This window comes from Sciurus carolinensis, chromosome 2 (genome assembly GCF_902686445.1).
Source record: "Sciurus carolinensis chromosome 2, mSciCar1.2, whole genome shotgun sequence".
Lineage (NCBI taxonomy): Eukaryota > Metazoa > Chordata > Mammalia > Rodentia > Sciuridae > Sciurus > Sciurus carolinensis.
Window position 1 is genome coordinate 60,867,682 of NC_062214.1, and position 288,358 is coordinate 61,156,039.

A 288,358-nucleotide genomic window follows, 5' to 3' on the forward strand; every position below is an offset into this window, starting at 1 on the left:
CTCAATAGACTTCAGCTTAGGTTATTAAACCAGCTTTGGGAATTTTCTGTTTTATACTGAGAATACTTTCTTAAACATTGAGCATTATTGGGAAATTTTAATGCATACCCCTTGGAGTGTTGGGTCTATCTGAAAACACACTGTCGTCTTCTTCCTATCTAGAGAACACTGAAAGTGGTGAACAGGTTGGGGAGATAGTGACTGCAAGGGCTGCTTAGAGGTGCCCCGGATAGCAGGGGAAAGAAAGAAGCAGTGGAGTAGTCTTTGCTCTCAACATTAGGAATGACCAAGATATGTAAGTTTCTCATGGGCCAATGTGCATTGAGAAAGGTAGGAATAGGGTCTAAGCCATCCTGCATTTTCTCTGTCCAAGAGAACTATCTGCTAGGAAAAGAAATCACAGCAGTAAGATTTGGGTGGTATATATTGCTAGAGTAGGTTTTCCTGGTAAAATATGTTTCCCAATGAGATTGGAATTTCAGGTAAATAACAATTTTTTTTAAAAATAAGTATGTCCCATGCAAATATGATTTATCTGAAATTCCAGTTTAAGTCCTGTACACTTTTAGGTATTTGTTTGTTGATTGGTTGGTTGGTTGATTAGCTGGTTCATTTTTTGCGTCTTTTTATTTTCTAAATCTTCAACCTCCCACTGGAAGCAAAAGTTGAAGTAAAGGTTGCTAGAGCTTGGCTGGAGGATGCACCATCACATCAAAGAAGTACAAAACCCTGAGCTTCATAATCCCTGCACCTGAGCCCAACAAAGTCTACCATAGAAAGGGCATCAGCAGCAGCCAAGAAAGATCTACAAAAGCAGCACCAGGGTCAATAATCAAGGCATGCCTGTTATCCTTCAAAAGGCAGCTCAAATGTCACATCATCTTTAAAGCTTCATTTACTCTGTCCCAAGCCAAACAAATAGTCCCTGGCTTATGTTCTCCAAAGCCCAGTGCCCATGCTGTGCAGGCCCTGGAAATCTAAAGAGTTAGGCGTTATGAATCAGTGAAGTGGTTGCTCTGCGCCTCTCAGTGTGCTCCCTCTCACTCTGTTCATCTTTACAACTAGTGTCCACCACAGTTCAAGACAGTTTCCAGAGACTCTAGAAATCTTTAAGGAGCAAGTGAATGAATGAATGGCTACTCCCATTTTAGAGATGCAACAACCAAGGTTCAGAGCAATTAAAAAATAGAAATAAATTTTTTATTTTTCTATTGTAATGAGTCTACTTTGAACAAGGAAAATAAATAATGCTTCAGAAGCCTCACATCATGGCAGGAGTCCATGAGGAAGCAAAATCACTTACCTCATGAGCCAGGGAGCAAATATAGAGACTGAAAAGGGCAGAGGTCCCAAAATCCCCTTCGGGGGAATGTCCTCAGTGAACTGAGGGCCCTCTCAAAGGTTGCATCACTTCCCAATAGCACCACCCTGGGGACCAAGTGTTTAACACATGGACCTCTGGGGGACATTTAAGATCCAAACTGCAGCACGAGTGGCAGGTCTCCCCTTCCACCCAGCAGCTTCCTTTTGAGTTGGTGTAAAGAACAATGAATGGATCAAAAGCTCTAGGTTCCATTCTGTGACCCTGGGCAAATCCCCATGCCTCAGTTTTTTCCTCCATAAACTGCCCAGGATGATGTAAACTAAGCGATGTCTCAAGTGCTGTGAACTTATTCACCTAGCATTTATTGAAGAAGCCCTTCTATGCAGATCAATGGAGATAAATATATATATATATATATAGTCCCTGAAACTTGTGGAACTCATAGCCTACTAGAAAGAAATGGACTGCAGTGTGACTGGTACCATGCTAATAAAGAAATAGATATCATTTATTTTTCATTTACACTTACCATGTGCAAGTCACAGTCCCAATTGCCACTACCACCTTGTGAGTAGGGGTCATTTTATTTCTCATTGAGAGAAGTAAAATGATTTGTACAAGGTTTTTTGGCTAATAAATGATAGGGCTGCAACTAAAACTCAAATAAGTCTGACTCAAAAACAATTTGTCATAACACAATATTCCTTCCCTAATAGAAGTATGTGAAAAGAATCATGGCAGCCAGGAATGGTGTTGCATGCTTATAATCCCAGAGGCTTGGGAGGCTGAGGCAGGCAGAGCTCAAGTTTGAGTTCAGCTTCAGCAACTTTAAGACTCTATCTCAAAATAAAAAATAAAAGGGACTAGGGATGTAGCTCAGTGGTAAAGCACCCCCTGGATTCAATACACACTACCTAAGGAAAAAGAAAAAAAAATCATGGTAGTACAAAGAAAGGTATAAAAAGTCTCTTCAAACTTTTTTAATATAATACAAAATTCAGAAGCCAAGAAAGTAAATCAAATAATAATAGGCTTCAATTATAGGGCTGTTATGGTTTCATATGAGATGTTCCCCAAAAGTTCATGTGTGAGGCAATACAAAAGTGCTTAGAGGTGAAATGATTAGATTACGAAAGCTAAAACCTAACCAGTTGGTGGGCTGACTGGGTAGGAACTATAGGAAGGTAGGGTGGGGCTGGAGTAAGTAGGTCACTGAGGAAGTGACTTAGGGGTTTATATTTTGTCCATGGTAAGTAGACCCCTCTCTGCTACCTAATCATCAAGTCCTGAACTGCCTTCCTCTGCCAGGTCCTTCCATGATCTTCTGCCTCAACTTGAACCCACAGCTATGGAGTCTGCCATGGTCTGAACCTCTGAAACCATGAGCAAAAATAAACCTTTCCTCCTCTAAGTTGTTCTTGAAAGGTCTTTTGGTCACAGCAACAAAAAGCTGACTAAAAACGAGGGTTTACCATGTTCTATGTAGAGTACTATTACAAACAATTTCAATGTAATCATAATTTGATCCTCACAAAATCTTATGAGGTTGGTACTGTATTCCCATTTTATAGGTGAGGAAATGAAACACATAAAAATAAATGTCCAACATCATATGGCTTCCTAGCTGATCTAGAATTTGAACCCAGGGGGGCTGGTTCCAGTGCCCCTGCTCCAATCCACTCTACTGTACTGTCTAAGTCAGAAGTAAATGACAAGTTTGAAAGGAAAAAAATTTTTTTGAAACTGATATTACAAAAAACTAATTTCCCTAATAAATTAAGAGTTTCTGCTGGGCATGGTGGAGCACACCTCTAGTTCCAGCAGCTCAGAAGGCTGAGGCAAGAGGATCTTGAGTTCAAAGCCAGCCTCAGCAACCTAGCCAGGCCCTAAGCAACTCTGTGAGACTCTGCCTCTAAATAAAATACAAAAAAGGGCTGGGGATGTGACTCAGTAGTTAGGTACCCCTGGGTTTAATCCCTGGTACAAAAATTAAAAAAAAAAAAAAAACCACTTCCCCCTAGGTTTAAAAAGGTCAACAACATAATAGAAAACTGGGGTAAAATATATGAGTAGATAGCCCATTAAAATTGGATGTGTGGGCTGGGGATATAGCTCAGTTGGTAGGGTTCTTGCCTTGCAAGCACAAGGCCCAGAGTTCAATCCCCAGCACCACAAAAAAAAAAAAAGAAAGAAAAAAGAATGTGTAACAAGAAAAATGAAGATTTAACCCAAGATACCATTTCTCACCTAACAGATTAGCAAAGACCCCAAAGTGTGACAAAACACTGTAAGGCTGTGGGGATGCAGTTTCACATACTTAACTGGTAGGAATCCAAATCACTGTAAGAGTTATGAAGGACAATTTAAAATCACAAATCAATATATCCATTGGCCCAGCCATTCTACATCACAAAATTCTTCTACAGAAAACTCACACATGCACAATGGCATTAATGCACGGCAGTCATTGCAGCCTTCTTTGTGACAGTAAAGTCCTGCAAACAACCTTAGATGTCCTTCCATAGGGATTAGTTGAATAAATTCAATGCATCCAAATAATGGAATATTATGCACTGTAAAAGGTTGAGGCAGCTCTTTATGGATTGATGTGATACAATTTCAAGATATAGTAAGAGAAGAAAACAATGTACACAACACTACATGATATATTATTCTTTTCATGTATTATATATTCTTTTGTGCAAAAAAAAAGATAAAAGGAATATTCTTGAATATACTTGTCTAGGTATATATTTTTTAAAAATCCCCTTGGTACAAGATAAGAAGTGGGCAGATGTGGCAACAAGGAAAGAAATAAGAGCTTTCCCATATACCTTTCACCTTTTCTGAGGCTTGAGCTACATATGTGTATTACTTTTTTTAAATATTTAAGCCAGTCCAGAGGTGCATGCCTGCAATCCCAGTTTCACAGGAGGTTGAGGCAGGAGGATCATAAATTCAAGGCCAGCTTGGGGAAGTTAGCAAGACATCATCTTAAAATAATAAGAGCCAGGAGCAAGAATGCACATCTATAATTTCAGCAACACAAATACTGACATTAGGAGGAGTTCAAGGTGAAGGTCATCCTCAGCAAATTAGTGACATCCTGTCTTAAAATAATAAAAAGTGCTGGGGATGTAGCTCAGTGTTAGAGAGTACCCCTGGATTCCATTTCCATTCCCAAAACCATAAATTTAAAAAAAAAAAAAAAAAAAAAAAAAAAAAAAACCACAGAGGTTGGGAATGCAAGTAGCATGTGTAATTCAGTGGTAGAGCACTCCTGGGTTCAATTCCCACTGCTGCAAAATAATTAATTAATTAATTAACAAATAATTTACAAAGAAAAGGAAAGGCTTTTTAGAAGATGTACCCTTTGAGACTCTCAGGTTCCATGATGATAGCTCAATGATCCTAAAATGAGACTGATTCTTCATGAAACTATCAGGGCTAAATAATAAAACAAAGGGGACATCAGAGATGCCAGTGAGCGCAAGGACATTCTCTCATACAGCCCCACTTAAAGAGTTCCTATTGCTTTTCCCTATTATACTCCTGAGACTCATTCAAAGCTAACACTGAAGCACCAGTGACATCTGGTAACATGGGTAACCGTGGGCAACCAGCTTCTCTCATGGTTGTCCTGGCAACGGTGATGTTCCTTCAGTTGGATTTTCATTGTGAAGTAATCATCAGGCTTTGTGGCAGGCTCCTTCTCATTTGCAGCTATTTACATCGATGACATTTATGAATGAGCCTCAATTAGATGCAATTTCAGTTGAACTGTTAAAAGGGGCTGTGAACTGAGTCAGATTTACATATCCTTCCATCAAGCCTGGAAAACCTGGTGAATTGTAAGCCTGCTGCCATTCAGGGATGGGGTGCCTCTTGCACTGCAGCTATCAAAAGCTGCTGGATTGCCAAAGACCTGCCACACTCCAATTTAAGATGGGCAGTCTCTCCTCCTCCCTTTTCACAGCCTCCCCCACCACAAGCAGTAGAAGCAAATTCAGCAGGTCCAACCCAATACAGTATATAAAATAAACTTCCTAATCAACCAAAACTCCATAAAACCCATAACCCTATATAATAAGCCCCCACTTTACCTTGGGGAAACCTCAAGTTTAGACAACTGTCTGTCTACAGGCAGGTGATGGAGCTAGGATTCAGAACCACATCTCAGAGCTTCTTCCACCAACTCAGGGACCAGGGATGAAATTTTTCTTTGTGCTGTTTGAAAGGTGATACTGAGTTTCATGAAGTCCATGTGTCTTAGTGAAAAGAATGTGTGTTCCTGCATCTATCAGCCAGAGGTAAGTAGGAAGTGGCATGGTCCTGGGGGTCAAGGAAGGACCAGTCAGTGGATGGCAAGCTCCCAATGACATGTGGACCCTAAACCCCTGATCTGAGTGACTACATTTGGTCCAATCACATTCAAATGTATTATTACCTCCTTCTCCCTCCCATTATTCCATTACTCTATGCTATGTTCCCTGTTAGAGGAGAATCCACCATTCCAATGTCATGTAAATAGAGTTACAGGAAGGAAGCAAAAGAAACAGGTGTTTAGGACAAACATTAACAGGTTCCCCAACCTACCCACACTCCTGCCCCAAGTTGGTAACTTATGGCTCTCTTTGAGGCTTCAATCTTGTAGGGTAACTTCAAATAGCTAGAGGTGAAGATGTTTAAGGGGGTTAAAGAAAGAGGGTGATCACCCACTTCTATTAGGCTTGGCAAACTCTACATGTGGAAGTCCCAGTAGCCAGGTTTTCCCTTCCTAAGGAAGAAGAATGGTATCAAAAAGTCACAGAAAAGCTTCATTACCTTCAGCCTCTTATTCTTTCCTTTAGGTCCACCAGTCTTCCACAGCAGGTAAAAAAAGTATGCCCTGAAGAAGTTGAACTCTGGCATCCTTGTCCTTATGGCAAAGATTCTTAACTTGGGATTCATGTATTTATCCTTGAGTGGACTTTCAGTCATTAGTAAACCCAATGAAGGTGAATGCAAATGGTTGCACACATAGCTGGGCGTGGTGGCACACACCTAGAATCTCAGCAACTCTGGAGGAGGATCACCAAGGTCAGCAACTTAGCAAGGTCCTAAGCAACTCAGAGAGACCCTGTCTCAAAATAAAAAATTAAAAAGGCCCGCGAAGAAAAAAGAAGAAAAATAAAACCACCAATTATCCACTGTCACAAGCAGTGAGTAAGAGAGGAATCAAGTTTGGTTCCAACAAGTGGATTTTATTCATGCAGTGCACACTCAACATTCTTAATAATAGCAAGTCGCATATACATTGAAGATTCACTCCCTTATTCACCTAGAGTCCAATCCCCATGGACTGACTCAATGCAACGTCTCTTAGCCAAGAAGTCAGTCAGAAAGACCAAGGGGATTCTTCTCAGCCATAGCCTCACTCAGCTCCTTGGATGTCTTTGGATGTCCTCAGGTGTCTGATAAACCTGAGGCTGGGTGGCAGTTGTCGCCGCGGGAGAGGTGTTCAGTATCTGGCCTCGGTGACAACGGTTGATTAGCAATCAGCGATAGAGCAGACAGTAGCCAGGGCAGTCAAGAGACAGAGCAATGTGGAGTCCTCTGGTCACGGTGCTGCTGACAGTTTGCTCCAAAAGTCCAGGGGTTTAAGTAGTGATTTTCAGCCCAGTCATACTCTGATCTTTGTTGATAAAGACCAGAACACGACTATACCAGGAGCCACCATTCAAATCATAGATAAAGGTTCATTTCGGCATTGTTCAGGAGTGTCATCCTGCCACACAGCAAGTTTGTCACCAGGCGCCTTTATTTTAGTCTTACAAGTCCAGGCAAATACCAAATACAGCTTATTATTACTACATAACACACAAGTATAGCAATTCCTATTATTTCCTTGTCTCATTACATCCACCCCCAAAAGAAAAGAAAAGGTAGATAGTGATGCCAGGGAGGAACAAAAAGAAAAATCAGGAGAAATACAAATAGACTATAATAAGGTGGTAAAAAATAAATCCAAGCAAATCAGTAATTACAATAAATCTAAAGGGTGAAATTTCCCAATTACAAGACACAGATTTTCCAGGTTGGATTTAAGTCAGTTATATCTGCTATTTTAAAGAGAGGCCACTCCCCTCAAAAAGAAAGAAAGAAGGAAAACACAGAGGAATCAAAAGTATAAAGATGGAAAATTGCCAGGTATGGTATGGGTATGTAATCCCAGCAGTTTGGGAGGCTGAGGCAGGAGGATTATGAATTTAAGGCCAGCCTCAGCAAAAAAAAAAAAAAAAAAAAAAAAAAAATATATATATATATATATATATATATATATATACACACACCAGGTCAAAACTGGAAGAAAGCTGAGGCTGGGGGTTGTTTTAGTCACCTGTTGTGACTAAAAGACCTAACCAGAACAATTATAGAGGAGAATTAAGGGCTCATGGTTTCAAAGGTCTCAATCCATAGACAACAGACTACATTCCTCAGAGACAAGATGGAAGAGCCTGGCAGAGCTGGGCACAGTGATGCATGCCTGTAATCCCAGCGGCTCAGGAGGCTGAGGCAGGAGGATCGCCAGTTCAAAGCCAGCCCCAGCAAGAGCAAGACACTAAGCAACTCAACGAGAACCTGTCTCTAAATAAAATACAGAATAGGACTGGGTATGTGGCTCAGTGGTCGAGTGCCCTAGGTTCAATCCCCAAGACCCCCCCGCCCCCGCCAAAAGATAAGAGTGTGGCAGAGGGAAGCAGCACACATGGTGCTCAGGATGCAGAGAGGCTCCATCCTCAGATACAAACTGTATACTCGATAGCCATGTCCCCAATGAACTACTTCCTCCAGCCACATCCCACCAGCCTCCAGTTACCACTCAGTTAATTAATTCACAGATTAGATTAGTGCTATAACTCACTCATTTCTCCCCCAAACCTTATTGCATTGTCTCACATGTGAGTTTTGGGGGGACACCACATCTAGACCATAATAGGGGTGTAACTTAGTGGTAGAGCACTCGTCTACCACACACGAGGCTCTGGGTTCATTCCCCAGTGCCACACACACACGCACACAGAAAAACAAAGAATAACATCATGCTGATCACCTGACCATAATGCAGTTAACTTAATTACAAAGATTAAAAAAAAAAACTGTGATTGAAATTTTAAGATGCTCATAAATAATTCATGGACTAAAGGAGAAATCACAATAGAAATTTCAAAACATTTAGAATTTTACCATAACAGAATAATTACATTTTTGAGATGAATGGGATATAGCAAAAGTATCCCCTGGAAAAAAGTTTACAGCCTTAAGAGGCTTACATTTAGAAATAAGAAAGTCACGGGCTGGGCTAGGCATAGACCACTTGCCTAGCACACGTGAGGCAATTCTCAGCACCACATAAAAATAAAACAAGGGTATTATTTCCACCTACAACTAAAAAAAAAATATATATATATATATAAATTATAAAAAGAAATAAAGTCACAATATTAAGATGCTAAGTTCCTTTTGCTAGGAAGGATTTACTTCTCGCCCTCTTGCCTCCTCCCATTTCTCTAAATCTCCCCACACCTTGCCAAACTCTTCCTCCTACTCCATGTACTTTCTGAGTTCTTCCCGTGTGCCAGACATCAGTTCCCTCTCCCACAAACTTTATCAATTTTCTGGAAGTATTCAGGTTTCCCTCTCAGTGTATTACTGGACTCCCAGTGTATTACTGGGCTGCCAGTGTATTCCAGGCTCTAATAAGACCCCAGGTGATTGCTGATGCTCACAGGAGGAGTGTGAGACTCACCTGGCAGAGGAGTTTGCAATCTAAAGTAAACAAGCAGTTTTAATGCAGTGAGAGGGTGCAGCCACCAGAAGGACCATCACAAGAAGCCATGAAAACCCTTAGAGAGGTGCCTGCCCTGACCTATAATGAAAGGAAGAACTCTGTCCAAGAAGGAATCACACTTAAGCTGGACTTTGGAAGAATAGTCAAGCAGACAATGGGAGGCAGGGAAGAACATTCCAGCCTCTGAGAAAGAAAAATGGTAAGATTAGAAGAGAAACTGGCCAGGTGCCATGGGGCAGGTGGCACACACCTATATAATCCCAGCAACTGGAAAATCGTAAATTCAAGGTCAGCCTCAGCAACTTAGCAAGGGCCTGTCCAAAAGATAAAAGGCCTGGGGATATAACTCAGTTGTAAAGTACCCCTGGGTTCAATGTTCAATACTACCAAAAAGAGAGAGAGAGAGAGAGAGAGAGAGAGAGAGAGAGAGAGAGAGAGAGAGAGAAGAAAACAAGGAAGAAGAAGAGAAATTACAACAGGTTCAGAAAATAGATTCATTAGGAACCTTAAGTCATTCCTATGAAGGTGTGGCTGTTGCAGAAATGAGAGCAGAGTGCTGGGATGGGGATCAGATCCTGAAAACCATCAGTGCCTAGTAAGATGTTTGAGAACAATGAGGAGTAATTGAGGAGTTACAGAAATGTCAGCCACTGCTAGTGACATCCAGAGTCATCGCTGCTCCATTGGTTATACAGTAGAATTCCCAAGCAGGATTTTTTTTTTTCAGGAAACAGGAACATAATGAGTATCGCCTTTTATATTAAATTGGAATAAATGAAACAAAAATTATGTGTCACAAATGTCCAGGATGCACATGATTCACTTACCCATCTGTCATGATGTTAGTATGCCAGCATGATTTTACAGTCGTCTGAGCGAGAGGAGGAAGGATAATTTGATCATTTCACACATTTTAATGGGGTGAACCCCACTCAAAAGATGAGCAGATATTGTTACACTACTCAGGTGCCAATAAGACTATCATACAAATGATGGTAATTAAGGGGCTGGGGCTGCAGCTCAGAGGTAGAGCCTTTCCCGAGCATGTGCAGGGCTCTAGGTTCAATCCCAGTAATGCAAAAAGTAAAACAAAAATAAATGATAATGATTAACTTCAATAGATACTTCAATAATCAACAAGTATTATTCATCCTATAGGAAGGATATCTGTCACCCCTGAGCTGGACACACTGACCCTTTTGGATCCAGACATAAGCATTTATTAGGAAAGCCTGTCACATTCATCTTGAGGTGGTTTGTTATTACTGCCTTGGCTTAGAACAGAACCTCAAAAGCCTGTGCTTAAACACCAGATGGGAGGAACGGTGTATAAAGTCTTTGACAAAATCATTTGAATGGAGCATTTTCAGGTAATTTCTGAACACTGGAATGATCTGATACTGTTAATAAGATTCAATTATTTAAACTCCCCGGGGAGAGGGCCTGGGCGTGTAGTTCAATGATAGAGCAATGTTCTATCATGTGTGAGGCCCTAGCAATTTAGATCCCATCTCAAAATTAAAAATTAAAAAAGAACTGGGAATCTAACCCAGTGCTGAACCACCCCTGGATGCAATCCCAGAACCAAAAACAAAAACAAAAGAAAAAAAATTTCTCAAGGTAGCTGATATACATGGATCTAAACAGCACTTTATTCTGTCTGTTAAAAATTTTAATCCATAGAAGATCTGGAACTTTGCAGGGACTTGAAGGCCAGAATTTTCCAGACCACAAATTCAAAAAGCCTACAAAGACAAAGAAACATAAACCAAGAAAGACCAGCCATGAACCCTGCACAGACACTGCACACCCAGTTTTTCTGGAGGCCTCAAGACAAGGGCACTCACTGGTCCCCTCTTGTAGTATAATTAAGAATGGACATCTTACTGAAAATCAAGGAGTCACAGATTACTCTCCTTGGGTAGGAAATACGTTTGCCACCAACAAGGAGAGTTTTGTTCTGACCCTCATCAATTCCAGTTTTCTAATAGGTACATTTCATGTAATAAATGGCAGATACAATTTGGAACAGTTAAAAAAAAAAAAAAAAAAAAAACTGTATTCTGGTGTCTCCTCCCTAGCTCATGTAACCCGGGGAAGGCTGATTGGCTTCCTTTGCTCCTGTAGTAGAGTGCTGTAAACTGCCTGTTACCTTATGTGAAGCAAGGTAAGGGCTCAACACACACCTATCATTCCATTCATGTACCAACTTCCTTTTCAGCCAGGAGTACTTCACATCTTGCAGTCATGGAGAATGGACCCGGTGTTATAACATCAAGTCACCACCAGATGGCAATGATAGTGTTAAGTACAGTAACTGGTTATTAAGACTGGGTCTTAGAAATAAGTAAGCATTATTTCTCTTACCAGCATTGATTCATTCATCAGCAAATATTTATTCAATGCCCACTATGTTCCAGGTACCAAACTATGCGTTGGGACACAGGGTCAGCAAAGGAAGACACAGTCCCTCCCACATGGGCCTCAGGCACTAGGCAGAGAAATAGACAAAGAATCTACAAATTAAGAACCTGGGCACAAAGAGAAACACACATCAACCTCCATACAAGTGTAAGACTGTCTTTATATTAATTTGAAATGATTGACTTGGGGTTACCATATGGGAGAACTAGGCTTTTCTGGTCTTTGCAGCTTTGGAGGATAGAACCAACCCCAGTGGAAATCACTCGTACTATTGCAAAGAGCTGCCTTCAGTCAAAAAATACATATGCCACATACCTGCAAACAAAACTGTATCAATCCCACATTGATGTTTGAACTTTTATGATTAAAAGCCAAATTATCATTGGGAAATTTAATGCTTTTTCAAGGAAACTTCTGGTCATTCTTTATCCCAGAGCACTAGAACGAACACAGTAGCAGATAGAGATCCAAAAATTGTTATGTGAGGTTTTGTTTTTCCTGAAAGATCCTGCTGGAAACTGTTTTAGTAGTTGCATGAGAACCTGGAAGAAGCTGTCTAATTGAGGCTAAAATAGCAGTGAAGAGTAGTGTGGTACTGAGGTTAGTGAAGACTTGACCTCAAGGTCAAGAATAATTTCTGGGACTGGGGTTGTCGCTCAGTGGTAAGGTGCTTGCCTAGCATGTGTGAGGCTCTGAATTCAATCCCTAGCACTGCAAAAAAAAAAAAAAAAAAAGTTTTGCTTCTCCCCTTCATGTTGTTTTTAAGGATCAGTTTTATACATTTCCTCCAGGTATTGAAATGGAATTTCTACTTTAGTCATTTCAGACTACAGGCAAAATGTACTGATAAAATGAACATAACCTGGTTAGTTCTAATAACACTTCCAAGTCTTTTCATATAAGTATTAAATTTGCCATTGGCTTTATTCTGGAAAATAAACCAGCTTCTCAAACCAGAGCACACAAACTCCCAGGATGTGCAATGGCATGACTGGTGGTATATGAAGCAATAATTAGTGCATCATGGATTATCAGGGGTTTTTTTGGATTTGGGCAAATGTTTGTTTTAACTTTTCTACTTGAGCCAAATTGTATAAAATTTTTACTAGGTTAAAAATAAGCAACTCTATATTCATTACTGTAAAAAAAAAAAGAAAGAAAAGAAAAAACCTGGGCACAAACTAAAAGAAAAAAAAAACTTGGGCACAGTGGTAATCCCAGTGACTCTGGAGGCTGAGGCAGAAGGGTCACAAGTTTGAGGCTAGCTGTGCAACTTAGCAAGACTCTCCACAACTTAGCAAGAGTTAACACAAAATAGGGCTGGAGATATGGCTCCAGTGGTCAAGTGCCTCTGGGTTCAATCCCCAGTACCAAAAAAAAAAAAAAAAAAGACAGAAATGAGTCACACAATAAGTGCTGTGAGACTCCTTAAAGGGACAACTAGCCTGGTCAGGTAGAAAGTGTCCCTGAGAAAAAGAGAAAAAGTTGAAGGAGTTGAGAGAGGAAGAACATGAGTTGGTAGGGAATGCCCAAGAAGAGCTGGAAGGCTGGAGCTGGGGAGCAAATGGACATTGCCATGGAGGTGGGCTTGATCTGAGGTGCATTCCTCAAGGTCTGATTTGCAAGGCATTGACCTATCTGGATTCGACTGAGGAGGGAGTCAAGTGGATGTAGGTAAACCAGTTAGGGAAGGATCACTGGAGGACAGGGGAAAAGCATGTGTCTCAGATTAAGGTAGGGGTAAAGGAAATGAAGGGATAGGCTTTACAAGTGTTAAAGAAAAATAGTTATTTGTGACACTTGTTAAAGATGGTAAGGCAGATTTTCTTCAAGGGGACTATGGAGTCAGGTGTAGGGACCAATACTGCAGGGTCCTGAAGTGGGAGAGTGGACTCACCTCCAACTTAGACAGGTGAGGATTTACAACCAAGGAGCAGGATAAGTGGCCACTGGAGGGGAAATTACTAAAAGAAAACATCAAAGATAAGAGGTTTCTAGCTAAACAGACTGATAGGATTACTACTGAAGGCAGGCCAGGTGATAAGGTGATAGGATATCTGGTGGAGGATTTTCACTAAACTGACTTGGCAGGATTCTTGCTGGAACTATAGAGGAAAGGAGGACAAAGACAGAAGCCCCAAATGAGGCACTATAGGGCAAAGGACTCAGAGGAACCTGCCAAAGGAATTTTTTGGTTGTTTGTGTTTTTGTTTTTGGTCTGTACCTTGTTTATTTATTTTGTGTGGGTGTGTACTGCTGATGAATTGAGAGCCTCATGCATGTTAGGTAAACACTCCACCACCAAATTATTTTCCCAGACATTTGTTTATTTATTTAATTCTTATTTTGAGACAGAGTCTCACTAAGTTGCCCAAGTTGGCCTCAAATTTGTGATCCTCCTGTCTCCACCTTTTGAGTAGCTGGGACTACAGGTATGTACCACTGTGCCCAGCCTAACTAAAGTTTTGATTAAAAAAAAAGGAGTCCATATCAAGAAATAGAGAAAGGCTAGGAATGCAGCTGAGTGGAAGAATGCCGAATGCGTTAAAGGCAGCTGGGGAGTCCCAGACCTTGATACCCAGTGGGTGGGGCAGGAGAGAGCCAGCAGTGGCTTCCAAAGTCTGACTCAGGGTGGAAAATGGAGGGAGGGCGTCTTCACTAGTGCCTGGATGGAGGCAAAGGAAAGTCACGAACTTATTTCAGACATGTTGATTTTGAGGGGTTTTGGAAATATCCAAATGGAAATGTCTAGAAGGCTAAGGAACATTTGAGTCTAGAGTTCCAAGATAAAACTATGTGAGGTAGGTCAGGATAAGTCCACCACAAGCAACTGAAAACAACGAAGCAAGACCACCGGGATAAAGACCTCCAGTTTGCACAGTGGGAGGCAGCAAATGATCACCGAAAGATATGCTAGAGCCGGGCATGGTGGCACATGCCTGTAATCTCAGCAACCAGGGAGGCTGGACAGGAGGATTCAAGTTCGAGGCTAGCCTCAGCAATTTAGTGAGTATCTGTCTCAAAATAAAAAATGAAAAGGGGGGGTTGGGGAGATAGCTCAGTTGGTAGAGTGCTTGCTTTGTAAGCACAAGGACCTGGGTTCGATCCCCAGCACCCAAAAAAAAATGAAAAGGGGTGGGGATGCAGCTAGGCAGTAAAGCACCCTGGATTAAATCCCTAGCACCAAAAAAGGAAGAAAAAGATATGCTAGAGACAAGAGTAGGGATCTAACAAGAGGAGCTGAGGGTGTACCCCAGTAGCAGAGCACACAATTAACAAGGCAAGGCCCTGGGTTCAATCCCAGCACCATAAGAAAAAGGAAAAAGAAAAAAAGAAAAAAAAAAAAAAAAGGCAGTAAAACCTAACAAGAGACAGAAGTCAGAATAGAAATAAAGGGGTTGAGTATGGTGGCAAAGCCTGTAATCCCAATGACTGGGAAGACTGAGGTAGGAGGATCACACTTTCAGCAATTTAGCAAGACCCTATCTCAAAATAAAGTAAGAAGGGCTGGGGCTGTTCCTCAGTGGTGGAGCACCTCTAAATCCAATCCCCAGTACCAAAAAGAGTTTCCAAAAAAAGAAAGAATAGAAAGAGAGGAAGGTTTCAGGAGAACTAAAGCACGCATACATACACACAAAAAGGAAGATGATGGGATTATAAAAAGCATATACCTCAATTTTCTTTCCAGCAAATTGCTCTCACTACCAAAATCACCCTTGGAGAAAGGATCACTCCATTCACTGTCCCCAGTCACTGCAGAACTATTTAAATGAACTGATCCAGAACCCTGAGTGCAGGGATTTATATGACTTTTTGTTGTTGTTTGTTTGTTTGTTTTGTGGTACTAAGGATTGAACCCAGGGGCACTTTACCACTGAGCTACACCCCCAGATCTTTTTTGAGACAGGGTCTCACTGAGTGGCTAGGCTGGCTTCAAACTTGTGATCCTCCAGTCTCAGCCTCCCAGTCACTGGGATTATAGGTGTGTGCCACAGCACCTGGCTGGGTTCTGGCATTTATGACATCACACACATACATTCTTCAATTTACATGCTGTGAGAGGAGACTGCTGCTCCAAAGCAGGGTGTTTAACATTTGAGAGACATTTCCTTTGTCTCTCCGGTTCAAAGCACAACTTGACCCTTGATTTTTCCCAGGAGAAGTACATACAGATCTGGGTTCAAATTCCAACTCCTTCCATTACAAACTGTGACAACCCTGGGTGATTATTTATCCCTCTAAACTCTGGTTTCTCTAACATTAAAATAGGGTTGGCTGAGGGTGAAACAGGTGGTAGAGCACCTGCCTAGCATGCTCAAGGATTTAGGTTCAATCCTCAGCTCTGCAAAATAACAAATAAGTAAAATTAAAGTTAAACAGGGCAGGGCATGGTGGCACATTCCTGCAATACCAGTGGCTCCAGAGGCGGAGGCAGGAGGATCTCAAGTTCAAAGCCAGTCTCAGCAAAAGCAAGGTGCTAAGCAACTCAGTGAGACCCTGTCTCTAAATAAAATACAAAATAGGACTGGGGATGTGTCTCAGTGGTCAAGGGCCCCTGAGTTCAATTCCCAGTACCAAAAAATAAATAATAATAAGAATGCTTTGCAACTCTCTCTCATATAAATTTAAAAAAGAGAGGAAAGTTAAAGCAACTGTGGCAAAAGGGGTGATATGGATGTTTGTGATGCTACTCTTGTAATTTTCCTGTAGATCTTACATTTTCCTAAATAAAATGTGTTGTTGGTGTATAGAAAAAAATATAACTGGTAGGGAAAGTGGGTGTGAGCATACATTAAATAAGATTGGTCAGCAGCTGAGAATCATTAAAATTGGATGATAGGTACATGGGGCTCACTGATATTATTTTCTACCTCCATACATTGTATATAATTTTTTTCATAAGAAGACATTTTTTAAAAAAGGGTTTCGCCGTGGAGTGAAAAATGTGTGACATGTCACCACACAGTTCTCATTTGTTTGGTCAAGTTTTTTTTTTTTTTTTTTCCCCTCAGTTTCTTCCCATATATTTTCATCAGCCCCTTTGCCCTAGGGGATAGAGAGTACAAAGTTGTTTCTCTCCAGATTTACAAGATATAAGCTTGATTTTTTTTTTTTTTTTTTTTTTTTTTTTTTTTTTTTTCCCTCTTAAAACAAAGCATGTCGCCCATGCCTGGAATCCTAGCAACCTAGGAGGCTGAGGCAGGAGGATAGCCTCAGCAATTCAGAAAGAACCTGTTTCAAAATAAATAAAAACGCTCAGGGGATGTAGCTTAGCTCAGTGATTGAATGCCCTTGGGTTCAATCCCTAGGAAAGTAGGAAAGGAAAGGAAGGGAGGGAAGGGGAGGTGAGGGGAGGGGAAGGGGAGGTGAGGGGAGAGGAGGGGAGGGGAGGGAAGGGGAGGGAAGGGAAGGGGAGGGGAGGGGAGGGAAGGGAAGGGGAGGGGAGGGGAGGGAGCTGATGACTAATTGGAGGATTTGCACCATTCCTTGGTTTGAGGAGCCGACAGCTAAGGACATCCCTTCCAAAGGGCATACCAACTCCAAGGTGTAGAAAACCACAAGGATGCTGGAGAGGAACACTGAGGCCACACTAGATTGCACACTTACCCTTCACTGCTCCACCCAAGGTTGCTGGGATGCTCCAGCTGCTGAGAAGGACCCTGGAGCACTATTCTGTCTGGAGGTTTTCTTATTTCAAAGATGGATATATTCTTTTTCTCCTGGAAGGTTTTGCATGAGGATGGGGAGAGATGGTGTCTGTGATCTACTTAGCATGAAGAAACAACTTGACCACCACTTATTATAACTAAACAACTTAGCAATCTCCACTAAATTATCTCATTCTTGCATCCTTTCCTTGTCAGATAGCAGCCTCCTTGAGAACAGGGCATATTTTTGTTTGTTTCTCCTTGGCATCTTCACTATCTATCATACCTGGCACATGGTTGAATTTACAAATGACCATATATCAGAATCATATACAGGCTTATTTGGTTTGGTTTGGCTTCTTGTTTTTCTCTCAAAATATAGATTCTTGGGGTCCAGACCTATTGGGGAAGGGTTCCTGGTTTGTGCACAGTAGTGACCAAGTCAAGGAATGACCCCTCTGTGATCTTTGTCAGTATCGCCCCTCATCTCTAACGTGGACAGCTGACATTTGCTAAATCACATATAAAGTGTTACTAAGACACTTCCAAACAAAATCCTCTTATTCCACCCTGTACTCATTTCCACAGGGTACAAAAACAAATTAGCCCCCATTGTCTGCAGAGGAAATTTTCCAAGACTCCTGTAGATACCTGAAACCACAGATAATTCTAAACCCTATATAATGCTTTTTCCTATACATATATATGATAAAGTTTTACTTATAAGTTAGGTACAGTAAGAGATCACAACAACTAATAAGAGTTATAACTATAATGTAATAAAAGTTACATGAATGTGCTCTCTCACTCTCAAAACATGCAATTTTTTCATGTTAATATTGTTGAACTACAGTTGATTTTGGGTGACTGAAATAGCAACAAGAGAAAACACAGATAAGAGGGGATTACGTTGTACCATAAACAGGGTGGCTTACATGTACTCTCTCACAGCTCTGGAGGCTGTAAGTCTGAAATCAAGGTGTCAGCAGCGACACGCTCTTTCTGAACCCTCTAGGAGAGAATCCATTCCATCCTTTCTCTTAATTTCTGATGTTGCCAGCAATCAGAGGTCTGTGACTTATAGACGCGTCACTCCAGTCTCTGCCTCTGAAGTTCCACGGTCTTCTCGTGTATAGTCAAACCTTCCGCCTTCTTCCTCTTATGAACGTACATGAGGACACTCAGGAGCCACTGATTATCCACAATTCTTAATCATATCTGTAAAGCCCCCCCCCATAAAGTAAAAGTAACATTCACAGTTCCCAGAGATTGAGTTGTCTCTGAGAGAGCATCATTCAGCCTAACACATACCGAACTCCATCATATTAAAGGGAAGTGGATTTTTAAGTTTTCCATGTGATTCTAGTGCAGCTATTAAAACTATTGTGATGAAGACTTACTATAGGTTTATTGACCGAATTATTGATAAATGGATGAATGAAAAAACAGCTTCCTCTGTTGTGGAAATCCCCATCTCCCATTTCCTTCACTATTGACTTGTAGTCATTCATGACCATCAAGAATACTAGAAGAAGAGGAATTATACAGAGTCCCTTTCTCACTTAACTCCCCAACCCACACCTTGGGTACTGGGGATTAAACCCAGGGGCACTCTACTCAGTGAGCTACATTCCTAGATCTTTTTAATTTTTTATTTTGAGACAGGGTCTCACTAAATTGCTGAGACTGGCCTGTAATTTGCAATTCTCCTGACTCAGCTTCCCAAGTAGCTAGGATTCCAAGCGTGCCCCAAAATTCCTGACAGAGTCCCTCTCACAATGACTCAATGCCTAAAAAGAACTTGAAATAAAACAAAAACAGATTTTGGAATTTCTGAAGCTCAAAAGACAATGCACCACAGACACCTCATACTCACCTCAGAGATGAGTATATTCTTCCCTTTTGCTTAGCATTCATCTTCACTGGAATTAGAAGTCTCCCCAGCCAGCCCAGTTTCCCCCACTGCTGCTGGAGATGCTTCTGTGGTATTCAACTGACTCAATCAGGAACAACTGGTAACTGACTCACTTCTTGTTTATAATTTTATTAAGAGACTAGGCTGTTGAAATTCTTCAGCCTGAGGCTACTGAGGGATTTGGCGGGTGGTCTTCTTGCAGTACTGGGAACTGAACCCAAGGCCTCTGGGAGGAACTCTTGAATCCAGGCACAATGAAACACTGAAAAACCTGAGAAACTGGGTACTTTTTCTGGCTTCTGCTGAGTAGGGCTCCTGCTCTAGAGTAACAGGCAGGAATATGCTGGTAATTGCTTAACAACATAATCTCCAAAGGGGAAAGGTTTAGATATGCAGTGTTTACCTATTGCTGTGGCATAAGTACTGCCACCAGAGCCAATTTCGAGCTACCAACATGATGTCACTGCCAGCAGACTTGGGAAGAGATGCAAATAATCATTCCTACCAGCTAACTGCAGCACACCACTGCAGCTCCACTGACCTAAAAAAACACCTATCAATCTTCACTCAGTAAGAATTTACAGGAAGAGTAGCTGGACAATGTAGCTTTTAAGGATCACTACATAGAATCAATTTCCTAATTTCGGAGACCAAGTACTACCACTGAGAACAAATGTCAAATATCTCCACAAATCCTTCCAGGAACATCGAACTGTTTCATCCTCCGAACAGTCATTAACCTTTTTTATTTTTACATCCCGTTTGATTTTTTTTTTAAAGGTAAGACTTAAGCACTGTTCCCAATACTCAAATTCCTCATGCCAAACGGTGTAGTATTTAAATATAAATAAGGCACATCTTCACATACACTTTCGAACATTTCTAGATTACTTATAATATCTAATACAATATAAATACTATGTAAATAACTTACTTTATAATGTTTGGGGAATAATGACAGGAAAAAAAGGTCTATACATGTTCAGTACACTTTTATTTTCAATTATCTTTGATCCACTGTTGACCAAATCCTCAGGTATATAACCTGTAGCTATAAATACAGAAGGCCAGCTATGCACACACTGACTCCACACATGATCTCTAAAGTACTTGCCTCTAAGGCAAGTACTTTTACAGATGAGAAAACTGAAGCATTGAGAGGTTAAGTAACATGCCCAAAGCACTACTTAAATATATTTATACATTATATATAAGATTTGTTTTATGGCTACTTTGCAGCTATTGCTAGTAATGAAAACAAGAACTTTATGGTTTCTGGGTCAGCCATGGCAATCAAAAAAAAAAAAAAAAATGTGAGAGAGGCAAAGCCATCAACATCCTGATTTTTTTATAGGCTCACTTGGAAGACACCAGCAAGGAACAGGCCCTTAAAAATTGCAACATGTGACCAGGCATGGAGGCCCATAACTGTGAACCCAGTGGTTTGGGAGGCTGAGGCAGGAGGATCACAGGTTCAAAACCAGTCTCAACAACTTAGGGAGGCTGTAAGCGACCTAGTAAGATCCTATCTCAAAATAAAAAGAGCTGGGGATGTGGCTCAGTGGTTAAGTGCCCTTGGGTTCAATCCTTGGTACCAAAAAAAAAAAAAAAAAAAAAAAAAGTGTCATGTGACAAGCACCAGGCATTCTCCAGCCTCTATTACCATCTGACATAGGAGCTGAGAGCTCTGTGTGGACTTGTGTGATGTTAATAAACCTGATTTTCTAAAAGAAAATGAATAATTTCATGCACCATACAATGTGCTATGTACAGACCACAATTAACATGGTCATTGTTGCAAAGTTTAAATCAGGAATTAAATGTCTAAGAAATATTTTTTCATTATTACTAACAATACCTTAAGTTTATAGAGCATTTATGTTTAAGATAGCTTTTGGTTTTGTTTCTTGTTTGGGAGGGGTGGTCCTGGGAATTGAACCCAGGTACACTCAACCACTGAGCCACATTCCCAGCCTTTTTATATTTTACTTAGAGACAGGGTCTTGCTGAGTTGCTTAGAGTTTCCCTAAATTGCTGAGGCTGGATCTGAACTTTATCCTCCTGCCTCAGCCTCTCAAGCTGCTGGGATTACAGGCATACACCACCACACTTGGCAAGATAGGTTTTTCACGTGTTGTCAACACAAGATAAGGAATCTGGAGCCAGTTGGACCTGTTTCTAGTTTTATTATAATTTTTAACTAATTTAATCTCATTTGAAATAAGTAATCGATTACGGTTCAATTCAAAAAGTATACACTTACAAAAAATAAAAATCTGGGCAGGTGCTGGCAGGTGGCCCACTCTAATAAGCCCCACTACTCAGCAGACTGAGGCAGGAGTACATCAAGTTCAACGTCAGCCTGGGTAACTCAGAGACAATGTCTCCAAATAAAAATTAAATTTGGGAATAGAGGTACACTCCTGTAATTCAGACATTCCAAAGGTTGAGGCAGGAAGACCACAAACTAAAGGTCAGCCTCAGCAATTTAGCCAGGCTAAGCCTTAAATTTAGTAAGCTCATGTCTCAAAATAAAAGATAAAAAGGGCTGAGGATATATCTCAATGGTAAAATGCCTCTGGGTTCAATCCCCAATGCCAAAAAAATAAGACAAAAATTAAAAAGAACTGGGGCTGTAACTTAGTATTACAGCACCAGAGGTTCAATCCCCAGCTCTGCAAGGGCCCTGTTCCTTGCTCATGTCTTCCAGAGTGATCCTATAAAATATAAAATCTATAAAAATAAGGATGCCTTTGTCTTCCCTCTCCCATACACACCCTTCCCAACTCAATCACTCTAGCAACTCTCTTCTCTCCCTAGAAATAGAACAATGCTAACACTTTCTTGATATTTGCAGAGGTATCTTGTGCACATACAGTACAAGCAAATGGCACAGATAACCTTGTACCATCCTACAACAATGTCAGCATTCAATACCCATGGGAAAGTTTGAACAAGTTTCCTTTCCGCTAAAAGAAAGCGGTAAAAGCCTGGTGGGGAGGATTACAGCCAAGAGTTGTGCAAACTGCCTAAATTAGATCCTGGCCCGGAGTTAGCGCTTCACAAAATTTCCCTTTCCTCCCCTTAAACAAGTATGAGGTAAGGGGTCTCAGGTGACTCAGGATCACCGGGGCGCTTGTTAAATCAGACTCTCCAGCGCACCCACCCGCACCCCTGGGTTTCCAACTCAGAAGGTGCAGGTAGGCCCCAGTATCTGCGTTCCCAACCAGCTTCCTCATGCTGCAGATGTCGCTGGGTACAGGGCCGCTTAACAACCCTTAAGTGTAAACTTAAGGTGCCCGAGATTCTCCAGCAGGCTGCACCACCTGAGCACCCTACTCAGCTCCCTGTGCGTAAAATAAGACAAGGCCCACGACGGGGAGCTGCGAAGATTTCTAAGGTAAAGCACAGGCATGGGCCTTGCCCCAGGCTAAGACTCCAGAAATGATACTGATCAGGAGCTCAATGTGAAAGGGAAGCAGACCAGCTAGGAATGCAGAGTGCAAGCCGAGCCCGAAAGCCGCCAATTCAACAGGGAGAGGATGTCACCGCCGCTGCATCCCTGTGACGCCGCCCACGCAGGTCGCCCCCTGCCACATCCGGCTTAATACACTGTACAGCTTATTTTTATTTATTTTTTATTTATTTATTTTTTGGGTGCTGGGGACTGAACCCAGGGCCTTGTGCTTGCAAGGCAAGCATTCTACCGACTGAGCTATCTCCCCAGCCCCTGTACAGCTTATTTTTAAACTTTAGTGTGGGTAATCTGCAGGTGCCCCTTGTCGCCTTGCTCGCACTGACAGAAAAAAGATGTTCACAGACGTGGCACACAGGCCACCCAGTTCGGGGAGGCGCTGTTATGCGCCGGGGTTGGCAGCGAAATGCGAACGTGCGGCTATCTGGAAAGGAAATGGCGGAAACGGCGGGCGGGGCAGGGTGCGGCCCTCACCCCGCGACCAACCACCAGGGGGCAGGCGCGCGTCTGCGTGCCTCGGCCGGCTGGAACCGGTCTGACCGGAAGTTGGGGCAGGGCCTTCGCTTCCGCAGCCATCCGCCACGTGGCTGGGAAGGACAGGAGAAAACAACAAGATGGCGGCAGGGGCGGGTCCGTTGGGAGGCCGTGAGGTAGCGAGCTCCTTAAAAGACGGCGTTCCGGGGGTAGAGCCGGATAAGATGAAGGGTGTATCGGGTGGAAGTTGCTCAGCCCCGCCTCGGAGGCTGCCTGTCCCAGCTTGTGCAGGAACAGCTGCGCGAGGCTATGTGCCCTCCGCCTGGTCCGAGCTCGGGGGCTGGCTCTGAGCACCTGCTGAGTCACCACTGCGCCGGCGCCTGCTTTTTTTGTTTGTTTTTTCTTTTTTTGGTCCATGAGACCATAGACGGCGGACATGTCTTCATTTGGGGCGGGGTTTTTTTTTTTTTTTTTTTTTTTTTTAAGAGGGAGGAATTAGATTGCCGTAAAATGCTCCTCATTGGAGCAAATCGAAATGCATTCGCCCCTCCTTGCAGCAGTTTTGATTACCGTTTCCTGCCTTTGTTCAAAGGGTTGGAACTGCCCTCCTCCAAACCAAGGGAGAGGCGTCAGTGTTACAGGCTTTAAAATAGCTCTTCCACCCTGTCCAAATATTACCGGAATTTTGTTTGACTTGTAGACAGTTGCTGTGACCACGAGTGTATCAGAGTTCAAAGTTCGTTATTTTATATCAGTCACTTGGACATTTTTGCCGAAAAGAAAAATTTAAATATCAGTTGCTGTGTGTGGTAAATTGCAGAAGAAAGCAAAATCGCCCAGTGTTCTAGGCGGTTCCATACAGGCACCCATCATGTTGCAGCCCTTCCTGGACGTTTGCTTGCGCTTCATATTCGTTCCTCCTCACCATTTTATATTATATGAGTTTAGAAACACAAAAGTATCAGTGTAGGCTTAGAGTAAAGCATTTTTGCTAATTTGTGAGGCCTGTCTCTGAAGTGATCTGACTTTAAAATTTGCCTCCCGAAGATTTGGAAGGTTTAATCAATACAAAATTTTGAATGTAATGAGGGCACACTACAGTGACAGCTCGCTAAAGACATTACAGTACTTATGGAGGATCTTTCAGGGTTTCCTCGGTCTCCAGGGATTATTAATACTTGTGCTAAGATCAAAACTGCATGGGGCTGGGTGTGGTGATGTATGCCTGTAATCCCAGCGACTAGGGAGGCTGAGGCATGAGGATCACAAATTTCAGGACAGCCTGACCAATTTTGGTAAGGGCCTAAAAAACTTAGACCTGTTTCGAGAAATAAAAAGACTGGAGATACGGTTCAGTGGTTAAGAGCCCCTGAGTACGATCCCGTTTAAAAAAAAAAAAAAAAAAAAAAAAAAAAAAAATCTGCATTGGTAGTATATGAGGAACTAAGAATGGTATAACGTGTTGGGTTGGGGTGGGGGGGTTGGGTCAAAGCTTTTTTTCCTCAAGGCTTAAATTTGTATTTTTCACCCAAGCAGAGGTTTGAGAGATTTGCAGCCACTCCTGTTTGGTTTGGGGGTTTTGTTTTCCTATTAAATTGTGGAGCCACTCCTTTGTGTACCATGCCCTATGAAGCTTCACTTCAACTGGCAAAGAGGACTAGAGGTTCTAAGAGATTTTGTAACCTAGAGGGGTTTGGAACCTTTCCTATCCTCATGCTGAGAAAAGAATGCAGCGTCTGCCAGGGGCAGTGGCACACTGTAATCCCAGCATCTGGGGAGGTTGAGGCAGGAAAACCGCAAGTTCAAAGCCATCCTCAGCAATTTATCGAGGCCCGAAGCAACTCAGACCTTGTCCCTAATAAAATATTAAAAAGGGCCGGGATGTGGCTCAGTGGTTAAGTGCCCCTGGGTTCAATCCCCAGTGCCAAAAAAAAAAAAAAAAAAAAAAATGCAGCTTCATAACTTTTTCCACCAAATGAGGCTGGCATTGGCTGGCGTTTTGAGTCACTGTATTTTCCAGTGATTACCTCTGGGAGTGGGGACTTTTGTACATAGGGCTCCGCTAGAATCTTGGACAACTTTTTCTGAAAATGCCAGTGACGTAAAGGCATTTTAGATGTTCACCTAAATGAACATTTTAGATGTTCATTTTAGATTCTGGCATCTAGATGTTCACCGCCAGAATTTCATTAGCACAGACTGTTAAAAGGAAAAAAAAAAAATTACAGTGTTGCACTCCTGTAATCCAATCAACTCTTAATTCCAGAGATTTGGGAAGCCTCGAGGCTGAGGCAGGAGGATCACAAGTTCCTGGTCAGCTGGGCAGTTTGAAAAAGGGTTTGGGTCATAGCTCAGTGGTAAATTATCCTTGGGTTCCATCCCCAGTACCAAAAACAAAAAAGATGAAAATGCACTTTAGATTCTCAAATAAAATATATTTTATCATAGAAAGTTTAGTTTAAAAAAATCAGATATTAAAACTAAAAGCACCCATATTCTAATAATTCAGAGATATTTGGCCTTCAGTGCAGGTTTAGTTTTGAGAGTTCATACTATATGTACAATTCAGTACCTCCTTTCCTTAACTTTTTAGAATATTTTGTGTCAAGGGCTGGGTTGTAGCTCTGTGAGTCTCAATTCAATCCTCAGCACAAAAAAAAAAAAAAAAAAAAAGTTTCTTTTCATATTACTAAAACAAATTTTACTCCAAACATGAAAAATACAAAGAAAAAAAAAAAAAAAGCCAAATGCCACTACTAGCAATTAACCACTACTATTAAAAAAATTATCAGCCCATCTATGTCTTAAAATACAGTACACATTTTAGAACCTAAATTTTGTGGTTAGTCATATATAATGTACATCTTGATATGTCAACCAGAATCTTCATGATTTTTAGAGACAGCACATTGATATATCATAATTAACCATTTATTCTCTTATTGAATACCAAATCTGCCATTTTTTCTCTTATAAAGTTCACATGAACACTTCAGTGCAGAAGTTTTTTTTAACATTTATATTAAAAAGTTTACAATAAATCTGAATTTTTATAGTTTCTTTGATACATATTTTGTTTTTTTCAATATTGTTTAGTTAATTGTATTGCATCTGGAGCCTTCTAATAATTGCAAATCAGCAGTCCCTCTTAGGTCAAATTGTATCTCTTCAACTTTGATTGCCTTAACTCTTTTAAATCAACATTTTTTATTTTTGAAAATTGTAAATTATGTATTCTTGTACTATTTTTTATGTGGATATGTGTGTCTAATAAGTACCAGACATAGATGTTAACTTCAAGTAAATATTTTTAAAAGACTCATTTAACTGTATTAACAATACAAAACCCCCTTTTCCTTTTACCTATTTCATTTCTACATGTAGATGTGATATAAAAGAAACTAATTGCTCAGTTTTCTGTCAGTGTTCATCATGTATATAAACTTAATAATTTCCAGAACTATGCATATGTAAATGAATGGTAAACATTATTATTCTACAATAGTTTTCCTTTTTGGACAAAACCCCAATGCAAAGATTTATCCCTTGGACTACAGTATTAGAGGCCAATTCAAAGTCTATAAGTAAATCTTTGCAAAGCTACTAAATAGTCTTAACTCTACAAACACACACCAATAAATATGAGGTTTTTTTTCTAGCTATACCAGCACTATACAGCACTCTTTAGATTGTCTCACATCTAAGATTAAAATCTATTACCAGAGATTTCACTGTCATCCTTTCAAAACAGCTCTGGGTTTGTCTTATCATTCAGAGCTGATTATCATTTCAGAGCTGATACCCAAGGCAGAAAATGGATGAATATTTTACATTTCAGGGTTTTTTGTTTTTGTTTTTGTTTTTTTAAGGGAAAATTGACTTTAAACAGCTTTTGGAAGCTAATAGCTCTTAGAAACCTAGGTGCTTAAGTTAAATATCTGCTACTAACATAAATGAAGATGTGGGAGAAGGAGAAGAAATGAAAGAGACGATCTTTAGGTTGTCTCACATCCTGCAATTCAGACCCGAGTCTTGGCTGGTAAATTGGCAAGTCTGGGGCACAAGCAGGGTCATGGCTCACTAGACCTCTGCATCACTGTTTTACCTCGAGTCTCCCCAGATCTCTTCTTCTTTGCCATACCAAATAGTCCTACAGCCTTGCCCCAGTTTCTTTGAAGGCCCTGTGGGGCTGTGATTAAGCACTGGGACAGGGCTGGAGGGGACTCAGTGGTAGAGTACTTGCCTGGCTTGCATTAAGCCCTAGGTTCTATCCTCGTCACCACAAAAACAAAATAAACAGAACAAAACAACAAAAACCCTGGTGCTTGAGAGTTGGAAAAAGCCAGAGCTGCGCTCTAGCTCTACCAGCTCTACCTTTAAACCATGTGACTTCTGGCAGGTTAGTATCTCTGGGCTTCAATTTCTTTCTTTGTAAATGGTGATATTTCTTTGTTATGAGGATTAGATGATGAACAGTATAGAGTGCTTAGCAAAATGCCCGACACAATAAGTTTTCAGTAGATAGTAATGATTGTTCTTTGTTTATTTGTTTGCAGAACTGGGGATTGAACCCAGGGCCGCCCCTTTGCTAGACACATGCTCTACCACTGGGCTACCAATCCTTTTTACTTTATTTTGAGACAGTGTTTCACTAAGTTGCCAGGCCAGCCTCAAATTGGAATTCTACTGTTTCAGCTTCCCAAGTAGCTGGGCTCACAGGTGTGCACCACCAAGGCTGGTTGATAGTAGTGATTATTACTCTTCTGCTTCCTTAATCCTTTGGCTTTAAGTGCCTCCTTTACCTTTGGTCAGTTGCTGGTTCCCAGCCTCTAGTTTAGTTCTCTGAACTGTTTTCTGTTCCTTCTGTCAGTCTCCCCTTTATACATGCTCCTTATTCTCATATCTGCTTGGTAAACTTCTACCTATTTCATCAAAACTCAACTCAAACCTTATTATCCTGATGATAAAAGTGTAAACTGATATAAAGTCTTTGAAGGGGAATTTTGCCACTATCAAAATTTTAAATGCAAGCCAGGCACAGTGGTGCATGCCTGTAATCCCAGCAGCTTGGGAGGCTGAGGCAGGAAGATCACAAGTTCAAAGCCAGCCTCAGCAATTTAGCAAGGCCAAAAACAACTTAAGGAGACCCTATCTCAAAATGAAATACAAAATAGGGCTGGGGATGTGGTTCAGGATGTTAAGCATCCCTGAATTCAATCCCTAGTACCATAAATAAGTAAGAGAAAGAATATAATCATATTAGTGAGATGATGGTAGTTGTTGTCTCCGATGGACAACCAATTGTTTAGGTGAGGAAAGATTTGCTTTTCACTGTATTATTTTCTATTGCTAGAAAAAATGTCTAATCATTTGCATAAAGTATTAATTATTTTTCATTTAAAAACAAACACATACAACTCAGGATACTGAGGCAGATCACAAGTTCAAGGCCAGCCTAGGCAACTCAGTGAGACCCAGTCTTAAAAAATATAAAGGACTGGGGGTGTAGCTCAGTAGTAGAACACCACTGGGGTATATCCCCTGTACCACCAAAACAAAACCCCCCAAAAAACTGCACACATCTGAATTCCAGCATCTCCTCCCGTGGGGGCCTTGACTGGTCCTCTCCTCCATTCCAGGGTGTTCCTCCCTCCTTGTACTCTCCAACTCCCCACAGCCTTTGCAGTGGTGCACGCCTATAATCCCAGCATCTCGGGAGGCTGAGGCAGGAGGATCATAAATTCAAAGCCAGCCTCAGCAACTTAGTGAGACCCTGTCTCAAAAAATAAAAGGGTTGGGGATGTAGCTCAATGGTACAGTGCCTTGGGTTCAATCCCCCATACCAAAAGAAAATTTAAAAAAAAAAAAGGTCTGTTGTTGGTCTCCCCATTGCTGCCTTTTCCCTATCCTTGTCTACAAGAGAATGTGGCTCTGTAGACTGGCCTTTATAATCTATCCCCATCCTATATTATCGGACATCTCCAGCAAACTTCCCACCCTTCATATTTTACTGTTTTTGCAGTTGATGGATGGTTTGTCTTGTTTTCTTTTTTCAAAATTTCCTCACACGCTTCTTGCCTTTGTATGTGCAATTTCCCCTGTGAATGTCCTTCCCAACTTCTCTGCCAGCTTAGTCTCCTTTGAGACTAGCTCATCAAAATCATTTCCTGTCCCCACTCCCAACCTTAGACAGATCAGGTCAACTTACTCTCCCCAGGGTTCTCTGAGAAAACTGTGTGATCATATCATTTATGACTATTTAATATTTTACATGTTAGTCCACCAGAAAAAAGTGAGGACTGTTCAAGGACAAGGATTTTTACTTTGTTTATCTTAACTTCTCAGAACTTATGCCTGGCACATAGCAGGCACTTAATAAATAATTGTTGCATGAATGGATGAATGAACAAGTTAATAGTAAGTGCTCATAATATTCTGCTGGGCTGCACTTGGAGGCCATCATTATTTATTGGGGGCAACTTACCTGTGTGCTACGTTTGTCATGTTCACTTTTCAGCTTGGCACCTTCAACTGGAAGCTTTTTGGTGTTAGCCACTCTAATGTAGGTGGACAAACATAATTACAGGTGCCTTCTCTAAGCCTTCAAAGTAGGATTACCAGATTTTGCAAATAAAAATACAAGTTGCCCAGTTAAATTTCCCAAATACTATGCTGAAAAATTCTCCGTTGTTTACCAGAAATTCAAATTTTACTAATGTAACAGTTTTATTTGCAATACTACCCGAAGGTTGAGTTTCAAAATCATGCCTTCCTGCGTTCAGACTCAGAAATTCTTCTTTTTTTTGTGGTGCTAGGGATTGAACCCAGGGCCTTGTGCTTGACAGGCAAGCACTCTACGAACTGAGCTATATCCCCAGTCTTGGAAAAATTTTGGAACAGTGCAATTTAGCATCTTTATTACATATATATCAATAAGTCTCCCAATTCTGCTTGCCAAAATTTTTTTTGCCTTACACTAGGGATTGAACCCAGAGGCTCTCTACAACTTAGCTATACCCGAACCCTATGGTTTTGCCTCATTTGTTTAGTTTTGAGACAGGGTCTCATGAAATTGCAGAGGCTGAGCTCAAATTTGTGATCTTCCTATCTCACAGATATTACAGCTATGCCCCACAACGCCCAGCTGCTTGCTAACTTTTTTTTAGTACCACAGATTGAACCCAGGGGCACTTAACCACTGAGCACATCCCTAGCCCTTTTTAAAATTTTTTTTATTTAGAGAGAGGGTCTCACTAAGTTGCTTAGGGCCTTACTAAGTTTCTGAGGCTGGATTTAAACTTGCAATCCGCCTGTTTCAGCCTCCTGAGTTGCTGAGATTACAGGTGTGCACCATCACACCTGGCTGCTTGCTAAAATTTTCAACATATATTTAAGCATTTTGCTTTCTTTGAAAACTCTTTTATATTTTAAGCATCAGAGTTAAATTCTAAATTATAGTAATTTGGCCTTTTAGTACTTTACAGAATTGGATTTGAGAGGGAGGATTCCAGTAAGTGCATCTGAATTCTCTGTTTATTTTTATTATTATTTTTTTCCATTTCTATTCTCCCAGGATGGGAAGCTATTCAGGGCCATTAGGAGCCCTACAGACTTGTCTGGGCTATAAAATGCCCCTTCCCTGCAGAGGAAAAATGATAAGAATACTTACTGTCTAATTGCAGCACCTACACTAACCTAGCTCAGCAGCCATTGTCTAATACTGGAGACTAAGCTTTGCACAATAAGACTGCTTAGAATTGAGAAACACCATCTTATCTGAAAGGAGGTATTTTCATCTTTTGGGGTATTTTTTTAGCACGGGTAGGCAAAAAAAAAAAAAAAAAAAAAATGCAGGCACCAACTGCTACTGCACATATTTTTGTTTCAAAGGCACAGTTAACATTAAGTCACATTCCCCTGAAGCTACAAACTGGATGATGGTTCTGCACACTTTTTGTTACCTGTAATTAATTTTCCCTAGGGTTCTAGAAAGTATTTTAAAAAAAAAAGTCATCCCTTTTTTAACATCCAAACTTGAAAAATGACAGGCTAGATACTGTTTAGGCACTGTCCTAGGTGTCTAAACACATGCAAAAGATTTGCTTAGTACTCAAAAAATTACGAAGCAAGTATCAGAATTTACTAAGTGGCAATTGTAATTTCAGAAAATTTTCTTCTGTGGGGGAAAAAAGGGGGCTTAGGGTAGAGGTGTAATGTGGTTTAATATGGCTGAGAAGCATGGGGGAATATGGCCCAATCCGGGAATGGAAAGTCAATTTGCCAGGGTCATGATAAGACTAGAACATCACCTCCAAATTCCGTGAGAATCCATTCTGAAACCCACGATTCAGAATACAGTAGGAGAGGATGAGTACGCCTGATGGCAATTTACAAGAGACATTTACCACCACCACCAAGCAAACCGAACGGAGTGAAGGACAGTCTTTCATCTTTGGAAATGTATCCAGATATTTACTTCAAGGAAACCGATATTTCTTTTTTATTTCGTTTCAAGGAGGGCTTCCAGTAAATATCCTTTGGTAAGAAGATTAATTCCAAAACAACGGAGTGGAGTAAAATACGTCCCTCATGCTCACATTGCAAAAATCCAGAGCACTGGGTTATTTGTTCTTTTCATGAAATTTTCCAACTTGAAGCTATTTTTTTTTAACTACTAAGAAGCAGAAAAAAAAAAAAAAAAAAAACTCAAATTTATCCTACTGTAAAAACTAATCCATTTGGAAAGAATAAGTTTTCTGATTCTGTCCTACTTGTTTATCCTTTTTTTTTTTAATTTTTAGTATGCTTTGTCAATCAATTCAACGGTCCAAATGATTTTTCTTTCTTCAAAATTCATTCACTCTCACCCTGTTGCAGTCAGTGTGACTTTTTTCGTGAAGTTGTTCCTTTTGTCTCCTTCCTGTGCTCAGCTGCTTTCTTTTTTTGCACTAGACTTGACATTTTGGGTTCGTTTGGCGTTTTTTTGTTTGTTTTTGTTTTGTTTGTTTGTTTTTGGTCTTGTTTTTTGTTGTTTTTATTTTTTGTTTTTCTTAACTTGGTTTTGAGGAAGCCTGTGCATTCCAACACTATCTGCCGTAATAGATTAGGGCTGCCCTGGAAACCGACTTCGAACTGAAATTTATTTCCTCTAGGAAGATAAATGGTTGACTCCGCTTCGCATTTTGGTTTCCCAGGAACTACACACAAGAGAGACTAGCACAGGGACCTTGCGCAGGAAACATTGGGGTGCCTTTAAGAGGAATCCGCGGTAATTTTCCACTGCCGCAGCCACCCTGGCCGACGCAGCAGGCGGTGGAGCGCGGCAGACTGCGGCTGCGCGGCGCGGCGCGCGCTTATGTTGCCTAGATACCACCTCCCCGCCCCCATCGCCCAGAGTTTTGTTTTCAAGATGGCCTCGAAGTTCTGTCTTAGTAGGCCAGGAACAAAGCCAGTTGCAGCCAATGAGCTTAGCAGAAAGCAAGAATTGTGTGGCTGGCCTTAAGTGTGTTCAATGTCAGTATTTACTTAGTATTATAATATTACAAAAGTCCTTTGAGATGTTATGCTTGGGAGAAAATTTAAGGGAGTGTCCCAAGGTGTATTAGCCATGATTTCAACCTTTACGTGGAAGGGCTTTGGGCTTCAATTTTTGTGATAACTTAGTTATTTCTTTTGATAAGAACTTTAGTTTTTCTTGTTAAACTAGCTCAAAAAGAGGTCTTGAGATTTAAGCTGGGTTATGATGCTTAATTATAGAAGTCATATAATTAACATGGAGTTCAGTTAGTGTAATAATGCTCCTAGTCATGTACACTCCTCTTTTAAAAATACCTGTTGATTTTTCTTTTTCCTGAAAGATAGTTTATACCCAGATATGATCTTATGGTACTATTATAATCGCTATTATGTTGCTTATTCTTTTGAAGATAGAAACTATAGGAGAGAAGGACAGACACTGCAGATTGAACCCAGGGACACTCTAACCCTGAGCTATATGTCCTCAGCCTTTTCTTCTTTCTTTTTAAAATTTTGAGGGCTGGGGATATAGCTCAGTTAGAGTGCTTGCCTCGGAAGCACAAGGCCCTGGGTTCAATCCCCAGCCCCGCAAAAAAATAAATAAATAAATAAAATTTTGAGACAGGGTCTCACTAATTTGCTGAGACTGGCTTCCATCTTGCATTCTCCTTGCCTTAGCCTCCCCAGTCACTGTATTGTGCTCAGTGGAGTGTGTTTTCATATTTGTATTCCAGAAGAGTTTCTGCTTGTAAGAAATAATGTTAATAAATATACTAATTAATATCTTTTGAGTTTTTTGACTCTGCTAAACACTGTGCTATAGAGACCTGTTTCCCCCCATTTTATAGATAGAAAACCAGGAGATAAAAATAATTGCCTTAAGTGCTACAGTTAGGAAGCAGTGGAACTGGCAGAATGAGGGTGTACATGTTAGGCTGCAATTGTGCTTTATTGTACTGCCTCTCTAAATATTGCAGGGAGTACATGATGTCTTAAGTGCAGCACTTTCAAAGAGGCATGTGAAAGTATGTTTACCTATGATATGCCCCTCTTTGCATACAGAATTTTGTTGAGAACAGACTTTTCAGGTATTGGTGGTCAGGGCATTTAGATGCTTACCTCTGAGCAGAAAGATCCAAACCTAGCTGACCTTGTTGCAGGTGTTGAAGAAATAAAAGTAGTTGAAAACATCTCCTGAGCTCAGTGCAGTGGTGCCCAACCTATAATCCCAGGTCTCAGGAGGCTGAGGCAGGAGGATCTCAAGTTCAAGACCAGTCTGGGCAACTTATCAGGACCCAGACTTAAAATAAAATGAAAAGGACTGGCAATGTAGCTCAGAGGTAGAGCTGCTTGCCTAGGAAGCCTTGAATCCCATCCCCAGTACCACAGAGGTACAGGTTGAATCTTACTGATGTAGCTCAGTGGTGCCCCTGAGTTCAATCACCAGTACAACCAAACAAAAGAAAAAACCACCTGAAACCTCCTGCCAACCCCAAAAGCCTCTTCACAAAGTAAAACATAACAGTTTTTTTTTTTTTGAGTGAACTTTAAAGTAAAATGTGATGCACACATGGGCAATCTGCCAGGAGATTGTAAAGACAGAAAGAAATCTCACACTTTCACATACCTAAGCAGATACATCTCATTGCCACAAACATTCTCCAGATGAACCATCTAATCCCCAAATAAGAGGACTTGACAGCACTATTTGTTCCCCACAGTTAATTCAAACTTCACCTGGTAGGGTGGGAGGGGGTGAATTTTGAAGGCTACGGGGTTGGGTAGAGTGCTTTCCTAGCATGCACAAAAGTCTGGGTTCAATCTGGAGTACTGGGGGGGGGGAGGGAATCACCTCGTAATTGGTAGCTAGTGATTTCTATTAGGTAATTAGCTTTATCCAAAGGAAACAAACTTTTTTATAACAGAAGTGAGGTTTGTAACTTAGTGCAAGGCACCATTCTAAGTTAGACTCCTACCCTCTCACAGGAACTAAGAAATAGGGAGAGCACCTTTCTGGTGATTACGTTTCAAAGAGGAAGCTTCTGGGTCACTAAGAAAGTCATTTCCAGATTGTAAAGCTGGCAGAGGAAATCTTTAGAAAGATTTGCAGACTTCTCAAAGGGGAAGAGAAAGAATTACCCTTAATTTTTTTTCTGAGATACTAAAATGAAGAGAGGTAAGTTTTCTTCCCTTTCTGTAGAAGGGATAGTTATTAGATTTATATTTACCCTACAGAATACAAAGACTAGCTTTTCCAAACTCAAATTTTCACCTTGATGACCTACCCTTTCCATGGATGTAATAATGAATTAAATATTAGGAAGCCAGGAGAAGTGTATAACCAAATGCTGAGGGTTAAATTCTCTATTTTGATTCACATTTTTACTTCTTGGTTTCTTTGAAATTAAACCTAATTTCTAGCAGATGCTGAAGTGAATTTGCATGCTGTACCAGACCACAAGAATGCATCTGAGAAATGCCAAACAGGGAAGGGGCTTTAAGATTCTTTTGAGTTCAATCTTCACTCTTTAGCCCTCCCCGCTTCACTTACAGCCTCGAGTATACCTGACAAGGGGACCTCTTTTCCCCATCACCTCCTGACCTTCAGATGCCTTTCCTTCTGACATCCATCTTACCATCTTTGCCAAAAGACTCAAGCCCTGTGTCTTAGCAAATGCTGATAATGCTGCCTGGACCACCTTCCTCCACAGTTTTTGCTTTCTTGGCTCAACTAGCAAGTCAGCTGTCTTATCTTCTGGATCTTTCCCTGACCCACCTCCCTGTCATCCACCTATAACTGATTTGGTATCTCCTGGGCTCTCAGATCACGTGGTAATTACTCCATTATAGCACACACATAGTTCTGTGTGTTTAGTCATTTTTAATTTTCTAGTTCATAAAAACTTTTTATTTCATAGTCAAAAATCTTGTATTGTTTAATCTTTGGGTTCCCAGTACTTCACAACAGGGTACCTATATGAGTAGATCTGAGACTCTCTCTCTCTTTCGCCTCCTTTGGTACTGAGGATTGAACCCAAGAGTACTTTACCACTGAGCTACATTCCCAGTCCTTTTTACTTTTTTATTTTGAGACAGGGTGTTGCTAACTTCCTAAAGATCTTGCTAAATTGCTAAGGCTACCCTTGAACTTGCAATCCTCCTGCCTCAGACTCCCAAGTTGCTGCGATTACAGCCATGTACCACCATACCTGTTAGATCTGAGATCTCTAACTGGTAACCCACAGGCCTAGTCCAGCTTGCCAACCTCTTTGATGTTTGATTTGGCTCTTAAAAAAAAAAAAAAAAGTAGTTTTTTTTTTTTTTTTAATTTGTTGCCAATTTCAGCAGATGATGGATTTTAAGTCAAGGACTTCAGCTTCTCTTGATGAATGAGATGTAGCCAGTCTAGGGCCTGACTCCACACGGCAACAGGCACCAGATACAGATATGTGGCTGCCACTTAAGATGGGACACGATCTCTCCTCTTTGTCACATCCTCTGCCATTCCCTACTGCTCCTGGATTGATACTTGGGAGGAAGTGTCATTTATATTGAGTCTGCACAATATTTTTCTCGGAGAAAAGTATCTCTCAGTACAAAATAAATAAATAAATAAATAAACTAAAGCATTTTTCAAGAATGATGGTTGGGAACCCAAATCTTACTGAAAATGAAGAACTGTCTCTGTGTATTAGGCATAAAAAATGTGTATTTTCATTTTTCTTAAATTCACCTGCTTTGCTTATTAACATTACCTTCCTGGACCCAACAGATATTTGAGGTTTTGGCTTTAGGGCAGATACTCCAAAAGTATTTGAGGAGCAGCAGTGGGAGGAAGGAGAAATAAGTTCAGCAAATGGTTGATTCCAAACCTTCTACTTAAATAAATTTCCCAAATTACCACCATTAGTCAGATCTTTCAATTTCACCCTGTCTTTTCTAAGGTTTGCTGCATTTTGGTTGGGTGTGCACACAATACTCAGATTCTTATTGCCACAAATTTAGGCAAAATCAGTGCAATAAGTTCATATGCATGCCTTTCGTCCTCGAGGACACCAAAGGAATAGAATGTACGCAGACAAAGCTCAGTTCACACGCAGATAGAACTCAGTTTTTCAGTGTTATTCACAGCAACTTATATGTGTTAGGCGTTTGTTGTGTAGAACTAAAAACTTTTTGCCAATTTTACAAGCCAGAAAATCATTGGTCCTGTTGCTATCAATGCTTGTCTACCAAAATTAGTATCTAAATAAATACTATCTTCTAAACATCAGTGAGATACATACCGATACACTGTGCAAAGCAGAATATTAATGTCCTGTCTCACATAAATCAACCAAAAAAACCATCCATGTCCAAAGTTATACTGTTTTTAATTTCAGAGATTTAATAAAGCTTTTGTTTTCTTTCACTTATTTATTATTAATTAATTTTTTGTTTCTGGGCATTGAACCCAGGCGTGCTCTACCACTAAGCTAATCCCTCCCACCCTCCCTACCTCCCATTTTTTTTGAGACTGGTTTTTGCTAAATTGCCCAGGTTGCCCTGGAACATGCAATTCTCCTGCCTCAGCTTCTTGAGTCCCTGGGATTTACAGGCAGGTGCCACTATGCCTGGCCAAGCTTTGTTTTCATTGAAGGATTTAAATTATGATTTCCCCCTAAATTCTCAGAGCTTAGATTTACATTGTTTGAACAAGAGCCCTGTTTGGTTCAAGAGAATGGAGAATTTTTTCTGAACACCTAAGTATTCACTGATCTTTGCAGAAAGGTAGAGAAATATCTTTGGAGTTATTGACTATGGAATGTGAAATCAAAGCAAAATGTTCCTCTTCATCCCAAACATGCTGTGACACCAGGAAATAAAATTCAAGTCATCTGTCCCCTTCTTTTTGCCTGAGAGTTAAAAGTCATTAAATTATTGTTTTGCTTGGCCGTATTAGACCCTTCCAAATCTGCAGAACTATGAGGACAGTGGTTGTGGGTGGGTCAGTCAGGAAAAGTCTGAGTTGATCCTACCATACTTTGCCTTTAAGAATTACTTTTATGGCCACTTAAAAACAACCCAGGGTATACAAGGAGGATTCTCAAGGAGAGGGATGCATCAGAGATTTAATGAACTCATGGTAAAGTAGTTCTAGGAACTTGGAGAAAGAACTTTCAGCCATGTAAACATGTAAATCGCCTTTACTCTCAACTTGAGAAAGCAGAATGAACCTGTCACAAGAAAAGGATATCAAGCCAAGTGAGAATCCTGAGAGCCTCCTTTCAATGAAAAGACAAGTAGGGAGGAAGGGAAAGGAGCTGAACTGACCAGAAGAAAATGGAAATAAGCATCTCTCTCAGAGCCTGGCAGCTGGCTAAAATTTAATTCGGTCTCTATTAGAAGAACTAGAACATTTTGCATATAGTAGGGTTGTGTTCATTCTATTTGGCTAATCACAATCTTACAGATATTTCAACCACTGTGCTTGGTTATGTTATTGGCACGAGGATTTTTTTTTGGCACTGGGATTTGAACCCAGGGGCACTTAACCACTGAGCCGCATCCCCAGCCCGTTTTATTTATTGTTTTATTTTGTGACAGAATCTCACTAAGTTGCTTAGGATCTTGATAAATTGCTGAAGTCGGCTTCAAACTTAAGATCCTCCTGCCTCAGCCTCCAGAGTCTCTAAGATTATAGACATGTGCTATTGTGCTGGGTGGAATAAGGACTCTTGGGCAAATAGATTTTTAAATTATTTATTTATTTATTTATTTATTTATTTATTTATTTATTTAATTTTGAACACTAGGGATTGAACCCAGGGTACTCTACCACTGAGCTACGTCCCCAGCCCCTTTTATGTTTTGAGACAGGGTCTTTCTAAATTGCCCAGGCTGTCCTCAAACTTGCGATCCTCCTGCATCAGCCTTCTGAGTTACTGGAATCACAAGCATGCACTACTGTGCCTGGCTGGCAAATAGATTTGTTGTATAGGATGGAAAAGAGAACTACACATTTACTGGTGGTTAGGTGTGAGAAATTGAAGTTTTGAGCGTTTGACACTTTTGTAGGCATGCTGCAATAATTGTGTCCTGTCTATTAAAACAGAGTCATGTTTGAGCTCTGCAGGTTTTCATTAGTTTCAAAAATAGTAATGTAAATATTTTGATACCTGATTTTATTTTAAGGATATTGGCAATCAAAGAAAGATATTCAATATGCTAAATTATAGCATGAATTTGAAAGACAGGGAAATGTTTTTTTGCTATTTTGATTCTTTCTAATTCAGAATCAGCATGAATTTCCACTCATGGGGTAGAGTAGATACCTCTATCATATGAAACCAGCCAAAGCCAAACCAGTCTTCTGTTATTGCAGAAATTTAAAGGCTGCATGAACTGACTAATATCAATTAAAATAAAGAAATCTGCTGCCATTTTATTAAACACCTTATTTAAACTCCATGCCTTATGTCCACTCTCTCTTTTTCAATATCACCTGTCCCTTATCCTTATTCGGAGTCAGAGTGATGTGGAATCTATTCAGGGCTATTCCTAGTTTGACGAAGACGGTACCCTGCTGCAAGCTAACCTCCCAGACTTGAGTAAAGAACCTAGGTCTTGAATCCACACAAAACTTTTTTTCCTTTTCTTTCTGTATTTCTTTTTTCCCCACGTTTTCCCTTTTGAATATTTTTTTCTTTAAACACCTAAAACTGGGCAAATCAAAGGAAGAGGTCAAAGAAACAAGCATTCAAAGTGAGTGGTATAAAACACCCTTGCAGGAAGGTAGTGAAATATCTTCTAGAGTTGTGGTTTTCGGGCTTTTGGACTGTGATGCACTTAAGCAAGGGCAAAGATCCCTTTGGGCAGCAGGGAGAGCTTTGGTTAAGCCAAGTGAGGCTCTAGGTTCCATGCCCAGCACCTAGGGGAATAAAAATATCCATAGTCCAGGAATATCCACCAGTCATTTCCCTTGGAGTATAAAAGCTGAAAAGAAGGAAGAGTGCCCTCCACCCCCAGTTGTGTTAGGGAATAATTTTTAATCCACTGCTTTAGAAATAGGGATATGGAAAATTCACTTATGGACTTTGATGCATACCTTACATTTAACTTTAGGAAAATTATCAGTCAAAATTTTTATTTACTCTAATGGTGAAACAGACCACAGCTTTGGACAGACCAGGTGTTTAAACTAAGTTTACTTCATTTTGTAGAATCGTGATACAAGCCATCAGTCAAAGGAGCTTTGGGTCCCATTCTGTTTGTAGACAGTAAATTTAAATCCTTTGTCCTCGCAGACCAACTCAAAGGCAGTAACCTTGGCTACGGTTGCCACACAAGAAAACACACTCTCCAGATTCCCACTTCTATATTCAGTTTTAGAAAATTGGTTATGTTGAAAGGGAAAAAACAATTTTACTTTGCCTCGGTTATTGACACCGAAAAGCACTGCTCAGTCTGTTCAGAGGGGAAACAATGAGTCATTCATGCCCTCGGCCCAGGTGGTGCACGAATTCCAGACAGAGGCGGCTGGGTTTAACCCCTGAAGGCCTCTCACAGCAGAGCCGCAGTGCGCCTGCCGCGGGCTTCCAGCAGCCTCTGGGGGAAGCGGGCGGTCCTGAGCAGGCCGGGGCTGGGGAAGGAGTGAGGAGCCCTGTAACCAAGGCGTACCTCTGCAGTGCCAGTCCCCGGGGGCCTCGGGGCTGTTTGTCACCGTGTGATTGGCTCAGGAGAGGGGTGGAGAAATGAAAACACTCTGTCCAGGATATATTTAGTTGAAGTGCAGCTGGCAAAGCGCTTAAACAAGGGAGCTTTTGTCCTTATGCTGAAGTGCTTTTCTTAACTCCGCAAGGGTGAGAAACTTAAGCCACGTACTGATTTTTTTTCCCCCTCCCAGTAGATTTCCTTATTCTGAAAATGTAGAATTTTCTGGGGTGTGTTGTATAAGAGGAAACTGAGCAATCTTCACACAGAACTGACGCAAAGATTTAAAGCACAAGCCTTTGCTGGGAGACACAGTTAAGAAAATTTCTTAACTCATCAGAAGTTTGCATTTCGGCAATTAATTTTCTGTCGGTTCAAACTGGAAATTGGGTATTTTTGAACGTCTTTACTTGAACTAATTTATGGAGTTAAAAACATAATTAAGTTTTATAAGCTGACAGAACCCCGTTTCACTTGAGTTGATTCACATTCTCCAGTAATGACAGATTTACTTCTGCACTGATGAGCCCAGCTTCTTTGCCACAGATTACTGATGAGCCATGTAATGGCTCCTGTTCACATCCTCCTGAGAAAACGGCTTGGAACTGCCACCTTGCTGCAAGGCTTTACGACCAACATGTAAATACTGTAGATTAGAGGCACATTGTCTATTATGAAGAAGTAATGTAGGAACTATTTTACATGAAAATCCCATTTGCAGTTATCAACCAAGGGCAGAAACTTCAAGACAAGAAACCCATGGTTTTGGTGATACTAGGAAACTAGACTATATTAGTATTCTCCAGAGAAAAAAAACCAATAGGATGTCTAAATTTCTATAAAGAGATTTATTTTCTGGAATTGACTTGTGATTATGAAAACTAACAAGTCCAAAATTTGTAGGGTGTGCTAGCAGTCTGGAGACCCAGTAAAGAGTCAGTGTTGTGGTTCAAGTCCAAAAGACACACTGGTGGAATGCCTGAATTTCTCTCTGACCTAGGGTGGGGGTTGGGGGTCTTGTTTTATTCAGGCCTTCAACTGATGGGATGAGGCTTACCCACATTATAGAGGGTAGTCTGCTTCACTCAGAGTTCAACAATTGAGTGTCGTCCAAAAACACCCTCACAGACACATCCAGGATAATGTTTGACCAAATATATGGACACTGTGGCCCACCCAAGTTGATACATAAAATTAATCACCACACAGGCTAACAAACCCATTTTGAAAAATGCACGTGCCAAAGCAATAAGATTGCTTATCAGGTTGAAGACATTGTGACAATTTAAAAATGGGCAAGATGTGATCTCTGCCTTCAGGGACCTCTGTCCTGCCCCCTCCCCGCATCTTTCCATTCCTCCTGCTCCTTTCTTTGGAATCTTGCCTGCTGAACCCAGGCACTGTGTTGTGAGGAAGCCCTGGTCACATGGAACATCCATATATGGGTATTTTAGATGATGGCCCCCAGCCAACACCAACATCAACTACTAGCCACGTGATGATTCCTCCAGCTTCAGAGTTTTCTAGCTGTGCCCAGACGTGGCAGAGACTACCCTCTACTGTGCCTTATCTCCACTTCTGACCCACAGAAACCATAAGAAATGATAGAAAGAAATCAGTTCTATTTTAAGTCATTAAATACTTAAATGCACAATTCATAACAAATGTAATACAATTATGGTTAACTTTATTAGAAACTATCAAACTATCATTCTGCACAGCAACCTGCAGTGTGTAAAGATTCTAGCTGCTTCACCCTACTAACACTTGGTACTGTCCAGTTGCTCACATTTTAGCTTTTCTAGTAGATGTGGATTTGGTTCTCATTGTCGTACTAATTTGTATTTTCCTGATGACACCACACCTAACCTTTGATCAGAAATGTCATTTCTCAACTTAGAAACCAGTCTTGATTACCACAATATTTCATAGCCACATATCATAAATCCCTGCTCCTAATATTAGTAAGTTTGTGTTTACACTTCCCACTTGTTATAAAATAATTACTATTCAAATGAGTCTGAAGATATTGTTGTTAATTATCCATGTCATGATTTGTCAAGTTAGTTTATGAGCCTCTGAAGGAGAGGAATAGAATCTGTCTATTCATGATGTAGGTATCTTATATGTGTGTGGTCCTGGGAATAGAACACAGGGTTTCACACGTTAGGTAAGTGCTCTACCACTTTTTATTTTAAGATACGGTCTTGATAAGTTGCCCAGACTGACCTTGAACTTGGGATCTTCCTACCTCAGCCTTCCAAATTGCTGTGATTAGTTGTGGGAATCTTGATTGTAACCACACCGTCACCTATTGTTAACTAGCATGACTGTTATTACTGTTTAGTGAGAAACTTTGTTTTCCTTGCAGTAAGGTTACTTAACACAACAGTACTACAAGGTACATTTTATTGTCCTCAACCTATTCCTAAGGAAGAGAAGGTTTAGAGTTTAGAAAACTTGAGTATGACCCGTGAACTGAATTTGAACTCAGAAGTACCATTTTATTTGATCCAAACCAGGTTTTTTTCTCACTTCCTTCTAATTTTGTGCCACAATGCAACACAGTAATTTTGTGTGAACTAAATAGTGGAAAATATTCTAGACTGTGACCTGGGAGACATACAAAGTTTTGTTTCTGACCTTGCCAATAGTCAATATTTCCCTTGTGAGCAAAACTTTCACAGAGATAGTGGACTGAGACAGACATCATTACCCTAATGTACATGTATGATTGCAGGAATGATGTGAATCTACATTGTGTACAACCATAGAAATGAAAAGTTGTACCCCATTTGTGTACAATGAATCAAAATGCAGTCTGTAAAAATAAAAAGACTGAGACATAGTACAGATCTCAGCCCTTATATAAAAATAAATTAATTAATTAAAGGTTGGGTTAAGGCCTTATCCCACTCAAAAGTTGCTATATACTCTGCACTATTCTAAGCATTTAACAAATATTAACTTGTCTACATTTCATTAAAGCCCTATGATATAGGGACTATTGCTTTTACAGATGAATAATCTGAAGCACAGACTAAGTAATTTTTCCAAAGTCACAAAACTAGTAAAATGGTAGAATCGTGAATTAAACCCAGGCAGAGTCCATGATGTTATTAAATTAGGCAACACTTATTGAAAGCTAAATTTTAACAATGATTGTATAACCTTAATCTCTTCTCATCCCTTCTACCTTCCTGACAGAGTCTTGCTAAATTACCAGGTTGGCCTTGAGCTTGCCGTTCTTGTGCCTCAACCTCCCTAGTCTCTGGAATTACAAGCTTGCTATTGCTCTCAGCTAGAAAATTTGTCTTGTCTCAACACCCACATATATATAGTCAGTGGTGGAGCCAGGATGGAAAGCCCAGGCAGCTTGTCATCAAAGTCTGCAGCCTAGTGTTCCCAGGAGCCGGAGTCCTGGGGAATGTGGGAGACCATAGCTCACTAACCCCCAGGGAAACTCCTGAAAACACCACATTATAAATGTGACCAGACTTTCTCCTGAAACTCCAAGTTGGCTGTATTTCATTCTTTCTTTTCCTCCCTTCTTACCAAACCAGTTGTCTGAAATTCCGAAATGAGAGCTACAACTGCCCAAGGGAAGCTGCTGCATGCACTGGTGGTAGTGGTGGTGGTTTAGGAGCAAGGGAGGGGAAGGTTCCCAGCATACACCTGTGCATGCTGGTGGGATGTCCCCAGCACACCTCACTGGTCTCCATCCTCCTTGCCCAATGTTGAATTAATTACTTGGGATCAAATCTCACACAGAACAGTGAGCTTGGGAGTCCTGAATACTACAGTTGTCATGCAGTAGCATTCAGAGTCTGATTTTGTTTCTACCTTTAAAAATTAAGTTATTTTTTAAAAGATAGAAAGCATACACTTGACAAAATGTTTAAAAAGCATAGAAAGTGAAAAATATGCAACCAATATGATTGCTCATCTCACCCCTGCCTCAGTCTCCTTCTCCTGAACTAATCTGTTTCTTTGTGCATTCAACCAAAGATAGTTTTGCATATATAACTGTGTGTGTGTGTTTATATAGTTTTTCATATATAACTGTGTATATATATACATATATATATATACATATTCAACCACACAAATAGGCACATACTATTAGTTACACACTGCTTTGATTTTCTGATTTTATTTCTAATTAACAATATAGTGTGGAGATTATTCCTCATCAATACTTAAAGCACCTTCTAGTTTCTTCTTCTTCCTTCTCCTCCTCCTCCTCTTTCTTGTTCTTATGCTGGAGATAAAACCCAAGGCCTTGAGTATACTAGACAAATACTCTACTACTGAGTTCTACCTCCAACCCTCTTCCTTTTCCTTTTTTTTAAGGGGGCTGCACAGTTTTCTGTTGTAGAAATTTGCCATAATTGAGCTTACCAGTCCCCTCTGATAGCCATTTGTGTGTTTCAATTCTGAAGCTCCAAAAAGCCACACGTGTCTTTATTGCAGGGCCCTATAGGCCCCTCTGAAATCTTTTATATCATGTGTGTTGGAGGAGGGAGGCTAGTTTATGGCATACCCTCCCCCCAGCCACCAAGGCACATGTTACTGCTGGTGTTTCCTCTTAGTGCTGTAGTCAGAAAGGAATTCATAAGCTTAGCGGAGATACAGCTCAGAAAAAGCATCCAGAAGGCAGCTTCATTGATTGACACCAGCAGCAATGACAGCACAGCGAGCTTTTCCAGCATCTCTGGTCAAAGATGCTACTATCATCTTTTCCAGGAAGACCTTCAGTCCGGAGGATGAGGCTGGTTCTGTGACTCTCACAGGTGGAGGCCCTGCTTTATGATCCAGGGCAGTGTTTGGGGATGGCTGGGGTGGAGTTCTCTGAATGCTATCTGCCTATGGCTGTTTCTTGTGTGCAAAAGCTGGAGCAACTTAATTCAGTTCAGTTCTCACATTCTCTTCACTGACATCAAAGCTTCGGTGGGTGTAGCCATTCCTCCCAGAAAAGCCTAGAGCATGCTTCTGCCTGGCTTTGTCTGAAGATGCCTCGCCTGACTGCCAGGCCTGGGTGAACCTCTCAGTGATTATTTTTCCTTCCTTTTCACCTTTTCTCAGTGAAAACACTGAAAACCCGCAACCCCCCTCTCCGACACACACACACACACACACACACACACACACACACACACATACACACACAAATGCTTTTGCCTTGATGGAGGAAAAAGCATTTTTATATTGAAGTCACTCAATATAAAAACTTGAAAATTACGATATAAAGCCATTGGTTCTCAGCACCCCAGCATCTAATTGTAACATACAGAAAAGTTGAAAGAATTATGCTGTTAACACCTATCCATCCACCACTTAGATTCCACAATGAAAATTTTGCTAGGTTTGCTTCCTTCATAACAAATCCTTCCATAGATCCGAGTCATTGATTTCTTTAGACTTTTTAAAAATCCTGGCTTACATATTCAATTCACTTGCTTTAAAGACTTCAGAACTTAACACCTGTTTAACAAACACAGAATGAAGCCTGATGTGGTGGCCATGCTGTAAATCCAGCAACTCAGGAGGCTGAGGCAGAAAGATTGCAAGTTCCAGGCCAAGCTTGGGCAATTTACTGAGACTCTGTCTCAAAATTAAATAAATAAATAAATAAATAAGAGGAGCTGGGGATGTAAGCTCAGTGGTAGAAAGTCCCTGGGTTTGATCTCTAGTACCAATGAATAAATAAATACTGAATGAGTAGTTGAATTCTATTCCAATTTAAGCAAGAGAGGAAAGAAAGGTTAGAGGTAAGTGGAGAAGGAGAATGTGGCTGTGTAGGAAAAGAGAGAATCAGAGGAGTGAAAGGGGCCAGAGAAAAGGGTGTGAAGACACAGGAAAAGAGTTTGCAAGTGAGTGTGGGTTGGGTCTGTGGTATGGGTTTCCTACCCAGGCAGCCACTACTGCACAGTTAAGGACACTGCAATGGCTCCACCTCCCAGCACAGCATGGCTCTTGTTGTCCCCCCCCAGCTGCATCTACTCTGGGGCTTCTGGAGGAACAAACTTTCACATGAAGGGTTCCTGACCAGGGCTCCAGTTCCACAAGCAACTTTGAAATGAAGGAGTTCTAGAATCAGAAACAATACCAGCTTTGAACCCTCCTTCTATTGTTTAATTTCTCTGAACTTCTGTATTCTCATTCATAAAATGGGCATATTAAAAATGTATTCTTCATAGAGTTATAAACTGAGACTGATGCATATATGTAATAATATGTGATGTGTATTGAATGCCAGCAGCTTGTCAGGCACTGGGCTAAATGGTATCCTCATAGCAAAGAGAGTTCCACCACACAAAGCAGAAGACAACTGTTCAAAGCAAGCCATGCAACCATCTGCCGAGAGACCTTGTCAAAGACCAGAAAGGGTGGAGAGGAAATACACATCATTACTGGCCTCATTTAAGAAATGTGGAGAGTGAAACTCAGGACATGAAGCCCATTTTTTTTTTTTTTTCACATAAGAGAGTTTATTAAGCAAACAGGAAGAGTGTCTCCCTGCAGGGTTAGAGAGAAAATGAGAGGAAAAGAAAGAGAGAGAGCTCGCACAAGAGAGAGAGAGTGAAAGCCAGGAGGAGAGAGCATGAAAGTGAGGAAGAGAGAGAGCTGAAGTCCCTTTTAAAAAAAAAAAAATTATTTATTTTTTGGTACCCAAGATTGAACCCAGAAGTGCTTAACCATTGAGCCACATCTTCAGACTTTTTAAAAAAATTTTTTTGGTACTGGGGGTTGGACTCAGGAGCACTCAACCACTTAAGCCACATCCCCAGCCCTATTTTTATTTCTTTTAGAAACAGGGTTTCACTGAGTTGCTTAGTGCCTCACTTTTGCTGTAACTGGCTTTGAACTTGCCATCCTCCTGCCTCTGTCCCCAAGCCACTGGCATTACAGGTGTGCACCACTGTGCCAGGCTCATGAAGTCCCTTTTGCAGGTGGCCCTGCAGGTACTGATGAAACCAGGCCAAGCCCTCCTGGCTGCAAAGCCCACACTCTACGTTCTGTTAGCACCATGCCTGCTACTAAACCGACAGGCCTACCTCATAGGGTTCTTATAAGAACAAAGTGAGACAACTTGTGAATGTGCAGCTACCTACCAGGCCCTTGAAAGTGTTCGTCAGTGAATGAGCTGATGTCAATGAACTCCTGAAATTCTTGCCATATTTCTCAATTGCTTTCTTTTTGGTGGGGTTGGGGGCACTAGGGATTGAACTCAGGGGTGCTTTACCACTGAGCTCCGTCTCCGTCTCCAGACTCTATCTGGGATTTCATTTAATTGCTTAGGGCCTTGGTAAATTGCTGAGGTTGGCCTCAAACTTGTGATCCTCCAGCCTCAGTCTCCGGAATCACTGGGATTGGGATTACAGGCATGTGTGACCCCACTCAGTTTTAGCTGATTTCATTCTGTGGAGGTCCTTTGGATGGGAAAATTTAATCCTGCACTATATCAATGTCAGATTTAACAAACAGATTATAAATGTGTTGGTCTTTGTGTTCTGACTTTGTTTATATTATAGCAACATTGAACCTATTACATTTTTGGCCTCTGGTCATACTGCAGGGTTGCAGATTATAAATACCAGACTTAGGGCAAGTCCTTCCTTTTCCTGCCTGTTCCAACCTAGCACTGGACTTCTCCAGTTTTGTAAGGACAACATAATGCCAGGACTGCCCCGGAAGACAGAACTGGAGCCTCTGCATCCTCCTGCCTTTGATAAAGCCTCTCTGCAGACCAGTGGCACAGCTTGCTTTGAGTACTTTGTTTTCTGCTTTGTGTGATGGAACTCCCTTTCCAAAGTTGAAAATAGTAGCCCTCTGGATTTATCCCTCCTGCAGTGAAGAGTTCAGGAGGCAGATGGTGGTGATGGTCACAGTATAGTGAGAATGTACTTTATGCCATGAGCTGTACACTTAAAAACTGTTAAAATGGTAAGTTTTATGTATATTTTATTGTGATTAAAATTAATTAATGAGTCTTAGAATCACTTCATTTGCATTATAGTAATGGTTTTGCCTCATTTCTCTCTTAGCTGGTTAAAGGGACACCATATTTTTCAGTTTTAATAAGATGCACAAAAGGGAGCTAGAAAAGAGGCTTACCGAGGCAATGAACAAAGCGCAGGGCTTCAAACCACTAGTTAAGGGCCTGTGGTTGCCACAGTGGTAAAAAGATGATTTCAGCAGAGTTCCCAACGGCCCTGCCCTGGAGTGAAATAACGAGATGACACAATAGTTTGGGAGACCAACTTATGATGCCTAATTGAGGAGTCTTAGGACTGAAGAGCATTTGGAATTGCAGTAGCACCTGGGAGAGTTTGGGCCCCTGGTACTCTTCAAAGAAAAACCAGAAGCTTGACACTGTATTGGGGTTCACCTCTTGGCTGCCTCTAGCTCCAACACCCTAATCAGAACCCAACAAAACAAAACAAAGCCTTCAACACATAAACTTCTGCTTTTAGGCAAGACCATATTAAGCCAATCCATCGATTCCAAGGGACATGTGATGTCTTGGGAGAAAGACTCAAAGCAGAAAATTACATGGTTTATAATTCACCTCTGGCTGTTAACACTCACACTGTGCTGGAAATTATTACCATTCCTCTCTTTCTTTTCCTTTCCTTCATTCTGCAATGATTTAAAATATCAGCAAGTCCTTATAGCCTAATTCTTTTGTTTGTAGGGTACTAGGGATGGAACTCATGGGTACTTTACCACTGAGCTACATCCTCAGACCTTTATATTTTTTGAGACAGTCTCCCTAAAGGTTGACCTGGTTGGCCTGGAACTTGCAATCCTTCTGCCTCGGTCTCCAGAGTTACTGGGATTATAGGCGTGAGCCACTGTGTCCAGCTCCTATGTCTTAATTTTTGTATCAGGGAATATTACATCTCTCTTCAGCTTCTCACTTCCAAGATAAACTCACCCCATTTATAAAAGGGCAGGAGCAAGAGTTTCAGCATGTCAATTACAACCAGATATGACTCCCATTCCTATGTGTTCAGGACTGATGTAAAGGAGTTAAAAGCTTTTCATGCCCTTCATTATCTCTTTCCCAGAGGTGAAATTTAACTTAATGTCACAGCAACAATTCTGCAAGTTATGTCCCACATGCTGACTTCTCTTCACACACTTACCTGGCCTTGGCTAACAGGCATCCTCTTTGTGGACTTCTGAACATTTGCACGGGCAACATGGTAGGGTGTCTATTGTGCTCAACTGGATAGGGTTCTAGTCTGACCCTATCGTTCGTAGCAATGTGACCTGTGCCTCCTTCATCTGTAAAATGGGGATAAAAATACCACTTTGGGGTTGCAGAAGGGAGCAGATGAGATAATATTTATAACTGGTAGCTCCTACCTATTAATGGAGTTGGATTTTTTTTTTTTTTCCAAATGTTTGCCAGTCATTTACTTAACCTGTTCTTGAGAATTTTCTAGTAGAAACCTTTGCATAATTATCAGTTGGGGGTTTTATTACTGAAATGTTATCTCTTTAGATATTAAGATGATTAATTCTGTTCCATATTGTTAATAAGTAGTTCCCCTAATCTAATGCATGCCTTTTGAGTTTTGATTTAATTAACTTATTTTTGGCCCAGAAGTTTTACATTTTTATGTGTTCAGTTCCCCCACCTATTGAGTCATCCATAATTCATTTCATTGCCTGTGAGGCTAGAATAACCTACTTATTACATCCTTTCAAGAACTGTGCATAGATGGAAGGGAAGTCCACCTTATGCTTACAGCTTGTTGACAGGACTTAAGTGTTTATTTGTAGAGATAGGTTGAGAATTTATTCCATTTTGAATCTGAGCTATGTAACTTTGAAAGGTGCTGGGGATTGAACCCCAGATATCATTCATCATAAGCACACACTCTACCACTAAGCTATACCACCAGCCCTGAACCTGGTAGCTTTAAGATACCTTCTTCATTCTTTACTTTCCTGGTACAATCTCTAAGAGGAACACAAACTGTTTAGAGTTGTCAAATGCCATTTTCTTTTTCTTTCTCTTTTCCCTGTATCCCAGAGTGGAAAATTGATTCTGTTTCTAACTTCTCAGTGGGTTCATTTCTAATCCCTTATTCAAACAACTAATCTTGTTCTCTTGATCACTGTTAAGAATGATCTGCTGGGTGTGGTGGCACATAACTGTAATCCCAGCTACCTGGGAGGCTGAGGCAGGAGGATCACAAGTTTGAGGCCAGCCTCAGCAACCTAGCAAGACTCTGTTTCCAAAAAAAAAAAAAAAAGCTGGGGATGTGGGAATGTAGCTCAGTGGTAGATGATCTCTGGGCTCAATACACAGTACCAAAGAAAGAAAGAAAAAGAGAGAGAGGGAGAAGAGACAAGAAGAGAAGAGAAGAGAGAAAGAAGGAAGGAAGGAAAGAGGGAAGAAAAGAGGGAAAGGGAAGAGAAGAGAATGAATCTGATTATATAAGTCAGGGTCCTTTAGATAAAAATAGACAATAGTTTATATTTCATATCTATCACTCTAAAGAGGAAAGGGGGAGAGATAGAAATATTTTAAGAGTTTGGCTCACATGATTGTGGGGGCTGGTTAGTTAGGCAGGCTGAAAGCTCAGGCAAGGTTTCCATATTAATACTGCAGCAGAATTCCTCCTTTTCCAGGAAACCTGCTTTTTGCTTTTAAGGTCTTCAACTCGTTCCATGAGGCAATACTGAGGGTAATCTTTACCTGAAGTCAACTGATCATAACTATTTTTTTTTTGTTTTGTTTTGTTTTTGTTTTTGTTTTTTTTTTTGATCATAACTATTAATAACACCAACCAAATGCCTTCACAGCAACATCTGAACTGGTGTTTGACCAAACAAGTGGGATCAGAGTCCAGCCATGTGGACATGAAATTAGCCTTTACACCGATTCCCCCAGTGGGCTGACATTCTTTCCTTGTATCATACGTTCAGGAGGCCACCTAGTCTTCTTTTCCTTTAAAGGTCCCTCTCATCCTGTGCTTCCATGACCCTGAGAGCTTGTCTGCATGCAGGCAGTCTACTGGGTTTTAGTAAATATGTTGTAATATGTTGATAGTATACATTTGTGAGCAGTCACTGCCAGAATGTTTCTGTGTCTGGTTTGCTGACTGTACAGATGCATTGCTCCAAAATTCTAAAATTCCGATCTAGGAATGATTAATACATTATATATGGCTTTGACAATATGGTTAGTGGAGAGTTTCAGATATGACAGGAGGAACTGCTGAGTGTGTGGTTAAGCAGCTGTTGCCTGGAGGTGGTGCAAAGGTCTGGGCTAAAACAGGCCCCTTGTTGATCTTGGGAGATCTAAGCAGGGCCTGGGAAAGGGAGGACTGGATGTGAAGTGGCCACCATGCTATTCAATCAGAGGAAGATGATGAAACCAGGTGTGAGAAACTGAAATGACAACCCGCCCAGGTACTGGGAGTGTGAGAGGTGGAGTCATGCCATGTTAGCCACGGGGAGGGGACCACTTGGGTTGCCACTGCCACACTGGCAATGAAGTGCTGCTCATATATAAGGGCTACAGTTGAGTTAAACAAAAAACTCCTTCATTGGCACTGGTGGTAGGTGAGGAGACAGCACTGCTTCACACATTTCTCTTGCCAGAGGTAAAGTAAAATCTTCTTCCCTTTCAGCATATTTAACAAGACAGGTCAGTCCTCAGGCTCCTGAAGACTCCCCGTCTTGAGAATAAGAGGAGTCACAATCATTTTTCCTAACTGAGGAATCTAAGGCCCAGAGAGTCTAGGTGTCCCCTTACACAATGCCTCATTGCTATCTGCTAAGATAAATGTATGCACACGTGTTTGCGGTTAAGTTATGGCCCCCATTCATATGTTGAAATCCTAACTCCTGGTACCTCAGGATGTGAACCTATTTGGAAATATTTGGAAATTGCAGATGTAGTTAAATGAGGCATACTTGAGTAGGGTGGGCTCCTGTCCAATATATAGTGTCCTTATAAAAAGGGGAAATATGGACACTGACCACACAGAGGACTCTATGTGAAGATGAAGGCAGAGATGGGGCGATGCTTGCACAAGTAGGAAACACCAAAGATTGCCAGCGTGCCACTAGAAGTGGAGGGAGAGGCTTGAAGTAGATTCATTTCACAGCTCTCAGAAGAAACAACTCCGCCAGCACCTTAATTTCAACCTGTAACCGCCCACCCCCAGGACTATGAGACATTAAATTTTTGTTTTTACACCACCTAGTTTGTGGTACATATGACACATAACCATGTTTCAGTCAATAAACCACTGCACATACATCAGGGGTCCCAAAAGATTACATAGTGAAGTTATAGAAACTGTAGTTTGTATGAGTACACTCTATGAGGTTCAAACAATGGCAAAATTTCCTAAAAAAGCATTTCTCGCAACTCGTCCCTGTCAAGTACCATATGACCATGTTTTGTTACAGTAGCACTAAAGAACTAATATAACATGGAAGCATATATTACTCCTTTTTTTGGACATTGATTCAACTTCTCAATTTAAAATAAGAATGATTCTTTGCTTAACAAATACATAAATAGAAGTTCTTATATACCTACCTTATTTTAAAAAAATAGTAAGTTCTTTTTTTTTTTTTTTTTTTTTTCCGGTATTGGATTGAACCCAGGGACACTTTACCACTTCACAATTGAGCTATATCTCCAGTCCTTTTTATTTATTTTGAGAGAGGGTCTCACTAAATTGTTGAGGCTGACCTTGAACTTGCGATCCTCCTGCCCCAGCCTCCTGAGTTGCTGGGGTTACAGACGTGTACCACTACACCCTGTTACCCATCTCAGTGAAGAAGATTTTTAAAGATTTATTATTTAAAGATATACATTATTTTTTGTTTATCTGTTCACCTACTGAAAATGATTACATTACCCACAGAAATGTTGACGATTTCTAATTTAAAAATCACAATCTAGGATTACTCAAGAGTTCTACAGAATTTCTCTGTAAAATAAGTAGTAATGCAACATTTAAATTTCTCCCTAAGCTACCCTCAAACTAAACTATGTTTCTTTAGTTTTTATTTTCTCAAGCATTTTCTCTATGAGAGCTGTTTTTAAAGTTACACTGCAATTACATTTGAAAGAACTGCAGAGTTTTCTTTTAATTAAGTTTTTAAGAAATATGCTGGAATTTGTTTTAACATATTGAAAGACTGTGCTTCCATATGTTCAGCATCACCATCAGCAGTTGCCCATGAAGACCTTTTCTCACAGATCTCTAGATAGGAAGCATTTTTAAAATTTTGCCAATCAACAGAATAATACAAAAGATAACTGACTTTCCCCAAGAGTCTCTTAGTAAATCTAATCATGCAGAGGTTAAAGTATAAAAGCAAAGATGGAAATCCTGTTTTGGAGCTTGTTTTGCTTTTGAAACAGAAAATGGTCAAACCATAGTCAATCATAAGCATAAAAATGCTTAAATTGAAGGTAATTTGAACCATTAAAAGAGACTTTGGAAATTTTAGTCTATTCTGTTATCCTCTAAAATCTGAGGAAAGAATTTTGTTGACTGCTTTGAACAGTGTTTGGGCATCAGAAACAGAACATCATTTGATTTGGATATTTATCATCTTGAAGTAAAATAACATCACTGACAATTTCACAGAAAAAGAGCAAGGAAAACTATTTGTGGGGTGATTTCAAAGCTAATGCATGACTTTAAGAATTATTACCTAATGAGAAATATTACAAACTTTTAGTGAATTTGTCATAAAAACAATTTCTATTACAAATATATTCTTTATATAATATTTGCATTTTGAACTCAAGATAATCTTAGTTGTTACCACTAAAGATGATCGCTGATGTTAAAATATTTAGATGATAAGAAAAAGTCTCCACCAAATTTATTTATGTTCCAGGCCTGAAAGGGAATGGCCACAGTTTAAAAGTGTTTTGAGTTTCAGAAGCAACTTAAGTTCTGGACCATGTGCTGTGGAGAAGGAAGCAAAGAAGAATAAGGGAAGATTCCAGGAATTTACAGTTTGAGAAGAGTAATTATTAGATAAGCCAGGTGGGGAGAAAATGCTACAGTATAGGCACAAAAATTCCACAGGAAGAATCCGTTAATTCCACCTGGGAAAAGAAGTGATCTGTGAACTCAGGGCTGAAGAGCTAAGGACTTTTCATAGGCAGCAAAGTGGGGGTTGGTGGGGGGAGTGTTTCCAGGAATCTGGAAAAAATTTCAGGGCAAGGGGCCAAGGAGGAGAAAACCGGTATGTACTGAGAGACCATTAACAGTTTGTAACTGTGCTGGGTGCAGCATATGCATGTTGTCACATTTAATCCCCTTCTGTATCGCTGCAGCTTCTAAAATCTGGGTGTTGTTTTCTTCATTCTACAGATGAGAAACTGAGACTCAAATATGAGTGACTTCCCCAAGGTCAAACAGTCAATAAACAGCCAAATGGCGGCTCAACTAGGCTGGATTGACTCCAGAGCCCATGCTCTCTCTGGTACGCAGGCTGCATCTCCCTCCAGCTGGAGCAGAAAGATGAGTAGGGATGAGAAATAGCATCAAACACTAGGCTATTTTCACAGAGAATGGAGTTAACTAATATTTTCTGAGAGGAGGAGTGATAGGATCTGGATTCTACTCTAAGAAGTAGAACAGCAGGCAGATTTCTAGCTATGACATTAGGGGCACGGAGGCCATGACTGGTCTTTGCAATTTCTACCTATCAGACAAGACAACCAGGTCCTCTTTCTAAGGCTGTTGCTTAGTGTGTTCAAGTTGCTATAAAAAGTACTGGGTGAAAAAAAAAAAAAAAAGTACTGGGTGGCTTGTATATAATAGATTTATTTCTTCAAGTTCAGGAGGTTAGAAAGTAGATCAATGTACCAGCAGATTCAGTGTCTAGGGGAGTCTTGCTTCCTGATAGATTGTCTCCTTCCTCTACCATCATGTGACAGAAGGGAATAAGACTCTCCTGAGTCTTTTTTTTTTTTTTTTTGAGATAGGGTGTCACTATGTTGCCCAGGATGACCTCAAACTCCTGGACTCAAGCAATCCTCCCACTTCAGCCTTCTAAGTGCTAAGACTATAGGTGTATATTGATGCACTGGGCTTCTTAGATCTCTCTCTCTTTTTTTTTTTTTTTCTTTAATAAGAACCATTCTATTCGTGAGAACTTCATCTCGTGACCTACCACCTCCCAAAGGCCCCACCTCCTAATACCATCACATTGGGTGGTAGGATTTTAATTTATGAATTTCAGGGAGACACAAACAGACATCAGATGTGTTTAAAAACAAACAAACAAACAACAACAACAACAACAACAAACAGTTGGCTGCACAGGCTGTCATGTCTCTACGTTGTTTCTTTTTTTTTTTTTTCAGGAATTTTAGAAACGAAATAACTGAAAATGCTTAATACAAAGCAAAATCTAACAATCTTATTTACTAAGAATTTCATGGAGCATGTGCAGAGACTGGTATCTTATTAGATTCATAGAATTTATTTATTCTGGGGATTTCTACAATTCAGTCTGGTGGCTAGGAGTTGACTTTGTTGTTGAGATAACTATAACGTGGTGTAATAAATATCAGGGCATAAACTGCTGAAGATGTTTTATTTTTAGAAGTTACCAAGGAGGCTTAGCCAAACATTCATGTTGATTTTGCAGATATTTTGGTGGAAACCTCTATTATAACAGTCTCAACTCAATACCACTTACTGTAACCATAGGACAACCAGATGCAGTTCTGATTATGTGCAAGTAGTTTAGGAATAGTAAGCTTTTTTTTTTTTTTTCCTATACTGGAGATTGAACCAAGGGGTGCTCTCCCATTGAGCTATAATTCCAGCGATTTTTATTTTTTATTTTGAGAAATGATCTCACCAAATTGCTGAGGCTGGCCTCAAATTTGTGGTCCTTTTGCCTCTGCCTCCCGAGATACTGGGATTATAGGCATGTGCCACCTGGTTTGTTTTTAATCTATAGAATTCTTTTTATTTAATTTTTAATAATGCCTATATAAAACATTAACTTGATTTCTAAGTTTAAAATGAAAAAAGTTCCTTCAAAGTTCATCCCTGTTGCTTTCTTGTGGTTTCTTGCGTCCCTTTACAGGGAACCATTTTTACTAATTTTGGGTTCATTGTCCATTGTTTCTTTTTGAAGATAGGAGCAAATGCATTTATTCTGTTCTTTACCTTTCATTTTTGTCTCCTGATAATATATCTTTGGACACTATATGGTATAATATTAATTTTAATAACTGCAAAGTGCTGTACTGTTTGGATGTCCCACAGTTTATTCAAGCAATGCTTATTGATGAACAGTTAGGTTGTTTCCAGTGTTTTGTTTGGTTTGGTTTATTCTTCCCCCCATACTGGGGATTAAACCCAGGGATGCATTACCACTGAGCTATATCCCCAGCCCTTTAATATTTTGTTTTGAGACAGGGTCTCCCTAAATTGCCTGACCTTGAACTTTTGACCCTCTTGCCTCAGTCTTCTGAGTAGCTGGGGTTACAAGTCTTTTGTTATTATAAATAGTGTGGCAAGCAATGATCCTGTACATAATGTCATTTCATATTGTTTTCTAGTATAAGTTTGAGATTGATTCCTAGTAAAGAGATCACTGGATCAAAAGGCAAATGTATATGTGTTTTTGCCTGGTCTTGCCAAATCCCTTTCCAAACAGGTTATGCCACTCTGCATTCCCACTAGCCATGCGTGCTGGTGCCTGCTTGCGCACAGCCTTGCCAATAGTGTATGTTGACAATCTTTGGAGTTTTTGACATTCTGTTAGATGAGAAAGATCTCTAAATTAGAGTTTTATTTTTCATCTGAGTTACTTCGATCATTTTTTCTTTTCTTTTTGGTACTGGGGATTGAATCCAGGAGCACATTATCACTGAGTTATATCGCTGGTCCTTTTCATGATTTTATTTTGAGACAGAATCTCTCTCAGTAGCCTCAAACTTGTAATCCTCCTGTTCCAGCCTCCCAAACTCCTGGGATTACAGGCGTGTGCCACCACACCCAGCTTGATCATCTTTTCGTGTGTATTAGGGCCATTGTCATTCTGTCATGTCTGTTAAGGGGACAGCTGGGTGCATTGTGCTGGAAACAGTGGCAAAGTACACTCAGGTGCAGAGTCGCAGTCCAACCTAGCTTTCTAGAAGTGGCAGTATAAGGTTGCTCCTACCTTACTCCTGGCTGTCCTAACATCACCTCGATAACCATTTCCTGCCACCCCTGAAGCAACTCACCCAGTGGGAGGCCCAGTGCTTCCCAGGAACACCCATGACTCTCCCCTTGTGTCTCTTGTGAGTCTCTAGCTTCAGAAACACAGGAACAACCTACTTCTGGGTGCCTCATCACAGCAGCGCCAGCGGGACGCCTATACTGGCTCTCCTCTGGGGACAGACCCAGCATCACAGACAGCTCCTCAACCGTGCATGGAATCTGCTCTGATTTGGCTTGGCTTTATTTTGACTCCACCTTTCCCTTGGCTCCATCTCTCTCAGGTCTAAATCACAGAAATATCACCATTGCTCCATAGTTCACCTCTCTTTTCTCCTTTCCCTTCCCCCTCATAATAATAAAGCTAACTTCTCTACAGCACTAAGACATGTCATGCACCATTGTAGGGAATTTATACATTTTCACAATTAATCCTCCCAAAACCCAATAAGGCAGTTCTGAGTACTTCCACTTTATTTATTCATTTGTAGTCTGGAGAAAACTGAGAAATGTGAAAGTCACTCAAGCTATGCAAGTGTTCTTCCATTATACCTACATCCTAGCCCTGTTACCTCCTTTTAAATAAGAGAAAATGGAGACTCTTCAAGGTCTGAGAGTTAGTAAGTGGCACAGCCTGAACTCAAAGTCCTGCAGTTTGGCTTTAGACTCATGCTCTCAACTCTTTGATAGTAATGCTTCTTGGACAAATGTGCACTGAGCTCCACATAATCATGTTCCCATGGCCCAACATGGGGCTGGTAAGAGACCCTACCAGTCTCAGTGAAGACTAGGATGCAGACTAGAACTCTCCACAAACAGGTACTTCTAAATCTCTGAACAACCATAATTAATGTTCTTAATAATGAGAAACACATGTAAATCACAACCCCCTGCAGTGCTTCATGAATTCTTTAAAAGTAGATCCATAAGGGAGCTGGAGGTAGAATGCATGCTTAGCATGTTATAAGGCTGTGGTTCAAACCCCAGAGCCAAAATAAATGAACAAAAAAGATATGTGGTAGCGCAACAATGTGAATGCACTTAATGTCTTTGAACTAACTGCACACTAAAAAAAAATGATTGCAATGATAAATTTTATGTTGTCTATTTTATTATAATTTATGTAAAAAAGGAGACATTCTCTCACAGAAAGCAGTTCTGGCATGTGTGTATTTTAGTGTGTTACAGAGGGCCCTTCCTCATGTGTCTAAGTCACTTTGGGAGGAAATGTTCTACTTCGGTTTCCTTAACTTGACCCTCTCTGCTAATCCTGGGAAACTTGTCTACCTACAGAGTGTGGGTACCACTTGAAGAGTGACCACAGGGATTAGTCAATATGTGTATAATTCTAGTTTATAAGCAGCATTATAAAATAGTACCACAAACGTTCAATTGTCAAGTTACACATGGGAGCCATGTTTCCCTCAATCTAAGCCTTTGGAATGACCCCATGTTTTTCCCAGTCACGAAAGTGTCTCTCCAGAGCCTGAGGTTCCACTTCTATTCTTAGCCATTTTGGGGTGTTTTTTTTTTCTTTTTCAATTTTACTGAGGTATAATTGACAGATACATTATATAAATTAAAAGTGTACAAAGTGATGATTTGATATACACATATATTGTGGAATGATTACCACAATCAAGTTCATTAACACACCCACACATCTTATTGCTATCTTTCTTCCTTTTTCTCTCTCAAAGACTTGGGATTTCCAGTCTCTTGAGTCTTCACTCCTCCTCCTTCTCTTTTTTTGGTGAATAAATGTTTTTATTAACATGTAATAATTGCACATATTTATGGGTTATAATAATGTGTAACAATCAAATCAGAGTCGTTTGCATTTTCATTTATTTAATATAGACTGCTTCTTCTAAAGACTTTATTTTATCCCTGAGGCTGTTCATTCAGTCATGTGGGAAGTTGCTCAACCCCTCACTGGGACTTCTTCTATTCTACTTCCTCTTCAGGTATTTGAAAACCTACCCTGGTTCTCAGAAACCAAGACCAAATAGGACTTTCTTGTCTCCAGGCCTTTCTTCCCCTTAGGGGCCAAGATGTTTTTATTTACCTGGGAAAGTTTGTGAGAATTGTTCTGAGGGTTGCTTTCTGCAATAGCTACAACTAAATGTTTGAACAAACCAAACATGAAGGTACCTTAGTTGTTCTGTAATGAGTCTGAGAAAAACGGGCTAATGAATGAGTTCTTCTAAACAGCTCTCTCTTCTCTGCTCTATTTGAAATAATAGTTGGATGTAAAGTTAACTCTGATAATAAAATTACTTTTTCCATTATCATTTATTTAAACAGACTGCACTGGAGAGTTTGGTGAAGAAGGGGTTAAGATTGCAGTCCTGTGGCATTTCAGTGTAGCAGTAAAACTACACCTGCTGGGAGCTATAATTCTTACCCAACATTGCAGCACTCTTTCCAAACTGCAGGTTTCCCCTTGCCTCTCAGAGTCTCCTCATTGAGCAGTTTCCCTGCAGCCCTACCCACCAAGTACTCTGGAAGATAATCATTCTAGCATTCTGTCTTCATTTTTCGTAGTTTGTAGTGTGTGTTTTTTGTTCGTTTGTTTGTTTGTTTTTGGTAACACAGATTGAATCCAGGAGCACTTAATCACTGTGCCACATCCCCAGCACCGCCCCCCTTTAAAATAGGATCTCACTAAGTTGCTTGACTTTGCTAAGTTGCTGAGGTTGGCTTTGAACTTGCAATTCTCCTGCCTTAGCCTCGTTAGCCCCTGGGATTACAGGCGTGCACCACCAGTAATTTGAGGATTACTACAGGGCACCTGTTTTCTTCTTTATGCCTTGGGCATTTTTCTTTTATTGATTGATTTTTCTTTTTGGGTACCAGGGATGGAACCTAGGGGAACTGAGCCATGGCCCCAGCACTTTTTATTTTTTATTTCAAGACAGGATGTTACTAAATTGCTTAGGGTCTCACTAAATGGCTGGGACTGGTTTTGAACTTGCAATCCTCCTGCCTCAGCATTCTGAGCCTCTGGGATTACAGATGTGCACCACCACACCTGGCACATTTTTCTTTTAATGGTGTGTGAAAAAGAAAGGGAAAAAAAGAAGTAAAACAAATCTGACAGTCACATCATCTGTGAGTCACATCATCTGCTGATGAAACACTTAAAGGGAGAGGTGGAACCATGAGTTTTTGGAGAACTCAAGATGAAGCATTAGAAACATGATGGGCAAGTGTGCAAGAAACATGGGAACCTGAGAGTAGAAAGTCAGGCCAGGTGGGAGATGTTCCTCTGCCTGCCCAGAGGTTGGCCAGGTTCTAACAGGAAAGAGGGAAATGGAATGAGTTCTGTGCCCCTGAACTCTTGGTGAACAGCCATTTCTCTACCTGTCTTAGACTAGGTTTGCAATGACACTGCTTTTTTCAGTCTGAATTTGCAAAGCTGCTCTGTCAACATATTAACTTTAGAAAGTGTGACTTTTCTCAGCATGCTGTGGAGGGATTGATTTCAACCCTGTTACTCCCCGAGAGCAACTGCTCCTCACCCAGGTTCCTCACAGTTTCTGTAAGAAACTTCCTCAGAGAATTCCCCAGGGATCTTACTCTGGGCTTTCCATTTTTGGGCCCCATAGAAACCAATTTAAGTACCTAATCAAACTCTGCTTTGTATCAACCACAATCATTTCATTAATGCCAATTTATTTTTCTTTCTTAGTATTGGCAATTGAACCCAGGAATGCTTTACAACTGAGTTACATCCTAAGTCCTTTTTATTTTTTTATTTTGAGGCAGGGTCTCATGAGTTGCTGAAGTTGGTCTCAAACTTGAGATCCTCCTGTCCTCAGACTCTCAAGTCATTATTAATGTCAATCTTGCCACCTTATCTAGTTGGCTGATTCTTCAGGGGGAGGTTATTTCACCTGCTTGTGTGTAATCTCAGCGGTCCTGCATAGATGGGGCTGCCTTTTGTCTTGGAAAGGAAAGTGCAGAGCTCAGGGGCCAGGACACCAGGGAAAAAGGATAGAATTCCTACCCTAAAAATGTGCAAAGTTTACTAGGAAGGATAAACATTATAGCATATTTTGGTTATAAGCTCTGGTTAGAAATCAGAAAAGAGATTTATTAGAAGAATATGAAGAAGTACAGGTGATCAAAGGGAAGTGAGAATGGTCAGACTCCAAAAAGATAAGAACAAGGAGGCTCTGGGAGTCTGATGTACCATCCCAGAACATTGTTCCTGGGATGAATTAGTTCTAGTTCTTTTCAATTCTGTAGATGTCTGCTCAAGAGTCAAATGGAGTGGGGTTATGGGAGTAAGGAGATTTGGGTTAAAAGATAAAAGATTTCAGTTAGACGGGAAAAATAAGTTCTGAAGATCTAATGTACAACATAGTGGTTATAATTAACAGCAATGTATTGTGTATCTGAAAATTGCTGACAATAGTTTTTTTTTCAGTTCTGGGATCAAACCCAGGACTACCTATGGGCTAGGCAAAGTCTCTATCCCTGAGCTACATACCTAATCCTGCTGACAATAGACACACACACACACACACACACACACACACACACACACACACGTGCGCCCCCCCCACAGTATGTGAGATAATGGATATGTTAATTAGCTTGATACAGTCATTCCACAATGTGTACATACATTAAAATATCATATTGTACAACACAAATATATACCATTTTTATTTGTTTATGAAAAAATTCAACTGGGAGGGAATTCCAGTTCCACTATGACAGAATAAAAGCTGAACAGACTGAATCTCCCTCAGATAACAACTATAAATAAATGATGGGCAAAATGCAAAAGATAACTACTCACTGTTTCTGGAGAATGAACCAAGTCAGGCAGTTTTTGGAGGGGAATTGAAACTTGAATTTGAGTTTTTGGAGGGGAATTTGAAACTGACAAAAGATGAATTTCTTTTTTTTTTGGGGGGGTGCCTGGGGATTTAACCCAGGGGTGCTTTACCACTGAACTACATTCCCAATCCATTTTTATTTTGGGACAAGGTCTCACTACGCTTTCTAGGCTAGACTCAAACTTGCAATTCTCCTGCCTCAGCCTCCAGAGTAGAGTAGCTTGGTTTGCAGGTGTGTGCTACCCCGCCCGGCTGAATTTTTGTGTGCATGTGTTATAGTTATTGTTCTGAGAAAGGACTATAGTCCTTGTGTATCAATATAGATACAGAATGACCTTAACTGCAGTAAGAAACCTGTTATTTATATTGGTTCACTGAGTCAAGGGACATATTCCAGGGCAATGAAGGGGGAATCTTAAGAGCAGAGAGAGCCAGCGGAGAGGAACTCCACAAATCTGTATATGAATCTAGCCCAAGTCTAAGACTGAATCCTAAATCATATACAAGTGGAACAGGAAGAAAAAACAACAACAACTCATGTCTAATGCCGAAATAATAAAACTAAAATTTGAACTGTTGCCCACTGTGAACAAGTCAGGATTTCCATTTTGATTCTACCCAAGTAATTGCCACTAACCAGAAAAAGTACTACAATTTCCAGGGAATATACAGAATCCAAAGTCTTTACAAAATAGCATTATAACTTCCAGGATACAATCCAAAATCACTCAATATAGGAAGAACTAGAAAAATGCAATCCATTCTCATGGGAAAAGTAATCAACAAAGAACAACTCTGAGGGAACCCAGATGTTGAAATGTTCAGATAAGGATTTTAAAAGAGTCAATATAACTATGTTCACTTAAATAAAGGTAACTATGCTTGCTTATTTATTTATTTATTTATTTATTTAGTGTTGGGGATTGAACCAGCAGTGCTTTGCCACTGAGTAACATCTGCAGCTCTTTCTATTTTTTATTTTGAGAGTGTCTTGCTAAGCTGCTGAGGCTGGCCTCAAACTTATGAATCTCCTACCTCAGACTGAGAGATTATAGGCATGAACCACCATGCCTAGGGTGTCCAGGTTTTTGTAGTGTATACCTTCCACCCAACTTGCAACTTGCCCTATGTTCTCTTTCTTTCCCTATGTTTCTTGGGTTGTGTCTTAAGTTGATTTTAATAAACTATGTGATTTAAGCATTTTAATTTGGCATAGGAGCCTTTCTGTTCTGTGACCCCTCGTATTATTTTCATGGTAGTGTACTTATAAGTCTACCATTACTTCAAGATAATTTCCAATAAGGCAATACATTCCAAGAAAAACAGAAACACTTTACAATGATAAAAGAATCAATCATCAGGAAGACATAAGAATCATAAATGTGTATGTGCCTAGTAACACATTCTCAAAACAAACAAAAAGTGACATGTAAGAATAGATAATTCCACAATTATATTTGGAGAATATTTTACTTTGTTTTTTGTGGTCCTGGGTATTGAACCCAGAGCTTCTCACATGTTAGGCAAGTACTCTGCCCAGTTCCATATTTGGAGAATATTTTAAATACTCTCAGCAACTGATCAGCAAAGACATAGTCTGAAATATTATTATCAACCTCCTTGAGCTAATTCAGACGTATAGAACACTATGTCTAATGATTATACAATACCCATTCCTTTCAGGTACACATAGTACACTCACCAAAGTAGACATATTTTGGGCTATACAATAGTCTCAATGACTTTGCAAATTATTTAAATAACACAAAATGCATTCTGTGATCAAAATGGAATTAAATCAGATACCAGTAAGGATATGTTTAGAAAAGTTACAAATGTTTGAAAATTAAACATGTTTCTAAATAATTAATAGATCAAAGAAGAAATCCAAAGTGAAGTTAATGATGTGCTGGGGGTGTAGTTCAGTGGCAGAATGTGTGCTTAGCATGTTCAAGACCCTCCCTGGATTCAATCTCCAGCACCAAAAAAATAAAAAATTTAAAAAATTAAAAATTAAATCAAACTGATGAAAATGAATATAGCACATAAAAATTACAAGATGCACCAGGCATGGTGGTGCATACCTATAATCCCATTGACTTGGGAGGCTGAGGCAGGAAGATCACAAGTTCAAAGTCAGCCTCAGCAATTTAGTGAGGCCCTAAGCAGCTTATTGAAACTCTTGTGTCAAACATAAATAAATAAATGAAAAGGGCTGGGGATGTGGCTCCGTAGTTAAGCAACCCTGGGTTCAACAGCGAGTACCATTAGAAAAAAAAAATCACAGATGCATTTAAGTAGTGTTTAGAGGAAAATTTGTAGCCTTAAATGATTATACTAAATCAATATAAAAAAGGACTAAAACTAATGACCGAAGACTCCACTTCAAGAGCAATGAAATTAAAGTAAGTAGAATGAAGGAAATAATAAGGATGACAGTAGTAGTGAAAACGAAATAGCAAGCCATAGAGAAAATTAGCAAGTTTGAACTTGGATCCTTGAAAAGATCAACATCAATATTTGCCTAGCTTGATTGATTCATTAAAAAGAATGAGAGAGCTGAGAGTGGTGGTGCATGCCTGTAATCCCATCTACTTGGGAGGCTGAGGCAGGAGGATCAAAAGTTTGAGGACATCCAGGACAATTTTTTTTTGGGGGGGGGGTAGGGGGGAGTCTGGAAATAAAGTAAAAACAAATAAATAAATAAAGACAGAGGTTGTAGCTCAGTACTTGCCTAGCATGTCTGAGGCGCTGGGTTTAATACACAGTCCCACCAGCAAAAAAAAAAAAAGTGAGAGAATAGAAACTAAGGTATCATTAGTACAGATCCTACATATTAAACACATAATAAGATTAAACTGAGAGAAGGGAGAGATGAATGAGAAGCTAAGTTTGACTAATAGGCTGGTGGGAGTGGGGAACTCAGACAATCTCCAATGAGGTAGAATGGTTTCTCCAAAGGAAAACCAGGAGAATGCGTGCTTGAGCGTCCAAAGAATAAAGGTCCACTATGGATTCCTAAATAACCAATGATAATACATGAGATAAAGTAAGAATAGAGGTATGTACAAAGTGCACATCGTCCTTCAATCGTAGCCCTTTTGCTCTTGTGCCAGAGGGTGAGAATAAAGCTGGCCTCATACTGGAAAAGGCAGTTTCCGTTTCAAAGGTGAATGTGGAGGAGGGACTGTCTGACACAGGAACTTTGAACCATAATCACTGATCCTTTTGTTTCCCAATGCATAGGGCATCAAAAGCAGGAATAACAAAACTCACAATTCTTGGATTGGAAAATATCATCTCTGAAGAGTTGCAAATAATTTTATTAAGTTATACAGAAATATGCAGTTTGAAATTTTCTCCAAATATTAAAGAGTGTTTGAACCAGGTGCAGTGGCTCACGCCTCTAATTCCAGTGACTCAAGAGGCTGAGACAGGAGGTTCCTAAATTTGAGGTCAGCCTTAGCAATTTAGTGAGGCCCTAAGCAATTTGGTGAGACACTGTTTCAAAATTAAAATTAAAAAAGCCTGGGGATGTAGATCAATGGTGAAAGCACCCTTTGGTTTAATCCCCAGTTTTAAAAAAAAGAAAATATTAGGGACTGTTTTGTAATCTTGGCTTATGAACTTTGAAAAAATTCCTTGAACACTTAAAATAAAGCAAGCAAGCAAAAACCAAACCTTCAAAAGTAAACTCTTTATCTTCATTAATTTTAATTGCTATAGTGAAAAAAAAAGACAACAAAGCCTAAAACACACAGCAAGAATAACATTGTTTTTAATGAAACAGCAGTAAAATATCATAAATAAATTTCCTAACTGCACAGGAAAAAAAATTAATACTACAAGGGAATGTTAAGAAAACACTTAACTACTAGTCCACAATCTATTCTTGAAGCTCACAATATAAAATAAATACAGGGATTATACAAAAATTTATGACATTGTAAAATCAAATGGCAAAGATGTTAGCCTATTCAAAGTTATTATTATTCCCTGTGTACACCAGTCTATAATCCAGAAATGAACCCAGCTTTATGTAAAGAATTCTTTATGTAAAGAATGTGGATAGAATAGGGGTTATACTCTTCTTCTGGGTCCCAGAGAGGTGGAAGTCTTGGTCAGGGACAGTTTGCCAACACAGACTTGCCTTAAGGCCAGTACCAAGTTGCTGGATAGATCTGGGTATTTTACTTGGTTTAGGGTTGCAGGAAGTTTCCACCCTGTCTGAGCTAGAAGTTCACAGATGAAGCTGAATTTGCTAATACCCAAAGAGCAAGTCCAAAGATAAGGTACTACTATTTATTATCACCTTTTGTGTGTGTAGAACAATGCTGTTTTAAAAGTGTCCTTTCCCTCAGTATGTCACTTGATTCTCATCATTAAGTGTCCAGAAATGAAAATGGGGCAGATAGAATCATACATATTTTATGACTGAGGAAGTTGTGAGGGTAAGTCTCTGAGAGCCCAAGTCTTGAAGCTTATAACCGGCACAGCTGAGGTCAGAACCAAAGCCTTTACATTACCAGACTTCTATTCTCAAATTCTGCATGTACTGCTGGGGCTAGGACAAGGATGAGGCAAGTGGGCAATTGCTTCAGGCTCAGAATTTAAGAGATGCCAAAAAGCTCAATAATCAAAACGAATAATGTTTTAAAAGTTAAAATGGATGTCAAACTATCCCTGATAAATATTGAAAATTTAAGTGAAGATTAGTGGTTTGCTTGTTTTAAGACCCTCTATTGGGGTATTTATAACTCAGTAGTAGAGCACTTTTGCCTAGTATGTGTGAGGCCCTGGGTTCAATCTCCAGCACTGCAAAAACAAACAAAACCCAAAAAAACAAACCAAACCAAAAAAAAAAACCCGACGATTCTTAAAGGGGGAAAAAAAGAAAAAAAGACCCTACGTTGGGGTTGGGGGTGTAGGTGTACAGCATATACTTAGCATGCATGAGGACCTGGGTTCAAATCCCCATCACCAAAACAAAACAAAAAACCCTGCATTACTGTATACCTGGAACAATCTTTCCAAATTTGTCCCCTAGACCATCTCTTCCCCTGCCACATGGGTTTATGAGGGTTGACAATGGTGTACAAACAGATTGTGCAATGTGGGGAGAGTCGTGTTTTTGGTTGTAGAGGAGGTTCAGAACCTGGACTGTGGTCTGACAGTCAAGAAATGGCCAAGTTAGTGTTGAATCCTTGAGCTGATGGTGCTAAGGACCCCGCGCTTTGCTTGCTGCTATACTGAATTTAACTACTCTCCCTCTCCCTTAAATCTGTACCTAATAAGAAGAAAACATTTGTGATAGATCACTACCGCATACTGAAAATGGTAAGCGCCCAAGTAAGGTTCTCAGGAGTTCTCAGGATGGAGCTGCTTCTAGTTGGCTCGTCAGGGCTATTGCATAACATGCCAGCATTCTGGAGATTCTATTAGAGTGCCAGGGGCAAGATCTATTTTTTGATCACTGACATACAGGGTGTGTCCTGCTTTTAAGAAACTATAATAAATGGAAACCTATGTTTACATAGTAAGTACATTAAATTGTGATGATTTAGTTTGGCTAAATCATGTCGAAGTTCTTTCAATATTAGTTTCTCCTAATCTATTTAATGATATTTGATTTACAGTTGGTGGGCATTTTGATGTCCTGTTGGGTAATTTTGATGTACCAAATGTTCAGTCAATTACTTGAGCATCTGCAACTATGCAAAGTAAACAAAACACAACCTAAGTCAAGCTCTCTTTCTCTAGAAAAGCCATGTAGACTTTACTTAGGGAGATATGATCCTTCTATCCATGTAGATGAATAATAACTTATGAGAAGAGTCACCTGAATACTAAACAGTATAGGCATCAACTCATGGAAAGTTTTTCGGAGGGAGGCGGGTACCAAGGATTGAACTCAGTGGCATTCAATCACTGAGCCCATCCCCAGCCCTATTTTGTATTTTATTTAGAGAAAGGGTCTCACTGAGTTGCTTAGTGCCTCGCTTTTTCTGAGGCTGGCTTTGAACTCACAATCCTCCTGCCTCAGGCTCCCGAGCCGCTAGGATTACAGGAGTGTGCCACTGTACCCGTCAACTCATGGAAATTCTAAAGAGAGAAAGTAATCACTTTAGAAAAGAGAAAACAGAATGGTTGGCATGAATTGATCTGGTAGGACAGGCACCAAACCGAAGATATGAACAGCACACATTTAAGGGCTGTGTGAATGACTGTAAAAATGTGGGGATGCTCAGATGCTAGATAAGATTTCAGGGGACTGACATCATTCAGTTTGACTGAGGCCAGAATAGCTGCTTATTTAAACTGGTAAAGCACTAGTCTTAGATCTGACTGGCCTTAGTGTGGATAGTCATAAATGAATGAGACTTGAGCCTTTCAGACAAAGTGCCTGGAGGCTATTTTCCATTAGAGAATTAGAGAACAGGAAGTTAACTTGGAAGATGACTGAAGAAAAAAATGGTCAGGGTGGTCTATGAAAAGCAAGGGTCATGCAATGACAGAAAGGCCCAAGTCCTGACAGCTACAAAAAGTGAGCGGTCAGTCAGGGGTGGTGTGTGCCTGTAATCCCAGTGGTTTAGGAGCTTGAGGTAGGAGAATTGCAAGTTCAAAGCCAGCCTCAGCAATTTAACAAGGCCCTATGCAACTTAGTGAGACCCTGTCTCTAAATAAAAAAATAAAAATAAAAAGGCTGGGGATGTGACTCAGTGGTTCAATCCCTGGGTTCAATCCTTGGTACTAAAAAAAAAAAAAAAAAAAAAAAAAAAAAAAAAAAAAAAAAAATGTGAGTGGTCAGTGTTAGGTGCAAGAGAAAGGTCAAGAAGAGCATGAAGAGAGACACCTAAAATTGATGGTTATATTTTTAGAGGGGAGTGGGACTGCCTGATAGCATGACTTTATGAGGAATGTACAGGTCTGAACATGCCCTTGATCTTGAAGTCTGAGCTAACAGATAAAATGCAACCACATTCTAATTAATCTTAGTAGTGTGTGACTTATAACAAAACCTGAAATACCTTTGTAAGGACACTTAGGAAACTAGTTTCATTGACTCTTTTCAGGGAGGAGTGCAGGATGGATGCAAACACGTGGGAGACTTTTCACAGTATACCATTTTTTATCTTTTGAATTTTAAACTAGATGCTATTTAGAAAATTTAAAAAATCAAAGAACAGAATACATGTGTGCTTAAAAAAAAATTACTCAGGAGTACTCAACCACTGAACCACATCCCTGGCCCTATTTTGTTTGTTTATTTTTTTATTTAGAGACAGGGTCTCACTGAGTTGCTTAGCACCTCACCCTTGCTGAGGCTGGCTTTGAAATCTCAATCCTCCTGTTCTCAGCTTCCAGAGCTGTTGGGATTACAGGCATGCGCCACCACACCAGGTGGAACAAATATTTTAAGAGTACAATCTTAGGCTGCTCCAGTAAATAATAAACAAATCAGCAAACCATTATGCAATTTCTTTAAAAACAACCTTTTTGAGGTATAATTGACACACAAGTTGCAAATGTTTAAAGTATATGGTTTCGTAAGTTTTGATATACACATCCATCAGAGAAACCATCACCACAATCAAGATAATGAATGTATTTATACCCTTCAGAGTTCTCTTTTGTCCCTGTAGAATCCTTCCCTCCTACTTCTTTTCACTACCCCTCATCCCCAGGTAACCCAACTACTGATCTGTTTTCTAAATGCATCTCGTACAATTTTATATAAATGGAATAATTTAGAATGTACTCTTTTGTCTCATTTCTTTCACTCCAAAAAATAGTTTTTGTGTTCATCCATGTTGTATAAATATCAATAGTTCACTCGTTTATACTATGAAGTAGTATTCCATTTTATGAATATACCACTTGGATAAATACCTAGGAGCAGAGTCATATGGGCAAATGCATTTAACTCTACCAAAAACTGCCAAATTTCCAATGTGGCTATGCCATTTTGCATTTTTATCAACAAATTGTGAAAAGTTTCATTCATTCTACCTTCTCATCAACATTTGGTATGTTCTTTTTAACCCTTTTAATTTAAAGTTTTCAATTCTGTGAACATAAGAATTATTTCAAAGTTACCATAAGCAGTATTTTAATTGCTCATTTTAAGTTTTTATAGGTGTTCTGCATTTGGGACATTTATTTTAATGGTTGGTTTTCTACTATGTGTATAGTGGTATCTCACTGTGATTTTAAGTTGGATTTCCCTAATGACTAACAATAATGATCTTTTTTTTTTTTTCTTTTTTCATATCAAAGATTGAACTCAGAGGCACTTGACCACTAAGCCACATTCCCAGCCCTTTTTAATTTTTTTACTTGAGGTAGGGCCTCACTAGGTTGCCCTAGAGTCTTGCTAAATTGTTGAGGCTGGTTTTAAACTTGTGATCCTCCTGATTCAGCCTCCCAAATTGCTGGGATTATAGGCGTGTACCACTGCCCTGGCTTTAGCATTCCTTCATGTGCTTATTTGCTATTTAAATATTTTCTCAGGTGAATTGTCTCTTCAAATGTTTTAACCACTTAAAAATGGTTATTGTTGAATGTTGAAAGTTTTTACATATTCATGATATAAATTACCTGTGACTTTGCATTCAGACATGCCTGGAAGCCTGTCCAATTCTGGGGCTTTTTCATTATGCAAACTGCTATGATTTGAATGTGTTCCCCAAAATTCATGTATTGAAAACTTAATCCCTAATATTCAATGTTAATCGCATTTCGAGGTGGAACCTTTGGGAGGTTCTTAGAATTAGATGAGGTCTTGAGGATGGGGACCCCCATGGTGCTGTTAGTGACTTTATAAGAAGAAGAAGAGAGTTTGCTATACATTTTCTCTGTCTTGTGATATCCTTTGCCATGTTATGAAGAAAGCCTTTGCCCAAAGCCAAGAGGATGCCAGGGTCATAGTCCTGGAATTTCCAGCCTCCAGAATCATGAGCCAACTTTGCCTTTATTCTTTATAAGTTACCCAGTTTGTGACATTCATTTAGAGCAGCAGAAAATAGTCTAGGACACAAACCAATTGTTCCCTGTAGTTCTAAAGGAATTTTGGAACTGGGTGCAGATTAGCTGTAATCTCTGAGACTTGGGAAGCTGAGGCAGGAGTATATCAAATTCATGACCAGCCTGGGCAACTTAGGGAGATCCTGTCTCAAAATAAAAACTAAAAAGGGCTGTGGGGTACCGCTCAGTGGTATAGTGTTCCTGGGTTCAATCCCTGATACTGAAAAAAAAAAAAAAGCATTCTGGGCTGATGAGGTAGCCATTCTTCAAGATGACACCAGTAGTGATGCTTCCTCTGGTATTCTGGAGCCTTTGCATGAGTCTTTGTGCATGGAATAGGGCTGATTTATGTAACTGATAAGATATTGAAGAAATTATGATGTGTTGCTTGTGTTTTCAGGTCCTAAAAGACATCATGGTTTCCAGCTTCCACTTTTTTTGTGCTTTTTTGGGATTGTTCACTCTGGGAAGAAGTCAATTTCCATGTCGTGAAGACATTCAAACAGACTGATGGACTGCCTGTGTGACGAGGAACTGAGGCCTCTGGCCAATAGCCTTTGTAGTTAGCCATCTTGTAGTTAGCCATCTGCTCATCACCTGGCAAGCCTTCAGATAATGGCAGCCCTGACTGACATCTTGACTGCAACCTCAAGTAAGACCTTGAGCCAGTATCACAGAGCTGAGCTGCTCCTGAACTTCTGACTCACAGAAATTGTGTGCCATAATGCACATAAATTATCATATTAAGCTATAAGTTTTGTGATTATTTTTTGCATAACATGGTGAAGTTTCTATCATTTGCAGTGGAAACACTGATTGTGAATGCCTACCTTTTTTTTTTTTTTTTTTTTTTTTGTGGTGCTGGGGATTGAACCCAGGGCCTTGTGCAAGCACTCTACCAACTGAACTGTATCCTCAGCCCCTACCTTCTGTTTTTCAATGGGAGACTCAAGATGGAATGCAGTCCTGGGATCCCTCACTTAAGGGTGCAACTTCAGTTCCCTAAAAACCTTAGTCCTTTATTTCTCATGGTGTTCTTTTTCTGTTGTTCCCTTGGTTCATTCCTTCCTTTAAATTCTCTCTTTAACACTGTATAGTCAACTGCTTTGGGCTAACATGATGGGAGCAGAATGTTGGACTAAAAATCACTTTGAGCAAAATCAGGGGTGTTGCTATTTACAATAAATCCCAGCTACCCACCTCACAGGACTGCTGTTCCTCAAACATTTGTTTTATACTAAAACAAGTCTGTACCTGCCTTAGGTCCCTTCTAATAGCTTTTCCCTCTTCCTTGGATTTTTTTGTTTTCCTTTGCTGTGCAGGGAATTGAATTCAGGGCCTCAAACATGCTAGGCAAGTGCTCTACCACTGAGCTCTACCCCTAGCTCCCTACCTTGGATTGTTATTATAAAACTTTTCATTAATCTTACATACATTTAAATTGCAATTACATTAATACAAAAAATATTCTTGCATACTGAGGAATGTATAACACACATTTATAGAAAGGATAATAGCAAAAGGCACAACTTGCATCAACAACACAGTTTAAGAAATAAACCGTTAACTGAGGCCCCTGGGGACTCCTTTCCTGAATTTTCAGGTTACTCACCAGAGGTTACCCACTTTCCTGAGCTCTGAGTTAATTTGAATTAATCACATCTCTTGATTTTTTAAAAAGTCACCTGTATAGGTATCCCTGAACAATTATCACTTAACTCTGAAAACCTGAGTAGAAAGCACAAACCTAGGGGTTTTATTATAATATTATCACAGAATAAAGTTCCCAGGAGAAGACAAATGGAATTGTCTTTGGGGTACGGCCTGACTTCAGTTCCCTGGGAATTTACCAGAACCTGTCCTGGGCACTGTCCTGAGGGAACCCTGGGGAAAAAAAAAGGTTCGGGCGCATTAGCACATTGGCAGGAGGACGGCAGGATGCAGGTGTTGGATGGGTGGCAGGAACTGGACAGGGGACTGGCTGCTTTGTTTTTATCTGCTTCTAAGCTCACCTTAGCTTAGGATGAGATCAGAGCAGAAAATCCCTGTGGGGAAGAAATAAGACTGTTCACCTGATCCAGGCAGCAAGTCTTAAGTGGAGAGAGGAAATTCTATCAATATATGGCCCAAGATAGGTTATAAACAGATTAGAATCTGATCCAGTTCACCTGGGTATTTAGCCCACAAGTAAAAGTAAAGGAAAAAATGGAAAGGGATACTTGGGCAGCTACATGCCTGCCTTGTGGATGGTACTGTTCCAGTTCTCACTGCAGCACAGGTGACAACTAGAATCTTCCTGCACCAGCCTCTCAGGGATTGTTTGCCTGCTTTCTGTTCTGGTTTCCCTTTTAATTCTGACTCCCTCTTTCTTTTCTTTTCTCTCTCTCTTTTTTTTTTTTTTTTTGTACCAGGGATTGAACTCAGGGGCACTCAACCACTGAGCCACATCTCCAGCCCTATTTTGTATTTTATTTAGAGACAGGGTCTTACTGAATTGCTTAGCACCTCACTTTTGCTGAAACTGGCTTTGAACTTGAGATCCTCCTGCCTCAGGCTCCTGAGCTGCTGGGATTACAGGCATACACCACCACTCCTGGCCTGACTCCCTCTTTCTTGGTTTACTCCCTTGTGGAATCCTTTCTCCAGTAGCTTCTTGGAAAAGCATGGAGGTAAAGTTTCTGAGATATGCCATGAAAAAGTCTTCATTCTGTCCTCATATTTACTAGATGACTTAGTTAACCATAGAACTCCATGTTCAAAGTTATCTTCCTTAGCATTTTTTTTTTTTTTTTTTCCCCTCCTGGTACTGGGGATCGAACTCAGGGCCTTAGATGCTTGCCAGGCAAGCACTCTACCAGCTGAGCTATCTCTTCAACCCTTCCTTAGCATTTTGAAGGAATTGCTTCTCTATATTCTTGATCACAGCAGTGCTGTTGAGAAGCCTGAAGTTATTGTCATTCTTGGTCCTGTGTAAGACTTTTCTTTTTCTCTCCAACTTGTAGAATCAAGAGAATGCTTGTCCTCTGTGTTTTGGAATTTCACAATGTTGAACCTTAGTATGTATCTATATCCATCTGCTGATCCTGTTTTTTTTTTTTTTTTTTTTTTTTTTGCGGTGCTGGGGATCAAATTCAGGGCCTTGTGCTTCCGAGGCTACCAACTGAATTATCTCCCCAGCCCTGATCCTGTTATTTGACCAGATTTTTCCTTGTGGAAATTATGTCCAATTCTCGGACATATTTGTGTTTTGTTTGAGAATTCTTTTCCATTTATTATCTTTGTTTTCTTTTTCTACAACCCTATTATTCAGATGTTGAGCCTTTATACCATGTCCCTAGTTTTCTGTCCTTTTGTCTGTCTCTGTATTTTTGTGTCTTCTGTGAATTTTCTCCAACTTTATCATTGTTTAAATTGTTTTCCATTTTACCATAATGGTTTTTATTTCTGGGAGTTCTTTTTGGTTCTTTGAACTATTTGTTTTTGTGGCATCATTTTCTTGATTCATGGGTGCAACATTGTCTCTTTTCTTTTTGAAAATACACCTAGGCCCGTTTGCTCATTTTAAAAATCAGGTTATTATGATTATTGAGTCGTAAGAATTCCTTGTACACTTTGGAACCCTACATATAGTTTGCAAATGTATAGTTTGTAAATATTAGGTCACATTATGCAGGTTGCCTTTTCATTTGTTTCCTTTGATACACAGAAGTTTTTAGTTTTATGCAGTTCCACTTGTTGATATTTTGGTGCTGGGGATTGAACTCAAGACCTCCTATACACCAAACATGTACTTATATACTTTATCATTGAGGTACATCCCAAGCCCACTACTTGATTGTTGCCAGGGCTTTTGGTGACATAATCAAGAAATCTTTGTCAAGACCAGTGTCTGGAAGCTTTCTCCCTGTTTTCTTCTTCCTGAGGAGTTTTACAATTTCAGGTCTTATGTGTATGTTTTTAATTTGAGGTTATTATTGTGTGTGGCATGTGCAGGGTCCAATTTCATTTTTCTTCATTACCAAGTTTTTTCCCACCATCTGTTGAAGAAACTATTCTTATTGTATATTCTTGACTCCTTCACCAAATATCACGACTGTATTTGGAGAAAGCTATGAATATACCTATGGGTAAGGTCTCATAAGGTGGAAGATGGTCTGTATGCAACTAATTTTGCTGCATTCCAAAACAGCACTAAATAGGTTTTCTATTTCTCCCTTCCTCCTTCATTCCTTCCTTTTTCTTTCTTGTGTGAAAAATAAAAAAGCCAGATGTGGTGGCGCATGCCTGTAATCCCAGTGGCTTAGGAAGCTGAGGCAGGAGAATCCCAAATTCAAAGCCAATCTCAGCAATTCAGTGAGGCCCTAAGCAACTTGGTGAGACCCTTTCTCTAAATAAAATCTAAAAAGGGCTGGGGATGTGGTTCAGTGGTCAGGCGCCCCTGGGTTCAATTTCTGGTACCAAAATAATAATAATAATAATAATAAAGAAAGAACAGGGAAAGAGAAAAGAGCTGCACAATTTAAAAAGCCTTAGAAATTTATTTCTGGGCTCTTTATTCTGTTCCATTAGTCTAAGGTGAGTAACCGTTTGGCTTTAATGGTTTGTTCATGATCAAAAGTATAGACTAGAATACTGTTTGGAAGTTCTGATTTGGACCTGTTGTGTATTACCTGGCATTTTCCCGAAAAAAGAGTCAAGACAGAATTCCATGAGAGTAGTTTACTTGGGAATTGATCCAGGAAGCAGAAATGAGAGATTGTGGGGATGAGAAAGGACAGAGGCAACAAATACAATGATGTGTTACCCAGTTGACCAGCAATATAGGTGACTGTTGTTCCATTCCATGGGATAGTATCAGTTTTATGAAACATGTCTCATACCTGTCTACTCAGGTAGTCTCCACAAACATTTTCCCCCTGAAGTTCTGGGCGGCACATACCTAAATGCTGATTCTAGTTGTTTTGCAGAACTACACAGATGTCAGAAAAGTTTTGGGAGACTAAGGCAGATTCGGGACTGAGGTGAGGCTTTGCCCTTCCACACCTGTATGGAACTTGACAGGTGATGGTAGTTGTGGGTAGAGTAAGAGGTGAGTCTGAGAGGATTTGAAGCAGTACACAAAAGGTGTTTTATACATTGATCCTGAGCTTCATTGAAGGTTGACCTTGTTATACCATCTGTTGGGAGCGCCTCCCATGTCAGATCCTGTGGATCGTTCCTATTAGACTGATTGGATTCCTCAGAGAATAGTCCTCCGTTCTACCTGGAAAGTAAAGGTCACTTTTCCAGTTGTCTGAGAGTCAAATAGGGCAGATAGATGGTTGTAGTCTGTGCATTCACTGTCTTCTGGTCTCTCTGGATCCTATATTTTCAGTGTAATACCTGCACCTTCATTGTGCCTGATCTTCTCTAGGTCTTTCTGGTAGGCAAAACTCCAGTCTTCTGCTGGAATCAGGCAGGGCAGTTAGAGGTCTAACTTCTTATTGCTTTCACTTGCTTCTAATTGCTTTCACTCATTTCTCCTTATTTTAGCTTTCTCCTTTATCTTCAGTCTGAATGGCCCCTAATTCGGGCAGTTTCTGAGACTTTTGAGGTTTTTCCAGTGTAAGTCAGGTTGGATACCACCTTTATCAGGTCTGCTAAATCATTTACTACTTATTAATCTATTTTCCAGCTTCAAAAACTGTGTTGCTCTTTTCATCTCCCCTGTTCTCTCTTATAATTTTTGTGACACAAGAAATAAAGAGAAAGAAAGAAACAAAGAAAGGATGGAAGGGAGGGAAGGAGAAAAAATAGAAATAGGAAAGAATATCTGTTCAGTGCAGTTTTGGGATGGAGCAAAATTAGTTCCATGCATATATCTGCTACCTTAGCCTGGACCCCACCCATAGGTATGTACATAGCTGCCTCCTTTGGGTCCTTCCTGTTTCAACTTAAATGCTGCCTCCTTAGACTGGCCTTCCCTGACCACTCAACTGAAATTAGGCCCCTATTTACACAGCACTCTCACTACTTGGTAATTTCTTATTTATTTATGGCCTTCTTATCTAGAATATAAGCTCCAAAAATAAATGAATAAATGAACGAATGAATAAACAAATAAAAATAAGCTTTAGAGCTGTATGCATTGATGCATGTCTGTAGTCCCAGCAACTCAGGAGGCTGAGGCAGGAGGATCACAAATTCAGGGTCAGCCTCAGCTATTTAGCAAAGCTCTAAGCAACTTAGTGAAACCCTGTCTCAAAGTGGGGGAAAAAAAAAATGCTGAGGATGAAGCTCAGTGATAAAGTATCCCTGGGCTCAATCCCCAGAACTGGCAAGGGTTGGGAGCGGGGGAGGTAACTGGCACATGGAGAAAGCTCAATAGTTGTGTTTGAAAATAACATTTTGAATATCAAATGAGCTTCAACCCTGTGTGCAACCTACCCGGAGCCACAGCAGACTGCCATGTGTAAAGGAGCAGGGGGTATACAGAGGATATGACAGAGTGCTTGCACGTCCCACAGAATATGAGGAGTAAGAGAAACTGCAGAGGAGGAGCAGAATATAAGAATCTGGAAAAGTCTGTCCTTGAAAACTATGTTCTTGACTTGAGTCAAGGTCATCCTGAATTTCCACTCAACCTCTTCCATAGCTGAGCTGACAATCTAGAAGGGATCCACCCCCTCCTCCAGAGCAAATGGGGGACATGAAAGACAGAAAGCAGGGAAAAAAGCAGAGCCTGCTGGTGCCTTGCCCTTCTTTATTTGCTAGTGGAGGAGTGGAGGGCAGAAGAGGGAAATAAACGTGTGAAGCGTCAGGGAAGTTGGAAGGATAGTGGCAAGCCCTGTTCTGCAGCAGAGTTGTGTACAGTCATGTTGCATTTGGAATGGAAGCTGCTACCTCCCATTTTATATAACAGGAATTCTTACAGTTATCAACCAAGGACATTTGAGGAGATGGACTTTCACATTGCTGGAGGTTCTGAGTTTTGTGTGACTTTTATTTCATTAAAAAACAAAAACCACCAGCACCACCACCAACAACAAAACAATTGCAGGTGGTTACTGTAACATATTTAGATTTTTATAAAGAATAGTTACCTTCCTTCCCAAGACTACTGACTTTCAGCTTAGCAGATTACTTGCAGTTATTATTTTTTCTTTTTTTAAAAAATTAAAGTTGGGCAGGGGTTGTGGCTCAGTGGTAGAGCACTTGCCTAGCACGTATGAAGCACTGGGTTAGAATCTCACCACCACATATAAATAAATAAAGTAAAGGTCCATCAACAACTAAAAATATATATGTAAAAATTTTTTTAAAAAGTTAAAGTTGGTAATATATTCACATGGTTCAAAATTCAAGTCATAAAAGTGTATAGAGTGAAAAGTGCCTTTTTCAGCTGCCTCTGATATCTCTGCCTTTAAGACCATCAGTATAAACAGGTCCTTATGTTCTAGAAAATTTCCCTGTGTTCCGGGTTTTTGTTTTTGTTTTTCTTGACACGATTAAATAAGAATAGGACTACTTAGGGCACGTGCATACATAGGGTCTTTCCTCTAGGTAAGCTGAGGTTAAGGTGTTGGTTCTCCAATTTCACCTGTAAAGAAGCAGCAGTAACAGAAGTCAGTGTGACTTGGGGAAGGTGGGCCTCCTTTTGGTTCTTTGGCAGATGTCATAGAGTGAAAAGGAACTGTGGAGGTGTTGGAACTTAGTCTGCCAGATGTCAGGAGCATTCTCCTCACTGTAAGGAGGGTTGACTAAACACATGGTATAGATATGCAGAAGAAATCATGGCTGTCATGTTTGATAGGAAACACAATTTCAATAAGTTAAATAAGGGTCTACTTAAAAGAGGATATTGTGTGGGATGTAAACTTGGGAGAAGAAAGTTGTTTTAATAAGTCACTCAAGCTATATCTTTATAAAAGGAAGTCATTCTCATGCTGAAATATAGGTGTCTTCAGTGAAAGAAGGAGCAGAAACAAAGAGAGCAGTTTATAGGAAGGATACTAGCAGATTAACAGCAATGGGGTGCGGGGAGGGGGGAATCCCGTTCTGGGAATTAAGTTATACTGGATCTGGCATCTCCTAACTGGAGGTATCCCTGATTTTGAAGGTGGAACACCTTTATGAGGCAAAAGAGGGAGAAATATCAATAATACTGAAGATTCCAGTGAAACTTTTCAGCAAAGGGATAGCTTTGGAAAGGAAACTGGGGTGGGTTGTAGCTATAGCTCAGTGGTAGAGCACTTGCACAAGGGTCTGGGTTCAATCCAGGCTCTAGTACTTCTTAGCAGTGTGAACCTGGGTGAGTTACTTAAACTCCTTGTTTCTTAGTTCCCTAAAAGGGATAGTACATAAGGACAATAATCATCTCTCAGTGGAGTGTTGAGTGATCAATAGAGTTAATCCACAATGAGGGTTTAGAATAATGCCTGGCCTCTAGTCAGCTAACTCAATGCTTTTCAGCCATTATTATTTTGAATAAAGGCCTGGGCAGACCCGTTTTACTGGCACAGAAGCACTTGGTGATGGATCTGGAAAGGCAGAATCATAGATGGATTTCAGGTAATGATAGAAGGGTAGAATGGGAAGAAAAAGAGAAAACAAAAGCATGGCAGGGACACACCAGGAATAGGGAGGAAAATAGGGTTCACAGTGGGACTATTTAGGAAAAAAAAAAAAAAAAACTTGTTGCAGGTTTCTGGTGTTGAAAGCTGGATAGTATAAGTGAATGTCTTGGAAATCAAATGGGAAAGCTTAAATTTCTATTGAAGAAGAATTTGTGTGTGTGTGTGTGTGTGTGTGTGTGTGTACCCACTTAGAGCTCAAAGTATATTGCCAAGGATGACCACGTGGCAGACCAGCCTGCAGAGTACCTGGGATGACAGAGTGTACCACAGATATGTTCCACCATATTTGTGCAACGACTGTGCCATTTTAAAAAGGGGCTAGAATAGTTTCTAGGTTTCATGTTTATGTAATATTCTTTGGTCTTAACCAGGGGCAGGGTCTCAAGAGAACTTGAATTGTTCTTCTTACTACTAAGTCTCCTCCCCTCAGGGAGAAAAAAAAAAAAAAAAAGGAAAAAAACAAACAAAAAACTGTTAAAAATCAAAGCATCTATCTGGCATTCCCTTTTCTCCCCTCATGTCCCTTGCCACAGGGACAAGATTTCCAAATACTGACATTGTGAAAGAGAGGCATCTTTTACTTTTCCTGTTTCAGGAAAATTTATTTTTTCACTTTTCCCCTCTGTGATCTGCTTAGTTGTTTCCATATTGAAATGGGAAGAAGTAATTTTAAAAAGTGAGACTTACTGAAAGGAAATGAAGCTTGTTTTGCCTAATTCTCTGGGAGGTTGAAGAGGTAGATTGTGATTGTTGGGGTTCAAACTAACCATTTTAGCAAATGCTGCCCTAGAGTGTGGAATTCAGCTAACTAGAATAATAAGAGACTGATTTGTTAAGGTCTCAGGGCACTGGACAAATAGGTCGTCACACGAATGAGCCACAGGAAGTGTATAAACCCTCAAGTAAATAGTATCTCAATCGGGACACTTGGCTCGGGGATGTACTAGCCATATAAAATCAGTGCTCCTGACTGTGACCCCGAAGAAAGATCTTGCTTAGAAGAAAAATCTTGAGGACATGGCTGCCTGCCAACGGGCTAGGGACCTGCATCTTGTTTGCTCATCATCCTGTCAGTCATTTTCTTTTCTCATTCTCTTTCTTTAAAGAACACAAAAATCTGAATTAAGAAACATCGAAACGTGAGCTTCTTTTCAAAGGTGAAATCGTTACATGTAGAGTTCTGTACTAATGATTGTGGCCTAGCCCTGCAGACACCAGGAATCCTCCGACTAAACCAGAGGGGTCCGCACTGCGGGGCGAAAAGCAACACCTCAGCTCCAAACCCTAAGGTTTTAACATCAGCCAATCGTGGTCCGGGACTTCTCGGGACAACCAGAAACGCCTACGGGCGGTGAGTGGCACTGAGAAGAACCTATCCGCGTGGAGGAGGGGGCAGGGGTGGTGTTAGAAGTAGCCAATAGATTGAAAGTAATTGCTGTTGGGCGGGAGGAAGACCCCAGCGAGCGTGCGTGGGGCCGCTCCCGGGAAGCGATGGCAGGAAGCTTTCAGAACCAATGGCCGCTGCGAGCGGGCGGTGGTGCGCGTGCGCATTGGGGCCCCGGGCTGCAGGCGGGAGGCGGGGAAGGTGGGGGAGGGGAGCGTGCTGGAGCTCCGTGGAGCTCCTGCCGCCGCGGCAGCCGCCGCTGCAGCGAAGAGGCCATGTTGTGTGGTGTGTGGGGCGGGGGGAGGAGGAGGAGGGAGTAAAGCCGAGAGAGGAGACGGGAGAGACACCACACACACGGCACAAGATGGCCGGAGAGGCAGCAGCACCCCGAGCTGTCAGACGTTTTGCCGCGGCCAAGGTGCCCGCTGGCTGGCGGGGAGCTGTACTCGGGCGGCCCGGAAGCCCGCAGGAGCTGGGTGGCGGTGACTGAGACGAGGCCTGCCTTGCACGGGTGCTGGAGCTCATGGCCGAGGCGCCCGGGACAGCCGGGCCCACGACGCCGAACGTCGGGCTGCCGCAGCGGCTGCGGAGGCGCCCGGGGTCGCAGCCACTTGGACCCGGCATGGGCGGGAGGCTCGTGCGGACGGTCAGTCCCGGGTCTCGAAGGTGGGAGACCAGAAGGTGCCAGTGGCCGTGCTCGTACCCGGTAAGTGGCTCCCCAGCTCCTTTTATTGTCCTTTGTCCTTGGGAGGAAAAGCAAAATGTCCTTGAGCGCGCCAGCAGGAGGGGGCGGCGGGCCTCTCCCGCCGGCTTTCCCCACAAAACCCTTCTGGGATCGCCGCTGCCTCTCCCGGGAGGGATGCGCCTCAGTGCCGCGGGCCGGGGTCGCGGGAGGAGGTGGGGGCACGCGGGGCCCTGCTGCAGACCCGCGGGTGGGCGGGGGTCGGCCTCGCTGCCCGGACCTGGACCCGGCGGCAGAGGGGCGGCGGCGGGTGACCGCAGGCGGGAGCCCGAAGGGGACCGCGCCGGGAGAGCCCCTGCCTGTCCCGGTGAGTTATTTTGTTATTTAGGGTAAAAAAAAAATCCCTTTCAGGTTCTTCAACGGTGGAGCTTTTAAATCTCTTTCCGGTGGTGAGGTGGGAACTCGTCTTAGAGGTCGAATTTAAAAGAACAATGGAACCCTGAGTACATTTAAAACAAAAATAAAACTTGTCTTTTTTTTTTTTTCCCCCATTGGGTGTTGGCTTTTAACTCTTTCAAAGCTGATTTTTTGAAAAGGGCTGCAGTGTTATAGATGTGAACAGTGTTGTTGCTTATTAAATCTTTATGACGTTAAGGTCGTCTTTTAAAAATGCAAGTTGAAGGAGTGCTTCTAGTGTTTCAAAAATTACGAAGACAAGTTTACCGTATCGTCAAGGCAGTTTAATGGGAATAGATTTGATAATCACGGTGCTAGATGATGACGTTTGACTAATACGGTTTATTTTACGGAGGAATTATGCCAAGATCATTTGACATCCTGATGTTTGAATATGGTTAAATATACTGTTTGGTACTTTTTAAAAAGGTCGTAAGGAGCCCTTATCTATAACTTATCCACACCTGAATGTTAAAACGTAGTTGGGTCAGTCCCTAGTCTTTAAAAGTTGAAGTTCATCATCTTTTAGTTTTTTTTAAAAATTGTATGTTGTTATAAACCATGATCGAAAAACTTTTACAAAGGAGTATTCTGACACCAAATCTCTTCGTGAAGTTACTTTCTCGTAGTGTAAATATTAAAGTAGGACTGCTCTCGGTAATGGACGATGAAGAGGAGCCATATTTGTTGCATTTGTTGCATGTATAAAAATCTAGATGTGCTTAAAAACGGAACAGTATTCTGAAAATACAGGTTTCAGAAAATTGTAACGTTCTGTATCGTCTCTAATGTTAAAAATCTTTGAAGGGTGAATTTAAATTTAATGGTTTGAGGAACAGACCAGGAATGTACAAACCTTTGTGTACTTTAGAATATATTTGTCTTCATTCTGCGGAGCTCTTGTGTTGAAAGGGTACAGGTCTGCGTAAAAATAGTGTTAGGAAGTCGTACGTAGTACCTCTGAAATCAAAGATCCTGGTTTATTTGACCATATTCTTAAAGGTATTTTTTACCAGTAAAATTGCTTTCAAAGCTTTGGTATAGTGGTACATTTTACATCAGTTGCGCATATCTTGATTTTGCAGAATATGTTATTTCAGATTCTAATTTTAAGAGCTGAGTTTAGCCCTTCAAATCAAGGTTTTTGAACACCGAATGTGGTTTGATTCTAGGCCTTTAGAATCTATCCAGTTCTTTAGAATCCTTTTTGAATCGTGAAATGAAAAAATAACTGCTAGCAGTTTAACATCATAAGATCTTTTTACATGATAAATGGGGGAGGAGAAAGACTGAAAATATCCAAGACCCTGGTTTATAATTTAGTAATGATCATACATACTACAAGTTTCAGACTTGTTTGAAAGACAAAGCTAATATCCCACTTGATGAGATCAAATAACTTGTAGTTTAAAATTTAAAGTAGCCAGTGGCCATTTTAAACTTCATTAATTTCTCCAGAAGGAGTTAATTTTTAATTACTCAAACTGTAAAAGGTATTTGTAGATGGTAAAGGAAATTTTGAAGTGATTGCATTCTTTAAAAATGGTAAACTTTTCCTTTGTTTTGTTTATTGCCAGGCATCAAAAGAGGAAAAATAAAAACAAGGTCATACTCTTAAATCTGTTCAAAGAGCCAAATTTTCTCTGTATTTTTTAATTTCAATGCCTTAATCCCTAGTATTTGTCAATACAACCAAAAGATGTGGAAAACAAAGACTGATAGACATTGAAGATAAGAAATATCTGCAGTCATAAATGTACAGGTTGTGTGCCCATGAACCATCTCTTAAATTTGCCCATAGATCATGTATTTGAAATATTTTCTTATTGTTTCATCACACTAAATCTTTGGCCAAGAAATGTTTAAAAATCAAAACACTGATATCATCTTCTTTTTTTTTTTTTTAAGGTGACTTACAAGTTTAAAATTAATTTGCTGATGGTTCTGAACAAATACAGTTCTTTTATCCCAGGTAAGATCTGGTAAATTTTTACTGCTTTGACATAAAAATTAGCTTATTAGGATATTGTGCTTTCTAATGATTACATTTCAAACAAGCAGTGAATGCTAATGTATGATTTTAAAAGAAGTGATTGTGAATATGAATAGGTATCTGAAATAATTAAAAAAAGCCTTTAAACCTTTTCACTGAATGAAAAATTAAGAGGATGCATGCATGGCCATTGTAATGTAATGTTCCCATGAATACTTTAAAATACTGAAAATCTATTAGGCCTTTGTTTAATTTTGGGAACAAGAAAGACTGATTTATTTGGAGGAAATCTATGTACCAAAGAAATGTTCTTTTCCTTTCATCTCTAATATATCATGTAAATGGTTTTAATCTTCTATTTGAAAAAGTAAATACATTGGAAAATTTGAATTGATTTGCTGTTTATACTTACCAACTTTAGGGGAGGAACATTTTAAAAATTAGTTTTGAGCATAGATTTTAGTTTTTGTTTCTTTTATATAATTAGAAAGTTGTATTTTATTTTTACTTCTTATTGATTGGTTCATCAGTAAGTTATTTAGAATTTTTTTTGTTGTTTTTTTCCCTAAAAGGTGTGTCATTTTGAAGACTGACATTGCACTTTTATCTTTGAGGATTAAGGAAATCTTTGCGAAAGTCTGTATTTTATCTAGTAAGTAAGTAAATGTTTTTAACCCAACATCTGTACTTGATTAGTTCATTAAAATTTGGATAGGTAGGAAAATATCACCAAAGTTTGTCAATGAAACATAAACTGAACTCTTATCTGTAAAAGAAAAAGAAAAAAAAAAAAGAAAAGGAAAAGATTGATTAAATTGCATCAGAAAACTTGTATTACTATTAAACAGTTGATACACACTAAAATGCATTTGATTTATGTTGATGAATGTAATTATATGGTACAGGAAGACATTTAATACCTCCCAATAAAATGGTTCTTTAGGATTATGGTTAAATTTGTAGTAGAGTCATTAGTATTATATCATTTCAGCGTAGAGTTACATTCCTTAGCCTTTTTTTTTTTTTTTTTTTTTTTTTTAATGCTACAGCTCAAATTTTAGGGATGACCTAGATTTTTGCATTTGCTGATCATTAGGTTCTTTAAACAGCTACCATTTCAAAAGCCAAATATGCATTTTCATATCCTGGTTTTTATTAAATGTATTGAAGAGAGTAATTTTCCCTTTTTTCATTAGTTTATTTTTAAACAGATACAAAAATTAGTTATTTTCCAGGAAACCAGAGTATTGTACATAAAGAGACTTTTGATTTATACCTTAGTAATTGTGTTTAAACCATAATGGGTAGAAATTATAAACCATAATACCATGGACCCAATACATTAACATCTTAAAACTGGATAAGTGGGTGAAGAAAATATGCACACTGGTACTTTTAAGGAAATGTTTTCATATAAAGGTAACATTGAATTTAGAAATTAATGTTGAGTTGTCATTAGTAAGTAATTAGGCAGAGGAATATGAAATACAATGAGAATTAGAGAAATTTTAAGAATTATTAAATAATTAATTAAAATAAGGGCAAGTTTACTTTTGTTTTTGGAATATATGTGCCAAATAAAGCATGGTCTTTTTATTGGTTGGTGTTGGCTTATTTCATTGATCCAAGTAGATGATAAGGGAAACTCTTACTGCTTTTGCTTTACTTCTCCTTTTCAGTTCTTTCAGCAGTTCAATTAAATTTGTGTTTATTATTTTATGCAGAAAGAAGTTAAAATGTACAACTTAACCGTAGTGTTTTAAAGATAGAACCTACCTAAAAAGTTGACTTTCTTCATTTGAAGGTTCTTTAGCACAAATGGCAAGATTAGATTTTTTTCTATGGAATTTGATAAAATATCAAATTGGCATTCATGAATTAGGCACTGTTAGAAAAATTGAGAATTAGGTTTTTTATATAAAGCATAAGTTTTAAGTACAAGTAGGCAACATATTTTATAATGGGCTACCAAAAGGATAATTTGATCCCATTGAAGGAAAAAAATGAATTTAAGGTGGGAATTTTAAATGAGGCTTCTTATCTTTACCTTTGTATTACTTTTTTAACAAAACTTCCAAGTGATATAGTAACCTAAATTAATCTCCAGTCTAAAGGAATATAACTTCGTTATAACACAAGATATAAAGGCTTAGAGTAAATTACATTCATGAAGATCTGCATGTGCTGGGATCCTTAATGATAATGCTTGTATTCTGTGTTTGAATATTTATTGCTTGAGCCAATCTCATAGGAACAAAATTGGCACATGAGGGCAAATGTAAATGTAGATATTCTTCTACATTGGTAAAATTATATTATCTATAAGATATGCATAGTAGATGATGTAGGTAGTATTTATTATATTGCTTGAAATTATTTAATAGGAAAGGTAAGTTACATACCAGTGTTTCCTGCTTAAGAACCAAAGTGAAAAATATTTATATCACTCATATTAAGTGATGAACATTTTAGCATTTTGGAATATTTGAATCATAAAAATCTGATCATGTGATTAGGTTGGATTGCATTTGATTTTCTGTTTAAAAAATTTCTTGACACTCCATAGGAAGGAAAATAGCTATGCTATAGCTAGATCACAGGTTTTATAAACTATGATCTGACATTTAGAGTCTAGATTATATGAAATAGGTAATTTTAAATGTACATTTTCTTTAAAGTTTAGTTTTTCTATTCATAGTTTCTTAACTATTTAAAAATTAAGGCTATGGACAACTAGTTAATTTGTTTTTTTCCTCTTGAAATTTTTATTGTTTGTGGAAAGGCATAAGTGAAAAAAATAATTTGAGGGCATTTCTATTCTGCTTTAATCAGAGGTGAGAAATAGAACCAAAATTCAGCTAAATTGGGAAACCCGGCTTCTAACGTAGACAAGCTCTGCGTTCTTGACATTTTATTTTATAGACTTTCGTCATCTAATTTGTATGAAGGCTTTAGAGTTTATAATCTCTTAAGATCCCTCTTCACTCTTAAATATCGATAAAAATAATCCTAAGGAATATCTAATTCTCATGCAGACTCATTTTTCATTACAAGTTGTGTTATTTTTGTGGTGAAACTGTTGGAATAACATAATTCCTGGGGTGATGGTATACTTGACTTTCTCGTTGATTTTTAGGCATTTCCAAATTTTAGTAGTAGAAATAAGCACACTGGAAAATTAAGGTGTAAAATTGTCTTTAAACAATAAGGATTTAGAATGCTGCAATGAAAGTTTTTTTATCTTTCTAATAATTACTTTAATAAAGACATCTAATCTGTTGAGTATATTTTCATAAAATACTTGTAGCCTACCAAGATTATAAACCATATGATTTGTAGTTTGCATGCCTTGTATAATCTGTTTAATTTCCTTTAAGAATTTTCTGCATTTCAAAGATAAATGTTCTCATTTTTACCAGCTACCTTCCCCTTCTAGACTGAATGCAAACTTTTCAAATTGGCTATTATTGAATAGAATTATATTCAGAAAGGCTAATTAGCCTTTTTAATTTAAATTGAAGGGTATTATGAGTATAAGTAAGATGTTACTTGATGTTTATGTACCAATTAAGTGGTATATTCTGTATAACAGTCTGGTAAAATTTTTGATTTATTGTGTAGTATTGACAGATTCATGTTTTAGAAAACATTCCTTTTCTATTTGAGACTAAGTCATTTACTTGAAATTGACTATTTCCTAAGCAAGCAATTAAGTCTTTAAAGTGTACTATATAGCAATCATAATTTTAAGTTCTCAAGCTAGTGGGATTTTTTTTTAAACTTTAATGGTTTTTGAGTTGTCTTAAAGAAAAGTTTTCTTAGGATTGCCAGTGATTTTGTTATAGCTATCATTACCCTATTTTTAAGATTTCTTATATTTCTCGTGGCTCTCAGATTTTAGACTTAAATTTTCAAAGTTTTTAAAGGAATTTAAGAAGTAACTAAAACATTTTATTCTGAAAGAACCAGTAACCAAATGTATTTATGTTAAACCTGTAATTTGTTATTAAATTGTAAATTATAATGAGAAATATTTAGGACAGAAATATAAGCAAAACATCAACTTTACTAGTCTGTTTAAGCTGAACTTGGCTCTTCCATCCTGTTTCAAAGGATGGCTAATAAGTATTACTTCAGACTTTTGCCAATGTTGAGAAAGGATACACTGATAGATGACATTGCTATCAGTAATTTTCCTGATGGTGCAGAGGAAGATCCAAGTTCTCTTGTTTTGGTCGTGTGAGAACTAACTCAAAGACACATATTTGTAGTACTATTAGCTCACATTAATAAGTAGATTATAGATCATTATGAGGAATTTACTTTAGAAATTTCTTTTACCAAGATTCTTTAGGTCAAGCTGGATGTGGTGGTGCACATGTGTAATCCCAGCGGCTTGGAATGCTGACGCAGGAGGATCCTGAGTTCAAAGTCAGCTGCAGCAACTTAATGAGACCCTGTCTCAAGAAAAGAAGAGGATTGGGAATGTGGCCCCGTGGTTTAAGTGCTCCTAGGTTCAATCCCTGGTACCAAAAAAAAAAAAAAAAAGTCAGCTCTACCCTTCTTTAAGGATTAAACCAGTTATTTTTGTTGGTTGACTTCAGCTTTGTCGTCACAAAATCTTCTCTTCCTCATAGGATCAGATTAAATTTAGAAGCTTTAAAGTGTGTTTCTTTTAAATTGCTTTAACCTTTTGGGAAGATGTCTTATTACCCATTCTTTTTTAAAAATTTTTGGTACAGGGGATTGAACCCAGAAGTGCTTTACCATTGAGCTACAGCCCCAGTCCTTTTTAAATTTTGAGACAGGATCTCTCTAGGTTATTTAGGGTCTCGCCAAGTTGCTGAAAATGGCCTTAAACTTGGGCTCCTCCTGCCTCAGCCTCCTGAGTGACTGGGATTACTGACATATGCTTCCGCTCCTGGCTAGCATCTACTGGTAACAGTAATTTTAAGTCAGATCTTTGGTATATTCTTTGATTATGATTTGTCAAAATGAAGAAATTTAGATTTGGTAAGATAAACTGGAATATAATTTTTAATTTGAAAGCTAGTCCCACGACAGCATTTTGGTACCTTAGTTTTAATTTAACTCTTAGAGGTACGCTGTGCTCTTTTACCTTCCAAAAACTTTATATTGTTCCATGTTTTTATTGAACTTTGAAACAGTATTATTGTATCTCTACTTTTTTTTTTTTTTTTTAATGTAATACTGGAGATAGAATTAGGGGTGCTCTACCCCTGAGCTGCATCCCTAGCCCTTTTTTTCTATTTTGAGGTAGGGTCTCACTAAGTTCCTGCTTTTGATTCTTTAGTGGGATTACAGGTATGTCCCACCAAACCCAGCTGCCCTTTTTTTCCCCCCTTAAACCCAGGACCTTTCAAATACTAGGCAAGCGCTGTACTATAGAACTAAATGCTTAGCCCTATCTCTACTTATCATTGTGATTATATAGTTAAATTTAGGAACAGAACTAACTAAAAAGTATATGCCTCCATTCAGAAGGTATTTGAGATATGGGAAACATTGTTTCTCATGTTATCAGACATTTTAAGTCTAACTAGTAAAAAGTATGGTAGTTTATTACCAAGTACATATTTTATAGAGGATTAGTGTTGTTTAGTTCAGAAGATGAGTAAATTAGTAGTTAGAAATGATGCTTTAGGTTTCCTAACACTTTATCTTTGTTGGTTATGTACATTTTGTTGATTATAGTACATGATAACATGAAATAATATGATAATATCGGTGGAAAAATAATCTTTCCTTTGAAAGTTTTGAAAGTAAATTAGATGAAAGACAGGAAGGTGAAATAATTGTGTATTGTTGAGAGTGATGTTGGTTTTATTTTCAATTCTGCCTGCCCATCAGATCCACGTAGGAAGCTCAAATATTTATTTAATCTATTGGAGTTCTTGGGGGCTGAGATTTAGGCTTTAATTTTAATGATGACTTATTCTAAAAGTGGACCAAATTTAAGATCCTTCAGAGCTTTTCTGTCTTCTGCATGAACTATTGTTCATGAATACATGTTTAGTTTACCTTGGTGTGTTGGTGAGTGATCCTTACAAGATGTCGAAATTTCAGTATAAATTATAGTGTACATTTTGGTATGAAGAAGTTATTTTTGCTGGGTGTGGTGGTGCATGCCTATAATCCCAACAACTCAGTGGGAGCTGAGGCAGGAGGATCACAAGTTCAGGCCAGCCTGGGCAACTAAGGGAGACACTGTTTCAAAATAAAAAGAGCAGGGGATATAGCTCATTGGTAGAGTGTTCCTTGGTTTTAGTCACCAGTAACTGCCCCCCTTACCCCCAATTCATTTTTGTAGTTTCCTATGCATAAAATTATATTATTTCTGTCTTCTACAGAAGTATGACTCCCCACACTGAAAAATCTAAAGGGCCCATACAACATAGTGGAAACATTTAGTAAGTATTATTTAATTTACATGTTTAATCTGTTTCTAGTTCTAAATATGAATATTTTGAGTTGGAATTACAAAAGTATAGAGGAATTTGGAAAAACTAAAAACAGTATAAGAGTATCAGTGGTAAGATGTGTGAAGTTTGTTAATCACATTTTTACTTGTTGATATTACTTATTTTCTGTTTTCATTACTTAAACTGAGGCAAAATTAAAATGTAAACAAACCCACAGTTGGACCTATTTCTAACATTGTCTTAGATCTGGGTTTGGAAACTCACCCTTGTTTTTGTAAATAAAGTCTTTTTTTGCAGCATACCTATACTCTTTTTTTATTCAGATGCTTCGTGGTTGCTTTCACACTACAGTGTGAGAGTTGAGTGTCTGTACCAAATAACCACATAACTTAAAATATTTACTATCTGGTCCTCTAAGGAAAGCTTGTTGACATTTGATTTATCTTTACTTGTTAACTTAATCTTGCCTTTGGATAATACAACATACTTTTTAATGATTTCCAGTGTTGTAACTGCTTTGAATAAATGAGGTAATTCTGAACTTCCTTAAACTTGAAAGCCCCAAACTGAGAAGTAGCAGTAGAGTATGGTGGGTGGTTTTATTTAAATGAATATGGATGAATCCTCAAAAGGATTTATTTGTCATCAAAAGGACTTTTAATGTAATTGTATACTAGCTACTTCATAAGAGTAATTATTTTGAAATATTTGGGAGTCTAGATTCTAGATAATTTTTCTTTCATTTCTACCATGGCTTCCATTGTGTAAATGACTACAAAGGCCTGTAAAATATTTGTTCCCTTTTTTTTTTTTTTTTTTTGTATTTTGATGAGGGAGAGAAAGCATAAAGCTGGAAACTTTCTTAATGTGGTACAGTATATGCTGAATAAACACTTGTCGATTTATTATATAATTTCTATGAAAAATTGTCAGCTTGCATTTAGAGTCTAATAAAAATCAAAATGAAATTTATTATCAAAACAAGCTTTAAATACTGATTTTTAGATATTTGTAGATATTAATTTTTTAGATATTATCAAGTGTTAAATATCAATTTTTAGATATGCCTGAAAGCCAAAATTTTGACTCAGTAAAAATTGAGACTGATTATCTTCATACTCCCCCACTTCCCCAAACTCTTAACCTTGGTTATGTAGTCAAGTTTAATAGGGACAATTGGGAAAATTTGATTTAGTTGTAAAACTTTTAAAATTATTATTTCTTTTCTTGGTCACTATAAATGACCTTGTTCTTCTAAGCTGATATATATATATATATATATATATATTTTTTTTTAAAGGTACTGGGGATTGAACTCAGGGACACTCAACCACTGAGCCACATCCCCAGCCTTATTTTGTATTTTATTTAAAGACAGGGTCTCACTGAGTTGCTTAGGGCCTTGCCCTTGCTGAGCCTAGCTTTAAACTGGAGATCCTCCTGCCTCAGCCTTCTGAGCTGCTGGATTATAGGCATGGTGCCATTGGGCCTGGCTTGATCTTTTTTATAGTTAGCTTTTATTCCTATCTCTCTCTTTTCTTTCTTTCTTCCTTTTTTTTTTTTTTTTTTTTTGGTGCTGGGGATTGAACCCAGGGCCTTGTGCATGCCAAGTAGGCATGCTAGCATGTGCACTATATCCCCAGCCCAATGCCTGTCTTTTTTTAAGACTCAAGATTGTAATATATGTGTGTATATTCAAATATATACTACTGAGGATTTAAGTAATTTATTTTTATTTTTAGCTGTAGATGGACACAGTATCTTTATTTTTTATGTGGTGCTGAGAATAAAACCCAGTGCCTCACACGTGCTAGGCGTGCATTCTACCACTGAGCCACAACTCCAGCTTGCAATTTTTTTTAATAGGACAGTAGAGTGCTTTTTCAGAGTTTTTTTTTTTTTTTTAAACATAAATTTTATCATGTTTAAAGATAAAGTACAGATAAGTTTGAAATCAGATTGGAAGCACCAAGAATCTCAGTTACATGGTGGGAAGGATAAATTTTTGCTCTCATTTGTAATTTTGTATCTGTTTGACTCTGATTTTGAAATAAGTGTTTAAATTTTAAAATAATATAAATTACATTAGTAACAGCTTTATTAGAGCCATCCATTTTATTTTTTGGTACCAGGGATTGAACCCAGGGGTGCATAACCACTGAGCCATATTCCCAGCCCTTTTTATTTTTTATTTTGAGACAGGGTCTCACTAAGTTGTTTAGGGCCTCACTAAATTGCCAAGGCTGACTTTGAAATTGTGATTCTCTTGCCTTAGCTGCCTAAGCCTCTGGGATTATAGGCATGCACCACCACTCCCAGCACAGTCACCTTTTTTAAAAATTAAAAATCATTAATTGTTTCCATGTACTCCTTTCTTTCCCCCATATTTTTATTTGCTTTTTTAAAAATGGCAAAGTTTAGTGAGAAGTAAAGTTAGTTAGTTTGGGGATCCCTCCTTAAAACCAGTCCAGATAAGCCATTTCTTGCATTAATTACAGTGCATTTTCTAATGGTCCAGTGTTTTTTGGAAGAAATTTAGTGAAGTACAAATGGAAGAGAAGACGTCTATGTTCAATTTCATGTTCTTATCTTCCATTAGTAGAAAATTTGAGGGGGTAGTAGTTATTAATTATCTTGTTGGCTACTGAAATTTTTACCTTTGCTGTGGAACTTGTTCTTGGAACAAGAATATATTCCTTGAAGTATAAACTGGTGGGAAAATTCTAACCATTTGTATTATGACCTTGAACCTTATATGTGAACACAGAAAAGAACTAGGTCTGGTCTGATTATGGGATTGTAGATGAAAGCATCATCTTAAGTATGTCTACAGTAATTCAAAAGTTACTTGATAGGGAAGTAGAGTAGGGCTTTGATAAGTAAGACCTATTCAGTATTTTTTTTTTGAAGGATACTGATTTTATTTTAATACAATACTAAACTGCCTTTTTAAATTGGAATGTGTTGTTTTTAAATAGTTGGTCCCATGATCCTGTGTGTTCCTCAGAGATAGACTTATTTTTGAATAGAAATTATTTTCATTTAGTAAGGTTCAAGGTGCTTTTGAGTACTTTGCTTATTGTGATAGATTGGGATGATATCCACCATTTGTTGAGATCTTTCTATATGCCAAATAATGTAAGTGTTACAAACATACTAACTCATTTAATCTTTACAATTGCCAGAATAGGTAGATACTACAATTATTTGTTTCCCAGATGATCTGTGGATTTTTGTTAGCAAGAAAATTTCTAGACTCACAGAACTCATGGCTGATTCCCTTCTCATATTTAAACAAAAGTTTGCTTATTTGCAAGTTTAGTTTTTATAAGAATTTGAAACTCGATGAATGTAAATGGATTACCTCTGATTCTTGACCTAGTCGTTTTGCTTATTAGCAAAATTCATTTTTGACTTTGTATTGACTTTTCAGGAGTCCAGATTGATCTTGGCTTTACAAGATCATGCTTTCCTGGTAGCATTTTTTCTTTACCATTCTTTTTTCTATTTTAAATATATGATTTTGTGATAGCATGACAAATAATGCTACTATTTTCTAATCTAATATTGTCACATAAACCAATGCATTTTTGGAATAATTTTGGAGTGATTTTAATCTCATTAGATTTTATTTTGGTATTTTTACTATATATAAAATTTTTTAAAAATAATTGTCTTGGAAAGAAATTTCATATGATTTTTCAGGATAAATTTCACCTCCTGTTCCATGGACAGATGGATATAAATAGTAAGTTTTTCATTTAATGTACCAAAATGAATAAATCACACCTGTAGCAGTTAGTGATTGTAACATGTTACTAATGAATTAGTGTCGTTTTACATCATAGTTAATTTATATCACCAACATCATTTAGACCTTGACCCTTCATTGTAACAATAGAGATTGAGGGGAATTTGGTTTATAATTAACTATGAATAAGAAATGATGGAGCCAGGTGCAGTGGTGCATGCCTGTATCCCAGCTACTTGGGAGGCTGAGGCAGGAGGATTGCAAATTGGAGACCAGTTTCCTCAATTCAGTGAGACCCTGTCTCAAAAAATAAAAAGGGCTGGGGATGTGGTTCAGTGATAGAGAGAGCCCCCGGGTTCAATCCCCAATACAGCCCTCCCGCACAAAGGATGGTATAGGTTTGTATAAAAAATAGTCATCATTTCTTAATTTTAAGAAATGAGTAAGGTAAATTGAAGATACTTTACTAGGGGAATGAATGAGTTCTCATTTTAAGACAAGTGAGAACTACAAAATCAATAGAAATATCTTAGTTTTGAGGTTTACTACTGATCAGTCATTATTTTTAATTAGGGGTGATAGGATCTTTTGGTTTTGTACATAATAAACAGCATATCCAAATTATAGTCAGAAAAGGATATTAACTTAATGAGCAAAAATGACCTTACATTTATTTTCTTCAAGTTACTCATTTTTCTGCAAATTGAGTTTGAGAGTTGCAAAATTTATAGAGAAGAAAGGGTTGAAACTTGTTTTTGCATTTATGTGTTATCAAGATGAATTCAGATCATTTTCTTAGTGATAAAATGACTTGATTTCTTGCTTTTCCTTCAGTCCAAATAGTTTAAATAATGTGTTTTTCTTTGAGGAACATTTGATATTTTGGCAATGAAAGTATTTAGTTGTATATTATTTGGAAAGTGGTATCATTTTGTAGCAAATACCCAAAAAGCAAGGTGGATATTTCACGTTTTTTTCTTGGTGGCTTCATATTTTCTGCATTTTCAGGTACATAAGTAAAAATTGTGCCATCTTTATAGGTCATTTGTATTTTTCTAAACAAAATTAACATGTTAGACTGAAAAAGTGTGCTATGATCCTCTTTCTTTTAATCCCTTAAGATTCTTTTCTATAATTAGTTTTCTTTGAAGGCACTTGGAAACTTTTCTGCATTGAAATTTAGAATCCACAGTGTTTCTGTAATTTTAGCTTTCCAGGAACTTTGAATTTGAATTTTTGTTTTACTTTTTGTATACCCAGTATGATGATGCTAGTGTGAAATATTAAAAAATTTGACTCTCCAGTGCCATTTTTTTTATTGGATACAAATGTAGCAGACAGAAGAACTTTGTTACTTGTGTGAGTTTTTCATTGATTCTGTTTTAGAAGTCATTGCATTTAATTTCAGTATAATAGTTTCATAATTGAAAACTGTTAATGGAATTAGAGGTTTGGGTATGGTAGGATATCTTCATGGTGGGTGGATGTTTTCTGTTTGAAGGAATAAGATTATTGGTATTCCAACAGCACTTTTTTCTTTTAATTTTTTTTTTTTTTATCAAGCACCCAGTCAGCTTGAAGAGTCTCAAATGGACCCTACCACTGAGAAATCAAGATGGCAGTCCAACTATGGGGAAATGAGGAAAATGGATTAATACAGGAGTGCTGTGCTAATATACAACCAAGACAGGGTTCTTTTAACATGGATTCCATGAAATGAATCAAAGAAGATATAGGTTTATTACCCAACACAAATGGACAGTGGATTTAATTTTCTAAAGACTTTTGTATTATTAAAACCAGTGCATTTTTGACCTTTGGAGAAGACAGCACGGTACTTTGTATGCTTGGAATTTTTTGCAGTTTGATTTGTTTTGAGTATAACTTCGTGGAATGTTAACTTTAATAAAATTTCTAACACTTAAAAATTTCTCAGTTTGGGCCTTTTTTTTTTTTCTTTTTTTTTCTTTTTTTATTTAAAGTAGAATTCTCATATGTTTAGTTACCACCTTATTAACACTTTGACCTTTACAGTTGCCCCGCAGTAAAGTATCCTGAATAAAACTGGTAAATAGAAAATGGTGTGCTGGAAAGTGTTTTACTTGACTGATTAATATTTAATGTTTTTGACCAAGCTGTGGAAATTTATCTGTTCTTTGGGATGATCATTTGATTAAAATGAGATTTTATTTTTTTTTTTTGTTTTGAATGAATTTTCTTGAGTTTCTATTTTTAAAAACACCTTGCAGAACAAGTTAATCAATGGATAATCATAGAATCTTTAGTGTGCCATGATATTTTACTAAGCTTTTAAAGTAATGTTTGTTGCCCGCAAACTCAGGATTAGAAATAATTTCTCTCTGAATTATCTTGTGTTGATTGAAATGGTCTCCTTTATCTTTGCTTATTAATATTACAAATAAAATGTCTTGCAATAGAATATCCATCTAAATATTTAAGTTAAACTGATGCCTTATTGTCTTAATATTGGGGAAAATGTGTTGGATTTATAGGGAAGTGTCTTTGGGTTATATTCAAAAAGTCTTAAATATTTTGTGGTAATATGTATAGTTTATGTGCATTTCAAACAGGATTGGTATCTTGTGTCTTATTACAATTGGGAATTTAGAATGAATCACCATGCTATATTGTTACCTATTTTTGAATTTCAAGTACCAGGTTTTCATGTATTGCTGATAACTAATACCAGTCTTAGTTACTGTAATATTATAAAGGTGATACGCTTTATTTTGCTGAACAAATGAATCATTAGTTATATTTGCTCATAACAATGAAGAATAGTTTGGGTTAATTTTTTGTTAGAAATAATGGGTTTGTGATTAATGTCAAATATAATAGTGGACACATCTATGGTCAATATGCGTGCAGCGTTTGTTCTCATTGATTGATGTGGGGCAGTTTGGTTGATCTTTGTGTATGTTCCAAAGTGGAATTGTGAATTTTGACTTTGACACTAAAGTTTTTGTAGAATTGAAACTTTTGATTGTGGATTTTATATTCACCTAGATTCAACTTTTTTGTTGGTTGTAAATCTAAAATGGATTTCTGTAGTAAGGGAAGGACATGTTTCTGACAGATTATAATTTTGAGTAAGGAAAGTTGAGTGGATTTTTTTGGGGGACATGAATGAATGTTTACTTGTCTGCATGGGTGCTTGAGATCATTGAGTAATAGTTTTTGACAACAAATTTTGTCTCATTAGATCTTATGGTTTTGATCTGTAGGAGACTTTGTGACATTTCCTTGATAACTTTGTCATCAGGTTTGACCTATTGTTAATCTCATTGTTGAAATGGGTGTACACTTAAAATTTGATTTGAAATAATGAGAAAATTGTTGGGAGATGTGTGTTGTTGGTTTTGGAAATGGAGTTTCTTGGGTTTCTCGTTTAAAGGAGACCACGGTTGGTCCTTATTTTTTTGAATTTGAAGTATTTTGTTTTGCCTAAATTAGTGTGGAAACTAAATATTATTCTGAGAATTTTTTGGTGGGTGAAGTTTCCAGGGTTATATAATGGGTTAATGATTTTTGTGTACAAAGAAATACTGAGATTTTTTGGGAAAAAACGATTGTTAACTTTTGCTCTACTGCAACTGAACACTAGGGAGGCGCTCTTGAGTTGTAAAAATTACCCTTTTATTCCAGTTGGGATTGAAAATCCCCCCTTAAACTTTGTCTTTAGATGATTTTAAAGCATCATGAAGAAAGCAAGAATTGAATTTAATTTATAAAATTGAGGTTTTGCTTTGATTTGGAAAACATTTTACCCATGGGGGGTTAATTTTTTGAAAAGATTGGTACTTAAGCTGAGCTTTAGATTCCCCAAGAATTATCCCTATTTCAAAATGGCTTGATAAAACACCACTTCCTGTCCAGGGAGGAAGTTATTTTAGCTCAAGGATTGAAATATTTAGCAGATCTTTAGACAAAAGGAACAAATTACATTTCTTTCTGGCTTAAAAAGGGTGCTTGAGCCAGAGGGGGTTAAGAAGCCCTTCCCCCTCCCCCTGATGGGGTGGTCTGGAGGGGCAGGGAGGTGTGGGGTTGGGGGTCTTCAGGCTCCCTGGGATGGAGGATCTTTTTTTTTCTTTTCTTTTCTTTTTTTTTTTTTTGGTGGAGATGAAGGGGTGGGTCTATGGTACATCACCTGAGTTGTGGGGTAAATGTAGAGAGTGTCAATCAAAGGCAGAGCTCTCAGAGCTGGGAAGGAGGCTCTAGATGGCGGCTGTGCCTTAGAGAGAGCGCGCTCTGCTCCCTGCCTTTGCCTCACTTTACGCAACTTTCCCTAACTTTCGGGCAGCCTCAGGGGGCCCCCGCAGCCCCCTGCCTCTCCTAGTGACTTACTGGGGTCGATTCGAACCTTTTTTAGGGAGAAAAGCAGTTTTTAGGAGCTTTCTTTTCGTGCCTTGTTGGAAAGAAGCAGCCGTACTGAGAGCCCAGGTCGTTGTTTTTTCCAGCTTAGAAGCCATGGCGCACCTCCATTTTTGTGCGCTCTCCTAATGAGGTTTTTTTTTCTTCCGGACCCGTTTTAGTATTAATTATTGCTTTATTTTTTGAACAGTTAACATATTTGAGGATTATTTTATTTATTTTTCGTTTTTAAAGGAGGATTTTGCCTTTATTTTTAATTATTTTGGACCTGATATTTTTCTACTACTAGATAGGACTCTTGCTTTGGACATACTACATGGATCAGGTAAGTTCACTATCATTAGTGATAATTTCTAAGATTTATGTGGTAAAGTTTGCTTTATTTTCTGTAAATATGAGAAATTCCTGGATGACGCAATAAGATACAGATTGTTATTTGTATCCAGTGTGTTACTTTGAGAAACTTTCCTTATTGATAGTGATGCTTTCAGTGTTCAGTTTATCCTGTTTCTTTTTTTAAGGAAAAAATGGAAATATTTCTATATTTTGGTGCTTACCATTGTTGCATTTTATCAATATCATTAACATCGTCAGGACTTTGTTCCTGATAATAAAAACCATCCATAGAAGCCAGGACCTTACCTTTCTTTCAACTTTTGACAGTAAATACCTGGGCACAGGACTTCAAAGCAAACAGATTCCCCCTCCCCCTTAATATTTAAGAATTAAAAGATGATGAGAAATAAGGACAAAAGCCAAGAGGAGGACAGTTCGCTACACAGCAATGCATCGAGGTATGAGCTATCAACTTTCTTCCTTTTTGTCTTTTTTGGGGGGGAACTTCAGCTTACAATTATTTACCTTGACAGACATGTATTGCTGTCTGTGTTATTATAAGTATTTTTCTGATTTAAATTGGTTTTTTAAAGCATGACCTTGAGATTGCTAATATGCCACACCCTAATTTTTTGGTCGCAATTTGCGAAAGTTGAGTTGTGACTTAAGGCCTCTTAGAGCAGTCAAAAGGTAAGGTACCTTTATTCAAAGGGGCCTTTCCTGTAAACTACAGTTTTTCTGTTAGTAAATTTCAGTTTTTAGGTTTTTGTGCTGCAGAAAAATGACCTTGTCGGTTTAGCCATTGCTGCATTGCACCATTTTACATACAAGGCAAATTTTTTCTTTGAAGAATCTCGGATATCCAAACTTGTAACTGAGGGCCATAGAGGAGCCTTGTAGTAGTAAATTATAGTAAATAGACATTTGAGAAAGTTATATGAATGAAAAAATGTACATTTAAAAGTGAAATTGTAAAAAGGACACTTTGACTGATGCCTCTCAGTTTATATTTTTATTTGACTCTTCATTTCTTTTGATACACTCGACAATTTAGGAATTTTTGATGATTTATCAAAACCTTTACTTGGTAGCAGTTTCTGAATTTATGAAATCAAACCTGTAATCACAGAAATCCTGGATTGCTGTTAATATACTTTTGCTTTGTGTTACTGATTTATTTATAATTGTATTTTACATTTAAAATAATTTAAGGTTTACATTTATATACTTATGAAGATTGTGCTTTCTATTTGGTAGATGTAGTATATTTTCCTCATATTTTAGTTGTTGCTGCTTTAAATTTATTGATTTATTTCGACAGAGTCGCTGGGAATGCTTTATCTTCTGAAGCTTACAAATGTACTGTTTGTTCAAATCATGATTTGTTTCACATTCCTTGGAGTAGCTTATTAGTGACTAGTAATAAACTCTAAGATGTTTTTGTTAAATGATCTGTGTATCTTAATTTCTAAAAGTACATGAATGCATTTGGGATATGTTCTTAAGAATTGTCATGTTGCAAATTTTAAATCATGTCGTTAACAAGGACATGATTAGTTATGTGAGTTTTCTTTACAATTTTGATTTTTACTTTTTTTCTGTAACTGTTTTCCTAACCACTAGGCTAATGAATTTGGAAGTTTTGAATATGATTTATTACAAGTGTTGAATTTGCTTTACACTAAAAATATTTTGAACCTTGTTTTTAAAACTATATTTGCAAACTTCTTTCGCAGATTCAGATAATTTTGGATGCCTTTCAAATTGAATTGTCCATGTAATTACTAGGTTTTATGTAGGTCAAAAATCAACTAATCCTACACTGATTTTTCTGGAAAGTAAAAACAGTTTGAAGAAATAGTTTCCCCAGGTATATTTGACAGATTGTTAAAGATTCAATTCTAAAATGTTACTCCCTTGAGTATGTGATTTGCATAGTCTCACATGGGTTTTGGCTTTATATGTAGGGTTTGTGGTTAACTTCATTGATCAATGCTTTCTAATGTAGAAAACAGCAGTGCTGCCATTCTTTCAGTATTTTTACTCTCATCTAGAAAACTACTTGGAAGTTGTCATGAATTTGACTACTTAGAGTTAACAGCTGAATAAGAAACCATGTATCTAATGTCTCTTGACAAGTATTCTATAAATCATACACCTGATGAATGTCCAAAAATATTTGAGACTCCTTGACAAGAAGATGGAGTTACTTTTAAATTACTGTTACTCAAAGTTGCATACATTATTAATACATGTACATAATTATGACATCATTTCCTTTTAAAATTGTAAAGCTTAAAGGATGTTAGTGTTGTTTCAGTGTAGTACATTGTTACTTCTAGTGAGCTGATATTGAGTTGTCCCTCTAACTAGTACTCCGATCCTGTGTCATTAATCTATAAGGGCCCATGTTTTTATAGCGCAAAGCCTAAATAGGGAATATTGTGAGAATCACCTTTGTAGCCCGAGTTACAAGAGAGTAATGGAGTTTGCAGGTTAAGTAAACTTTGGTCTCAGAACTAATTTAGGAACTCGAAGGAATGTGTGTGAGTTTAAGTAAACCTGGTGTTTTCTGTATTTGGAACTCCTGTAATACTTCATGATTATGTAAGCTTGTATTCTTTTGACATTAATGCTTAATATGTTATACTTTGTGTACCACTATTTTTAAGATTAAAAAAGTTTACTTTCAAAAATGTGATTTTAAAAACATTTAATATTTGTAAAAATTTCTAAATATTTAAAAGTGTTAGCGATGGACATAAAAAGTGTAATGTACACTTTTTATCTAAATAATTTGCAGCCTGGGGAATAACTTCAGCAATATCAAAGAATGGAAAACTGGGGAGAAGAAAATGTGGATGGAACTGTGTGCACACAGTTCTATATTCTAAGACGCTACGCTTTGCAATTTTAAAACGTTTATTAAATATATGTCCAAATTGTCTGCCTTTGATCCAGATTTGTTTTTATAACCCCAGGTGCGAATAAAATCTTACCTTTCATAAGCCTTTTCGCCCTTACTCTAAAAGGTTAGGGATGATTAGGAATGGCATAATGCAGTGCTTGTGGACTGGAACAGGCAGTTTAAGTGGCAGCCATTTTATGACGCTGATAATACTTTAAAAATCGGGATTTTTTGAGAGGGCTGAAAATAAAGGAATTGGAAATCTCAAATACACAAACATTTTTTCCCCCCCATTCTCTGTCTTTGGTGCTCTGATGCTGAAATAAAAGACAGCTCGATTGTCAGCGCAGGCAGCAGCTCTAAGCCCCTGGCTTCTTGGTGCAGGTCCAGCTCTGTCACAAAATGGCTGTTCCTTTGTGCCGCAGCGCTGACAGACATACTGCATTGCACTGTGTACTCGCCAAACAGCAGGAAGTTGCCGTGCTGAGTTCAAAGGCCGCCCGGCGCTGGCGCCGGGTGCTGATTGGCTATGCGCGCGCTTAGTAACAGCGGGGTCAACGGCGGCGCCTTCAGGCTGGCCCCGCCCCGTGACGACAGCGGCTCGCCGCCGGGAGGAGAGAACGCCGTGACGTCTATCCGCATGCGTGTTTTGGGCGCTTCCTTCTTGCCTTAGCCAGTCGTCTGCCTGGGGGAGGGGTAAAGGACCCGGTGGGGCTTTCCGGTGAGCCGCTGCTTGCTTCAGTGATTTTGCTCCTGGCAACCCTCAGCCCTTGCCTCTACCGGTCCACACCCCAAAGTGTTTTCCTTTGCTGGTTTCTGGGAATAGTTTTTCTCTCTTGGAAGCGGCTTCTATTTTTGGAGAGAAAAGGGACTAATCGAAAATCTTCAAATAGAAAAGTCTGCCAGTGTGTTTTTTTTTTTTGAAGTTTTTACTTCTCATACCCCAGTTTTTTCTTGAAATCTCTGTTCATTTCCTTGTCCACTGAAGACATTACTTGAATTTAATTTTGTTACCACTGACCAAAAGCGAAACTTTTAAAGGGGGGGGGGGGGATATTTTTATTTTAATTGAAACGTTAATGAGTGCTAAAGCTGCTGTTGATACATGGCTCATAAACCAAGGGACGATTGTTTGAACTTGAACCCTTGCGATTTTACTTGGTACCGTACATTTTCTCAGTTGGCATTTGATGGAGAAAAACTGAGGTCAGTATGTGTTAAGAGACAGATATATATAAGATTCACAAATGGGTAGGTAAGTAGAAAATAATTTTAAGAGTTACTAGTTGTTTAGTAATGAATTAAATAGTGGAAGAATATAGCATTAGGTATCCATTACTGTGCAAACTAGTATCAGCAGCAACTCCTGAGTATTACTAGCACTAAGACCACAGCTTTGAAAAATTGATCAAACCCTTGGTAAAATCTTAGGAAATGACTTGAAACCTCAATTTAATTTGTTCCTGGTTAACAATTAAACTGCTGGACTGATGGTTATGGCCTTCCTTGTTTGAACCTCTCGAAAGGAATTGTGATTTAAAAAAAAAAAAAAAGTCATTTTAACAACTATATCTTTACAGTAGAATCACAAATAATGAATTCAAGCATAAAGGAAAGGCTGTTAGTGGGTTTTTCTGCTGTTCTCCTTTTTCCTGCCTTATTTCATTATAATTTAGCAGTAAAAAATGAATAAGCTGGGGCTGGGGAGATAGCTCAGTCGGTAGAGTGCTTGCCTTGCAAGCACAAGGCCCTGGGTTCCATCCCCAGCACACCCCCCCCAAAAAAAAAAAAAAAAAAAAAAAGCTCTGTGGAGTAGGCAGGCCCCAGTTCTGAGTTGTTTTAGTTGAGTAAAAAAATGTTATTTTAAAAGGTGCAGACTTCTTGAGGGTCGGTAGAGATGCTTTTTTCAGCATATCTGAAGCTTCTGAAAAAGTTTGTGAGGGGCAGACATCACCATAGTAGCGAAGTTTGTAGGCTCTCATAGCCTGGTTCTTTGGGAGGAATTCTTGGAAAGGTTTTTGGGAACAAGTTAAAAACTGAATTTTCAGTTATAGAGAAACCTACCAGAGATTTTTATGATTTTAAAATGATACTATATTTCATATAAAATACTTAATATTCATAGTGACTTTAAAACTTAGATGAACATCGAGTTTTTCAGCATTTAAAAGTATTTCTGCCATCACAAGAACAAAGATAATAATCCCAAGTCCCATTGTGTGTATTGAAATTAAGTTCAAGTTGTAGTAAACTTTTAGTATTTGCTACATGCTTTTAAATTGCTAAATGTGGGGTAGGATTAAGTAGTCAACATTGCAGTTATTGTTCAGAATAATATTCTTTATGGGAGATGTTTTAGCCCAAATAAATTTCATTACCACTTGAGTTAAAATGTACAGCACAGATTTACTATTCTGTGAATGAACTATTTTGGATCCATGTAGAACCAATTAATGTTTTTTTTAGAAAGTTCTTTTTTAGGTCTGTTCATTGATCTTTTTTACCCTTTGTGGAGAATGACATTAAGTGGCAAGTGAAGAATTGATGAATTTTTTTGTGTATACTTCATGTTTAAAACTTGGTGATTTGTAATTTCTAGTTATTTGATTAATACCCTTTGTAAAGCTCAAGTCAGGATAGGGAGTAGGCAAACTATTTGATAGAGAGTTCTATTTTTTATTTTATTTTATTTATTTTTTTGCGGTGCTGGGGATTGAACCCACGGCCTTAGGCTTGCGAGACAAGTGCTCTACCAACTGAGCTATATCCCGAGCCCTGACAAAGAGTTTTAATTGTAAAAGTTGTAGCAAGTTATTGCTTTAGGAGTGGATATAGGAGTTAAGTTGAATTTTATCTGAAACAGATTTCATAATGTTTATTGTTGAACCCTCATACATTTCTGACAGTTGTGACTTGCACAACCTTTTGAGACCACCTGGGATTTGCACACATATTATTTGTTCCATCAACTTTGGTATAGTAAACTTGTTCCTAACCTGAAAACTGAGTAACTGCTTTTTATGACTTCCAGGAAATCCCCTCCCCTCCCCTCTTTTTTATTAAGATTTTGTTAGGGCCCCTTCCCCCAATTCCTTGAAATGGTGTTGCTTTAACAAAGAAATGGGTGTTTTAAAAAGTCATCTAATCCTGGCATGGTGGCATACACCTGTAATCCCTTCAATTTGGGAGCCTGAGACAGGAGGATTGCAAGTTTGGGACCAGGCTCAGCCACTTAGCAAGACCCTTAGCAACTTAGAACTTGTCTCAAAAAAAAAAAAAAAAAAAAAAAAAAAAAAGTCATTTAAAAGTTATTTTGTGTATAAATGAAAATAAATTTGATAACTTCTTATCTTGGGTGTTTGTCTTATAACTTATTCCCTCCCGGATTTCATCTTGACTGGTCAGTTTTCACTAGATTGACAATTATTGTTTCATAACTTTACGGTTATTAGTTAAAGGCAGATTAACACACATTGGCCCACTTATCCAATGTCCAGGGTCTATTTATTTTTTTAATTAGTAATTTTAGTTCAGTACTACAACATTGTTTATTTGTCACTATTATGACCTCCCCCCTAATTAATCTAAACTTTACTTGATTAGGCAATTCTGGGGGGCAGTGGTCTTTCTACAAAGGTCCTGTATTTGGATACATTTGAATCCAGACTATGAAGTGGAGTGCCTTTCCTTATCAAGTAAATGATGGGAAACCTGAGTGTATGGAAGTCATTCATGTTACATTTTCTGATACAGTTTCAATTTACCATTTTATTGTTAATATGTTTGATTATAGGTCAACTTGGTGTTTCAGACATCTTCCTGTACTGTATTTCATACTGTTAAGTGTTCTCCCTCCTTCCATTGTGGTTATTGAACCTTTGTGCATAGTAGGCAAGCACTCTACTGTTTATCTATATTCCTGTCCTCTACTTTTTATTTTGAAATAGGTTCTCCGTAAGTTGACTGGTCATTTCTGGAACTTGCTGTCCACCTGCCTCAGCTTTCCAAGTAGCTGGGATTATAATTGTGCACCATGAAAAGTATTATAATTTGCTTTACTGGAGTCCTTGTAGTAGGGAAAAATATGATTACTCTGATTTTAAGGTCAAGAATGCTTCAGAAGAAGCCTGGCTAAGGTAACATTCTAAGGATAACCCAGATTTTATACTTTAGATTTAATTCTGATTTCTCTCCATGCTTGTTAAGAGCTATATGTAGATTTTACTCTAGTACTTGAATTTTTAGTCCTAGTTTAGATCAGTTAAGTGCTCATTGTTGGACTTGGTAATTTTCTCAGTTTTAAAACCGATAATGGTAAACATCATTGGGTCACGAAGACTTAATGATATAATTATGTCTAAAAGTATTTAAAAGAACCTACCTACCACATTGAAAGTACTCAACCAGTGTAAGCTGTTAATAATATTTTTATTCTCAGTTATTTCATGTTACTCTCTTGTCCTCTTCCTACATTTCCTCAGTGCCTCCTAAGAGCCAGGTTTTTCCTGAGGGATGTGGTTGTTTTGGCTTATCCAGAGTCACTTTAGTCCAGTTGGGGAAGAGATTTGTGATAACAATTTTAGGAGGCAAGTCCCCTTTTTAGGTGTGTTTTAGAATAAATCCGGGACTCTTAACAGCTTCTTGTATGAATCACAGCTCTGTTGGTGGTCACCCTGAGTAGATAACCTCCAACCCCAAGCTGGTAATTACTGTTCCTGTTTACTCTCTGCCTCCTTTCCCCTCTCAGACTATTGAAGTACAAGAGTGAACAGTGAATATTCACTTGTTAGTGGAGTGCTATTTGGATATAACAGCAGTAAATATTTATAACCATTGTCTAAATGGCTGTAGTTTGCTTCTAGTGATCAAGTCTTCCCCATGGCACTATATATTTGATTTGGCATAATTGCCTAATGTACAGCTTATATTTTTGGAAATATAGTGTTAATATTTGTGTTTTTGTTTTGTGCTACTTCTCAGTTTTCCTTTTTGGTTTGTGGATTAGCTCAAATCTATTTTTTGTTTCTATTTCAGACTTTGGAGAATGTTTGAAAGTACCAATGTCCAGCCCAGCCCTCAGGATTTAATTTTTAAAACCTCTCCGTATGGTTCAGATGTTCTTGTGTTTCCATGTATTTGTAGGGTCTCCATGTGTTCTGAAACTTATCTTGGAACTCTTCTTATATTCTTTTTTCTTTCTTTTTAAAATAACCATTGGTCTTTTTGTTGTCTCTTCCATCTTAATTCCCTTTTCCATCTCAATTTTAATAGTTTGAATTGGGAACTCTGGAAATAAGGTGAGGGTAGGGCTTAAGAAGGTGGGGGAGTTTATAGGTTTAATGAAAGAGGAAGTTTCTGAATTAAATGTCTTACCAGTTCCAGTTCTAGGCATACTTTTTTAAAAAACATTTTTTAGTTGTCAATGAACTTTTATTTGTTTATATATAGTGCTGAGACTCGAACCCAATGCCTCAAACATTTGGAGCCAGCCCTGTAGGCATGCTTTTAATATGTGTGTACTGGTGGAATATTTTCACTCAAGATTTCTGAGTTTTTAATTCCTTGTGTCTTCTTAAACTCTAATGATTCTCTTTCTTTGTGTAGTTCTCTACTTAACAACCTTTAGATACCTCCAAAAGTTTAGGTTCTAGAATCAGTGCAGTTACATTCCATTCTGAACCCCACATTCCCTCTAACTTATAGACGTATCCTTCTGAAACCAGAGATTGTGACAGTGGACATGGTCTGTCCTGTGGGGCAGTTGTTTAGAAGTTGGTGGTTGTCACCCGTTGTGGGTTATTAATTGAACCATTGTTAAAATAAGACAGAAGATGATAGCAAACTTTGGAATAACTCATTGGCATGTATTATTTCTAAGTCTAGTAGTGCCTGATAGTTTGTAATCTTTTCATTTTGGATTTTAAATCATGACGAAAAATTTTATAGGTACCAAACTAGTTTTATGTTTACTGAGTGTTTACTCTTGTGTCAGGCATCGTTTTAACGGCGGATATATGTGTGTATTATTTTTTAATGTTTTATTTAATGTTGGGGTAACTATAACAGAAAGTTTTGTAGTTCTCCCTAAGGTTGGTAACAATGCCCTAAATTAATTGTTTTTCTTGAAGACCTGTGAGTGGTCTCAGATCCCACTCTGCTCTTTTGTACCCATGTCATTCTATTCTTCAGTTGAGTTGTATGCTTACAACAATTAGAAATTACTTCTTTAATTAGCTTGTGCTGGTTGTACTTAAAATTTGCATTTTAACTAAGTGTCAAGTCACTAGGTACAATAATTGTGTTAGATGTTTTCAATGAAAATAAGTTTTCAACTTTGGGAAGACTGAATAGTATCCAGAATTCTAGTGTCTTGTACAAGCCTAGAACTTATCTAAGTCCTTTATATGTGTTAATTTGTGTAATACTAGCAACTTTATGCGTAGGTGGTTATGATTATCATCCTTATTTTATAGATGAGAAAATTGAAGCACAAGGTGGGGGGAATAAATGATAGAATGAATTCATGTACTGACCATTTGGTTTTAGGATTGCTTATGCATCCCGTTAACAGGTGCTTTCATGTTAGTTGGGTAAGAACACACTGTATAGCAAATTGGGGGGAAAACGGTAAAAATCTTGAATCATTCTGTACTCAATACAATTTTGTACATTTTTTTTTTTCTTTTTTTTTTGCGGTACTGGGGATCGAACTCAGGGCCTTGTGCTTGCGAGGCAAGCACTCTACCAGCTGAGCTGTCTCCCCAGCCCAAATTTTGTACATTTTAAAGAAACAGCAACAACAAAAGCACAGTGCATTGTGGATGTAATTGATGCCAGAAGTAGAATACTGTTCAAAAGGCCATGATTTTACATCAGAATGTTCAAGTAAAAATGTGACCCTGATGTGAATCCCATGGAGATACTTTAAGAAATGAGGAAAGGTAGGTGGATGACGAGGTACTACAGACCTTAGAACTTTTTCCTCATCCAGTTCGACTCCATTGCACACTTAAACTTTGGACTTGTCCATAGTTTATGAATATTTGTGTTTTCCTGCTAATTTTTGTTCAAGCTGTGTTAGCTGGGCATGGTGGCTCACTCCTATAACTCAAACAACTTCGGAAGCTTGGCAACATGATTCACAAAATCGAAGCCAGCCTCAGCAATTTAGATAGGCCCTGAGCATTTTAGTGAGAATGTGTCATAAAATAAAAAATTAAAAGAGCCTGGGGATGTAGCTCAGTGGTAAAGTGCTGCTGGGTTTAATCTCCTGTATGAAATAAAAAGTAAAAAAGCAAGTCTCGTACCTGACTGAATTTTTACAGTTTGTATAGTAGTTTAGAAGAAATGTTATAAATGTTTTAAATGCTGTGTGGTTCTGTTTCATAGCCAGGACTGGGAATGTTTGCTCCATAGATTCACCCTTTAAGGAAGGAGTTCTTAAGTGTGGTGGATATTGAAAATCTTAAATGGTTACTGTGCCTTCAGTTCAGATATAGGTTGTTTGACATTCAAATACAGGCAATATGTGGCTGCTCAGTTGTAATTTTGAAGGAAGGGAGTGATGGGTCAAATTCTTGCAGTGTCTTTTCCTTAGCTTTATGTAGGCATTTAATTCTTCAAATTTACTTGCTGAGAATTGTCACCTGGCTTGCTCATTTAAATATTCCCAGAGTTCTTGCTGGAAGTTTCTGAAATTCACTTGCTCTGGGATTATGGCCAGGGAAACGTGTTGAACAACAACCTTAGTTGATTGTACTGAGGCAGGTTTGGGAATATGCGTTAGTGGGATAGGGTTTGGGTCTCTGTTCTGCCTTGTTTTAGCAGTAGAATCTTGGGCAGGAGCCTCTGAGCTTGTTTATCTTTTAAAAATGGGTAAGGGTAGGACTATTGTCTTTTAGGGAAGTTAGAATTAAATAATGCTTCTGAGGTAGTGTTTTTCAATTAGTGGCAGTTTTGTATCCCCCCCCCCCGCCCCCCGACGTTTCTGCATTGTCTTTAGGTATTTTTGGTTGTCACTACTAGAAGCTGGGACACTATTGACATCTAGTGAGTAGAGGCCTGGGATGCTGTTAGACATCTGGTAGGACAGCCTTCCACCCCTGAAAAAATTATTCAGCCCAAAACATTAATAAATGCCAAATTTAGAAACCATATCTAAAATATTTAGCAAACTGATTGCCACAGTGAATGTTGGTTGTTAAAAGTGGAGGCCCTTTATCTTTCTTTACTATGGTCAGGTGGGACCTCTTTTCCTTCCTTGGACATTGTAGGCATAAGTTTCACATTTACTGTTAAGGTTGGTTGGCAGGACTTTTAATCTCTTTTGAACTTTGAAGTTGCTGTGAACAGCATCTACCTTGTAAAAGTCTTAAAATTGTAGCCTACAAGCAAGTAATACGGAAGTATAAGACCCATAAGGCTGAAAGGCAACTCTTGGTCAAACCAATTCATTTATTCTTAGCATCCTTAATGTAAATAGTTTGTTTGAGATGGTTAGTTATACCCTTGTTAGTGAATTTCAGGGAGAACTTTTCTCCTAACTCCTTTGCACAGTTTGTTTGTTTACTTAGTCTTTTGTTTGTAACCTGAGTAGAAAACTTGTAGTCCTTAGTATATAATGTATCTCTAGATTCCGATTAGATATTTGCTTGCAAAATAGTTTATATAGTTTTTATCTTATCCAGGCTCCTTTATAGAATTAGTTTTCCCCTGATGATATATATGCCTGGGTGCCAGTTATTTGGTACATTATAAACCATTTAGAATGACTCAAATGTTAATGGGTTGTTGGGAAACAGAAGTAGTTTGATAAATCCTAAGGTGACTTCTTTCTGGCTCCACTTGAGAATTTTAAAAATGTGCTTATCAAAGGAAGATGTATTCTTTTTAACCACTGGCCTTTATCGCAGGTATGTGTGTACATGTGTGTATGTGCTGGATTTAGCCTTTTTGCTCCATGAAAATTGTAAACATCATTTTGTGCACACTTTTCTTTTTTGTTTTTCTTTTTCTTTTTATTATGGTATTAGGGATTGAGCCCAGGACACTTTACCACTGAGCTACATTCCCCATCCCAGCCCTTTGTATTTTTTTTTTTATTTTGAGACAGTTTCACTAAGTTGCCCAGGCTGGCCTTGATTCTGATCCTGCCTTAGCCTCTCAAGTTGCTGGTATTATAGATATGTGCCAACACACTCTGTATTGTGTATACTTTTTTTTAATACATGTGCCTTTTCTGTTGTCAGAAGACAGATTTTAACAAATTGAGTTTGAGGATCTAATTGGATTTTTGTTAGGGATTTATGAATTAGACCAGTACCCCATCTTAAAGAGCAGGAGGACACTCTGTTGGATATGACAGTCAATTTTTATAAGATAACTTGAACAGGAACAAGAAACAACAGTACAAAAAAGCATATTGGTTAATATCCACTTACTCAAGTTTGCTTCCCTTGTAAAGGTTAAATAAAGCACAGGGAATTTTGTTACATGCTAGCTAGAATTGACCTGTTTGGGAATTTGACTGTCATTTATTTCCTTGAAGGTAAGATGAACAATTTAGTGTAGCATAAGAAACCAAACCATACTGGTTTCTTAGGGCCTATTTGAGGAGCTCAGTTCGAATCAGTGGCCTCCCATAGCATTGGGAAGAAGGTTCATAGTGTTGACTACTTACTGTTGGAATAACTTCTTTAAAAAACTATTGAACCCTAGGAAGGAATCAGTTCTTAAAAGGATAGCATTTTGTGAAATTATGAAGAACTTAGGAAATTTTAAATAATACAATTGAAGTTTTAATGGAAATGTTAGACATAGCTATAATCCTGTTTAACCCTCCTCACTAGTATCCCTTTTATGAAGTTGGCATGTAAAAAACTGACATTTAAAAATGTATATATTTCATGTAATTTTATGTTTTTAGAATTTTAATAGTTTTTAAATTGTTAAATAGTTTTTAAATTGGGAATGTACTAGCTCTAATCACCATTTAATTGCATGGGATGGATCTCCCACTTTCATACATGGATATGTAGAGGTTTTTTTTTTTTTTTTTTTTTTGACTTTTATGAAAAGAGCTCTGAATACTTTTGTTTTTGTCTACTATACCAATTTGATTTATCTAGGCTAAATACCCATATATTGAATTGCAGGATTTGTATGTTTAAAGGTTATTGGTTAATGCTTTCACTCTCCAAAGCCTTTACTGATTAATTACTTTCAAAAATGGTGTGAGTATTGTTTTCCATCATCTTTTAATATTGGACTTTTAAAGTTTTGCAAAGTAGATGTGTGAAATAATCTGTTCTAATATACATCCCCCAGATTAAGCAGTGAGCCTTATTTTTCCTTGTATTTATTTACTGTTTCAGTTAGTAATTGCATGTCCATTTTCTCTGCCTAGTTTTCTATTGGATTTTTGATATGTAAGTTTGGGTGGGAGGCGTGGTAACTGAACTTGCTTTTCCACCGAGCCACATCCCCAGTACTTTTTATTTGGAGACAGGGTCTTCTAAGTTGCTTAGGGCTTCACTAAAGTTGCTGAGACTGGCCTCAAACTTACAGTTTTCCTGCCTCAGCCTGTAGAGTTGTAGGGATTACAAGTTCACCACCATATGACATACTGATATGTAATTCCTCATATGTTGTGTATATAACTTTTGTTATGCATACAAATTTCTTTTCCCAATATTCCTTTAATATTGTTTCTGTATTCCCTTGTAATTTTTTTTATTTTTCAGAATCATAGGACTTGAACTGGAAGTTGAAGTGGGTTTTAAAAATCAGTTTAAGGAACTACATTCATTGTTCTTTGCTAGAAAGAAATTTGTGATTTAGTAATGTTTACCCCTTCATTTTCCTAAGACACTTAAAAGTGATTGAAAAGTAATAGTTTATGCATCAGCTTCGGTTGGTTTAATAATCTGTTCAACTGAAGAATGTATGACCAGGGCAACAATACCACATAGAGGATGAATTCAGACCGTGAACTGCCTTACAGTTATACTTGATCTTAATCTCCTATGAAGTAATTTATTGTAAGGATTTGGAGACTTTTTGCTTATGCTTGACAAGTAAGTGCTTCACAAATATTAACTATTCTATCATTGATAGAAACTCATTCTGGAAATAAGTTTTATGGAATTCCATAGTAGATTGCTTTGCATTTTTCCAGATTTTGCTTTCACCAACAAAAGAGCCAAGTTCTGCAAAGCAGTTCAACCATTTTGTATGTTGGGAAAATAAACATTTCTTAAGTGCTGAAATGGTGACTTTTGGTTGTAGACCCCAGAGGTTTCCTCCTTTAAGTCGAATGTTGCTGTGCTGCCCTCTTGTGGCCATTTAGGAAGTAGTGATTAAAAATTAAGCATTTAATTTAAAAATTAGGAATAACAATGCTGTTTGCTTTCATCATCTGGTTTAAGAAATATTTAAGAAATATTTACTCCATTTTTACCTATTTCAGAAATGATTTTGATTTTATCCTTGAGCGAAAGGAAGTATGAAATTTCTCATAAACATTTATTTTCTATTGGAGTCCAAAATCCAAGTTTTCACTTCAGTTTTTTCCTTATTTTTATGTTGTATTTTTCTTGGAGGAGTAGTCCAGTCTAAAAGTATAAAACTTGTTTGCAACTGTATTTTGAGTAATTTTTAGATAGACTTTTTTTTTTAATGAAGATTCTGTGTACATGGTAGATAATCATTGCTGAACATTTCATTTTTAATGACCTTATAACTGTAAAAGCATTGAAAACCAGGTAGTTTTATTACTTTTATTTAGTGTGCTTTATTAAAGAACTCCTTATCCACATACTAAATTTGACCCTTTTTATTAGAGTCTTTGTGGGCTTTATACCTCCTCTGCTATTAATTGGCATAAAGCTACTCTTCAGTACTAATGGTATTTAGTACTGTAGTTAGGTATTAATGGCAAATCTACATAGTTTTTCAGGAAACATCCTATACCTTTAGGGAATAGACCTTCAGGCCCCTAAATGTGGAGCTGTTTTCATTGTTACTTTTTGTTGTTGTTCGGTACTCATGGGCACTTGACCACTGAGCCATATCCCTTTTTTGTATTTTATTTAGAGACAGGGTCTCACTGAGTTTCTTAGGGCCTTGCTAAGTTGCTGAGGCTGACTTTGAACTGGTGATCCTCCTGCTTCAGTCATTTGCATTATCATACGTGTATTCACTTAAATTTTTAACTCATTTTGTGTAGGATTGAGTGTCTTGCTTCCCTTACCTTGCATTTGACTCTTTTTGGATGGATTTATTTTGAATAGTGAATGAATTTAGTCATTAAAATTGTTTCAGACATATAGTGAACGACTGTGAATTCACCAGTAAGCTTCAGTCATAAGATGTGAGAAATAGCAATTTCTGATAACATCTTCCTCAGCCCCCAGAAATAAATAGAATTGAGTGTTTGACATTTATCTTTTCTTGGGTGTGATTTTAACAGATTTTTTTTAATTACACAAGTTAATTCATGGAATCTATATTTCAGATAACTTATTCAACAGTTCACACAAGTATGTGCTGATAGGAATATGACTGCGTTTTCTATGAAGAAGCTACTACTGTGCATTGTAATATTTCTAGTGGTCATTTTCCATACAAGCACAGAAAATACACAGCTGCACAAGAAGTTATGTACAAGGATATTTATAGTTTTATTGGTTATAGTGAACAGTTTGGAAATAATTAAATATGGAAGTGTATCCAAGAATATTTGTAGCTTTTTGGTTAAAGGAACATCTCGAAAATAACCTCAACTTACAAATAACCTAAGTGTATTATTAATATGGAATGTTAAGTAAAATAGATCTTATTTATACTTTGAGGCAGTTCAAAGGGAATGAGATATTTGTACGTATCCTGACATGTGCATACATTATATCTGCAGTGATTCCTGCTTTTTAGCATAAAAGACTAAAAACATTGCTAGTTAGCTACATTGTTCTAGTACTCTTGTAGACTAAATGCTGTCTTTTGTGTCTTGATGGGTCTTTTAAGTTGAAATTGAAGATTTTCAGTCGTCTTTTTCATTGGAATGTTTTTTATTTTGTGGAAGTATATGGAACATATTGTGGTCCTGTGACAATTTTATTTGGTGTGATTTCCAGAATATGATTACACCCTTAACCTTAATGTGTTAAATTATAGTAACTGAAAAACTAAGCTAGTCATTTCAAAAGATAGGCAGATTGCATCTTCTAGTGAAGTCAATAAATTCCCCTTCTCTAACATACTCCATGCAAGGAACATCGAAGATGGACTTACTTACCTCTCAAGTCTGTTTTTATAGATTAGGAAAAATGAGAGACAAGGGTAGTGTAGATGTTAACAGCTGGCCTTTGGGGTCAGTTTTCTAGTTCAGGATGTGTGTCATTGCTAAAAGTAAGGAGAGCCAGCAGAGCATGAGAGTTGAAGCTGACTTCAAAATGAGGTTGCCTGCTTGTGGTATTCAGTGGTAGTAATTACTATGATAAGACGTCAGCATTTGGAAGTATCTAATAGGCACTGAACTTATGATTGGAGAGCACAGGTTCCACTGTTCCCTCAAAATTAGCTTGCTACATAAGCAGTGGATATAGGAGTTGGAGATGAGAAATAATTAAGGCTTAGCTTATTTCATGTTCTGTGGATGGTTCATGGTGACTGGAGCAGTGGGCAGGAATGGTTAAGTGATGAACCCTGAGGAATTGTCAGAGGCCAGGCTTTACAGGGTATGCTGAGATCGGCCGTTAAAATGACCATGCGTAGGGTACTTGCTCCCTGATCTGACCTTGTTGAGGCACTCTGCTTTGCTTTGCTTTCGTGCACAGCTTCCAGGTTCCTCTCCTTACATCCTTTTCAGTCTTCCGAATCCCTTAATTTATAAGAAAATTCTGGATCTGCTTCTGTACCTCTTAGTGAGCAAATGGTGAAAGCAAAACTAACAAATTCCAATGAGTGTCATGGATTTTGTGGTATAGGCTCACTAAGAGTTGTGGAGAATGGAATCTGAGCTTGAATGTGAGATTCTTAAATTTCTGCTCTTTGGGGTAAGGCTGTAACATTTATAGAGTGTTGATTTCATAGTTGTCATTTGATGGTCTCATAACTTCACAGCTAGATGACAGGATGGTATAGACCTAAGCAATCTACCACTAGGACTAGAATGAAAACTGGATTCCGGAGACTCAGATTGCATTGCCCTCATCCCCTTGGGGATTGAACCCAGGGCTCTACCACTGGGCTCCATCCCCAACCCCAACTGTTCCCTGCCCCCTTTTTGAGACAGTGTCTTGCCAAATTGCCCAGGCTGACCTTGAACTTGCCATCCATCTGCCTCAGTCTCCTGAGTTCCTGGATTTTTAGGTGTATGCCACCCTGTCTGACCAGAGCTACATTTGTGTTTTTTTGGTACAGAGGATTGAACCCAGGGGTGCCTAGCCACTGAACCACATCCCCAGTTCTTTTCACTTTTTTTTTGACACAAGGTCAAAATTAAAAAAAGCACTTAGCCTTGCTAAGTTGCTGAGGCTGGCATTGAACTTGAGATCCTCCGGCAGAGGCTGCACTTTTTAACTGTTATTATCCAGCCTTTTTTTTTCCCCCCCGCCTTGCCTGGTGACTTACCTTCTGATTGGACACAGGTGTAGAGTTAGTGACTCCTGTCTTAATCAGCTGATGTAGTCAGCAAGGCCTGCAAAGGGCTAAATAATCAATAATTTTAATGAGAATTTAAAAGTTGTGAATCTCATTAACGGGGATGTCTGTCTGGGTACAGTGTATAATAGGGATAAGATTTACTTTCTGAGTCTTTAAGGCTTTTATTCCATATGGTAAAATAGCATGTTGGTTTTGGAGCCAGTCTTGGGTTGCCTGCCCTTCTCACAACCTTCAGATTTTCTAGTTTTGTCATTGGTCAAATTACTTAAAAATGTTTTTCATCCTTTAACAATAATACTCAATAGGATTGTTCTGGGGAATAACAAAAAATAATACACATAAAGTACATTTAAAATTCATATAAAGAATAATGCCTGATAACTGTGAGGTAATCAGACACTTTATATTTTTCTCCACCTTTTTTCCCTTCTTCAGGTAGAGACATCCTCTCTCCATTGCTTTTCATTGTTTTTCATTGTTTCTTAACTGAAAGGTTCCTGCACTGGATGTGCTTACAATAGATCACATAGGGTTATTTGGGTCATTTCCAGTTTCAGTGTTGTAACGTATTCATTCTGTATACATATTTGTCAAGTGATATGATTTCATTTCTAGTTTGGAAGATACTGTGCTGGTAAATAGGAAGATTCCCTTCTTTATCCTTTCAGGCTTCATGTCACAGGACTTATCTCCTGATTGCTGAAGTCAAGGACTTTTCTGCTCTGTTAGTGTTACTCTAGGTTCTGGATTTCATTTTGCCTGCCTTCCTTTGCTTAGCCCCTCCGCTCCATGTGAAAAGATAGTTATCAAGCAAAAGAGAACTGTTTGTCTCTTTAGCTATTGAGTTCCTTGATTTTAGTTCTTTTCACTTTATTTTCAGGGTGCCTAAATGCTTTTTCACTCTTGAGTATATACATATATTATCTTTGAACTTGAGGTTGATACTCTCTAAATATCTGAACCTTCTGTTTGTTTTGTGAACCTTCTGTTTCAGCTGTTGCCCACCTACATCAATTCCTTGAGGTATGTTTGGAGTGAAGAAGGGAAGGGGAATGTGTAGAGGCCAGTAGCAGTCTTTATTGGATTGGGCAGTCTCATTAGAATCAGTACCCTTTTTGCAAGCCTCTGGACCTTTAATAATAAAGCCTCTGGATTGGGGTTAATGTGTATATATGTCTTTTTTATAAAGCTTCCCAGAGGAGTCTAATTTGCACCTATTGAGAACCACTGATTGGATAATTGCAACTAGATTGCATTCTTTCTCTCTGTATTACATGCTTTGGTTTTCTTACAGATAAGCCAGTGGATTCATATTGGTCAGATTTCTGAACTTTATGTGTCAGGGAGGTCTGAGAATGATTTAAATACTTGTGAGTTTCAGTTTTACATTAGTAAAAGGGAGCAATATCTACCTTCAGGTTCTTCTTATTTTTATTTTTTCCATAGTAGGGATTGAACACAGAACCTCTGTGTTTTATTTTGAGACAGGGTCTCACTAAGTTGCCCAGGCTGATCCCAAATATGCGTTTCTCTAGCCTCAGCCTTCTGAGCCACTGGTATTACTGATGTTTGTCATTGTGCTCCACTCACCTTTGGGTCTTTGTAAAAGAATTAATCTACCTAAATCAGCTGGTAGGTAGCATCATATAAATACTGGAGGTGGTAGCTGTTGAGGATGTTGAGAATCATACCAATAACATTGTTTGTATTATAAAAATTTAAAAAGGAATTTGAAGATTTTTGCTCTTATGTTATTAAACTTACTATCTGCTGACATTTTATCATGTGGATTTTTTAAAATACAGATTTATGTGGCAGTTCTTAAATCTCTGTCTGCCTCTCTTCTCTCTCTTTTGAATTAAGTCATTCGGCCTCTGAAGAAGCTTCAGGTTCAGATTCAGGCAGCCAGTCGGAAAGTGAGCAGGGCAGTGATCCAGGAGGTGGACATGGCAGCGAGTCGAACAGCAGTTCTGAATCTTCTGAGAGTCAGTCAGAATCTGAGAGTGAATCTGCAGGTTCCAAATCCCAACCAGTTCTTCCAGAAGCCAAAGAGAAGCCAGCATCTAAGAAGGAACGGATAGCTGATGTGAAGAAGGTACCTCCTGTGTCGTATAGTGCTGATGTGCTGCTGGCTAGGACCAGCCCCCAGACCATTATGTCCTATGAGTTTTAAAGCCACATTTTCTAATAATACAGTACTCGTGGATACATATGTGATGCTGTTCTGATTTACTAACTGTTTCAGTTAATAACCAAGCTTTAAAGAAAATCTTTAGTAACATAAACCATCTAACTGTAGGGCAAAAAGACAAATTTTTATACTTTTGGTCTTTCACTTTAAAAAATAGTTAAAAAATATTATGTTGTGCTAATATCAGAGAACACCATTGATAGTTAATAGTAACTCCTTTTGATTGCGGAGTGCAGTCATAAAGCTTAGTGATAGATAATCGTGATCGAAGTTAAGATAGTTTTTGCTAGCTGAGTAATGGAAGAGAATGCTCGCTACAGAAAAAAACGAAATCTGAATTCTTTTCTTAATAGAAAAGAGTCTTCTAGTAAAAAATGCCAAAAGGCAAAAATATGAGTTGTGTAACATTTTCTTATTGATGATAAAACTTTAAAATGCATGTCTTTTGGTTGAAAAAACGAATTACTTGGTTTAATCATCAGAATGTAGTTTTTAAAATATAATTTTGAGAGAATTATGATTGGGTCACTGAAAATACAAAACAATTGCCCTTTTTTTTTTTTTTTTTAATTTGGCATGGAGGATTAAACCTGGGGCCCTACACATGCTAGGCAAGCAATCCACCACTGAATTACACTGCCAGCCCTCAAAGACTATTTCCTTTTAAAAAAATTTACATTATAATTATCCATAGTAGTAGGATTCATTATGTCATGTCCATATATAATATTTGATTAAATCAATCTCATTCCCCAGTACCTTTCCTTTCCTTCCTCTAGACTGTTGCTTTTAAAAATTAAAAATATAGTATGTGTAAGGTTTTGAGTTCAATTTTCAGTACTGGGGGAAAAAGAATATTAATGAAATTAAAGGCTTTATGCCAAATCATTTTTTATTTAAGTTTTACTTGAAGATCTAAATCTATGTTCCGTATACTTAGATTTTCATAATATTACAAGTAGATTTAAATTACCTGCAAGTTCAACAAACCTGAACTTATAAAACAAAGCCACTTTTCACTCTTGAGCCAGATTTAGGATCAACTGTGTTATTTCAGTTCTTCTTTTCCCAGCATAATTGTTGTTTAATGGTATATGACCTTTAGGAGCTTGTGTTAGGTTGGAGAATCCTGATGGCAGTCTAAGGATAGGAAAATGAAAGATGTTCTTACGAATAAACACACCACCAGAGAAACCCCTTTCAGACACTAGAGAAACCCCTTTCAGACACTAAGTGTTGCTTCTTGTTGCTTCCTCTTTGTGGTATACCTTTTAAAAACACAGTTTAAGTGGCAACTTTTTTCAAAAAGGTCAAATAGAAATGTTACTTAGAAATTTTGTAGTGAGTATCATTAAACTCAGAAATTTGCCACCTAGTCCTATGTCAGAAGGTCTTGATCAGTGATGCTTAGAGCATAATTTCTAAGCCTGGTTTCCCCTGTACATCAGACCAGGTGTTCTTTTCAGAAAACTCCAATGATTTTTTTTTTTCTACATTTTTTTTGTTGGTGTATTATACTTGTAATATTGATGGGATTTATTATTAGGCATTTGTTTCAATACATTGTTGAATGAGATATGAACACAGATAAGTCTAGGTATAATTATCTTTCTTAGAGTAGGAGCTCTTTACATGTAGAACTAAAAGGAAACTAGAAATCATGATTTGCATAGTAAGTTTGAAGTTTTATTGAAATCTTGGTTGACTCTCTGTATTCACTACTATTATCTCTAAGATCTTAAATATTTGCCTTCTTTAACAACTAAGAAATCAGAGAAGGCATTGTCAGTATTGAATTCATATACTTAGCATGTGCAAGACCCTGGGTTCAATCCCTAACACAGTGGTGGGTGGTGGTAATGGTTGTAAGTGGACCTAGTAGCAGTCAGAATGACTGCATTGTGCCTTTAATGATGGTTACTCTAAAATGAGAACTTCATAAAATCCTTGCTTTTTGCGTACATCCTTTTCATAAGGTGACATTCTTCACCTTCTCCCTCACATTCTCTCAACAGGAGAAAAGTTCTGTTATTCAGTATGATAACTCTGCAATGTAGCTTTTTCATGGAAGAGTTGAATTAGATATTATTGGTCCTCAAAAGGACAAACACGATCACAAGATGATTTTAGGATGTAAGCATTACAGTATATTCTGTGATAAAGTTGCAATAGTTGAGCCAGAATACGTAACTAGTATATTAAAGTAATAAAACTGATTGTAGTTAAATTCAAATATGATTTAGCCATCCTTGTTAATAAAAGCTTCGTAAAAATTTGTGTTATCATGTAAATAATTTCAAAGTTCTAATAGAGGTCCCAAAAGGAGTGGGGGTGGAGTGCAGACCCACTACAGTGAAGCACTACAGTTCGGCTTGTTTTGCAGTCACTTGCTTCTTGCACATGCCTTTCCACCCACTTGATTATTTCTAATTTCTCCTGGTTAGGCCTTTTGTCTTTTAACTCTAAGATGCTGATTTTAAGATGATTAGCAAATCTGAAGACACTAAATTGCATGATTATATTGGATTGTAATTCTAAGATGCCTATTGTCCTTATTTTTTCTTAATTTTATTTTTTTTGAGGACTTGTTTTTCAGTTTACTCCTTTTTTTTTTTTTTTAAGTTATTGTTAATAATCTCCTTCCTTAGTATGGTGACATTGTTTTTTTCTAGGTTATCTTCCATCAGTTTTGTGTTTTAAGGTCCAGTTTCCATACTTTCAAGTGAAAATATTTAATCAGTCTCAGACAGTGACTTTTCCCCTTGAATATATTCTGTGGCTCTCATTTCCAAATGTTTTCATGACATTGGCTGCCATTTGTGTTTTGGTAATAAACCTATATTTCTAATTTTTTGGCTTTTAAGCATCTCTTCTACATGTTTAGCTGCTGTTAGACTTTTTTTGTGTCAGCATTCCACAATCCAAGGGAATTCCTTTTGCTTATGAGATTTTTGTTAAAAAAACAACAGAATATACTTTGTACTAGTTATCTCTGGGGAAGAGAGTGAAAAATTTTTTTTTCTTTAATCAGTCCCTTAATTTTTTAAGGCACTGGTGAGGATTGTTACTAAAAATCAAGTCATAAAAGCAAAGGGCTAATTATGGCTGGAGAATAAAAATAGATGTGCCTAGTATAAAAGGATAGTAGTGGCTCTCCTTAGAATTTCTAACTAAATGTTGGAAATATCCATTCTGCATGTATCTGGGAAATACGCAATCTGGGGAACTTAAAAAAATATGCAAATGCCCTGGTTTTTATTTCATTTGACTTGAATTTCTGAGTTGTAGTTTTGTTGTAAAAGTTGAATCTCAGGAATTAGGGAATTAAGTTGGACATGGTGTCATACGCCTGTAATCCCAGTGACTCAGGAGACCACGGCAAGGACTATTGAAAGTTGAAAGCCAGCCATAACAACTTAATGAGGTCCTAAGCAACTTAGCGAGAGCCTATCTCAAAATAAAACATAAAAACGGATGGGGATGTGGCCCAGTGTTTAAATGTCCCTGCGTTTAATCCCTAGTCCTCCCCCCCCCCAAAAAAAAAAAAAAAGAGTTGGGGAATTTAAAATTCATCAGTACAGTCTTTGTCTTTAGTGAAATTGCTGTTTTACCTAACCATGTATTCAACTCTAAGTGTGTATTTTAACAATGGGTATTATTTATTTTTGGGTACTGGGGATTGAACTTGGGGGCACTCCGTCACTGAGCCACATCCCCAGCCCTATTTTGTATTTTATTTAGAGACAGGGTCTCACTGAGTTGCTTAGTGCCTTACTTTTGCTGAGACTGTCTTTAAGTTCATGATCCTCCTGTCTCAGCCTCCCAAGCTGCTGGATTACAGGCGTGGGCAATAGTGCCCAGCTGCCTTATAATTTATTAGCCATTAAGTAATGAAGGGAATTATTAAACTTTGTGTTGTAGCATAGTAATGCTTATTCTTTTTAAAGATGGAACTTTTGTTTTCATAAACAGAACTAGTCAACCCTTTTTATATTTAATTACTTGAATTCTTTTGAATTTAAATAAATGTTTCAGTAATTTAAATTGGAAATGGGAATTAAGAAAAAAAATTCATGAATGACCTATTATTTTACAGATGTGGGAAGAATATCCTGATGTTTATGGGGTTAGGCGATCAAACAGAAGCAGACAAGAACCATCACGATTTAATATTAAGGAAGAGGTAAGAACGAAAAGTATTTTAAGGGGGATATATACATTTAAGTTCCCTATCTTAATTTATCCTTTGTGACTCTGGAATGTGTTACTATTAATAAGACTGAACTTCAGGCATGCGAGTTAAGTGACTTTAATGTGAGGTTTCTGTGACCGAACACAATAATTAAATACAAGAAACTTAACAAAAATATAATAGTGAATGTTCCAGTAGGATATTAGGATATTAAATCAGACCTCAAATTTTTTTAAGTAAATTTTCTCAGTGAAATTGATTATAGCAAGACAGTTTTTTTAAAGACCTCTTCTAAATCTAGATTTGGTTAAACAAGTAACTGTGTTTGATGAACAAAGAGAACAATGGAAAGTTTTGGACTTTTTTTGAGAAAGGAAAGGAGGAGAGAGTTTTTCATTTAAGTAATGTATTTTATCTAATTTCTGTAAATTTAGTTTCCTAGATAATTTTTAGTATGAGATATAAAACTAGTTTCCAACATATTCAATCTCTGATCTAATTGGGAGAGATTGAATAGATTGGTGATTTTTAAAACTGGTATTATGTACTGGATTTGCTTATATATAGAATCAGACTTTTTTTACCTTTCTCAGATTGTGTGATACTTTTGTGGATTCTTATCTCTATTTTAGATTTATAGACTAGATTCTGAAGAGATACTCTTGTCTTAGTTAAGTGTCCCCTTTCTGCCTTCTTAGGAGGACTTTGATATTCTTAGCTATATAACATTCTTCTGATGAAAGTTATAATTTTGATAGTCAAAGGTTAGTGAATTGGATATGGGTTTTTGATAAATGTCTTTAAGAATCTAATTCACCCTAACATCTGCATTATATTTGTGATGTTTGATTTTGAATGACCTCTGAACTGGTTTGCTTTTGCTTTCCTTTTTCGTAGTGTCTGGCACTAGGTTACTGAGCCATACTTTGTATAACCAGTCACATAGTTGTGTAAATCTTTTTCTTCATTCTCAGTAGGACACAATACTAACAGGAATACTTTGCCATTTTGCTAATTTTTGGGGAAAAAAAGCTGTTCAAATGTCTGTGACTGTAAACTTGTCTTGACCTAGTGCTGTTAGCAGAGCACTTTCGGCTCATGATTAAACTTGCTTTTTAATAAGGTTCAAAATGAATAGATGAGCAGTCAAAAGCTTTAAGGCACACTGACTAAATTTGGTATTTTTATTGATATCTTGGCTCTGTCGTATCTAGTATGGTTGCCACATGTCTTTTTTAAATCTTATGTTCATTAGAATTAGGTAGAATTTAAAATTCTATTCAGTAGTCACACAAGCCACATTTGAAGTATCTAGTAGTCGCATATGGTTGACTACCATATTGGACATGGCAGATATTTACATCATTGCAGAAAATTTTATTAGATGTTGTTATTCTGGAAGTCAAGCTGAGGTAGATACTTTCTGGCTTTAGACCTAAGTAACAGAGAGAGACATTAATTTTTAAAGCAAAAGAAGAGTGAGATCCACCAAACAAGCGCATAGATTTTTTTTTCTGTCTAAAATCTCATATTGAATAATGCTATATTGAACAGATTGTTGAACCAGGAGGTAGCATTGTCCCAATGAACTGTACATTAAAATCTGTAATCATTTTTCCCCCTCACACACTGAAGGCAAGTAGCGGGTCTGAGAGTGGGAGCCCAAAAAGAAGAGGCCAGAGGCAGCTGAAAAAACAGTAAGTCTTTCATGGGGGAAATTACTTAATCTGATAGTTTCAAACATGTCAGCATTCTAGGATAGCATTCATCGTGTCTTCAGTCTGTCCCAGGTCTGAGTCTGCTTTTGTTTCTCTTATGAACTTGGGTGACTGTTGTCCTGCTCTGTTGTAGCAGTAGAAGCATTTGAAGCTAGAACTTAGTTTAACACATGGAAGGGTTCTACATGTGCTTGGGCTGTTGCCTGGGGCAGACTCCAGCTTCTTCCATCTGGTTATAGCCTAAGTAGCTCAGTTAAATTTTTCTTAAAAATGTATATTCTAATTAATTAATAAACAAAGAACAAATTTAAATTTGCCATTTTTTTTTCTCTTTATAATTTGTCCTTTATGTTGGTAGAATTATATTGATTGGGTACCCATTTTGATAGGAAATTATATAGTATTGTTTCCATATAGTTTTTAATATTGTAGTTCATAGACCAGATAATTTTAATTTGAGGCTAAATGTAAAATTACTTTGTAACAGAGGTTATGTGCTCATTTTTTATTTATTTATTTTTTTAAATATGTATTTAGTTGTGTAGTTTAGTTATTATTTATATGTGGTGCTGAGAATTGAACCCAGTGCCTCACACATGCTAGGCAAGCGCTCTGCCACTGAGCTACAATCTTAGCCTGATATGTTCATTATTTTTTAACTTAAAAAATTCTGCTTACATTGTGAAAATTTGATTTTTGAGAAATCATTTTTAAAACCTTCTTTTGGAGGGTACAGTTCCTTTGATTATATGAATTCTGTACATCATCTAAAAAAAATCTAGATATTTAAAACTTTGCAGATCAGTTTAGAATTCTTGTGTTAATTATCTGTGGCTTCTATTAGGAGTTCCAATTGCATACTCTCTGATTCTGAAGTATTACTAATTTTTAATTACTTTAAAGTCTTTTAGTACTAGTAAAGATTAGTAGTAATTAAAAAAGTAGTCTGGGCTGAGCACAATGGCACATGCTTGTAATCCCAGTGGCTTGGGAGACTGAGATAGGAGGATCGTGAGTTCAAAGCCAGCCTCCCCAGAATCAAGGTGCTAAGCAACTCATTGAGACCCTGTCTTTAAATAAAATACAAAATAGGAGTGGGGATGTGGCTCAGTGACCAAGTACCCCTGAGTTCAATCCCCAGTACACGCCCCACCCCTCCAAAAAAAAGTAGTCTAAGGTAATAATATGAGTGTTTTAAACAGATTTCCTTATCTTTCCGTCTAAGATAGAGTAATACTAATTTGGCCTACCCAACAGAGTTATAGAAACTGTGCTAAGATTTTGTGACGTTTAATGTAGATTATTATAGTACTTTGTAGAGAAGTCAAGTATTTAATATTAATTTGTCGTGCTAGAGTACATCCAATTTCCATTTTTGTTTTAAATACTTACTTACAGTTGGAGAAATAGCAATTGTAAACAGACTCAGACTTTTTGACATTTTGGAAGACTTTTTTCCCTCCCTCTGTCCGTATTTGGGAGATTGTTCTCTGTTTACTGATTTAATGGTTTTTTTGGTGATCTTTTCTGAAATGGGTACCTTGATCACTTTGTAGAAAGATACATGACTTGTCTTAGCAGGTGCCCTCTGATGATCTAAGCAAGGGATTGTCTTCTCATTTCCTTTTTTGTTGTAGATGTACTCTTTATATGTATTTATATGTACATACACACAGTTTTTTTCTGAACCATTTGAGACTAAAGTTTATACTTCATGGACTTTTATCCCTAAGCATTTTTTTTTTTTTTTTTTTTGCGGATTTGAACCCAGGGCCTTGTGCTTGAGAGGCAAGCATTCAACCAGCTGAGCTATATCCCCAGCCCTATCCCTAAGTATTTCTTAAGAACAAGAACAGTTTCAACTTAAATTGATTTTAAACATTTTGAAGTACTTTTATCTAATTCATTTTTCAGTTTTGTCAGTTGACCCATTTTTCTACTACCAGTACAGGATTCATTGTAGCATCAAATGCTGTATTTAGTTGTCAGGTTTCTTTTATCTGGAGCATTTTTATAGCCTTTCTTTGCTTTTGTGGCATTGATATTTTTTAAGAATGCATTCTTAAAAGGGAATAGGTTCTTTTGAGAATTAAGAAGAGACTCCCCAGAGTTATAATGTATAAGCAATATTTAAGCTTAGATTGGTTTACTTAGCACTATGGGCCTGCACAATATTTAAAAGTGTTTTTTGAAGTAGCAGTATTGACTATTGAGGGATTTTGAGTAGGAATCTGTATTTTTGGCGTATTTTGAGAAAATCTATCAAAGCTGATCCACGTACTAGTGAGGGGCCATGAGTTCTCCATTTTGTCCTTCTTGCAGTTCCTTACCTGGCTCAAGTAGGAATTTAAGATTGTAACTGCTGACTTAAAGTCATATATATAAACAAAAATTTGGATTTTATTCAACCCACTCATGCTGTTTAAATCATTGAATTCTTTTTAAAATGCAATACCTGTCAATATTGTCCACATTTGGGCAGTGTTGTTTATAATTTCTGCTGACATTATGGCCAAGTAGTGCTTAATGACACTGCAATGTTTCCAGAATCCAAATAGAATGTGAAAATTTTGGTCATAACAATGCAAAGTTTTTCTCATGGGATCAAAATTACTTATTCCTTTCCAGTGTTTTGAATTGGGAATCTGTCACAAACCTGTGACACAGTGGAAGAGACTTCTTGTTTACCCCAGATTGGAATTGTTTATTATAGGTATTTTCTCTTGGGAAAGTTTTGAAAATTAAAAGAAGTTAATAAAGTAGAAGAGAAGGGAGTTCTCTTCTCTAGGCTCTTAGAGATGTTTAATAGTGAGACTGCAACTCTTGGCCACAGTTTGGGCCCATACTATTTAAATGTGACTTTTGCTCATTACTTATTTCATATTTGTTTAGATCGGATTTGCCTCTCTCAGGATTGTGTTCTCCTAACCACTATACCCATTAATTTACATTCAGATTTCTTATTCATGTTTATTACCTTGGGGGCATCCTTTGGGTAAATCTTGGTGTTTTTTTCATCAATTCCCAAGATTTTGGGGAAAAATTCCATTGATTCCCTCTTAAAGCTAGCTATGACAATTCTAATTTCTTTTGGTGTATGTTAAACATTTTTTACTCATGGTATCCTATCTTAGATTCCTCTTCAGTGTAGCTGAACTTAAACAACATATGGCTTTTGGGGTTTCTTTATAAAATTTACATTTTATAAGAAGCCAACAGAGAGGCAAGTGGATAGCAGATTCGTATGCTAGAGAGCCCTATACATCTGTAGCATTATAAAGTAATCTTTCTATAACTGATAATCACCTCACCCCTTCTGCAAATGATGTGATATTACTGATCCTAACTTTCTTCTTTCTTGTTCTTGAAAATTAAAACTTGAGATAATTTATTCAGTTTTAAATATATATACACATTCACTCAGGCCTTTTAAACCTCCAGTGGTCCAGATCCTCCTGAAATGTGTAAGATTGGCTTTAATTTTTCCTTACATTTTTGTCTTCAATGGGTTTGATTTAGAGTAGTAGGCTTTGCTCTGTGGCCAAGCATTTTGTTCTCATTGGGCTTTAGTTTCTTCTTCTGGGAGGAAGGCTTTAGACCAGGTGATTTGCTAAAGTTTTCTTTTTAAAAAATTTTCTTATTTTAAAAGCTTCTAAATCCTCCTGGTTATTAATAAATTAGTAATTTAGCTGGAAAACTCTGACTTCAGTGTATTTTCCTCAGGGCCTGCTGCCATTTTAGCTTTCTATACTTAGAGAAGTGGACCTCACTGATGGCCCTGGTTTAGGTTATCATTTCCTGGAGGAGATACATAAATTCAAAATAATACTTGACTTTTGTTTTCGTCAGCTATTTTCGCATTTGTGACTAAAAGACCCAACGAGAACAATTGTAAAGGAGGAAAAATTTATTTAGGTGCTCATGAGTATAGAGGTCTTAATCCATGGACAGCAGACTTCATTGTTTGGGGCTTGAGGTGAGGCAGAACATCATGGTGGACGAATGTGGCAGAGGGAATCAGCTCACATGATGATAAGAAATCAGAGAGGCTTCCCTCACCAGAGAACAAAATATGCTCCCCTAAGGTATGCCCCCAATGACCCTCCTCCTATAGCCAACCTTACACCCTATCCATCTTCAATTTCCACTCAGTTAATCCCATTATGGAATTAATTCACCGATTGGATTAAGGCTCTCGTAACCCAGTCATTTTTCTTCTAAACTATCTTGCATTGTCTCACACATGAACTTTTGGGGTACACTTCACATCCAAACCATAACAATTTTGGATCTTTCTTATCCTGATATATGCTTCCTTGGATCTTAATTGTTCATGTATTTTCAAATGTGTTTTTGTGAAACCACTCTTCTTCAGTTTGACTATGCGAGCTTCTTCTGAGGGGTAAACTGATTAGTATGTGATTCAGAGGAGACTACAGACCCATGTGCCATTCTCCCAGTTGCAGGGGACATCTTCCTTCCTTCCTTTCTTTCTGGCAATCACTTTCTATCCTTGAATTCTTATTCATTGTACTTGTCTATAGGGAAGCAGGATAAGACAGGTAATCAGAGTGTGGTTAAATATAAGAAAGTTTTTGTTTTAGATGTATGATATTTAGATATTGGATATTAGCCAATAACTAAAAGATCTTACCAGCCTGTGCCCTACCTGTCTGAATGATAGATCAATATGACTCATTCATTAATCAGTTTCTTTGCTTAATAGAAGAACATCTTCCATTTGCCAGGCTTTGTGCTAAGCTCTGATACAAAGGTGAAAAAGATGGATATGAAAGCACACAGTACTAGTAGAATTTGAGTAATATCCATAAAAGTGCTCCACTGCCTTTTCATTGAAGCTTGAATTTTTTTTCCCCCTTAAGCTTCACCCAGTTCAGGTATAGGGTAACTCGTGCAACTTTTAGGAAGAGTCTCAGGAATCTGCAGAGTAACCCCCTTGGAATGAGTTTTCACTATTACCTATTCTCCTATGAAGAGTATTGGTTTGACTTTTCAGTTCTATAACAGGTAACTTTATTGTGACCACATTATCTATAAAGGGACCCAGAGGAATAGTGGTAATTATTTTGTATATAGAGAAACATTTGCCTCCAAGTTTCTTTTTCTAGGTTATTTAATACCCAGTAGTTGTTACATGTTCTTTTACTCCTCCCTACAGGTGAGAAAATGAGCAAGGTCTTTGTAGTATCTGGTTTGGTCTTTTTTAAAATTTTATTTATTTATTTATTGTAGATGAACATTATACCTTTATTTTATTTATTTATTTTCATGTGGTGCTGAGAATTGAACCCAGTGTCTCACTTGTGCTAGGCAAGCGTTGCATCACTGAACCACAACCCCAGCCCCTGGTTTGGTCTTTAAGTAGGCTAAAACTGTTTGAGGTCCAAGGATACCAACAAGCCTTCTCAAGCCTTCTAAATTCTAAAGGGGCAAAAGAATACTTACCTTATCTAATAATTATTAAAAACTACATCTTTAGCTAACAGATTAGTTGGGTGGTAGATTTACCATTGAAAAATAATTTCAGGGACCTTCCATAAATATATTCTGAAGACTTAAAATATTTAATAGAAAGGTTCTCCAATTTATACTCAGTACTAGCATTATGTGTGAATTTGTTAAAATTCAAAGTTTTAGTCCTCACCTGAGACCTCCTGAATTAAGGGCCCAGAAATCTTTTGTAACAAGCCTTTTAGGTGCTTCTGATGCATGCCTAAACTTTGGAAGCACTGATCTAGTAAATATTTTGGTTTAATTCTTGTCAATAACATAATAGTAAATAAAAAAAATGAGAAATTTAACATTTTCCCTCAAAACAAATTGTTTGAAAAATACACCCACAGTTTCCATTGTTTGTTTATTTGTGAGATGAATTAGGAATAGATATGTAGTCCAGGGAGGATCACAACCAAAATTTAAATAGAGCTAAAAATAAACCTCCTTTAGCATGATATCTCAGATATGCATGTTCTGCCTTTTAGATAATCATATTGAATTTGTTTTGTCAGATTGTTTAGCTTGAATATTTCAGAAAAAAATTATTTTGTTTTGCTTTTGATTGCAGAGAAAAATGGAAACGGGAGCCCTCAGAAGATGAACAGGATCAGGGTACCAGTGCAGAGAGTGAACAAGAACACAAAAAAGTGAAAGCCAGAAGACCTGTCCCCAGAAGGTATGCTGTTGGCTTCAGACCTCTGCTTCTGGATAAGCTCAGTTTGCATTACATACATTGGGAAGGATGGTGCCTTGCAGGAATGAGAGCCATAAGCAAATAGGAGGAGTTGCGATTCTGAATTTTGAATGTCTGTGGTTCAGTTTGTGCTAGCCTGTATCCTCAGCAAGCGGTTAAATGACTGGTCTACTTATATTAATTGCGGGTGTTTTTGTGAATTGTAGCTTCAACAGTGAATTTTATTGTTTCTCCATGGCAGCCTAGTTATAGGGGTGGAGGTAAACTTATCTTCCACTTAAATAAAAAAAGTCCCTGTGTGTTTGGCCAAGTTACAAGTTCTTTGTGGGAAAACTAATTCTTAAGTTTGAAACACTATTTAGCTGACTTAAAACATACTTGATTCTTAATATCCTATTCATAAAAATCTGTATATAACATTAAGCAGAAAATCTAATTGTTTGAAGATGAAGATAGTCTGAGATGGCAGCAAATTTTGGTAATGTTTGATCAGACAGATGGCAGTCTCAGGTAATGATAACAGGAAAAGGAAGGCAGACTATCCCCAGGAAAATTTACCTTCTTGTGTGCGTGCTAGAGTGAGCACTCTACCACTGAGCTGTGCCCCATCACAGAAATATATTTTTAACATTTGCCAAGTGACTCATATATGTACCACTATTCTGGGAAATATCTTTATATAGATTTGAAGTAGATTTCACATGTAAGAATAAAAACTTTGCCTTTTTTTTTTTTCTTCTCATTCTAGGACCGTTCCCAAAGCTCGGGTTAAAAAGCAACCTAAGGCTCAGCGTGGAAAGAAAAAGAAGCAAGATTCTTCTGATGATGATGATGAAGATGATGAAGCTCCCAAAAGGCAGACTCGTAGAAGAGCAGCTAAGAATGTTAGGTAAGTTGTGCCTCAGAAGTTTTCATTGGTGTGAGGGTAAGAGTGTAATAAGTTAGATCTTGGTTTTCATGAGTCCAGGATTTTGCATTGGATAGATAAAAATAACATACTATATCCTAAAGTTGCTTTCAGAAGTCTGGTTAGTTTTCTTGGAAAAGGAATAGTGTTGAGCCAAGAGGAATGGGAAATAATAGCAATAGGTCACTTTAAACTGCTTCAAGTTCATGTTCTTAGTGGCATTGTCTGCATTTTACTAACATTCTTTAAGGAACAATGTTCGGATTTTATTGTCACTTCTTAAATAGTCTTTTTTTGTGTGTTTGGTGCTAGGGATTGAACCTAGGACCTCATACATGGTAGGCAAGCACTCTATCATGGAGCTATATCCCTAGCCTTTTAATTACTCTTTTGAATTTTGTGGTTTGGTTTACATATTGCTATTTAATATTTTATCAAATTTAGTAATAAGATGTGAAGCATTAATAGAAAGTGAAATACATAGATTCAAACATTAATATACTAATTTATAGTCTGAAGGATATTTAATTTTTAGAACATATGCAGATTTTTTGTGTTATACCTAGAGTTCTGGTGATATTAATTTCTTGTCCAGTATGTCCAACTAATAATTACAAACTAGGACTCAGCTTTGTATATGCCTGTGTATAGCTTAGCAGTTTTTCTCATTATAATAATACAAGGTTAAAACATTTAAATTTAGGTGTTACTTTTTCTCCAATGAAATAATTACAGTTTTTTTCTTTCATTGTGGGTTTTCTTTGTGATAGTTTATTATGTGGTAATAATTTCATACTAAAAAATGATAAAAAATAGGCATGTACTTGTAATTTGTATTATTGTAATTTCCTTACATAAATTAGTGCAAATATATTGTTTTCATTTTGAAATGTGAGTTAGCCTTTTTAACAGTTAATCAAAGACTGTGAATCCATACTTCAGTGGGAGAAAAATTGTTGAGACCAGTGAATGGGAAATCTGTAAAGTAGTATGTTGGAACCAAAGGAATGTGGTTCCTTTATCTGGTGATATTGTAAATGGAGGTGTTTAATCCTTAAACTATAGTTTCTCAGTTATTCAGTATTAATTCTTATGCAGTTATAAAGAAGATGATGACTTTGAGACTGATTCAGATGATCTCATTGAAATGACTGGAGAAGGAGTTGATGAACAGCAAGATAATAGTGAAACTATTGAAAAAGTTTTAGATTCAAGATTGGGAAAGAAAGGAGGTATGTGTCTTTGGGAAGCAAAGCATTTTGAAATCTGCTTATTAAGGCCCAGATTTTATGTATTTTAACCTGAATGTGATACATTTCAGGCAACAGTTACATTTGTTGTGAACTGTGGATATCTGGTTGTGCTAATCATGTTTCAAGATGAGGACAAAGGAGTACATCCTGTATGTGTTTGATATTTTAAATTAAGCTAGTAAAGATAAGTTAGTTCTCTATGGAGCAGTGATATAGTAGAAATACTGCTTTTTTTTTTTTTTTTTAAGATACTGCTTATTAACCTTCAACAAATCTGTTTAGGTGTTTTTGAATTTCTTTTTAAAATTATCAAACTGATCAAATATATATTTGATACTAGCAAAAAAATTTTAGAAATTATCTGAGATATTTCATAACTCTTTAATCTTTTTTTGGTCTTTCAATTTGGCTTCACTTGAGGTGAAGAGAAACGAGAATTAATGGAAAGATTTGAGAGGATGAGAAAGCAGGGGGGGGATTTCAATTTTCTGTTCTTATTCCTGGCAATAGGTATTTTTTGTTCAGTTTTGAGTTAGGAGGACCCTCCCCATCCCCTCAAAAAAGGCTCATACTGTTTTGTTTTTCCTTTTTATTATGTTTGGACATTGGTCAAAGGGTTTCTTTTTTTTCCCCTGCAGACTTCAGAATACTTTTTTTCTTTTTGATACTGGGGATTGAAGCCAGGATCTTGTGCATGCTAGGTGAACGCTCTGCCACTGAGCTTTATGTGTAGCCCTTTTAAAACAATTTATTTTGAGACAGATTCTGGCATAGGATTAAGCTTGAACTTGTCATACTCCCTTTTCAGGCCCCAAATAGCTGAAATTACAGGTGTACACTCTCATACCTAACGAGAGTATGTTTTAAAACATAAGTCAGGTCAGCTCTTTTTATTTTGATTTTGTTTTTGTGGTACTAAGAATTAAACCCAGGGCTTAGTGGATTCTAGGAAGCACTCCACCACTGAGCTACACTGCAGCTCTGGATTAGTATTTTGAAAATATTTGAAATTATTGATCAGTTCCATCTTGTGTTGTGAGTTTATGCTTATTTCAAGTCCGAGTATTTATTTCATGGTTCTTCTTAAGAAGCTCTAGACGGTTGCTCACTTAGGAAGCTTTTTAGTGTCTGGTTTTATAATATCTTTCTTTTTCTGAGGTGCTGGGAATCATACCCAGGGCTTTGTACCTGCTAGGGAAGCAGTCCCACTGATCTATAGTCAATACTCTTTAAAATTTAACTGAATCCTTTTGCAGCCACTGGAGCTTCTACTACTGTATATGCTATTGAAGCTAATGGAGACCCTAGTGGTGACTTTGACCCTGAAAAGGATGAAGGTGAAATTCAGTACCTCATCAAATGGAAAGGCTGGTCTTACATTCACAGCACATGGGAGAGTGAAGAATCCTTACAGCAACAGAAGGTGAAGGGTCTAAAAAAACTAGAGAATTTCAAGAAGAAAGAAGATGAAATCAAACAATGGTATGTTCCTATTGTGGATTAAATAGATGTTTGCACCCTGAAAGAAAGGAGGACTATCACAACTATCTATGATCTCCGAGCTTGTCTTTATCAAGTGAACACAGAGTCAACGGTAGTTCTCTTTTGCAGCCCATACTTTATAACAGTTAGTTGTACTGTGGTTAGACTGTGGTGACTTAGACATGAAGCATTAATATTTTAGAACTCTCTGGGTTATGATACATTTAAAACTAATCATAGTTTTACATAATTTTCAGTATATGTTTTAAAAAAATTTCATGCCTAATTACTAGTAAAGATTGCTAAAAGTACAGTACGTTTTAGCTTTTGTACTTTGAATTTTTGCTGTGATAACGTGTATAGATCCCCTAAATCTAATTGGTATGTGCTTTTTCTGTTTGTTTTCTCTCTAGGCTAGGAAAAGTTTCTCCTGAAGATGTGGAATATTTCAATTGCCAACAGGAACTGGCTTCAGAGTTGAATAAACAATATCAGATAGTAGAAAGAGTAATAGGTAAATACATAGAAACTTACTTTAGCCAAATTTGAACTCAAAGATTAATGACTTCTGTTTTTAGGATAATGTAAATTAAAAGTTGTGTTCTCTAGTTTTACTTCTTGAGAGTAGGCACAGGTTATTTTAAAGGAAAAGCTAATAAAATTTGTTCATAGATTTGGGTGTGAAAGTGAAAGAGATGTCGAGGTGATGTCAAGGTATTTGGCTTGAATGTAAAGATAAAAGGAGGAATTGATCTTTGGAACAGAAATAAAGAGTTTAGTTTGATATTTATAAATTTGATATACTGTTTAGTCATCTATAAGAGGAGAATATTTTGAAGGAGGGAATGTGTATGAGCCATGGGTATAGCTCCTTTAGTTTGGGCTAAAGATTTAAATTTGGGTTTTTATCAGTATATAGGTAGGTTTTTTTTTTTTTTTAATGGTACCAGAGATTGAACCCAGGGCTACTTAACTACCGAGCTACATCCCCAGCCCTTTTTATCATTTTATTTTTAGATCAGGTCTTGTTAAGTTGCTTAGGGACTCCCTAAGTTGCTGAGGCTGGCTTTGAACTTAAGATCTGCCTCAACCTCCCATATTGCTGGGATTACAGGCATGTGCCACTGTACCTGGCTATAGGTAGCATTTTAAAGCCTAAATTTTAATGAGATCATCAGGAATAGAGTATACATGGTGAGAAGAGGAAGTCTGAGATCATTCTGTTGTGTCTGAAAGAAACCTGCAAAGGAAAAGGATAGTGTGATAGGAGGAGAGCTGAGAGAGATTGCTATCTAGGAGCCAGATTACATATGGCTTTAGTGGCGTAAATGTTGTTGGTCAGGGCTGGCTAGGACTGAGACTTAATCCTCAAATTCAGGAAGAGGATGGCACTTGTGAAAAGGAGCCATGAAATGATGTGATGCAAGGCCTGCTTTGGTGTGTTCAAGAGAGAATGAGCGAAAGAAGTTATGGACAACTCATCTGGGCAGTTTTATTTTACAGGGGAACAGAGAAGTGGGGCAATAACTTGAAAAGGAGGTGAGAACAAGACTTTTAAGATGTGAGATAGTAGAGTATTTATGTATTTTTATTCATAGAACCTGTCTCTCTTTTTCTTGGTGTAGATATAACTTGTCTGTCTTATTTTGCATTTGTTTAGCTGTGAAGACTAGTAAATCTACATTGGGTCAAACAGATTTTCCAGGTGAGCAAGAGATCTTATTTATAAACATTGTTCAGTATTTAAGAGCACTTTGCTTTGCAGATTATAGTTTTGCCACATGGTGTTTCATTTGTTATGCATAAAAAGGAATGTTTTTCTCCACCTTTAATTTACAGTTGTTGATCTATAAATTTTTATATATGAAATAGCTCATACTCGGAAGCCAGCACCTTCGAATGAACCTGAGTATCTATGCAAATGGATGGGACTGCCATATTCAGAATGTAGCTGGGAAGATGAGGCTCTGATTGGAAAGAAATTCCAGAGCTGCATCGACAGCTTTCATAGTCGGAACAACTCAAAAACTATTCCAACAAGAGAATGCAAGGTAAGGCGATCGTTTTGTTTTTTCAGGGGAAAAATGTACTGATACAGTGGTTTAGTGATGTAGATACTAAGAAGAGATAGTATCACAAGAGTAGATGATGATTCCCAATTTGAAATGAAAGAGGATGATTTAAGTGTGACATAAAAAAATATAATTACAAAAAAAGCAGAGGATTAGTTACCTAATGTGTTTGCTGACTTCTTATTTAAAAAAAAATTTTTTTTATTTTTGTCTGGATACAACACCTTTATTTATTTATATGTGGTGCTGAGAATCAAACCCAGTGCCTCACACTTGCTAGGCAAGTGCTCTACCACTGAGCCACAACCCCAGCCCTTCACTGACTTCTTTAGTTTTATAATTTGTAGAATTAGGAAAAAAAAAAAAAAAAAAAAAAAAAAAATATATATATATATATATGTATATAGTGGGGAATACTTAAAAGATTTAGGTACTTGAAAAGTGACAGCAGGAAAGGGTATGTCTCTGAATTTTAAGTTAGAAATTAAATATGTAACCTTTTTTATTTGCTATATTGACTGTACAAATTCTCTTCTCTGGAATTTATTCCATCTGGAAAAGTGATATTCTTGGGTTCTCAGAGTAGTAAATGTAGTTATCAGACATGGGCTTTGTCTCTGAGAAATTGATTGATGTTAAATGGCACTAAATTTCTGCCTGAGGAATTCAGCGTGTTGTTATTCCAAGTTAGGTAAACATGATAGGCTGTGGTTGGAGAAGTAAAGAGGTGGAAGTTGCTGAGCTCCAGTGTTCATTGTAGGAGTTTTAAGAGGAAATCATGGTGTTCGAACTGCTCATGGCCCTTGAAGAACGGATTCATTTGGGATAGTCATACAAGAAGGGTCCAGGGTGTTACTTTTCCCTTTAACGTACCAAGAGAGAGATATTTGCAGCATGATAGGAGAATACCAGACCCCTGAGTTGGAGAGGGAAATGAAGCATTTAGGTCAAAGTATGTGTGTCTTAACTACCTTGAAGGAAGGGTGTTTTGACTTTATTCTATGGGTACTGGTGACTGGCTAAGGAGAGCAACACAGTAAGAGCAGTACTTTATTTAGAAAGCTCACCTAATGGTAGGGTGTAGGAGACTTTGGAACCAGAAGACCCAGCCAGTAAGAAATAGAAGTCCATGAATGAAGAAGTATCATGAGGGCATGGGATCTAGTGGTGACATGAAGGATTGGTGGGATAACCATCCAATGGATGGTTAACTCACTCATCCATATGGAGTGAGTTTGGCAGGAGTGGATAGATGGTTGCTTGGTGTTTGGAGGGTGGAATCAGATTCCATTCTTTACCCAGTACCTTCCTTTTGGAGAACTAAAACCATTGATACCTTATTAAACACTGGGTGGGATTTTATATCTATATATTTTGGTACTGGGGATTGAACCTAGGAGTCATGTACCACTGAAGCTATATCCCAGCTCTTTTTTTTTTTTAATTCGAGACAGGGTCTTGGTAAGTTGCCCAGGCTTGTCTTCAACTTGTGATCCTCCTACCTCAACCGCCTGAGTAGTAATACAGGTGTGCACCACCACTTTATATTTCTGAAAATAAGCTCTGTGCAGAGAAATGTCCCCAGGAAGAACACTTTTGTGGCCAAATTACATTGGGATGTACTTCTGAATAAATTTTTCCTATAAATCCACACTAAAGGCACACATGAATGGTTAAACTTTGAAAAGTCATGAGTAAAGAAATTTGTATAACTTTTTTTTTTTTTTTTGGTACCAGAGATTAAACCCAGGAGGGCTTGACCACTGAGTCACATCTCCAGACCTTTTTTATATTTTAGAGACTGTGTCTCCTTAAGTTGCTTAAGCTCTTGCTAAGTTGCTAAGACTGACTTTGAACTCATGATCCTCCTGCCTCAACTTCCCAAGCCACTGGGATTATAGGCATGCACCACCAAGCCTGACTAGAAATATGTATAATTTTTGATCCATTGTTTTCTAAACTGATTTGGCCACAGAATCCACATTTTGTACAAACGAAAGAGGCTTGACTTTATTAGAATGTTACTTACTCTTCAAACTTTAGGTGGTGAAATTGGCAACTTTTCCTTCAGAGAACCAAATTGACACAGTTGGGGACTTGAGGCAACTGGACTGCATTTCAGAATTTACAAATCCTATTGTGGTAATTATATGATTACATATTTAGCTGCGTTTAGATAACAGACTTTCCCATTGTTTTGTACTGTTTAAGACAAGATAACATAAAGATAACTGGAAAAATAGGAGACTGTCAATGCCATAAAGTAGAAATGATGTCAAATTGAAGAGCTGTTTACTGTTATTCACACACTCATTTTAGGAAAGAAGCTAATTACATTAAGAAATATTTTATTTCAGGGTGAATTCTGGGCAATAGAGTATTAAGAAAGGGATGGTGGAATATAGGAGTGGTGATTCATAGGTGATATTTAAATTTTTGTGTTTTAGTATAGATTACATAAATTGTGGTTAGCATTTTAACTTAGGAACAAGGAGAAAATTTTCTCAGAGCTGGGCCTTGTTAATTTTTGTTTTTCAGGCCCTGAAGCAAAGACCACGATTTGTAGCTTTAAAGAAACAACCAGCATATTTAGGAGGGGAAAATCTGGAGCTCCGAGATTATCAGCTAGAAGGTCTCAACTGGCTTGCTCATTCCTGGTGCAAGTAGGTTGAAAATATGTTTGACATTTTGTTTACTGTTTTTCATTTCTTTATTGTTACCCTAATTACTAAGAGCTGGGAATCCATATAAGCCTTAAAACTTTAACAATCAATCAAGACAGACATGGTTTCTCTGTCTTTATGGGATGTGCATTGTGAAAGTACCTTTAACAATGATGTACATCCCATCCCTGCTTGTCAACTCAGAATTTCTTCCTTGTTTTATAGTAAGGCAAAAATCCTTATTTCAGAATTAGACTACAACTGAAAATAAACAATTGTAAATTTTTCCTTTAGTACTGAAAAGATGATTTTTAGTTACAGAGATACTTTTACAGTGATCGTTTCCTGAATGAGCCACTTTCTACACTTTGTTCTATAAAATCTAATGAATATTTAATATTCAGTTAAGAAAATCAGGTATCTCAAGGAATTTCAGTTTATATGTCTGAGAATGGGTCTGATTAAACCATTCTAATGGCTTGAAAATGATTTTGCTTTCAGAGGTGAGTGCTTCCTGATCTTTCTACAACATGGGCAAAAACCTAGATGGAGCTTTAAGAAATTTTATGTCTAACCTTTTTATGTTTCAATTAAGAGCTCTTAGGAGCAAATGTGTTGTGTACTTTATCCAAAGTCACAAAACGTTTTTTTGTACAGTCTTTGGGCAGCATTTTTTAAGACTTTAAACTGAAGAATTAAAAATCAACTGAAAAGGACCCAAGAAGCTATTAAGCCCTTGTCCCAGGAGTGTTACATTTAAGTGATGTCATATTTTGGTCTGATTTCAGAAAAACATGTGAATCAATTCAAATCTACTTTAGTCTGTGTATGTCGACAGTGGCAGTTTGTTAGGAAGAAGAAATAGTAGAGAAACTTAACCCTGCTTCCTATTCAATATTGTGGAAAGGTGAGGAAAGTGAGAGGGAAATTAAATCAAGGAATATATTCTGTCTAAACTATACAGAAAGTTGGTGTATCTGAGATTTGTAGAGGTATATTTCCTCATTCTCCCTTCTCTTAGTATGGTCTACTTTGTTCTTTTCTGTACTTTCCTTCTAAAACTAGGTACTCTACAGAGGACAATGTACTTTAAAACTTTTTTTGGTTTTTTCCTGGTCAATTAAATGTCTTGTTTTCAACTCAGATTGCCTCGAACCTTTTTATTTTAGTCCTCTCTGGTTCACTGGTTAAGCATATGTATGTACAAACCATAGGTGGCCTTATTGTAAAGAATCTTTTAATAATATTTGCAACCTTATGTCATACACAGATTCCCAATTTCCTGCCAGATGGGCAACTTTCTATTTCTCTAATATACTTTCCTAACTCTAGCCATTTCTTCATTTTTTTTTTTTCCCCTAGTAATATTCTGTTGAAATCCAGGCAATTTCCTAGAGCAGTATTTCTTAAACTATGGTCTAAGGAACACCTGCATTAGAATTTCCAAAGGTGCTTGTTCAAAGTACTGAATCCTGATTCCTTTCTTTGATACAGTCACTTAGTAGGTGTAGATGAGGTTCAGAAACTTGATCTACAGCTTACTCCTTACTTGGACTGTGGTGTATTTAAAGTAAGATCTGTGCACCTGTAGCCTGTTGGACTAGGGAATAGGGTATGTTCAGTAACCCAGCGGCATGCAGAAAAATAGTGTGGGTAATTTGAACTAAGACATGTGAATGGCAGACTGTAGGATTCGCCAGTAGTGACAACCAGTCTGCTTATATTTTCTATGTTTATGTTTCTATGTTCTAAATTTATGTATTTATATGTATGTATAAGTCCTACCTTCTGTGTTAAAAGGGAGATAATTATATTATCTGGGGAAAGTAATATAATTCACAGCCCTAACTGCAAAATGAAGAACATAGTCTGATCAGGCTCTTGTAGTAGTTCACATCTTGAATATACTATAAATCATTTGTAATTCTGCTGTTTAAGACTTCTCCTTTCATCCTTATGTAAGAGGCTTCACTGAGTGTAGATAAGGGGAAATATATATGAGGCTCACAACTGATGCCTTTGCTGTCACTGTGAAACATTGGCGTCATTGCTGTTTGTGCATATATTTTTAAAGAACTAATGATTGTCTTGTTTTTACTTTTTTCTTTTCTGCAGAAGTAACAGTGTAATTCTTGCTGATGAAATGGGCCTAGGAAAGACCATCCAGACCATATCATTCCTGTCCTACCTGTTCCACCAACACCAGCTGTATGGACCCTTTCTTATAGTCGTCCCTTTATCCACCCTCACCTCATGGCAGAGGGAGTTTGAAATCTGGGCACCAGAGATTAACGTAGTGGTTTACATAGGTGACCTGATGAGCAGAAATACGGTGTGTAAACAAAAAGAGTTGGGATAGAATCTGTTTTATAAATGTATATTGGAAATTGATCTAAAACCACTATAGAGTTATTGATCAGGACTTTAGTAAAATTATTGTTCTGATACTGTGCTGTGTTCCCAATATTAGGAGTTTTGTATATAACAATAAATGTAGCTTAGACATTCTTTGAAACATATGATTAGTATTTAAAGAAGTAAAACAGCAAATACATGAATGAGAACTTCTCTTAGCTGTATGGCAATATTAGTTTTCTTCTCTCTGTTCTTTTTTGTACCTCTAAAACTCTTTGTATAAGATTACAAAATGGAGTTAATACCTTGTGGAAAGTTAATATTGTTTGAGTAGAGATACATTCCTGAAAATAGTCATGTTCCTAGAATTTGTTTCCTGGCCTTTTCAAATGATGAGGTCACATAACTAGTAAACACAAAGGAAAACAGTACATTTTAGGGCTGCAGAAATGAGAATATTTTGCTACTCAACTTGATCTTGGGTGTCATGAGTTTAGAACACAGTGACACAGATTTGTTTTTGTTTGGCATATCTTTCTTTCATAATACCTAACTTTAAAAAGCATGTGCAAGGCCTCATGTTGCGTTTTATGTATGTTAGTTACCTGTAAGCCTCGTGATAGTCATTCCAACTGACTGAAGAAGACTAATACTAACCCAGAGAAGACTTGTTCTGGGGCCAGCTAAAATATGGCAGAATTAAAGACGGGACACAAGTGTGTCTGGTCCTAGAGATTTGCTCTTTTATTACTATGTATAAACTTATTTGGGGGGAGATTGCTTGTAGTAAGAGCAAACCATTAGGAATCCTCAAACATTTTAGATATGTGCTATAATCACATATTCAAATTTATTTTTATTAAATACTTTCATTAAAACTTATAAACCCCAGCAGATTTCATTGGGTCGATTTGGACTAAAAATATGGTAGTTGTTAGTTTTATTAATTTATTTGTTAACTAGAAAAAGAACGTTGTGGAAAACAGCCTTCAGCACTGCTTTCAAGGGTGAAGGCAAAGTGAACTGAAAGATTGCTGAGTCAGTGAGGTGTTCTTCTGTCTTTTTTCCTGTACAGTGGTGATCTCCTGCAACCTCTCATTGTTCTCACTGCTGGTTTCTACTTGATAAACTACAAGAACTTTGTCATTAGCCATTGTTCTACCTCCATGCAGATGTGTTTTCGTGTTCCTTTACATTGACATTATTTTCTATTCATGCTAAATTATATTTTCATCCTGTAAGCCTCCCTTTCCTTTTTGTTGGGGTACACATCTCTATTCTATGATAAAATGAAATTTTACAGAGCTAGGAGTTAGAATTTGTTTTACTTCTTAATAAAAGTATTACCCTACACAAAGAATCACTAAATGGCCTTTATTTTAAAAAATTCTAGGGATCTAGGAATTCCCTATTGTAGTTCACATCATGAGGGTTTAATTGCTGATAAATTGATTTTCTTCGACAAATGTGTCTTAGAGTCAATTTATTTAAATTCCAACAAAGTTTTTACTGCTTAGTGATTCATGTTTTAATTCTCTTTCTGCTCTATACTTTGGTTTTTAAATTCAGAATGTATAAACTATTCATTAAATTCTGATCAGATTTATTTTAAATGTGACATGTTTCTTTCACATCTGTCATATGACTTTTATGATGATTTAAAAAGAAGCAGAAATTATGTCTTCTCTTAATGCTGTCTTCTCTTATAGATACGAGAATATGAATGGATTCATTCTCAAACCAAAAGGCTCAAGTTCAATGCACTTATAACAACATATGAAATCCTTTTAAAAGATAAGGTATGTAATTGATACTAAAGAGCCTAAATCTTGTTCAATCTGACTTGTCCAAATACTAGGGTCTTTAGCTCCCAATTTGTCATGTTATTTTTCTTGCTGCCAAATGCAAAAAATTTTCTCAAAGAATATTAAGTTCATAAATAGAAAGCAGAACCTTGGAGTTGAAGGGGAATTTAGGTTGCTATTTTGAGCATTTCCCACCATATCAATGTTGAAGCATTTTTCTAGAAATGTCTCAGAAAAAGTAAGCTCTTTTAATATCTCCTGTCTATATTACTGAGAGGTTTATGTGTTAATAGTACAAATAAGTTCAATTTGATGACTCTTAGTTTTTGTGCTTTAAGGTTGGGGAGGCAATTAGGCAAGAAAACAGTCTTAATTAAAAGAATGCAAAATCATGTGGTTTTTATTTTTGTTTTTGCTCAGCATACCAGGTTTTTTTTTTTTTTTTTTTTTTGCTTTGGGGCATGCAGTATTAATACCAGCTGTAAGAGACCAACCTTTACCTTTTAAATGATATATTCTTTTGAGTAGATACCAATCTGGAAACTAAGAATAAATGGAAGAGTCAGTGAACAATAAATGTATCTGTTTATACCTTTGTGATGGTATTTATACAGAGATGATGAACACTTGAAAGCCCTTTTGGGTCCTTTCTGACTTGGTGGCTCGCTGTGTTTTGTTTCTACTTTAGACTGTGCTGGGCAGTATTAACTGGGCCTTTCTGGGAGTGGATGAAGCCCATCGGTTGAAGAATGATGACTCTTTATTATATAAAACTCTGATTGATTTCAAGTCCAACCATAGGCTCCTGATTACGGGAACCCCTCTTCAGAATTCCCTGAAGGAGCTCTGGTCCTTGCTGCACTTTATTATGCCGGAGAAGTAAGCTCCTTCCTGTGTATTTCAAAAGATACTAGAATGTCTAAAATGCCAATGCTTTTTTTTTTTTTTTTTTTTTTTTTTTTTGGTAAACCTTCTTAGTAGGTCTTGGGGTGTGGTTTTGGGAATAGCAAAGCATTAAAGTGAGGCAGGAGCAGCAGTGGTAACAATCTTCATAATAAGTGATAGAAGGCTGAAGTGTAGTGGTGCACACCTCTAATCCTATGATTTGAGACTGAGGTAGGAGGATTGCAAGTTCAAGGCCAACCATTGAAACTTAGACCCTGTTGCCAAAATAAATAGATAAATAAGTTAAATAAATAAATAAACTGGACTGGGGATGTAACTCAGTGGTAGAGTGCCTCTGGATTCAATCCCAAGCCCACCCAGAAGCAATATAGGATATAGAAATTAGCCTATCAAGGAAGAAAGCTTATTGTCTATTATAAGTTCAGATTTAAAGCATTTGGGAAATAATTGTTAGATAGGAAATATCAGACCTTCTTAATATTGTTATAAGATAGTAGAATAGAAATCAAGTATATAAGGTGCACAATCTGACAAATATTACAACAGATTTTAAATTGAAATCTTTTTATTTTCCCTGTAGTACTGGGGATTGAACCCAGGTCCTTGCACATGCTAGGCAAGCACTACCACTGAGCTTCATCCCCAACCCTTTTAATTTTTTTATTCTGAGAGTGTTTTAAGTTTCCCAGACTGGACTCCAACTTGTGATCCTTCTACCTCAGCCTCCTGTATTGCTGAGATTATAGGTGTATACTACCATGCCTGCTTAAATCTAAGTAATTGATAATAGACATAAACTTTAGGTCATAATCAATAACTTGTTAAAGAATTTTGGAATGTCCTTATTGGAAAATTTTTTATAGGAGAGGTATGCACATTTCATAAAACTTAGCTAATGGTGTTAAGTGATACTTAGGATGAAATCTAAACTTGTAACTCTGACTTGGAAGGCTTCTACTCAATTTGGCCATATGACAGTACTCTGACTCATAGTATTTGTTTGATTCCTCATTATGCTTCAGCCGGTCTAGCCATCTTCTGTCCCTTAAACATGCCAAGCCATTGTTATTCTTTTGTCTTGTCTTTGCTCTTTTTTTCTTTACATGACAGCCACTTTAATATTTTTGCCTCATTTTATGTAACTTCCTTCTTTTAGAGGTCTTCTCAGTCTACCTGACTTCAAGTACCCTGTAAGGCATCTTGTCTCCCCTATCCCATTTTATTTTCTATATAGCATCTTTTTGTTTCATGTCATCAAAATATGCATGCAAAAATACTAGTGATCCTGTTTGCTTTATTCATTGCTGGTCTAAACCATCTGCAATAGCACCTGGAAGGCAGTCAACAATTAATAGTTGTGCCTATAGTAAATAGTAAATGCTCCGTAAATTTTTTTTTAAACTCAGAAAAGATTTGAGTGCCTACTGTGTGCCATACTCTGAGCAGGTCATTTGAACTACCTAATGAGAAAACGTTGAAATGGTCCTTTTCACCATGTGTCATTTCCTTTCATTTTAAATCATTTTATTGAGATACAATTTTAATACCATAAAATATAGTGTTGTATTCAATATTTAGAGTTATCTGTCAGCTTAATTCAGGATTAGAACATTTCCCTCACTCACAAAAGTTCCTTTTTGCCTATTTGCCCTTAAATCTCTACTTCTACCTCCAGTCTTGGGCAGCCATGAATAAGCTTTTCATTCTAGAAATAAACCTTTTCTTGAGGTTTCATATATGTGGAATCCTAATATGTAGTCCTTTTTTCTTTTCTTTTTCCTTTTTAGTTATACATGACAGTAGAATGTATTTTGACATATTATACATACATAAAGTATAACTGCATGTTCTTGTGGTTGTACATGTACACTGGTTGTGTATTCATGTATGAACATAGGACAGTTATGTCTGATTAATTCTATTGTCTTTCCCATTCCCCCCATCCAATTTGGTGAACAAAACACCCCTGAACACCCCAATTGTGAGTCAGCATCCACATATCAGAGAGAACATTCGACCTTTGTTTTTTGGGATTGACTTATTTCACTTAGCATGATAGTCTCCAGTTCCGTCCATTTACTGGCAAATGCCACTAATATGTAGTCCTTTGTTTCTGGCTTCTGTCATTTGGCATACTATTTTGAAAATCATCCATGTCTTAGAGTCTATTACTAGTTTGTCTCTTTAATTGGGTAATACTTTTTCATTGTATGCATATTCAATTACCAGTTGATGGGATATTTTGGATATTTAGTCTTTGTGTGGACATGTGTTTTTTTTTTTTTTTTTCCTGTTGGTTAGATACTTTGGAGTGGAATTGCTGGATTGCTTGAAAAGTTTCTATTAACTTTTTAGAAGGTACCATGCTATTTTCCAGTGACCATAATATTCTAAGTTCTTTTTTTTTTTGTTTTGTTTTTTTTTTGTGGTGCTGGGGATTGAACCCAGGGCCTTGTGCTTGCAAGGCACACACATAGACTCTGAGCTATGTCCCCAGCCCATAAGTTCTGTCAGACATGTTTGAATGTTTTAGTTTCTTTCTGTTGTAACTAATACTTGCAGTATTGTCAATCTTTTATTCTAGATACTCTGGTGGTTTTGCATCTCATTGTTGTGACTTAAATTTCCACAGTGACTAATGATGTTGGGTATCTTTTTTTTGTTTGTTTGTTCATAAGCTATTGATGTATCTTTTGTGAAATGTCTATTCAAATTATTTGATCTTTTTGAAAAAAATTGTTTTATTATGAATTAAAGTGTTTCTTTTAAAAGTTCTAGATAAAACTTATTTATTAATATATGATTTGCAAAAATTTTCTTGGCTTGTTTTATTCATTGGCTTAATCTGTGTTTTGAAAAGCACCAGTTTTTCAAATAAGTATAGTTTATCAGTTTCTTTTTATGCGTTATGCTTTGGATGTCATCTAAGACAGATTTGCCTCATGAAAGATCACAAAGACTTAATTTTTTTCTAGATGTTTTAGTTCTTATGTTCCATTTTGGGTTACTTTTCGTTTACAGTGTGAAGTTCTATTTCTTTTGCAGAGGAAATTGGAAAATTGTTCTAATCTTGTTTGTTGTAAATATTTTTTTCTTTTCTGAATTCTTTTGTTTTTGTTGAAAATTAGTTGAGATCATATAGTAATTATTTCTGCTGTTTTATTAATATGCATATCTGCTCTTGGGCCAATATCACATCACATTAATGTAATTTAGTTTTATGCTATTTTTTAATGGAGAAATATGTTTGAGCTTCACTTTTTCCAAAATTCTTTTTGGCCACTCTTTTTAGGATCAATTTATTAATAACCTGCTGGAATTTTAATATGCATTATATTGAATCTTATATCAGTTGATGAGAATTGTTAATCTTAATATTGAACCTTCTATCCATGATCATGGGAAGGGACGCTTTCTTTATTACTTAGATCTTCTATAATAGTAGTGTTTAGTACTTTTCAATGTACAAGTCTTATATTTCTTTTGTTAAATTCATTCCTTCTTAACGTCGATTGCATTTTAGGTTTTCTTAATCTTATCCTCAGATTATATTTGAGAATAGAATTACAGTTGAATTTTGCATATTGATTTTGGAGTCTTTAAACTTTATGACTTTATTTCCAGTAGTTTTTTATTGTTATCATTATTTTTTAAAAATATTTTCAGCATCAGGTTGTTTTCACATATAAGGCTGTGTTTCCCTTTTCCAATGTGGATATTTTTTTGGTACTGGGAATTGAACCCAGGGGTGCTTTACCACTGATCTACATCTCCAGCCCTTCTTTTTTACTTAAAATTCAGCGGCACTTAACCACTGGGCCATATTACCAGCCCCTTTACTAAAATTTTTTATTTTGAGACAGGATCTCAGTAACTTGCTTAGAGCCTTACTAAGTTGCTAAGACTGGATTTGAACTTGTGATCCTCCTGCCTCAGCCTCCCAAGTTACTGGGATTATAGGTGTGTGCCACCATGGCCATCATTTGGATGGTTTTTATATCTTCTTTTTTTTCCTTAACATACTGGGTAGAACCTCCATTTTGAGTAGAATTGGTGGTTATTTAGCAGGAAGTTATCTGTAGATATTTTGCAGATACCTTTTATCAGGTTGAGTTTGTTTTCTTGTATTCATAGTTTCTGAGAATTTTGATAATATATGTTGGGTTTTATTAAATACTGTTTGTGTGTATGTATACTGAGATACTAATGTGATTTTTTAAAGTTTATTCTATCTACATGATAGAATATGTTAGTTACTTTTCAGACATTACCCTAGACTTTCCAGTATAAATCTGACTTGATGTTCAATCTTTTTTATGTGTTCCAGTATTGAGTTTGTTAATATATTACAGATTTTGGTGTCTTTTTTTGAAATGTGTATTGTGTATGTGTGTGTGTGAGAGAGAGACAGACAGACAGACAGATACATAGAGGTAAGAGAGAGATCCTTTATCAGGATCATAGAATGGATTGGAAGTGTTACATTCTTTTCTGTTTTATAAAGGGAGTTTTTTAAAAACTTTTTTAGTTGTAGATGGACACAGTACCTTTTATTTTATGTATTTTTTTTTAATGTGGTGCTGAGGATCTAACCCAGTACCTCACCACATACTAGGTGGTGCTCTACCACTGAACTACAACTCCAGCCCCTAAAGAGAGTTTTTTTGGTTAAGTTTGGTATTATTCTTTAAATATTTGGTAGAATTTACCATTTTAGCCATGTGGACTTCTTTGTGAGAAAACTTAATGACTTATTTTCTAGCTATATATCTTATTTATGTTTTCTGTATCTTCTTAACTTAATTTTTATCGTTCTAGTAGTTTGCTCTTTTCATTTATCTTTCTAATTTGTTGACAGAAGTTAATAGTATTCTGTCTTAATGCTTTCAATTATTGAAGATAAGTGAACCAGATTTTCAATTTTGTTAATTTCTGGAATTTCTTTTTCTTGGTCATTTTTAGCTAAGGATTGAATAATTTTGTTGATGTTTTCAAAGAATCAGTCTTTGGCTTCATTGGTATTTTAAAAAATTATTATTTTTTCCTATTTCATCTCATTTTATTCCCTTCCTTTGTTTTTCATTTTATTTTTTTTTCTCTTGAGGTGCAACTTGATTATGGTTTAAGATCTTTTCTACAACTAGGTGTTTAAAGGTATAAGTGTACCTCTGTGTAGTGCTTTAGCTGCATTCCGATAAATGTTATCTTGTTTTTAGTTTTCATTGTCATCTATTTGTGATTTCTTTCTTTTTTTTTTTTAATTTTTAGTTGTAGATGGACGCAGTACCTTTGTTTATTTATGTGATGCTGAGATTTCTTTGTGATTTCTTTGATGCATTTTTTAATTCCTTTTAAGAGATTATTGTTTACTTTCCAAGTATTTAGTTAGGGACTTTCCAAATGGCTTATAGTTAAACTTTGTCTTTGGTGAGAGACAGTGCTTTAAGTGAATTTATTATGTCTTGTTATGTTTTATATGTATGTTTATATATAAAAACATATAAAACATATCTATATGTTTATATATTACATACATGTAATATATTTAAGCATATACATATCTATCTCTATATAAATAAAACATTTTTTCTATCCTGGAGAATGCTCCACATATACTTGCAAAGAATAATGTTCTTTACTTTTTTTGGGTAGAGTGTTTTATAATGTCCATTAAGTCAACTTATTATGTTATTCGGATCTTTATCTTTGTCAACTTTATGTCTAGTTATCGAGAGTGAATTATTTTAATTTTTAACCATGTTGTAGAATAGTTGATTTCTTTCAGTTGTCCTTCAAGCATTTGGGGTTCTGAGTTAGGGGTGTGTGTGTGTGTGTGTGTGTATGCGTATATACATTTGTGGTGGTATTACATTTCTAGTGTGTTGCCTTTTTTTCTTATATCTTTATTTTCTTTTTATTTTTATGTGGTGCTAAGGATGGAACCCAGTGCCTGACACGTGCTAGGCAAGTGCTCTACCACTGAGCCACAACCCCAGCCCCATGTTACCTTTAGGAATATTTGTTGTTCCTTAAGTCTTTTTTATGTGATTTTTATTACAGCTCCTCAGTTCTCTCCTGGTTATGCTATACCATCTTCCATAATTTAACTTTCAGCTTATTTCTTTCTTTGAGTCTAAAATGTGTTTCTTGTTGATGACATATAGTTGGGTCTGCCCATTTATCTAAACTGTTTTTTTGTTTTTTTGGTTTTTTTGTTTTGTCTTTTGATTGGTTGTTATCTATTTTTTTGTTTTCTTGTTTGTTTCCCATATGTTTTGTGTCTTTTTTGTTTTTGTTTGTTTCTTCTTTACTGCCTTGGTTTCAGCAGTTTTTTTAGTGTGCTATTTAATTAATTCCTGTTAATTTCATTTAAAAAATTTATTTTTACAGACTGCCTTTTAATTCATTGTACAACTTTTCATTTCTATGGTTGTATATAATGTAGATTCATACCATTCGCATAATCATGCATGTACTTAGGGTAATGATGTTTGTCTCATTCCACTATCTTTCCTTCCCCCACCCTTTCTCCTCCCCTCATTTCCCTCTACATAATCCATAGTTCCTCTATTCTTCTCTTACCCTTGCATCCTCACCCCCCCACTCAGTTATGTGTCATCATCCACTTACCAGACAAAACATTCAGCCTTTGGTGTTTTGGGATTGGCTTATTTCCCTTAGCATGATGTTCTCCAACTCCATCCATTTACCTGCGAATGCCATGACTTTATTCTTCATGGCTGAATAATATTCCATTGTGTGCGTGTATGTGTGTGTGTGTGTGTCACACTTTCTTTATCCATTCATCTATTGAAGGTTGTCTAGGTTGGTTCCCCAATCTAGCTGTTGTGCTATAAACATCAATGTGGCTGTGTTACTGTAGTATGTTGATTTTAAGTCCTTTGGGTATAAACCGTGGAGTGGGATAACTGCTCAAAAGGTGCGTCTATTCCAAGTTTTCTGAGGAATCTCCATACTGCTTTCCTGAGTGGCTATACCAATTTGCAACTCCACCAGCAATGTAGGAGTATGCCATTTCTCCCACATCCATGCCAACATCTGTTATTGCTTAGGATAATAGTTATTCTAATTGGAATATTTTCACTGTAAAATTATTTTCTTATTTATTGCATCTGAATTTATCACAATCTTCTTCAGGTTAATCCTGACTTAATTTTGGTAAAAATATAACATTTTTGTTCCATTACAATACCATTTTTATCCTTCAGGTTATAAACCAAAGAATACAGTGATATAATCATTGTTTCACACAGGTTTGTCTTTTAAGGAAACTTAGAAGAAAAAAAAAAAAAAAAAAAAATATATATATATATATATATATATATATGCTGCCTTTAGTACTACTGTTAATAGAATAAGCTTAGTGAATCACCCCACTACCTCCCTTTTTTTGGTCAGCATCCTCATATGGTGTGTTTCTGGTAAAGGAGCCCCTTCTGCAACCCCTTCTTCCAGTGCTTTCTCTTAGAGCAGGATTTCTTAATCATGGCATGTTTTGGGGCTATCATTTGCATTGTATGATGTTTAGCAGTATCCCTGGCTTCTACATACTATATGCCAGTACCACCTCCTCCTTGGTATAATGACAACCAAAAACATCTCCAGACCTGGGGGTGGAGGGGATAATTGCCACCAATTTAAAACTGCTATGTTTTGGAGGGTTCCCGATGATGTCTTCCATGCTGTCCTATCATACTCTATCCTACCTGCCCCTTCTTTTTTTGCAGGGGAGGTACTAGGGATTGAACCCAAGGGCACTTAATCACTGAGGCAATTTCCACATTATTTTTATTTTTCATTTTGAGACATGACGTTGCTCAGTTACTTAGGGCCTTGCTATGTTGCTGAGGCCAGCTTTAAACTTCTCTGATCCTCTGCCTCAGCCTCCTGAGGTATTGGGATTATAGGCGTACACCACCTTGCCTGGTCCTGCCCTTTTTTATCAGTATTCTTTTGTCTGTCCTGTTTACTGGTCACCTGGATACTTTTTTCCCTTCCTAGAGCTTTGAGAGTCAATAATGGTCACTCTCTTGAAGAGAGAGTCTCTCTCTTTAAACCATTCTGCTATATATTCTATAACAGGTATGGTATCCATCACATGTAAGTGTTTTTGTAAGTTTGTTTTTATATAAGATATAGGTGCTCAAAAAATGTATAAAAATTTGGATATAATAGAGGTTATCAGTTATTAGTTCAAAAAATTTTTTAGTTGTAGATGTATACAGTCATTAATTTTGATTATTTATAATGTGGTACTGAGGATCAAACCCAGTGCCTCACACATGCTAGGCAAGTACTCTACCACTGAGCCACAACCCAATCCCCCAATAGTTTTAAATCTTGCTTTCTGAAATGGGTAAGAGAAATTTTATGCATATTAAATCAGTTTTCTTATCATTTCCTCATACTTGATCTTTTTTATACACGTCATATTTAACTCTCTTACTACAAATAAGAATATGCTTTTTAGATGATAAGAATATGTCCCATACTATATAGATAGTAAGTGGACGGAACAAAGGCAATGCCCTTTGAACTTCAGGCACTAAATGGAAAATGTACATCCTTCACAATACCATTAAGACCTCCTACATAGTAGGAAACATGAGGCACAGTGGTAATGTCCATGCTTGTTTGTGTAGGAATAAAATGTGATATGTAATTTCTAGCAAGGTATACTTAGCTAGGGTTTGCTTTTGCTGCTGACATGAATGATAAGGATTTGGGCTCCTAATGTTTTTTTCTGTTGAGCAACCATGGTATTACACCCAACATTGGCTACATTTTTTGGGAAAAAATGATTTCCTGCTTTCGTAAATAAAGAGGAATTTGGAGTTGATTTTTCTGCTATTATTATTCAGATAGTGTCTTTAAAGTTTTCAGTTGAATTATGTATGAAATAATGGGTTGGAGTTAGGCATACAGTTATGTTTTCTGTGAACTAGATATTTTCTCTTTGAAAATTTTATTTTCAAAATACTATAGTAACAAATTTAAAAAAATATGCCCAAGTTCCTGATAATTAAAAAAACAAAACAAAACAAAATTATTTCTACTTCTGTGAGAAAAAAACGTTAAGTGCAGAAATTGATAGCAGGGAATGTATCTAAAATAATCTCTCTAGGTACGGTATAGAGCCATGCATTCACAATTATGACCTTATATCTTTGAACATATGTTAGTGTAATTTTATAAATTGATAGTTATCTATTGCAAAGCAGCAAACTTCCTTAAAGGTTCTTTTTTGTTTTTTTCCTTAAAGATTCTGACAGAAAATAATTTTTTGCCCATGGTCCATGTTTTTTGTCACAGTTATTCATCTCTGTTTTTTAGAGGGAAAGCAGCCACGGACATTTCACAAAATTATGGATAATATATATATCCTCAGTATGTGTAGCTAAAGAAAGCAAAAAAAATGTATCTTATAACAATTCCTTTATTACAATAAGAATACAGTAGGCATATGAAAATATTTTTTGCCTGAAATAGTAGCATAATTACAATAATAATCAGTTAATGAAATTGACTTCTTGAAATGATCTCCCAGGTATTCAGAAAATGACATGATAGAGTGACTATTCTACTGATTTTCAGTTACTTGACACATTTTATATGTGATGTATTAGGTCCACCACTAAGATAATTCATTTTACATTAAATATTAGTTTTAAAAATAAAATAACATTGATATTAACAATTGAATCTTATTCATTTTCTCATTTATTTTATTCTTAAAATATTTAATTTAGTTGTACATTGTTGTCTCTAATGAGCATTTTAGATTTATACCACACACACACAAAAAAAAACATTTTGTTTACTTTCCTGAAGTTGTTTCAGGCATTGCCAAATATAGTTAAGGCTGATATTGATCCACCTAGCAGTACCTGAGGAAGTACTCAACCATTCATGAGTTCAGAAATGACAGTGGATTATTGAAATTGTCATGTCTGTTTTCAGTTTTGGTATGTGCTGACTCTGATTTCTGTCTTCCCAGATGGTACATGCTTTTGAGTCTTGAGTAGTTTTATTTAATGTTAGTCACCTGGTTTTGGTTGTTTGGCATTTGACTGGTCTCAGAGAAAAGCACCACAGGTGTCACACAACAATTATTAGGACAGTGGTTCAGCTTCCCAGTCTAGCCTCAGTGAATGAACATTGTGCCTTTACCTAGTGAACTTCAGTCTGTACAGAACCAAGCTGATTTTTTTCAAATGCTTCGGTGGTTTTGTACTGGGAAGATAAAGCACATTTTTCTTAATCTTCATTAAACAAATTTCCCTTTTTTTTTTTTTTGAAAGTAATGATAGTACCCCATTCTGGATTTCTTTCACAGATCCTTTAGTAGGTTAAGATTTATGTATGAGAAACCTATCTGTAGCGTTTAGGTAGAATAATTATGAGTGCAACTATCTAAATTCATTAATTAAATATGTCCCCAAGTTCTGTTAGTATTAAATCTGGATTGCTTACTGATCTTCATGTTGGGCTATAATCTTGCTTATTGTCATTATAATCCATTAACTTTTTAATCTTGTCATGAAGATTATTGATAGAAGTTATATAACTTTTACCTTTGAGCATTAACAGCTATAATAGTATTGCCACTATTTTTTTTTTTACCTTTGCAGTTTATTTCCCCCAGAAATTGTAGCTTATCAAAAGATCATTGATGATTAATTTCTTTTATAATATTTCATAATAATTATGTTTATTAGCATCCTAATTGGATAATCTACTGAAATACTTGATAAACTCTGATTGAATCTGAAGAATTGGAAATCTGCTGTTATCCAGTATAGACTGATAGGATCAAATCAATTAATTTTCATTTTTCTTTTTATTTCTTTTCTGTTCAAGAGTTTGTGGTAGGTAAAATTTGTCTTTGCTTGTGGGAAAGTCTTTTTTTTTTTTTAGCAGCTTGCTTTCTTTTCCCATTTGATTTCTTTTAGAAGAAATTTTACTTATAAAAATAATCTTTTTCCTTTGTGTAACTACTAAATAAAAATATGATCATTACATCCCTAGGTTTGAGTTCTGGGAAGATTTTGAAGAAGACCATGGAAAGGGAAGAGAAAATGGCTACCAGAGTCTTCATAAGGTGCTAGAGCCTTTCCTTCTCCGGAGAGTCAAAAAAGATGTGGAGAAATCCCTTCCTGCTAAAGTGGAACAGATTCTCAGGGTAGAGATGTCAGCCCTTCAGAAACAGTATTACAAGTAAGCAAGTTTTTATCTGAATTGGGCCTTAAGTGATTGAGCTTAGTACCATGAAGCCATTAGATAGATATTTCACAAATAATTTGTGCTTTTTTTTTTTAGCCCCTGAAGCCTCAACATAGATTAAGTAGAAATTTATATTTGGTTAGAAAAGAGGTATTTTATTGTTCTTGCTATTTTTGTCTGTGAGAATTTGCAGTTTTTATTATGTAAATGGTCTGAAGTGTATGTTATTCTTTATACTAATCCCCCTACCAATAGACATAAGTATCATTTATTTGTAAATATTTCTTCTTTGCCACTGATTAAATTATTTATTATAAAGTGCCAGGCTGCTAGTAACTTGGAACATGAAAATAAATGGAATATGTCCCTACCAGAATCCTGTTGTGATAGGGAACATAGACAAGAGACAAGTAACTAGAGCACACCATTGTTCACCAGTGGAGGCGTAAGTTAGGGCTTGTGAAGGTTCAGAAAAGGCACTAACCCTTTTACTGCAGGGTGAATATTTGATCCTTCTAGCATTCCAAGTGATATGGGCAAATTATATATTTGGTTTAGGCTATATACTAGCTTAAAACCAAAATAATGGATTTGGGACAGAGGACAGTATATAGTATGCTTATAATAGGCTTTAAGATTTTAAAAATTATTTTCTGACTTTTTTCTTTTTGTTTTCTTTGTTCTTTTTGGTGATTCTGGGGATTGAACCAAGGGTCTCCCAAATGCTAGGCAAGTGCTCTACACCTGAACTATATTCCCAGGCCATTACTGATTTAAAAAAAAAAAAAAAATTATTATTATGGAACTTTTCAAATACATGTAATAGGATAGAATAGTACACATTCATGTACCCATAATCCAGCTTCAACAATTATTAACTCCTTGCCAGTATTGGTTCAGCTATCTTTTCTTACACCCCCCCATTGTACTGTAATATGTTCTGCATTCAAACCATAAATGTTTTAGTGTACACATCTAAAAGATAAGCACTTTTTTTTTTCATTGTTGTTGCTAATAGTTATTTCAATACTGTTATTGTGCATAAGATAAATTAATAATTCCTTAACAGTTTGTTATTGTCCAGTGAGTTTTACTTTTCCTGGTTGTCTGTCTCTGTCTCTTACACACACACGCACAGACACGTGACATTTGTCTTGGTATCTACGTTACTCCATACATTATGGCTGGTTCATATATCTCTTACATTTATTTTAATCCTTTTTTCCCTGACTTTATAAATTTTTTGAGTGAAGAATATATGTTCTATCAATTTTTCTCACATCTTGGATTTTGTTGATTTAAGCTCTATGGCATCTTTTTAACATTTTCCTCTGAATCTGTATGTTTTATACACTCATATAAATATAGAGGCTTGATTAGACTCAGACTCAATATAACTATTTCTTAGAATGGAAAGATACATTCTTTCATGGGAGATTGTCTTTCTGCTTGTGATGTCAACAGAAGAGCATTGCCTATATACATTAATTCATTAGAGATTACAAAACAGTGTTACTCAGATTTTATCATGTTTTTCATTTAAGGTGGAATACATATGTAAAAAAACATTCCCCCATGTGAACTGAGGCCAGTAGGAGCTAATTTGAGTTGGCTCTCTGACTCTACTTGACATAACCCTAATACAGGTATATTTCTATCTAAAATGCTTGGGACCAGAAGTGTTTCATATTTTGATTTTTTAAAATTTTGGAGTATTTGTGTATACATAATGAGAAATGTTTAGAATGGGACCCAAGTGCAAAAATGAAACTTTTGTTTCATACACATCTTTTATGCATAGTCTGAAGGTAATATTGTACACTATTTATAGTGAGCCTGCATTTTGACTGTGTTGTTACATGAAGTCAGTTGTGAAATTTTCCATTCGTGGTGTCATGTTGGCACCCCAAAATATTTGGATTTTGGAGCATTTTGGATGTTTGGATTATAATGCTCACTGTGTACTTGTTGCTAGCTTGTTCACTTCTGGAAGGATAAAATGTTCTAGATTCATCATGTATATTTCCTCCTCTGGAACAAGAGTTGGCCATTTATCTAAGAAAATCTGCATGCTATGTTATAAGGAATGTTACTTGGAGATCACAAACTGGGGTCTAGATGTGCTTTTACAAGTGTGCTTGATACTTTTGTTTTTTAGTGGTACTGGGGTTTGAACCCAGGGGTTCTAGCCCTATTTTATTTTTTGTTTTGAGACAGGATCTCACTTAGTAGCCCAGGCTGGCCTTGAACTTAAAATCTTCATGATTCAGCCTCCTGAGTAGCTAGGATTATAGGCATGTGCTACCCACATTCATGCTGGACGTTTTGACAAGCATTTCCATTGACCAGAATTAGGAAATTTGTTTTTGAAGGTGTGAAACTACCATCACGAATTATTTATAGTTAAACAGTACACTTGGCCCTCTATATCTGTGGGTTTAGCATCTGGGGATTCAGTCAGCTATGAACCAAAATATTCAGGAAAAAATTCCATCTGTACTGAACAAGTACAAACTTTTTTCCTTGTCATTAACTAATTAAACAATATGGTATAAGAACTAATTGTACAGTGCTTACATTATATTAGGTATGAAAAATAATCTAGATATGATTTAAATTATTTAAGAAGATATAGATAGATTATAGGCATATACTGCTTTTTATATCAGAGACGAGCATCTATAGATACCCAAGGCACTTATATTGTAATATAGAGGTTGAATTCAATCTTATGACTTTTATACCCATACCAAAAATCCCAGTTCTCAACTAAACCAACCCAGTGTATTCTATACATAACTGTGCCAGGACTACCACTGACAATATGAATAATAAAAGTAGGTTCAAATTAATTTGTTTATTTTAAAGTATATCCCATGAGAAATAGATGATAGTTGAATACTTAAGATGGGTTTTCTTCTGTGTGTTTAGACGACCAATGGAATATGTAGATATACTTATTTTGTTTTAGTTTTCATTTTCAGGGATCATTTTGTTTTTTAATTATTTATAATGTTTATGGAATTCCAAAGAAAAGATACAAAACCTGGTATGTTCAAAGAAAGCTACCTTCCATCCTTGTACCCTCCATTCTTCTCTTTTTTCATGTTGTTGTTAGTTTTAACATTTTAATGCTTATCCTTTCTTTATGTCTTCATTTAAAAATATAACCATATGCCTTTTAACTTTTTAATTTCCTCCCTCCTTAGCTGCATGGTAGCACACCTATATGTTTTTCTACCTTCTTTTTTTTTTTTTTCCAGTTGAAACACACTCTGGTGTATATAATAAAGATACTTGTTTTCAGTTGCATGGTATCCCATTGTGGATCTATAATATAGTTTATTCAGTCAGTTCCCTAGTGGTGGCATTTGAATTGCTTTAAATACATTACTTGTGTAAACAGTACTGCAGTGAAAATCTTGAGGTAGACTTCTAAAGTGTGACTGAGAGACACATAAAGAAATTTCACTACCCAGAAGAAGGATTTTTAATACTTTGGAGTTTATGGTTAAGAATTACACATGAGTGTGCTTAAATATGTGTATTTCTCCTCCCCTCATTTCCATTTTGATGAGTCATTTACAATTTATCATATAAAATACTTTTTTACAACAGTTATAATGGTATATAGCTTCTAAACTTATGGTCTAACTTAATTTATTTAATTAATGTCTTCTTGTTATGACCTGTTTCCAGTTTCATATTGCAGTAAAAGCATTTCAGTGATAATCTGTTTTCTGTGTGTGTGTATGTGTGGGTGTGGGGTCTCGATCCTTTTATTATCCCTGTGTTCAGTGAGGTTGAAATACCAAGTAGAATAAGTAACTTTTCAGTTATGAATGGAGATTTTAGAGATTGTAGTTCAGTGGCTGGGGATATATAGTAAAAATCCCTCCCTGCTTTTTAAACTTCTCTTAGACCTTTTTGTTTTTTTAATAATATCATATATCTTCAGGTACCAATAACTGCTTTTCTTGAATCTAGTAGTATCATTATCATTTTAATTTGCAGATGGATATTGACCAGGAATTACAAGGCTCTTGCCAAAGGAACACGAGGCAGTACATCTGGTTTCCTTAATATTGTGATGGAACTGAAAAAATGCTGCAACCACTGCTATCTGATTAAACCTCCCGAAGAAAATGAAAGGGAAAATGGACAGGAGATTCTTCTGGTGTGTAGTTCCTATTGTTCACAATTACCTTCTCAAAATGAGTTTAGTTTCTATAGGTGCTTTTATCAATATACTCATTTTCCTCCTTGATGATACTTCCAAGGAGAGCATCAAAAGAAACTTAAACACATGAGAAAAGTTAAGTAACTGGGAAAAATCTAACAAGTATAGGATCACAGGTACCAGATTAAAAAGAACATTTCAATAGTTGTGTTTGAACATGGTGATTAGAATGTCTTTTTATTCTTCAGTCCCTGATCAGGAGCAGTGGGAAACTGATTCTCTTAGACAAACTGTTGACAAGACTTCGAGAAAGGGGAAACAGAGTCCTTATCTTCTCTCAGATGGTGAGAATGTTGGATATCCTGGCTGAGTACCTGACTATTAAGCATTATCCTTTCCAGGTAAGGTAGTTCATTAGTTTTGTGATCCCCCCTCCCCCCAAATCAGTAAGAGTACTTGGCTTGTTAAAGTAGCAAACTAAAAATTTCCTGCTTAAAAATATTTAGTTTGAGCCAGGCACGGTGGTGCACACCTGTAATCCCAGCGGCTCAGGAGCTTGAGGCAGGAGGATCTCAAGTTCAAAGTCAGCCTCAGCAAAAATGAGGTGCTAAGCCACTCAGTGAGACCCTGTCTCTAAATAAAATACTAAATAGGGCTGGGGATGTGTTTCAGTGATTGAGTATCCCTGAGTTCAATCCCCCCTTCTTCCCCCTAAAATGTAGTTTGAGGTGTCAGTTTTTACTTCATTGTCCAATTTAGGTTAATCTGTAATGAAAATGACTGTGCATATCATTCTTGTTTTTTGGGTGGGAAGGATTAGAGAAAGGGGAACTAGGCATGAGGAAAGTATGTTAGATGGTTCTTACATCTTCAGGTCTGTGGTAAAAGTAAGAAGGATGTATGAACCCAATTCTAGAAGCCCAAATCCTAAAAAGAAAAGAAGAAAGAAAGGAAGCATTATACTTTACCCCAAATGAAGTTGACCCTGGGGTGAGTCTGGAACAAAGAACAATATGGGTAATTGAAACCTTGCTGTACCCCAAAGCAAGTGGTGATGGTCTTCCCTCTGTGGAATTGTCAGTACAGATTCTTTCCTTCACTCTGTAATGTTCTATGGGAAAAGAGTTTGTTCAGCATAATAATATTTTGAGGGGGTGTTCAGTGTATGAGAAGTTTATCTTTGACCTGTTTATAGACATGCAGATGTGATATAGTTTTTGTGTGTGTGTTGTCTATTAAGGTTTACTTTATTCATTTTACATTTTAATTTTTTTGGTTCTGGGGATTGAACCCAGGGGCACATGCCTGATAAATGTGTCCTTTCCACTGAACTGTACTCCTAACTCATTAGATTTATTTTTTAAAATTATTTTTCTTTTTGAACTCTGAACTGTTATACTAACTCATACAATGACAGTGGTATGGAAGGAACTTGGAGTCAGTGATTATCTTTTAAGAAGGCCTAGTTTTAATACTTAACAACAAATTATCTATCAGAATACCTTGAAAGACATTGTTACATTCAGAATATATTATGTGGTCTTTATTTTCTATTATGCTCTCATTTTTTTGTGTGTGTGGTTCTAGGGATTTAACCCAGAGTCTTGTGTGTTCTAGGAAAATGCCCTACAACTGAGCTTCATCCCCAGCCCTCTTTATATTTTTCATCAAAGGGTCTTTGATGGTCTTGAACTTGGAATCATTCTGCCTTAACCTGTCACTTAACTGGCACTAAAGACGTGTGTGACTGTGCCCAGCTCATTTGGTCTAACAACTGGTTTAGCTTAATATAACTTGCTGTTATCAAAAAACAGCACAGTGCAAAGGGATCACTTAGTGTGTCGGATTGCTGTGAGTTTTCATTTCTAGGTAATCATTTGATGTCTTATAAATCAAGAATGCATTACTCTTGGCCTGAGAAGGTGGCTTAGTGGTAGAGGATTGGCCCCAGGCTCTTGGTTCCATCTACAAACACACCCACACACCCACACCCGCACCCACAATGAGTGTGTAACTCTTCTCTCTAGTGAGTAACTCAGCTGAGATTCTTCAGGTCTATCACATCTAATCAGTAATCAGTGACTTAGGTAGTGTCTTAATGTCTTTCATTAATCAGAGTTTTAAAGGGAGTATGCTGATTTCAAGTATAGGCAGTGATCCTGCCATTTAAACATATCGTTGGTTCAGGGTTCTGAGTAGAATTGTAATAAATGTGAAAGAAAAAAAGGAGCTTCCTATATGTGAGTGGACTTGAGTTCAGGTGGGTTTTGGTCCAGTTGCAGAGCTCTGGGGAGATGTAGGTCCTTCATAGATTCTACCTGTAGCCAGCCATTCCTTGGGTCAATTTTGCCTTTTGTAAAATGGGGCATCTCAGTACTCTCTTAAGTGCTGATGGTAAGGGATCAAAATGTTAAAACAACTTTAGCAAGAAATGCTTTATATGTGTAGCATACAGATAATATTTCTTCACTATTTGTTTTATGTATTAGGTAGTTTTACAATGGCAAAGTTTTTTGTGTCTAGAATTGACAATGTTCTCCAACAAAAATATTGTATGAACTAGTAAATGCCAGAGGTTCTCTTGAACTGATGTTGTAGTTTGGCTGCTTAGACACTTTACTCTGATTTCAAAGTGTAGTTTTGGAAAAGCTATTATATGTGATCAGTTAATTTAAAATTTTCAATGATTCTACAAAATATTTTTTTAAATGTAAAATTTTTTTTTAATTTAAATAGCACTTAATAGTGGTATTTTTAACTGCATTACCTAAGAAACATGATTTTTTTGTTATTTACTAAGTGTCCATTGGCATTATTTCCTAATCTCTCCAATACTTACAAATATAGAAGTAAACCATGCCTCTAAGCACAGGCTGGGTTTTCATCTTTCTCCTTATAGGTCCTGGCAGTCATTCTGATCCTTGGATAAACCTAGATAGCTGTTTGAATCAGAAGCTTCTGACCTTGAGTTTGTAATTGGAGAGCTCAGGTTACATAGGGTATGCTGCTTACGTACAGCCCCTTCATAGCACTTTGCCAGCGCTTTCTGGTTATATTTACTCCGTGGGTGTTTGGGTGATAAAGATTGCAAGTCTGATGTTCTATTCTGAGTGTAGCTGATCTTCTGACCTTATGATTTTCTTGTGGTTTATTTTTACAGCGTCTGGATGGTTCCATCAAGGGAGAAATCCGAAAACAGGCACTGGATCACTTCAATGCAGATGGGTCTGAGGTACTCTATGCATGTCTTTGTTATTTGGGCAACTTGGGCTCTGTATCAAGAGGAGAGTCTTTTCAGATTTATGTATTTTGTTTCAGAAACATTTTGTAGTGTAGTTTCCTTGTCTTGAGAAGAGAATGAGAAATCTCTAATATAAAAGATGCCTATTTTTTTGTTTATATGCCATAAAAGCATATATATGTTTGTTTTGCTTCCTGGTCTGAATTAATGACAGTTCTCTCGTGGCTTTGAGATATAAGTTCATGGGCTTGGAAGAACAGTAAAGTAATGGAGGAAGTGGGCTGATTAGTATGTTTGCCATATCTCAAATTTGTTATGATGTAGCTTACTTAATGTTCCTATTCTGCTTAGCAGCAACATTTTAAAATTACCAAGTGTTCCAGTTGGAGTTGGTATTGTAAAGTTTGTAGTTTAGGATACCTCTACTTAAGAACTACTTAAAATAGATTAGAAACTCTGATTATACTGTATGTTGTTTTCAAATTATCAAATAATGTGGAATTTGAGAGAAGTGAGAAAAAAGAGCTTCAGTGTAAATAAAAGAATAATGTACAGAGGGTAAAGGAAGTAGTGTAGACGGTCTAGAGGTAGAGAAGAAGAGTAAGAAGTGTCTGGAAGAAGATGTGAATTTCTAGAGCCTGGCTTACGTTTGTTTGTTTTGCTTTTGTTTTTAAATAGAATAGATTTATGTTCTGCTTTAAAAATTCAGTGTCTATTATTACAGATTATTATGCCTTCTTACTCTAGATTCACAGATAATCCTATTATACTGGTATTCTGGCTGCTTCTGTAGCCTAAAATTTTACTTCTCTTTTAGGACTTTGGGTATTAATCTGTTGAGAATCAAGACTCTGAGTCATTAGGGATGAGGAATTGAAATACTAAAAGCATTGGTAATCACCTAATTCTCATCCCTCTTTTTCCTTCTGTTTCCTCAACTGTCAAATTACAATGATTCCAAAACATAATTCATAATATTGCTATAATGATTAAATATGATTAAGTTCTATAAAGCACTTGTCACATTGCCTGACACAGTATATACCCAATAAATGTCAGCAATTTTTATTATATAGTGCATATTGAATTTGGTTTTGTATTGCCTTCTGTTAGTTTAAAAGATAGTATGAGTTCCCATGACAGATCTTATGCCTAGGAAGCACAAGGCCCTAGGTTTAATCCCCATACTTGTGCCCACCCATCCAACACAAAAAGTATAAGTTGAATGTTTCTTACTGTCTTTTTTTTTTTTTTTTTTTAGAAAAAAATCAAATCCTAAAATTTCTTTCTATATAATTCTAAATTGATTTCTGCTTTCCCTCATGGCTGTGTATAAATATAGATTCTGCACCATTTCCTGTAGTCTTTTTAAAATTAATTCAAAAAATGAAGTACTATTTTGGAAAAAACACGCCATTTAATAAATTTGATGGTAAAGAGCATCAAGAAGGAAAATTGTACAAAGCCCTCATCCGAGAAACTACTTGCTTTTCACATCATTTGGGTGTATTTAATTTATACTGGATAGAACCATTTATTACTTCATGTGTGTACCTAATTGGGATCATGCTGCATATTGTTTTGTTGTAACCTTTGATTTAAAATTTGGAGCACTTTCTCCATGTTATTAAACATATTACATAATTTCTACTATTTCATTGTGCCTGTAACATTGATTTCAACGATTTTATTATTGGATATAATTAAGAGCATATGAGCATTGAAAAAAGAGTTTTGCGGATGTTTTGTGAATTTTCAGTTAACTCATCCTAATCTATCCGCCTTTTATCCTTAGGCTTCTCTTCAGAGAAGTATTTCTCACAAGGATCACAGACCATACATTGTCACACCTGTTGATTATTCCTTATTGTAATTGTTTAAAGTTCTTTCAACGCATTTGTTTCTCTATTTCCTGTTGCTGTTGAATCTTACTATTTCACTGTGGAGACCTTTTTTTGCATCTACATATGTATGTTAAATATGCCCATTTATCAAGATGTAAACCTACACTACAAGTTTTTATGTTCCATTTCTGTGCCAAAAAGGCATTCGCTTTTGATATATATGATCAAAATCCCTAAAAATAGAAACCCTTTTGACTTTTTCCTCTGTGGCTTATATTGTTTATTCTTTTCCTCTGGCCACATATTTTCCTGAGCTTTCTGCATGTTTTTGTGGTGGTGGAGGATCCTGTGCTCTTCACCAGTTCCAATATGTGATCTATTTAGTGCACTGATTCTGTATCCTCACCAGCCTAACAAATGAATCAATACGTACATAATCAACTCTTTGTTTTTATTAACGGCCTTGCGTTAGTATAAACATAATCTCTTTCCCCAGAAAATATGTATCTGGGTAACTTGCTGGAACAATTCCCATGATAATTAAGTTTGTTTGACTTTTGGATTAATTGCTTGTATAGTAGCTTTAGCCAGGAGATAAAACTTACTCTCTTGCCCCTGTTGCCTTATTAGATTTTACTTATTCCTTTGTTCACTGCATTGACTCTTCCTTTTAATGAAATGAAAATTCCCTCTGCCATCAAGCCCCTGACCTTCTTTTAGCTTCCATAAAGTTTGTCCATCATATCTCACTTTTCTTCACACCTGCAGGGGTTTCCAGGTATAAGGGCTTATTGGACTATGAAACTGTTTCTGAGAAGGCCACTGCATAAAGTAGTATATTGCATTGTGTACAGGACTTCTGTTTCCTGCTCTCGACAAGGGCTGGTGGCCTGGGAATCAATTTGGCTTCAGCGGACACAGTGGTCATCTTTGACTCTGACTGGAATCCCCAGAACGACTTGCAGGCACAAGCCCGAGCCCACAGAATTGGTCAGAAGAAGCAGGTCAGTGGGGAGAGGCTTCTGGATGTGGCTTTGGGATTGGAGTAAGTGATTTTTTTTTCAGCCCTTTGAGGATGTTTGTAAAATGCTTATTTTCTCCCATTTTTATTTCATTTTCCCTAAGTGTCAGTCTATGTTTATTAAGTAGTACAGATAAATGAAGATACCTTTGGGCCAAGATGAACCTAGTAAGGACTCTTAACCTTTCTGTTTGAAAGCATATCAGTTTTCACTTTCTGTGAATTATTCAAGAAAGATGTATGATGTAGACTGATATGAAAAGTTAGAGCCAAACCATTTCCCTGTTTTTTTTTTTTTTTTTTTTTTTTTTTTTTTAATTTTTATTTATTTTTTGGTACCAGGGATTGAACTCAGGGCCACTTGACCACTGAGCCACATCCCCAGCCCTATTTTGTATTTTATTTAGAGACAGGGTTTCAACTGAGTTGCTTAGCACCTCTCTTTTGCTATGGCTGGCTTTGAACTTATGATCCTCCTGCCTCAGCCTCCCATGCTGGTGTGATTACAGGCATGCACCACCTTGCCTTCTCTTCCCTGTTTTAATATCAAGTATTTACTAAATATTCTAGCATTGCTGAAAATGATGTATTCTTATTCATAGCAGTGTTAGCTTTGTAGTACGTTGGAAATCCACATGCTCGTTTCTTTTGTATATGAATCCCAAAGTCTGTTCTATTATTGGCTAACTCATAAGTTTCACGTATGGCCAATGATTGAGTTTTTGTAAAAATTTCCATCACTGAAACTGATTAATCTTTAGTAAGATTTTTTGTTATTAGAACAAAGCTGTAATAACATCTTTTGAAGCAATTTTATTTAAGAGTACAGCCTGCTACATTTTTAAAGAAGCAACCTACTTAATGCTGCCTACTTGGATGGATGGCTTGTAGTCATTTATGGTAATAGAGAACACAGTTTTTTTCCACTCTTGGTTTTTGACATAAGGTAACTTTTTTTTTTTTTTTTTTTTTTTTGACCAGGCATAAGGGTAACATTTTCTTTTCCTACAGGTAAATATTTACCGCTTAGTTACAAAGGGGACTGTGGAAGAGGAAATCATAGAACGGGCCAAAAAGAAGATGGTTTTGGACCATCTGGTGATTCAGCGTATGGATACCACTGGCCGGACAGTCCTGGAAAACAACTCAGGAAGATCCAAGTAAGTGCTAGAAAGATTGTGGAGGTAGGCAGAATTCAGTTGATTTTTATAACCACATTTGATATAATTCTAAAAGGATTACCTACCAGTCATTGTCAGTCCATTCATTATCTAACTAAGAACAGGCCATAACTGCAAGAAAGATGCTATTTTATTTATTTTTGCTTTCCTTGTCTCTCCTTCCCCAACCTTCTGCTTACGTGTCCCTCTTCTTTTTTTCTTGCCTATCCCTTGCTTTTGCTCCTCATGTGACATATGGACAGCAGCAGCAGTGGAGCTGTTTTTTGGGTTTCAGCCCAGGACAATGTTGCCTTTGACTTTTCAGCAGTTACACCACCAGACTGAATTGGCAGCTGTTATTTATTTCACTGTTCATAAAAATATTTGTGTCGAGATTGTTGTGCTTTTTCCTAATGATGACAGAAAGGTAAAGATGGAAAGTAGTGAGTTTACATTTTGATCAGATTATTTTCTGCTGTAGCTGTGTTAAGGTGAAATCAAATTAGTCTTTCCTAAATAGAATGCTTTCATGTAATTTTCCATCTACAGAAATCTAAGTGAGAAAAACTTCATGCATTGTATTTTGAGCTGGGGTTGAAAAGGTTGAAAATTATCAGTGAGTGAACTTTATGAATTGAAGGGCAGAGAGAACTCTCTTTTTCATGTTGTTATTCATCTTTCTTGCTTAACCATCTAAAGATTAGCCAACTGGACAGTAATTGATTTTGTAGGCTTCTGATTTACTACCACACACTCATTCTATGGATAAAAAAATGACATATTTGTGGATCATTTTTCTTGAGCTATAACTTATCTTTCTCCCAGTTATTTAACCCCTGTTTAAATGATAGATTCTGAAGTACATCTCCTTAGTGCTTATTTGACATTCATAAGAGATTGTAACTGCATTTTACTTCTATAGCTCTAATCCTTTTAATAAAGAAGAGCTGACAGCGATTTTGAAATTTGGAGCAGAGGATCTCTTTAAAGAACTTGAAGGGGAGGAGTCAGAACCTCAGGTAATTAACAATGAAGAAAATTTTTGTTGAGCAGGATCATTTGTGAGAATCTAAATATTTTGGGAAGCAGAGTCTGAGTGTTAGAGACTTATAAAGTATTTGAAGGGACATAGTTTCTTTTTCTTTCTTTCTTTACAAAACCCAGTGCTTTTACTAAATTGAACAGGAAAAAATGAATGAATACTTTTTCGATTCTTTTTTCCCCCCAATTTTTCCTGTAGTTTCTTGAGTTTAACCTTATCATTTGCATAGTTTAAAACATTAGATATAAAAGTCATAGGATTGAGATTGTAAAATAAATAGGATTTTGGAAAAGAAAGTTGATTTATTACATTAAACATTTTCAGTAAATGTTGAAGACTCTTGCTTCTTTTTTTTTTAACTTTAAATCTCTTTCTTTTCTTTTAGGAAATGGATATAGATGAAATTCTACGCTTAGCTGAAACCAGAGAGAATGAAGTGTCAACAAGTGCGACAGATGAGCTTCTGTCACAGTTTAAGGTATGAAGATCTTACTGGGAAATGAATCTAGCATATTGATTCATTATGTAATATTTACTTATGTCTTTGGGCATTTTCTTTTTTGTAGGCACTTTGTTTATCCTCAGTATCATTATGAGTTATAAGTATGTTGTAAATATAATCTCCTGTCCTCCCCATAAAGGTAACCACTGAAGTGGGCTGCCTGCCTGGATGTGCAAAGGAGAATAAGATGATAAAGAGGGCTAAGCGTGTGTTGTCAGTGGGATGGGTGTAAAACCAGAGTATGGAGGGATCTGAGGAACACAAATGGAATCAGATGCTATGTAGCTGGTGACAGTTGGGAGGCTTGGTAGTTCCTATGTTATATAGAGGTGGTTAATGGTGTTTGTTGTAACAAAATTAAATGAGGGCTAAATGTGGAAGTTGGGCATCAGATAAACAGGGTGGCATACTGAGCATCATTGGTATTACGATAAAACTCAGGGGCAGTAATTTATGAAGATAGAAGGATTAAGGGAGGCAAGATTTTTTTTGAAAGATGTTACCATGTTGCTAGGTTGACAGAAGAACTTGAAAATAGGAAAGTATTGAAGGTTCTAAGAAAAGATGACCAGATGACACATTCCTCCAGAGTAGGCAGAAGAGGGTACAGTCAAAATTCCAGGTAGAGAATTTGGCCTTGGAAAGAAAAGGAAAAATTCATCTTTAGGAAAAGAAGAGAAGATATGGGAAGTTAGTTTGTGACTTTAATTACCAATAAAGTAAGTGAGATATTTGCTGAGAGATGGAAAAGATTTGGGACAGCTGTGGGCAAGTGTGGGGAGGAACTTGATAGGGAGTCAGCTGAATATAGATGATATGACTTATATGGTTTTTCTGTGGAGCTAGTTAGCAGGATCATATGTCTTTCTTCATCAGTACTTGTGATCAGAGAAATTGGATCAGCTGGCTGTCCTAAGTTAGAGATTGGCTTGGGAAGCATAGAAAATAAAAATGGCAAAGGTTTCCTAGATGGAAATGAGAATATAGTTGAAAGGATTAACCATGGGTTGATTCCACACAGGATAGAGGAGCAAGAGAGACCTGTGATGGTTAAGTGCAGTAGGCCCATTAGGCTCATGGGAGGAGTGGTGAGGGTTTGGAAGCAAGCACTACTGTGTGATGTACTCCATGGTTGGCCAGCAGTGGAAGTTGTCTTCGTGGAGGAACAAGGGAAGAGTTTTGGGACAAGAGCCCAGGATTAGAGTTCATGCTCTTTAGGATGTAGAGGATGCCATGGAAGAGGACAGAGATGGATTATTGTTATTTGTCTTAAGTCAGTTTGACAACTATAACAAAATACTATAGACTGAGCAGTTGATATAAACGGCAGAAATTTGTCTCACAATTTTGAAGGCTTCTGAGATGAGAATGTCAACATGGCTGGGTTCTGGAGAGGAGCGTCTTTTGGGTTGGAGTGCTCATGTCATCTTCTCACCGGGCAGAGAGAGAGAATGAGAGACTAGAGAGCTCTCCAGGGTCCCTTTCATAAGGAGACAAGCCCATTGCATTTGTTTTTCAGCTGGATCCTTAATTTGAGAGAATGGTCAGAAGATTTATTTTTGAACAGTCCCACATACCTCTTGTTTTATCTTGGAATTAAAAAAATCTGATTATAAATTCATTGTGTCCTTATTGAAAATTAAAGAGTTAATTTTGGCCGGAAGTCATGAAATTGAGTGGAACCTCCAGAAGCTCTTTTAACTTCATGATAGTCTTAAAGACTAGGAAGAAGTCATTAAAAGAATGTGGAGAACTGGGATTGTAGCTCAGTGGTACAGACTTACCTAGCACATGCGAGGCACTGGGTTTGATTCTGAGCACCACATTAAAAAATAATAGTAATAAAAATAAAAGTAGAACCCAGGCCTAAGGCCTGCACACCACTGCCCAGAGACTGCCCAGAGTCGATTGATATTTCTCTGTAGCCCCAGTCTGGTTCTGGGAAATGCATGCATACTTTGAGGTGGTTTTCTTTCTGGATATTTACTCTTTCAGTACACATATGTATTGAATATTAAATAATGTTTGATATGAAACAGAGTATTCTTCTAGGTTTGTTTAGGGTTGTTCCATTTTATACATTTTCACTTTTATTCCTTAGACCACAGTATACTTTTGAGCATATATAATCATGACCTGCCTTTACAGTTTGTTTTTGATAAATGTCAATCAGGCAGCTAGTTGACTAGATGGTAATGAGTGCTTTGAGTATAATGCATTGTTTTTAGATGAACTCCATTGAATAGCAATTTATAGTAATGTAAGTTCATCATGGATTAGTATTACGTATTCATTTATAATTAAATCCAAATTATTTGATTAGTGTTAAATTTATTAGAAAATGTATGGAATTTAATAGTCTTTAGTTAAACTTTTAAAAGTTTATATCTTTTCTATTTTTTCCTAATTTTCAGTAAAATTTCTGATGACCCTTGTGGGTTTGACAAGTTGATTTGGGGGGAAATATAAGATTAGTATAAATTATCTGATTATGTAGTCTTATAGGAGTTCTGGTTCTCACAGTGTCTTATTTAAAAGTACTGAGTAAGTCGATGTCTTGGCAAATGGTGTTTGAAAGTAGAGAAATGTCAGGTAGACAATGGGTTGTTCATTGGTTTTCAGGTTGCCAACTTTGCGACTATGGAAGATGAAGAAGAGCTGGAAGAACGTCCTCACAAAGACTGGGATGAGATCATTCCAGAGGAGCAAAGGAAAAAAGTAGAGGAGGAAGAGAGGCAGAAGGAACTAGAAGAAATTTATATGCTGCCTCGAATTCGTAGTTCCACTAAAAAGGTGATCAAGTGAGATGAAAGATATAAAAGTATTTCTTGTACTGTATAGACTGTTAAGTGCAGGTTATTCAAAGAAGAGGCCTTGCTTTGTTGCCCTGACACAGAGACCCGCAGAACAGTTCTAGAATGGGAAATGTAGCACAGGAAAATGGGAAATGCATAGAATTCACAAACAGAGACATTTGAATTAAGTCTTTGGAATTTTAGATTTTTGTGAAATTGCTTTACAGGATCTGAGTTTGACAGATGTTTACATTTTACCTTAGAGATAAGAACTAGTAATTGTAACAGTTCAGATATAATTGCTTCTGCCTTCAACTTTTGGAGAGCCAAATCTTATTTTTGTCTTTAAATGTTCACAGCACGTGGTATAAATACTTAGCAAATGATTACATAACTAAAACCAAGGAACATTCATAGGTTGTACAGCTTATAACAAGCCCCATCTTATTTGATTTTTGTAGCAAGATTGATGTAGCGAAAACAAATTTTATTAATCATTTTGTTGGAGATGGCAAACTTCTATTTGTCCACCACCATAGTTTAAACATTGAACATTTATCATGTGGCAGGCATAGTTCTTAATGTATTTTCATTTATTGATTCCTTTGATTCATGTGAAAACTCTTTGTCATAGGGTCTACTATAGTATTTTTCCATTTTACAAAGAAGACAAAAGCACAAAGAAGCAAAAATGAACCCATATTATATTGGATATTATATATAGTAGATATTATAAAAATATCCAAATATTTTTAATCCATTATATATATATATATATATATATATTTTTTTTTTTTTTTTTTTTTTTTTTTTTTTTTGTAGTGCTGGGAATTGAACCCAGGGCCTTGTGCTTGCAAGGCAAGCACTCTGCCAACTGAGCTATATCCCCAGCCCCTAGTCCATTATATTTAGTCCATTTTTATCTCATCATATTGTAATGTCTCTGAAACCGTGTCTATCCCAAGCTATATTTCTATCTTTAGATGACATATACCTCCTTGTTTTGTTTTTTTTTGTTTTTTTAAATAGTATTGGGGTGGAACCCAGGGGCACTTTGCCTCTGAGGTACATCCCCAGCCCTTTAAACAATTTTTTTTGTTTTGAGTCAGTTTCTCACTGAGTTGTTTAGGGCCTTGCTAAGTTGCTGAGGCTGATCCCAAACTTCTACTGCCTCAGCCTCCTGAGTGAGGTTGCAGGCATGTATCATGGTGCTCATCCTGCCTCCTTATTTGTTAAAGGAAAATTGAGTTGTCTGATATGTTGGGAAGTTCTGAGTATTAAAGAATTAAGATGGGCTGATCTTAGTCTTTTCATCTCTTGACTCTGATACTTGGTAAAGTGTGATCTTGCCTTATTCTTTCTCAGGCTCAGACAAATGACAGTGATTCTGACACAGAGTCTAAGAGGCAGGCCCAGAGATCTTCTGCTTCTGAGAGTGAGACAGATGATTCTGATGACGACAAGAAGCCAAAGCGCAGAGGGCGTCCCCGAAGTGTGCGGAAAGATCTTGTGGAAGGATTTACTGATGCGGAGATCCGAAGGTTAGTAGACCCTGCATTCTTACTTGAGCTTGTCTGGAAGAATATGCTATGAGCCTTTGACTGATTGGATTCCTGAATTTATGACAGACTAGGCAGAGGCTAATACATAGAAAACAGGCAGAGAAACTTGAGCCATGTTCCAAATCTTCAGGATGATTCTTCCTGCTGCAAAGTTTTTCTCACTTGAGATTTCTTAGGTTTGTTGCTCATCTCTTTTCTGTTTCCCTCCTGTTCTGTCATTATTCAGAGCATTTTCATGAAGAAGTTTCAACCAGGGGTTTGTACACATACACAATCACAGATATATGTATCTGTATACAAAACAGAAGTAATATAAATGTAAAATATAAAAATGGTACAATTAAGGTTACATTTACTAAGTCTCTCCTCTGTTACCCCTACCTCTAATACCAATCTGATCAGTATTAGTACTGATTATCAGGATTGGTGGTGATTTGGTTTGTTTGGTTATTAATATACAAAAACCTGTTGTTCTGCAGCTTTTTTTTTTGCGCCACTTAAAATCAGTTTAGACATCTTTCCATATTTCAGTGCTTATTCCACATTTATACCTGTCTGCCCCCCCAAAAAAACTGATCAAAAGTTGCCGCTTCCAAATCATTCCCCCCCCCCAGTTTTCTTGCTAGTTCTTTTTTTAAAGCTTTTTTTGAAAAAAAATTTTTTTAGTTATAGATGGACACAGTACCTTTATTTTATTTATTTATGTGATGTGAGGATTGAACCCAGTGCTCCCCACACATTCGAGGCAAGCACTCTACCACTGAGCCACAACCCAGCCTTATTCATGCTAGTTTTAAAGCCTGAAGGAAATAGAAATTATGATGATAATTAACTTTATGGCCCAATTAGTATTGTAATTATATTAAATGGTCTTTTAATAGCACTATACTTAAAACTGTGTAGTTTTTGTTTCCTCCTAAATATTTCACCTATTCTTTATTAAATTTATTAGGAAAAATTGTAAAAATATATAAATCTAGGCAGATTAGAACATAACATGTCCACACGCTTATCATCTTAAAAATTTCGACTTTGTAACCAATCTTTTTTTTTTTTTTTTTTGGGGGTGCTGGGGATCGAACCCAGGGCCTTGTGCTTACAAGGCAAGTACTCTACCGACTGAGCTATCTCCCCAGCCCCTGTAACCAAGCTTGTGTGTATACCCCACCTCTTCTTTAATCCTTATATTCAGTATTATTTTCAGAAGAATGTGCTTTGTGCTGTTGGGTGGAATGTTACGTGGACATTTGTTAGCTTTATCTTGTTTACTGTTGTTCAAGTCTCTCATTCCTCAGTGAATTTTTTTTGACTACTTTTTCTGTTATTGAAAATAGTGTTGGGATGGGATTATAGTTCAGTTCGTAGAGTGCTTGCCTGTCAAGCAGAAGGCCCTGGGTTCAATCCCTATCACCACACACACACACACACACACAAAATAGAGTGTTGAGTTTTTCATGATTCTTGTATTGCTTGTTAGTTCTATCCGTTTTTGCTTCACGTGTTTTGGGACCCTATGGTTAGGAGCGTATATTTTTTAAATTGGTATGTTTTCTTGATAGGTTGGCCTTTTCATTATAAATAGTCCTTTGTCTCTATTAACAATTTTTATATTAAGGTCTGCTTTTTAGCCTGAAATTATATAGCCACTGAATCTTCTTGGGTGTTTGAAACACAAAAAGATGGTATAGTTTTTCGCTTTTTCCTTACAACCTGTCTCTTTGAATCTAATTTCTTGTTTCTTGTAGGCAGCATATTGGTGTTTTATTTAAAAAAGTCTTTTTTCTGCCAATCTCTCTCTTTTTTGGGGGATTGAACCCATGGCCTCGTGTATTCGAGGCAAGCGCTCTACCAACTGAGCTATATCCCCAGTCCCTGCCAGTCTCTTTTGATTGGAGTCTGATTCATTTACATTAAATGCAGCTACTGATAAAGTAGGATTTACAACTGCATCTTGCTCTTCATTTTCTCAATGTCATGTTTTTTTCCTCCTTTATTTCGCCATTAGTTTGTTCTGATAGATATTTTTAATTACTTTTTTTAAAAATAATTTTTCCCTTTTTAGTTATTTTCTTTGTGGTTTCACTGGAGATTAAAAATAACATGTTGACTTAAAATTTTTATCTCAGTGGCCTATAAAACACTTTGATCCAACTTTATCCTTTGTACTTTTGTCACAAAAATTATCTTTATGTATTATAAACTCATCCACAGTTTATTTTTTCCTCCCATGGAACTGAGGATTGAACCCCAGGCATTGTACATCCTAAGTAAGTGCTATACCACTGAGCTAAATCCACTGCTCTTTAAAACAATTTTTTTTGGGGAGACGTGATCTCGCTAAGTTGTCGAGGTTAGTCTCCAACTTGGAATCCTCCTGCCTCAGCCTTTCAAATAGTTGGAATTACAGGTATGAACCTTATATCCAGCTCAACACAGTTTCCTAAGTACATCTGATCAGAAATGAAAAAAATTACAAACAGAACTACATTTATACTGTTTTTAATTACTCACTCAGGTGTTCATTTTTTCATGTGGACTTGTGCTATTATTTAATGTTTGTCTTCTGCTCTTGAGCCTCTTTAGTGATTTTTTGAAAAAAATTAATTACTGTACTTTTCAACTGCAGGATTTCTATTTGACTCTTTTTTTTTTTCTATATTCTATTCAGACATTCTCTTTGGTGATACATTCCTTTTTATTTTTTATTTTTAAATTTTTTGTGTGGTAGAAGGGGGGATAGATAATGGGGATTAAACCCAGGGGCATTTTACCACTAAGCTATATCCTCAGTCTTTTTTGAGACAGGGTCTTGTTAAGTTGCTGAGGCTGGCCGTGAACTTGTGATCTTCCTATCTTAAATCTCATGGGTCTCTGGCATTATAAGTGTGCACCACTGTACCCAGCTTTATTCGGGTGTGCATTACTTTTCTTCTTGTACATGTTTGTAATAGCAGATTAACATCTTTGTTTGCCATGTTTTTTGAAGTCTGTTCCTTTAACTGAGAAGTTAGTTAATGATTGGGCAGAGCTTTCCTTTACTTCTTTGAGTTAAGATCTGCCTACCTTTGTTGAAGGACTTAGTGTGTGTCGGCATGTTTCAGTGCTCTGGGAGGCAGTTTACAATTCTGCCTTAATCTTCAGTTCCTGCACGTGCAGGTCATCAAAGTCAGCCAGAATTGAGAGATTAGGACCTTATGAGATCTTTCTTGACATGCACACAGATCTTGATTCTTGAGATTATCATAGCTTTTCAGAGTGCTGTATGGGCAATTTTCCCCTCAGTTTTCAATTTTCAGTTTTTGATTAACCTCTTGTTACTCTAACTGGTTATGTTGCCCTAGACCCCTGTGATGTTGAACCTGTGCAAATAATTGCTTTTGACCAATGAACTGGGCTGTGCAGAAAGAGTCCTAAGTTATCTCAAAGAAAACTTTTCTTTGAGTGAAACTTCAAGGTGCTTAGTCAGGTCAAGTAGCTCTGTATGCAAGGGATAGGGTTTTTATGACATTCCAGTCCTGTTCTTCCTCTCCAGTGACTGCTGTGTCATAGGTTAGCATAACCATTGTAGTTGCAAGTGTTGGTTTTCGAGACTGTGCTGGAACTAATAGGAGGAGCTAGGAATAGAGCAGTTGATAGAAAGCTTGCTTTTTTTTTTTTTTTTTTTTTTTTTTTTGGGATATCAGGGATTGAACTCAGGGATGCTTAAACATTGAGCCACATCCCCACCCCCCCCTTTTTTTAAAATAATTTATTGAGAGTCAGGGTCTTGCTGATTTGCTTTGGGCCTCACTAAGTTGCTGAGGCTGTCTTTGAACTAGAGATCCTCCTGCCTCAGCCTCCCAAGCTGCTGGGATCACAGGTGTGCACCACCATACTCGGCAGCTTGATGTGCTTAACAGGCACAGCCATTTTCTTAAACGGATGCCTCTTAGCTGACTATGAACATTTCTGATAGTTTTTTAAGTTTTTGCTGGTGTTCTTGTTATTTTTATGGAGGAATAGTTTTCTTGAGTTCCTTACTCTGCTATGTTGGAAATGCTTCTCCACCTCTGTATTCTTTTTTTTTTTGGGGTAATATTTTCCTTTTAATACTAATGCTGGGAGCTTTTTTCCCCCTGGTATTATTATTATTTATCCTCATTATCATTTTGTGGTGCTGGGGATCAAACCCCAGGGCCTTGTGAATACTAGGTAAGGACACTGAGCTGTGTACACACCCTGCCCCCATGTTATTTTTCCAGTACATCTCAAACCATTATTTTCAATATTTATCAACTAGGAGAAGTATAGAGTTGAGGCATAATCCTCAGGTTTGCTTTCATATTTAATACTTCCCTAATCCTTGTATCCATGTTCTTCCTTTAATATTTCTTAGCTATTATATTCCATGCTGTTTTCTTTAGTTGTCACATCCTCTGTTTCCATTTTTCTTAGCACTCTCCTTACACTGTTACATACCATATTGTCATAGTAATTTGGCATATTGCAATGATGTCCTTGATGTATTGTGACATCTTGCTTTTTAGTGAACATGCCAGTGTGGTAAGCATTGCAGATGGGGAGAAGGTGTTAGCACAGGCTGTATATAGCATGGTTTAAGGTACTGACTGTGGAAGGAGATTGGATTTATGGTTGGAGACAAGGTTGGGCAATAGTGACTAGAATTTCAAAATAGTTTGGCCAAAGAAGTGTTAAGTCAAATATTTTATTCTGCCTAATTTCAAGAACTATTGGAGATAGTCCTTTAAATGTTATGGCTTTGTCATTGAACAGAAAATCATGAAAAATTGCCTTATGGAATTGAAAGTAGAACTAGTGAACTTAAATAGGCCATTGAATGATATTGGGGTTTTATCACAGTAGATTTGTGGTGATTGAATCATTCATTACCTATTGAACCTCATAAATTCATATCTTCATAAATTCATTCTCAGTTCTTTGTTATATCTCAAAGCAGTTTCATGATCAGTCACTGAAAATAAAGTTGAATCTTTAAGTTGACTGTTTTCAATGATGCTGAACATAATATATTCATTTAGTGATTGTTGCAAGGATTGGTCCTGGTCAATCTATTTTTAATAGTTCGAATGGCTCATATTTCATTACAGGATGTGTTAGCATTAAGATAATTATGGTTTCTGGTTTTTAATTTGTTTTATTGATCATATCTTAGGTTCATCAAGGCTTATAAGAAATTTGGTCTCCCTCTTGAACGGTAAGCTTAGTAATAGTTCTTTATCCTTTTTTTCAGTTTTATTATATAGCAGATTTTTTTTTAATAATATTTTCCTTTTAATTCTAATACTGGGAACTTTTTTCCCCTGGAAACATTCTTTCTTAAGCATTGACATATCAGGTGCATGTCCTTTATGGGAGATGTCAAGATGATAGAGACAGACCATTCAGATTTATACCTTAGGGAGATAATATGAATAAATTTAAAACAGCTAAGTAGTTTCCAAAAGAGATTTTAGACATATATAGTTGACAAGAATAGGTTATTTATGTTCTAGTTATTTATGTTCTTAGATTTAGTAATGTCTTTTGACTTAGTAATCTTGTACTTTTTAACAGGGTGTCATGAGGATTAAAAATAGAACTTGTATCACCTTGCCAGTTGTAACTTACAAAATTGTTGACTGTTGATACTATGCTGTAAGCATTCAAAATATGATTTTAGAAGTTGACTTTTAACAGAAGACATATTTCAAGTAGTTCAGTATTTTGCTTTGTATAAAACCAGCAGTTTATCCTGTAAATAATAGCACCAATTTAAAGCTTATGTCAGTTTCTCCTCTCTTACTCCTGAAACTGTTCTGGTGAAAATTCCAAGTTTGTGTCCTTTCCATTTGGAAGGAAGCAGTGATCTATAGCAGTGAGTCACAGTAAAACTGCAAAAGTCAGGCACATCTTTCCTGGATTTGGCTGACCTCTAGAGGTGTTTATCTTTGAACTAGTTACCTTAACAACTACCCACCGGTGGATAAAGTAGGTTTGGTTTGTTTTGACCTAATTTTTAGCCATTGTGTTCATGTGCTTCCTACAACTTAGAGATGAACTGAATACATTGGAGAAGTTAGCTCTACTGTGCTTCTAGGAACATTGTAATGAGTGAAAGTAGAGTGGAGAAGGGAAAATGAATACAAAGATGCAAACTAGTGCAAATAGTCTTTAGGCATGGCACATACTAACAGTAACAGCCCATTTGTTTAATAAAGTAAGTCTTGAAACCTCTTCTTTTAGATTTTTGGAATTACTTTGGTTTTGTGAAATATTCTAAGGCACAGTTTAGTGATGGAAAATGAGTGAGTTAGCCCTTGGTTTATGTGCAGCAGTTGTTATTAGAGCCAGAGAATGACCCATGAAGGAAAGCAGAGAAAAGTGTCTTTGTAGGAGCAAGCTTATATGAGACTTACTGGTTTCTTGTGACATTTAGAAAAGTGTCCACGTTTGTCCTTCCTTAGACTGGAGTGTATAGCACGCGATGCTGAGCTTGTGGATAAATCGGTGGCAGACCTAAAACGCCTGGGTGAACTGATTCACAACAGCTGTGTGTCAGCAATGCAGGAGTATGAAGAACAGCTGAAAGAAAATGCCAGCGAGGGTAAGTCAACAGATAATCTTTAGTGATTCTTCAGACTCTGGTATTGATGTCTGGAATTTCTGTTGCTGAAGGGCTTGCCTCATGCTTTGAGGTGTGCATTCTGAGCTGCCTTTGCGTGAGCTCAGTGTTCTAAGATCCCACAGATCTACACACAAATGAAGTTGATTTGTAAAAGGTATAGAGTAATAAATAAGATGAAATGGTTTTTGTTATTTTGCTACAGAAAGTTTAAATGGGGTTGAATGATAAAAGACCTGAGTGACAAAGCCTGTATTTTGGTTGCAAATGAAGAGTGTTCTAGACCATAAACATCATTAATTGTTTGAATATACATACATGTATTCTCATGTTGCTGCAAATGTAAAGAACTTAGAGAATTAATTGAAATAAATAAAATATTGGATGACAATTGTAAACATTTGTTACATTGAAATGTTCATACAAGTAGAATTTTTAAATAATTGAACATCTGTGAAGTACGTTTTCTCTTAGGTATCAGAAAGTTTTATTTTTTAATTTTTTAGATGTGTAGGGATGCTTGTAAGAAGAGCTCTAAAATAGTCATTGTTGAATAATACCTCATAGAAATGAAGGTGTTGTCATTCTAGTTCTCCAGACTACCCTAGTTAGGGCCACCTGCCCTTTGGAGGCTTTGCTGAGCTGTGGTTCAGATGCCAGAGGCAACCAGTTACCTGAAATTTTGGTTAAAGACTTTCTGAGTTCAGTCACCTCAACTCTCTAATTTGCAAAGTAGAGTACTAGTAATCAGGTGGTTTGGATAATTAATTGAATAGTTCCTTACTCAGAGTGCTTGTTAGTGTAGTGTCTGGTTTGCAGTGTTGCCTATTATTTATTAAGTAAATAAATAAGTATTTGTATTTTGGAATTGCCTTTTTTGGGGGGTTCTTTTTGAAATTAGTAGAATTTGATTGCTCTCCTCTGAGAGGATCCACTGTCTTCCTTGAGGTTGCTTTCTCCTCCTTTCCCTTTTAATAACCTTTGCTGTACTTCAATGAAGATAAATTAAAAATAATTTAGATATAGTATATGTTTTTTGATATTATTATTATTTTTTTTGGAAAGAAAATAGCTTGAGTGGTTTGAATAATAGTCTGAATATGTGGTTTTAGGGATGGGGGTGTAGCTCTTGGGGCCATGGGGCTTCTTTCTCAGCATTGTCAAAAAATAAATAAAAGTATGTGTTTTTATAGCATCCAAAATACATCCAAAAGTAACTTTAGGTTTATCATGTTTTTTCTTCGTAATTATTTTGAATTAATAAACATGGCTCAAAAATGTAAATCACATATCACAGTTTGTCTCTTGAAAAATTTAGAAAAACATGTATAGATATAGATATATATATGTGTGTGTGTTATATATAGATAATGTGTTTTCTCTCAAATACAGAGGTAGTGCAGTGTGCATACTGCTCTGTTCTTTGCTTTTTCCTTTTCAGTATTTTTTAAATTTTTATATATTTCTTGGTACCAGGGATTGAACCCAGGGGCAGTTAACCATTGAGCCACATATTTTGAGACGGGGTTTTGCCAAAGTTGCTCAGGGACTTTAAAGTTGTTGAGGCTGGCTCCTGTTTCAGCCTTCAGAACCACTGGGATTATAGGTGTGTGCACCATTGCATTAGGCTCATCTCAGTTTAGTTTGGAGATATTTCCATCAAATAGTTTCCTCCTCCCCACATCCCTTTTTTTATTTAATCCTTTCTTTAGTACATTATAGTAATACATCATAAGTTTTTTTTTTTTTTTTTTTTTTTTTGAGGCCAGGGTGGTGTACCAAGGATTGAACCTCTGAGCCATTTCCAGACCTTTTTATTTTTTATTTTGAAACAGGCCCTAAGTTGCTTAGGATCTCACTAAGTTGCTGAGGCTGGCTTTGAACTTGTGATCCTGCTTCAGCCTCCTGAGTCGCTGGAATGACAGGCGTGTGCCTCCATGCCGAGCAAGTTGGCCCCCCTTTTTTTTTTTTCCTCTTTGAGGGAGGATATGGGAGATTGAACTCAGGGCACTACACTACTGAGCCACATCCCTAGCCTTTTTTTTTTGTATTTTATTTAAAGATAAGGTCTCATTGAGTTGCTCAGTGCCTCGCTTTTGCTGATGCTGGCTTTGATCTCTCAGTCCTCCTGCCTCACCCTCCCAAGCTGCTGGGATTACAGAAGTGTGCCACCACACCCGGCTAAATTGGGCTTATTTTGACATAGTCATGCAAGCATGGAATTTAATTTGCTCCACTTTTTGTCCTCAGTGCCTCTTTTCCTCCCCTCCTCCCTCCATTTCCCTTCCTCTGCTATTGTGCTTTATAGATATATACATAAAGGTGGAATTCACTGTGGTATATTTATACATGCACATAGTTTAATTTTGTCAAAATCATTACCTGTTTCCTCTCCTCGTGCCTCTCCCTTGATTTTTCTTCTTGTACTCTACTGACCTTTCCTTAATGGTATTCTACGCACCTGCCCCCTTTTTTTCCTCAGTTTGCTCTAGCTTCTGCACATGAAAGAAAATAGATACTTGATTTTCTGAGTCTGATTTATTCACTTAACCTGATGTTCTCCATTCTATATCTGCTTATTAGCAATGCTATAATCTCATTCTTCTTTTACATTCCTCTTTTTCTTGTGCATGTTTTCATTCTGGATCTGGTTAATTGCATCCTCTTGACATTGTATTACTTGTTTCCTCTAAACCTGTATTTCCTATAAACTGGTATTTAGCCTATTTTGAGTTCAGACTGACATTTCCATTTTTACTGTAATATTGTTGACATTGTTTCTGAAAATATTAACATAATTTATTTTCTTTATCCTGCATTTTTATACATACATTTCCAAATATCAATATTAATCTTCCTGTTAATAAGACTTGCCCAATGCAAAGTTTGATTTGTTTGCATGCTTTCTTTTCCTTATAATATTCCTACTAACAATGTACAGTATTTAAAAACTATTTGAAATTGTTCTTCTCTGTGATTATACCATCAGCCTAATTTATAGACCCTTTTGTTTATATTTCTTTTTAATTTTTAGGAAGTACTCTTATATTCTGATTTAACTTTGTTTTTATAATTTCTAAAACACTTGCAGGTTCCAAAGTCAAAAGAGTAAAATAAGGTATACATGCTTGGAGAATCTTACTTTCATTTCTATTTTCCATCCCTGTTCTCCTCAACTCCCTTGGGTTATCATCCCTATTAATTTTGAGTTTATTATTCCATTTCTTCTTTTGTTTTGAATCTAAACTGCATAGTTTGGTTTCTCTTCTGCAGATGAAAACACATACATACTTTGTTCTGTACTTAACTTAGCTTCACATCTGAGAGCACTCCATGTCATGTAGAGATCATCCTCCTTTCTTTTACAATTTCCCAGAATTCTACCATATAGATGTGTGTCACGTTATCTTTTTTGTTCCCTGTTTATGGGTTCCTTTTAGTCTTTTCCTGTTACAAATAAATTCACAAAGCATAAATATGATGTAATGAAATATATATACACATACGTGTGTGTGTGTGTGTATGTATGTATAATATTTTCTCTTTGCCAGCATGTCTTTGGGCTATATTGTAGAAGTGGGTCCTGCTGGAGCCTGGGAATGTATACATGCTTTGCTTTGATATTGCAAATCTTCCTTTATAAATCTTGTGTTGTTTACGTTACCAGTGTTTGTTATTGCAAATCCTCCTTTATAAATCTTGTGTTGTTTACATTACCAGTGTTTGTTAGTACCTGTTGATAAGCCTCACAAACACATATTGCTTGGATTTTTGCTGATAAAAAAGAAGTGTATCTCAGTTTTTTTTTTTTTTTTTGTAATGAGCAAGGTTATACTTCTTCTCCAAGAGCATTGACATTTTGTTGTCCATAAACTGGTTCTTCATATATTTTGCTCACTTTCTATTGAGAACCATCTTTATTTTCACAAAAAAGTGGCATTTTCTTGTAGATTTCAGTTTGGACTCTTTGGTTCGAGTAACTGGGTTTTATTTTTACTTCTAGGATCATTGTAATTCATTCCTTCATTCGTTTGTTCCTTCTTTCCTTTCACCAAGGGACTCTTTACCAATACGCTGTATTCCTAGCCCCTTTAAAATATTTTCATTTTGTGACTGGTCTCAATAAGTTGCTGATGCCACCCTCCAACTTAAAGTCTTCCTGCCTCAGCTTCCCAAGTAGCTGGAATTATAGGTGTGCATTGCTGCACCTGACTTGGATCATTATAATTTCCAATGTAGATTAGAGTAACCTTTTCACCTTTATCATTTCAAATGGGTTAGATGTTAATGTGATCCCATACTTTTTCAGAAATATTATGAAGGTCAAGTATAATCATCTTTAAAACACTTGGTTTTTAAAAAAAAACTTGCTAATGGGATTGATAGAAAAACAAGGAAGAAAGAAGCTTCATCATAATATGATACCTTCAGAGTCTTATTTTGTTAGTTTTATAAGAAAGTCAAATAAAATAGGAAGATTAAACTACAACTGCAAGCATCAGTATATTAAAAAAAACTCTGAGTGCTAAAAAAGGAATTGTTTTGCACAATTGTGATTTGCAAATATTAAGTGAGAAAATGTTCGTTTTACAGATATTGTATCTTTGAATTAACAGTAAGCCGGAGATTATAGAGAAGTGACTTCGTGATAAATGTTTTGTCTGAAACTTTAATAGTTTTCACTTAAGAATTGTGAAATTTGCATTTGTTAGGGAAAGGACCAGGGAAAAGGAGAGGTCCAACGATCAAGATATCTGGAGTTCAGGTTAATGTGAAATCCATTATCCAACATGAAGAAGAGTTTGAGATGCTGCATAAATCCATCCCTGTGGACCCTGAAGAAAAAAAAAAGTGAGTATATTTTGTGGTACATGTGGGATGGTTGAACATAGATTTGATATTAGTTATGTGTAGTTATGTAGTTTGTTCATTGTCTCTTCTTTAACATTATAGAAAACTCTCTTTTGTAACGTCCTCCTGTTTTTAAACCCCATTTAGATACTGCTTAACCTGTCGGGTGAAAGCTGCACACTTCGATGTAGAATGGGGAGTGGAAGATGACTCTCGCTTGCTGCTAGGAATTTATGAACATGGCTATGGAAACTGGGAGTTAATTAAGACGGACCCAGAGCTGAAACTGACAGATAAAGTAAGTAACTGCGATGCTAGAGATTTCTACATTTATTGTATATTTTTAAATATTACTTATTTTTATCTATTTTTAAGAAGGGGTGATCAAATTGGATACTAATAGAATAGTAAATTCCTGGGATTTCTTTATCCTTGGAAATGTTGCCATCTTTAGTGGACTGTGGCACTGTCTCATGGGTAATAATAAAGGGATAGACAAAAATAGCCAAGTGAAATTTTAGGAGAAATCTTAAAATACTGATATTCACTACAGGTCAAATCTCATTACAACAAATACCAGGGTAAGTATATTAATAAAAGCATTTCTGGGCCCTAGTTGTTGGCCCTTTCTTTGAAAGTATGTTTGAAACAACCATATTTCAGTTCTGCACACAATTAATGAGTGTCACCTCGGTATTTTTTGTAGTGAAATTAAGTTTTGACAGTACTTCTCCCACAAAATTGAGCCTCCCACCCTGTCTGTTGCAAGTAACAAGGCCATAAGTAGAGCTGAAAGCAAGGAAAACCGACTGGCTTAAATTTTTGTAGGATTTGCTCCAGGCGATGCTCCTAGCAGGGCTTTACCTGGCACATCAAACAATGCTCATCCCATCTGGGTTTTAGGAGGGTGACAGCACCCTATCATAAGCACTGAGACCAAATCCAGTTTGGCCTGAGAGGTCCAACTTTGGTAGCAGGGAGCAGATCATGTCCTGGCATAGCTCAGTGCTCTCCGGCAATGCTCTAAGAAGCATTTTCAATCTAAAATGAAGCTTTAACCTAGCTCCAGGGATTCCCTGCTCCTGGAAGGAGGAAATCCACGACGGCTGGGATGCTCTAGCAGATGAAGCCACAAGCCCCTCCTACCTGAGTTGTTCTACCCTGTTAACAGCACAGGTAGGAGCCAGTGGGAGAGCTGGATTTCTCCATCCCATTTTGTAAAACGAGAACGGCTCATGAGGGATTTTCAGTGACTGGGAGCCATGGACATGAGATAGGATCTGAGGCTTTATCTATTTTGGGTGGTCGGGGAGGGAAAGGACTGTGCTGACTTCTTTGTTATCTGTTTATCCTGATTTACTAACCGGTTATGGGTGGTGGTGGGTGCTTCTCTTCCTTTCCTGTTGAAGATTCTGCCTGTGGAGACAGATAAAAAGCCTCAGGGGAAGCAGTTACAGACTCGAGCGGACTACTTGCTGAAGCTACTCAGGAAGGGTCTGGAGAAGAAGGGGGCTGTGACAAGTGGGGAAGAGGTGAGTGCATTGCCAGCTGGGTGTTTTCTAGGGTTCCAAAGTTCCAACCCCTCAGATTTAGGAAGGAAAAGATAATATCCTTTCTGGGCACCGCACAAAACAGTACCTTTTCATGATCAGATACTGTTTTGACATTCCATGATTATGGTTTGGTTGGTAATAATAGAAATGCACATTTAATAATTGACTAACATCTTGGCAACTTTTTTACAAACCCATTCTCTTCAAATATTGAATCAATCAATCCTTGTTCTCCTCAGAGCCACTAGTTCATATGTACTATTAACTGTTCCCTTTTTCTGGTTCCTCAGTTTTGGAACATAAGGATTGTCTATTGTGTCTAACTGGGCTGCTTGTAAAAATGGATCCCAGAGGTACAATGGACATTTGGAATTCACAGTTAATGTCAGAAACTGGACTTCAGTTATGAGTACCTTACTAGCTTAGTGAGAAATACCAACTGAGCTGCTAAGTAATTTATCTGAAATTTATCTCCTTTTATTTTCCCAACTTATTGTTTCAGTTCAGGCCTAGAAAGATGGGGAGTCACGGTATGAGATACTACAAGTTATTTCCTCTACTACTGCCTGTGTGTGTGCCTTAAGTGCTCTCTTATAGATATGCCATTTGTGTTAGTTTCCTTGTATTATAAATAAAACAAATTTTAGAAAAAAATTATACCTTTTTCTTGCTGAGCACAGTGGTGCACACCTGTAATCCCAGCAGCTTGGGAGGCTGAGGCAGGAGGATGGAGAGTTCAAAACCAGCCTAAGGAAAAGTGGGGTGCTGAGCAACTCAGACCCTGTCTCTAAATAAAATAACAAAATAGGACTGGGGATGTGATTCAGTGGTTGAGTGCCCCTGAGTTCAATCCCTGGTACCCACCCAAACCCCAAGAAATTAAACATTTTTCAGGCAATAGTATAATAAAGTAGCATATCATTCTCCAGACAATATGGTGAATATGTAATATAATATGTATTAGATTTTAGAAAGATGTGTTTTAGATTATCATATTTGAGTGGATAAATATTTTAACCTTATTTTTAGATAAAATACTTTGGGAGTTTTTGTTGTTGTTATTTTTGGTACTGGTAATTGAACCCATGGGTGTTTAACCTCTGTTCCACATCCCCAACTCTTTTTATTTTTTATTTTGAGACACAGTTTCACAAAGTTATTAGGGCCTCACTAAGTTGACTTTGAACTCGTGATTCTCCTGCCACAGCCTCCTGAGTCATTGGGATTACAGTTTTGCACCACTGTACCCTGCTGATAAAATACTTTGTTTCCAGGGTTTTTATTGTTAATATTGTCATCTTTAATATTATTGTCATTATTATGGTTACTATTAGTAGTGCTGGAGTTTGAACCCAGGGCTTTATGCATGTTAGACAAGTGTCATAGTACTGAGCCCCCCATTCCTAGCCCTAATATGTTATTTTAAATTCTGTTTTTGCATATAAGGTACTGCCTGCCCTTTTTGGCAAAAATTTTATCTTTAGGACAAATTCCAAAAATGTCGAACCAATAGGTTCAAGGAATATGGCTGTCTTTATATGGTATGGGATATGTATCCTCCCTGGGGTTTTTATGTTTCGTATTGTTTTCAGGTAAAATTAGTTGCTCTTTTCACTTCTTTGAATTTTCTTGTTTAAATTATGTAGCTACTACTGCATCAAAGGATCAAATGTTATTTGTCATGCATTTGAGGGACTTGATTTGTAGTTTTATCATTTTCTTTTTTTTTGTAGGCCAAATTAAAAAAGCGGAAGCCTCGAGTAAAGAAGGAAAACAAAGCACCAAGATTGAAAGATGAACATGGACTTGAGTTTTCATCTCCCAGACATTCAGATAATCCATCAGAAGAGGGAGAAGTAAAGGTATGAGGCTGTATTTTATTTGAGGATTATTATTATTATTTTAATTTTTAGTCGTAGATGGACATAATACCTTTATTTTATTTATTTTTATGTGGTGCTGAGGATTGAACCCAGTGCCTCACACATGCCAGGCAAGTGCTCTACCACTGAGCTCCAGCCCTAGCCCTGGTTTTTTTTTTTTTTTTTTTTTTTTTTTTAAGATCTATTTATTGTGCCATTGGGTATAAAATCATTTATATATAAATTTATATCTATCTGTCTATACATATATATATATATTTTTTTTTTTCACTTAATCTGTTGGAGAAGAATGCAGTTGCAGATTCATACATGATGGAACTAATGTGGGGAACCATGAATATTTTAATAATAAATAACAATTGGTACTTATCCTCATTTGGGTAATTAGGCCAAGTACCAATACTAATATTGAAAGAAAGCCCAGGTCTAATATAAAGGCATGTGAACTATGTAGTTTAGTCACTTGTTAGGTCCAAACAAAACTCTGTGAGTCAGGATTCAGATATTAGAACTTCATCCATTACTAACTGACTGGACAGGTATGCAATCTCTTTATTTTCTTTAGTCCTCAGTTTTTTTCTGTCTATGGAATGGGAATGATAATGACTCTCCCTCCACCCCCCCCCCCCCAAACACTGCTAGGGATCCAACTCAGTGTCTCACATGTGCTAGGAAAATGCTTGCCCACTGAGCTACACCCCTAGCCTGATAATACCTATCTCAAAGGTTAGTTATGAGAATTATGTGACATGATATAAGTAAATAGTATCTGCCTGTGTCGGGTTATTACTAGAGAATTGAGAATTGGGCAAATGAGTGCTTTAAAGCTCTGTGATTGAAAATAAGCTTTTAGTTTTAAACATAGTGATGAATCACTGAAGATAGTGCTGCTCTCTCCAGAAAGTAAACAAGGAAATTCAAAGTTTAAGGCAAAAGTTCGTAACCCTATTTGTTTCCTAGGATGATGGCTTAGAAAAAAGTCCAATGAAGAAAAAACAGAAGAAGAAAGAGAACAAAGAGAACAAGGAGAAGCAAATGAGTTCTAGGAAAGACAAAGAAGGGGACAAAGAAAGGAAGAAGTCAAAAGATAAGAAAGAGAAGGTAATGATGCCATTCTGCTTATTGGAGATTCCCAGAGCCTTTGAAATTTCTTTTAGACTAGAAATGGAATGGAGTTTGAGGGCTCTGGACTGTCTTTTTATGAGTATATTCAAGAAGAAAAGATGGGACTGTCACCAGCTAGCATGCAAGTTCAGGGTGTTAATATACAAGGCTCTTACTTGGATCTTTTATTACATGTTTTGGAAAGGGGGATATTTGAAGTGAGATAGGACAAGTGAGAGAATTTGCACGTACGGGTAGGTACTTGAAGTACTTAGATTCATATTAGAAGAACACAATCCACAAATTGATTTGAATATTTGAAGAGTTGAGATTCAAAACAAATAGCAAGAATTTTTGGAGTAGACATGGATAGAAAGCCTTGCTATTATATAATCTTCATGTTGGGACCTTTTCAAAGTTCATTCCAAACCACAGAATTAGTGCAGTATTGTATGTATGCTTGTTGACTTCTGAGAAAGCAATTGCAATTGCTCATTTATCATTGCTAAAACACACAACTAACACCTATTCAACCACCCAATGATAACTCTTACTTCTTAATGAGTACCTTTGGAACTTTTCTCTTTTGCACATAGGAAAAAATGTAAAATAAAAATCAGATCAGACCATTAGAGTAACCTTTTCTCCCTGCTTAGCAATAAACAGTTTTTCCAGTGAATAAACAAGTATAAAAATAGTATTTAATAGATGGAGAGGGTTCTGTTTGGCTATAACTTAATGGAAGCAGTTCAATTCTCCCATATTGAAATTGCTTTTCCTCCACTTTGTCAGTACTGGGAATTGAAGCAAATGGTGCTTTATCATTGAACTATGACCCCAGACCTTTTTAGTTTTTATTTTGAGACAGTCTCCTGCTAAGTTGTCCAGGTTGGCCTTGAATTTCTTATCCTCCTACCTCAGCATTCCAGGTGTCTGGGATTATAGGCATTCTCCTCCATGCCTGGCTGCTTTCCAATTTTTAAGAGTATAAACCATACTGAGATAAATATGTCTGCATTTGTCCACAGAAAAACTTTTTTTTTTTAAAGTTGTAGGTGGACACAGTACCTTTATATTATTTTTATGTGGTGTTGAGGATTGAATCCAGGGCCTCACACATGCTAGGCGAGCACTCTACCACTGAACCACTACCCCAGCCCCATAAAAACATTCTTATTTATTTATTTTGGAGATTGACTCCAGGGGTATTTTACTACTGAGCTACATCCCTAGTCCTTTTCATTTTGAGACAGGGTCTCACTAAGTTCCTAAGGGACAAGACAGGCACCTGGCTAAGACATTCTTTTTTTAAAAGTGAAATATTTCAACAACAGAAACAAAAGAACATTTTAGGAAGCATCCATTATCTACTGCTGTCATATTACAACTATTATTGACAATTTTTCCATATTTATTTCAAGTGGCTTTTTTTGGTTAATATGTCTTACATTCATTAATTCACTTACTGATACTACTGAAGCTGCTCTCCTTATAGCTTCCTGATAGCATTACTTTTCTTTCCATTTTCCTCATAACCATTACTCTGAAGTTGGTGTGACACCTTCCTATTCATACTTTTATGCTTGTACTTCATGTGACAGTCATATAATCATAAACAGAGCATCCTATGCATTACATGTTTTTAGATGTTCTAACATGAAGACATTATATATATATATGATATATATATCCTTCTGTAACTCTTTATGTAATTTTGAGATTTATCCATGTTGATCAATGTAGATTTCAGAATATACATTCCTACATCAAAGGGTAAGCTGTTAATCAAAGTTGCTACATGATACTCCGGAAGAGTTTTATTAGTTTATAGTCTTAATCTCATAATGACATTTTTTATGCATTTCATGGGTGAGGGACTAGAAGACCAAATATAGCATTGGTGAAATTGAAGTTACAGTTAAGTGCTTTTAGAGTCAGAAGTGGAAATAATGTATGATTAAGCTATTAATCTTATAAGTTGGTATAAAGTGACTGTCATAGTTACTCATTGTAGGTAAGAAGTCTACATTGCAAGGCAAGGATTGTACAAATGACAATGACTCCTTGTAATTCTTTTTTTAAAAGCCTAAAGGTGGTGATGCCAAATCTTCAAGTAAATCAAAGCGATCTCAGGGTCCTGTCCATATTACAGCAGGAAGTGAACCTGTCCCCATTGGAGAGGATGAGGATGATGATCTGGATCAGGAGACCTTCAGCATTGTAAGTGCTGAAATGAGGGATGCTGGTGTGTTACCACAGTGCTTGCTGTGGTTTTATCCTTTATAGGTGCAGCCACAGAACTTCAATTGGTATAAACATTGGTATGTTACTTAACATATCACATTGCTTATGATATCTGAAGACTGTGTTCCTAACTAGGTTGGCATAAAAAGATTAATTTTTTTTTTTATCTTGTTCTTTAGTGAGAAATAAGTCTAAGGATTAAATTTTGTGTCTTGTGCTCTTTGTTGGAAAGTCTTTAAGGACGCCCAGGTATTTGGGAAAGAGTAATGATCATCGAGCTCCATTTATTGAGTATCCTTGTGCTATGATAGGAGATACCATATTGAATAGGGAATTGTTTCTATCCTTGTAGACTTTGTATTTGATTCAGGGAGATAGATAACTACATGAACGATGCTAGCACTACTGAAGTGGGACCGGGAAGGGAGAGAGCTTGGACAGTGGGAAGATCCTGTGAGAAGGGGACTTGACCTAGTCAAGAGAAGTCAGGAAGGCTTAAGGAAGTTATGTTCAAATTAGGTTATGAAGGAAGAGTGATAGGTAATGGAAGAGAAGGTGAAGGAAGGACATGCCAAGTCCAGACAATGTCATGCACAAAGGTTATGTGGCAGGATCCCATATGATGCATTGAACTGGTGACAGAGGCCTCGGCAGCTAGAGTGATGAGAGCAAGGCCATCTGATGCTGGAGGAGGGTCCTGCTGAGTACATTAGAGCAGTGATGAACGTGCTATACCTTATCTGCTTCCATGTTGTGGTGCTAAGAGCTAACACATTACCTAGGAAATATGGCTCCATTTCCTCACAATAGGTGAAGAAGGTGATGGGCAGACAGTACACAGATCAGGCCTACCATGGGATTGAATAAGGTCATTTTATCTTCAGGGCACCTTCAATCCATGGTGGAACTGCTTGCATAGATTTCATCATGCCACAAATCCTCAGTTACCTCTATCCTATCTCTCTATGGTTTCTTCTGCCCAAACTTCCACAAGTCACAGTTTACTCGAATAGCTTATTTAGGCTAAAAGAAGAAGTAGTCTTTTTCTGAATTTGGAAATACTCCTGCTCTGTGGAGAATGGAATGTTGACTACAAACAGTCTTCTCACTGTTTTGACCTCTTTTTCTGTATTCTCCAAAACCTACATGCATATGTGCATGTTTTTTGTAGTTATCTCAGTTTTCTTAATTCTCTTTTCTGCCTCTGAGCTCTCTGAGGGCAATCATATGTATTATATAAAATTCACTTCGATGCTAGAAGTATATCAATAAACAAATGAACTGAGTAAAAATGAGTTCATTATATACCCAGCTTTCTGATCCTAGATTTTCTTTAGCCCATTATTTATAAAGAAAAACAGTATCTGATGCTTATATAATATCATTTTAGAAAATGTTTTTACAAGCCAGGCACAGTAGTGTGTACCCATGGTCTCAGCTACTTGGAAGACTAAGGTAGAAGACTTGCATTAGCCCAGGAGTTCAAGGTCAGCCTGGGTAGCATAGTGAGATCCTATCTCTAAAGGAAAAATAAATAAAATTTAAAATGTTCTTACACATAGTCTCATTTGATCTTGGTTTTATACTTGAAATATTTTTAAAATACAGAAAAATTTCAGGAATATAATAGACATTGTTATAGCTACAGTGAAACCTTGTCAAATACATTTTTAAGACTCAAAAATAAAAGTGGCATCCCCTGGTATTCCTCAACTAAACCCATGCTTTTCTTTTCTTCCCTCCCATAAGTGCGTGATTCCTGAATTTGATAATTAGGCTTATGTGTGGTTTTAGAATTTTACTTCTTGATGTCTGTAAAGACTGTAATACCTCACGTAAATAGCCAGTTACTATTGGAGTTCTTTATTTGCAATTTTTTCACAAAAATCTGTAAGGTAGGTTCTCATCTCCATTTTTCATATTAAAAAATAAGGTGAGTGGGTTGAGTAATATGTCCTGTGTCACACAGCCAAGACAGGAGAACAGAGTTTTGACCCAAGCAATGTGGCAGGAGGGCTTGACTGTACCACACAACCACCTATGTATCAATAAGCAAAATATAATATTGCTTTCCATGTTTTAAAACTTACAGTGCACTGTATGTATCCTGTAACTTGCTTTTACCCTCTCATATTTTTGAGATTTAACCATGTTGATCATTATGGTTCTGATTTAAATGCTTAATGTTACTTTATAAAAATAGACTTCCATAGTTCATTTCTTCTCCTGTTGATGGACATTGGGGTTTTTCCAGATGTTTACTAACATAAACAAGGCTGTAATGAAATTATTACAAATTTTTCTTGTACCCATGAATGAAACTTCTGGGCTATGTGGCTGGAGCAGAAATGCTAGGTCACTCATTGGGCATGTGCATCTGCCACTTCATTAAATATTGAATATCTCTTCAAAACAATTCCTTCTTGTGAGGAATTTGAGTTTCGGTTGCTTTCCTGCTCGCAGAAATAGTTGATAACTTCTGATTATAATTTTTGCCATTCTGAGAGCTATGCAATATTAATTGGTGGTATATTTTAACATTATGTTTTTATATTTATTGGGCATTCATGTTCTTGTGAATTGCCTGGTCATATCCTTTACCTCTTGTGGGCAATTTGATTTTTTTCTGTGAGAATCCTTTATATAGTCTGATTATTGCAGTTATTTACAAGTATCTCCCAGTTTTTGGTGTGTCTTTTTGAGTCCCCCAACTCCCTACATCCCTTTTAAACCTTTTCTTTGTGGTGCTGGGGATCAAACCCAGGGCTTTAGACACACACTGGTCAAGTGCTCTGCCATTGTGCCAAACCCCTGGTCCCTGAAACTATTTTATTTTTAAAATTTTATTTAAAAATGTTTTTTCTTTTATTCTTTTGAGTCATACATGACAGTAGGATTTTTTTTGACAATATTATCCATACATGGAGTATAACTTCCCATTTTTATGGTTGTATGTGATATGCGGAGTTATACTGGTTGTGAATTCATATATGAACATAGGAAAGTTATGTCCAATTCATTCTACTGTCTTCCCTATTCCCATTCCCCCTTCTTTCCCTTTGTCTAATCCAGTGAACTTCTATTCCCTGCCACCCTTACTGTGTGTTAGCTTCCATATCAGAGAGAACATTTGACCTTTTGTTCTTTGGGATTGGCTTATTTCACTTAGCATGATAGTCTCCAGTTCCATCCATTTACTGGTAAATGCCATGATTTCATTCTTTATGGCTGAGTAATATTCCATTGTGTATATATACTATATATTTTTAATCTGTTCATCTTTGAAGGGCACTTGGTTTGGTTGCCCAGCTTACCTATTGTGAATTGAGCAGCTATAAACATTGACTTGGCCATATCACTATAGTATGTGGATTCTGAGTCTGTTGGCTAAATACCGAGGAGTGGGATAACTGGGTCAAATTGTGATTCCATTCCTAGTTTTCTGAGGAATGTCCATACTGTTTTCCATAGTGGTTGCGCCAATTTGCAGTCCTACTAGCAATGTATAAGTGTACCTTTTTCCCCACATCATTACCAACATTTTCAATTTGGTTTATCAGTTTATTCATTTTGAGTATTTCTGTTTATTTTTTTTCCAGAATCTCTATCTCTTTATTGAAGTGATCTTTTATTTCCTGTACTTTATCTCTGATTTCACTCCTTACATCGTCCTTTTCCTCACAAGTCAGTTTAACTATGAATATTCTAAACTCCTTTTCTGACATTTCTTCCACTGAGGTATCGATGGATTCTGTTATGGATATCTTGGTTTGTTTGGGGCAATTTGTTTTCTTGCTTTTTCATGTTGTTTGTGTACCTATCTAACAGTATGAATCTGAGGCAGTAGAGTTTTTATCCTGAGACTTATAGTGTACCTGAAGGTTTCCATTACCTCACCATTTAGGGGGAGACAAATAATAACAACAACCAATGCAAACAATATGCTGCATTAAACCAAATAGTTCCTGCTGTGACATCTACAGTGTTAATTGTCACAATAAACAGAAATGATATGATCAATTATTGCCTACAATAAAAATAGTAAGTTTGCAAAAGGGTTTACAGTTCTGAATGGTGGACAGGGAGTTAACAGAAGTGATATATGGGATGTGATGATTATGGGGGAGAAGGAGAGAAGATAGAAGTAAAAAATAAAAGGAAGAGTGAAAGAGAACAATAGAGATTGGCTATTAGCAGAAGAAAAGAGAGAAGGAGAAACAAGGGAAACATAAGTGAGAGGAAAATAATATATAAATAAGTAAAACTTTAAATGATTAAAAATAAAAAGATAAATATATAGCTGAAATATACTAATCAAACATCCTAGTCCTCAAAAATCTGATGGATGAAAAATAACTGGCCTTAGAAATGCTGAAAATGAGGGGAAAAAAACCCCATATATGAATGTGTATAGATATCCATGAATCATTAAGGTCACAATTAAACAGAGAAGAGAAAATAGGGGGGAAAAAATCTCAATGAAAAGTTAAAGAATTGTTTCCTTTGGAGTTTAAAAGATTCAACTTTCCCTTTCAGCATTGTTAGGTGGGGTCATTTGCGGTGTGATGCTTACTTTTACATCCTTAAGGTGGGGTTGCTAGAGTGAGAGAGGTAATCCCATAGGTGGAACTCTTAGAGGCAGAGTTTAGGTTTAGGTTGGCTCCAGGCACTTCTCTCAGTGCCAGTTGGTCTGGAGATTTAAATATCATTGCAATTGCCAGTCAATGCTGGAAGAATGTACCCCAGGGATCTCCCCTGGGTTCCAGTTCTATGGTGTGAAGCCAATTCTCAGTCCACTACATCATCTGTGGACCCTGGGCACCCCATGTTTACTGGGTTCAGTCTGCAAACCCAATCTCTCCCATCTCTGCTCTTTCCAATTTCAGGCCAGGCCAGACTCTCTCCCAGCTTGTCCTGCATGCAGCTGGATTAGAGGGGGATGGGGAAAGCTGGGTGGGTACCAGTCGTACCCTTTATAAACCTCTCTCCACCTTTGATTTTCTCCTGGTCACTTAGGCACATGCTTTTCTTGCAGTGAGGGTTTGTAAGACCTATATTTCACCCCAAAGTCAGGTTTACCGGGTATTGACTCCCTCAGCTGCCAACCCCCACCCTTTGGCTGCAAAATGGTTCCTTCTTCTGTACTCACACAGCCAGAAGAGATTTGGCTTCTTTCTTGCACAAGGATATTGTGCAACATTGGGCAGTGCCTTTGATCTGTAAACTCTTGGTACCCAGACATGCGTCAGACCTTCTAAAAATGCAGGTTCCTTTAATTCCCTTATCTTGACTTTTGGAGGGACTTCTGGGTGGTACATCTGGCCACAGTATTATCCGTGGCACTGGAAATTTCTTCCTTTTTTATTACATCCAACTTCCCAAGTCCCCAGTCTGCTTTGAATATCCAGTATTAAATTCCAGTAAAAGCTCCCTGACCCCCTTTGTTGACCCACCTTGCTGAGAAGCTTCCTATCTGCTTTCTTTGTTTCATGCCATGAAGTAGCCAGGAAAGTGACTTGCTGTATTCCACCATCTTGAAAATCCCCTGAAACCTATTTTAAAATATGCACAGATCATAATTGCATAACTGTAGTAATTACTACAAACTGATGGAAATTTGTAAGGTTTTCATTATTATGAAACTTTAAAATAGGTCTTAGTTCGTTGTGTTAGATATCCAGTCCTACAATTCTGAGAAATTTCCTTGAATTGTTTTGTGATAATTTTGTTTTCTTACATTTATATTTATGCAATTCCTTGTTTTGGGATATCAGATTCTGGAGATAAGTGTCTTAATTTTGTCCTTTAAAATTTTCCTTTTCTGCTTTTTACTTTCTGGTGGATTTCTTTAACTTTATCTCCCCTTAGTTCTCATTTCTTAGTTTCTCATTTCTCTTGTCATATTTCATTTCCAAGATCTTTTCCCTTCTTATGGCTCTCTGAATGTTTTCATATTTGTTTTTTATCATTTCTCAAATGGTATTGGCAATTCTTAGTTATCTTCTCATATTTAAGAATGGGGAACTAAACATCTGATTGGAAACTCTGAATTTTTGTGGGTTGGACTTTGAGAGCTTTTGCTGTAGGGTGATCCAACTGGACTGCTTCCACTGTGAAGCCTCCAGTGAACCAAATCACCATCTTTTGGTTTTTCCTTGAGGTAGACAAATTTTGTTACAAATTCTAATCTTCTGACTGGAGAGTATGAAGGCCTAGCTTCCTTCATTCTGAAATCCGAAATCAGAATACTGGCCAGTGGCCCATGTCATATTCATATGTTCATTTAATCCTGTTGTCACTGTGATGTCCTTTCCCCTCAAGTATGACTGTATAGCCAGTATAGAGGCCTTTCTTCTGTTCACTCTAAAAAAATAAACCTATGTCTGATAATGACAAGGCATAGTCAGAACTGGGTGATGTTAATTATGGATCTGGGTATCTGTTACTCCTTATGTAGTCTTTAAACCAGTCCTTATTTTATCCTTCTTCACCACACCAGAGATACTGGCCTTTGGGGGAATTTTATAGTTACAGATCAGGGTGGTTCTATACTGACTACACTGCTAGCTTAAGGTTTCACTTTCTCAGGTCTATTACTTCATTTCCCATGCTGCCATAGTTTTTTGTTGTTGTTTTCTCTCTGAATTCCCCTTTCTTTATGTGCTTATCCTTTTCAAATTAAGACAGTTTTAAAAATCTTTATTTCCATGAGATTAGGAAGGAAGAAAAAATATTTGTTATGTTTAGTTTATCATCTTTATCTGGAAGCCCATCTATTATTATATGTCAAGCCTAAAGGATTTATACATATTTTATCCTGCTTTCTTAGATGCCTTGTGGTAGGAGGTTTTCAGATTAGGTTTGTAGTATTCTCATTTGATCTTCATAATGGCCTCGTGAAGCATTATAGTGATGTTTTTGCAGCTAATTAAACAGAGCAAGGTGTAAAATGTTACCCCATCAGTGATAGTGCTGTCATTTGTACCTTGGTCTCCTGGCTCTGTGTTTATACTTTTTTCATTCTACTGGCATTACTCCCTCCTTTTTTAGTGATTGTATGGCATGAGGGTGGGCTGTATTTTTTCCGATGTGGGAAGTTAGGGCACGGTAAGCAAAGAGCAAGACTTTCTACAGGTAGCTTATGTCTCTACTCTTCTGGCCTATTCCAGTGTAAGGAAAGGATGAGGCCGGTGAAAAAGGCACTGAAGCAGCTTGACAAACCCGACAAGGGACTCAACGTGCAAGAACAGCTGGAACACACCCGGAATTGCTTGCTCAAAATTGGCGACCGGATAGCCGAGTGCCTTAAAGCCTACTCAGACCAGGAACACATCAAACTGTGGAGGAGGTAACCAACCTTGCTTTGGCAACTGCTCAGTTTGATTTGATGAGTGTGTGTGTGGGTTCTGATTTTGTTTACTAAACAAAATCACATCCAAAAATTATGTCACATCCAAAAATCTTTTTTCTAACAGAATTCATCTGTTGGCAATGTGCCTTCAGACTTCAACAACTTCTTTTTCATCAAATAGGCCTTTCCACTATAATCAACCTTTAGTAAGGGCAAGATATTAATGCAATTTATAAGAAAAAGCAGTCACATTAGATTTGCTGGCCTAGTTGCAGAATAAAGACTCTTTAAACCTATAAGGAAACTGGATGTGGTGGAGTATACCTGTAATCCCAGTAACTTAAGAGCCTGAGACAGAAGGATTGCAAATTTGAGGCTAGCTTCAGCAGCGTAGCAAGATCTTGTCTCAAAAAAATAAAAAGGGTTGGGGATGTGGCTCAGTGGTAAAGCACCCCTGAGTTCAGTCCCTAGTACAAAAAAAGAAGGAAAACTGTAAGGGATAGAAAGACCTTCTGGTGTAACTGTTCCACTCATCTAAGGTTGATACTCAAACATTCTGATAATATTATATCTGCTACAACTAATTAGTTCTATGCCAACACATGAGATGAAACAAAGGTTAAAACCATAAGAACTATCAATTCTCATTCCCATCTTATTCTTTAATAATTAAAGAACTCTAGTAGTAGCTTGTGTTGATAATAGTTAATCTAGAACTTTACAAACAGGTTGAAGTGTCTCTTGTTTGAGGTGCTTGGAGCCAGAGATGTTTCAGATTTTGTATTATTTCTACATAATGACTTGACTTGGGGATGGGACTCTGTTCTAAACAGAATTCATTTATGTTTCACATACACCTGATGCACATTGCCTGAAGGTAATTTTATAAAATATTTTTAGTATACCTGTGTTTTGACTGTGACCTTTCACATGAGGTCAGGTGTAGAATTTTCTACTTGTGACATCAGCTCAGCACTGAAAGTTTGGGATCTTTCTGATTAGGGATGCTCAGCATGTTTCATATTTGAATTATTACTATACCCTGAACGCTGTAGTAACTTCTTTTTTATCTGACTAGAATATAACAAGAGTCATTCCTAGTGCTTGGATCCATGAAGTTAGGCTTCATACTGTGCATTTGGATCTGCCGTGTTAAATACTTCAGTCACTGTGATCTTGGCTAGCTATAGTTCATAAGAAAGTCATTGTTCTTAAAGAGTTCAAAGTAGTACAAGGTAAGACTTCTAAGAGACTTTCCATCATAAAGTGATAAAAGCTAGATATAGTATAGAAATTGTAAGAAGGAAGTACCTGCAGAAGGAGAGTCAGGTAGGGAAGCCTTCTGAGAGAAAGACCTGTAGGTAGGTACATTTGCGCTGCATGCATGCAAGGCAAGTGGAATTGCTTAAATGAACAGAATTCTTAGGCCTTTAGCAAAAGCTTGAAAGTAGGGAGGGCAGTGAGGTGACTGGGAGGTGTGTAGAGTTTATAGGCAATTTGTTAAGAAAACTGAAACTCTTTATAAGAGACCTTAGAAATTAAGGTAAATGGCTTTCTACCTGATGCAGCAAATTTAGTAATTAGGGAGCCTATATGAGTGTTCTGCCCATTAGAAAGCTTAAAATGGTGTTCTTTTCCCCACTCACTATAAACTACCCTAGCATGTGCAGTAATGTCATGCTAAGGTGAGTGTGATGGGATTGGAGGAAAGGAGTCACTGAGAGTTTTAAGGAAGATGATAGGCCTTAGTGATGAGTAGGAGGAAAGAAGGACAACAGAGACAACCAACTGAATGTAGGTCCTAATGGGAGATGGTGGTGAAGAAGGATGATGTGACAGAGTTCATAAAGTAGGGAAGATGGAGGAAAACTAACTTAAAGGAGTGGAATCATAGATACCATGGATACAAATTACAGTTTGTAAGCTATTGATAGAATACCCCTTTGTGGAGGTTCTCTCTACCATGTCTCAGGTGGAGGAGGAAAGCGTTAACTTTCAGAGGAGGATGTTGGCGGTATATAACTCAATTACCCAAAAAACTTACCTACTTAATGAACACACAAGAGCCAATACTCTTTTTATAGGGAGAGAGGGGGTGTGATGGGTCTGGCCAGACCAGCTCTGGCCTCTTTCAACAACAACATGGAGTTGCCCAACTCTCCTTTATTTATAATATACAGGTAAAGGGGGCAAGGACCAGGAGGAGCTTCTTCTGTGATGGACAGAATAGGGTAGAGTTAGGGGAGCCATCCTCTTAGGGGGAAAATTCTAGAAGGAGATAGGGAACCACTCCCATGCAGCGTCACATGCCTCCCAGCAGTTCCTACAAGCCAGGCTTCTGCATCACATGGCTTAACCTAGTCTAATTCTGCTAAGGACGGCTTCCCACACCCCTTCAGTCAGATTCTTTTGATAGAAGCATATAAAGATATATTATTGATGAAAATACTGAGAGAATATTTTTGTAACTGTAAGAATATTCTAAATAATTTAAATTGTTTGTTTAATTCTATAATTTACTAGGACTTCTATTATTTTTTTAGGAATCTATGGATTTTTGTTTCCAAGTTTACAGAATTTGATGCTCGAAAGTTACATAAGTTATACAAGATGGCTCATAAGAAAAGATCTCAAGAAGAGGAGGTAAAGTACAATTCTAATTCATTCAAACAAATAAAAATCAATTCCACAGAAAAAATTCCTTAATGACTGTTTTTACCTGGGGAAGTGGTTGTAGACTTGTGGGTTTTGGGTGGTACCTCTAGAATTGTTATTGGATTTTTTGCCTTTGCTTTATAGTTGGAGGCACAGGTCTAATCAGGGTGATGAAAGCTATCACAGGTCACAAAGTATGTGGCCTGCAGCCCCTTCTGTCTCAAACAGTATGCTCTTTGACCATATTAGCTGGTCAGTTTCTTAGCATACTTCTCCAGTAGTCAGGCAGTATGACTACTGCTTATTGGGTAAAATAATTCATTGAAGCCAAACCATCTTTTAAAATTGTGACAAGGATTCATTACCCTGTGTTCTTATATCCTGGAGTAATTTATTCACCAGCTTTTTCTTCCATATGCACATGCCTTATGGTGGCTTATAAAGCAGTCTCCTAATAGGTAACAAGATTGTGAGCAGAAAATACTTTTTCTTTTCTGGGCTATGTATTTGGTATCCTTCCAGCTTTTGTATGTAGAGGGGTCCCAACTGCTTACTTCAAGAAGTGAATGTGAGAACATGCCCCCAAATTGCCTCCCCTTTGTATTGAGTAGTAGGACAGGTGCAAAAGTGTTTTGGTTCTTGCTACAGTATTAGTACTCCTTGTGTAGACATGCCTGTGTGCAAATCTACTGATTTGCCATGTGGACTCTACCCAAATCTGCCAGTTATGAACATTTTAAATACCTCCACTCATGTGCCAGCTCCATGAAAGCAGAAAGTTCTTTCTCTCTCATTCATTGTTCTGTCTCTCAATGCCTAAAATTGTGACTGGCCAGAGGGTACATATGCAGAAGTATTTGTTGAACTTAGACTATGCCCAGTACTTTGTTGGCCTATGAAGTAATAACCTCAGTTACTTGATAATTTTAATTTTATATGGAAGAGTATGATATAGCTATAATACACTAATTTATTTGCATATACTAATGTTGTGAGTGTAAGATTTACATTATCTTATACATTGTAAAAAGTCTGTAAAAGGTCCCAGATGGAGTAAAGTAGTTATGAAAGGCCTTTAGGCTGGAGTGAAAGTTAACATAAGGGTCTGAAGATGGGCACAGTGGTAAAGGACTTCATTAACTTAATTATCAGAAGTTAGTATATTTTCGTTGAATAACAAAAATTGTGATATCCTACTAATTGAGGTGGTATACATTGTCACAGCCTTTCTGGAGGATAATGCAGCAGGATTTATCAAAAAACTAGCACACACCATTCTGCTTCTGAAGAATTTAGCTTAAGGAGATAATTAGGGATTTAAATGTGTTAATGGAAATGACTTGGAAGTTCCAACAATAAGAAATAGGTTACCATAGATCATGATTATATAGATAATTGGGGTATGCTGTTCAACCATTAAATGTAATATTGTAAAAATACACATTTACATGGAAAATATTTTCACAGCATATTAAGTGAAAAAAGATAATACCAAACAATATTCGTTTTGTTTTATAATGTATAAAAATCATATAAAAAGTTTAGAAAGATGTGTATCAAATTATTAAGTCATTCCCTTGTTGATTAGATGTTAGGGTACTTCCTTTTTCCTTTTTTATGTTTTAATATTGAACATTTTCTTATGAGGTAAAGGAGTGATGTTATTCCAACATTCAATGCTCAGCTTGATGACTTTTGTGTAGGAACTAGTTTCAACTGGATGGTCGTGGATTGTTTGTTCTAGTTAGCTCTAGAAAGTTGGTAATCCTGGTTTTGTATTATCCAGATGCTCCTCCAAGTGCTGACAGCCTGGTTATTTTTTCCAGGACATACACAGGAGCTTCTAGCAGTCTGTGCATGTGTTCTCACAGGTACTTGTCAGTGGAGATTGGTTCTCTTTGTACTGACCTATACGATCAGACTCAACAGATGGATCACTATTAGACTGTCAATACTGTGGGACCTCTGTGGAATTTATGAGCATTTTTGTTAAGAAAATAGTAAGTGGAAGGTTAAAAGTCAAGAAGGACAAGGAAAATATTCAGAAGTGATGATATTTATTCTCCTCTCAGGAATTAAGCCTGGGATCTTAAGCTATTTTGGTTTCCTTTTAATCTACAGGAGCAAAAGAAGAAAGATGACATGATTGGTGGTAAGAAACCATTTCGACCAGAGGCCTCGGGCTCAAGTCGGGATTCTCTTATATCTCAGTCCCATACCTCGCACAACCTTCACCCTCAGAAGCCTCATTTGCCTGCCTCCCATGGCCCACAGATGCATGGACACCCAAGAGATAACTACAATCACCCCAACAAGAGACACTTTAGTAATGCAGGTAGGCCATTAAGTGGAGTTTTCAAAGAGGTGCCAAAAGCTTCAGTAATTTCATTTTCCAAAGACTGCATCTGGACGTTGGTGCTTTATTCTTCTCCAAGACTTTATTGTCTTCTCTTTTCTTGGTGAGATAAAGCATGAAATAAAGATCCAAAAGATTATTATTCCATCTTTAAATTAAGAAGAACATAGCTACAATAAACAAAAGCCTAAATGGGTAGACTTAGGGGAAAGGTGTACTGTTCTCTATGACAGGTAAATGGCTAAGACTGCTAATACAGAAAGGATGCTTGTCATTTGTAACAAAAAGGTAATCAAATAGAGAAATGGGCAAAGGACAATCAACAGAGTGAAGAAACAACCCACGTAATGAGAGGAAATAACTATCCAATGAGAGATTAATATCCAGTATATATTAAGAGCTCAATAGCAAGAAAATGCCCTGATTATAAAGTGGCCAGAAGGATCTGAATAGATGTTTCTCTGAAGAGGGTTATAAGAGAAGAATTCTGAGTTGTCTTAAATTAAATTACAGGCCAGAGAATGGAGGGAGGAAAAAGATAAGAGAAAGTGATTTTAACTCACAGCTTCAAGCTAAACCAACTAGAAAAAGAAGTGCTTCACATTCTTTTCCAGTTTGCTGAAGACTATTCATCAAGGCCACATCACATTCTGCTTTTGGAACCAGACAGTCAAGAAGTAGCGAAACTTCTCTTTATGGACTAACCTCCTATCCCAGGAGTCTGCCCACTTTGCGTTGTCCTGCCCCTCTGGTCTGTAACCAATGTAGGTTCAGTGTAAATGATATGTTTCTTCTCCATAAATTTTATTATAAAACACCCAAGCCCTTTAGGTTCAGTGGGAAATTTTGACTAGCATCTGTACAGCTCAATAAACAGTTTATTTCAGAGACCTGTTAGTCTCAAAAGTTTGATTGAATGGCGTACAAATGGCCAACAGGTATATTTAAAAGTGCTCACCACTAATCGTCAGAGAATATGAATTAAAACCACAGTGATAAATCACCTCACACCTGTTAGAATGGCTTTTATCAAAATGACAAAGAATAATGTGTTGACAGGGCAAGAAGAGATAAAGCTTGCACAGGGTTAGTGAAGATGTAAATTAGTACAGCCATTATAAAAGCATGTGGAGGTTTCTAGCAAAATGAAAAATGGAACTATAATATGACCCAGCAGTCCCACTACTGCAAGTATATATCCAAAGAAAAAGGAAATCTGTATATTGAAGAGAGATTTACCTCCATGTTTATTGCAGCATTTTTATTCACAGTAGCCAAGATATAGAATAAACCTAAGTGTCCCCTCAACAGATGTGTGGATAAAGAAAATGTACATACACCCAATGGAATACTACATAGCCATTAAGGAAAATGAAATTCTGCCACTTGTGATGACATGGGTGAACCCAGGGGACATTATGTTAAGTGACATAAGTCGGGCATAGAAAGACAGTTATGGCATGAGCTTACTTATATGTGGAACCTAAAAATGTTGAACTTGTAGAAGCATAGAGTGGAACAGTGGTAGCAGGGATTATAGGGCTGGGAGTGGAGTGAGGAAAATACCAGTCAAAGGATACAAAATTTCAGTTGGATTGGAGGACTAAGTTCAAGTCATCAGTTGTACAGTGTGACTGTACTATAGTCTTGAAAATCACAAAGGGAATATTCTGTGTTCTCTCCAAAAGATAAATGTGTGAGGCAGTGCATATGTTAATTAACTTCGTTTAGCCATTCCATAATTACACATAATTTTAAAACATGTATGGGATAAGTATACATAATTTTTGTCAATTAAAAAATTTTTTTAAAAATTTATTGTTATTGTAAACAAATGGGATACATGTTGTTTCTGTTTGTACATGGAGTAACAGCATACCATTTGCATATTCATATATTTACATAGAGTAATGATGTTTGATTCATTCCGTTATTTTTTTCCTCCCCCCCACCCCTCCCACCTCTCTTTTCCCTCTATACAGTCCCTCCTTCCTCCATTCTTCCCCCCCTCCCACCCCCCATTACATGTCATCATCCGCTTATCAGTGAGATCATTTGTCTTTTGGATTTTTGAGATTGGCTTATCTCACTTAACATGGTATTCTCCAATTTCATCCATTTGCCTGCAAATGCCATAATTTTATTATTCTTTATAGCTGAGTAATATTCCATTGTATATATTTACCACAGTTTCTTCATCCATTCATCAATTGAAGGGCATCTAGGTTGGTTCCATAGTCTGGCTATTGTGAATTGAGCAGCTATGAACATTGATGTGGCTGTATCTCTGTAGTATGCTGATTTTAAGTCCTTTGGGGATAGGCCGAGGAGTGGGATAGCTGGGTCAAATGGTAGGTCCATTCCAAGTTTTTTAAGGAGTCTCCACACTGCTTTCCAGAGTGGCTGCACTAATTTGCAGTCCCACCAGCAATGTATGAGTGTACCTTTTTCCCCCACATCCTCGCCAACACCTGTTGTTGCTTGTATTCTTGATAATCGCCATTCTAATTGGGGTGAGATGGAATCTTAGTGTAGTTTTGATTTGCATTTCTCTTATTACTAAAGATGGTGAACATTTTTTCATGTTTGTTGATTGCTTGTAGATCTTCTGTGAAGTGTCTGTTCATATCCTTAGCCCATTTGTTGATTGGGTTATTTATATTCCTGGTGTAGAGTTAAAATTTTGAGTTCTTTACAGATTCTGGAAATTAGTGCTCTATCTGAAGTATGAGTGGCAAAGATTTTCTCCCACTCTGTAGGCTCTCTCTTTGCATTGCTGATAGTTTCCTTTGCTGAGAGAAAGCTATTTAGTTTGAATCTGTCCCAGTTATTGATTCTTGCTTTTATTTCTTGTGCTATGGGAGTCCTGTTAAGGAAGTCTGATCCTAAGTCAACAAGGTGAAGATTTGGACCTACTTTTTCTTCTATAAGATGCAGGGTCTCTGGTCTGATTCCGAGGTCCTTGATCCATTGTGAGTTGAGTTTTGTGCAGGGTGAGAGATAGGGGTTTAGTTTCATTCTGTTGCATATGGATTTCTAGTTTTCCCAGCACCATTTGTTGAAGAGGCTATCTTTTCTCCATTGCATATTTTTGGCACCTTTGTCTAGTATTAGAAATTTGTATTTATTTGGGTTTGTGTCCGTGTCCTCTATTCTGTACCATTGATCTACTTGTCTATTTTGGTGCCAATACCATGCCGTTTTTGTTACTATTGCTTTGTAGTGTAGTTGAAGTTCTGGTATTGCGATACCCCCTGTTTCATTCTTCCTGCTAAGGATTGCTTTAGCTATTCTGGGTTTCTTATTCTTCCAGATGAATTTCATGATTGCTTGCTCTATTTCTGTGAGGTACGTCATTGGGATTTAAATTGGAATTGCATTGAATCTGTATAGCACTTTTATGGCCATTTTGACAATATTAATTCTGCCTATCCAAGAACATGGGAGATCTTTCCATCTTCTAAGGTCTTCCTTAATTTCTTTCTTCAATGTTTTGTAGTTTTCATTGTAGAGATCTTTTACCTCTTTGGTTAGATTGATCCCCAAGTATTTTATTTTATTTTTTATATTCATCAATATCCCTGATGAATATAGATGCAAAGATCCTTAACAAAATATTGGCAGACCGTATCCAAAAACATATTAGGAAAATTGTGCACCACAATCAAGTGGGATTCATTCCTGGAATGCAAGGATGGTTCAACATTCGTAAATCAATAAACGTAATCCATCATGTCAATAGACTTAAGGATAAGAATCATATGGTTATTTCAATTGACGCAGAAAAAGCGTTTGACAAAATACAACACCCCTTCATGCTCAAAACACTAGAAAAAATAGGGGATAGTAGGAACACACCTGAACATTGTAAGGGCTGTTTATGCTAAGCCCATGGCCAACATCATTCTTAATGGAGAAAAACTGAAATCATTCCCTTTAAAAACAGGAACAAGACAGGGATGTCCTCTTTCACCACTTCTATTCAACATTGTCCTCGAAACTCTAGCCAGAGCAATTAGGCAGACTAAAGAAATTAAAGGGATACGAATAGGAAAAGAGGAACTTAAGCTGTCACTATTTGCGGATGACATGATTCTATATTTAGAGGATCCAAAAACCTCCTCCAGAAAACTTCTAGACCTCATCAATGAATTCAGCAAAATAGCAGGCTATAAAATCAACACGCATAAATCTACAGCATTTTCATACGCAAGCGACAAGACAGCTGAAAGGGAAATGGGGAAAACAACTCCATTTGCAATAGCCTCAAAAAAAAAAAATAAAAATTTTTAAATTGTCTTCTTTACACAAAGTTCATGAAAGGAATACAAATTAAAGTTTTAGGGGTATGATTAGAAAAAAAGCAAAAACAAAACTTTATAGGGGATAGGGATAAATCTCAGGGGTAGAATGGACCCAGCTCCAGGTTCAATCATCAGTATTTAAAAAAAAAAAAAAGTTTTTTATGGAGCTTATGTGTTGTTCAAAAGAAAAAAGAAAAACTTGAACAATGGTTTGGGATAGGGATAGAAAAGAAAATTCAAACTGCTTATTAGGAAATATATTAATTTAAGCAACAGTGAGTCAACCATTTTTTTAAAATATATATTTAGATGTTGATAGACCTTAATTCATTTATTTATATGTGGTACTGAGGATTAAACCCAGTGCCTCACACATGCTAGGCAAGTGCTCTACCACTGACCCACAACCCCCAACCCCTTAACCAATATTTTTAAATTATTTAGATCAACAGAAATTAAAAGGAGAAATGCCGGTTGCTAAGAGTGAGCCTTGCTACTATCTACTTAGAAAATGATCTGAAATACCTGAATACATAGGCCCTTTTCTGCTAGTTTGTCCCGTAGAAATGAAAACTCATAGTTGAGTGAGGATTCTATTCTTAAAATGTTGAAAGACTGGAAATAACTTGAATGTTTACTAAGTAGGAGAACATTTGTACCCATCATTATTAATTATTAAAAAGAATAAGCTGGATTTTTATATTTAAAGATGACAAAAAACGTTGGAAGAAAAAATAAGCAGTAGCAGCAATGAAAGTCCGTGTGTGTACATGTGTTTATGTGTGTATGCTTTTGAATTTGTCAAGGCAAATTTCACCTTTATAAGTGAATGATTTAGTGGTATTTAGTAACTCACAGTGTTGCACAGCCACTGTTTGTCTAGTCCCAGAACTTGTGTGTATCATCCCAAATGAAATCCCATACTGTTCAAAATCGTCTCTCCGTTTCTCTAGTCTCCCCACCCCTGCAAGTACCAATCTGTATTCTGTCTCTCTGGATTAATCTGTTCTGAATATTTCATCTAAATGAAATAATTACAACATGTGATCTTTTGTGGCTGGCTTCTTTTATATCATGTTCTCAAGTTTTGTCCACATTGTGACTTGTATCAGTGCTTAGTTCATTTTTTGGCAGGAGAATATTCCATTGAATAAATGTACAATATTTTGTTCATAGGTCCATTTATTGATGGACATTTGGATTGTTACTCTTTTTGACTATTGGAAATAACACCAATGTAAACATTTCTGTGCAAATATTCAAGTACATTCTGTGTGTGCGTGTGTGGTCTAGTGAATGAATCCAGGGTCTCATGCATGCTGGGCAAGTGCTACATGCTATACTACTGAGCTACAACCCCAGCCCTCAGTATCTATTTTTAATTTTTTTAGGTATATACCTCAGAGTGGCATTGCTGGTTCATATGGTAATTCTCTGTTTAACTTTCTGGGAAACTTCAAAAAATAATAAGGAAAGGGAAAGTATAGAATAAGATTTGAAAAGCATATAGTAGGTATAGAAGCATAGTAGAAGATTTATTTTACAAAGATTCAAATATTTCAAAATAATCAAAAGAAGTAAGTGCATTTAAACTTATAGAATTTCCAGGTGTTCTTATAAATATTTTTAAACTTAAAAAAAAAAACTGTTTTCTTATCTTTTTCTATTCTAAAAAATTAGCTATTTGAAAATATTTGCCCCCCCAATTCCTTGAATATCTAAATTATTTTGAATATTTTCTATTGTGTTTTTTTTACCCCTCTTGGTTTTCAGTCATGCAGTTCTATCTTTGAGATGCCTAGTTATTTTTTTAATTTAAAAATTTTTTTTATTTGTTCTAATTAGTTATAAATGATAGTAGAATGGATTGGTGCACTTTGATAAGTCATACATAAGTGGTGTATAATTTCTCTTTATTTTTGATACTACAGTATTGTAGGATCACATTGATCATGCAGTCATATACGTACGAAAAGTAATAGTCAGTTTCACTAGAGATGCCTAGTTATTTTTGCTTGAATTGGGGACATGATGTTTTTAAAACTGGTAGAAGCCCTAAGATTCTGTAACCTTCCCCTGAAGGGAACCCATCTTCTCTGTTGAGCACAAAAATGGGAGGTGATTATTTCAGTCTGTTTCACCTTCCAGCTCACCCCTCTCTGGGACTTAGCTTTTCAGAGTACTCAGCTGAGAGCCAGTTGTGTGAAGACCTCTCTGGCTGGTCTTCAACCCTGCTGTTTCCTTAGCATCGTGAGATTGCCCCCAAACTGCACTTTTTTTCAGATGGTTTTCAACTTATTCTTTCAGGCTCCTGCTCTTGCAGATTCAGTAAATACCCTAGGAAAACTTGCCATGTATTAGAAGTCCCTCAAATCTCCAGTGTCATTATAACCTAGAAAGACACTCCTGCCCAAAGCTTTGCTGATTTCCGCATTTTTCCAGCAGTTCTTTGCTTAGGAAAGGCCTCTTGTTCTCACAATCACATAGCTCTTAGGTGGCTGTGGAAGTCAGCTCTTAACTTTTTAAGGTTATCTGTTCCTTGAATCAGTCCATCTAGTCCTGATGGCTTTACTGACTCTTTGATGCCTTTAAATGAATTATTTTTATCTGGTTTTTATCTTTATCTTTGGCCTAATATAGTTCTGCTGCAAGCTACTCTAACCGGAAGCAGAAGTTCCACATCCTCTAATCTTAAAAATCAAAATAAATAAAAGTTGGAAATGAATGGCTCACCATTTTATTGAACAGAAGAAAGTTAATGACTGTACAGAATGATTAGAAAATGTTGCTATGTTCTTGGGTTCAGTGATAATACTTAGACTTTTTTCATGTTTTTTTATTGGTGCATTATAGTTCATACTAGTGGAATTTCTTGTTATTTATTTGTACATGCACACAGTATAACAGATTATTTGGACAATATCATTCCCCAGTATTTCCCATTTCCTCCTCCTTACCTTCCTTCTTATACTGCCCTTTTGGGTATTAGGTTGGTTTTGTGTTATTCATACGATGTCATTTATATTCTGAATCCTTTAAAAGAACTTTCTATCACGCTAACTGCATTCTTGGATTTCTTACCAGCTCAATAATTCCTAACTAGTGACCTACCTACCTCATGGAGGGGTCAAGAAGGAAGAAAAGCACTGTTTGATTTATTCTGGAAATAAATGGCTCAGCTTGAGTTTTAAGCATTTCTGTTGTACCATGGATATTGATGATAATTTGATTCAAAGCCATCTTCAAATGACCCTTTCATGATAAGATGTCTGTCTTTGTTGCTGTTTTTTAATTCTTTAGTTGAATAGTCAAATTTTACTTCTGGTTTGATCCACCTGGATCAGCAGTGACCTTATGCTTCTGGTTAACTGTTACATTAATGGTAAAATTTCTAAACTGTATACCTTCCTTAATAATATTATTATTTGACTCTGTGGAAGAGTGCTAGAAGGCCAGAAAATTATTGAGAGACATTCAGTTGGAGAGACATGTATTTGGTGTTGTGTCTTTGATCTTGACAATTATAGACTGAAGAGGGATTTTTCCATGAGTCCACATAGTTTCTTCCGGTTAATCCTCTGTATTAGTTTCTTAGGGCTACATGTAATGAATTACCACAAACTGGGTGGCTTAAAACATCAGAAATTTATTTTCTCACAGTTTTGAAGGCCAAGAGTCTAAAATTAAAAGTGTCAACAGGGTTGGTTCCTTCTGAGGTTCTGAGGGTGGAACCTGTTCTGTGCCTTTCTCTTGCCTTCTGCTTGCTGCCAACAGCACCTCATGGTGTTCTTGACCTGCAGTTGCATTATGCTGATGTCTGCCTGCATCTTTACATGAGCTGCTTCTGGGTCTTGTGTCTCCCTCTGACTTTGTTTTAAAAGGATATCTGTCATTGCATTTAAGCTAAATGCAAGATCCTTAACTTAAGTCACACTCAAAAGTTCTGGGTGGACATACATTTTGGGGGTTGTAATTCAAATCACAACAGCCTCTGTCCTTGGACTTCTGCTACCTTTTCTGAGCCAAGTAAGTGTGAATCCTTTCCTTATGGGAAAGGGAAGCTATAGAAATTAAATGGATCTTAGTTTGGCCTCATCTTTAAGAGTTTGAGTGTTGACCCAAGTTCATAATTAGAAGAATTACTTTTCACCAGAGGAAGAGTTTCATCCTCTACTTGTGGACTAGGGAAAAAGAATAGGAGAATCAGTTAATGTAATCAAGATATTTTCAGAAATGACACAGCCTAACGGTATTAGGTGAAATAAACTTTAGATGTGTAAATGGAGGTATTACTTTGCAGTTGTGAAATTCAGTGGTATTGTTTTCCAGATTACTGTTTTTTTGATGGTCTATCACAGATTGGAGGGTAAGCAGATCTAGAAAATGAAAAGTAGCAGTTCTTAGATTTTAGGAGGACGGGAGGTAGGGAGAATGTTAACACTCATTACTGGTATGTTAACCATTAGGAGATTTAATGTTTGCTTATTAACATGTGTCAGCCTTTCAGTTAAACCTTGAGATTCAGTCATTTCTTGTAGTCATGAGATTCTTTTTCTGCAGATCGAGGAGACTGGCAGAGGGAAAGAAAGTTCAACTATGGTGGTGGCAACAATAATCCACCGTGGGGCAGTGACCGGCATCATCAATATGAGCAGCACTGGTACAAGGACCACCACTATGGGGACCGGCGACATATGGATGCCCACCGTTCCGGAAGTTATCGACCTAACAATCTGTCCAGAAAGAGACCGTATGATCAGTATAGCAGTGACCGAGACCACCGGGGACACAGAGATTATTATGACAGGTGTGCAAAAAGTTCTGAGACATCAGGCACTGACCTCACCAGGAACTACTTATAGGAGGAGAGACTGTGACTTACAGGAATGTTTGTCTGTCAGATGTTTAACTAAATATCTTGCCCTGTGCCAATTACAGGCCCAAGCCTGATAAGGTATCTCACCTATCAAAGCATCTTCAGGGTGCTGAAGAGGAGTCTTGATGGGAGGCAACTGACACTCACTATGCTGGGTAATGGTTAAGAGTAGGGATTTTATGCCAGGCATGGTGATAAGTTCACACATGCCTGTAATTCTACCTGCTGAGCAGGCTGAAGTAGGAGGATTTCAAGTTTGAGGTCAGCCTCTGCAACTTAGTGAGAACCTGCCTTAAAATAAAAAAAATAGAAGGATTGGTGGGGGTGGGGGTCAGGGTAAGCTCAGTGGGTAAAGTGCTTGCCTAGTGTGCATGAGGACCTGGGTTTAATTTCCAGTTCTGCAACCCCCTCATTGTGCTCCCCAACACACACACAAAGGAAAGGAATGAAAAGAATTAAGCTCTGTGCTATAATCTTAGCACATTAGGTAGTAGGGATTCTGAGATGAAATAAGCCAATGGTCCTTGCTTTGCCAGAATTCCATAATTTAGGAGTCAAAGGCCATTTGAAATTGTGCCTTCTCTATAGCTATATAAAACCACCAGTGTTATGATGAACCAGGGCTTTCAATTATGAGAGTTATTAGTAAGTATGGGAATGCTGATGAGGTTTTCCCTAAATTTTCTGAATTCAGGAATTGGCTATATAGTTAGCCTCATAGCATTTGGTTTTTCCTCAGTTGCTGATAATGCTTTGTTGGTTGGTTGTGGTGCTAGAAGTGGAACCCAGCACCTTATGTGTGCCACCCAAGTGCTCTACCACCCAAGTGCCTTACCCCTGGCTTGCACCTTGAATTTAAAGTGTGAAAATTTTGTACGTACACCTCAGTGTCTTCTGTTTTGAAAGATTTGGAAAAGCAGATTGCATTAGCCAAGCAGCAGTAGCCTGGTATCAACCATCTCCTTAGAAGGAGTCTTTAGTCCTCACTGTTACCCTTCTGTATTTTCTCATCTGGCTCCAATGGGCACTTTCTCTTTCTTCCTTTATATAGATCCATATGTCTATTTGGTATCAGTTTTCTTCTGCCTGAAGGACTTTCATTTTTTCTTTTTCATTTTGGATAGTTTCTATTGCTGTGTCTTCCAAGTGCGCTAATATTTTATTTTTCAGTGTCTAAAAATTTACATTTCATTCAGTGTATACAATTTACATTTCATTTTTTGTAGTTTTTATCTCTAAAAGATGTATTAGGGTGGTTTTCTTTTCTTTATTTAAACTCTCAAAATCTGGAATATAGGTTATCAGAACCATTTCAGTGTCCTTGTCTGCTAATTATATCATTTGGGTCAGTTTCAATTGATTTGTTTATCTTTTCATTATGGGTCTTAATTTCCCTGTCTTATGATTTTTGATTTGATGCCAGGTAAAATTTACCTTGTTGAATGATTTTGTATTCTTATAAATATTCTGGAGCTTTTTTTTTATAAGATGCAGATTACTGATAAGATTTGTTAGGCAGAACTGGAATAGTGCTAGGTCAAGGACTAAATTATTACCCACCCTCAGGCAAGAATCCCAATAACGTCCCTTAAATTTAGAGGGTTGTGTTCTGACTGGCAAGATCCACTGTTGGACTTTGTGTGAGCACAGGGTACTCACTATTACCTCTAATCCTTCTGGGTGGTTCTTTCCCTGACCTTGGGTACTTTCTTCACATGTATGTCCTGATCAGTGTTCAGCTATGAACTTAAAGGGGGGAACCCTGTGTAGCTCTTCAGACCTTCTGTTGATGCAGGATTCTCTTCAATTGTGCTGTGTTTAGTAAACTCTGCCTGCCTTGTTTCATTGGCATTCTGCCAGCCTTTTCCTGGGTTTTCTTCTCCTGTGTATCTTTCCCTGTGACAGAGTAATGAGCAAGGGCAATTAAAAGGCTCATTTTATTAGTTTTCATCCCTCAAGGAGCACTGTTATTCATCTGGTGTCTTGAAAACCATAATTTTGTACATTTTGTTCCTTTAAACCTAAAGTCACCTAATTTCCCTCCCCCTTTTACTGAGGTGAAATTCACATTGCATAAATGAACCATTTTAAAGTGAACAGTTCAGTTATATTAGTAAATGTTATGCAGTCTCTTCTATCTAGTTCCAAAACACTTGCAAAGAAAACCTTGTAATTATTTCCCATTCTTCCCTCTTCCCAGCCCCTGGGAACCAACAGTCTATCTTTACCTTTATTCTGAACATTTCCTGTAGGGGGAAATCATATAATATGTGACCTTTTTATCTGCTTCTTTGATCTAACATGTTTTTTAAGTTTATGTACATTGTAGCATTATCATTATTTTATGACTGAATAGTACTTCAGTATACGGATAAATGTCACATTTTGTTTATCCATTTAACTAACTTTTAGTTGATGGCCATTCGAGTGGTTACTGCAAATAATGCTGCAGTGAATATTGGTATACAGGGTATTTGTTTTTAGTTCTTGTGTGTATACTTACCTAGGAGTGGAATGATTAAGCCATATTGTAAGTCTGTAATGTTTTAGAAACCACCAAACCCTTTTCCATAGTGGCTGAACCATTTTATATTTCTATCTGCAATGTATGACAGTGTAATTTGTCAATATCTTCATCAGTAATTATTTTTCTATATTTTAAAAAATATAGCCAATCCTAGTGTATGAAATAGTCTCATTGTGGGTTTGATATACCTTTCTCTATTTATTACTGAGATATAGTATCTTTTCATGTGCTTATTGGTTGTTTATCTTTGGAAAAATGTCTGTTCAAGTTCTTTGTTTTTAAATTGGGTTGTTTGACCTTTTGTTGAGTTGTTTTTTAATGGTATAATGAGTAGTTTATCAGGGACCAAGCTAAAAATTTTAGTACTCTTAACATTGAGTTAATTTAAAAAATAATTTAATTAACCTTTCACACATTTTTTACTGTCTTTGTTAATATCTGAGTTACTAATAACTTACAAAGTAATTTCTATGGGTTTTTTTTCTCCTGAACTTGGTCAAGGTACATGAAAATGTTTATAGTTGGTGTATTTTCCTGAAGAGAGTGTGGTTTACAAAGTCATCAGTGGTTGTTCAAGTGTATACTGTGTCAGTGAGTTCTGTGTCATTTTATAGGTTATGTTTTGCCAATAAGTGAAAAATGACTTTTTTATTATTGCTTTAGTTTTTTTTTTTTTTTTTGGTCTGTTTGATTTTGCTTCCTGGTAATATAAGCATTTGTCCCTGAGACTATTGAATATGAGTATATGAGAAAATTTTAGTGGATGGGAGTCTGGTTTTGGTCTTTTAGCTAATCTTCACATCTCTGTTTCAGGCACCATCATGACTCCAAGCGGAGGAGATCTGATGATTTTAGGCCTCAAAATTACCACCAGCAGGATTTCCGTCGAATGTCTGATCACCGTCCCCCTATGGGCTACCATGGCCAGGGACCCTCAGACCATTACCGCTCTTTCCACACAGACAAGTTGGGGGAATATAAACAGCCCCTGCCCCCATTGCACCCTGCAGTCTCAGATCCTCGCTCACCCCCTTCTCAGAAATCTCCTCACGATTCCAAGTCACCCCTGGATCACAGGTCTCCTTTGGAGAGATCACTTGAACAGAAAAACAACCCAGATTATAACTGGAATGTTCGGAAAACATAAAGGACAGCTCAGAAAGGGGAGAGCAGGAGTCATCATGTGGACGTTTTTGGTCTGGTCCAACAGTGGCCAGGTATCTTGACCAGTGAGCTGAGTTTCTGGACATACTGCTGCCGTCAACTCACTGGCTGAAGGAGCACTTGAAGGAGTGGGAGGCCTTTCATCGGGCGGGCTTTGATTTGGGTCACCACTCCTGCACTTTGGCACCCCATCCCACTCCAGCCTGGTTCTGGCCTCCCACCTAATGGGTGGTAGGAGGAAGAGGTGACTTTTTGTGCACCAGTTTTATTGGGCTATTTCCCCATTGAAGGAATCTTGGATCTTAAGAGTCATGAATGTTAAACTGCCAGGTTCAGGCTTCTTGGACCTTGGTGCAGTAGTCAGGGGAAGGAATTAGTGCATGAAGGCTACCGGAACCTGCTGGACAGTGTGGGATTTGGTTCACTATGACATGATGGATGCTGCTGTTGGGGAGTGGGGTAAATGGGTGGATCTCACATCATAGGACTTAAAGAGGAGCAGGTATACTCCTCCAATGTGTCCTTGGGAGAGATTATACACTCAGCTTCTTTACGTGAAAACTATAGGGTGGGAGTAGGTAGAAGATAGGAAAATGACTTCTACCATGGCCTCTTCCCTACCAACACTAATTTTCCCCACACTATCTTTGTACATTTCAAAGGTTTGGTCTCCTGGGTGGGCCTTCTTTCCCCTGTGCCAGGGAAAGTAGGGTTCCTCTGGCTGACTTTCAAGTACTGTGAGTTAGGCAACATGGATGTCAGTGTGGGTCTTCCTTGACTGGGGAGTGGGCTGAGTGGGTCTAGGGTGGGGTTAGGGAGGGGAGTAGTGTGACCAGGACAGGAATCCCTGGTGGATTTCTGATTCTTGTGGTGAGAGGAAAACCACAGGTCCTGGACAGGGGAAGCAGAGGCAGGTCTGCTAATCAGCAGACAAGCACAGATGTGGGAGCACTTGTGCAGGTGGTTGGCAGGTTTCTTGATGGGGGCTTTAGTAGTGCCAGCAAATGGGGAAGCTTTCAGTATTGGAATAGGTCAACATCTGCGTTTTAGTTTCCTTTGCACAGCTTGAAGAAGTAGATTACACGGAATCACAGATCTCCTGGCATTCATGGGGTGGTCAGATGAAAATAAGTAACCTGTGGTAAAGAAGTTTCCATTGCTTGTTAGAAATCAGTAGAATTGTACTTGGTTTCCTTTAGTACAAGATCTGTAAAGTATAAACCTAAGTTAAATTTTTTCCAAATAGAAAGTGTCCAGGCCAGGGTGCCTGTGCTTAAATGGTAAGAGTTGTGCTGGAGTTGAATGGAGTCAGGACTGGGGGTCAGGTTGGTTGCATCATAAAGCAAGCTCCTTTCAGTGTACTGATACTTGGGCCTTTGGTTTTATTCATTTTCAGTATAGCTTGCCAGTATTGTATCCAAAGCTTTTCTAGATGGAGACAGAAAAACTGACTTGAACATATAAGTGTCCAGGTTCTAAACTAATAGGTATGTGTAGGGTTAAACTCCCTGAACTAACTTATGGGGACCTCTGTAAGATCATTTATCACATACTTGCTGATGCCCTGGGAAGCACCATTAATGCCTTTACCAAAACATGCCTGCATTGCCCGCCCTGAGTTGAGTGAAACAGATGTAGCCATGGTAAGCCTTTTTTCCTGCATTACAGGACTGGTGCTGAGTTTCCAGATGAGAGTCGGGGTCCCTGCAGGTTGTGCTGGGAAGGCTTACCAACTTCTTCATCCCTCATGGTACTTGGGGTGGTTCACCCTGGTGTTGTACATGCATACCCTATAACAGAGCCTTGGGGTTGCATGGCAGGCATCTGGCCCCCATCCTCCCATGCGGAGACCTACCATGACTGCTTGGTGAAGGCAAGAAATCAAGTCTCCATTTTGACCACACATGGAAAAGGAAACCACAGATGGAACTTCTTGCTGATAATATCAATACTATCCTGTGTTCTGCCCAAGCCAAAGAGGAATATTGGGTTGACTTGCTGGGCTGTTGAGTGTTGTGAAGTGGGGGTGGGAAGGGGATGAGCCCCCATGGGAAGCTGCAGCGTTGGAGGTATCATCCATATTCACCCAGTTTTTTCTTTCAAGTTATTGGTGGGAGTTGTTATTCCCAGAGATGTCTCATCATGAGGAAAAAAGGAACTTCCTTTTGTTCACTTTCCGGACTTCTAGTGCCATATGGTGTAGCAAAAGGCAATACGGGCCAGATCAGTGTTATATTGATTCTAAAATTACAGTATCCCCCATTAACATCTGTTTTAGGTGTTGAAGTGTATTCGAAGAGTGGGTTGGGAGAAAGGAGGCATTTCCTCATTGGTTTTAATCAATCAGTAGAAGTATATATTTAAATCAAAAGTTTGCACAGGTAAAAATTCTCTCACTTGCAAATGGCAGAAACTGCCCCAAGAATCTGAGGATGGTATTACATGGAGCCTGATAGTGAACGAATAGCAGGAGGTGAGGAAGGAGGGAGTCAGCATCACCAAACTGAAGTAAACAGGGATGGACAGGATGTGCCATAGCCCTAGAAGAGGACAAGGCGAACTCCTGTGCTGCTTACTGTGGTCTGTCAGTGGGACTGGAGGGAAACAGCTGTGCCCTCTGGGGAGCCCAAGCTGATGGTCCTAGGTTCACTCACTTGTTAGGCATCTCCTAAGCCCTTCCAAGGGAACCCCACACTTCCCCACTGTGCTGCAGACATTCTGGCCCCCTGATTCTCTAAGTTGCATCAGGCCTGAGGTGCAAAGGCAATTCATTTGGGAGTTCACATGACAATACCGAAATCCTACAGACCAAAATCCACTTGTCAGCAGGAGCGGTGGCCCAGCCCAACACCAGTAGTCCTCTGGCTTAGCTGGGGGCAGCCAAGTTGGGCAAGGAGAGCCACGCTAGGGGTCCAGGCTGCTTTTGTTCATCTGTGCCCCACCCGCCTGGGGACAGGTGGTTTTTCTTTATTGTAAAATTGTGGACTTTTAAACCTGTTGACTAAACAGTAATTAATTTATATTTGTGAAAAATGCCACTGTCCTAGTGATTTCTGATGTAAATAATGTTGTTTATATAGTATGTATTAAATTTTCCTACATTGTAAAACTGCTGTACTTTTGATTCTTGTATATTAAAAGGTGTTAAGGATTTCTAGAATTGGGCTAACACGTTGCATTGCATTTTGATGTGAGTTGTGTGCTGGGTGCTTTCCTTGTTGGGTGCTGGGTCAGGTTCAGATATTTTGGCAAGCTTGGAGGCTCAATGGAGCCTTTTATTATTGGTTCCATGTCTTGACACCACAGGTTTCTTAAGATTTTCTATTCCTGAGTAGCTCTTGTTGAGTTTAACAGTTCCTTGGCCAGGCAGCCACAACCCACGGCCCTGCATTCATGAGATGACCTGGAACTGCTGAAACTCTTAATATATCCCAGTGGTAGTCCTTCCAGGGAGGATCTTGGGGAGACCTGGCCAGGTGCACTCTTTATCCAAAAGGAAATAAAAAAACTTTGCCAGCTGCAGTTTAGAGAGTTAATTTAACAGTTGGATTATATATTCTTAAAGGAGGAAAAGCATTTTATAATGGAAACACTGACACAAATGTTAACTCTGGCATTTGGCACAGGGGAAGGCTCAGCTCTGGTGCAGCCCAGAGGAAGGGTGGCCCAGCCTGCGGGTGGAGATCCCCGTTGGAAGAAGAGTTGGAGAAATTTTGCCCAGACCCAAAGATTTTACTAATACTTAAGTGATTTGGAAACCCAACTCAAGTCTTTGTCAAGCTCTTGATTCTTGATACCAAATAAGCTCGTGAATACTCAGAGCAGAGGGGTCAACTGCTGCAACTTCACCCTGCCAGCCCCAGGGGACTTGGGTGCAGGGACCTTGCTCAGCCTGGGCTGGGTAGGAAGGGGAGATGGAATATACAGTGCATGGAGTCCTTGAATGGAAGATAAAGAGCTGAGGGTTCTTCCTGCCTATAAATAAACTCTACCCACAATCCTACTGCAATTAACAACTATTGGAACAATTTGGGGAAACTAAGAACAAGTGCTGCAATAATCCGCTTATTACGATTTACAATAGCAACAAGACTGAAGCCTACTGCTGCCAAAACGCCTGCCTTTTACTGGAAGCAGCAGGCATACAGCCCTGCCTTCTCCCTTCGTCCTCCCTGGCGGGGCCTTACATGTCTGGCATCATGGCAAGCCCTCCTCAATTAGTTCCAACAGAAAGGTCACTTATTGAAACCTAAGGCCCTGCAGTTTGCCAGAACAGCCTGGACTTCAGATTCCAACCTGTGTCTCTTAAAGCAACAGGACCAGTTCTGAAGTGGAGACTCTGCACCAGCCCTTTCCATCACATTTTCAGCTGGGAACCCCTGTTGAGGTCCATGACACCTCCCAGACTGACTTGTTCTATAAAGTGGGGCAGAGATGCAACTGGCTTGAATCAGTCTTCTTCCTGCATAACCCCAAGTACTGGTGAAGTCTGCTGCCAGGAGGAATTTCCCCCAGGATCCATGTCTTGGGGGTTTTCTTGTCAGTTATGTGGCCATGTGATGTGGGGGATGACAAGTGTGATCGGGCCACCTGATTTTGCTCTGACCAAACTGCTCTCTGACTTTGTGACATGGACAAGTCTGAAACCCGGGCTTCTCACCTCAGAGATAGGCAGAATAATACCCCCTTCTCAGGGCCAGCTGCCTCATGGAGGGAGGGTTTACACATGCTATCTTCATCTTAATTGCCTAACCTCTAACCACAGTCATGATGGAAGCCTTCAGGGTCCTGAAGTCATAAAGGGGCTGGGACATGTCCTTGTCTGGTTCTTCCTTGGTGCAGTGGGATAGATCACCTTTGCATCTTCATTTGCAAATGAATCTGGCATCTTCCTGGGTTGATGTGGTTTTCACCAGAGTGTATGGAAAAGGAAAAGGTGTGTAATGTTAGAGACAGTGTTCAGTCCTTGACTGGGAATGGGGCAAGAGGGCAGCTGAAGAAGTCAGGGGAGGTCCAGGCGGGAACTCACCAGACCTGGAAGACAGGCCCAGGGACCAGCTTGAGGGGCTGAACCAACAGGAGGGTGCAGCAGGAGCTGCTTCATTTGGAGGAGTTCAAAGTCCAATGGCAGAGATGGCCATTGGGGGACCTCAGTAATGGAAAAGATTTTCTTGATCAAGGTCTCCACCTCCTATTAAGCAGGGTACCCAAACCATACATCAGAAGGAAGGGGCCTCTGCCCCCTTGGAGCTAGTGGGGTGGAGTGCGGGGGAGGCAAACAAATGGAAAGAGCATGAAATACCACATGAGTACCAGGGAGATTACATCCAAAGTTAAAGGAGAGAGTGCTGGGGACTGAGCCCTGTCAGAGGGGTTCAGAGAGGGCACGTGGACCTGGGTGGGTGAGGGACGCGGGGCTGTGGGTGGAAGGCTTGGGCTTGAACTCTGCCTCTGTCCCTGATCAGCTGGTATTTTGGGGGACCTGCTGTACCTCTCTCCAAGCCTCAACTACAGAATGCAGAAAGTATTAGCCCCTCACCCGACTGAAGTGGGATGAGGGAAATCCCTCATGGTGATGATAAACTGAGCTTGGAACCTTTTATTTATCAGAGGAGAATGGATGTTGGAGCACCTTGAGGTGCTGGAGCTCAGACCTCTCTTGCCATCCTGGTTGGGGCATCCTGTATTCTAGGATCAGCTTCCTTTTCTGAAACTGTGAGCCAGGACCCTTGTGGTTCTAGAACTGTCCTTCAGAGGGCAGCAGAGGTTCACAAATGGCCTGCCTGTCAGCTAACCACTGAAGGCAGCCCCAGAGAAGGCAATGCGGTAATTCTGTCCTTGGCTGCTCCCCTAGGCTGCCAAGCCCAGGACACATGAAGTCACTTTATCCCTGAAGGAAGTGTGAGAGGGGACCAAGAAGTGAAAGAGGGTTGAGGCTTCAGGGAAAGAGAGCCTCACCACCTCTGAGGACAAAGTCCTGAGGGGCAGTGCTTTTTGGCATGGCTCTGCCTCATCCTCTCCTCCAACCATTTTTCAGGGCTGTACAGGTACTGCTCCCCCTGCTCCAACCTCTCCCTATTCCTATCTATGGCAGTCCGATGGACCATTCCAAGCCACAAGGCACTACTGTGCTGCTCCTGCTGGTTTCCCTTGAGCAGCTTCCCCTGGTCCTGCTATTCCCATACTCATTCCTGTTGGTCTTTTCCCTAGCACCATCGAAGCCCCTGGCCAACTCTGGTGCCTTCACCTGATGGGAGCTTCCCCGCCAACCAGCTCCTGCACCTCTATCTGACTCCTGCTCCACAGGTGTGGGGTGCTGGCAAGGTGTTTGTAGGTGAATGTAGTACCAGGTTCACTAGGCTTGCTCCTTGCCATCTTTGGGTATCCTGGTTCTTGGCTGGATGGTGGCCTTGCAGACAGCTACTGGGCATGGAGCTTTCTTTTGGGTAGTGTCCAGAGAGGGGAGCATGTGGAGATGGAGGGCACAGTGCTACCTTCTCTAGGCCAGAGCTCATGTCCCTACTCCTTAGCCTCCCAGACTGAGGAGGAGGAGAGGCCAGAGCTCATGTCCCTACTCCTTAGCCTCCCAGACTGAGGAGGAGGAGAGGCCAGAGCTCATGTCCCTACTCCTTAGCCTCCCAGACTGAGGAGGAGGAGGTGTTGATATTTGAAGCTGTTAAGAGCTGGTTCTGGGGCTGAAAAGCAGCTTCCTAAGAGCTTCCACTGAGTTGGGTGTTAACCCTTTATCTGATGGATTGTGGGTTGTGGGAAGGGCTAGGACCAGGGAAGACAAGCTTGGTGTGGGCCAAGAGTAGAGGCAATTTGTGAACACGTCCTGGTGTTATTTCAGTATTCCAGCACCTGAGACTGCTGTGCTGGGCTGGGATAGCTGTGTTGGGCACATGGCTCATGGTCCCTGCTGTTTGTGTGGGTGTGGTAGGTAAGGAGTAGAAAGGGCTGGGGTGGTGGCAGCAGGTGGACAGCTCAGCCAACTTGCACAAGAGGGATCTGGAGCCCTTGCAGTAGCTGGACTGAGGGTTTGGTCTCTAGAGAAACCACTCACCTTCAAGTTTGGCAGCACCTCTGACCACTGGACTCTGGCCCAAATGGTCCTTGGCATTTATACCTGAGAACCTGGGGAGACAATGTCACCTTTCTGATGGTAAAATAGAGCTTGGCGCATGCCTGACACTATGTAGGGTGAATGGTCATTGTGTGACTGACACCTCACAACTACCCGTTCTCAGGGAGGCCAGGCCGATGTCCAGTGACCTGTTCAGCCCACATCTCTGCCCTTCCTGCCCTGGAGAGGCCAGAGCTAAAGACTCTGTGGCCTCCTGGCTTCTTTTAGGGTCACATCTCCCCACATTGCTCTGGGCTACCCCTGCCCGCAAGGCACAACCTCTGTGCTTCCTCCTTTAATCCCATTATATATCACTCTAGCCCCCAACCCTAGAGTGCTTGAAGCTTCCTGCACTTCCTTCGGGCACCACTGATAGTGGGTGAAGATAGTAACCAAATAAACTGTTCTACTATGTGTACTTTCCAGATGTGGAGTTACAGGTATTTGATGAGAAGAAGGAAGAGATCTTTTTTTGGTGTGGTGCTAGGTTGGAACCCAGGGACTTTGTCACAGAGCTACACCCTCATCTTTTAAAAATCAACCTAAGCCAGGAGCTGGGGCATACTTCTGTAATATCAGTAATTTGGGAGGCTAAGAAAGAATGGCAAGTTTGAGGTCAGTCTCAGCAACTTAGCAAGACCTTTTCTCAAAATAAAATAAGAAGAATGTGGGGAGCTACTAGCTCAGTGGTACACTAGTTCGATCCCAGTACTGGGGTCCGGGGATCAACAAATGCAAATTCTGGAGCATTTGGAAGGGAGGAAGGGATGGACCCCAGTACTTTAGGACTGTATTGATGTCAAAGGTCAGAGCTAGCCTGGGTGATCCGGAAGATGCCTACTGACAATTTTCAGAGAATCGGAAAGTGGAAAGCAGTCAGGGATGCTGTCACTGCTTGGCACCTCCTCACTTGGAGAGGGGCCTATTTGATGTCCTCAAAACATCATCATCTGTCATTTTATATTAATATTGTTCATTTATTAGTTTTGTGGTTTTGTTTAGTCTTTATTAGTAAATGTGTCTTGTTTTTGTAGTTGAAAGTAGCAATAGTTTATACCTAGCATCATAAATAATAAAATTTTTAACACAAATCAGCCATGGAAGACCTGAAGAAATATTGGCCTAGGCATGATCTGTACACTATGTATTTTTGGGAACCTTGAGCAGGTGGTCATGATCTAAGATCTACACTTGTGAATAAACACCAACTTCTGTGAGCAGAATTACTACCAAGAATTACTGGGTACCAGGCCCAGGGCCTGTTGCTTTATTGTATTTTTTCATTTAGTCCTCATGATAAACCACGAGGTAGGACTTATCCCCCATTTTCACTTGAAATTCTTGAGGTCCCAGAGAGGTTAGATAATTTGTTTGAGATCACACAGTTAGGAAATGGTAGGACTGTTAAAGAAAAGTTGTTCATGACATGTAATAAAGATAGTAAGGATCTCTATTTAAGGTAGGGAACAGCTGATAGGTGTAGGGACCCCTGTTATGGTTTTTACAATGTGGGGGGGATTGTGTTCAACTCTAAATAAAACTCAGCAAGTGGGAATTTGGTCAAGGAACTGAGTGAGGTAAGTAGATGGAAATTACTGAGAGGAAATTTCTGGTAAGAGTGGAATTCTGGCTAAACTGATCTACCAGTATTCTTGCTAAAGGCAGACCAGGGTGATCAGATATCACCTGGAGGTGGAAGAGACAGGATATGGAGGGTGATTAGATGTGTGGGATCGTTGGTCAACTTGGACAATGCAGAGATAAACACAGAAGCCCAAGTGTCAAGGCCTAGTATAAAAGTCCAGGGGAGGATGAGTAAAATCTGATCAAGCAGAGAACGTTGGTTGGAACCCAGATTCCAGTCCACTTCTTGCCACCATCTCATTTGATGGCATTTTCCTGAGGTCCCAACTGCTTTTGCACTGGTATTCTCTCATTTAGCTCTTCCAGCTGCCCCTATTGTTGCAGAGAACAATGAGGCTCAGATTCAGGATGTGACTCAAGGTCAAGGTCAGAGAACTGGTAACTGAGCTCTGTGAGGACCAGGGTGTGTGTTTCCCTTCACTGGGGTGGGAGGGCCCCTGCACATCTGTGACTTGCTTATTATCTGCCTCTTACCACTAGGCAGTCAGCCCCATGAGGAGGGGGCCATCTTCTGCTCTGGTCACAGCTGTGTATATCCCCACCATCACCTAAGATCATTGGATCTCATTAAATATTTGCTGAATACATGGCTGTGTCCCCACAGTGACCTGGCTAAGAACCTCTGCACTACTCCTTAGACCCTGAGTCTTGCCAACTTCAGATCTGGGTGATGTTGTCCTGGCCCTGATCTTCTCTGTCATCCTTTCCCTCTTCTGGTCCAGGTTTAGTGTTCTCCTATCCACCGAACCTCTCGCTGGAGGTCTCCTTCCTCTCCCTGCTCACCCTAGAACCAGACCTAGACTGATTTCACCCCTGTTTGTGGGTTCCTGAGGCTCTCTCTCTGCCCTCAAGCCAGGAGCAGGTGTTGGAGTGGGTGCAGGTGACAGGTGGGTGGGCTGGCTCTTGTACCAGACCGTTACTGAACCCTTAAGCAGGTCAATTGGCCTCTTTTAACCCTTGTTTGCTCACCTGCACACCAGGGCAAAATCTTCTACCTTCTAGGGTTGTTGTCAAATTTGTCAAGACTCAAGGGAAGATTTGAACGTAGGGCCTCGTTTCTATTTCTTAAGGAGGTAGGCGTGGTTGTAGGAGGACAGCGAAGGTGGCAGCTCACGAAATATGTATGACCACAGTTTGCTCTGTGGCCGGGCGGAGCTGGGCAGTGGGTGATGGGCAGGGAATGGCCATCTCAGTGGAAGGCACCTCCAGGTGTGTGGGGCTGCTGGTTGGACAACAGCAGCTGTAGTTCCTGAGAGCACATGTGCTACACATACACTCTTCAGTCTGCAGGGGACTTGTGAGGGAGGTGCTGTCACTGTGCCCTCATGGCTAAGACAGGAGGCTGAGAACTCCTCCCCTGACATGCAGTCAGTTGGGTGTTGCACTGGGACCCTGGGCCAAGGTGGACTTTCCCCTCTGCAAGGGGGTCCCCCTGCCCATGCCACTGTGCATCCCTGGCCATCTAGGCCACCAAGCATGAGGTCACTCCCCCAGGCCTCAGCTTGGCCTCACGCAGGGGCCTGGGGGTTGGTTTAATGGCCCCAGCTCTTGCACCGTGTCCTTAAGCAGGAGTTTTGGGACTGCTACTCCCCGCCTTTCCACCTCTCTTAAGAGGTTAGAGTCCTATTCTTGGTGTGTTCCCCCTCACCCTGAGCAAGCATAGTTCCATCGATAAACTGTTACAAGCCCCTTTTGCAGATAATAGTTGACCTTGGCCTTGCAGAAATAGATTTCAGAGTGAGCTCAAGACTGGTTCCCCGACAGTTTCGGAACACTTCTTTGTCCTTCCGTTGGCAGATCTGTTTGGTTTCGTACATTTTGCTGTGGCTAAATGGCCTGGAAAGGGCTCCAATCCCTGCAGAGGAATGAGCAGGGAGCTGGTTTGATTAGGGAACTGGTTTGAGTTCAAATGTGGAAGAGTCCATGTGCCATCTGGGTTACCCTGGGCAGGGACAGGATGATGCTGGGCAACATGCCCACCTTGGCCTGAGGGATTTGGGTTGCCAGGAATCTTGTGTCAGATTCCTGAAACAACTCTGCCACTACTAGGACCATGGCATGCACATGGCTGCCTGCAGAGATCTCATAAGTCCATTCTGCTGAGAATTTCAAGAAGGTTGCTCTCTGTTCCCCTGCCTTCAGGGTCCTGGTACTAGCACCATGTCTGAAGCAGGAACCAAATGAAATGGCCAAGGTATTGAGAATGGTGAAAAAAGATAGTGGGGTCTTGACTCCATAGATTTAGGAGGTGATGGTTTCCCAGGGGACTGCTGGAACCTCTGTGGAGCCGAGGTCCTTAGACTTCTGATTAGAGGATGGGGGGAGGACAAGGGTCTTCCCATTGGCTTCTTCCCATTGTTTCAAGAATGTGACAACCAATCAGACCAAAGAGATGTGACTTCTGGAACAAAACTAAGCGATGAGCACTGGAAAAGGACAGCAGATAAAGCATGGCACCTGCCCTGAGTTTCTGGTGGGAGGTATAGGTAGGTGAGGCTCAAGGAAGGATTCCCCCTCTCTCCGTTCTCATGAGTCATCCTGGAGGTAAGCTGGGCCAGGGGACAGGTAGGAACTGCCACCTGGAGGTTGGCTCCATGAATGAATCCATGAGTGTGGATGCACGAGAAGGGGAGGAGCCAGCACTTGGTGGGCGTCTAAGATTTGCATGGTGCTTCCTTCCCATATGCTTTCATGTCATCTCCTACATCCATCTTCCAAGGACCATGGCAGGAGAACTGCTCCTTCCCTGTGCAGAAAAGAAACTGAGGTTCCCCCACAAGAACATGGGAAAGGTTAGGAGTTGAACTGGGATCTTTCTAGCCCACAGAAACTCCACCTCCTTATCTAGAATTCTAGGGACTGTATCATGCTCCTCCCAGTTGTCCCGATGGTCTTTTAACTTTTCTAAATGTTAGCATTGTTCCATCCATACAAAATTTAGCATTTGCTATAAATTCCAATCCTAGTGGACCTAGCCGTCCTTTTCCAAACTCAGGGCCTAGGGCTACCCAAGCCATGGGTTCCCTAGATTCTCTGCCTGTGGTAGTCTTTAGCCCTTCGTCATAGCTAGGAACGTCCCTGCCAGGCTTCCTGTCAGCCACAGCTGAGAGTAATCAACTTACCTTTATCTGGGAATTTTATCTGGTGAGCACTGCCTTGCTGAGAAAGAAATTTACATCATTTAAATTTAAAACTTCAAATAGAGGCACACAAGCTTTTCTCTCTCCCTTTCTTTCTGTTTCTCTCTTCCTCCCTCCCTCCCTCCCTTCTCTTCCTCCTTTCCTTCTCCCTCCCAGGACTCTACCACTGAGCTACATCCCCAGTACTTTTTATTTTGATTCAAACTTGTGATCCTCCTGCCTCAGCCTCCAGGCTCCCTGGGATTACAGGTATATACCACTGTGTCCAACTGCCCATGCTTTCTAACTTGTCCCAAATCTGTGCCTCCTGAGATCTTCCTAGCTGGAGTAAGGGGCACTACCTTCACCCCAGTGCTCAGAGCCCACATCTAGGGCTATGATGGTCTCTTTTCTAGCACCCTTGCTCCCTGTTCTGTCAGCTCCATCTTTACACTAACCTCCAAATCCCATCATTTTGCATCTTCTCCCACACTGCCCCTGCCTGAGACTGGCCTTCTGCGGTAGCCATGATTCCCCATCTCTCTCCCGACAGTGCCCCCTTTATATAGAATCCGGAACTCCTTTGAGACAAAAGTCAGACACATCATTCCCCTGCACAGAGGCCTCTGTGGCTTCTTCTGGCAACTGAGATCAAACATCAAGTCTTCCCCTGGCTCTAGTCACTCTGTGGCTTCACCAGGGACCTCCCTCTGTCCACTCACTGCCATGGAGTCACATTGGTTTTTGCTGCCCCTTAAATTCCCTCTGGGCTGAGTGCACCATATCTGTTGTACTCATTATTCCCTGAGTAGAACATTCTCTCTAGCTGTGTGCATAGCTTGCTCTGAAAATTTCACACAGGTAAGCGGCTCACAGGTATCTTTGGCCCAACCAATGAGGAACTTCTCTCCTTACCCCCTCTCAGAACTTCCCTTTCTTCCTGGTACTTGCTTGTCACCTTGGGACATTAGATCTGGTAACTATTGTTTATTGACTTTCTCCCCATCAAGAATGTAAGGTGGCCTGTTTGGGTCCATGCTGTATTCCCCCAGCACAATGATGGGCACATACAAGAAGTTATTAAATGAATAAAAGGACATACCATTGCCAAGGGACGGGTCCTCCATTTTTTTTGTGGTCTCCCTACATTGTGCTAGGGCCCACATGCAAGGCAATTTACGAGCATTAGCTCATTGGGTTTCCATAATGACCTTGGGAGGCAGGTACTCGTAATTCCATTTTACAAATAAGAAATGCAAGGCTCAAAAAATCCAAGAGAGACCACACAGCTAGTAGCAGACAGAGCCAGTATGATGCCAAGTCAGCCTGAACTGAGGGCCAACCCCCTGATCTGCACCAGTCTTAGGCATGACTGGTGCCTGGCTCTGATGGGCCTCTGCCCAAGTGTTCTGGGAATTATTTCACCCCATAGTTTGCTCCCTTCATTATAAATGACTGTCATTCGTTTTTTTTAAGGGTCCTTTCTCTCTGCCCTCTGTACTTACAAATTCTGGTTTGCCAACCAAGAACTCCAAGAGTTCTTTTATTTATTTGTTTAGTTTTGCCATGCTGGGGTTGAAACCCAGGGCCTTACACAGGCTAGGTAAATGCCACTGAGCTGCAGCCCCCGCTTCGATGTGAGAGTTCTTGCCACATCAGCGAGTCTGGATGGAGTGGGAGAGGTGACCCACCTCCCTGTGCTAATGCTCACTCACCTCCAAGCTCACTGACCTCCACTGGGCTGGTGGTGAGGAGTCTGCTCAACCCATCCTGTGGAGGAAGATGAAGACTTTCTCATAAGTCATTTAGCTCAAGACACTGTGTCCCACTTTCATGATGAAATGAAAATTTCCATGTTCGTACGGACAACTAGTAGCATGGTACTTGGGAAAGAATTTCTGCCCATTAAATCCAGGGTCCTGAAAAAATTCCATACCAAGAATATTTTCTGGCAAGTGCCATATAGCGTTTTCTCCTGATGCTGAACATGAAACTATTTTTTCCCATCTGTGTGCCCTGGCTTCCCCATGATCTGTTCTCTGTGCCCCCTAGTGCCAATGGCTCTGCTACCTCCGTGCTGCTCCGGGTGGTACCCATTGAATGTGGGAGAACTGTTGTACTGCCAGTGTGAGTGCTAGGTAAGATTTGTGGCTATGCTTTGACTTCCGGTCTGGTTCCTTCCTTACAAACCCAATTACCATGTTTTCTCTGGGAGCCTAAGAGCAGGGCTCTAGAAAGTTCTCCCTACTACTTTGGGCCTTCTTGTCTGCCTGGATAGGGGTAATCAGTTTGTATTCCTCTTCATGCTAGTCTTTCAGTTCACCCCCACCCCCACTCAGGGCTTGCTAGGGTGGCAATGCTCCCAACCCACCCCATCTGATCTCTCTTGCTTTGGGGTAACACCACCACCCATACTGAACACCGATGGTGTGGCACTTTGTAGGTGTGAACTCACTGAATCTCCAAGCAACCCTATGTGACAGGCACTCCCTATTTTGCCGAGGAGGGAAGGGGGGCTCAGAGAGATTAAGTGATTTGCCCAAGGTCACGCAGTTAGGAAGGTGGAGAAGGCGGCAGGATGTAGCTTGGCTTAAATATGTTGCTATTCTACTTTATGGCATTTAGTGCTAAGAGCAGAGACTTTGGGGCAAAACAAATCTAGGTGAATATCTTGCATCTACCTTTGCTAAGGGACCCTCAGCAAGTCCATTCATCTCACAGAAACTATTTCTTCCTCTGTAAAGTGGGTCTGCATTCATTCTGGAGTCACTGAGTAGATTTTTAGGAACGAAATGTGATCAAAGCAAGCAGTCAACTTGGCCCCACAGGTGTACATGGTGGTCCCTGCTGCAGTGCTACCACTCTGCTCCTGTGCTGTGTGAGTGGGGGACTGGAAGGAGGGTGGCAGCTGTAGTCTCCAGTCTCCTGGACAGTGTTCCTGGCTGAGAAGGCGTCATCCTGCATCTCAGGTCAGCCCCCAACCTTATCCCAGGGGGCTCTTTATGTCCCTCCACCATTTGGCTGTCTGCAGGTTTGTGTTCCAGCGTGCCCCGAGCAATTGTGGTTAGGACAAAAAAGTAATTTTAAGAGAAGCAGAGGGCTGTGGTTGTTTCTGCATCTTCCACATGCTGTCATGATACTCGTACATACACACGTTCCTACTCCATATATTAACTGAAGGGGACACCTGCCACCAAGTCAACACTCCTCTTCCCCAAAGGAACAAAAGTGTGTTCAGAAACAAACTCCAGCTAAAAGAAAATAACAGAGCAAAACAAAAAAAACCTCAAACTTTACTTGCATTTAGCCATTAATAAATAATTTACAGTATGTACATGCGGTGACACTCCACACAGGTCGCAGACACATGGACGCAGTGAGGGGTCCCCACTTCCAAGCAGAACGTGATCAAACACAACCAAAATAAAGTGCTTCAACTTTTTACTTCCAACATAGGGATCATCTAAAAACCCAGCAGGGAGAGGAAGGGGCTGGGTAAGCCCCTACCAGCCCATGTGGTTTTGGCAGAGGGAGCAGGACCTCTCTGAGGAAGGAGGAGACGCAGGTTTTGCAGCCTCCTGGCCAGTGTATGAGAGGTCCCTGGGGAGCAGCAGAGGGGCTACTGCAGATGCTGATGAGAGGAGGGTGGGGCTGCAGGCCACTGGCAGGACCGCCCTCTGGGGCCAGCTGCATCTTTGGGAGTGGAGTCCAGCCCTCTCTGGAACAGCAGCAGAGGTGGGACTTGTTCTGAGTTTTTTGTGAAACAAAGGGGAACTCAGGGTTCCCAGTGGCAGGTCTCTTCTGTGGCCACAGGGCTTGGGAAGGAGACCCCGCCAGGGAACGTCAGGGCTGTGAGGCCTCTAAGACTGTTACTCTCCCCAGAATCCAGACACGGGTGGGCAGGGTGGAGAGTAGGGCTTCTGACCAGCAGTGAGGAGGCTGGTGAGGAGAAAGCAGAGGATGGGGCAGGCCAGCTGGCCCAATCCACTGGGTCTCCTGCCCATGCCCTGGGTTGGAACTCCCCTGTTGAGGAGCTGTTGCATCTGCTGCAGGGGAAGGAACAGAAGTCAAGGGATTTCTCCTCTGTGTAGACATTTAGAACCAAGCACTTCAATTTCCTAAGCACAGTAGCGAAAGGGCCAAGGGCAGAGCCAGAGAAGGGCACTGGAGCTCGTGAGTGGCGTTGCTCAGACCATGTGCTGACACGCACTGATAGTCCAATCGAACAGCTGTCTGGGCAGGTGCCGGAACCCTTGCCCATGGCAGCCTGGTGCACATAGTGGTCTCCCTCCAGTTCCCAGGGAGGCCACGAATGGGAAGGTACCAGGAGGGTACAACTTATTGGCCACAAAGTTATATCAATTTGCTAAAGGTGTTGAACAGCACCCATGGGGGCATCCTGGCCTAAGGAAGCCCTGTCTAGGGAAGGAGCCTTGTGCAGCTTGGTTGGGGCATCCTGCAGGCTTCGTGTGTGCGAATGTGCTCATGTAAGAGTGTGTGTGTGCGTGCGGTGGGCACAGGTGGCTCCAGGAATCAGCGTGCAGCAGTCAGCCGGGCCTGTTTCAGTGCATTGCAAGGGGGCAGAAGGAGCTGACTCTGTTCCCAGTGTCTTTCTGGAGGGGGTGGGGTGGGGCTTCGGCCTAAGGGGCTGGGTTTTGCACATTCACACTGCAGGGGTGGGGAGGAGGGGAGCTGCTCTCCCTCTCACACAGCTCTACTGTCACAAACATCACAGCACCAATCACCACAATCTTGTCACGTGCACTAGAGAGAGGGGCCGGCGCCCCACACCCCCAAGCCCTTGCCAGAGACAGCTCTGAGGAAACCATCCCATGGGTCACCCGGCCAGCGGCTGCCTCTGCTCCTGAGCGGTGCAAGCCCACTGGGCCACAGACAGTGTGCCTGCCAGTCTGCACCCTGTTGGTGTCCCCAGCCCTCCAACTGAGAGTAGAGGAGTAGGAGCCCCAAGGCGGGGGTGGAGTCTGTGCATCCCTCTGCATCCTACATGACAGCTGCCTACCTACCACAATAAAGGCAGCAGGGTGAGGAGCACCAGGGTGCTGAGGAGAGGCCTGGGGGCCAGGGGCTGCCCTGCAGCAGCCACCCCACCAGGCAGCTCCCGAGTCCTTTCATACAGGTGCAGTTTGTCCTTGTTGGAGTGGAGCATCTTGACGTCCTCCAGAGCATAGTAGGCGGCCAGCGTGAAGTTCACATCACCTGTGGTGAGGAGGTCGAAGACGCAGGCCTGGTAATACAGGTCCTCCACGGGCAGCTTCTCTTTGCACTTGGCCACGGCTGTCTCATACGGGAATGTCTCAGGGGCCGCGGGGGCGGGGCTGGCGGCCACTGGCCTACGGGCATCAGGGCCCTCGGCGTTGGCTCGGAAGGCCTGGAAGTCGATCTGCTGGTTGAGCGGGCAGCCCCGCAGGCAGAGGTAGAGGCCCTGGCTGTCCCGGTCCTCCACGGCGTTAACCACCTCCTCAGGCATGCGGACCGCAAAGGTCAGGTAGCGGCCCACCTGGCGCACCACGATGGTGGTGCCGATGTACTTGGCCTGGATCTCCACATGCTGGCCAGACACCTTCTCCGTGATCTTCAAGCTGTTGGCCCCGTGCCTGTCCCCGCCATTCTTGGAGCCATCTGCAAAGGCGGCGGGGAGCTCGTCCATCTCAGCCTGGTACACCTTCTGATCCACGCACTCTTGGAAGTTCTTGAAGATGATGGTGAGCTGCAGGGAAGTAGGCAGAGGAGAGTGGATCAGGCGTGGTGGGAGAAGGCCCAGCCCTAGCTTAAGGTGTTCTGGCCTGAGAGGAGGGTCTGGAGTGCCGCAGGGTGTCACCAACCCTCCCTTCCCCAGGATGGTCACAGTTCAGCTTCACCAGCACTGTTATGCACATGATACTTTTCTTGCAAACAACTGGACTTTTTTACTCAAAAAAAAAGGTAGGTCACTCGCCTAAACAGAAAATCAGTTCATTTACTATATAGAGAGGTGAATCATACAGATAAAAGCTCATTTGAGAGGAAATCACCCAAAACAAGAGGTCATACCTCCACTGTGGTAGACTGACAAATGTTCCCCAAAGCTATGGGCCCCTAATCCCTGTACCCTGCCGAGTGTTACATTTTATGGCAAGAGATACTTGCCAAAAATACAGTTGTGATTCAGTTAAGGACACAGAGATGGAAAAACCATTCTGGATGATCTGGGTGGGTCCTAATTGCAATCACAAGTACTCACACAAGGGTGAAGCAGAGGTGATGGGGAAGGAGGAGGGGAAGGACGTATTAGCTTGGAAGAAGAGATTGGAATGAGGTAGGGGAAGGCCATGTAATGCCAGAAGTCACCAAATAGACTATAAGGATTGCTGACATGAATGAAACTGGAAGAGAAAGAACCACCTTCTCCCACTGCTGCTCTCAGGGGCCAGCTGTTGTGCCACAGGGAGCTCTGGCTGCCTTTTCCCTTCTGGACCAAGGGAGCTAGACTTTGAATCCCAGTCTGAAGCCAGGGAGGCAGGCGTGTGCTGAGTGCAAGGTGGCACACAGGCCTTTCAGGGCTCCCATGCCCTGTCCTCTCACCCTTAATGCCAAGAGGCAAGTGAATGGATTTTCCCTTGCAGCCTCCAGAAGGACCAGTCCTGCTAATAGCTTGATTTTAGCCTTGTGAGACTCATTTTGGATTTCTGTTCTCCAGCATTATAAGGATTAATTTCTCGTGGTTGAAATCACTTGATGTATGGTAACTTGTTGTAGCAGCAATAGGAAACTAATATGGTCCACAAATGAATATCATCTTGCATGCCATAATTCCTGAAAGATTGCAAGCAAGTGGTTAAGCTGAACAGCAGGTGGATAGAGGAAACTGATGTTTAGAGAGAGAGTGAAGAGGCAAAATCCATGCAAGCAAGTAGAGGAGGACAGAGGCCATTGTCCCAAGGCTGCTGTAAGGGGTCACACCAAGCTGGGACTTGGAGAAGGGGAGCAGAAAGAAGAGGCAAAGAAGGAAGGTACTGGTCAGCAAAATGAGACTGAGGCTTCAGGCTGCATGCAGAGCCAGCCAGAGCAGGGAAGCCCATTTCCAGTGGAACCTACAGCTGGGGTTAGGGGTTGGGCTGAACTGCTGGAGGAGAGGCAGATGGCTGAGTGACCTCCTTAGGAACCTGAGAACCACCTGCACAGGTACAATCACTGTGTCTAGCGTGTGAGTCTTCTGTGGCACTGCAAGGGCAGTGACATTACCCTCCATTATAGATGAGGAAAACAGAAGCTCAGAGAGGTACAGTGACTTGCCCAAAGCCATACAGTCAGCAAGAGGCAGACCTGGGATTAGTCTCTGGATTTGCAGCTTCTGGGCTCTTTTAGCCACAAGTGCACAGAGTATGAGGGTAGGGAGAAGGAGGATCCAAGATAGGCAGCTGGGGAGGCAGGTGATGAGAGTGGGAATTTCTTCCTGTCACCCCCGGTGAGGTGTCTGGTTGTTCTTTCCTTCAGGGCCAGGTAGACTATATGGATTGGGGACATGAGTGAAACTGAGAGAGGAATAACTCCTTTCTCCCCATTGCTGCTCTCAGGGATCAGCTGTTGTGCCATGGGGAGCTCCGGCTGCCTCTGAAGGCACTGCCCTCCTGGACTAAAAGAGTCAAAACCTGGAACCCCAGCTTGGAACCAGTGGGGTGTTGAAGGCGAGGTGGCATCCTGGCCTTTCAAGGCTCTTAGGAACTATCTTCTCACCCTCAATGCCAAGCCCCAATCCCCCACCTTCCTACTGGGGAGAGGGTTTGCAGGTTGAAGGGACCCAGGCAAATGGAAGGGGGTTGCTGATGGCAAATATGGTCTGGCTGTGGCTGGATTCTCTATTTTGACACTCTGGGACCAGGGGTGATAGTTGGAAGGGGCATGATGACAGCCTGGGATGGCTCTTGGGGTGGAGGGCTCAAAAGTACTAAGGGATTTTCTGGCCTAACTGCAGGTGTATGCTGAGGACTTGGCCCCAGAGGTGCTGGAAACCACAGAAAACAAAAAGCAACCCAAATGAGGGAGGAAGTGAGGGTGTCCAGGAGAAAGACCTCAGCTCAGGCAGGAGAGTCGAAGCCAGATGGGGCCTCATAAGGCCTGGGGCAGAGTCATTGGCTAGGGAGTCTCTGGCTGCAATTTTAGGTGGCCTGAGGCATGGACAGGAAGAGTCCTGTTGTCCAAGGTCCTGGAGGCCAAGGGGAAGCAGAGAGTGATCTCAGTCTGGAGCAGTGATTAGGAGGAGAGGCCTGGGGCCTGCACAGGGGCATATTGCTGCAGAACGTTCTAGGCTGAGGAAGCCCACAGGGTGGTGTGGGTCATGAGAGGTGCTCCTGGCTCTGTGCCACCTCTGCTCTGCAGGTACCCCACACTGGTGTAAAGTTAAGGGTGACCCAGGGAGTGTTGGCAGCCAAGGGGCCCTGAGGAAGACAAAGAGCCTGGGTCAGGGTGTCTGAGGAAGGACAACCTTATCTCTCCCCCATTTTAGAAAGACAGGGCAGAAGGAGCTCCATAAGCTGCAGGCTATAGTATGACTTTTAGGATTTTGGGCACTTTGGCCTCTGTGGGCCCCTTCTTCCATAAAAAGTATTAAAAATTGCATTTTCTGAATGCATGATATAAAGATTAATACAATCTGGGCGGGATCATAGTTTAACCTTAAAAGAAATGGAAGCCTTGGGGCTGGGGAGATAGCTCAGTTGGTAGAGTGCTTGCCTTGTAAGCACAAGGCCCTGGGTTCAATCCCCAGCACCAAAAAAAAAAAAAGAAATGGAAGCCTTTCCATGGGCCCCTGAGGGAGTCCACACAGCATTACATCCAGAGACCCTGACCACATAGCTCCTTATACACAGAACTTGATGTCCCCATCTCCCTCCCTGGAGCTCTCAGCCCGATCCTGAGGAGGTGGGGCACTTCTGGTTTGCTGTGGGTGGGATGCCAAAGGTGGACACAGCCTCTGCATGCTGTGTGGTGCCCTGAGCTTTGGACCACATGAAATTGCTGCTATTCTCCCCTTTCTGATCTGTGAAAATGGCAACTTCATATGGTTCAAACTCCTGCTTCTTCCCTCTCCAGCCAGCACAGCAGCTCGCCCACTGTGGCGCAGAGGCCGCCTGCAGGGGCGGAGTGGGCCAGCAGGGTGGTCTGGCAGTGGGTGGTCTTGCTACTAGGGGGGAAAAGGGGGCTCTGGTGGCCCTGCCCGGTGTGCAGGGCCACACAGACACTGGGGGGGGGGCACCCTGCTTTCCAAGTGCCATCAGTCTCCCTGGAACAGGAAAGGCTGGTTTCTCCCTCACCGCCATCTCTGGCAGAGACAGTCTGCTGGAAGGCTGACAGGCTGCCTGACTCTCCTTGGCACCCGTGCCAGGGACTCAACCACAAGTAACAGCACGAAGGGGGCCTGTCGAAAGCCGGGCGGCGCGCTGCCAACACAGCCACGGGCGAGACTGCTGCTCTGCCTTGGCCGCCCCCTTCCCGGAGGGGCCCTGGGCTCTCTGCTGAGCTGCACAGGGCAAAACCCCAGGCTTCATCAACACCATGCATGAAGTCACGGAGCAAAAAAATTTCAAGACCCCTGGGAGGGGTCACTGACCAAAGAGAGGAATTATGCAGTGTGACAAATTGGTGAGTTCTGGGGGAAGGGAGGGAGAGGCAGAGGGACTGAGGACCTGAGTCTCGGTTTCTTTGCCTATAAAATGGGCACTTCTAACACAGCTGGGAAGAGGGACGCAGAGTGGGGAGCAGGGCATAGAAGGGTGGGAAGCTGGCTGACACGTCTTCCCCAGGATGGAGAACACTAGATCTTGATTGTCCAATAGAACAGAGGGAGGGGCCAGGCGGACAGTGGCAGTATCATGAGAAAGGAACACAGGTCCTGCGTGAGGGACTGTGTGTTTGGGGTCAGGCTTCGCATACAGAAGGCAGGGTTCACAGCCACAAAGCTGTGGGGTCAGAATAAGGGCTGGGCAGAGGTTGGATAGGCTCTGGGAAGCAGGGAGGGGCCACTGGGGTTGGGTGTGCATGGTGGGCAGGTAATGTCTGGCTAGGTGAGGGGCAGAGGGGGAAGTGGGTTCCTCTGAGCTTAAGAGTCAGGACTCTGGGTGGCTGCAGGTCACAAACAGCCAAAGGACCTTGGCCTCCGTTCCTCTTTTCAAGGCACCAGGTTATTCTGCCTGCCTTCAATGCTGACTCCTCCAGTCTTTTCACCTGGAGATTCTCACTGTCCCTTCAGGGCCAGTTCAGTGGAATGTATTCCCAGGGCTCTGCCCAGGGCTCAAAGACCCTCAGCTCAAAGGCTGGTCCAGGAGAAGGGAAGGGTGACTGCTTCCTGAACCAGTGAGTGAACAAGCACACACACCTGAGTGGGGGAGGCCTAGGAGAACAGGCAGGGACAGGCCAGGGTGCTGGAAGCCTGCCACTGATGTTTCTCGCCTGGGCACCACAGGCCTCCAGTCTGGCCTGAGTTCTGAGACTGGCTTGGCCACAGACACCGACGCTGTCACTGTGTGGCCTCCAGCAGTGGCTGGCTGATGGGGCCTCAGAGCGCTCAGCCTGCTGAGATCAAAGGTGACCCAGGCGTAGCACAAGGGCTGGGTCAGTCCAGCTCTGCCACACAACTCCAGGCCCTTCTGGAAATCTCTGGGCTGGCTTCAGGAGGGAGGTTCTCCCATCCTGGCTCAGGCGGTTCTGCAGTTCATAGTACTCAGCAGCAACTCTGGATCAAAACAGGCGTTTGAAACGCGTGGGTTAAGGGAATAAATGATACCTAAGAATGAACGAATGACAAATGAGCCATCAATTTGGTTCATGGACAGCACTGCTGTGCTCTCAGCTGAGAGCTGAAGGTGGTGCCCGGATTTTCTGAGCCAAGGCACATGTCCTAACAGTACACAGCCTCAAGTCTCCTGCTCCACCCTGTCACCCCCCAGCCTCCCTGATCACACCCCATAGCTGCTCCCAGCTCTGTGGTTAACTTTCCTGCCACATTTGGTGGTGACACCACCCTGGGTCAAGAGGGACAGCTGCTTGGGGTTCACATCCCTCTCATACTCTAGACCTCCTCAGATGCCCCTGCCAGACCTCAGGAGTCCTCAAGATGGGGCGGGGAGGCCAATTCCCCTCCACCGTATGTTTGTTGCTGGATTTAGAAGCTGCTGCCTCAGGCTCCCAGTGTTCATTTACCTTGGCTCTAGAGAGGGAGGGTGGTGGGTAGGTAAAGGGGCAGCAGGGAAGGTGGATGGGTCCTTGACAGGGGCACCCTGGAGTCTACCAAGGACTGGAGAGTGTGCTGGTCTGGCCACAAATCTGCTGCCCACTAGGCATCACAGCCTGGTACCCAGGGCCTTTCTGGGCATCTGCTGTTTATTTTCTACCCAGTGGGAGGGCCCAGAAAGAGACCTCCCCCAGGCAGGCCAGGGCCACCAAAGCAGAGGGAAGTGGCAGGGATGGAGCATTTCCCTGGCTGCCAGGTCACCTCGCTGTCCTTTTCTGGGTGTGGCGGGATGGGAAGGAACAGAAATGCCCTTGTGGGCCAGTCTGGCGCTGCCTGACACTTGGTCTTCCAACATACTCTTCCTGAGAAAACAGACCAGTTGCCCTGTGGCCAACCCGGAAGCCCCAGGGGGCTCTGGTGGACTGGGCCAGGAGTGCACGGAAGCCAGGCACTGAGGAGGGCAGTAGTGTCCCCAGCACCTAGACTCTGAGGGCTCATGCTTGAGACCTCATATCCTGACAAGTCTGAATATGATGTCACTGGAGACCCCACAGATGTGGGTAGGGGAGGAAGAATCTAGGGTGGGCAGAATTTTGCCTTGCCTAAGCCAGGAGTCATGTGAGTAAGACTTGAGTCTTGTCACCCAGATGCCTACGTTTCCTTGGGTCACAAAATGAGTGGGCCCAGTGGCCTCTGTGGCAGTTGAGCATATGCCAGGGTCTGGAGTAGCCCCAAAAGATCAAATCCTAGCTCAGTGGTTCCTGCCAACTGTATTTTAGGTAGGGAGGTAACTGTCTCTCAGATCTGTAAAATAGAGTTTTACCAGCCAGGCAGGGTTGGGCCCTAGGAGGAGGAGAGAGAACACTGGGTGGCCCCCTTGGTGCTCACTGAAGCCTTTTCTCTGTCCTGACTGTTCCATCTCCCCCATTCCCAGATGCCCCACGCCTTCTCTGTCTCTCAGTGTCCAGGTCAGGCAGAGATGAAGGGCTGAATAATGTCCTAGGATCCCACAGCCCTGGCCACTGACCCTGCATCCCCCAAAGTCACCAGGTGTCAGAATCACTGGAGATTTAAAAAAAATAACCTATGTCTGACCCTGCCCAAGAGAAGTGGTAGTCTCAGTGACCTGGGAAGGGACTGTGTGTATGGAGGAGCAGTGTCACCATCCTATATAATTGGTGCAGTTTACACACGTGCAGCCACAGGACAATGTCTGGGCTCCTGTCCTCTATGGCCTCTAGGAGGTGAATGGGCCCCCCACTCATCCAGGGTGGTGTCTGCTCCATGAGAGCAGAGATGGAAACACATGTGCCTTGTGTGTCCTTTTTAATCTCTGTGTGTGCGGGTGTTTTACTGGAGATTGAACACATTGAACTGGGGAGCATTCTACCACTGAGCTACATCCCCAGACCTTTCTATTTTTTGAGACAGGGTCTCACTAAGTTACAGAGGCTGGCCTTGAACTTAAGTTGCTCCTGCCTCAGGCTCCTGAGTTGCTGGGATTACAGGTGTTGCACCACCATGCCTAGCTTTATATTGGGTTTTAACATTGGAATTCTGCTAAGATATAGTTTGGGGTCTAAAAAAAAAAATTCCAATGTTTGAAAAACAAGTATTTAGGGGAATATTTCTCAACTCTTTTTGACTATGGACACAGTAAGAAATTCATTTTACATCTCCATTTGGTGCTGTATGCCACACATACACACACACACATGCGCACACATATATCTAAGCACACATGTAGTGGAAACTAAATTTGCTAAACATTTATCTTTACTGTGTATAATACGCTCACAAACTGTCTTTCTTATCGATTCTATACAAAGTTATCTAACTCTACCCAGCCCAATTAAAAAAAAAAAATCTAAGCCAGGCACGGTGGCACATGCTTGTAATCCCTGTGACTCAGAAGGCTAAGGCAGGAGGATCACAAGTTCCATTTCAGCCTGGGCAACTTGAGGCCCTGTCTCAAAATAAAAATAAAAAGAGAGCTGGGGATGTAGCTCAGAGGTAGGGAATCACTGGGTTCAATCCCCAGTACCAAAACAAAAACAAAACAAAAAATAAAACAAGGAAACAAATGAAAAAAACAACCCCCCCCCAAAAAAAAATCCCCCCAAACTCTATACACATGTATGCTGGTTTCTGACACCACAATACAGATTTCTCAAATCACTAGTGGCTAGTGGTCAGCAGTTTGAGAAATACCACACTCTAGGCAAAATGCAAATGTGGTTCTAGGTTGGTTTACCTCATAACAAAGAATCTTTAGAACATTTCTTTTTTAATCATTTTCCCATGCACTGATAATAAGAATATAGTGGTGCAGGAGGATCTGGGGGCCAGTTCAGGATCCCAGTGACTGAGGGGCCATAGGCCTGGGTTATTCTCCCCATTCCTTACCTTGCTGGTGGCAGTGGCGGGGGAGCCAGGCAGCACAGGTGTGTTGGTGACCTGCACATTCAGGTAATTATTATCGATGAGTGGCCAGGCACCCTGCACCTTGCAGGTCTGGAAGTGGTCTGTGAAAGTCCTGAGGTGTGGGTCCCCAAACAGACCACAGTGCGTGTAGTTGGGGGCGGCTGAGTGCTTGTGGAAGCTCTTCTCATAGTGGCAGATCTCGGGGCTGTCAGAGCGCTCCTGGCTGTCCCCCACCGGCGGAAGTGTGCGCAGGCGAGGCTGTGAGGTGGGGCCATCCTTGGAGCAGTTGTGCTGGCTCATGAGGTCCTCTATGCCATGGACAGCCGAGTGGTAGGCCAGGTCACCCCGGCAGGTGCGGGCAGTCCGCCGCGTGCACAGGGCGTAAGTGCGCAGAGCAGCACAGAACTCTGGGGCGTCCTCAGAGGCCGGGGTGTGGCTGCCAGACGTGGCGCTCCAGAACTCAGAGTTGCACTTGAGGATCTTGCACGGGGAGGTGGCTGTGGAAGGAATGGACATACCATCAGGGCAGGGCTCAGGATGCAGGGAACACACACCCACAGTGCATGTTTGCAGATGGTGCGAAATTTCCACAGGTGCTTATAAAAGGTGGCACCTGCCCTATACAGCCTTCTGGAGTCTCCTGTAGAGCTGGTCCTGAGCTGGAATGGCCAGGCATGCAGACCTATATGTTGAAAGACCTAGTGGGGCCCCTCCCACAGTTCCCAGCTTGCATAGAAGAGTGATCAGTGATTCCATGTGGCAGGACTATGGGAGTTGACAGGTCATTCTTGGGCCTCTAACACCAGTGTACGTTTTCATGGCTATCCTCAAGAATTTTGGCATGAAGCAACCGAACTATGGCAGGGATTTGAGCCCCACTGTTAAATATGTCCCTAGTTCTGCCACTGTGTGACCCTGTGCAAATTACTGAACTACTTAACATCTCTGTTCCTGTTTATATTTATCTAGAAAATGGGAAATGGGAGCTACAGTGTGAGGTCACTGAGAGAGTTAAATGATTTCTCTCCTGCCACTGGAACACAGCCAAGCTCAAAGAGCACTGGCTGCTATGATTGTATTAGGCCTGATCATTGGGACCTGGCTTCTGCCATGGTCACTGTAGCTCCCATCTCTATCTTGCTTGGGAAGCTACTGAGAGTGATAACCTTGGATCCGTCCTAATTTGTGTGTGTGCGTGTGACTCAGAAAGTCGCTCACAAGCTTTGAGACCTTATTGATAATAGATGACTATGCCTGAGAACTGAGGCTTTAACACACCTGAATCTGGTGTGGAACCTGGACTTGTGGAACCTGCCCTCTCCTGGTCTCCTGGATTCTTCTGCACAGCCCACAGTGACCACAAGTGGCCAGGTATGCACACCTGCTGTAGGTTAGAAGCTTCCATACAGGTCCCAGGACAAAGGGGTTGGTGGATCAGCTGGAAGGTCCCATCTCTGAGGTGGCAGCCCTAATGCTGGCTGGTGGCCTTCAGAGGAGGAAGGGGCCAGTCATTGCCCCAATCATTCCAAGTTGGGACCCTAACTTAGTCTGTAACCCTAAAAATATCAGTTTGCTTTTCTGATGTTGGATTTACCTACAAAATCGACTAGTATTCATGAGCAGGCTAATGAAAGAACCCAGGAGCACACAGCCATCGCAGCAGTGCCCTTGTGATGCTGTCTGCACTGGGTGGCTCTCTACCTGGCCAATCCCTCTCCTAGAGCTCTCCCACCCACCCAGGTGGGCAGGCACCCTTCCAAAGTGGCAATCACCTGTCCAGGACACACAACAGAGCACGAGGGCCAATGCGTTCCTCCCTATATGATCTGTGCTCGCAACACTGTTGATAAACAAGGTCGTTTCAGGTGGTAACTGGGTGAATGTTTTTCTTTTAATTTGAGAAGTCATAATTATTTAAATGAGCACTAGGGAAATAATCTTGGTGGGAAAGCTGCAGCTATTCCATTTTCATAGCTTTATTTAAATTGAAGAACTATACTGGCTCAACAGCATTTAAGTGCAGCCCTGTCTGCAGGGGAGCCCAGGCAGACTGAGGTGGGCCTGGGGTTCTGCACTTCTTTCAAGTCCCAGGGGCCCATGCTGCAGGTCCCCAGGGTCACTTTTGATTGGCCAGGCTTCACAGTTAGGTCGTATCCTTTGCAATAGTCATAAGAGGCCAATTTAGAAATGGCTTGTCTGGGGTGTGCTAATGGGACATTTCCTCTGGGGCAAGGCAGGGGCTGGTGGCGAAGAATCAAGTCAGGGAGGCAGTTCTCCCAGGCAGCAAATGGCAGGGATGCACGAACTGCCTTATTACCAACTCGGAGCAGCCAAGGAGCCCTCAGAAGGAGGCCCCGCCATTGCTCATGCCGCATGGGCCCTTTGCCTGCTTTCCTCCCTTCTCAGAGCCCACCATCCTATAGGAGCAGGGTCCTGGCTAAGTGGGCATGGCTGCCCGCCCACCCTTTGCCACAGGTGCTGACAGAGGTCACCCTTGCATTCAAGGGTGCCTCCTTGGGCCTCCTATCCTTTGTAGGCTCCAGGAGGACCCAAAGGACATCTCTCTGCCTCATTGATTCCTTTAAAGTCCTACTGACCCCATTTCTCAGCCATGGGAAGAATGTCTTCCATGCTACTGCCCATAACTGGGTAAGGAACTGAGGTCTGAGAGGGACAGGGGTCGTATGGGGTAGTGGTCAAAGTGGGCACTGGAGGCAGGGCATCTGGTTCCAAGTCCCTCTCCTTTCCCTATGAGTAGTGGTGGGAGCATGAGTCTGCTTCAGTTTCCTTAACAGCGAAGTAGAGACAGTACCTGCCTAAAGGTGAGGATTAAAGGAGATGCTCCAAGCATGCCTGAGACTCCAGGACCATTGACTGTCTGGCAGCTTACTTCCCATGGGCACTGGATGGCTTCAGCCCACTCCCTCACTTAACCACCCTCCCTTCACTAGGGAGGATGCTGTGGACTGAGCTGTGTCCCCCCATCTCTGCAAATCTGTAGGTTGAAGCCCTAGCCCTTGATGTGATGGTACTAGGAGGTGAAGCCTTTGGGAAGTAATTAGGGTTAGATGAGGTCATGAAGGTGGGGCCCTGTGACGAGATTAGTGTCCTTACAAGAGACTTGCTCTTGTCCTGGCAGGTAGGCAGGCAGGCAGGCAGGTGAGGATACATTGAGGAGTCTGCAGTCTGCAAGCCAGGAAGACGGCCCTCCCCAGAACCTGACCACGCTGGCCCCTGACCTAGGACTCCCAGTCTCCAGACTGTGGGAAACACATGTGCACTGCTTATTCCTTCTGGACTGTGGAGGTCTATTATGGCAGCTTGAGCTGATTAAAATGGACAGGAAACCCTGGTTCCTCCTCTCCTCTCCTCTCCGTGCCCTCGGCAGAAGCCGCCTTATTAATGGAGGTATTCATTCATCCACAGGCCAAAGGACCAAGTTGACTCAACCTCCCTACCTCCTCATGAGAGCCTGTTTTCGCCCAGGGGTGGCCAGGCCTGAGGTGACTCCCTGGGCTCTTCAGAAGGACAGGGGATCAATCGAGAAGGTGGCAAATTGAGCTCCTGGCCCTCTGTTTGGAGGCTCCCTCCCCACCAGCCAGGGCCACCAGGTCTCCAAGTCCTGGCTCCCAACACAAGCACTGTTTCCTGCTCGTCCTAACTCCCCTCCTTACCCTAGTTTTCATAGCTCCCCAAAATGCCTCTTCTCCCACAGTCTTTCTGGGAGATGGTGCAATCTGGACCACTGGGTCCTGAAGCACAGTTTCGTCAGTTTGCCTGTGACCTTGCTAACAGAACAGAACTCTATGTGACAAAGGGAAATGAGGACATGTGCAATTCCCCACCTAAAGAGAACTGGGGGAAATTCAGTGGCAGCAAGTAGCAGGGGACAGATCTGTGTCATGGAGCAATGTCCAATGGGACAGTCACCCCAAAGTGAGGACCTACTTTGGGAGGCAGTGCTCTCCACAGGAGCACTGAGGGGGACTAGAGTTACTGATGAAAGCAGAGCCTGGAGAACTCAGGAAAGAAGCTCCATAAAAAAGACAGTTTTGTGTTGTTAATTATATTCTGTTAAATTTATAGGGGAGGCTGTCAGAAATCACAGCTAATGTGTATTGAGCATGTACTATGTGCTGGATGCTGTACACGTGTCTCTTTTAACCCCTAAGACAGCCTTGGGATTTAGTATCCCCATTCATTAGACAGGTAAACTGAGGCCTACAGGCATTAAATAGCTCCTCTCCCAGCTTTCCTGATGGAGGGTAGATGTAAATCCAGCTCTCAGGCTCCATGTTGCTTTCTCACCCTCCCTCACATCCTTTCCAAGCTCACCATGCCAGGCAGCACCAGGTCCTGTGGGGACCATGAGATGAACAAAGACCAGAGTTCTGCCTCCTGCCCTTGAGGGGGTTCCTCAGGAAGGGGCCATGTACCCATGACTCACTGGGAGAAGACCTGGGGTGGGACTGGGGTGGATACAGCAGTGGGGCAGGCACATGGGTTGGGCCTTACCTCAAAAGAAATGATCAGGACAATAGGCCCTGCACTCTCCTGGCCCTGTGCAGGTGACATGTGGCGTCTGTATTGCATCTTCACTGCTTACCCTAAGTAGAGGATATTTTTATTTGATGGATGTAAATGCAGAGGACTTGGGAACTGGGGCTAGCCTGGGTCACACAGTCACAAGCGCTGTGGTGTTGAGTGGTTTCTATGCTTTTCAAAGTGTATTTGCCACAAGAGTCCCTCCTGGAGATACCTGCTGAGAATGACCCAGCTCCCCAAAGGCTCAAAAGCACAAGGTGGCTTCTCTTCCCAAGCCTGGTTCTGGTGCAGTCACATGCCAAAGCTATTCTAAGCCCTTCCTGAAAAAAAGAAAGGCTGCAAGGAACTGACCAGGAGCAGATGCTGCTGTGAAATGACCCATCTCTGACTCGTGGGGTGCTCTGGCTGCCCAAAGCACCCAGGGGACCTTGAGCCAGCCTGGCAAACCTTCCTTGGAGCTTCAGAGGAAGCCCAAGTGCTTCTACCTCAGATGGAGAAACTGAAGCTCAGAGCAGGTGAAGGGCTTACAAGATGGTACTGACAGTGACGAGGTAGCACTAGAACTGAGGGTGCCTGTTCCCCTGTGCCTTCTCTTTAGATGGGAACATTGCTCTCTGGGGCTTTTGGCCTAAAGTAGACAAGTATGGGATCAGAGAGGTCTTGGGGGTTACCAGGGCTGAACAGTCCTCAGGGGTGGTGAGCTCAGAGGCCTTTGACCCCCACAGAGCTATCCCACTGGTCCGTGTCCACTGCCCTAAATCACCAACGGTAAGCCTGCCAGAGGTCAGGGACCTGAATGTAATCTGGTCTAGCATCAAAAGCAAAAGCTGCGGTGTCACCTGCCAAGGAGATTCCAGAGGGGCTGATTTTTATGTGCTGTATCTTAAAAAAAAAAAAAAAAAAAAAAAAAAAAAAGCACAAGATCTTAAATCCAGGCAATAAACCTTGGAATTCTGAAGTGAGTGTCCAAGGAAAGAAGGGAGAGGAAAGTTGGAGAGTTTGAAACAGATCTTATAGCAACTAAGGAAGCAGGATGAGGAAGCCAGCTTTTCATAGCAAGTCACTCTGAGTGCTTTCAGCAAGGCAGAAGGGAGCTTGCAGCCCTGGAGAGTGGCAGCCAACCAGGCCCACCTGGGCAATGCAGATGGGAGAGTAGCCCCTTTTAGCCCTGTATCCTCTGGGTGGATCCAAGACAGCCACTATGCATGGAGTGGACCTGATTAGAAGTTTTCCTAAGCTTCATTTTTGTCCCATTTTTGTTCTTGGATAGCAGCTGTGCCTCACAGACATCCCAGAAAAATGCAAAGGTGCCTTGTAGAGCTTTATGACCCTTAAAAACACACGGTGAGGCATGGTGTGCTTTGCATGTTTTCATCTGACCCAGGCCTCTTGAGGTCTGGAACTTTCGGGACCAGCTGTCAGACAAACAGAAGAGCCCAAGGCCTGCAGAGACAGTGGCCTGGTCTTGCCCAGACTCACCAAGAGGAAGCCCTTGGATTTGATATCCTGCCAGGCAGGGGATGTCGATCAGAGTGAGGCCCAGGTGTGCTTGAAGGACAGGGTGGGCTCTCAGACCTCTCAGGGTGCAATGAGCCCTTAGTGCTCAGTTTGGGAGCCCTGGCAATCTTATGACCCATTGGCTCCTGACTTGTGCAATGGAGCCAGAGCTGCTGCTTCTCTGTGCAATCTACTGTACCAAGAGCACAAAAGATCACTGTGACCAAATGCAATGTTCACTTTTTAAGGTGCGCCACAGAAATTTAGAACATGGGAGCTGGGGAGGATGCCAGAGCGTACCAGTTGCCACCTTCGGCTGCCCCAGAGGCAGGGACACTTCTTATAGCACCCTTGCCAGGGCAGGGCTGACCCCTCCTGCTCTTGGACAGCTCCAGTTCCTCCTCCTTCTCAGGGACTTACCTAGGATCTCCATTCTTCTCTAAAGCCACATAGACGAGATAAAACATAATTGTCCTGCATTTGTTATTTGATACTTATCAAGGACTGCCCCTGGGCTTTCCTGCATCACCTTCTCAGGCCTGGCCCTGCAGCTTCTCTTCCCGTGGACCTCTCTGGGCCATCTGTGCCATCCCAACACCTGACTAACTGGCCTTCCTCTGGTCAAGAAACATCTTCCCCACTTGCCTGGGAATCTCCTGAGAATGAGGCCCTCATCTGTGTCCCGGTATCTGCTGGCTCCCACGCTGCACACCCGAAAACAGCTCAGAGATGATTTGATGCCTCTTTTTACTCAGCTCCCCAACCAATTCCCTGGGTTGTGGGATGGAGCATGGGCTTGGTCACAGGCCACCTAAGTAAGTGTGCGTAGGTTACACATGCTTTGGGGAGCTGGGCTCCAGACCGCCTTCCTTGTGTGCTGAGAGAGAATTCACAGCGGCACAACTTGTCGGATTTCATTTTTTTCTTTTTAATAGCAGCCCAGTGCCTCTGGGAAGCAGAAAGCCAGAGCAGGGCTCTTGGAACACCAGCTGTACAGACCCAGGCAGGATGAAAATATTTATGCACCAGTGCAGCATTAGCTGCTTTCAGAGTCCTCCTTTGAACTGTTAATCAAGCCCAATCTTTCAGAATAATAGCCTGATTATTACCACGCTGTTTGCATAACAAAGAAGCCCAATAAAACTTATTTTGCTGTTCACGGAGGGGGTGTGAAGGATCAACCCTGAGAAAGCAGTCTTAGGAATGCGGGTGAGTCGCTCCAGAGCCTGAGCCCAGGAATAAAGACAATGCAATTTGCCACCAAGAAAAGCCCAATAGACCAATAAATTACCCGCGTGCAAAGGGATTAGATCAGGTTTCAGTTGCAGTGTAGGAGGGGTGGGGTAAGCCAGGAGAGGGGGAAACCTGCCTTCTCTTAAAGTGGTAAGGCTCATTTCAAATAAGAGTCCCACGGTCAAGTTGTCTTTGTCCAACTCTGTGGCTTGCATAGTAACTGTCTGAATTCATTTACTGGCTGAAAGCTCTGGACCGTACAATGTGCTGGGAACTGTGATTTATGCTGTTCCTGGAATAAGCCTGTTAGTCTCTGTGCTTAAGCAGAGTCAGCCATAGCAACTTCTGGAATGCAAAGCAAACACGTTTCATCTGACTACATGATTTAAACATGGAGGTTGCTGTGTCTCGGGGAAGTAGCATTTCAATGAGGTCTTGAACTTGACAGGTGATACAGGAAAGTAGGCCTCTGGAAATAGGAGCCTCCAGAATTACTGAGATCGCAAGGAGGCGAATGCTGGTTGGTTAGAGTGCAGCCAGGGGTTTGGGGTCAGACATAAAGCAAATGTCACTCAGCATCAAACTGCCTTCCTCTGCTTAGAGGGACAGGGACTCTGCAAACCCCACCTCTCTTTTGCCACCTAGTTCCCTGTTAGATCCTGGTACCAGGGTACCAGACAGGGAAAGAAAAGCTGGAAGTGGAGATAGGTGTACCTTCTGTCCCAACGCTGTTCCTGCCCCCTGAGCAATGTTCCTTCCCCCCATCAGACTCTGGCATCTTTGCACAATGTGTCACTCCCAAGCACCAAGACCAACTGCACAGCCCCTCTTTCAAGCTCCTTTTCCCTTGGTCCCTCTGGCCCAAGAGGTAGAAGCTGCGTCCTGCAACTCCATGTGCCTCAGTGGTCCCTCTTTGCCTTTTCAAACTCATCCAACAGTTCCCTACCTTGGTTCCCTCTGAAACCCTGGGTGGGTTTTCTTTTCCTACTGATCTGCCTGCCTGAGGACTTTAGCCTTTACCAGTCGATCAGATGGAGCCCCTGATGAACTGGTAGTAAGAACGTGGCAGGATCACAACACTATTTGAGGAAACCGTGTCACTTAAAGGGGACATGGTTTCAGTTAGGAGAGAGGCAGGCAGAAGGAGGGAGGGAGGGAGGGGAGCAACTTAACAGAAAGTCACTGCCAGCCTGTGGAGACACTGGCCTCCCATTTCTCCTCCTCACTGCTGGCTTAGAGTGGCAGCAGATCCCAGCTGCCCCTTCAGTAACATATCATATCAAATCCTGAAGGGGGTGAGGGAGCTAGCATGAAGCCAGGGTCAACTTGCCCACGCCTAGCCTGAGCCCCAAGCTGTGGCCACTCTCTACCCTCTCCTGTCACTTGGCCCACAGCACGGCATCTAGGTGGGGGACAGGAAAGGCCCTACTGCCACTATCTGGTGAACTCTGATCTGAGCTGAGCTTGGGAGTCTCCTTCAGTTGAGAGCCGCCTGAGACTGTCTGCTGGTGTCACTCCTGTAGAACCGCGCTCCATCATCCTGGCTGGTGTAACATCCAGGTGTTTGGCATCAGATACCGAGAGGAACACACCCAGGAGACTGACTGCATTTTTCACCAGGTGCAGCAGAGCTTACCTTACTTAACCTGTGGCAGCCAGCGTGGTCCCCTTTCCTAAAAGATATTCCTCCCCAGGCTTGCCTAACAATGCCGCAGGGAACTGACTCCACTCCAGTGTCTCCTACTCCTTCAATCCACTGGGAATTTTCTAAGAGCTTCCTCCAGGGTCTGGCCTACTGGAGGAAGATGGAGGCAAGAGGAAGCTTCTGGAGAACAAGGACATACCACCATTTTCTAAACAGGTCAGCAGGAGGACGGTTTGAAAGCCTGTCTGCCTGTCCCCAGGCCTGGGGCCACAGGCAGCCTGTCAGTCAAGGGGCTGAGCACTTCTTTGGGTAAGAGGGGCCCATTGTGGTCCAGGGCCAGGGCCAGGATCCATCCCAGCAGTGTCTTGCCTTAAAACAGAGGCCCAAGTCACCCCAGGTGCCACAAGGAGGGTGGGTATAGGCAACAATATAACTTCCCAAATGTCAGTGAAACTTGCAGGTGAGTAATTTGGTTTTCCTATTTTGAGGCAATACCCCTTTTCTTGACTCTAGGGCTGGTACCAGAGATGATGCGTCTCTATCCTGGTCCTGCTTCTGGCAACCCTGGCCTCATCTGCTTAGCTCCAGGACCAAATGCATTCAAAGTGGCTCTACTGCCTCCTCGATATCCTTGGGAAGGTCTTCTTCCTTAGCCTTCCTCAGACTCTGGAAGACCAAAGTCATGTGGCTGGGTCCATGCCCAGCTGGCACACACAGGGGGGCTAGCAAGCCTGTGTTAGTGGGACATTCCTCAGCAGACAGCAATAATAGGTGTCTGAGTATTCTGACTGCTTGGGTGAACTGGTACATGAAATGAATACAGAAGCAAAACCCAGGGGGCATAAATCTGACTTGGGAAAATGTGCACAATGATGGCCCTGCCAGTTTGTCTTCCTGATGACTGGGTGCCATGTTCTTCTTTGGAATGCTTAGGAAACAGAAAGGACTTTTGGGAAGAGGCAAAAGCACTTGGTCCATGGGAAATGTGGAGACCCTTCATTCCACTATCCAATTATATCCCCAAAGTATTTCTCACCCTCAACTTTTATAGCCTTATGTGCTACAGTATAGTCTGATATATTACATAGAAAATTTAATCAGGTATATGGGAAAAGGACAGGAGTGTGGATTCTACTTCTGGCTGTGTGTAACACTGGGCAACCTCTGACCCTCTGTTTCCTCATCAGTAAAATGAGATTGATGAACTTTATTGGGGATGTGCTTAAAACATCTAGCAGAGAACCTGCTTCAAATGTACTCTAGAGAGAATAATATGAAAGGTAGTATATCTTAAAGAAAGTTTGTGAAACAAGTAGGGGGAGAATAGAGGTATTTTGGACTAGACAGAGGGGAGTGAAGGGGGAATGGGGGGAGGAATGATAGTAGAATGAATGGGACATTATTACCCTATGTGCATATATGATTACATGACCTGTGTTACTCTACATCATGTACAACCAGACAAATGAGAAGTCATACTCCATTTATGTATGATGTGTCAAAATGCATTGTCATGTATAACTATTTAGAACAAATAAAAAAAAGTTTGTGAAATGATAATTAATGATGGTTGTCTGTAAGATGGTGGACTGAGTATTTTTCTTATTTCTCCTTTTTGATCTTTAGATTTAAAAGTGAGCATTATTTTCACATGGAAAAATCATTCTGGAAAAACAACAACATTGTGGTCTTTGTCCTTTGAGCATGCATGCATGCATAAACAAACAAACAAACAAACAAAACCAGTCTAAATACAAAAAAATCCAAGGGCCCTGTAGTTCCCAGGACTATGCTGGGTGTGCTTGGGGTGAGAAGGACAGGGATAAAGAAAAGCAGAAAATGGGGTTCTTGTCCTTAAAAACAGAACTGAAGACTGAGAAGAGCACAAAATTTCAAGACCCATTAATCAATAAAGTCAAGGGACAGCTGAGCCATCAAAAACCAAGGTGACAGGAGCCCAGGGCATCTGAGGGAGTGTCTGGACCCTGCAGGTGGCACTAGCTGGGGCCTCAATCATGTGGACAGCATGGTGGGCATTCCTCTCCAAACTATAATTCACTGGCAAAATGAGGTGGAGAGAGAGATGGAGGCAGCAGTTATAGCAAGGTGACAAGGGGCAAAGGCAGGAAGAGTCCCAGAACCAGATGACTAGACTTCACGGCAGCCCTGCACACAGTACTTCACAGGCGGGTAACTCAGACAGGCGAGGAGGGACTGAAACTAGGATGACCAACCATCCTAGCTGCCTGGGACTGGGGCAGCGTTTCAGGATTTTAGCTTGCAGTTAAACCCTAGGAAAGTTTTGAGCAAACTGGGATGAATTGGTCACGTAGGAAGAAACAGGCCTTTGATATCAGGCAGGCTGCATTTCAGCCTAGCAGCAAAATGGCATGGTCCCTAACAGGTATTCAACCCAAACCTGGGGTGCTCTGCCCAGGACTAGGCCTTTCACATTTAACCAAGGACAGGATCTTAGCAGGACCACAGCTCCGCCAGCAACATGTGAACAGGTCCCCACGACTACCCACTCATCCTTATAACCCCTGTTCTCCATCTCACAGAGAGACCTTATTGGTGCTCCTGCATTACCCCATCTCAGGTTCCCAACTTTCCTGCGCTCCCCTCCTTTGAGTGCTGGGGTGACTACCAGCAATTTCTCTAACCTTGCAGAGAAGTCTCCCTTCTCCAAACCAGAAGACCATAAATCCTTTCCTCTACTCCCCAACTCACCCTCAGGGCCCACAGGGCCAATCACCTACAGGAGTTCAAATCTACCTCTCCTTGGGAGTCAAGGCACTGTCCTGCCCACCCCTTCACACACTGGCTGTGAGGTGGCTCTACTGCCATCTGGCTTTTGTAACTGAATGTCCCTTGTTCTCTCTTCTATAGACTAAGTGATTGTGGTCCCCATTCATATGCTAAAACCTAACCCCAAGTCCCCAAATGTACTGGTATTAGGAGTGTGGGGGGGGGTTCTGAGGTAATAAGGTAATAAAAAAAGTCCTCATGGAAGGGAGTGGTGGTCTTAAAAAGGAGACCCTAGAGAGCCTTCTACCCCTTCTACCCTGGGAGAACACAGGGAACAGGAGCCATCTATGAGTCAGGAGGTGGGCTCTTACCAGACACCAACTGGCACATTGATCTTGGACTTTCCAGGCTCTAGGTCTGTGAGCAACAAATTTCTGTTGACACAAGACTTTTAGTCAATGATATTTTGTTACAGCAGCTCAGTTGGACTAAGACACTCTCCTTTTCCTACACAAAGTTCAACTGGGAGAGAGAGTAATAATGTGGTAATAAGGCTAACTTCTTGCATATTTCATATGGCAGTTTTAATAGAAATATTCTCATCTGTATAGCAACACAACAGATGTGCTTGGATACTGCAGAGGGCTTTAGTCTCCCCAAGATTCAGTTTACCCACTGAGGACTAACATTTTAAAAATAGCTGCTGTATAAAAGTGTCAGGGAAATAAACCAGGAATAAAGAAAAATTGTAGCACAGTAATTCTTAGAACCATTGGTCTTCAAACTTGAATATGCACCATATCTCCTGGAGTACTCAGAGAACAGGTTGCTGCCCCTGGTCTCAGAGTATCTGCTTCAGTAGGTCTGGGTGGGTACAGAACTAGCATTTCTAACAGGTTTCCAGGGGAGATGGATGCAGCTGGTCCAGGGACCACACTTTGAATAACACAGCTAGAGTACAGCATCCACATGTAGTAAACAAGAAACTTGCTGAAAACATGCCTTGGATGTTTTCTTAGAAGAAGGGATTTCTCTTGCTTGAAAAGTCACAATGGCCTCAAAGCTTAAGAAGTTTCTATAACTGTGTTTGAAGAGACTGCTATTTGTGGAAGGCTCTTCCCAGCAGCTTTTTACTATCACTCCTTCTTGGGTAGATTAGCCACTTTGTCTGCCCTGTCCCCACAGCATCATCCAAGCTGATGCTCTTCCATTTCGTGTGACATAGCAGAGTCCCCTTTTCTTCACTGGGCTGTGTCTGCCTGAGGGCCTTGGTCAGAGGCTGTCACTGAGGCAGGGCCACAGGTTGGCCATACACATGAGTGAGTAAATGTAAACACTCAAAACAAACACTCTCAGTCTAGCAGAGAGTAGGCATCTTTCTGCACAGAACTATGTCCAATTTAATTTGCACTCCTGTGGGCTTACTCCTGGCAGTCATTCAAGCTGGTCAGCTCTGAACAAACCTATGCTTTCACGAGGCTGCTCAGCCAGTTTCCACCTGTCTTCATGGGAGAAGCCGTGGCACACAGGGTCCCAGAAAGTGTCTCTGGGCCTTGCCCTGCACTTGCCAGGGCTTTCTTCTTTTTTCTAACTCCCCACTCTCCACCAGAAAGTGCAGGTTTTCTGACATTATGCCAAAACCCTTTCTTGGGCCAACCTATCAAAGAATGTGACAATTAATCTCTTTGTTGGAAAGTACCCATTTCATCCCTTACTTAGGACACTGTCTTTAGACCAGGTTTCTTGAACACACAAGTTCTGGAGCCCTTGAATGATTTAGCTATGGGCTCTGGGAAGCTCAGTTTTTATTAAGGAGGGTGATCTTGACCACATGCGACTGTCAAGGAGAAAGGTTAGCCATTTGGCATGGCATAGAGCAGATATCTGTTCCATCTGACTGGTTTTGGTTACCAGTTTTGAAGCCAAGAAGAAATGGGTTTCTTGGAAACAAAAGTGATGGAATTTAGGCTGTGAATTATATAACCCACCAGCATTCCTCATACTGTGCCGGAATACTTAGAAATAAAAGTTTTTAAGACAAAGAAATGAATTGAGAAACAACATAAACACCACCACTCAGCCCTTGCTGCTCCTTCCTATCTCTGAGATCTTCTGCCAGCCCCTCCTTTCCTCCTCTTCTCTCCTAATAAGTTAACAAGTGCTGCAGCTTTAAGAGCAGGAAGGTGTTGTTTTAAGGGCCCCTGAGCCCCCCTTCTCAATTTCAGCACTGAGCTGAGATCACATCCCCCATGGCAGCCAAGGGACAAAAGCCATTTATCAACCCATCTGATAAAACTTCCAGTGGGCTCAATCTTTAGCTAGACCAAACCAAGATGAACACAAATTGCAAACGCCTCAGAAATGGGGGTTTCTTTTTGAAAGAGGGTGATTTTCACTTTATTTCTTTAATTCTTGGGAAGGAGATCAACTTTTCAACCAGACTCTCAAGTAGACAGAGAAACTGCCTTTTCAAGGGAATGGGGATCACTAGACCCTCAGTGGAGGTTTTGATAAGCAGAGGGTGAAAGGGGGCTGAGGGCTGTCTTGGGGACACTGGCACCTCCCCCATCTTGTCCTTGGCCAGGGACATCCCCTGGAGCGGGTTGTCCCCTGGAGCAGGTCGCGGCTCCCTGGGAGGTTCCCGGACTCTCAGCTGCTGAGTTATCCGGCAAACTCCTGGGCAGGCGCTGGGGGCCCTTGTGGCAGGCCTGGGACACGAAGGTAAACTGATCGCCCCTCAACTGCTTACTGCCTACGTGGTCCGCCCACTGGAAGCCCTAACTCGCAGCCAGGTCAAGCCGGGACTGCCCAGTTCTGCCAGTTCCTTGAAACCCAGTTGGCTGCAGAGCAAATCAAAACAACCTAATAGTCTAACTCAAGTCCTATCATGCAAATCTCAGCTGTGCGCAGGGGCTGCAGATCCGCGTCTGACTTCGGTGAGAAACAAGCTGAAATTTTTGCAAAAAGACACCTCTGAACCCCCGCAACACAATGGAAATGGTCGGGAGATCCCGCCTTACACGGAGGACCTTTTGGCCCGTGACATTGTGTTTATTTGTATTTTTACTAAGAGAAAAATGGGTATGAAGGGTTTAACTGGCGTTTCCAATCTGTGAGCAGCATATGGCAAAAATGAAATAAAGTTTTACGAAACATTATAAAGAAAACAGACCGGGGATTTAAGTTTCGTGACTTCCCCCCTCCCCGCAAAAGGAAAAAAAAAAAAAAAAAAAGTAAAGAAACCGGAGCGTTTGGGAAGGAACAAATGCTTCTCTGTGGAGTTGGTCTCCCTTCCCCCAACAAAAACAAGAGGTCCGGGCTCCGAGGAATTTGAAAGCAGCGATCTGCCAAAAACATTGTGAAAAACTATGGGGGATTCATTGGAAACAGATGGGCTTTTTCAGCTTTAATTCTGAAATTCTCTCCCTTTCTGACACAATAAAAACAAACAGGGGGCGACGCGGAATGTTATCAAACAGGAATACGAGCTCATTTGAACCGGGTCGGTGGGCTTCCCAGCGTGGGCAAGCGCTTGGGGGCGGGACGGGGTCCCAGGGGAGGAGACGGTGGGGGACTGGGCTGCAACCTCCTGGGCGCCCTTGGCTGCACCTCTGAACACAGGCAGGTTTGCACACTGGCAGGCGAGGAGCTGGAGAAAGTGCCCATAACACCGAGTTCGTGCCCCCTCTTCTCCGGCTTTCTGGAGTCTCCTAAGAGGTGCGTCCCGGCACTCTTTCTCCGAAGGAGGGAGGGAGGAAGGCCCCTTAGGCCCCCCGAGATCTCCTCGCCCGACCCTTCCCTTCGCGGGAAGGTTCCCCCCTGGATATCCACTGGCATCCATCGTGCCCTCCGCGGGGCACGGGAGAAACAAAGACCCGAGGAAATGGGAGGCGGGGACCAGAGGAGGGCTGGCGAACTTGAGCCCCTACTCGCTCGCGAAGTGGTCCTGTGTTGTGCGGAGGCCGGGGAGCGGGCCCTGCGCACCCGGAGGCCAGGGAGCAGTGCCTTACCTGCGGGGAAGCTGCACAGAAGGAAGGCGAGGGTCGGCCAGAATCCCAGGGCTGAGCGTCCTGCCCCTCTCCCCATACCCATCCATCCAGCTCGGCCTGTTACCACTAGCCTCTCCCTGGAAGAAGAGTTTAGAAGAAAAAAAGAAAATAAATCACGCTGCGGAAAAAAGGCAGCCTCGCTCCGCCGGCGGGAGCAGCGAGCCGGGAGGCTCGGTCCACTTCGGCCGCGGGGCCCGGCGCCCCCCCCTCGCCGCTCCCCGCGCCCCTCCCTCACCATCCATCACTGGGTTCCCCTCCAATGCCGCCGCGGCCCCGCGCCCCGCCGCCGTGCGCTCCGCCCTCCCGCGCTCGAGTTTCAGTACAGCCTGCGCGAGCCCAGAGGCCTGGGGAGGCGGCGGGGGCGGCCCGATTGCTGTGCTTTCTACAGGGACCTCGGGAACCCGTGGCAGCGCGCGGGGCTCTGCGACCCTGGCATCGTCTCTACCCACACAGCTGCCCACGCAGGAAACGCCCGGTACCCCTCCTGGGGCGATCAAACCCCGTAGGACTCAAGGAGGGCAGGGCGTCCCCTTAAACCTCCGCATAAATACCCAGTCCAAGTAGAAACAGCTTAGAGACAAGCCCCAGCCCTTCTTTCCAACCAGACTGCCATCCCAAAGCCGCCACTGACACCCTGGCTCGTTGCTCTTACTCGGATGTGTCCTTAGAGCAGCAGGCTGCAAAATCTGCTTCTGAGTTGTGGGTCTGGGGGGTATGGTCCGCGTCTAGTGGGGGATGGACCGCTGGATCTCAGCCACTGACCCACCTCGAGGCTCCCACCCGCTGAGGCCCCAGGCCACCCATCCGGACTGGGCTCCTGTCGCCTCAGGCATCTCCTGTAAGCACCTCCTCGCTTTCTGAGAATTTGCCCTGCCTGCACCTCTGAATAGGGGCCTGCGGGCCTGCGGCTGCCTCCCAGGGCACAGCTGCCACCTCAGGGGAGATGTGGATACGGTTATCCCCCGAGTGTGCAGGACCATAAAGACTGGCAGTAACAGAAAGGCCTCCCAAGTCCGATCCTGGGAGGGCTTCAGGGTGGTGATCTCCTTTTAACTCGGTGGCTTATTTTTCCGAGAGCAAAATGTCTCCTCCTGCAGCTCTTCTGTTGTGATATTTAAGGGACTGGCAACTTCTGAGAAACATCTTTTGGATGAAACACAAATAGGCCAGAGCAAGTGTTTTTGGTCAAACCAGTTCCTCCCTCACCCCCCTTACTCCCAAGCTTGCCCATCTGGTTCTTTGGGGGAAATTTTTTTTGGGGTTTTATCCAATTTAGATGTTTCTCTTAAGCACTATCACAGTCCTCACTTGCTGTGGGCCACACAAGCTGCAGGGCTATGTCTGCAATTTAGGACCGTTTTGCCAGGAGGGAAACAGGGAAGAGCAGGCTGCGAGGAAAGGGAAGGAGGACCTGTGTCCTCAAAGACACAACCCCAGCAGCACTGCAACTTCTGAATCTGACTTCCCCAAAACAGGTAAGAAAGAAGACTAATTGTTCAGCCCACTCTGCAGTGGGGCAGCAGGAAGATGCAGTATCTGTAGGTCTAAAACTTCATGGAGGCAACTGTTTTCCTTGATAGTTGAGATGCCCCTGTAGTTACTTCAACTATTTTGGTCTTAGACCAACAGGCTCTAACTATCATTTCTCCAAACCAGGATTCACTTTTAGGCACCATTTACAAAATGTTGTTTATAAAATGTTATAGATTTGTTCAGGGAGAGCTCAACATCTCAAAATTCAGGTCTCAAATGGTATTCCTTTCAAGTACGGCTAGCCCTTAGGTCTAGACCCAACAGCTTATTGTGCAGAATCACAACACCCAGCTCATTCCAGTAGCAACCCTGGCACACTGAGGCAGGCATACAGCCAGATAGCCAGAGGCACTGGGTGACCTTTCTACCCCTGAGGTCCAGCAATTAACACCATTTGCTGGAATCTGCCTTTCCTGAGCTAGTTCTACAGCCTCAGCCTTTGGATAATGAGAGAAATTCATCCATTAGCATTCCCAGGAGCCCGGAGAGTAATGAACCACCATCACTGCCTTGGCATCTTTGGGTGGCATCTTTAGGTCAGAGACCATGGCTTAGGGTACTGAAGAGGTGATGCAGCCTTCTGAAAATCCTGAAGCAGATCCTTGCTGTGCTGCCCTTGCCCAAGGGTAGACTTTGGCCCTCAGAACTTTATATCTTTACCTCAGTTTCTTCATCTGAAAAGGTCAGGCTAATATCCTCCCCTCAAGACTGCAACTGAATTTAACTTGGGATGGGACAGTGGGCCCTGGGATTTCCCTAGGGAATTGTCTGCCATTTTGGGAGGAGACTTAAATCTTATGGCATGAGCAAATAATTTGAGAAAGGAATACAAAGGTCTTTTTTTTTTCTTATGAGGAAAAATGTGTAAGGATGAATCTGGACATGCTCAAGATGGGAATTTGTCTACTACATAGTTTAGACTATCAAGAGAAATCTAGCCTCAAATGGGGCAGTAGGGGATTACATTGACTTCAAAGAATTTATCTATATTGGTCAAACGGGTCACATTATTGACAACTCCTCTAACTCTACACAGAAATAAGAAATTCTTGAAATGTTGAATTTTGGAACTCTGTACTCCATGTACCATTAAAACTCACTTAACTCATTGTATATAGCTACTTGTGAACAAATAGTCCCATCAAGTCTGCCCACTTACGGGTAGAGGCTCTCTGTACTGTGGTGCGGGCCTCAGGGCCAAGACCTTCTCAGGCATGGTCCCAGCTCTCCTTTCTCAGCCTCGGTTCTGGAGGCTCTACTGCTGGGCCCCCTATTCCTCTTACTGCCCACCTGGGGTGGCTGTTTGGTAGAGAAGCAGGCTTCTAAAAGAAGGGCTGGGTTCCACAGGAGGCTGAAGTCCTCCCTGGGGTGGTGCTGGACATGGACTCCAGCTTTGCCTGCTTCTAGGTATGAGTGTTTCCAAATCCTGGGCCTGAGCCATCAGTTACATTCAGGACTGACTGCATGCTAGTCCCTGAGGGATAAAGAAATAAATAAATCCCACTGTAGTGTGGGGTTAAATGTCCCCTACAGGTTCATGTATTAAAAATTGGGTCCCCAGGGTGGCACAATTGGAAGGTAATAGAAGCTTTAGGAAATAGTGTCATATTGGAAATCCTTAGGTTATTGGGGGCATGCCCTTGAAGTGGATTGTAGGATTCTGGTCCCTTCTTCCTCTTCTGCTTCCTGGCTATGAAGTAAGCAGTAGACTCTGCCAGTGCCATACACTACGTCCTGTCAAGGGCCAAAGCCATGGGTCCACCCAATTTTGGACTGGAAACTTCAAAACTGTGAGCCAAAATAAATCTTTTCTCTTTATAAGTTAATTATCTCAGGTATTTTGTTATAGTGATGGAAAACTGATTCTAACACAGCTCCTAAGTTTGAACTGTTGGTAGAAAAGGATAAGAAAGGATGAACAGGAAAAGTGAGGTAAAAAGTTGACTAATCTTTACCAAAAAGGTGGTAACTATTTCTAGGTATCTCAAAGGATTTGTTTTTTAGTAATAGTGACTAACATTTTGATGTACTCTCACATTGTGTCAGGTGCTGGTTTGCATTTCTAGATACTTTCAGTTAAGGGATTTTTGATGATCAATCATCCTCATTGGACCGATTAGGAAAATGAGGCTGACTGAGCTTAAGTACTCACTCAATTACTAAAAATTCCAAGCTGAGCACTTCAAACCCCATGCTTTGTGTGCTGTATGGGCCATTATCAGGATGGCAAGTCTGTACTGGGCTTAAAGTCAAGGAAGGGCATAGCAGCCTGACAGAAGAGACACAGGACATAGGTGCCCGGGGCCTCCAGTCCAGCCTTGGGTGCAGGGAGGGGGAACGGAAAGGATTCCAGGTAGAAGGAACAAATTCAACTTGTACAAAAGTGTGGCTTGCTTGAGGATATGCAAAAGCTGGGGTATGCCTGTAGGAGGAAGAGGTGAAGCTGGAGAAGGAGAGAGCAACAGTGGGGCAGACTGTGAAGCACCTGGGGGCCTCACCTAAAGCCTCAAGATAGGGAGGGTTACTTCCTTTGGGGGACACTGTAGTGGATTTAAAAACACATATGCTTTGGCCCCACTTCAAAGCAGCTAAATATGAGTCTCCAGGGGTACAGCCTGTGCATCAGCATTTTTTTTTTTTTTCAGTCGTGCAGGAGATGGAACCCAGGGCTTTGCTGTTCTAAGCCAGCACTCTACCACTGAGCTATATCCCCAGCCCTGCATCAGTGTTTCCTAAGTCACTCTTCGCAGGTGACACCCCCTGCAGGTCTTTCTTGGCTGCTTGGAGCTACCCCAGTTCCTTTCCAGCTATAGGACCAGACATTCTTTCTTTGGTTGAAACTGGTTTTGATTTAAATTTATCTTACTTGTGTTAACAGACCCCTGGCTAATTTGGAGGAAGTTAATGGTCCAATATTGGTATTTTTGCCAACCTCAGAAATAACAGGGATGTGCTGCTAATGTCTCTCAATCCATCATTAAGAGCCAGTTCTTGGCTATGCATTTGGTAAACTGCTTAAGCATTTTGAAAACTATTTGCCTACATCATGTTATGAGAAACTGAATTGCTTCACTGTACAACTCTTAAGTTTTTCTTTGAAACTTCAAGGGCTACCCTGGGGTCTGATCATCTCAGATTTGATGAGCCAGTCCCTGTTCATGCTCTCCATAACCTCTAAAGTTTATGGTCTCTGATCATATCACCTTTCTGGCTTCATCTTTCCACACTAAGCCCTTAAGGAACAAAGCAGCCCCACTCTTGTGGAAAACTTTCTCTGGTTGATTACATTGCTCACCCTTCTACAGTTCTGAGATGTTTTTCTGCAGGCAAAGGTAATAAAACTGCCAGGTCTGGGTATAGCCTGAATAGAAGAGTAGTTTTGGCTTGGTTTCCAGTGCCATTTCTGATGGTATTTTAGCATTTTTTTGAGCACTTGGTCCTGTGTGACCTCTAGCAAACAAACATTTTGCAAAGACCCCAAAGTTGTCTTTTGTGGCTATAAACACAAACTGAACAAAGTCCATTTTTCTTGGAATTTGGATTATGTTCTTGCAAATGATTTCATTTAGGCTTGAACCTGTAAAAATTTCATATGGATTTTCTTCTTAATTCATAAGCTTGTCCTGACTATCTCTGCAGAACTTTTCACCAGTAGGACTGGAGCTATTAAAGCTTTCTCTCCTTCACATAATCATGTAAATTTAAACTAAGTCTGCATGCACAAGTGATCATGGTGGGTCCCCAGTTTAAAATTCATCCAGAAAAGCACCTGTTTATTGTATTTTTTGTTTCTTGTCTTTAAGGATAATTCTGATCTGTTGCATTTCCCTCCCACATTCTGTAGCTACTAACTATTGTAAGTGACCTTTGGTGTGGAACTTTGTGAGGAATTTTGAAAGTCTAAACATAATTCATCCCTGAGTTTCTCTGTCCTCTCTAGGCCTGTGTCTACCATCTCTATCAAGTGGTCCAGTTTCATATCCTCCTGTTAGAAAGCGTGTTGTGTTCATCCAGCTAATTGGGACTTGAAAGTGTGCTTAGCAATACTACTTTTTACTATGTATTTCACAAAAGTGGCCATGAAAAATGACCCTTAGGTGGTTAGGCTCCTTTTGTGGACAAGAGGAACAGCGTGAACCCTGGTACCGCGTGGAAGGACAGTAACACAGTTTGGCCAGAAGGATGTCATTGCCATCCTTTGCGATCACCACCCTCTTAACTGCAGGGGGTCCTATAGATGGCTATAGAACCTCCTTGCCATATTTATTTCCATGACAGTTTAGGGGAGGGCCTCTCCCTATTCCCTATTTTATTGCTTCCAAAGCATTTGTGAATCTTGCCGTCATTGTTCTAGCATTAAATGTCATTTTAACTGTTATTGCTCTAACATTAAGAACTTTTTTTTCTTTTTCTTTTTTCTTTTGCTCCTAAGAAAGGCCTCTCTTTCTCTGTGTGCATATTATTTCATTTGCTTTGGTGCTCCTTCCCTTACCATGAGAGACCCTTCCCTTACTCATTAAACATACAGAATTTATTTTAACATTTGCATGGTTTTAAACACACACCCATTTACCTGATATTCCAATAGCTCTCTTCAGAAACTGAGGAAGCATCTCACTCTCGATTTGAACTTTCATATGCATTTACAACCTATTAGCAGATTTTAGTTGCTCTTGAACATGTCTTTAAGTGTGTGTAATCGAACCAGTAATATTTCCCCCCTCACACTCTGTTTTACTCATTTAAAAATAATTGAGTCCTGGGCTCTAGGGAAGGCTCTGAGCTGGGTTTGGGGGGTTCTGTGATGAACAGTAGACAGTGCTGGTCCTATCCAGACCACGCAGTGTATGATGCAGACATGAGGAAAAATTGGTTCAGAACAAAGTGACGAGTGCTCTGAGGGATTTATGTCTCAGAAAGTCAAGTTTACAGCCCATCTCCTTTACTGCAAATCAACTTTGTAAAGTTGGCAAGGCTTTTGGAGGTGGATATTGGGAATATTTTTAACAAACAGAATCACTGATTGCAAATCTGTCACAGATGTACAGAGTTCAGTTTGGTGACTGTTACATTACCCATGGTGCTTTTCTCTATTAACACCAGCCTCATATTATCTGAAACAACTTCCACCAAAATTTTACCTCTTGAATGATCTGGATCAGACTGCCCCATGGGTTAGCATTGATGCAAATCAGTCCACTTTTGGGAACAGAATCTGGGAGTCTTCAGAGCCTGAAGGTCTAACTCAGTCAGCCTGGAACAAGTTCATGGAGTGTTCCCTTTGGAACATCCCCAGGCATATCCCAGTTGATAGGCATGGATGTACTTACTGTGCTTGGTAGATAGATATAAAGGAATTTCTAAGGAAAGAAAATTCTGGGAAAGCAAAATTTCTGGGCTTTCAGATTCTTTCAATCTAGCATCAAGTATATATATATATATATATATATATATATATATATTTTTTTTTTTTTTTTTTTGGTGCTGGGGATCAAATCCAGGGCTTTGTTCTTGCAAGGCAAGCACTCTACTGACTGAGCTATCTCCCCAGCCCGTGTATTTTTAAAATATTGAAAAACTAATATAGGTATATGTTAAAAATCTATTTCTTATTAAATGACTCTCCCTGGAGGTAATAATTGTTAAGAGTTTCATATGCATCTTTCCAGATACTTCCATGTGCTCATATAAAATTTACCTATCTGCCTGCCTATCTAATCTAATTTAATCGAATGCAGTCTACTGGTAAATTTGCCAAAAGCTATTAGCAACCTTTTGGAGGCTCCCTCTCCAGTTGGTGTTTCCTACTTTAATTTCTTTCTTGGTTAAACAGTACCATGAACCCTTTCATCTTGCCAGGAACTAAGCAGTCAGAAGACCTGAGTTCACTCACCAATATGTGGCCATGTCTATACAGGCAGAATGAAATATGAAATAGTCCACAAGAGGGATGCAAAGTGTTTTTAAATAGCTACACTCTCACCTCTCTCTGGACTTCCATTATCACTTTGAAGTCACCTATTCTGCCCTGTCTCATTCAGAAACCAGACAAGTCACGCTTACCCAAACTTACACTGCATAAGGTAAGCAACTTCCTCAAGGTCATCCAGCTGGCTTGGTGACAGAGTAGGTTCCAGCATGTCAGGATGACTGGCTGCCATGCCATCTTTGATGAGCTCACCAGCTGCTTCCAGGCCTGTGGTTTCTCATTGATCTCTCTGCTTCTGTTAACCCCAAGCTATGGTACATGTTCATACTCTTACTCTGAACAGAAGCAGGACTATCTTTGTATTCCCTTTGCTCTGTTCCCTAGCCTCAGTCCAGGCTGGGTAGGCATCCTCCTGATGATCTGCTAGCAGTTTCTGAGGTTATGTTTCCAGGGTATGTGGATTTAGGCCTTCTTTCCATCTTTGTGCACCTGCCCATCTTTCAAGATTCTCAGTAAACTCCTGGATCAGTCATGTTTCTTCTTTCAACATTTCTCCTGTTAGTTCTTACTGGGATTAGAGTTTCCTCTTGAAACTCTTGTATAAAACTCCAGATCACACCTACCATCTGGTCTACAGCTTGCAAATTCTTCTTCTTGCAAAGCCCAGTATGAAAGCAAAAGCATTTAAAAATTGCTTAACTGTCTGTGTTGAGATGGAAACTTTCAAGTCATTGTAGTATATGAAGGGAAAGAGAGACCTGGCATTTGGGATGGATCTATTTCCAGCTGCGTGGCCCAACCGTGTCCTGTCCTATATTTGGCCTCTCAGCTTCTCCACTTGCATAATCATGTCCTGGTTGCCCTGGGTCTCTGAGATCTAGGGATTTACTGAACTCCTGTTGGCTCTGTAATTAGTCTTGCCTCTGCCTAACTCTGAGGAACCATTCTGAGGCTTCACCTGTAACATTTCTGCATTCCCTAAGTGAAAATGTTGCTGAACAAGTAGGAAATGTTATTTGAAGAGTGACATTTTTATGCTTCAGCATCAGCATGAAACAATACTATGGTGAACCTGAAACCATACCTTAAACACATTTAGTAGCCCCCTGTCATTTCTAAGCAGCTTTTGGTTACCTACCCACAACACACTAGGTTCCTGTAACCAATACAGGTCGCACAGTGTTTACCTCTCCCTGTTCCAGTAAGTTCTTGGGAGAAGAACCGGCTTGGAACCATTTATCCACCAAATGGCAACTGTGTGAACTGACAGTGAATCTGTGTCTCCTTCAACCAGCAGAATGCTGGGGGTTTTGGATTAATGAACAATTTGGTGCCAAGCGCAAATACCATAGACATTCAGCAATAGGAACAGATAACCAAGTTATTCATCAAATTCAAAACTGTTTAGAATGGCTAATGCAGAACTGAAATAGAGAAGAGCCCCAGCTGACCGGAGGTGGGGAAAGGGGCCAACCCAGAAAGAAGAATGAATGTGTTGCTCCATGTAACATTCTTCTGCACCACTGTTTTCTTTCTTACATTTGTTTGGGGTGGAGAAAATGTCTTTACTTTTATATTACAGAGGTGATACAGGATGCTGCAGTCTGAACAGGCTCCTTGGACCTCAGCAAAGCCATTGACACAGTGGGAACATACTTTCTTCTCCCTTAGAAGGTTGATGTTAGGATTAGGTGAGTGCATCCAATAATAACCCACTTAGAACACATGCCTGGCACAGAGTCAATGTTGAAACAGTCACTAATATTTGTTTTATATCATGCTTAAGAACCATTGTTTGGATTACAATAGAATATTATGCACAGAATCTTCTAGAGTCTTTGCACATGTGGGAACTGGGTGGAAATCTGCAGAATTCCCCAAGGACTTCTAGATAACTTTGACTTATGGGTGGGTTCTAAGTGCATTATCAGTTATGTTCAAGGCCTGGTGAGCACTCATTATGAGAAACAGTCCCCAATGGAACTGCAGAAACATCTTAACTGTGTAACAGGCACAGTGTTCCTTTCTCCAGTTCATAAACGAGCCTGAGACTCACAATAGTTAAGTGACTTATCCAAGGTTACCGTGAATATAAATGGGAGGGCAGAGATTCAAATCCAGCCCTTGTGATGTCGGCAGTGTTTTTCTCGACAAACCACAGCTGCTTCTCATCTTCACCCAGGGTTTATCTTTTTCTGTCAGTTCAATAATATGTCCCATATGTATAATGATGGATCATGCATTAGAAATGGGACTGTGTTTAGAGAAATACTATTTTCCAGACACTAACAAAAAACAATCTTCCCTATTCCCCCTAAAAAACTCAGGAAGTGAAAATCAATGATTGAATTCTCTGTATGTCTTTTAGATGGCAAGTGGTTTTTTTTTTTTTTTTTTTTTTTTTTTTTTTTTTTTTTTTTGGTAAAGTACTCACAGTGTACTTCCTGGGCTTAGCAGTACTCTGAATGAGAGCAAAATATTACACAATGGAAAAATGTTTAAGTAAATCTATCTGTATTATCAGTTCATTCAATCCTTTTAGTTCACATGCCATTCAGAGGACATCTCAAATTTTAAGCCAGATGGCTTTTGCCCTGGGACATTTATCATTGACCCAGAAAAGCAGTGCCAGAGTGCTAGCTTGGCTTGTGTTTGCCTTGCTCTTGTTGATTCTTAACTCAGACTGGAGTTTGGGATGTTACCCACCAGACCCTCAATCAGTAGATCCTGCCATTAGCATCCACTTACTTAGGAAGAAATCAGACACCAGGAATTTAGGGAGCTCCTTTCTCAAAATGTTCCCAGTAGAGAAAAATAAAAGCAACGTAATGGATGAGGGTGGCATCTAGCTTACTGCCATATGATCTTGAAGTGAACAGTAAGGGAAGCATTTTAAAATCACTATTCTGAAATCTAAATATCAAACTATTTAGCTGTACTGATTGATGCATAACAAAATAAATTATGATCTCATGAATCTCATGTTCTGGGACAAAAGTGCCTGTGCCAATTTAGCAGAGCTGGACCTATAAGCAGATGTCACTATGAATCTGGTAATACTGGAGGGTGAGCCAGACGCTAAGCAATGTGTCTCTTTTTGTTTTGCCTCTCTTCTATCAATGGAAGCCTATTTGAGAAAATGCAATTGCATTAAAAAAACCTATTTATTATTTATACTCAACTTCCTCCCATAAAGGACATTGAATTAAATGCAAATGAAAGCACATTATCCATCAAAATTTCCAAGCAAATATTATTGTTCTCTTCAAGGTAGCAATTATTTTGAGGAAACTCTAATTTTTATGAATCTGTGAATACAATATGCATTTCTGTGTGCTCTTCTGACAACTAGAAAAATCCTTGGGTGGAAGAAGCAAGTGTTGGATAGATATGTCCTTGCAAAAGGATCTTAATTCTCAGGGTGGCACTGTCAGGAGCTGAAAATGCAAACTGAGGGCCAATTTCTGAGTCATTAAGATGGTTCGACACTTGCCCAGCAGATTTCAAAAGCCAGCATTTATACAGGTAAAATGGTATCCATGCAAGGGGCAATTAGCCAGCAAAGTCAAGTGGATCAAATTTTGATAGGAGCAAACTTCATAAAAGCAACTTACACAATTAGATCTCACGATTTTTAAATAGACAATCTGGAGTGAAAAGATATACTATGATAGAGTTCCACTAGGAAATGTATAAAAGTCTAGTTGTAAAGTGAATTATACAGCAGAATGTCCACATCACAGCCGAGGACAGGTATAACATGACATATGTTTAGGAGGTCCTTGTAATAAGTCTCTGTGAGTTTGTATGGGTGCAGCTAATCTTGTTTCAAGACATTATCAATGAGAAAATTCTTCAAAATGCCTACAGAGGATGAAAAATGGTTAGAATCCATCCTTAAAAGTCCAAGTATGCCAAGAATAAAGTAATGATACTGAAACTTGCATTGAAGACTTAATATAAGGACTGATGAAGAGAAGACTATTATCAGGTGACAGGACAAATGGTTGCTGTCAGGCAGGGCAAGCTGCTGCAAAGACCTTGAGGTCTGAGAGTCTATGAAGATGAACAAACATAATGAGAAGCCACAATGGATGGTAACTATTAAAATGCACTAATGAGACAGAAGTCAACAAATTTTAGGGTATTTTTAGTTATATCTGCTTATCTCTGCTTTGGTCTATAGAGGATACAGAATCTATTGGAATTGGCCTTAATTTTACCAGATAGTTCACAGAATCTTTCATTTTTCATTTTTTGCCTGATTTTCAGACTCTGGAAAATCCAGTATCTTGATTTCTGAAGGTTCTGATAGCATTGCTTTAAACACAAAATTAAAAAATGAAAAACAGATCCATCCAGCAATTCTGTAATTAATTTTGCATACACTGATCGCTCCACTGTCATTCTTTGCAATCTGGATATTGTAATTTTATAAATTGGGTGTGTACGTAGTGCATTTTTGTGTTCGTCAATTAGTAGTGATTTAACCATGTTTTAAATGTGACCATAAAAGATACTTGCACTTAGTCTGTCAATTTCTGCCCACGTTTCAAACCTCCTTCTTCTTCCTGTTCTTAGAATTATAGTTTTACATTCTTGCTTTCTGATCCCTGGGTTCCAACATGACATTGCATTTTCTACTCATGGGACAGACCCGATTAAGAAACGGAGTCTTTTTTTGAAACATGTTCATTCATTCATCACTAAGGAAACACATTTGCCTGACATTGTATGCACACTGGGGTGAGGCAAGTCTTTAATTTTTTCCATTGCTCCTATTCATTGCTCCTTTATATTTGTTGCTAAAAGAAAGGAGGCTGAAATTGAGCTGTTATTTGGTCAAAATAAGTAAAAGAGGAGCTCTCATTTGGCTAGGGCTGGATATCAGACAGGTGGGAAAGCCTGGAGTCTCTCTCACTTAGGTTAAACTTATGTTTAGATATGTTTGTTGAATGACTAAACAATGAACATGGTTTGAAGAGGAAAGCCATTCTCCTAAGGAGCCCGGGAACACCTCAGACAAAAGTTATTTAAACAATTACCTTTAAGGGGAAGTGCCCATTTCATTTCACCAAATTAACAGATTCCAATTAGCCTGAACTGTTTTCTGATTTTCTTTGTCTGCTTCTGCTCAGTCTCACTTGGGAACATCCCATCTTTCTCTCTGGATGGGAGACTTCTTGAGGGATAGGAACCATGATTCCTTCTTTGCTTACTCTGCACGCTTTAAGGCATGACCAAATTTGGTAGCTATACTTGGTAAAGGCAGTGCTTGAACTTAATTCATTTAGCAAGGTGCAGGAAAAAATAGCACTTTAGACTCAAAGAACCCTGGTTCTGCCCTTCACCTCTCTAGCCATCAGTTTCTTTTTCCAGGAAATGGAAATGACCCCACTGGTGTTTGCCAGCCAGATACTTGGGAGCATGAGCATCATCGCAAGGGTGGCTTGAACACTCCCTGTCCCAAGGTTAGGGATACTCAGTACCTAGTTCTTTCATTTTGCATTTACTCTTTTAAGAATTTTTGTATTGGGGCAGGTCAAGGTAGCACATGCCTATAATCCCGGCTACTCTGGAGGCTGAGGCAGGAGGACAGCAAGTTCTAGGCCAGCCTAGCCAACTTAGCAAGACCTTGTCTCAAAAGATAGAAATTGCTCAGTGGGACAGTGCCCTTGGGTTCCTTCTGTAGTACCCACCCCCATTCTTTCATTTGTCCTCACAGGAGGGTAGCTGTTGAAGAGCAGACCCAAGGGACCTTATTAGATAGGAGCTTCTGCACCCTCCTCTGTGTTATGACACACACTAGGCAGGCAGCAAGAGATTTACAGAAGAGAAGGCAGACAGAGGTTTCTTGCCAAAAATCAGAGATGCCCTCCTTGAATAAGATGTCAAACTACTATAGGGTCCCTTTTGTCACAAGTCTTGTTATTAAACAAATGCCTGCAAACGGAGAGACAGTGTGAGACATCACACTGTGGGTGGGGTGGGCAGACGAGACACCAGTTATCCTGCATGTGTATTTGGAGTTTATCACCTGGGAGGGAAAGATGGGAGCAGAGCTCTTAGAAAGAGGAAGCTGGGTCCTGTCTCACCATCACCATAGCCCAGGGGGTCCCAGGGGGGCAAAGGGTCTTCACCACAAACAGAAAAGCACATTGTTCCCTTCAGAATGAGGAGAACTCAGCTCACTGCTAATATCAGCTGGCCTGGAAGGTGGCAGCAAAAACCCGCCATGAGAATGCGGGCTGCTTGGATGTGTGGGTGCCCCACCCAAAGCCTTTGTCCTCTCTGCCATCTAGCATAGTCTTCCCCAGGTGTTAACTGGAGATCAGGTTCAGGGAAAGGGGACGTGCTGTGCTTGTCACCTGATATGGTAATGAAGTAGCAAGACCAACCCCCTTCATATATGTAAAAAACATCATTTCGGGGTACACTGTACCATTCCTGTACAAATTGACATTAGGTCCTCTCCAAGTTCTCCTCCAGTTGCCCTTTAGACCACAGCTAATCTCTTTTCTAGAGGTCGTGGCTCAAGATCCACCTGAAAAATGACCTATGATGGACCGGTAGAAGAGCATAGGCCCTGCACTGGGGCTTTCCAGATCTCTTCAGTAGATGCCCGAGGAAAGGTCATCTTCTTAAAACAGGTAACATATTACCTTTTGTTTTTGCTGGAAGATCCTAAGACCAGATGGAGAAGATGATGGAGGTCCTTGAGGTAACAGCCTGCCACTCAGTACAACCCGCAATTCTGTGCCTTGAGCTAGGTGTGCTGAGCTCAGGGCGTCGGGGCGCTTGCGTTCCACAAGACTGTTGGTACACAGAGAACAAATCTTTCCTGGACGCAACGGATAGTTCCCGCCTCTCCACCTGTGCCGGAGTCTACTTTGAGAATACCCAACTTTTCATCTTAAAAGGAAGGCACAGTTCACCATTTACGCTAGGTGGCGCTATTTCTCCCTCATCCATCCCCTAGGTACCCAATTTATAAAATAAATACAATCCAACGCCTTCCGAAACCACACCATATAATAGCAGCTCACAGGCTCGCATTAAAATCCCAATCTGGGGAAATTGATTCTACCTCCGAGCAAATCTAATGCAATTACATTATAGATGCAATTAAGAGTTGCATCCGACCGTCCTTCACATCGGTCCTTCGCCTAAATACACCTGTCCCCCTGCCCCAGTTTATAACCTGGGATAAGTCACCGCTCAAGCCAGGCGCTGAGTTTTCGTGTTGTCCTGGCCGTCGTGTCCTCCTGCCCACTTAGGAAACCCGGGTCTCTTAGGAATCCCACCTCTTAGAGCTGAGCCCAAGATCCGAACCTTCGGGTGTACTGGCGCTCCCGTGCAAGAACTGCTCAGACCTGAGCCCCGATGGTGCCCAGCGCCGACGCCCCGGGGCAGGCGCTTGTTTAGCTGCACTTCAACCCCGAGCTGAGCGGGAGGCGGGGGCCAGAGCGACGCGGGCCAATGGGGGCTCACGTCGGTACAGCCGGATAACAGGCTCTGTCCCAGGCTCGGTGGGCCAGGCCCGGCGGCCGCCCCAAGAAGAGATGACCGCGCGGGAGAGAAGGACTCCCATCCTGTACACAGCGGATCGGACGTGCTCCGGGTCTGCCCAACCACGCGCAATGCCTGCCGCCCGAAGAGTATTTTAGGGGAAAAAAGGAGAACCAACACCAAACCACAAAAACTTTCCTGCTGCCAAGAGCTAAGGCGATCCAGGCGAGGCAAAGCTCCAAATCTGGGCAAGATGAGACGCGGAGTTGGGGAGGACCAAATCAGTGCGGTGGCCCCAGCAAGTGTCGGCGGCGCCTTGGGGATGTCAGAGCTAGCCTGCCCGGCTGCTGGCCCGCGCTTACCTTGGCGGCTGCATGAGCCCCTGCAGCCCGCGGGGGGTGGCGCTGGCGGGGCTGCGGGCTAAGAGCGGGTGCCGGTACTTCGCTCGTAGGCCCCTGGGCAAGATGGGAGGGGCTCAGCTGGCGCTTGTCCCGCAGCCCCGGCCGGCTCAGTAGCGGCCCGGGGCGCGCCGCCTGCTCCCGGGCTGCATGCCTGCGAGCGCCTGGAGAAGCCGGCCCGGAAGCCAACGGCCAGTGCTTCCCCGGCCCAGAGGCTCGGGCGGTACAGCCCGCGCTTCGGAGACAACTGCAGAGTGGAGCGGCCCGGGCCAGCCCCCTCCCTCACCCGGCCCCCGCCCGCCGCAGCCGCTGAGCGCAGCGTCGCAAGGATCGTTTGCGCGCGGAGGGGAGGGGGCGGGCCGGGCTCCCCCGGAGCTGGCGGGGGGCGAGTGCGGGCGGGGCTGGCAAGGAGCGGGCGGGTGGGGAGGTGGGGCGCAGGCTCCAAATGCCCCGCCCCGCCGCGGCCCCACCCTCCGGTATCAGCACCAGTAGGGTGGGTGGGTGGGTGAGTGGGGTGGGATCAGAAGCGCCTGCCGGAAAGTCAAGACTTTCCTTTGGCTTTCGGGATAGTGGGGTGCGAGCTGCAAGTGCAGATCTCCCACCCACACCTCCAACTTTCCGAATCGCCTGTAGGGATGCCGTGGAGTGTACATTTTCCACCTTCAGGTCCACAGTGGTCAAGGGGAAGTTATTCTGAGGTTTCTGGAAAAGACAGTTATATCCAAGATTAATGCTGCTGCACTCTTCAGAGATGCACCTTTGTTCTTTTGAGATATTACTTTTAAGAATCTTCTTTTTTAAAAAAAGAATGCATATGTATTACACGCGCAATGCACAAATACATTCTTGGTTGCAATTTTACACAACTAATGAGTATCTCGAATAAAAAGGCCATATCATACGCCCTCCCCACTGCAGCCCATCCCCAGAGGTAACTTTCGGTCAGAGTGTGCGTCTGCCGTGGTTCTTTCCAGTCTCAGCGCTTTACATGCACACGCACAGATTGCAAATGAAATATCACGGGCTTTTTGAAAGAATGTTTCATTATGCAGCGCATGCACACAGGTGAGAGAGGGACCAGGTCAATAGCGATAAATCCCCAGGGGTTCCTGGAGCCCAGCGAAGGACCCTTGCTGTGAAGCAGCAAAGAGTTCTCCATCGCCATGTGTAGATTTGAAACTCCAGCTGGGGTGTGAAGTCAGCCTGGATACACAGCTCACGCCCAAATTAGCACTGCGCAGAGTTGCCAGTACATTTTAGACAGGGTTATGACCTTCCCATTCTTACTGAACAAACTGTCTTGAATTTTGCTTCTATGAGAACTCTGGATTTGCTTAAAATGTAAAGGTACCCACCGCATTAAAACACGATCTTTTTTTATGCTTGTGGTCTTGAGGGATGTGGTTTTAACCCAATATTCTGTGTTTTATTAGCCGAGTGTATTTGGATAATCTATAACTGAGATATAAATAAAATCCATGTGATTTAGCAGGAAGGGATTGAGTATTGCCATGACTGTTTTCTATGATTAGCTCTGACCTTGGACAAGTCTTTCAGCTCTGCTGGGCCTCAGTTTCCTTGTCTATAAATAGAGGAGTTGTACTAGATATTGAATGTGTGTGTGTGTGTGTGTGTGTGTGTGTGTGTGTGTGTGTGGTGTCTGTCTGTCTTCCAGCCCTAACACTGGGTGAAAAACCAGTTTTTCCCCTTCTTCATCAAGTATGAAACTTCAACCAACATGTCTTCTGTAGAGAAGTCTCCCTGTATGGAATCTTGAATCTCATGCCTTGCTTTCCCAACATCTCAATCTGCAATTATCCAGGTATTAGGGTGACCCTTCCCTGTCAGCCTCTCCCACCATACTGTCCTCATCGGAAGTTAGGAACAAGGACTCCCTGGGGTCATCCTTGCATCCCTAGTATTTTAGTCCATTGCCCGACCGGTAACAGGCACACTACAAAAATCTTTGAATGACTATTGCTCAGATAATAGATTTCTTACAGTTCTACCAAATTGCCTGGCATTTTCAAAAGATCTATAAGTGGAAACATCTCTTTTTTCAAATGAAGGTTTTGGAAAGAACCCTGTAGGGGTTTTTTTCCACCTTGGGGGACCAACAGTTCTCTTTCTGGATGAGGGCAGACTATTTTTAGTTCAACTGTGAGGCTTTGGAGGGGTCCAACAGCTATTTACCTCTATCAGTGTAGATGCCTGTGGAGAAGACACGGAATATTAATGCTACTCATTAAGTACTTGATTAAGTTGGAACTATGCACAGGCAGTTGGAATACACACATGAGCACTCAGATTTAAATGAGGCCATGGGGTGTGTTTAGGGTGCAAATTAACAACTGTATGTGCCTTCAACCAACAATCTGGAAACATTTCTAATAAAAACTTCAGGGGATCCATGTCTTTCTTAACTGCACAGAGCCTGCATTACTTAAAAAACATGAATGGGAAATAGACTAACCTGGGTTGGAGAGGATTTTATTTATTTATTTTTTAAAATAAGGTCATTAAGAATTAAAGGTAAGGAAGTTAATGTTTAAGGCAACACAAGGCTACTATCTACATTAGTTTCTCTTTTGTCTGATGTGCAGTTACAGAACGAGACATTAAAAATCTGATCCCTTCTTTACAGAGGAAAACAAGAGACTGGAGTTTCCACCTCTTCTTGGCCACTCTTGCCCCTTCCTCCCCTTTGTGAGAAGGATGTGTGCTCGCTGCCCAGCTGCTTGATCTCCTTGGGTGCCACTTCTGAAAACCGTTAGTTTATGGGAAAAGCACAATACTGCAGAGCAGGGTGCTGCATTGATGGTTCTTACTGGACTTCCAGCTGCAGTTAGGAGGATCTCCTGGGATGCACCACACTCAGTACCCCTGGGAACATCCTACTGCCATTGGGGTGTGAAGCAATGTGCTGTTCCCATGAGTAGTGGTTCCTGCTGCGTTAGAATGCACCCTTGCAAAGTGGATTCAAGGTGAAGGATTAAGGATTTCTTCCCCTCTGATGGTACCAGGGGACAGTCCCTTTGAATTGGGTGCCCTGCCCTTTATATTTTTATGGATAAATTCATGTTCACAAGTAGAAGGGCAGCTTCAAGGAGTTGCAGGTCAGAACTCTCACAGGACCCTATGGATGAAGTAGGGGCTGACTGTCCCACCCTTGGCTCTAGTGGAACAAGGGGAGGCTACAGGTGCTGGGGGTTCTATGCTTGGCACAGGCTGGAGAGAGCTGTTTCCCTCCAGGTTGGATGCTTCTCAGAAGTTTTTTTGCATCAAGTATTTGTGCAAATTCTGCTTTAATTTCATCTCTTGGACTTCCCTTCAGACCAGATTGCTGCTTAGAGGCCCCTATAGACATTCTGGAATCAAGGGTAAGGAAGTGAATGTTTAAGGCAACACAAGGCCTTAGTTTCTCTTTTGTCTGATGTGCAGAGGCCCCTATAGACATTCTGGAGTTGACATTGCAAAGTAGAAGAGAATAAAAAACAGAAGGATTCCATTGTCAGGGGCATGAAGAGTTGGGCAGTTTTATTGCTAGTTAGAAGGATTAGGAAAGTCTTTATGGAAGAGGTGCCACATGGGTAGATTTGATTGAATGTAGACAAGAGGGACTCAGGGAAAATACTCAGACAGGGAGTCAGTCGCGTAAAGGCCTGGAGCTAGCCAGAGGTGGGCAAGTCCAATAAGGAGTAAGTCTAACTGGAGTGTGTATACTGGAGAGGAGATAAGTGATGGAGAAGGGAGGTTAGGGTATCATGATTGTTATGTGTTCTTTTAATTCTGGTCTTGAGGTGTCCCTGCAAGAGTGACCATAAACCAAGTAGTCACTCTTGGAGAGCCCTGGTGGGGGAAGTCAGGTTCAAGTGTGCCATTCAGGTGGGACACAATAGGGAGGTGAATTCAAAATGTGTGAAGCAGAAGAAATTTGTTACTTATAGATCCAAGAGAAGTTAGGAGGGAGGCCAAAGGGGAGTGTGGAGGTGGCAGAGCTCAGCCAGAAGGTGGTGGTGGGGAGACAGAGAAAAAGGCAGGGGAGAGGGAGAAATAGAGAATGTATGGGACTATAACCTTATTAAGGTCTCTGAGCATTATCCCTTAGTCTTATTGGGGGAGGACTTATTTGCATGAACCTGACATTAGATTTTACTTTGGCCAGTAGCTATGAGATATTTTGGGTTTGGGGTCAGTGGAATGAGGAATGTGTAGACCAAATGGCAGAAACCACATGGGGAGAGAAAGTTTTAAGTAGGCCCACGGTGGTGGGTATAACTGGATTTTCAACCATTTATGTCAGGTCTAAAAATGGATGTCAGAGGCACCAACTACATGCAACAAATATGTGACATGGGATTATACTGTGGAGTACCTTGGTTGCAGAGTGAACAAGAGGGTGTCATTAGAAGCTATTGAGTAGAGGAATAAGGTTAAGTGGAACTCCATTTTAAATAGGTTAATGGAAAATGGTTTGTAGAGACAGGAGACCAGAGACATGATTCTATTAATCTTGGCACAGTGTTATTGAGAGCATGACCCAGGTTGCTAAGAGCACATTGGGAGGTATAGGAATGATGGAAGACCCAAACATTTTTCAGAAGTGGGACACAGAGGAGTATCAAAGTGGTACAAGTGCTAAGTTTTTGTTACAGAGACTGGAAAATCAGGAGGAAAGGCTTGGAAGGGGAGAGGGTGAATGGTGTTCAAATCAACCATCAATTGGACCAACCACTATGGACTCAGCACAGGAAGGAGTCTTAAAAACGTACTGTGAAAATCATTGGATTGTCCATAGTTGATAGTATATGCATGTGTTTAAGCTGAAAATCCAGAGCCTGTGCCCATGATAAGAAAAGAAGACCTAATTAACTCACTATGTTTCTCTGTAGTCTTCTTACCCACAGGTCAGTCATTTGCTTCTTGTGGTGAGGACCATAATCAAGACACAAAGATGTTCTTTGGTTTTATGTTTTTTTGTTTGTTAAATAAGTCAACAATTAGCCAACAGGAATAGAAAGCAAATAGCATGTGTCTTCATTGTTGTTTCGTGAGTCTGGACAATAGAATAGGGTGACTGGCATGGGAACTATATCGTGAAGCTTTGACTGTGTGATTTGCTGACTGGTTTAGACATGAGAATTGTTGCAGGGTTTGGCAACCACAGCTGCAGGAGAACAGCTGGGATGTGGTCAGTGAACACATCCTCTGCGCCCACAGCAGCACCCACAGAAGCCTGTTCTTGACAGTTTAGAGACCGTGGGGCCAGCTGGCATACTGCATTCCCTGCATGGTGACTGAGGGGAGGGCAAGGCCTGCCCAATTCTTCATCTGAATGCAGCATCCATTTGATTTTGTTTTTGCAATTGTTTACTAAGTTCTTGCTGCCTCAGTCCCCAGAACTCCCCCATGAGGTGTGGGGAGTCGTGTTTTGAAGGAACTTGAGGTTCAAAAGTTAATCGAGTTGATGAGCAAGTGGTAGAGTCAGGATTTGAATCTGCATCCATCTGAGTCCTAAACTAATGTGTTTGTCACTAAGTTTGTGGTCTCTTTGCCTTACTGGCAATTTTCCTGCATTTCCTGTTTGAGCTTAAACCAGAAACACCTATACCCTACATTCTGGGGAGCATGAATTTGCCCCACTTTCTGCAGCACTGCCAAAGCTAGTGGAATATGAACACAGGGCTGTCACCTCCAGTCAGATGCACCCATGGTCTGTGGATGAGCTCTGATGATGTGATATTTTTCTGGTGGCAAAGCTCAGGATGACTCTAGATTCTCCTAAGTATTTAGACAAGTTTCCCAGGAAGGTATTGAGTCATATTTGCTTCTGGACAACAAATTTTGGGCCCTTTGGAAGGAATCTTATTGAACGATACAAATAAATTCTCAGACCTCATGTAAGGAGTTTGTGTTGATTCTGGTTTCCAAACAAGATTGGCTTTTAACGTTCTAGTCCACAGATTAGACAAATTTGACCATGGACAGTAGTGGGGAGATTCCAGGATCTGTTCTTTGTTGGATGTGCTGCTTGAAAGTTTCAATTATAGTTTTGGCAAAAGACATCTTTCATATTTAAAAACATGTAGATGAGTATTGAGATGGCATGTCAGGGTAAGGGTGGATTACTGTAACAAGGAGATCTGAGAATAATATGACTTCGAGAATAAAGTTTATGTAACTGTTATGTAATTTTCTAGGGTTGTGGGATACTCCACTCCATAGAGTCATTCAGGGATTCAGATTCTTTATAAGTCATGATTTCACTATCCCCCTACCCCCAAGTCCTATTGTGACATACGTAATTAAAGCTGGGTTGCTGCCAAGCCTGGGTTACAGCCTATAGGAAGGAGAAAGAGTATGGAAGAGGCATGACCTTTCTTGCAGCATCACCCCCTCTCATATTCCACTTGAGAGAAGTCTTATGTCCACATCTAGTTGCAAGAGAGGTTTGGAACTTGATTTAGTTGGGCAGTCACTGTTTTATTACTATGGAATGAGGGAACCTAGATTTTGGACAACTAGTAGCTGGGTGCATGTCATTAATCTAGCATGGCATAGAGCTGGTTTTGTAGCTTGAAGACCTGGGTTTGAGTCTTTGCTCTATCACTCACAACTGGGCAATCAGTTCTATCTTTCTGGCCTTTGCTTGCTTCAACTGCTCTTTCTTTAATAGCCATTGGGAGGGGTTTAACAATGCAGGTGCTTGATAATGTCAGCCAGGGTTACAAGAAATGAAGCCTATGTGAACTGCCTTGAGGAAAGGGGGATTTAGTCTGAGGGCTAAGTCATCTCATGGAACCCAAAGGCAGAACGTGCAGATGAAGTTTCGTAGGGCTGGAACTTGAGCTAGACGCATTTGACTGGAACAGGAGGAAAGAGGAGAGAATGCTAGAGGTTGTCAATCCATTAGCAAATACTGTTGGTACTAATTCCAAAATCAATCCTGACTATATCCATTTCTCTCCATCTCTACCCCCTATTCTAGTCCAAGCCACCATTGAGCATTGTCTGGACCACAGCAGCCCAGTGACTGGTCTCTCTGCCTCCATTTCTGTGTTCCCAAATCCATTCTTTCATACAGCAACCAGAGTGAAATTTAGAAATAATAACAAGATCATGTTTCCATTAACAAGATCATGTCTTCTGTTTGAGAACTCTAATGTCTTTCCATGGCATGTAGAATAAAATCCCAGTACCTTATTCAATTTACCAAGCCCCATGTGATGTGATCCCTTCCTTTCTGGCTGTGTCTGTCACTCTGCCCCATCTCACTCTGCTTTAGCTGCGTGACCCTGCTGTATCAAAACATGCCATCTATAAGTCTCTCTGGCCTCAGGGCCTTTGCACTGGCTATTTCCCCTGCCATGACCTCCTTTCAGTAATTCACACCTCAGTATAAAATCTCAGAATGACCTCTCTCTATTTGTCTCTCTAATTTTTTACATAGTAGGTATCACAATATGGTTTTTTTTCCACTAATTTACCAACTTGTTACCAAGTTCTCAGATCTTATCACCCCAGTAAAAAAATTTATAAAAGCAGAGAACTGTCTTTCTTATTCTTTGATATATCCCTTTTGCTTAGGAACAGTTTTTGAAGGAACCGTGTAAATTAAAAACATATGCATGTTTATTGTTCCTAATCATTTTAAATTTAACCATGTATTTTGAAACTTTCCACCTTAACAAATATGCAGTTAATATATGTCTACATTATTCCGTGACTTAGATATACCATAACTAACTCAAACAATTTTCTTCTATTGGATATTTAGGAAATCCTAAAATAAGAACATCTTTGCACTTTTTTCATTACTTCCTAGAATACATTTACATGTGAAATAATTGAGTCAAAAGACATTCATATTTTGGGTGCTTGATGTGAAAAGCAAAACTGACTTTTAAGAAAATTGCAATTGCTTTTATTCATTACTATGGGTATCAGAATGCCAAGTTACCTAGGTCCTTGAAAAAGGACCACTACAATTTTAAATGTTGCCTATTTGATGTGATTCATATTATATTGAACACTTTTCTTCTATTATTTTATTTACTTCTTTTGTCTTTTTTGAATCATCTGTTCATTTTCTTGGTCCCTTTTTGAAATTAGCACTTCATCTTCTTGTGTTTTTTTCTTGGCTGTGGGTTTCCTTTTTGTCAGCAGAGACCTGCATTCAGGTGAGGGGGCACTTTTGCAGGAAGGAGGGAGATTGACTCTTGCCATGTACTCTAAGCTCTGAGGGGTCTTCTCCTTCCTCACTGTTAGAATACAAACTGTTCATACTGATGACTGGGAATGCTTGAGAAGAAAAGTCAACTGTGACAGAGGTGGGGTGTTACACAACCTGGGCACTTTCCTCCCAAAGGCTTCCAAACCTAGCAAACTGCTTGTGAATGACAATGAGGAATCCTTCACTTGGCACAAAAATGAGGTATGGACGTCTTTATCAGAATGGAAGTGTCCCATTTTTCTGTTCTGCAGATCTGTACAAAGCTGACCAAGGCCAATCCACTGTATGAGTATTCATGGAACATCAAAGCTTGGCAGACTAGTGGGCATCTAGAGATGCCTTCCTGAACCTTCCAGGAACATGAGCAGTGGTTGAGGCCTTACAGTAAGATATAAGCAAAACACTGCCTTCTATGTGGACAGTGCCCACCAAACTTGGGGCCTAGTCTCTGACACCCCTGAGATGAAGTCATACATTTCAGACTTAACAGAGATAGTTTTGCAATGGTTAAATACTGGAAACAACATTTTTGTTTTTAGTCTGTTATTTTTCTGCTCTTCTTTTCTAGGGAAAGCATGACTTTTAGAGGAGTTGATTCATTCTTATGTCCATTTACTGAAGAAGTTCACAGCAGGGAACTGAAGCCTGAGACATACTAATCTTTTCTGAGAGAAGATGAAGATGCAGGCTGGGGCCTATACGCAGCCCACAGGAGGATTGGTACCCAAAAGCAGGGCTTCTCACACTGGGAGCTGTGCTTTGCTCTGCAGGTTCACCTTTCCGTTTGTGTGTCTTTATCCATGTGCATATAGGTGTCTGAGATAAAGCATTTTTTCTTAAAAGAAGTGATGGCAATAGGAGAAAGTCATTGTTTTAAAAAGATCTTTCTTGTCCAAGTAAAAAGCTGGCAAATGCAGCTTTGGCTCCCCAATTTTTTCTCCTTATCTGAAATCCCCAATCATTAGATCTACTGCTTTAAATGACAGGCTTTCAATGTCATTGCATTTGTGACAATCTATCTTAATGGGAAATCGCATCTGCAGAGCCCCAAAAGCAACTTGCTGCAGGGAGCCCTTAGATGTGAAGTCTTTGCTTCACATCTTCAGATGTGGTGGGAACCCGGCCTTCTCTGCCATCGCCCTGGTGAGGAGCCATGCCACCAAGTTTAGGTGGGCCCTGGATGGCCATGACTGTGGACCGTGAGTACTGCTCAGCCCATAGGAGCAGTGGCCCCAGCACATGGCAGGGACTGTGACCCAGGGACCCCAGAAGATTCCCCAGGGAAAACCCAGGAGGAAAGTCAGGGCTGTAAGTATTTCCTCAATTACTAGTTCTCCTCTGCCTCCCAGCTTCTTCAGATCTGATTCATTTTAGGAATCATGGCCTCTCCAGGGAAATTCCTTAAGGGGTCAGTTTATAGAGCGGAAGTTAACTTGCTTGTTTTTAAATAGTCAGGGGCTGGACATTGACAATTTAATTTTAGAAAACTCAAAAATAAAGTGAAAAGATAAATATAAGTAAAAAAGAAGCTTCACAATTTTTCCTGTTGTGAAAGAAAAAAAAAAAAGGAAAAACAAAAACCAAAAGCCAAACAGACCCCCAAAACAAGACCTGGAGTTTTTGAAATCCAGACTGAAAACAATAGACACAATCAATTAAATGGATGCAGAATAGTGGCAGGCGGAAGATCCCCATATGGCTTCTCTGTGTCATCGTTCTTGCTAATTCTAAGAGCAGGATACTTTATAGGTATTATTAGGAGATAAGAGGCCATTCTCATATTCCTGGGAGAAAATTCCCCTGAATTGCAGTAAGATCTAGGATTTGACCTATGGGTTCTATGTCACAAAGGATCAGCGATGCAATTCAGGTAATAGAATACATCAAGCTGGCTTTTGCTTTCTCTCCCTCCCTCCCTCCCTCCAAAGGATAACCTCAATTTCTTTGGAATTATATTTAAGCAGTGGCCTTATGAAGTACCAGACACAAGGTTGGAAGCCATATTTACTGTGTTTTGTGGGTCAGACTCTTCCATGGGCTGCCTTACATGCTACCAGGCAGGGTAGCGTTTTGCAACTTAAAGTCTGCCCAGATCCCCACCTACTACGCTGGACCTCAGGGGTCTCTGCAGCTGGGCTCTCTTGTTTTCATGCTGCATACCTGGAAACTGAGAATGCGGGGCAGCTGTTGTACACTTGCAGATCTTAAGGTTTTGAGAAATGTAATTTAAAAATAAAGTTTGTAAACAAAGTCCCATAATTGTCTGGAGGCACCAGGGCCCAGAGGTGACAGGCAGCTCCTGCCCAGCCTGCAATGTTAATTTGTGAGGGCCAGGACCCAAGGAATGAACTCCCAGAGAAAGCGTCCAGGACCCGGGGATGGGCTCAGACTGTGGGTCCCTGCAAGTGTGGGGCTGCAGAGCGGGATCCTGCAGTTCAAAGGGAAGACTTGGCTGCCACCTGAGGCTGGAGCAGAACTGATGGGGAGACCTGGGGGACAGGGCCATAGGGCAAGGACCTCTTCAAAGGAGAGCAGGCAGGTATCCTTCTGCTAAATAATACACAAGGGACTGGAAAGCCTGCACTGGGAAGACCCCTGACCCTGGGAACATGACTAGCAGCTGGAAGTCAAGGCCATCTCTAAAGGATTAAACATTTTGCACACTTCAACACTAGTTTTACTACTTCATCATCTAACTGAAAAAGTTGATGGAAAATAAATAAAATTCAAAATTTAAATTTTACAAAAAGATTTGTGAAAACATAAGAGTATATGTACAATGAAAAATAGTGCATAGGTGTGACGTGTGTCATGTACTATGGAAAATGCTTGATGGGTCCAGTATGCCTGCAGCTCAGAGGGTACCCAGACTCCAGTATGTGGTTGCCAAGTAGGATCCCATAGGCTAGAGGTTTAAAAGTTAGACATCTCCCTCTCCTTGCAGTGATGGAACTGAGCTTCCAAATCCATATCTTCAGCCCAGATGCAGTGCAGGTTTTGGTCAGGCAAACCCTGATAATTGTGGGCTACATGGAGAAAATGATTCTCAACTCAATTAGAAACCTAGAATTTATTCTGGATTTCCCACTCTTCCTTAGCAGTGCCTCTCCCCAGATCTCACAGGTTACCACATTTGACCAATTTCCTAAAGCACTTCTGGAAACCCTTGTCCTGCCCCCTCTCTGTACCTTCGCTTTTATGGTCTAGCTCAGGCCCTCAGTGGTCATCATCAGGGACTATTTAAATCACCTCCACGTAATAACCTTTAGGAAGTTCCCATTGGCCATACCACTCCTGTGGTTTCCACTGTTCCCATGAAGGGATGTTTGACACCCTCAGTAGTCATTAGGAAGATGCAAATCAGTATCACAGAGATGCCACTCCACACCTGTCAGAATAGCTCAAATAAAAATAGCGTTGCAGGGCGCAGTGGTGCACACCTGTAATCCCAGAGACTCCGGAGGCTGAGGCAGGAGGATGGCGAGTTCCAAGTCAGCTTCAGCAAAAGCAAGGCGCTAAGCCACTCAGTGAGACCCTGTCTCTAAATAAAATGCAAAATAGGGCTGGGGATGTGGCTCAGTGGTTGAGTATCCCTGAGTTCAAGCCCCAGTACAAGAAAAAAAAATTGTGTCAACACTAGCAGGTGAAGATGTGGGAAATCTGGATTATTCATGCATTGCTGTTGGAAATACAAAAATGGTAGAGACACTCTGGAAACATTTTGACTGTTTCTTAAGAAACTAAACGTGCATCTACCATGCAACCCTTACAGTCTCATTCCTGAGCTTTTACCCCAGTGGTAAAGAAGCTCAGTTCTCATGAAAACCTGTACACAGATGTTCAGAGAAACTTTATTTGTATTAGCCAAAAACTATCCTTTGAGACCCCAGATGTCCTCCAATAGGTGAATGGTCAGGCAAACTGTGGGTACACATATACTGTGAACTACTAAATACAGGGAATGAATTACTGATATAAATAACAAAGGTGGGTGAGTCTCCAGGAAATAAAGCTGAACAACAAAAACAAAAAAAGGTCAAATCCAAAGGTATGTGTGAATGTATAATTGTATTTATATAGCACTGTCAAAATGACAGCATCTGATAAATGGAGGACAAAATATTGGTTTCCAGGATTTGGGATGCAAAGCAGTGTGGGAGAGGAGTTGATGTGGTTATAATCGGGCAACAACAGAGATCCTTGGGTTGGAGCTGCTGAGTAACTTGATGTGAGGGTGGATGCATGAGCATACAGAGGACATAACGTTGTATAGATTTAATATACAAACTCCAAGGAGTACAAATCAAACTAGGCAGTCCCAATAAGACAAGTGGAATCATAGATATGTTCATATAGTGATTGTTATAATTGCAAAATATTATCAAGTGGGGAAATAGTGTGCAAGAAATTTCTTGTTTCTTACCACTGTAGGCAAATCTACTATTATCTCAATTTATTTAATTTAAAATATTATTTTTATTAACCCATGTTTTCTTGTGGTAAAATACACATAACATAAAATTTGCCCTCAAAGCCACTTAGAACTCTATAGTTCTGTGGCATCAAGTACATTTTCCTTGTTGTACAACCATCGCTGACATCCATCTCCAGAACTTTTCAGTCTTCCACATCTGAAACTTTGCACCCCTCAAGATTACCTTTGCATTCTCCCCTGCCTTCATAATTCTTGTTTTTCTGGAAAACCTCTCAGAACCAAATCTCCTTCTGAGTTTCTCACCATCCAGAGCGAAACTTTCTCAGTGCCCTTGAGCTGCCCTTGCTCTGGCATTGTCCACCTGTTGGCACTCCTGGGAACCTGGCTTTGTCTCACCAAGACTGTGTGTTTATACTCTTTCCTAACCCAGTCACCCATCTTCTGTTCGTCTTGCAGAGTCACTTGCAGGGTCTGAGAAACATTCATATGGCATTAGGTTTTGTAAATTTGCAAAAATAAGATATTTTGACTGCAAACGGGAGTCACCAGGGGTGTTTTTTTTCCTTTTCCTCCTTCTGTCTGCATGATGCCCAAAGTTATTGACTTTTGATACTTTGCCTATGTGACATATTTTCTTTTTGGGTTTGCAAATCTTGGATTTTTCTTTCATGAACTTGTTGGGAGACTGTCTGCTTATCATGAAGTAGTTCAAGGCTTATAACGTGGGATGATGTGTCAAGAACTATAAAAGCTATTTTCAAAGACTTGGAAGAGAAACCTTGAACATAGATGAGAGGCAAAAAACATTCAAAAAGTTGATGAAGCTTGAATATTCATTTTCTTGGAATTTGGAAATATGTTTTGGAATATTTCAATAAAAGAAGTGAGAAATTACAGAGCCTAATTTGAATGTCGATGAAAATGAACTTATTTTGTTATCATTAAATTTTTTATAAAAGAACTAAGTGCAGGGCCTGAGATCTGCACCTGTACTCTCAGCTACTCAGGAAGCAGAAGCAGGAGGATCGCTGAGGCCAGGCTGGGTAACATGGTGAGAGGCCATATTCTGGTAGGTGGGGGAGGAGGAGCTATGTAAATTCAGGTAAACTCAGTGGACTAGGAATGAAATGTGCTGAAAACAAACAATAAAATCAACAGAAATTATTGACACTAAAAATCGTAAAACATTTTAAGAACTGTATTCAAAGAAAAAATTCATCAAGGGAAAAATATTCTACTTCTAATAAAAGCAATGACTAAGCACTTGTATATTTTGGCAATTCAATTAAGAGGAGTAAATCATATGAACACATTGGGAAAAGATTCAAGTTTCTGATTTTCCTTCAAATGGTGGAGAAAGATAATTTAAAATTATACACAATAAACAGGCTTAAGAGTTTAATTGATTCAAAGATTTCAAAGACTCTTAAGATCAGTCAATGCACAGGAAAACTGGAAGTCCCCTGAAAAATCACAGCCCCTGTAAATCTTTGATGATAATGCCCAAATTTTAAATGACCAAATGATCCTAGTTGAAAAGTAGAATTATTTTTTTTTCTGAAATAAAATTTGAATTCACAATGTCAGAGGAAGGACTGAATTATCTGTTTCTGTGTAGAAAATATTACCTTGTCAAGAGAAGAGGCAATCAAAAAGTACGCAGGGCAATTATGAGGGGATAAAAGTATTGTAGTGGAGGATCAGCCAGTTAATTAACAAAAAGATTAGGTAATTTTTCTGAATAATATAATGTTTGTAATTAACATTTAAAAACTTTGCAATTTATTGAGTTTTTATTATAAATAAATATTTATTTTCATAATGAAATGTTGTGTTTTAATGAAGGAACCTCAAATTTCATTAGCCTCAGGTCCTACAAAAATCTGATTCTATACATGCCTTACTCCACCATTCATCTGTTAGCTACATGCTCTGGGATGAACAGTGTCCCTCCTGATACATTAAAGAGCAAAACCAAAACCAAAACACTTTGTTCATGCTTCTGTCTTCCCCCAGAAGGAGTCTGGCACACTGAACAAGTATACAAATTTGAGAGCCTGGCATCTAGGATTTGAATTCTAGTAACCAGGTCTTACAGTTTTGTGATCTCAGGCAAATTACTCACGCTCTCTGTGCCTTGACATTTGCTTACATAGAATAGGGTCAGTAACAATACCTAGAGTCATTGTAATGATTAGGTGAC

General features: G+C 39.8%; 2 protein-coding genes across 6 annotated transcripts; one reads left to right on the forward strand and one right to left on the reverse strand.

The window, feature by feature from the left end:
- Window positions 1-98,906: 98,906 nt before the first annotated feature.
- On the forward strand, window positions 98,907-220,024 carry Chd2 (chromodomain helicase DNA binding protein 2). 3 transcript variants are annotated; one of them, XM_047537817.1, is made up of 40 exons: window positions 98,915-99,445; window positions 99,784-99,914; window positions 118,892-119,123; window positions 123,316-123,402; window positions 125,047-125,108; window positions 131,215-131,322; window positions 132,089-132,229; window positions 133,346-133,479; window positions 134,757-134,982; window positions 135,396-135,496; window positions 136,643-136,687; window positions 136,855-137,033; window positions 139,098-139,196; window positions 139,593-139,717; window positions 141,833-142,049; window positions 143,782-143,871; window positions 144,566-144,756; window positions 155,833-156,021; window positions 160,042-160,204; window positions 160,456-160,608; window positions 163,368-163,439; window positions 166,147-166,296; window positions 167,325-167,473; window positions 168,396-168,492; window positions 168,901-168,993; window positions 171,640-171,810; window positions 173,178-173,353; window positions 178,548-178,589; window positions 179,839-179,978; window positions 184,709-184,847; window positions 184,995-185,145; window positions 186,257-186,379; window positions 188,134-188,262; window positions 189,244-189,384; window positions 191,473-191,607; window positions 198,801-198,979; window positions 201,526-201,625; window positions 203,759-203,972; window positions 212,858-213,104; window positions 216,514-220,024. In XM_047537817.1, the coding sequence occupies exons 2-40, from the start codon at window positions 99,853-99,855 to the stop codon at window positions 216,845-216,847; spliced, it is 5,586 nt and encodes a 1,861-aa protein (XP_047393773.1). In that variant the 5' UTR covers window positions 98,915-99,445; window positions 99,784-99,852; the 3' UTR covers window positions 216,848-220,024. The 3 variants fall into 3 exon arrangements, with proteins under 3 accessions (XP_047393778.1, XP_047393773.1, XP_047393775.1); XM_047537819.1 differs by lacking the exon at window positions 139,098-139,196 and having other exon boundaries at window positions 98,916-99,445; XM_047537822.1 differs by lacking the exons at window positions 201,526-201,625; window positions 203,759-203,972; window positions 212,858-213,104; window positions 216,514-220,024 and adding an exon at window positions 200,061-201,063 and having other exon boundaries at window positions 98,907-99,445.
- Window positions 220,025-232,012: 11,988 nt separating this feature from the next.
- On the reverse strand, window positions 232,013-273,867 carry Rgma (repulsive guidance molecule BMP co-receptor a). 3 transcript variants are annotated; one of them, XM_047541971.1, is made up of 4 exons: window positions 273,452-273,867; window positions 258,080-258,195; window positions 242,384-242,898; window positions 232,013-234,478 (listed from the first exon to the last, which is right to left on the reverse strand). In XM_047541971.1, the coding sequence occupies exons 1-4, from the start codon at window positions 273,463-273,465 to the stop codon at window positions 233,771-233,773; spliced, it is 1,353 nt and encodes a 450-aa protein (XP_047397927.1). In that variant the 5' UTR covers window positions 273,466-273,867; the 3' UTR covers window positions 232,013-233,770. The 3 variants fall into 3 exon arrangements, with proteins under 3 accessions (XP_047397927.1, XP_047397929.1, XP_047397930.1); XM_047541973.1 differs by lacking the exon at window positions 273,452-273,867 and adding an exon at window positions 272,885-273,235; XM_047541974.1 differs by lacking the exon at window positions 273,452-273,867 and adding an exon at window positions 258,354-258,505.
- Window positions 273,868-288,358: the final 14,491 nt, after the last annotated feature.

What these genes read in the sequence shown, in the direction of transcription:
- Chd2 (XM_047537817.1), top strand. Translation starts at nt 99,853, where the DNA reads ATGATGAGAAATAAGGACAAAAGCCAAGAGGAGGACAGTTCGCTACAC. An exon ending in AAATCCTTTTAAAAGATAAG is followed by an intron (nt 143,872 to 144,565) that starts GTATGTAATTGA and finishes TTTCTACTTTAG; the next exon opens with ACTGTGCTGGGCAGTATTAA. An exon ending in TTTGGTCTCCCTCTTGAACG is followed by an intron (nt 178,590 to 179,838) that starts GTAAGCTTAGTA and finishes GTCCTTCCTTAG; the next exon opens with ACTGGAGTGTATAGCACGCG.
- Rgma (XM_047541971.1), bottom strand. An exon ending in TCTGTGCAGCTTCCCCGCAG is followed by an intron (nt 242,899 to 258,079) that starts GTAAGGCACTGC and finishes TTCCTTCCACAG; the next exon opens with CCACCTCCCCGTGCAAGATC. An exon ending in CCGCCACTGCCACCAGCAAG is followed by an intron (nt 234,479 to 242,383) that starts GTAAGGAATGGG and finishes ACTTCCCTGCAG; the next exon opens with CTCACCATCATCTTCAAGAA.